The sequence below is a fragment of the Lathamus discolor genome, chromosome Z (assembly GCF_037157495.1).
Source record: "Lathamus discolor isolate bLatDis1 chromosome Z, bLatDis1.hap1, whole genome shotgun sequence".
Lineage (NCBI taxonomy): Eukaryota > Metazoa > Chordata > Aves > Psittaciformes > Psittacidae > Lathamus > Lathamus discolor.
The window spans coordinates 77,068,623-77,282,637 of record NC_088909.1 but is presented as its reverse complement, the minus strand read 5'-3'; the positions used below and the strand labels follow the sequence as shown (position 1 = coordinate 77,282,637).

At 37.9% G+C, this 214,015-nt stretch overlaps 2 protein-coding genes across 3 annotated transcripts; one reads left to right on the top strand and one right to left on the bottom strand.

The window, feature by feature from the left end:
* Window positions 1-4,061: 4,061 nt before the first annotated feature.
* Window positions 4,062-37,032, bottom strand: PSIP1 (PC4 and SRSF1 interacting protein 1). Of its 2 annotated transcripts, none has more exons than XM_065661896.1 (17): window positions 36,763-37,032; window positions 36,051-36,254; window positions 34,883-34,959; window positions 31,905-32,043; window positions 27,289-27,405; window positions 22,884-22,994; window positions 22,335-22,397; window positions 20,046-20,166; window positions 18,175-18,250; window positions 17,233-17,458; window positions 16,421-16,539; window positions 14,277-14,332; window positions 12,981-13,051; window positions 12,002-12,103; window positions 11,071-11,290; window positions 8,733-8,844; window positions 4,062-6,185 (listed from the first exon to the last, which is right to left on the bottom strand). In XM_065661896.1, the coding sequence occupies exons 2-17, from the start codon at window positions 36,120-36,122 to the stop codon at window positions 6,122-6,124; spliced, it is 1,746 nt and encodes a 581-aa protein (XP_065517968.1). In that variant the 5' UTR covers window positions 36,123-36,254; window positions 36,763-37,032; the 3' UTR covers window positions 4,062-6,121. The 2 variants fall into 2 exon arrangements, with proteins under 2 accessions (XP_065517968.1, XP_065517967.1); XM_065661895.1 differs by lacking the exon at window positions 36,763-37,032 and adding an exon at window positions 36,432-36,453.
* Window positions 37,033-43,616: 6,584 nt separating this feature from the next.
* CCDC171 (coiled-coil domain containing 171) lies at window positions 43,617-188,196 on the top strand. The gene is made up of 25 exons (XM_065662549.1): window positions 43,617-44,092; window positions 45,709-45,878; window positions 49,516-49,654; window positions 52,171-52,345; window positions 55,156-55,337; window positions 61,500-61,646; window positions 74,009-74,101; window positions 75,470-75,630; window positions 82,269-82,407; window positions 88,325-88,427; window positions 93,386-93,489; window positions 96,304-96,393; window positions 98,269-98,469; window positions 100,368-100,535; window positions 102,447-102,635; window positions 108,187-108,691; window positions 109,413-109,529; window positions 113,883-114,109; window positions 114,702-114,884; window positions 116,529-116,714; window positions 132,035-132,180; window positions 135,145-135,199; window positions 147,341-147,472; window positions 166,827-166,979; window positions 188,111-188,196. The coding sequence occupies exons 2-25, from the start codon at window positions 45,832-45,834 to the stop codon at window positions 188,117-188,119; spliced, it is 3,651 nt and encodes a 1,216-aa protein (XP_065518621.1). The 5' UTR covers window positions 43,617-44,092; window positions 45,709-45,831; the 3' UTR covers window positions 188,120-188,196.
* Window positions 188,197-214,015: the final 25,819 nt, after the last annotated feature.

The window sequence follows — 214,015 nt, the reverse complement described above, 5'->3', positions numbered from 1 at the left end:
ACATGAAAAACAACAAGGTGCTTGGTGACAGCCAGCATGGCTTCACTAAGGGGAAATCCTGCCTGACCAATTTGGTGGCCTTCTATGATGGGGCTACGGAACTGATGGATAAGGGTAAGGCAGTTGATGTCATCTACCTGGACTTGTGCAAAGCGTTTGACACCGTTCCACACAACATCCTTGTCTCTAAATTGGAGAGATACCAATTTGATGGATGGACCACTCAGTGGATAAAGAACTGGCTGGATGGCTGCACACAAAGAGTTGTGATCAATGGCTCGATGTCCGGCTGGAGACCGGTAACGAGTGGTGTCCCTCAGGGATCGCTGTTGGGACCGGTCTTGTTTAACATCTTCGTCGCTGACATGGACAGTGGGATTGAGTGCGCCCTCAGCAAGTTTGCCCATGACACCAAGCTGTGTGGTCCGGTTGATCGCTGGAGGGAAGGGATGACATCCAGAGGGACCTTGACATGTTTGTGAGGTGGGCTGATGCCAACCTTATGAAGTTCAACCACGACAAGTGCAAGGTCCTACACCTGGGTCGGAGCAATCCCAGGCACAGCTACAGGTTGGGCAAAGAAGAGATTCAGAGCAGCCCTGAGGAGAAGGACTTGGGGGTGCTGGTCGATGAGAAAATGAACATGAGCCGGCTGCAGTGTGCGCTTGCAGCCCAGAAAGCCAACCGTATCCTGGGAATCATCAAAAGGAGCGTGACCAGCAGGTCGAAGGAGGTGATCCTGCCCCTCTACTCTGCTCTTGTGAGACCTCACCTGGAGTATTGTGTGCGGTTCTGGTGTCCTCAACATAAAAAGGACATGGAACTGCTGGAACAAGTCCAGAGGAGGGCCACGAGGATGATCAGGGGACTGGAGCACCTCCCGTATGAAGACAGGCTGAGGAAGTTGGGTCTGTTCAGCCTGGGGAAGAGAAGGCTGCATGGAGACCTCATAGCAGCCTTCCAGTATCTGAAGGGGGCCTATAGGGATGCTGGGGAGGGACTCTTCATTAGGGACTATAGTGACAGGACAAGGGGTAATGGGTTAAAACTTAAACAGGGGAAGTTTAAATTGGATATAAGGAGGAAATTCTTTCCTGTTAGGGTGGTGAGGCACTGGAATCGGTTGCCCAGGGAGGTTGTGAGTGCTCCATCCCTGGCGGTGTTCAAGGCCAGGTTGGATGAAGCCTTGTGTGGGATGGCTTAGTGAGAGGTGTCCCTGTCCATGGCAGGGGGGTTGGAACTTTATGATCTTGAGGTCCTTTCCAAACCTAACTATTCTATGATTCTATGATGGTAGGGTGTGTAACTTTAAAACGATTTGAGTTGTATCTAAATAAAAATTTAAGGGCCCTGCGTGCTGACATACAGTGATTTGTGTCTGTACTTGCTGCAAGAAGCAAAAAGGCTGGAGTTTTAAAAACTAGTTTTTAAATGCATCTAAAAAGCATTGACCTGAATCTGTGGTTGGCTTTTTGCTTTGATCTTTTTTAAACACTCAAGTGGTGTGCCAGTGTGAACCTTTGTAGCTAACTTCAACAAAAGGTCTTGGAGAGTCTGTCCACAGTGCAGGTTTTTGGCTTGCTGGAGGGTACAGAACACTGTTTCCTGTGTTGAGGAAGACGACAGGCCCCTTTGATCTTTACTGTTGGTGTAAAGTTCCAAAGCAAAATGTGACTCATACAGGCAGTGTCACTTCCTGCTGCTCCTGGGTACATGTAACATGGTCACAACAACCCTGTGTGCTTTAATAATGAGCAACTCAACAGGGCTGCACAGTATTGTAAGCTATGGTACACTTGACTGTTCAAGGAGGGATGCTCCTGTCAAGAGTGAACTGCTTCCAGTTTTGTGTGTTAACTGGTTTGTGTCCTTTCTGCAAAATGAGTAATCCTTTTTCTTGGGGAAATGAAGCCTCCTGCCTAGCCAGTTCCCGCTCAGAACTGCATACCTTCCAAGAGACACAGCTCACAGACACTCGGCATCCTGGGAGGCGCAGTGACATTTCCACAGTCAGTGCAAGTCTGTGGGTGTAGGGTGCGTATGGTTTGTAAATGCAGTAAAAGCTCAAGCAGCTCAGTGCATGAAGCGTGACTTCAGTGACTCCACTGACTTCAGTGACTCACTCAGCTGACTTTCTGGTTCAGCGGAAGCACACAGGAGCTTCACCTCTGCATCTCTCAGTTAAGCCTTTGGACGGGGCATGGTGACCCATTATCTCCAAACAGATGTGTGTTTGCCTGTTGACACATATTTGAGAAGCAAATTCCATTTGGCATACTTGTTGAATCCACAGTGCCTCTTCTTCTGGTAAAAGAGGGTTCAATACAAAGGAATCGTCAAAACCCGGAAGTGCCTATGTGAGAATTCACATTTGAGTTAACATCTTTAGAGAAACACTTTTGAGAGTGAAAGTAGTTGTTTTAATTTCCTCAGGCCATGAAATACATTTTGTGACTAGCTGTATGTAGAAACATACAGAATCCAGTGTGAAGTAACTACCTGTACTTGAAAGCTGAATGAGAATGCCGCTGTCTGCTGCTCAAGCTGTACAAAACATACAGCACAGCTCTCCCCACAACAGCGGCCTGTTGCGAAACACCGGAGATCATTGTAACTCCTGATCTGTGGAGGCTAAATGCTACGGCCATCTGCTGAGGACATTTTCATACGGGGAGTTGCCACGGCTATTGATCATTCAGGTATAACTTGAGGTACCCTCCTCAGCTTTGCTACATGGACACCTTCCATTGCATTATGCAGATATGAACTCTATGCTTATGGAAAACTTTGCAAGCAAGTTGAGCATTTAATAACAACTTGCATGTTTTCACCTTGGCGTGAAAGATTGTTGTATTCAAAACCTTAACTGTATTGGTGCAAACTAAAACTTCTTTCCATCCTGAGTTTTAACTTCCCATAATCACATCAGGGGATTCAGTGTTGTAAATATAGGATTTATTACAGGATCTAGGTGCCTGTAGCTGGGTACCTTCATTTCCCCAGGCAGCCAGTGTGTTGCTACACAGTACTACTGTGACCGAGTGCTGCTGTATTCTGTGCAAAAAGTCATCCATTAGATGCTGCTTTAAGCAGCAACAGAGGCACTCCTCGCAGCTCTTCCCCTTTGATCTATAGGGCTGTGGAGAACAGAGGCTGCAGGCCGCTTGCAGCTGCGGGCAGGAAGGCAGTGCCCTTTTGTAAGTATGCACAAGCCATGTGTTTGTTTGCAAAGATTGGTGCACATGCATACATGTGTTTCTATCTGTCAGCATGAGTTATAGCATAGTGGAAACAAAAATATGCTTGCATGTATAAAGCTTGTAAGTACTCAATATAGTAAGTCTAGAAAGCACACAACATACTCGTAAGTCTGCTGTACAAATACAGCAAAACTGGTGCCATAAATTTGGCTGCCAGTGAATACTGCTGTTGAATGTTAAGGTAAATACTCTCCCTCTGTTGGCCTTCTCATGTTACTAAACCTTTGATCCTGCCTCAACATTACAGCTAGTTTGCAGATTATTGGGACCAAAAATAAATGCGGTGGGTTCTGCTGAAGGACAACCTGCAGACACAGCTAACATTACCTGGGTGTACCACTACGTAAACAGTTAAAAGTTGGTCAGACTACTTCAACCAGGCATTAGCAGCAGCTTGTGTCTCGTGACTGCATGTTCCACGCATAGTCTCTGGAGAAGTGGCACATTTGGCAGGGAAAAAAAACCCAAACACTCACTGTCATAGATTCTGGCAAGTTACATAAAACAACAGTAACTAGTTCAAAGTACCAAGGATGACAGAACAGCAGTTTTGACCACAATAAACTTAATACTGGTTGTGCAACGAGTATCAGAGTTCTGATTTCAGGCTTTTCATCCTGTTTGTCTGTGTCTTGTCACAAAGTATGGATGTTTTTTGTTACTGAAACTGTTCAAATTTCAAGGGAGGCTGTGATCCTAAAACTACTCATCTCTGTTAGGAAGAAAGCAGGGGGGGGGGGGGTGTGGTATCAGGGGGAACACACAAATACACGCAAACAAAGGCAGCAAGAAGACCAGTGCTAGGGAAAGAAGTTTTAATATTTTCAGAATTGGCAGATGGAGAATGAGGAGTTACTTCATAGCAGTGCATGATTTCAGTGAAAAAACATTCTCAGTTTCACAGAATCACAGAATGGTTTGGGTTAGAAAGGACCTGAAGATCATCCAGTTCCAACCCCCCTGCCATGTTCAGGGACGCTTCACACTAGACCAGGCTGCTCAAAGCACCATCCAGCCTGGCCATGAACACTGCCAGGGATGGGGCATCCAGAGGTTCTCTGGGCAACCTGTGCCAATGTTTCACCACCCTCATAGGGAAGAATTTCTTCCCAATGTCCAACCTAAATCTCCTCTCTGTCAGTTTGAAGCCATTGCACCTTATCTTGTCCCTACATACCCTTGTAAAAAGCCCTTCTCCAGATTTAATGTAGTCCTCCTTTAGGTATTGGAAGACTTGTCATAAGGTCTCCCCTGAGCTTTCTCCAGGCTGAAGAAGCCCAACTCTCAGCCTGTCTGCATAGGAGATAAATAATAATCAGAAAAAAGGATAGGAAGATAAATCTGTCATGTTCAGGTTCTGGAAAAACAGGAGTGCTGAAGTTACTTACCCTCACCTGATCGTCACAATAGTACTAAATGCTGAAATTGCTTTTTCTCATTGACTATTCAGCGGCTTAGCACTACTGCAGGAGCAGAACCGCAAACAGAAGTGAAGGCTGTACCAAGTCGTTGCACTTGAAATGGGAAAGCCCCCTTTTTTAAAAGTATGAGAAATCCCTGTCCCCATAGTACCCTGGCTGAGAACAAAAGAAAACAAAACCCAAGTGGGCTGCAATTTACAAGGCCTGTCAACCAGAAATAGTAAGACTTCTCAGGCTGCAATGTGCTACTGTTTTGGTTGTGCTGCAGTACTGAAACTCTTCTGTGTTGAACAGTATGAATTCAAAGTACTGGTCTCTACCAGGCTGTAATCCTGATTTGCTGTTCCTGCCTTGAAGGCAATGCAATACAAGGTGATCAGTACACCTGGAACACCCTCATCTCCCATAATATCCCCATAACAAGATTCTCAGAATTATTAAACTCTAATTTCTAACCTATCTGGCCTCTGTCAAATAATTGTTTTCCAGTCGCATACAAGCTACTTCTAGTTCTGATGTTAGGCAAAGCGTATGTTTCAAGAAAGAATTTTCAGAGGACGTTATAGCTCTTATGTTTCCCTTTTGTGCCTTTAGGAGTTGCTCTTAACATACTCCACCAGTGTTTCTGCTAAAATGCAAGTTCAAAAATCCCCAAGTTAATGCCAAGGCAATAAAACCAAAGTAGAACTACACCCAGACACCTGTCATTCCTCCAGATGTTTCTGTCTATTTAAACCTTATCAATTTAAAAGTCTTTAATTTCAAAGTGTTTAAGACTGTTCTAACCAATGTGAATCCTACAGGTTCTGTAGGAACACTATGTTTCTTTCTAGTATACTTATTATACCAAAAGCATACCATAAAGTCACGTTGCAGTAAATTGGCACAACAAGTTTGCAAGAACAGAACTAAATTTCTTTAAAAAAGGTGATTAAGTATACTTAACTCATACATTAACATTTTAACGGCTATAAAAAAAGCTGCTTCCAACTCCTACAAAACACAGTGAAAAGACATCCCAACAAGAGTTGAAAAACTGCACAAACAGAGGTCAGTATCATAGGAAGGAAGACAAGAAGTTTTATACAAATGAAGCAAGTGGGCAGTTAAAAGTATTTACACTTTTCCCTGCTGTTACCTAGACAAACATACAGTAGTCAGGTAAAAATATACTACCACGCTAAGTCCTGTAACATGTAAGTATTTGTCTTCTAACCAATTTTCATCTATCGAAACGTGTTACCTGTTAATACTGGGCAAAACTATTGGCAAAAGTGTTTAAATACTTTTAAACCATGATTAAAGAGACTTCTATTCCACAAAATTTAAAATACTATGCTTATAAAATTACTTAGAACTTTCAGCAGTCTATAGATTTCAAATGCAAAACTTAACAATCCTCTTTAATGTGTATTTAAAAAAAAAAAGACTGGAGTGGCATCATTTGCTTTCAAAGGCAGGATCCTTTGCTGGCTTTTCAAGCTCTCTCTCTTCACCACATGTCCTAGAAACAAAATAAAGCAGCATCAATAACCATATAAAAAGGCAGAGAGCAAGACTTACTCCAGACACACTTGTGCAGTCTGGAGCAAGTGATACTGATGTACATACAGCAGTAGATGGAACATGAAGGACTAAAACACACAGAGGTGCCAGCTGTATTCTTACAGCAACTGCCCCACCACCCAGATGCAAATCTAAGCAGGCAGCAATTAACATCTATCACACTGATGTATGTGACTAGCTGCGAAAGGCAGTCCTTAGGAAGTCTGTCTCTGTTCCATTCAGACAGTCCTCCCTACTCTGCTGGTCAGCACAAGGAGAAGCACTCCAGCTTAACGTACCCTACCAATTGTAACTTTGCTTAGTAGCTGGGAATAATCCTCTGCAAACAGTATGTATTTTTACCAAATGAGAACAGAAAGATGTTCTTAAGTGCCAATCACTTTAGAAGTATTATGTTACACAACTGCTGTCTTCCAAAATTTCTTAAGTACCATCTTGCTTTGAACATTGACGATGTGCTCATAAGTTGGTTTGTTACTGGTTTCTCCCTTCTAAGAAACAGAAGGCTGCAAATAAAAATGTATGAAAAATACTGAATAAACGGAAGTTTGTCTGATGAACAGACACCAGTCTGTAGTTTGGTTGAATTTAGTACCTGCATCTCTTAACATGCAGGGTATTTGCAAGAGACATCTACAGCTGAGAGGCAGCAATGAGTACAACTGCACTCAAGCAGCAACACAAAAGTAACTCATAAACTGGGCTTGTTTCTTTGCTTAGGAAAGTGGAAGAATGGGCTGGAGTGTATTGCTGAAGGCTGTAGCAAGCACCACACACAATTAAAGAGATAAATATTTTGTAGCAGAACATGACACCCTCACTACCTCATTCATGGAGGATATACTTGCAGCTTTTACAGATACAATCACAACTACTTAAGTTTTAATATAAACTGTCTTGCCTCAAAGTTCCTTGTTTGAAACATCAACAGCCCTTACCAAGTGTGTTGCACAACTATCTGAAGTATCTGCCTTGAGTTTCTTCTGATCAATGTCCACTGAGGTGCCATGTATACACCCAAATATTCCTAATTCTTTTAAATCACAAACATAACAATCAGAATGAGATTGTCCCTCTGCTACTCAATAATCCTCATGTTGGTCATGTTCTGCAGGAACAAGGAAAGGAGCAGGCCATGAAAAAATTTCTACCTTGGAGAACCAGTTTAGTAGCCAGGTATTTTTAAATACTTGGCCAAGTATATTCTATTGCTACTGCCTTGCTAGCAATTTCAAGTAACTTGGGTTTTGCCCCGTCTTAGTACCACGGCATGACCTGGCCAAATAACCTATTTAAGCAGCGTGCTAAACTGTGTAACCTGTACCAGGAACCTATGCTTGTGCCTTCATTATGTTCCCACAACACTTTTCAGACAAAATGACTCCCAAATGTCACTTCTGAAAGCTGTATAATCAGCAGCTCTGAGGCTGCCTCTCAGCAAATACCACATTCATTTTCATCTGCAGGGGATTTTTGTTTTGTTCTGTTCAATTTTACCTCACTCTAAACAGCAGTCAATATTCAACTTATTTACAGTTTTAACTCAGCAGGCAGCCATGAGAACACCAGGTGTCCCGATTTCCACCCAGGAGGACAAAAGGGGTGGTGAGTGAATGGCTGCATGGTGTGAGTTACCAGCTGGGTTAACACCAGGCAACTGCATTTCCTCCTTGCCTGCATGAAGACTGTGGTGAATAGAGAGCTTCCTTCAATAAGTACGGCTGCAGAAGTACTCAGACAAAACAAAGTGGTACTTCAGCAAAGCAATTCAGCTCAAGGATAATTGTAGGCCTTTTCCTCATTGTGTACTGAATTCTATTAAGTACTTCTCATATTCTACAAGAGATTTATTGCTTGTTCTTCTTTGCAAACCAGTATTTTTCAGTGAGGTTAAGGTTTAAGTACCTATCTCCTGACAATTCAAACATCCTTACAGAGAAGGTAAATGCATCAGCCTCTCTGAAGTGTTCACAGTTCTGAGATTTCACCAGTCTAAAAGTTCAAGCCCGCAGTTTACCCGCTTTTGGGCAAATCTATAGCAACACTACAGAACACTAATTAAGATGGCTTGACTATTGGTTAGAATATATGATTTCATAAAAAACTTGGTAAATCCCGTTAGTTTCTGTAAGACTTGGCTCAAGGCTTCTTTTCTTCCAACTTAATGGCATCAAATAGTCTAAAATACAGGAAAAAGCTTATACTTTGCCCTGTCTCACCATGTGACATGCAGGTTCTCTCCTAGCAGGACATCATGCCATTTTTTTAAGTCTCTACTGTAGCAGAGAGTGACGCACTTTTAAAAATGCTCATTCAAAACCTTATCAGAAGATTCACATGCTATTATCATTCTCTGAAGTTGAGAGAAAACTCTGTAAAGAAAACAGTACCTCAGCATGGTTAAGTAAATTTAATCTACTGCTGTTCTGTTTTACATTTTGCTAGAGCAGAACAGATCCTTAGCTCAGTAAGGTTATTAACTCACTTTTTCTTACTGCCAGCTTCTTGCCTATCTTTCTTGTCCTCAGCATTCTCTCCAGTTTGTTGTGACTGGCTGGCGTCTTGAGCTTCAGATGCTCCATTCACAACCTTTGGACCTTTAAAATGAAAGGGCAGGGAAAGAAAACAGTACTGCAGGCAGCACAAGCTGTGCTCCAGAAAGCCTGAAATAATTTACCTTTATCAACTCAAGCACTATAAATGTTTTCCCCTCACCTTGATGCTCAGCAGCTGAAACAATACAGAAAGCAGTAACTTATGCAACTTCAACCTCAAAAAATTCCATGCAGAGAGCTTCATCCCATAATTTTAACAGTGGGAAAATAAACAGTATATATATTCCACACAATTTCAGGCTCTTCTTGTATTTGCCAGGCTATAGGTAATAGGACTAAAGTTTTTATATATTCTGAGCACTGAGAGACTAAACTTGATGAGTAAACTCAATTTTCCACTCTAACCTGGTCAGACAATTTTGGGGGATAACTGGAGGAGTTACTAGTTCCATGGATTCTCGTTTACTTTCAACTCTTTAACAAATATGTGTATAACCAGGATATGACAGACAGTATCTATAAAATAGAGTAAAAGTGTTAATTTACAGCATACAACTGTCAAGCAGGAAAACAAAGCAGGATGTACAAGCTGTACTTTGTGAAGTCAAAGCAGGAATATTTAACTCTTTAAAATTTCTGTAATGAATACATGTCTTGCTCTGGTATTACAAACCAGTGAATTTTAAGTGAATTACCAAGGAATGTCACTAAGGCAGTCCCATTTTACTTGAAGTTACAGGTTTACAAAAAACTGCCAATTCTCCATTAAGCTACCATGCTACAGAAAAAAACAAAATCCAAACAACAACAACAACAAAAATCAACAAAGCCACAAAGACACTGCTCATCTGAGTACCTGCAGGCTAAGAGATGCTAAAACCCAAACAAGATAATTTTGAGATGACATTCTAATTTCTTGTTATGAAGTAGGCAGTCTGAAGCTTTACGTCAGCTGAAGTACAACCTGCTGTAACTGTGCTTCGTAAAGGCAGTGAGAGTTCAGTAGTTCCACTTTTAAAAAGGCAAAAGCATGAACTTAAGGAACCAGTATTCTCTGCAGCAAATAAAGAAAAACCCTCTTCCATGAAATATCCCCCTACTCTCATAAAACTTACGACCATTCTCCATTTGAGTAGGCAACAATAAGATATTTCAGGGTGTTTTTTTGAAGTTCATTGTTAACCTTATGTGGAATACCTTCATTGAAGTGTTAGCTGTGTTGATCACTGGGTTAAGGAAGTACCTGTGGGGAACCTCTACTACATCATACATACTTCTCTCACCACAAAATGGTTGCATCTTATCATCTTCCTTGCTTTCTTAGCAGCTACAAATACAGTGGCATTTCAACTGCGGTTATTCTGAATCCTCGTCATCCTCCATCACCACTGTTACAGTAATTTATTTATTCCAGACCCAGCTGGTGTAACTTTTAAACTATTTCCTGGAACACTCCCAGGATTCAAGTTCGAAGTAAATGTAATTTCTTTCCAGTGTGTGTGGAGATCAAGGTGGATAGAATTTCTGCATCTTCAAGGATATGAATTCATTTGCTACACAGCTTCCCACTGTTTCTCTCATTTTGTTCCGCTATTTAAAAATGCAAGTATCTATTTTTCTGTATTTCTTCCTTTTTTCTTTTAATAACTGACCTAAGTTATTGCAGAGCATTCTTACTCTGGGAGGCTTTCAAAATCATGCTGTACTTGTGCAAGCGCTCTGCAATAGTACTACTAGGGGTATAAAGGTGTATTATCCCTTAAATGATGATTGTTTCTTTATTGTTAGACTGAACTATTAAAGCTGCATCACAGACACAGTATGTAAGTAGTGAAAAGCTGCTGCCACACATAGTTGTATGTATGATACAGGAAGAGGCTAGTGAAGGAAATTAAGCAGTTAAAGCAAAGTTGGAAGTCTAGGCACCAGAAAACTACTTAAGGAACAGAAGGTGCTTTGCTATTCTACCTCTTAATTTTTGTTTTTAAATTCCATGAGGTAAAAAAGTTAGAAAATTTACAAAGTACAAGAATGCTGACATAAATTCTCGCAAAAGCCTCTGTCTTCAGGCAATACAGCTAAAATAGCCACAGAAAACATGAACCCTTGAACTTAAAAGTTAGTTATGGTTATCCTGACTATGTCAGATATGCAAAGGTTTCAACAGATAGGTACAATTCCTCTATCACCAGTTTTCTTTAAGCTGGCTCAGAAATCAATGGAGACCAGGTCTTTTATATGACAAGAAGATAAAAGCAAGTGACTTACCTGTTTGGTCCTTTTCCTTTTCCATTTTTTTGTTTGCTCCTTTCTTCCACTGTTCTTTGGTTTTATTGGCTTCTTCGTGCTGCTTCTGCTCTGCAAGTGATTTATTTAATACTTGGGAAAGAACAGAATCTCCTTCCCCAACAAGAAACATGGTCTTAAACTTGTTATACAGCATTGTAGATTTCTCCATGATAACTTGGCTAACTTTGAATTTCCGTATCTGAAATCAAAGTAATAAAATCATAAGCTCCACTTAGAAATTTACGCACGTAATTTCATCATGTGCTAGATGAAAGTCTTCATTTAACCTGAAATGAGATCATGGTCTTCTACACTCTCTGATGTATCACAGAATCATAGAACAGCCCAGATTAGAAGAGATCTTGAAACATCATCTGTTTCAGTGTTTCAACAACCCTTGTAGGAGAAGGAGCCTGCCTGAAGTTACCAAGCATCCTGTCCAACTGCAGCTTTAAATGTTCCAGTGATGGGGACTCCACCACATCCCTGGGAAGTTTGTTCCAGCACAAGACTGAATTCACTGTAAAAACAAATTTTGTATAGAGATAAAACCTCTCCCAGTGCAACTTGTATCTACTGCTCCTTGTCTTCTCCATGTGGCTCCTTGGGAAGGGAGGGAGAGCCTCCATCCTCTTTGTAGCTATCCCTTAGGTGATGGAATACTGTGATAAACCCTCCCTCCCTAAGACTTCTCCAGGAAGAAAACACCTAACCCCTTCAGTCTTTCCTTACAGGGGAGATTCTCCAGCCCTTTGATCATCTTCATGGCCCTCCTTTGGACCCTCTCGTGTTTGTTTGCACCATTCTTGAACTGTGGGGACCAGAACTGGACACAGTACTCCAGCAGTAAATAGTGCTGATACTAATTTAAGAAAACACAGGTTACTCTGATTAACATTGCAGATCTCACCTTCTTTAGAGTTAGAATCATCTCTGTATGTTTCTGAGCTTGTTGCATTGTGACTTGAAGGGATGCAAGCTCATCAAGAGCCTCAATACACCTGTTCACATCCTGTACATAAACAAGAAGATAGTTTGAAGACTTAACTTACATGTTAATAGTCTTTAATTAGCCATACTAAATTGATTTCCTTGTGCAGGGATACCTTGCTATAATATCCTTAGCTTGACTATGTGCGTAGCTTTGGAACTATCTGTAAAATTAAACTGGCAAATAAAAATGACCACCAGTTGCCTTTCAGCTACTTCCCTAACAAAAGGTAATTTTAAAAAATAATTTTACACTTTCAAAATACAAACTGGAGCTTTACGTTTTCACAATTGTAGTACTTTTGTGCTTGAAGGTATTCTCTGTCATCAGCCTTTTCCATACATGATTTTTCCCAAATGACTTGCCATTGAAAGGGTAGCAAAGCACCTTGAATGGATTTCAGTTAATATACAGAACTTTATCTTCCTCAGTTAAGTCTGATAAATGACAGACTATGGAGTATACCCAGAAGTAATGATGTGTTCGGAAGTTATCATGCTCCAGAAGCTTCCTGGATTGCTGTATAATCCCCTTCAAGCAGACACCAGGATGGTTAAATCCTTCCCTTTCCTTCAGAGAGGGTGCCACTGTTACAGTCACTGTGCCCTTCTTGTGCTGCTGCATGGCCCAGGCTTAGCTAGCACAGATGCTTCATTTGACAGAATTCTATTTGAATGTTTCAGGTAAATAACTTATTATGCAGTATTTGCAAATAAAACAATTTTTTCTTGCTGACTTTGATCTTTTAATGTCCACAGTAACCTCATTTAAGCAGCAATTATCTTTCAAACTGACAAAATTTCATTGTCAGTATAATTAAAGACAAACACACATGCCAAGTATCAAGTATTTCCTACCATCATTATACACATAAATCAGTTAAAAAATATATACTTACAAGATTATCAATTTTCAAGGAGTTCTTAATTTCTGCATGTATCCTTTGAAGCCTAGAATCCATTGATGTTTCTGAAGATTAGAAATAGCATGCATGAATATTTGATAATCATATGAGGTCTGTTTATACAGAAACCTATCTAACGAACCTAAATTTCACACAGAATGCAGAAAAATATGGGAAGGCACTCCATATCAGATAATGATGCAGGTGCACATATAAACAAATCACAGGGCTTACCGTTACAAACAAAGTACACAGCTTTTTAAAACTGAACGCTATCAGCAACCTACAGTTTTCGCCTTAGGAGTTACAAACTGAACGTAATTTTCTATTTCGATATACAGCTGTCACCCTCTACCCGTGGGCCAGGTTAGAAGTTTCACTAAATGCTAAGAGTTAAAAGCTGGAAAACCTTTAATGACTGGATACCTGGGTATTGATGGGTTTGTTTTCAGTAAATTGGACATAATTCAAGTTAAGAGTCCAAATCCATCCAAACAAAATGCCCCCAGTACACATGCTCCAGGAGGAGTGACTGATGCATGAACATGTCTGTCTCCAATTCAGATGCTGAATGGCTGTTTGGATTTTTCCTTTTTTTCAACACAAAAGTGGTATATATTCTGAAAAATGCTGTAAGCAAACAGAGTCTCCTTCAAGTCCAATCCATCCTTGATGGGTTTGGTAACTTCTACCCCCCACCAATAATGGTTTAGTTGGAGTCCCTGCCACTGGATCTGCACTATACTACAAATTACAGCCAGTGTTTGGATTGTCATTAAAGATGGGAGTACTAAAAAAGGAATGATTTATGTCTATGAAGGTCAGTTTGCAAGAGTGGTTTAGTAGACAAGGCTAGACTAATCTGAATCTAAGCCTCTTGCTTAGGAAGCCTCCTGCTTAGTAAGAGGTAGTTATCAAAATAATTTCAAAAGGCCCCTCAGATTATTGTGTTGTGAGGAGACATAAAGGAAAAAAAACGAAGAACTAAAGAGATCTGGTTCAAAGAATAAGAACTTTTGTATCTTGTTCACAACCAGAAGGGATCATTGAGGTTTATTAGCTTGAATGACAGTAAAATGGGAATAGCAAAGACTTGTTCTCATGTACTGAAGAAAGAACAAACATAGAAGAACAAGAATGCACTGTTTCACAGACCTGAAGGACACAGTCATGGATTAAACATCTCCAAGATCCCACAGACACCCTCAGCAGTAAATTGTCTTATGCAGGCAGATAATTTTGTTCTAAATTTAAGATAACCAAAAAGCAGTCCAAAGAAGCTAAACTAACCTCTCTTCTTCTCCATCTTCTTAACTTCTGCTTTCTTGCCTTCTTCTTTATTCTGCCTATCAAAAACATTAAAGTGTTTTTATAATGTCATCAAGTCTGCTTTTCCATCTTCCCTCCCGTTTTTTAGAGAAGATGTGATGTTTTGAAGTATTAGCATGCAAAAACCACAAAAAACCAAGTTCTGACTTTCAAAGACTGAAATAAGTTAACACAATTAGTTAGCTGAGATACTGCTGATAAATCCTCCATACTGACAGAGAGTTTTCCCCAGAAGCAGCAGATAAAGTGTTTTAAAAACAAGTCACTTTTCCACACTGTTATTTTGTTCTGGTTGCATGTACAAATTGGTTAAATGGCATTGTATGGAGTAACTTATGGAGAAATAAAATCTTTTTATTATGATGAAGAAGACTAAAACTATTTGACATTACCATGGGGAATTATGGAGAGATCAATTAGTCATAATCAGTTCTTACATAACCTCTCATACAATTAATTATAACTGTGTAAGTATCCTACAACTGACCATAAATGTATCTATGATTTAAATATTCTTGAAGCTAAAAATAATAAAAGAACAAAAAAAAAAAAGACTTATTACAAGTTAATTGAAATCTCCTGGCTCTTTCTCTAGTTCTATCACCAAAAATAAAGCTAGAACTCAAGAAAAACAGAACAAAAACTTTTCTCCCTCTCAGTCAGCATGAAGAGAGATAGAAGTCTTTCAACCAAGCTTTTAACTGTATTCAGAGAAGACTGTGAACCCGTTTGGCAGTTCCTCAGTCTTGTCTTACTGAAGGCATTTAGAATTTACATATTTCAGCACACCATCACTAAATATTCTATAACTAATTTTCCTCCTTCAGAGTAACATGCGTCCATAAAGTATCCAAGCAGGCATGCCTGTCATCTTCCATTCTCCTTTCATACTCTATCCAGTTACAGAATCAGCAGTTTTAAAGTATGTATGATTATTTTACTTCAACAGGCAGCACAAGCCCACACCATTTAAATGGTACATGTAAACTGTGCGTATATATACAATGGTGTACAAAGCACCAGTATTAAAGACTTACATAAGTACTAATGAAGTAGCTACAAAGACCAGAAAATGGAAACTATGCTGATGAGAAAAGTAATGAAAAAAAGGGCTATCAGCCTATATTCAGTGTATTAGCAGAGGAACTTGAAGACAGCACAAAAAAAAAAAAAATCTATTTTTTAATCAATATTGTGTTTTGCGGTATTAGTCATCAGCTATAATTGAATTCATTATGCATTCATTAGCTACTACTCCTTTATCTTACTGAAACAAAGCTCTACGCATCCCTGCAATGCATAAAATAACAGCTATTTAAAAGTAGAGGCTTGATTATCACAACCAAATCAGTATATGACAGTTTGATGGCAGAAATCATCAGCCTATGTCAGATTTAGTGATATATTATACTGCAAAGATGCTGAGGGCAGTTTAATATCTCTGGAGTTGGAAATGCTTAGGTTTGCTATAGGCAAGTAGAGTAATTATGTTTCCAGAGTAGTGACAGGGAGAAGGAAGAGCTAGAGAATAAAAAACCCAACACTAATTCTTGTTAATGAATGTGAAAATAGAATTTTCTTGTGCAAATGGTGAAGAGGACCATTGTCCTACCCCTTTTTCTCTGAACTGTTACCTTGCACTTCCTTTCTTCTGCCTCACGCCCCCCCCCAGGGGGACAGGATCATCATGCTCTCATGGTGGCAGCTTCTTCACTCATTGGCAGAACAGCTCTTGAGAACGAGTCAGATTTATTCCTACTGTCCCAAACCTCCTCCCCCCTCCGCCTTCGTTTCTGGCAGGATCTCTTCCATTCTCACACATGATTCATTTGTGGTAATTTATCTGCCAAATGCACACTGCTCCCAGTATCCCTCTAACGGCTTTGCAGTGCTACAGTAGACTAATTCTGAATTTTTTCCCTTGTTCTGTCTGACAGCACGAGCTTCAACAGCCAGAGAAGTAAATGTTTTCCAAGTAACCCTGTGCATTCCACAACATTATCAAAAATCTGTAACTATGGACTAACACATCCTACCAGTTCTCAGTCTAATGGATCCAAAACTTACAGAAAACTTGCAGACATCACATGTTAAAACATACTCACAATTCAGATTCTGTCTGTTCCTCTTGCTTACGTTTTCTTTCTGCTGCTTCTCTTTCATGTTGGCCTTTTACAACATTTCTTCTATGAGCTGCCTGAAAGCTTCTTCCCCCTTTTTTCTTCTGTTTTTATTTGAGGTTTTAGGATTGGAAAGAGAAAAATCAAGATTATTAAATCATTGTTTCTGTAACAGATAAAGCTACGTACACTATCTTCGAAGCAATTCTGCTCTGAGATACCTCACAAGAGCTGGCTTTCCCTGCAACTAAATAAAAGACCTCCACATGTTGGTAAGCTCTGAATTTCTTGAGTTCTTTCTCCCTTTCTCCTTTTCTAATAGAAGGTAATATCCTATAAACCAGAAAAATTAAGACATTCCAATGACTTGCTAGGAGCGGCTTTACACCTTTCAAAAGCCTGATTTCAAGCCGAATGTTCTTAGGTACACCCAAGAAAAAAAAGTCTGCATTCTAAGGAATGCAGATAGAAAAAGCCTTTTGACAAAATAACTGCTACATTTAGATCCTTTGTTAAAAGAAGAGTGTACTGTAGGTTACCCTGCTCTTGCAGGGGGGTTGGACTAGATGATCTTTTTAGGTCCCTTCCGACCCTTGGGATTCTGTGATTCTAGAAAAGATGCTTAGATAATACGAAATGAGTTCCTGACTTACTTGACAAAATGAAGTTCTGCAACTTTTATTCTATATATCTATATTAACCAGACAGAGGTCTCCAACCTTTGCTAAGGTTGAGCATTAACTTAAATAAAGATCTTCAGTAAATATAGTAAATATATCAAGAAAGCACAATTATACCTTGTCACCTTCTTGTTCTTCTCCATCATCCTCAGAATCAGAAGCTGATGCAGAACCCACTTTTGCAGCATTCTTCCTTTTTGATTCAGCTTCTTTCTTTCCTTCCTTTTTGTCAAATTCTTTCTTTGATTTCTCCTCTTCCTTCTGACTTTCCTCATCCTTCTTCCCTTGCTTTTTGGGCTTGTCTTCTGGTCCTTTTTTCTTTGGCTTCTCATCCTCATTAACACTAAAAGATGAGCAGATTTAGACATTGTATCCATTACCTCCAGTGAGTTTAAAACATTAAAACATCACATTCTTCTTAAAGAGGCACTAATGAAGCTAACATTAATCTATGTGTATAAATCCAAACCCAAGAATTTAATGCTCTGCTCTTCCCACACATATGTTTCTGCAGGACCAAGAAAGCATACACTGTAAACAAGCTTTATGAGATATGCTTATTTAAAGTGTAAATACACTGAAACTGTGCATCTGTTTATCTATGGAAAATTATACTAAGCGAGGCCCCATCTTGAGTTATTAGAACCACTGAGGATTTGATACATGAAATGAAGAAGGCAAAAACGGTGTTGGAATTCCATTAGAACGGATTCCTGAAACAAAAATACAAAAGAATTCAGTATTTTCATTTCATATATTTTGTTCTTTCCCTTAGTAAGTATCTTTTCCTTTTCACTCAGCATAATACAATTCTATACGGAATTTTGCGCAGATTTTACAGGTTACGAAGGTTAAAATCTCTTGTTCCAGAAATGCACTACCTTGAATTATGTATTACTTGAGCTGTGAATAACAAAATCAACATAAATAGTAACTCATACTAAATACTAAAGGGGCAAAAAATCTGTCAGGAACTCAGTACTAATTATGAAGTCTTAACATAAGGAACAATACTATATACAATGAAGAAGCTTTATATTAAGAAACAGAACAACTCACGAGTCACTCTCTGACAGACAAGATGGTTTCACCAACTTGGGTCTCCCTCTTGGTTTTGGAACCTTTACTTCGGAAGCTAATATTTATACAGAAATAACAGGTTAGTCCACAGCCACCATCTGCTCCTCGTATATAAGGAAAGACTTGTGCTCAACAGAGAGAAGTTGCACTTAAATCAAAACATATAACCTAACTTTGTTATTATACAAGTGTTAAGTGAGTACCAAGCTTTAATCAAGATCTCTTTGAAAAATTAGAGATTTTTTTAGCTGATTGGTAAATTAAAAAATTTGGTGGCTTTTTAGCCACAGGCTCCAACTTCCAGTTCTTGTGGGTTTTGCCCTCTGTGCAATTAGGATTTGTTCCTATGTTTTGCATAACTAACAAGCCGCAAGTTAGAGAATGAGAAAGACTAAACTTAAATAATGGAAAGAAGTAAAGTAATTTAGTGTCCACATTTATGAGGTCTGTTTGCCTTTTAGATGCATCATGAGGGCTTCCATCACTTTTTTACATTACTTTTAGATGTATCATAGGGCCTCCATTGCTTTTCTTGATAACAAACCACTGTTAAGAAGTTCTACCACCACACTACAGTACAGAGCAAACTTTTCTATCTCCTCAGAATCACCTTACTGTTAAAAGTAAGACAAACAGCGTATCTGCCTTTCTGGCACTTATATCGTTTAAATACTTGTCTGACATCACAGTGAACACGTGGTTAGGAAACCTCATACTCACTTTATAAACTCCGGTTCATGTTACCATGGAGCACTGTTAAGCAAGATACCTGCATCACATCAACATCAGAAAAGGCTGCACAGTACATCTTACAAAAAGGTATTTTATGCAAGAGATGAAAGCATCTCTTCTAGATCCTTGCCTGCTCTCACAGACAGTAGTTCGTAAAACCTGAAAGAACTGCAAAAAACCCCCACACAAATATTAAAAATGTACATTTAGTGAGTATTATGAAATGGAGGGTGGGAGGAAGACCTGAAATGATACTGAATTTCCTCACAGCTTCCAAGGCAAAAGTAATAAAGTGTAGTGCACTGTGGTTGCACTTCCTAAAATTTACTTTCGTATCATCAGCAGATGCAGGTAAGTATAAATCATTTGTTTTCCACACTAGATGCTCATACAATGTACTTAACTGCTGCAAGAACTGTTTTCTGGTGAAGTCATTAATGATTAGTTCAAGAATATCTGCAAGATTACCACAAAAATTTCAAAGAATTAGATCATTGCTACTTTGAAAGAAACAAGCACTGAAGAATTATCAAATGCTTCTCATTACACATGTGGAAAAACAAACAAAAAACCCCAATAAAACGCCACACACACACAAAAAAAAAGCAGTTATACCTTCTTTCCATTTGTCAACCAATCTATACAGACTGCCTTAAACTTTTTTAAACAAGTCTCTCCAGCTCTTTGTTTTTACTGTCCTCTGAGCTCCACCTGCAGGCTCTGTATTCCCCCAGTTCTCTTCCATTTTATGGATATTCTAACACAGAGTATTTCATAGACCTTTAGCAATACCTCCATTAAGGTCTTAATTAATGGAGCAAAAATGCACAAAGATCTCTTATTGTGTATTTATAGTTTAGTGCCATTCTATGAAGAAAGCTTTTCTAAACATGATACTTGTACTCCAAAATTTGTCTTATTTAGAGGACTGAGCATTAATGCTAACAACTTAAATCCATTTATGTTCTAAATTCATCAGTTTGAGTTGAGGTGTTTAGCAAAGACTGAATTTAGCATGAAAATATACTCTGTAGTACCTCAGGGGAAAGTGATAGATCTCTGAATGATTCCAAGGTATTTCTGTGGTGAAAAGAAGTACATCTCTCTTTTAAAGTTACCTGATGGTCTTCCTCTCTTGGGGCTTACTTTTGGAGACACTGGCCCAGGAGCTGCTGCTGTCACTGCTCCTCCAGCTGTTGCCACTGCTGCCACTTCCTCAGATTCAGGCTGTTTTTCAGCCTAATATGAAGAAAGAATTTCATAAGTGAAAAAAATCACAGGGTGCCAATTCATCAATTGCTTTCTCGAACACCAGTTTTAAACTTCTAGAAATAAACTGTTGTGCTATTGCTTCTACACACGAGAAAGAAAAGTTCGTTAGCAATGTCACTAATTTCCCAATCTACATACAATCACTACCCACATTCATTTATACATTTCATGCAATTTCAACCAGCCCATTAATCTTCAAAACAAACTATCTTGATACAACAAAGGAGAAAGATTATTTGTAAGTATTTTCGAGATCACCATAACAGCATGCCAAAACCCAGTTTTAAGCAGTTAATATTTTTTCTCCCCATATACTAATATTCCTGTTTTAGGTGCTCTCATCTCCTCCAGCTGCAAAGTGTCAAGTCAGTAGATGCAGATACTCAGAAAAAAAAAACAGGAACAAACAACCCACCTGCTTCTAGTTCTATAGCCAACTATTCATAGTGAAAAAACTGTACGTTAACTGCACTAACTAGACAACTGCCTTAATCTACCAAGCCATTTGGGGGAGGGAGGCATGTGTAAAGACAGACAGAACTTAAGACAAAAGAAAAATCTTAATGAAAGGATACATATCTCCCTGCAGAAACATGCCATCCAGATAAAAAGAACTGAGAAAAATCCCAACTGGAAAAAACATTCACAGGGCTTAATGTCCTGGATGTAGGAGCACAAGCTAACAGCAACAGAAAAGTTGCGGGCAAATACATATTTATCTTCATGTTCTTTGTGGGCATCTATAATAAAAGATAATTTGAAAGAACAGAGACAGGCTTCTATCTAGAACAGAGGTACACCTCTTTTATTAACTGTGCTTCATGCCAGCCAACAGAAAGAGTTTAAATGAAGACAGAAAAACACCTGCTAGAATGCTTTCTTGCAATCCGGGTAAAAGAAAACACTGTGTTTCTTAAGGCAAGTAAGAAACACATTCGAAGTCATATAACCGCATAGCCAACTCTCTTCTAACCTAAAAGCACGTACCACATCCCTTGAAATACAGTTTTTCTGTTCAGCAACAGCCTACAGCAATGCAAATGCACAGAGCACATGCCAAACAAACAAAAGTCTGTCAGCTGAAGCTTGTAAACTGACAGGAAATCTTTTTTAGGCCTGCAGTGCCTTATGATGCAAAAAAAGCCCTACAGCTTCTAAAACAAAACACACCACAACCATACGATTTGAGTGCTTTTTGAAAAAGGAAAAAATGAGATCTTCTTTGTGTGTCTGCATCAGCTGTGAGGGTTCTCTCCCATTTACAAGCTGAAATCACAAATATGCATAGTCACAGACATTTTTTCAAGAATTTCAAGAATGTTGTTTCAGACTAGAAGCTTTCTTTGAATTTTAGATTCTCATAAAATTTACTTTTCTAAGTAAGGTATACTTTAAATTGTATTTTTTAAATATTCAAGACATTTTTGTAAGACCATCCAAACATATATCTACCTTTCTTTATGATGCAACTTACCTGTGACAAACATACCAAGGTCACAGTTACTTTGCACTCATCCCATCCCTGCTGTCAGCACTAATGTGACAAGCTAAATGGTTTCAAATTGAAATAAGGATTTGCCCCACTTTAACCTAGTTTTCAGCTGTGTCAGTGCCCTGATGTGGCTTGCTCTGAGACCACATGAATATGACAGCTGTAGCAGACCAAGCAAGCAGGTAAAAGTGCCTCTTTCAGAGCTAAGTCAAATTTTTCCCCAGGTTGAACAGACCACAAAAATCACAACCTCTTAAGAAAGGACAGGTCTTTATAGGAAGTAGCTCAGTGTGATGAGTATGTTAGAAGAAATTTTCAGAGTTTTGAAATACACTATTTATTAAAAAAAAAAAAAAAAAAAAGAAAGTGGTCTAGCAACAGTTTGTATCTTATTTTCTCTTACTTGCATTGGACTGCTCAGGAAAAGATGGGAACTCCCTAGTCTATGTTAAGATCAGACAGAATTAAGACCTGTGGAACACTCTCTGGGAAAACTTTCATTCTTATAAATCTTTCAGCCATTTGAAAGGGGAAAGGAGGGTGTCAAGCACTTCAACTTGTGCATAATCTGTCATTAAAGGATATAATATCCAGTATCATCACATCCAAAAATTCCAGTACGGTGAATTAAACATATTATTACCTTTCTTTTTCTTCCTCTTCTAGCTGCTTTAGGAAGAGAAGCATCATTTGTTTTCACCACATCCTGTGCAGATTAAAAACAGTGCTAAGTCTTAGCTAAACAAAGATATATCTTACATGATTCTAAGCTTTTTTTCCTCAATGAAGCCTCTAGCACATAATTTAGAGAATCTGTAATACACAGGAACACACCTCCTGCTCTTAAATTGTTAAAATCCTGATTATGTGGTAATTACGGTATTTTTTTCTGAAAGATACGAAAAAAAATACCAAGTAATGTTCTGTTTTAAATAAACATGTAGACATGTTTTAATTGAACTCACAGACAAGCCAGATTAAAATTTTTCTCTCTGATGAAAGCTTCAATTCCTGTTAGCTTCAATGAGAGGTACAAATGTAAGTCAATACATAGGAAGTTTTATATCATTAAACAGCTCCTGAGACTGCCACAGTAGTAATAACAGTCGCTTCTTAGTACTCAATACTAGATTTATGTCACTCAACGTAATATCAAGATGCTCTCTGGCTCACAGAAAAAGCTTTCACATACTTCTTTATTACTGTTTTTTTCAGGAGGTAGATCATCTTCCTTCAAAGTATCCAGCTCCTTTTCTTCTGTTTCAGCTTCTGTAGGCAAGTTATTATCCTCTTTAAGTGATAACTGCAAAGGGAGGCAACACAGAGTTAAAAAATGCATTAAAAATATTTCATATTGAAAAGAGAACACACTAATAACCATTAGGCTGCTTTTCACTTTAAATAGTTTAAGCCTGTAGATACACTTGTTTCTTAATACACCTTAAGAGCCTAAGGCAGGATCACCTTCTCCAGTACACAATTGCAGACTGTTGTCAAAACAAGTCAAAATACAGCAATGTACTACACTAGAACTTAAATTTCACTTTGTGTTCATGATAACATAACTATACTTATTCACCATATCACATTACATGAGTACTTGTAACTGTTCATGCAAACACCCCAGATTCATCTAGATCACTGTTTATCTATTACACACAGATGGATATCCAAGTCACAGATCACATGTAACTTAGAACATCATTCTACTAAACAAAGACAATGTAGTAAACAGACCACAATCAAGCTGCTTTATGAGACAGTAATTTGTGATAATTGGCGTTATCTAATCTATGCCTTTTTTCCCCATTTTGTTGGGTTTTTTTTTAAGCTTAAAATACTAGTCTGCATTTTAGATGAGCAATTAAGATTTGAAAAATAAAGTTTGTAACAATTTCCTTGAAAATAATCAACATTTCCCTGCAGCCTATGTATGTACACATTTTTCAGATCTTCAGTTCATTCTCTCAACTTTAATGCTATTGCACTGTCTCACCTGCAAGCATCTCCAAGCACCTTCAGTGAAATTCCTTTTTAATGCAGCTGCAGTTCTCAAATTTCAACACTCACCAAAGCAACTCAGGCACAAGGCTGTGAGGCAATGCTCCTAACTACTTGAACACATGTTGTATCACTGAGTCTTTTTACAGATTACAACTTTAAGACAGAAGGGTAACAGGTACACTAAACCCACAGGAAACTAGAGAACAATGACCAGTTTAAATGTTATTGCTACATTAGTATCAGAAGAAAAGGAGTAAATCTGCTCCATATTTTGCCTTAAACTGATTAACACTAATTACAGAATCCATGTAAAAAGACCTATTCAGGATCTTCCATTCAATCTTTGTGTTTAAATGGCTCTTTCATAGTGCCAGCTCAGGATAGGCTGAAAGCATTTTCCATGAGAAGCATGAAGCTTATGTCACAGCCATTGCCACTAGCTCATGCTGCTTGCTGTATAAATTCACCGTGAAGCAAACTGACGTACCAGTCCAGTTTAAAATCTATATATCTATGTACTACCAGTACAATTTTCCTCCACTAAAAGGTCTTTTTTTTCCTCTTGAAAAAAGAAGCTATTAAGGCTACTAGTAATACGTTAGTATGTCTAACTAATCCTATATAATCCTACCTAAGGAACATCCAGTATGTATCCAACACATCACAAATTCTTCAGTTGCAACTGTAGATCAATACTAAGGACAGCCAACTACACCTGGCTAGAAAAACTACACTGAATCTTTCAAAATTAAAACAGTCAGAATCAAGGCAAGTCTATTCAAAATAGTTTGACAATTTAAGGGCACTACTCATCCCATAGAATAGTAATTTCCAGAAATGAGTTGGAAATAAATGAAATACCATGAATATATCAGCCCCATCTGCACCACAATTTTTGTCATTTTAGGATTCTATTTTCCTTAGAAAAAAAACTAAGAAGAGACGACACACATCTGTTCCACCCCATAAGAGAAATAAACCCACAAGAACAAACCAAAGCATTAAAGGACAAAGTTCAAAACAGTATGTTACACTAGTATCACTAAGTGTACAGTAAGCTAAAAAGATTCACCTCTTACAGTACGAACTATGTACAGTATCAGTAAGCTGTTTCAGACTGAAGTGTTTTCTTACTGTGAATACAATAGATTAAGATAACACAATCTTGCTTCACAAGTATTCTAAGGTATGCACACATTTACAAAGCAAAAGGCTGAACTCTGTATAAACTACTGTATACCAATTACTCACAGATATTTTCCTGACTCAAGAGTCCAGTGATACAGCTATGAAATCCTTTATAGCCATTTATCTCCTAATTAGTCCATTAGGAATGTGGCCTGTTTATAACTGATTCTCACAATATGTTCAGGCAGATACACTGCAGCACTCCCTCAGTCCAAACAGTACCTTATGCTTTGTTAGGATTTTCAACAAAACCCCTCATAATCGAAAAAGACAATCATACCTGTCTATGGTATTAAAAAGTCTTCAAAACCAGAAAGGAAAACTTCAAGCTAAATCTTAGTGATCGCTTCTACCTTCTCCTGACTAGGAAGTACTGTAGGAATTCAGCCTAAGTTATTGTAAACTCAAGTCTGAGAAACACAGACCAGTAAAGAAATCAATTTTCAAGAACATGTATAGCATCTTAAAGGGAATTTGGAGAAGGCTGAGGTTCTGAATGACTTCTTTGCCTCAGTCTTCACTGGCAAAGGCTCTGACTGCACCACCCAGGTCTTAGAAGGTAGACGCAGGAACTGGGAGAATGAAGACCTTGGGCTCACCGTAGGAGAGGATCTGGTTCGAGACCATCTTAAAAATCTGAATGTGCACAAGTCCATGGGACCTGATGGAATCCATCTGTGGGTCCTGAAGGACCTGGCAAATGAAGTTGCTAAGCCACTGGCCATCGTATTTGAAAAATCATGGCAGTCAGGTGAAGTCCCCGATGACTGGAAAAAGGGAAATATAAACCCCATTTTCAAGAAGGGGAAAATGGAAGACCTGGGGAATTACAGACCAGTCAGTCTCACCTCTGTGCCTGGCAAAATCTTGGAGCAGATTCTCCTGGAAGGCATGCTAAGGCACATGAAAAACAACAAGGTGCTTGGTGACAGCCAGCACGGCTTCACTAAGGGGAAATCCTGCCTGACCAATTTGGTGGCCTTCTATGATGGGGCTACAGAACTGGTGGACAGGGGTAGAGCAGCTGACGTCATCTACCTGGACTTGTGCAAAGCGTTTGACACTGTCCCACACGACATCCTTGTCTCTAAATTGGAGAGACATCAATTTGATGGATGGACCACTCGGTGGATAAAGAACTGGCTGGATGGCCGCACACAAAGAGTTGCGGTCAATGGCTCGATGTCCGGCTGGAGACCAGTAATGAGTGGTGTCCCTCAGGGATCGGTGTTGGGACCGGTCTTGTTTAACATCTTCATCGCTGACATGGGCAGTGGGATTGAGTGCGCCCTCAGCAAGTTTGCCGATGACACCAAGCTGTGTGGTCCGCTTGATATGCTGGAGGGAAGGAATGCCAACCAGAGGGACCTTGACACGCTTGTAAGGTGGGCTGATGCCAACCTTATGAAGTTTAACCATGACAAGTGCAAGGTCCTACACCTGGGTCGGAGCAATCCCAGGCACGGCTACAGATTGGGCAAAGAAGAGATTCAGAGTGGCCCTGTGGAGAAGCACTTGGGGGTGCTGGTTGATGAGAAAATGAACATGAGTCGGCAGTGTGCGCTTGCAGCCAAGAAAGCCAACCGTATCCTGGGCTGCATCAAAAGGAGCGTGACCAGCAGGTCGAAGGAGGTGATCCTGCCCCTCTACTCTGCTCTTGTGAGACCTCACCTGGAGTATTGTGTGCAGTTCTGGTGTCCTCAACATAAAAAGGACATGGAACTGCTGGAACAAGTCCAGAGGAGGGCCACGAGGATGATCAGGGGACTGGAGCACCTCCCGTATGAAGACAGGCTGAGGAAGTTGGGGCTGTTCAGCCTGGAGAAGAGACGGCTGCGTAGAGACCTCATAGCAGCCTTCCAGTATCTGAAGGGGGCCTATAGGGATGCTGGGGAGAGACTCTTCATCAGGGACTGTAGTGACAGGACAAGGGGTAACGGGTTAAAACTTAAACAGGGGAAGTTTAGATTGGATACAAGGAGGAAATTCTTTCCTGTTAGGCTGGTGAGGCACTGGAATCGATTACCCAGGGGGGTTGTGAGTGCTCCATCCCTGGCGGTGTTCAAGGCCAGGTTGGATGAAGCCTTGTGTGGGATGGTTTAGTGTGAGGTGTCCCTGTCCATGGCAGGGGGGTTGGAACTTGATGATCTTGAGGTCCTTTCCAAACCTAACTATTCTATGATTCTATGAATGCAGAAATATTACTGTATGTATGTCTGTATATATACAGATGGATATATATACTTAAAAGGACAAATATATTACTGTAAGTACGTCTGAAAAGAAGCAAGAGCAAGGCAGTTACAGCAGTAAAACCCTATTAAAATATTTAAGTAAAAACTTCGCAATACAATTTTGACTTAAAAGCCTTTCTGATAGAACAAAGCATCAATTCAGTCACTTACTTTTGGGACAGAATTCTTTCTTCTTTTGGCTCCTGCTTTTTCTTCACTCCCCTCAGCAGGCTCCTGAGCACCTTCTTGAACAGTTTCTTTGATAGGAGGGTTAACGGCTGGATGGGACTTCAATATAAAAATATCAAAAATGAAACCTAAATGCCTTCTTGAACTACAGTATAACACTACTCAGAGGTGTTCTGCCACCTGTATGTTACAGAAAAAAATCATCATGCTAAGGAAACCCTCACTAGAACTACAAGCATATTAAAGTATATCATTCATTTCCACACTTTTCAGTTCAAATTGTGTTTTCATATCAAATTTTCAAGCTTTAATGCTGTAACAACTTCTTTTCACACTAAAAATACTGCAATGTAGGTTTTTTTCTTATACACAATTTAAAGAAAGAAAGTTGGTTTTGGACAAGTACAACTTGTGATGCTACTGCCTGCAGTTTTGAATGAGGTATCAATCTTAAGTGCGCCAACTACCTGTTCCTGAGAACATGAGCAGAGAAATAAAAAGAATAAATGAAAAATTATAATAGAGGCTAACATTAAAAGCATGGAAATAAGAGAAGGTAAAGCCAAAATAACTTTTTTATTATTATTCCATTGCATTGTGTACAGCATTCTCACTCTTAAATATTAGTTCTTTCAAACAAAGCTGGCAGAACTGCCCCCAACTCTTAATTTTTCCCCCACTGAGGAAGTGGTTTTGGATTTAAGCCCAAGCCACAAGCTCCCTTCTGCCTTCTACTTCCCTTACTAGCAGTTACAAGCAACATCTGCAAAGTATAAATACTGCTTTCAGAACATTCCAGCCAGCTCTAGCAGTTAAACAGAAAATGTGGCTCTCAGAAGGACTTCCTAAGACAAAATATGCCAAATAAGAAAAAAAAAAAAACCCAAAGTTGCAAGAAAATTTCTCTATATGAATAGCTGATAAGTCTGTCATTTTAATATTAATCTTGTAGCCACAATTTTGCCAAGTGACTACCCACTCCTCTCTGATCTCACCTGCTGTGTGCCAAACACGAAATTACCTATTCACATTGAATTTCTAGACTCTCATCACTACTGCCCAGCGCCTACATTGTATCTTCTGTCACACACCACTGACGAAAACAGCTGGTAGGTGCCTGCACGCTGCATGGAACCCGCTCTGAGAATGCCCTGAGCTGGTCACAAATCCAAGCAAAACCGGTCCCAGATGGCTCAACACCCTGCCCTCCACCAAACCCTGCCTATCACACAGCACACTGACCTCCCCAAACACAGCTACAGGGAAGAGCAGCTGCCTGAGAAAGGCTGCAGAGATGCTGCAGCGGAGGTGATGCTGCTGGGGGTGGGGGGGAGGGTGGTGCCTGCTGAGTGACACTAGAAAAAGGAGGCACACAAGGAGCTGCCCAATCCAGGTTCCAGGCCTGAGGTGCTGTCTGAGCAGAGACAGAGCAGGCAGATGGTACAACCTCTGAGGGGACTGCAGCCTGCAGAGGAGCCCTTACCTGAGGTTCTCAGCAAGAAGCAAGGAACAGCAAAAGCAAAACAACCACTACACACTGGCCCCAGTGCACTGCCATGACCTCACTCAAAGGACTGCTGCAATGTGTGGTGAGGGGACTGGAGACCAGCAAAGGGAGAGCAGAGATAGTTGGGGGAAGCTGAGATGTTTTCTCTATTTGTCTTTGTTTCATGTTATCAGAATTGGGAATAAAAAGCTTATGTCAATAGGCTAAATTGTGCAAAATTCTGTGACATCAGTGTTTTGCTGCCTGTACCATTCCTCTATTTGGCAAAGATGGGAAGGTGGAGCCCCAGAAGCCTATTTCATCCACTCTGCTCCCTTAGACGTATAAGCTTCCTCACAAACTCCCAATAAAATGCCAATATACCTAGATCAACCAAACTTCCTTAGACGTATAAGCTTCCTCACAAACTCCCAATAAAATGCCAATATACCTAGATCAACCATTCAAACTTCCTTGCCTTCCCCAACTAAGACATTGAGAAGCCCTACCTTTCAAAGACCCCTTAGCTGTTAGTTTAGACAGTCACAGAGCCTGTTATCAAGCAGATAAGCACCTTCTTGTATTACTAGCAGGGTGGAACTGTAAAACAACTGCACTTGTTTTTCCAGCTTTGAGAATAGGATGCTAAGATAATATCCTGTCCTGGTTTCAGTTGGGATAGCTAATCTTCTCCCTAGTAGCTGGTGCAGTGCTGTGTTTTGGCTTTAGTCTGAGAACGATGCCAAAAACACACCAACGTTTTAGTTGTTGCCGAGTAGTACTTACGGTGGTCAATGACTTCTTCAGTCTCTCATGCTTTGCCAGCGAGGAGGGAGCTCAAGATGCCATGAGGAAGACGAGATAGGACACCTGACCCAAACTAGCCAAACGGATATTCCATACCACGGAACATCATGCCCAGTATATAAACTGGGGGGAGCTGACTGGCAGGGACCAATCACTGCTGGGCCAGGGTTGGTATTAGTTAGGAGGTGGCAAGCAATTTTATTGTTCATCACTTGTGCTTATCGTCTGGTTAGTTGCGATTTTTTTGGTTGGGTTTTATTTATTTCAGAACAAATAACATTACAGGATGTTTTACATCCTGATTTATCTTACAGAATGTCGAATCTACTTAGCTGTTTGCAGATGTACTCCTTCAGCACCAACAGGAACTGCCCACAGGTGAAAACAAGAGCTGGCTAAACCTTAAGGGCTTGATTTGCTCCAAATCAAATTTTGAGAACACACAGCACAGGGTAGGAAAGAGAAGGCTGTCAAAGAAAGGCTTTCTACAGACTTAAAGTTAAGGTGAAAATTCATAAGAAAATTTGCACAAGTCTACTGTATTACCTTCAGTAATTCTGTAATTCAGTCTGGTCCAGCCTTCCTGCTGAAGCAGGGTGACCCAGAGACAGCTGACCAGAACCACGTCCACACAACTGCTGAGTAACTTCAAGTATAGACACTCAACAGCCACCCTGGGCAAGCTGTGCCAAGTGCTCAGTCACCCTCACAGCAAAAAATGTTTCCCAGTATTCAGAGGGAACCTTCTGAGTTACAGTTTGTCCATTGCCTCTGGTCCTGTCACTGGGCACTACCGAAAAGAGCCTGGATCCTCTTAGAGCTGTTCAACCTGGAGAATAGAAGGCTGTGCAGAGACCTCATAGCTACCTTACAGTATCTGAACGGAGCCTGCAAGGATGCTGGATGAGGACTCTTCATCAGGCACTGAAGTGATAGTACAAGGGGCAATGGGTTTAAATGTACACAGGGGAGATTTAGGTTAAATATAAAGAAGAAATTCTTTACTGTGAGGGTGGTGAGGCACTGGAAGAGGCTGCCCAAGGATGCTGTGAATGTTCCATCCCTGGCAGTGTTCAAGGTCAGACTGGACAGGGACTTGAGCAACCTCGTCTAAGATAAGGCGTCCCTGTCCATGGCACGGGGTTGCATACTAGATGATCTTAAGGTCCTTTCCAACTCTAGCCATTCTATGATTCTTTACACACCTGTATCAGGTATCTGTATCTACTGACGATATCAGCCCTAGTTCTCCAGGGCTGAACAGTCCCAGTTCACTCAGCCTTTCCTCACAGCAGAGATGCTCCACTTTATCATTTTTGTGTCACTCTCACTCCAGGATGTCCACATCTTCCTCATACTAATTAGCCCAGAGCTGGACACAGTACTCCAGTCAAAACACCCCCACTAACAAAAGCTCCTTCTTTGAGTATTTTTAAGGCTCACTTATAGAACTAGAATCGTAGAAGAGACAGATTTTAAATATGACCTGGGGGGAAAAAATGGCAAGGAACAATCCAATAGCTCTAGACAGAACTTGAACAGCTAATGAAACACCCTGTTTAAGTGCTATCACCAAAGCTGAAGTATTATTAATACAGCGCTTCCCACTTCGATGAGGGGGATTAGCATCTTTCCGTACCCTGAGCAGAGAAAGTGTACATGTGGAGTACATCACCTCATCTCTCAACAGTACTTCAGAAACAACTTACAATACCTGTGAAGCAGGGTTTAACTGGTGTTAAAACAGCAAATCTCGCATAAGAGCGGCAAGTAATGCCAAAATATACCTACTATTTTTATTATTACTGCAGCATTGCCTAGAAGGCCCAGTATGTGCCCAGTGTACACAGCAAAACCAAGAGGCCACAGAATGTTCAGAGAAGGTAGGCAAAGACAAAACTCCGGTTCTGGAGTACAGTTCCAGAGATAAGTATCTTGGGAATATATATTAATACATACAGTCTGTAGTTATATATACACATACAAGTATACGTATAGCTGTAACTAAAGCTTGATGTGTATTGTAAAAAGCTAACTTTCAGCCTTTTGCTCTGAAAACCAACATGATCCCCCATAAGCTTGCAATAAAATTATAATAAGCAGATACCCCTAGTTAAACAACGCTCCCATGTCTCCTGCTATTAATACTAGAGATCAATTAAAAACAAAATTAAAATAATAACTGGCATAACCTGCCACTGGACAGCAGCAATAATTCATTAGCTTACAGCAGGGAAACATTCACTGCCTTTTGTTTTTCCTCAACAGTATAGCAATGAACGTTTGCAGACTCTGCATAACTTACCTGCTGATGAGAGAACTTCACTTTGGGATTGTTGTCAATTTCCCACAACCCTTCATTAAAACCCTTTCTCTTATTTGGTTTGCCATATTTATCTTTATTTTCAGAGTAAGGGAATATGTCCTTTGGTCCCAAAAATGCCCTTAAGGAAAGAAAGCACAAAATGAACAAAATTTCACATTTTAAATAGTCTTTTCAGAGAAGTAAGCACCAAATGTTAGTAAGATACGCAATTCACCACTACTACAACAGATTCTACTACGTAAGTATCTTCAGTTTTCTCAAGTTTTGCCATCAACAGCCCAAGTTTTTCTCTAGTACCACCACACATATGGACCCCCTCCTTCCCGGGGTGTTGAGTGTCCAGCAAGCAACAGCTGAAGCTGCATCTTAAGATTACAGACAATAGGACGACCAACTACTGAACCAGAACAATTGAAAAAGAGTAGCTTGCAAACAAACAGAGCAATTGCTTCCTTATTAAACAAATCATGCTTAAATGTTAGGAATAAAAAATTTTGGAATCTGGACAATGTAAAGCAAGAGAACAATTTAAAAGAGGAGAAATGCCTCTAAGCTAACAAAAATCCTTCTAAGTTCTTAAGTTAAAAGTGATCTGGTTAAAATACTAAATTTAAGAATAATTTTTAGTGTACTGGACATGAAAAAGCAACACTTAGCTACACTGACTGCCCATGCCTTTTTAAAAACGCTATGCAACTCAGCATTAACTCAGTAGTTTTTCAGTGTGTGACAATAGGACCTCGTAACTTACCAAACTAGAACAGTAAAACTTAAGATGTTCCTTATTTTAAGTTTCTCCCCCAAAGTTTTTCTTGATGAATATTAAAAATATTTTTATATAGGCTGCTGTCATAGTAATTGTCTTAACACTGCCTGTGTATCTTTGTCCTGCATAGCAAAGTACCAGTTCATACTTGTTTATAGTAATCTGCAAAACTGAGCTAGTATTGTTCCTAGAAGTCAAGAATAATTCCCAAGCTGATCTTCCTTTCGCTTTCTGCCATAGCTCGTATTTTCCTACTGTAACCATCCACGCAGCTAGAAAATGTCATCTTTTATACAGAAGGACTTTTTAGCATGATTTAACTAGTTATCTAGATTTTCAGAGCTGCTACTACTTAGAGTAAGATAGGCTGTATATGTACAGACTACTAACGTGCTGAAGATACATAGTGTCTAGCTTTGATCAGGTGTGTAACTGTGAGAAGCACAGCAGAGAATAAGCTTACCAATTTATCTTTGTTCCCATGAAACAATACAGCAAATCGTTAGCTCTACCTACTACCTGATGGATCACCTAAACAAAAATTAAATGTCATGGAACAGAATTTGAGAATCATAGAATGGCTAGGGATGAAGAGTATCTAGTTCCAACCCCCTGCCATGGGTAGAGACACCTCACTCTAGACCATGTTGCCCAAGGTTCTGCCCAGCCTATAGCTATGCTTGGGATTGCCATGACCCATGTGCAGGACCCTGCACTTGGCCTTGTTGAACTTCATGAGGTTGGCACTGGCCCACCTATCAAGCGTGTCTAAAGTCCCTCTGGATGCCATCCCTTCCCTCCAGCCTATCAAGATTACCAAGGGCAGGATCAAAACAATACTGTGCTTTCAGAATCCAAAAAAAATCTGGAAAAAAATATTGATAAAAAAGGTAATCTTCCGCATTGTTTGAAATCTTACTTAAAAAAAACCCAAAACAACAAACAAGCAACAAGATTCAAACCTTGCAACCTTAAATCAAATTTCACGAACCCACAAAACAATATACACACACACACTAAAAACAAAACTAAAAAAACATGAGCCATTCAAAGATATGAACAGTTAAAAAAAATGCACTGGTGTTAAGACTCGAGCATACACAAACCCTTTTCAAAGGTAAATCACTTCTTAAAAAAAGAACCAAGTAACACAGAGGATGCTTACTCTTTAATTCAACAGGGCAATGTGTTTTGTCTTAATGTGTCTTATTAAGACAGATGCAAAGTGCCAGACTAAAGAGGTTTCAAACGATCTTTAATCAGATGAAGGAAAAAAAAACAAGGCCTTTCCATAAAACATGTGAAACATTATTTGTATATACAACTTCTGTCTCTGAGCTGCTTATATATCATTTGCCATTTTATTAATAAAAACAATGGAATTAAAACCACTTTGGTTCCTTTAACAAACACCACAAACAACCAGACAACAAAAGTAGAACTGAATCCGGTGTCTTAGAAATCTACACTAGGACAACCAGTCATGCTATAAAGTAACATGATAGTTCTCAAAACAACAGAAATTTATAAACCCCAGCATATTTACAATCAAATTTAGCAGTGGAAGAAACAGTCCCTCAAAACAAATGTTTCATAACTGCAAAATGGCAGCACTGCAAAAAGTACCTAAAGGTAAGTATTTTGCAAGTTGATAGGTATAAACCTAACTTCACTTCCTCATTTTTCTCTCCAGATCATACAAAAAATTACTCACAAATTCAAACCTCTCCAGAAAACAAAACCCACCAAAAGCCAATACATTATTATTTGCCAATTTCTCAAATTCTGCCTACTTCATTGTGCTCAGCCTTCTTTTTATTTGAGAACATATTGTTGAGAATTTTGAGGATGTAAAGGACTGTAGAATTAAAGTTTCTTACTGAAGAAAGAAAAACCTATAATTCGTGCCACTGTGGGTAGGATTTTTTTTTATTTATTTTAACAAGGAAAGTGCATATGGTATGGTTATGGCATCCCATTCCTGTGATTACCTTAAGTAAATGTTAGAGAAGCATGTCTTGTCAAAAGAGATTAATTTAGGAAGAGCTGTTCTGCTACCAAATACTACAGTTTAACCTATACTATAAAACACACTACATTCAGACAAGCTGTTAACTTCTTGTCACAGCATTCTACAATGAGAAAAATAAAAAAAAAAATAAAATTATGACCTTAAATATAAATGACTTACGTCTCATGGGTGCCAAAAAAGAAAATAGGCATTTTATTCGTAGGAGGCTTTACTGCTCCATCAGGAACTTCATCCACCTAAGAAAAAGAGAGATTGTAATTCAAGTCAAGTAACAGTTAGGAACAGTCTAGGGGAAAGTAGGTAAAACTGTTAGACATTAAAAAGGAAAATAAAAAACCTAAAACCAAAATCTACAGAGAAGTAAAGCTGGTCTCAAGGTCTCTTTTTAATTGTATGTTAAAAAACACAGCAGAATCAAAACCAGTATTAGCAAGTATAGGAAATGACAACCCTTCTCCTATTAGAGCCACACTTTTCACATGATCATCTTCTTTAATCGAAGAGGCATGACATGCTACAGGTGAAAAGCACATTTCAATTGCATGCAAACACCACTCCTTCAGCATAAGCAATAGCAAGATTTCCTGCCCGTAGGCTGAGCTTGGCCAACCCCAAATGTCCAGTGACACAAAAAGGTCAAGGCACTTAAAAAAAAATAAAAATATTATTCAACCAGCATCTTAGCAAAATACCTCTGTTACTCTTCTCTCTGCATTCCTACGACCATCAAATAGTCTACAGCAGCCACAGAACTCTGCTTCCTCCAAGGAACCAGGGAGAATGCAAAAAAAAGGACTAGACAACTCCACGTGCACACTTGGCTTATTCTATAGGAAGCAGTGTAGCAACAGCCCCCTTTAAAAGCGAAGAGTAACCCCGACATCACTTTCTTTTGTCAAAAAGGGGCAGTTACTCGGGACGAACATTCTGGTGCAGTTAGATGCCTGCAGAGCTCCAGCACCGCGCTATCGCTATCGACAGCAGCCTTCATTTCTAAAAGCTGTTATGCAAATTAGCACAGCTAACAACTACTAGAGAGGACTACTGCTTACAGAAGCGACTTGCACAGAAGCGTAAGGCAAGAGCAAAGCCGACCAGGGATCCGCAGCGCGGCTCGAGAAGTCGCTTCCAACCACGGGAGCGCTGCGCTGCCCTCCCTCGGGCAAGGGGCGGCCGAGCGCGCCGCGCGGTTTCAGCGTCTGGCTCTCCGCGGGTGCCCGAAGGCGCTTCTAGCTACACAAAGCCCAACAGCGTGAGGGGAGGCCGGGGGAGGGCAGGTACCGAGCAGGAGGGCGCTGCGGCCTGCAGGGGAGGAGGGGTGCCTTACCCTGGCTGGCCAATGGGGATAACCTTTCATCTTGGCAAAGATCAAGTCTCCGGGTTTGAAATCTCGGCTCATGTTTTCTCACCGACGTGACGCCCGCTACCGCCAGCCGAACTGATCCGAGGGGAGGGGTCCGCACCTCAAGTCCCCGACACCGAGGCGCTGCCAACCGCCTGAGGTTCCGCTGCTGGGGTAAACGCACCGGCGCTGGAGAGCAGAGACAAGGGCAACACACGAGGGGACACCATCAGCGCGCTCCGTAACGGCGACCGGGCGGCCCCCGGCCGGGAGACACCCTGCCGCGCCCACCCCTCAACCCGCCGGAGCCCCCTCGGACGCCGGCGGTCGCACCCGCAGCCCCCACCCGCGGCGCGCCCTGCCTACCCACGAGGGCCGGGCCGGGCCGCACGCAGCGGGCAGCGCCTGCCGGCCTCCCGCGCTGCCCCGCCGCGCGCGCACACACGGCACTCCGCACGACAGCCCCGCTCGGCTCGGCTCGGCTCGGCGAAACCTCGCTCCTCCTCCGCCGGACCGCTCCCGCCAAACGGACGCATCCTCCCCCCGCCCCCCTCATATAAGCCGCGACGGCGCTGACGCAAAACTCCGCCCATCTCTCTCCCCTCCTCGCCCCCCCGCCCCGGCCCGTCCAGTCCCCTCAGTCGCGGCGGCCTGGCGCCTCGCTGCCCGTCGCGCTGCTGCCCGGCCCGCAGCCCACCTCCTCCTCCTGCAGCAGCAGCAGGCGCCGCCGGAGTTACAGCCGCGCTCCCTCCGCCCGCCAGGCGGGGCGGTACCAACCACACGCCGCAACCAGGCGGCAGGGGAGGTGTCGGGGGTGAGGCGGCGCAGGCCTGCCGAAAACAGACGGCTCGGTTAACACGTCCAGGTGTGAGGGCGAACGGAGGCAGCCAGGAGAAGCGGCCCGCCCGCCCCGAGGCACGGAGGGAGGGATGAAAGGAGAGACCAAGTCTCATCCGCCCCTTCTCTCCTCAGCAATAGAAGGTGGCTCATTCCTCCTTCCGCGGGGGCGGGGCGGTCGCGGGACTGCGGGGTTGGGGGTGCAGACGCCGGATCCGCGTGAACCCGCCGGCCGGCCTCGGCACCGGTACCAGCGGAAGGGCCGCGGGCAGGCCCGCCTCCTCGCGTGTCCCCGCGAATCCAGCCCTTACTCCCCTAACAGTGAAGCGGGCTGCGCCGGGTGCCGCCGGCGGCAGCGTGGCTGGCAGGCGCGGGACTGTCGCCAGGCTGGTGACAAGCCTGGCCCGGGGCCAAGCGTCGGCACTTCAGTCACCAGTGCTCGCCCGGAGTTGCTTTTGTCAGTCTGGCCTTGTGCTGTTCCCTTTCTGACTTGAAAGCTCGCTCCATTCACTGACTGGAAGCAGCTAATTGTCACCACCCTCGTGTGTAAAGCAGACGGGTGTTTGTCCCCGAAGGTCCCTTTGTGTTTTTTTCCGCCCTGTTACAGAGGCCTCCCTTTCCCAGACTTACCATCATCCCGTGCTGCTGTTGGCCCCAAAGATGCTCATGCTCCCTGCGTACTCTTTGCCTGCTTACTTTTCTCAATGTCTGGACTTCTTCCCCACACCCAACAACCCACAGCTTCAGTCCTTCAGGTCCACCGCGTTCTTGCCTGCAACCCAGTCGCCATGAACTCCTGTTTTTCTTTAATGCTTTACTGTTAATTCAGACTGTGTGTTATTCCTGTTGTGCTCCCTGTTTCTGCTCTCTCATGGCTTAGCAGTATGAAGCTCACTCCGCTCCCGGCATTTCAGCCACTGCGTCCTCCTCTACCTTTTCTGCTGGCCAGGTGGTCTCCCTACCGCATGCACCAAGCACCTACAGCCTCCCCACAGTTTCCCCCCACAGGTACTTTTCTCCAAACAGAGGACCTCAGACCCAGATTTTAACCCAACAGCATCCTTCTCTTTGCTGGCCAGTCCTGTTGGCTCTAGTTCTTGTTCTTCTCCCTCTGCAATGAAAATTAGCTGGCCTGTCTGCTCTCTGACTTGCTTTGTTTTGTAACTCATGTCCCACACAGCACCACCTGCAATCCTGCACTTCAGGAGTAGTGGCACAAAAAGTTACCTCTTGCACAATTAACATTGTCTCACAGGGCAGACCTAACTATTTTGTGCTTGAGTGATCATCCTGGCACACAACTTTTACAGACCAATTTTCTGCCAGCTGCCCTCTGTGCTGCTCACAAACAAAGATAAGTCCTTGTGATAAGCATAATCTTGCTTTCAGTTTTGATACTGAAGCTGGCCTAGCGTTTCAGGGCCAAAACACCCACTGCAGTTGCCAAAGAGCAAGTTGTGAATTTTTCTAGTTGCTTTCCTACTCAAATGCAAAATGATCACTTACAAATGTTAACTGCAAAACTTTGCTCCATCTGCGTTAAGCAGGGACAGACAGCAGTTTTCCAATGGCTTAAACCAGTAAAATTTGGCTGATTTTATTTCAGGTGGTGAAACTCATATGCCTTACACAAGTATCAGCTTTCTACAGGGTTAGACAAGAGCTGATCAGAAAATAGAACATAGAAACAGAAATCAGCAACATATTAGGCAGAAAAAAATCCTTTCTTCCTATCCACAAGTGGATGACTTGGAGCAAAAATTCCGTAGAAGAACTAAGATTAACTGTCCAACTAGAATTGTTTAGAGGTAGATGAACGTTTGGCAGTGGTAGAAACTGTATCTGCACTGGCACATATGTAAGTATTTCAATAATACATAAAGTTTCGTATTTTTTTCTGCAGTAAGTAGTGCAAAAACTGTGTATATTATTCTGCTATGCAGAAACTGACAATCTGCAAGGATTTCCTTTGCAAGGATTTCCTTACCTAAGTCACTACTCTGTTTAATTATACATCAGATCAAATAAGTTCATATTTTAGTTTTGAAGCAATGCTTTTGGAATCTCCTGAGAACATTCTAATTTCCTCAACCCTTGGTAACAGGGTTTTGAATCTGACATTCCTTAGGAATCAGAAGCTTCGTGTCTCGTATGAGTGAAGAGCAGTGAAAATGCTTTTTTTTCCTAATTAAGGAAGTAACTTGAGATGACTTGGCTTCATACAAAAGTAGGGTCTTCTTCAAGAAAGCCTAATATGACTAAAGCATTTTTTAAATCTAAAGAAAACAAAGCAAACTTCAATTTATAGAATGAAAAATAAAATGCTTGAACAAGTTATATTTTGTGTGTAATCAGGCTCATTTGTGCATGTTTAGTAAAGATAAGATTGAAGACAGACTGTTCAAGTACAGACAGACACAACAGAAGGAAAAACAAATGTGTATTTTGCAATCCAGACATTGTACTTGAAAGAGGGTAACATGCCATACTGTTGCTATTAAACGTTGTGTACCATATCAGCATTTTTTAGCAGTTTAATTCTGAAGGACAGAATTCTGTCCTTCAGCCAGACCTGCCACCCACTTCTTGAGCACGAGGTCAGAACACAATACGCATTAAGCTAACAAGCCAGGAATGAACTTCAGAGGCGCAAAATAGTTCTTCCCATGAGGAGTTTTATGTCTTGAACTTGTGTTTTAAACAGCCATTTTCAACTGATTTCCTGCACGTGTGGGTTATGTCTTATTGCAAAGAAGCACACTCGTATCCTGCCAGCAAGAGAAGCAGTTGCTCTTGCTCTGTCAAGGCTAGACCCACAATGAAGCACCACATTCTCCTCTCCATTATCCTGAATGTCAAGCACTCTTTCTATTGACATCCTGAACAGGTCTCTTTCAGGAATAAGAATAATGCTGAATCCCATGTGTGAAAGAACTCTTGATTTGTTTCCGCCTTTCTAAAAGTCCCCTGTACATCCTGTCTACAAGTAGATTTTAGACCAAAATATTCCTTGAACTGTGAAGAAATACCTAAGATAGCATGTATATTGCCGATGAAGTGTCTGGAGAGTAAGTCTGATGAGGAACGGCTGAGGGAACTGAGGTTGTTTAGTCTTATGAAGAGAAGGCTCCGGGGGGACCTTATCCCTCTCTAAAAGTACATGAAAGGAGGATGGAACGAGGTGGGGATTGGTCTCTTCTCGCAAGCAACACGAGATAGGACAAGAGGAAACAGCCTCAAGTTGTGCCAGAGGAGGTTTAGATTTGATATTACGAAAAAATTCTTCACAGAGAGGGTGATCAGGCATTGGAAAACACTGCCCAGGAAGTGGTAGAATTGCTGTCCCTGGAAGTGTTCAAAAACTGTGTAGATGAGGCCCTTAGTGACGTGGTTTAGGGATGGACTTGGCAGTGCTGGAGTAATGGTTGGACTTGATGATCTTAAAGGTCTTTTCCAACCTAGTTGATTCTATGATATATGATCAGTAGTTTTCAGTGTGGGAGGAAGAAAAGGTGTTTGGTTAGCTACATGGATGCAGAAGCAGCATTGTGTCTGAAGCAATTTTTGTGAATCAAGGTAAAAAATGGTATGTGTATTATTTTGGGAAGATAAACTTGTCTTATTGGTTCAGTATCTGGTAAGGTATTATGGTGCCAAAACCTACGAAAATTCCAGATATGGTGTTAAATCTCTACAATTCTTTTCATATTATCCCTTAATTTATACTTTTTCATTATCCCAGGCCGTTTTTAATCATGTTCAATTTTTGACTATTCATCAGACAACAGCAGACACAAAGCCCTGTTCACTAGTGTATTTTTGATCAGGAAAAAAAAAGCCATGCTGTTATTAAAAGAATTGCAACATAATGAAATCTTCCAATACTGTGCCCCTAGGCAAAGAACCTCTTTGATTTGGCACAAGACATCTAAAATAACTGTGATGCAGAAGTAGCAAAACCACAGTTAAAAGCCAATTATACATAAGCTAGGTCACAAACTAGAAATGAAGTTTTGAGACTTATCTCAAAGGGGGTAAAATACGATGGGCCATCTTGTGACTTGCAATTAAAATTTGAGTCTAGACCTTGAAGGATACCAGTATCAGGCTATACTTAACTGCACATCTTAGAAAACCTTAGCCCAAAACAGTCTTTTTGCAGTTAAAAGCAACAGGAAACAACTTTGGAATAAAAAGTGACAGGAACCTTAAATGCTCTGGCAGTACTGGCGTTCACGAAGTCAGTCATGCTGACCTGTAAGCCAAAGCACTTAGCTGTACTTTGAATTCAGTATGAGTGTTTTCCTGAGTAAGGACCAACTGCAGCTTTGTGGTTAATACGAGATGATTTAAACTTCGTAAGTAACTATCTTTCGTGTAATTTTGCTCCTTTTGGGGAATTCCAACTAGAAGAAAAATCCAAGCAATCTTCATGTGTTTTTACAAATGTAAGTATTTATGTAAAGATAAAAGATGTTTAAATTGTGAATCATATTTCTCTGTAGATTTTTTGACGTTATAAAATCTGAGACCTTTAGAGTAAAAAATCTGAATTAAAGTTGAAGACTTTATGCTTCAATTTGTTGCATTCAGACTATACAGTGACACAGAGCTGGAATGGGTTACCAGATCCCATGCAACTTAGAAAACCTGAGAACAGGTAATGCAACACAGCTCCCCTTAGTGATAAGACTGTACTCACATAAACAGCAGTACAGTACCTGCAGCCTGTCAGACTTATGGGTGCTGCATATCCAGTGCTGAAGAAACACGGCACCTTACACAACTCAGAGCATTATGTGAGCTTGCTACAGTCTTATATATCCAATTTTAACGTGTCTCCAACTATGCTATTACTTGGGCTCAAGAGTTAACAGATTTTATTTTTTTTTTAATGTGTTTCCTCATGCGCCCATTCCGTGCACTATCCATTTTATATTATTGTCTCTTAAGTGCCTTATTTATCTTCTGGACCCTGTGTTCTTAAATAACCTGGTCATTTTTGGGCTGTATGAATTCTAAGATTACCCTGGTAATTTCTGGATGGTGTATTTTCCTAGATAACCTGGTAGACTATGGACATGGTGATGTATTTTTCTCTTTGAATGCAGACCGATACTCTTTTACTGCTTTTACCTTTATAATACATTTACTTTATTTAAAGCAACCTTACTGATGCTTTTCCAAATGTGATTTGTGATAGCTTTTAACGCAATCTTGCTCATGCAAGAATTCTCACGGCCTGTGGAAATTCAGGTTAAGTGTAAACAGTCAGAGAACATGTTACTAATATCTTAATGTGTATCTATTTATGACAGCGTCAATGGTAGTTACTGAACATGTTAACTTAAGGTTGTTTTAATTCCTTTCAGCCTGTAGCACGCTTTCCAGAATACCTCATCCAGTTTCCTAAGATTATTGTAGGGTTAATTTTATTTGGCATCTGTTGCTGTTTCACATTACATATGCTTCCTTCTGGACCCTGGAATCTCTCAGTTGAGGTGTTTCTTAAGAACTTTCCAATTTGTGCAGTGAGGCAAACAGTGGTAACCTTGTTACTTGTTTCCCCCATCAACCCTCTTAGGATTTTGCACAATCATCTTTCATCTGTTTTTCTGATGACCTGGGTGAAGAATCTGCCACCCCATATTTAAGGGTATCCAAGTCTCAGTCTGGCTTTCATATTAGTATTTTTCATTACAAGGACCTGTATTGATAGGACAAGGGGTAGTTAATGGCTTTGAACTGAAGGGAGGGTAGATTTTGATTAGATATTAGGATGAGTTATTTACAGTCAGAGTGGTAAGGCACTGGCACAGGTTACCCAGAAAACTGTGGCTGCCCCATCCCTGGCAGTGTTGAAGGCCAGGTTGGGTGGGGCTTTGAACAATCCAGTGTAGTGGAAGATGTTCTGCTCCTAACAGGGGCTTGAAACTACATGAGCTTTAAGGTCCTTTCCAACCCAAACCATTCTGTGATTCTAGGAATTCCTATACATATTTACCCTATAATCTAATTTGCAGATCTCTTACTGCCCAGCTGCAGACATGCTCACATGCCAGCAGCTCTGGGAAGGAGGATACAGCTACCTCCTGTCCATGAAGAGAGGTGTTTGGGTATGCCACCTGTGCTGCCAGGAGCTGCCTGATGATGATATTCACAGGGGTGACTGCTTATTGGGCCGGCACAGGCAGCTGTGCTAGGTGAACCATCCTTCATGCCCAACCAGCTGCGGAGTGGCCTGGCTGGGGGATACCGGTTTTGGCTGAGGACACTTGCACTCACCCATAAGTCTCGGGTGGCCCGAAGCAACTCCTGACTCGGACGAAGTGCAAACCCTCAGGCGGAACGGGCGGCAAACACCGCGGGCGCGCCGGCCTCTCATGCTGGCCTCCCAGCCGTGCTGCCCGCTCGGCGCAAGCCGCCTGCGCGGCGGGCTGGAGCACCGCGCCTCCGCTTCCGGGCGGGCGGGCGGGCGGACACCGGTGCCCGCCGAAGAACACGCGTGGCGGGCGACACAGCGGGAGCCCGCGGCGGCACCCTGCGGCGGCAGCCGTGCGGCGCCCCCCACGCATGCGCGACGCCCAGCTCGCCGGCTCCGAGCGGCGGCGTTGCCAGGGCCCTTCCGCAGCCGGAAGTCGTCGCTGGGGAGCTCCCGCGCGCTGCGTGGCGCGTCGGGGCGGGGCGTGGCGGGGCGGGGCCGCGTCCTTCCCTCCGGGCCCTAGTAATCGGGCGTCCCGCCGGAGGCCTCGCTGAGGTGGGACGGGGGTGTTCGCGGGGCTGCGGCGGGCCGAGGGCACCTCACGTGAGGCTCGGGAGTGCCCAGTCCGCCTCCGGCACCTCCGGGGCTGTGTGGTACCGCATCGTCAGCCCCATCCCGGCGGCGGGCGGGCCTTGAGGCTGCCCCGCTGGTCTCCAGCGGGCTGGAGGCGCTCGGTGAACGGCGGAGATCGGTGCTGCCGGGCGGTTTCGGGTGTCTGCGAGCAGGTCTGAGGGGTGTGCTGAAACCCTGTCCGCTTCCCTGCGGCTGTCCCCTCGGCCTGCCGGACAGACCGTGTGAGCCGCGGGTGGTCCAGTGACACCTGTGGTGTAACGCAGTGAAGTGCTGCTGCTTGAATTTTAGCTTGCATAGAATGTTTAATCCACGTTAATGAAAATCTAGTGATTTTTTTGAGCTGAGACAACTGCTGGTGAGTTTTTGTAGGGTCCGGCGCAGATATGTTAGTTACGCCTGGGGTTGTATCTTTTAAAATAGTACCTTTTGAGATCATAGACCTTTTTTGAGAGTCATACAACCGTTTGGGTTGCACCTTCAAAAACTCAGCTAGTTCCGACCCTCCGCCATGGGCAGGAGCACCTTCCACTAGACAGGGTTGCTCCAAGCCCCGTCCAGCCTGGCCTTGATCATTGCCAGGAATGGGGCATCCAGAGTTTCTCTGAGCAACCTGTGTCAGTGCCTCACCACCCTCACAGTAAAGAACTTCTATCCAGTCTTAATCAATGGCCTAATTCATAGTTAAGCATATTGAGAAGTCCATGAGAAGAATATGATGCAAGCTTTGTAAGGTAATGCCCGTCAAACATATTAGCCCTTCAGATGAGCACTGTCTTGTTTAATTATGTGTCTTCTACAAGCCATTCCATGCCATTTGAATACTTTCGTTTGGAAGTGAAATAGCATGATTTTAGAGGGTATCCCTCTGTGTTCTAATAAGCTATCTGTTCATACATATCTTAACAAAGGAATGGTGTGTATTCAAAATAATTTGTATTCTCAGAAAATATTCTTTAGGGTTTTTTGTTTATTTTTTTTTTAATCCACCCCCCCCCCCCCCCATGGCTTCAGAGTAATTTCAGGAAGTTCTAAACTGCAGAATGGAGTGGATGTGACTACATTTTGATTGTGCTTTAAGACAAAGACTTTTTTCACTGCAGCTGTTGTTGGATAGAATTAGTGAATTCTATTCTTGAGGTAAAACTCCCAGATATCTGAGAAAGTGTTTGTTACAGTTTTTCTTTTTTGATAAGATTTTGGTGTAGGTTGAAACACAGCTTAAAAGGGTGATACGGTAAACTAGTTCCTCAGTGACTTGTGGCTTATTAATCTTGACTGTTGAATACAGCTTAGTTTTCATGTTGTCTTGCTTTAATTAGTAGAACACATACATTTCTTCACTGTTCAACTTGAAGTACATCTTGGAGGTTTTTTTAAGGTCTATGTTGTAAATATGTTGTCTGTATATTTCTTTTTGTCAGTAACTCTGTATTACTGGGTTTCTCCTATGGGTGAACCAAGTTACAGTTCAGTTTAATATTCCTCCCATAAACCCCTAAATACTGCTGACTTATCTAATAAAAATATGTTCAAATAGAAAATTCCAGGTTTATGAAATGTTAGAAGACTTGCTATGTTAGCTGCCGTTTGCCAGCAAACCTTGGATATTGACCTACTTAAAAAAGTCACAGTATGTGCTATTACCTCCCTTAGAATTATTTTGAAGAGAAATCTGTGATACTCTTAGGGGAAAAGGGAATGTAGGGGAACAATCTATGCAAACATAGCATTTTGTATTTACTTCCTTCTGAAAACCCTGGCAGAAGATACTGTACAAAATATATATTTCTTTTCATCTGCAATATGCAAGCTTAGAGGACTAGTAACAGTTCTATTTTTTGCCTAGAACTGATGTCACATTATGGGTGGTAGTTGTTCACAAGGCATAGTAGTATCACTGGTAACTGTTCGTGAATGTTAACAAATGATTAATTATATTGCCAAATAAGCCAAAATATGTCTCTGTTACAGGTTTTAGTATTTTTATGATATGGAAAAGAGTAATCTTTGAAGCTTGTCAAGTAAGAGTGTATATGGTTGAAGATGATGTTCCTTCTCCAGAGTTCATAAACTCAAAGCTGCTTATTGGATGTCATGAGTTTGTCCTCTCCAGTCAGCTATGCTGTCATGGAAGCTACATGGTGAGCTTTACTTCTGTACTTCTAAGCCTAGTAGTTTGTGTTTTTGTGGTTTATTTTCTAGATCCCTGAAATCATGTAATTCAGACTGAAGAACCACCAGATATGGTGTGATACATGGAAGCTATGTCATTCAGTGCAGTCATTATAGATGACAAGATTTACTTGAAGGCATGCATTTACTTGAGGCAATTGGGTCTGCAAGAATTCTCACATGACTGTGGGAGATGTGACTTAGAGGTAGAGGTTGTTTTCTGCATAAGCTGAGGTGGTAAAGGTCAGCTTTAAATCTTGCACGACTTTTATTTTCTAAAACCTGATACGTATTTGATCTCTGGGGCAATTAAAGTAAGCTTTAATTCATTCTGTCTTTCTTAGATGTGAAAGCTATTTGTCACTGTTTAAAGTCTGATTATACAAAAGTGGCCAGTTACATAGGAGCAGCAAAATTCCACAAATACAAATTTTGTTAAGGAAACTTTCAGCTGGGGAAGTTTAGCAAAATTCCAGTGCTGGATAATAGAGGAAATAAAATTTCTCTCTGTTACAAAATCACTGTATTTTCTGCCAGATGTGGAAGAAAAGCTAGTGAAAAGCTGTTTTTCTGCAGTGTTCTGTTGGCTGTCATTTCTAGCTGAATTGATAAATGAGTATGAATATAGTTTTTGAGTTAAAAAAATCATTCTGCATCATAGAACTCAAAAGCTGTTTCACCTGCTTATATGCTTTCTTGAGGAATCTTAAAAGTACTGCTAAAAATGGTGTCTTGGATAAAAGCTGTTATAACTAATAACTACGTATTTCAGTTCAAAACCAACAATGGATAAACTATTAATACATGAAGATGGAAATACAAAACATCCTCTGAATTCATTTTAGGCTGCAAATCATACATGCTGTGAAACTCTTGAGGGATTTTGTGTGTTTTAATCTTTGATTTAAGCTTCCAAAAGCTTTATGCTTGTAGCACTTGTACTTGCAGTATGAATATGAAAGGAAGAATCTCCTACTGTAGGTAATACGAAGCTTTCACAAAGTACTGCATGTGCTGGTAATGCTGTGAAGATTAAAGAAAATACTGCAGAAATAAGAATTCTTAAGGCCAATGTCTGTTGTAATTGGAAATGTTTAGGTAGTCAAATAAAATAATGAAGTGTTAACATGGTAGTATTTCCTCAGAGTTGATTTTTTTTTTTTTTTTAGTAGCTGGTTCAATTTAAGTCTACTAAGAGCAAAAATAGGGCTTTCTGCTTTATATTTTAAATTTTCCAGTAATGGCATTGTGAGTTCAGAAGCTGTGCAGAAAATGGTATTTTAAAAAGGTGTTTAATGCTCTTAATGTTTTTTTCCCCAGTACTTACTGTTGTGCTGTTGTGTCTTAATACTTTTATGTTCTTTTTGCATTTCTATAATGTCCCTAATTTGCTGTCACCTCTGATGGTTTGTAACTTGTTTGTGGTTTGTTTGGGTGTCTCCTCTCCCCTGAATTGGTCCAGTTAAGCAGAGTTAAATTTTCCTCTGTGTAAGTTTTATTATTAGATACTTGCATAGTGTTTGGGTTTCTTTGGTTAATTTCTGTATAATAGACACATTGAAAGGAATAGCTTTCTTGAAAGCAGATTGCTCTACAAACCAGTGTATTTTACTTAGAGATTTAAATGAAGGTTTTTATTAATTTGAGAAAACGTACTCATTCCCTTGCTTGCATCCGATGTGCTGTCCATGAAAGAAGCATTATACACCAGTAGGTTTAAAGAGGCAAAACGACCTCCTTGCAAGCTAATAAAGTGGTTACCCTTCTCATAACTCTTGTTTGTTTGCCCTAGTCCTCTCCAGCTTCCAATTTGGGTTCTGGTTTTCTTGCTACCCTGTGCTTTCTTACCTTTGGTGCTGTCTGGCCTTTAGCTATCTTTAGTTGAGATTGGTACTTCTTGAATCAATATCAACATGACTGCCTTTCTTTCATTTTATGTTGTCCCTAGCCATGGAAAAATAAAGGTCTCTCAGACATATGTTATCCATAAGCTTTTATGCAGTTTGCAGGTGCTTAGCACCACATCTTCCTACTGCAATAGCGAAGAATTGCGTAATATAATCATGTTTTTACTTGTTGCTGATTTTTTGTCCTTTGAGTCATGTTGGTTCCTCTGGGTATAGCTCCCATAGTAAACGCTCAAAGCTAATAAATGCGCCTGTGCTTTTTTCTGTAGTACATGCAGGTTTTAGTGATCCTTATCTCCTTCATTTATTAAATATATAAAATGTGTTAAGTACATTTGTACTTAACACACTAATTGTTCCCTGCGGAACAATTACCGATGATACACAAATATTCTGAACTCATAGATCTTTTTTATAAATGGAGAAAAGACAATATTTATTAAATCACAAAATATTTATAGGCTGCAGCTAGAACCCTGAAATTTCATTATTTATTATTAGTAATGTCTTTAAAGTCAACAATTGATCTAAATTACTGTTCCCACTGTTGATGACATTTGTGTCTTTACTGGTAGAAAACATATCATAAGGTTGAGTTCTCAATCATGGAAAATGTTGATGGTGCCTCTGCACAAACCTAGGGGTAAAGTGGTAATTTTTTTTTTTAAATGTAACAAATAATTAAATCCCAGTAGACTGACATTTCTGTAATTAAGACCTCATGTAGACAGAGGTAAGCTATTTTAGTATTTGCAGTTCTGTGTGATATGTTGACAGCATTGTGGTTAATATAATCATGTTTCTTTTCACAGTATATTTCATTTTTAGTGATCCTGGCAAGTTGTGCTTATGTGTGGAGCAACTAATTATTGCAGTCAGTCTTACATATATAAAATAATGTGAAAACTGATTTTAAACTCCTGAAATAATTCAAAAGTTGTTCAGTTTGAAGTTGCAATAATTGCATATAAGATTACTAAACTGGGCTGTTTTAATTGAATATGTATTTTTATGCTTATTTTTCATTCTACTTATAAAAGCTTGTTTTGATTATTTTAATATTGCTTGTGGTGCTGAAGGGCTATTCCTGCTAGCTTCCAATTAGATTTTAATTGATATAGTGGAAATGAAGATACTGGGTATTTTAGAGGACTAGAACTTTAGTTTGTATTGTTTGTGATCAGGTGCTTGTGTCTAGTTTAAATGTATGTATCTTTGAAGCAAAAAAAATGTGGGAAAGTGATTTTTGTTCTATGTACGGACATTTGTTTCATGGCAGAAATGGTTTTGGGATGGTAATCCATGTTGAAAAATGAGCCTTACTGCAGGACACAAACAAAAACTTGCTAGTCATTTTAATGTGATTGGAATAATGGTTTTTTTTAAACATCCTGCAAGTTTATTGAAAAAAATGATAGTGATAATTAAAGTTGATAAAAACTGTATTATGTTTAAATCAACTTGGGGAAATCTGAAGTGTGTATCTAACAGTAGTTCCTGCTGCAGCATATCTCACACAATAAGCATTTCTGTTTAACTCTTTTTCAAAGAACAGTAATAATATGATGACAACTGTGTGGCAGAATTTTGCTTAAGTGAATGTTTAGAACTTTGAGCTCACAGTCTGATCAGTGGAATAAAGGAGCATTAAAATTTACAAGGAATACTTACATTTTTTTAAAACATTTATATTTTGCAGCTTACATAATGCCAAGTGTGAGTCACAGTTACCACAAAACAGCAATGAATCAGAAGTGTATACTGCCGAAGATCTGAGAAAGAAACTCTGTCAAGCTAGAAAAGAAAAATTAGACTTAACCATTAAACACAATCAAGAAGTAAGGACTTCTTTCGTTTGCTTTATTTTACTGTCAGAATAAATGTGATCTTGTTTCATTAAAATAATGCTCCAGAGTGGACTATCAAAAGCAGTCATTAGCTGAAGAATAACAAGGAAGGTGGCACTGTACAGACCTTTTGTACCTGTTCAGAGGTATAGCTGCTGGCACTGTTGATAGTTAAAGGTGCATCAAGCAGAGTGCGAATTTTCTCCAGAGAAAGGAGTCGCTGCCACTACCAGTGGTTTGTTAGGTAATGTTGCCTGGAGACACAATTAAAAGCCACAGTTGACTGTAGCCTCATAAAAAGATCAGATTTAGTTGTTATTTATGGGGTTTTTTTTGCAGGATATTAGAGTATCATTTTAATTCTGCAGAAGTTTTTTGCAACTCATTAACCTAGTACCATAGTTTTTGTGTATATACCAAATAAAGCTGTTATGTCTTTTAGTGGTCTTGCAGTATCTCAGCTTGTGCAAGTTACCAGTTTTCTACAGCTGTAATGATGTATAATGTACAGATGTGGTGACGTGTTCATCAGTAACTTCGTATTTGTTAACAAGAACTTCATTCACAGGGGGATAATTAGCCTGTATTACAAAGGTTTTCCCTGATGTTATTGTAGTAAGCTAGTTTTAAAATCAAGTAGTAGTAAGAAAATACTATATCTTTTTTTTATTAGCTTTCACGCTAGTACACATAAGAGAAGGTGGGCACTGAGTACAGCAGTAGTTGTAATCAGATTTGGATTTGTTGCTGCTAGAAACACTAGCTAGACTTGCTAATGCCAATCTGGCAGCTCATATCCTGGTTTAAACTCTGTTGGTGCAGAAGTATTATTACTACTACAGATAACAATTCCTTTCTTATCAGTTTGCTAGGGGCAGTTGATGTGGCCATTCATTCATGTGTTTTTGGCCAAATCCAGTGAATAAACCAAGTTTATGGAACTGTTTGTTCCATATCCATTTATTATGGGGTTGTGTAGCCAAATTAAGAAATTTTTGTTTCTCCCACAATGATTTGCCCTTGTGCTGCAGGTAACTCGTTTTCCCATTGCCCTATCAACTGCAGGGTGATTCTGTGCAATTCTCTCTGGAATTGCCTGGATTCAGACAAACAAAACCCCTCTTAGATTGAGAATTTGAAAGATGGGGGTCCACAGAGATCTTCAGCGCCATTTTCCTGTTCTGGTTTGCAATGCAGATAAACTTGTGACTGTTGGGTTTTTTTTTTTTTTACTTTGCTTTGCTTTGCCGTTGGTTTTTGTCTGTTTTTCCCCATTCACTTAGTCTATAGGTGTGGATAATGGAAATGCTTAAGTTACCTACATGCAATATTATTGAAGTCAAGGAGCTACTTTGTAGGTGTTCTGAAGGAATATTGAGGTGCTGGAGTGGGTTCAGAAAAGGGCAGCAAAGCTGGTGAAGGGTCTGGAGAATGAGTCTGGTGAGGAATGTCTGAGGGAACTGAGGTTGTTTAGTCTGGAGAAGAGAAGGCCCAAGGGGTACCTTATCCCTCTCTGCAAGTACATGAAAGGAGGATGGAGCAAGGACGTGTCTGGTCTTTTCTCCCAGGTAACGAATGTGATAGGAACAACAGGTTATGGCCTCAAGCTGTGCCAGGGGAGGATTAGACTGGATATTAGGAAAAATTTCTTCACAGAGAGGGTGATTAGGTATTGGAACTGGCTGCCCAGGGAAGTGGTGGAATCATTGTCCCTGGAAGTATTCAAAAAACATGTAGATGAGGCCTTCAGTGACATGGTTTAGTGGTGGACATGGCAGTATTGGGGTAATGGTTGGACTTGATGATCTTAAAAGGTCTTTTCCAACCTAGGTGATTCTGTGATTCTGTGTGTTTTACTTTCTGCCTTCTTGTGCTGAAATAGTTTGAGCTTGATTTTCTGGACCTAGTTTAGCAGCAATGACTGGACTATATTTCTTAATCTGGATAAGATAACTTTTTGAAGCATTTTCCATTCTTAGTTTGTTGTCTGCTAAATTTAATAGCATTCGATGTGACTACTGAACATCATTGAGCTGAATTTTGTGTTCATACACATACTTGTGAGTTATTAGATGTCTGATAGTCTAGCATTCCAACATAATTGTTTTTCTTAAGTGTTAAATTTAAAAGAAACTTACTAGAAAATTGCTTGTGGAATATAATGTTTCTGTTGCTGCAGTTTTTACCTTTGAGGTGCAGGGAGATGACAGCATTATGACTTGTATTTTCTTAAGGTAGTGTATTTTTTGAAAAAAGGAGGGCTATGTGTAAGGTACATGAAATTCATCTAAGAACAGGAACATTAGTTTGCATGAAACCAGTAAAAGTACTTACAATCTGCATAGGTGTGCATTTGTAAGTCTGTATTTCACATTGAAGTGGACTAAGAAGGCAGCTGTAAATGTGATTAAAAGTATCTTTAAAAAATATTCTGTAGGTGTATTTCTGTAACGTGTTTTGTCAAAAGAGCATTGATGCCAGTTTTCTGAAACAAATTTATTTTCTAGCTGTCTGACTATGAAAGCCAGATAGTCAAATTACGGTCAGAAATTGAGAAAGGAGAGGCTGTTCGACAGCATCTGGAGTATGAATTGGCAATTGCCAGAAAAGATGGTCGTCTGAAAATGTATGCTGCGGAAGAGGAGTTAAGTGATGCAAATACCAAACTTGTGGAACTGCGAAGTAAGTTTCAAAAAAGCAAACATCAACAAAGGCTAGGTCAGGTACAAGTTGGGAAAACAAGTGAGAAGCAATGATTAATTAAATTAATAGTTGGTGCTGTTTTTCTTGGACTTCTCTTACTTTTCCCCTCTCTTGTCCATCTGCTTTTGTAAACCCATAGGAGTCTACAAAACTTGCGCTATCTCATGTCAGTTAGAATTAACCTGTTAAACCAATCAACCGTTTTTATTCTTGCCTCTTGCCTTTTATTGTTCCTTCTTTCAGTGCTGTTCTTGTACAGAATTGTAATCCTGGTGGCTGTCTCCACATCCTGGTTGTCACTATGTGCAGCAGTTCTTCTTTTTCTGTTTCAGGGGAAAAAAAAAAAGAAAAAAACCAGTCGATTTCTGTTCATTTGCACTATTTCAAACAACTTTTTTTCCAGAAGTTTTCATCATACTGCTTCTTTCTTTCATCTTTTCAAACGTTTCAAGCTTTTCATTGCTTGTGTCTGGTTTCTTTTCTTATTATCATTCTTGTTTCTCTTTCTATAGGTAATGGAACATGTATATAGTGACAGTAGTATATGGAAGGGAAGGTTTTTACCTAGGCATTCTTTTTCGTGCTAGTTTTGTATTCAGAAACTCAGATTTCCTTGATCCTCAACAGAGATATTTCTCATTCTTACAAGTAAGTGAGGTGCATTTTTAATTACCTAAGTATAGTACCTTTCTAATTTAGTACAGGAGGTGCATTTATGAGTTTGCTGAACCTTTTATGTTTCATGAGGAGTTTAGAGCACTCCTTTTGGAGATTTTTATCTTTCCAAGAATGGAAGGAGATTTGGAGACTTACAAGTACTTAAGTTACGGTAATTAGAAAGCTGAACTGTTCAATCCTTTGGAGGACACACACATACAAAAATCTTATGGATTGCAAATTGGAAGAATGCATTTTATTTCCCTTTGGAAATGTCCCTGTGATTGCAAGCTAAAGACTTCAAGTGCTAATTTCTCACTTAGGGGAAAGCTGTTTCATTCTTTACATGCTCACTTCTTGCCAATTTAGAAACGAGTAGTGTGTATGTATTAAAGTACTTTAAATCTCATTTTGTGGTTCACTTTGATTTGGAAAACCCATTGACTGCTGTGTCAGACAGTGTGTTCAGTGGTGGGTGCTGGTCTGCAGGGCCACCTGTGTGGGAGGAAAGAGGTCTGGGTCTGCCCAGTGCTGGTCTGAGCCAGCTCCACAGCTGGCAAACCTACACACCACAGTGCGCCAAACTGCCCATCAGAGAGCGCATGGCATCTCTGCCAAAACAGGTTTCAGAAAGGGTGGTAAATGTCAAGAGGAAGAGTGAAGGAAGAGGAGAAGAAAAGGGATGGCGGAAGAGACAGCAGCAGAGCTGCAGCGTGAGGAGGGGCTGGGACCAAAGTAGTGACATGCAGGCACCAAGAGGCAGAACTCAAAAGGGACTGTTGCAGATGAAGGAACCACAGTACATGGCTGTCAGCTTCGTGAAGGGACTGTTCTTGTGTGTGATAAGACTGGAGAACAAAAAGGGTGTAGGAGAGGTTTTGCAGAAGCAAGGATGTTTTGTTAAATGTGTATGTGTGTTAGTTTCTTTAATACCAGAATCAGTAGTTGGAATTCTTGTTAACTGACAGTAAATTACATTGGTTTTGTGGTTTGTGTGTGTGTGTTTGTTTGTTTTTCTTTCCATGACAGGTGCCAAAGAAGTCAAATTACCATGGTGTTGCTTGTCAGTTCTTTCATAGTTTAAAACTTCCTGCTTGCTTTCCCGGGTCACTTGGAGCCTTCCTCATCTCATTTAGTGCTTTGATGTGACCCTGACTGTTTCTTGTACAGAATACCTCACTTGTGCCTTGTCTTCTTCAGTACTTCCTACAGATTGTTTTTCTGCAGCTCTCAGGCTTGCCTTTCTGCTGTCTGACAATCCTCTCCCATCGTGTCCGCTGGTTCTCTGTGTTGTCTTAGTGTGCCTCTTCTGTTCGTTTTATCCTTCTCTGACTGAGAAGAAGTTTCAGAAAATGAGGATGAATTTGAAATAAAAGTCTGTTAGAAAGTGATGATCTTTTAATTGCCAGTGGTAGCTAGCTGTATTCAGGAAAATGTAAAGCTAATCCAAAGTACTTTCATCTGAAAGCAAATCTGTAAAATAAAACTCCAAGTCAGACTACTTGAGTAAACAGCCATAGATAATGAAGGTTTCTGCACCATTTAAACTTTTACTGAGGAGTATATAAATGTACCCCTATCAGGGCATTTGCTTTGCTGGAGATTTGAAACTCTTGAGGAGCATTATATTTCCTTGGAAAAGCTAAGCCTTTGCCTGCTAGCCCAACCTGGCTTAGGTTTTTCTACAGTCCCTTTCATGGGGCAGGTGCTTATCTTTACTGTCACATAAGTTGACCTCCAAATTAATTGAAACAGGCTAACATCTATATGAAATATACAATTCAAAATAAGCTGGCCAAATGTTGAAGAAGTCTGAAATTAAGGTTTCCATGTGATAGAGACTTCACTTCAAAGCATTACTGCTAATTTTTATTCTTTTCCAAGAGGAGAAGAGTTTTAGTCTATAAGAATCTCTGAGGCATTCTATGTCCTTGTTTGAAATATGCTACAGGAGCACCAATTTTGATTGTTTCTTTGTAGTGAAGGTGGTGCTGTCCAGTGCTGGACGTGTTAATGCTCCAGTGTCCAACAGGATATCACAATACACAGGAGAACTGATCTTTATGTTTGGTTTTTTTTTTTTAACATGCTTTGCAGTGCTACTTGTTTTCTTTCTTTTCTTTAAACAATAGTGTTAAATGAAAAACTGCAGCAGAAAGTGGCAGAGACTGAGAAAACGTTTCGTATTGCTCAGCAGAAGTGGAAAGAAGAACAGCAAAGACATGCAAATGAGAAGGATGATATCCGTAGAACTTGCAAGAGTGAATATGAATTGCTTCTCAAGGAAAGAACCAACCTAGAAAGTTTTTTGCAGGTATGATATATTAATAGTTGGAAAGTAGCAGGAGATGGTGATAAGGACTTTTTGGTGCATAGTGTGTGGTGGGTTTGTTGTTTCTTTTTTTCATTTAGGGTAAAAAAATCCCACAAATAACTAAATATTACAGAATATTTTTGAATAATACGGCTTTATAAAGTTACTCTTACTGTGTCACAGTCTGTCTTGCTTTGATGGAGTGTGTTGTGGCTGATTTTCTTGGTAAACACTTAAACCAAGTTACCAGTGCACAGTGGCAGTGAGGCCAATTTGTACTGTTGTGCAAAGCTGAGTTAGTAAAATCAAGGACACCCAACACCTAACTTCTGACTTCATTCCCTGCTTACTTCCCCCAGTCTGGTATCTAACAGCCTGTAAACATGGAAATAATTTGTGTAATACAGAGACTGTACACAGTAAGGGAACTCAAACGGTGATGATGGTGTTTCCAGCTCTGCATTGTACCTTATTCACTCCATGCCACATACGAAAAATGACCACTGTTGGAAAATCTGCCTTTTAGTTAGAAAAAACCCATTTAAAACTGAAAGATGGTTTTATAATCTGTTTTAGACTCTGGTGTCGTTATTCTTCAGAAAATTTCATTGTATTTAATGAAAAAAGTAATTTGCAAAGTTGACTTGCGCTGGTATGCATAAATTCTTTAAGTGTTAAATTTATAAAATAAAAATACAAACTTTTTAAACACTTCTTATCCAGTCCAGCTATTAAAACTGAATTATTTTTCAAAGAAATATGGTAGTATGGTGTGGAAGTGCTGAGTTAACATACCCAGTGTTTACCTGCTCCACGGGGATGCAAACAATTGCACAATTGTAATAATTTTAATCTTTTAAATTGACAATTGATTTAACATTATATCTTAGCAGTGTAGTAATACCATTGGAGGAAAATAAAGAATGTATTCAGCTATAGTTAAGATTTTAAAGAAGTGAAGTCCAGATGCTCTGTAAGGCTGATAGCCTTTTAGTCATATGCATGACATATGCAGAGAACAGATTGCTACTGAAGAGATTCACTTTCTTTTAGTCAGCAAGACATTTTTTTCTTTTTTTTTTTTTCTTCATATTCCTATTTTAAAACTCCCTTTAAAATGTGGCATGCTTGTCTCACTTGGTCTGGGCATTGGTCAAACTGTAGAAAATTAGGCCTGCTTTCTTCCCACCCAGTCAGCTCCAAGCCTGGGATAGTGCCAAAAAGTCTTCCCAAGTGACAAAACAATCTCTACCTGGCACCTTGATAGCAAAGTTTTGACAGCAGACCTACTTGTACTACATTATGGTGCCCTTGGTTAGACTCTATACAGCACCTGTAGGAGCAACACTTAAAAAAACAGGGCAGAGAGAATTACTTAATTATATGTGTTCCAAAAACGCTGTGTCATGAATCTTTAGCTCTTTGTTTGAAGGCAAGATTTGGAAAGAGAGGTGCAGTAAGGAGACCTGAGGTAGAAATCAGGTAATGTGTGGATATGTAGAGTTTCTGTGGATGGGCTGCAAAAGGAGTCGCACTCTCTTGTTATCTTAATGACCAGGAGCCCTGATGGTGGAGAAGGATGCCACTGAACTGGATTTTCTCTGAATGAAGGACAAAAAGGAAGTGCTCTCCTCTACCCTTGCCCAGTAATTCTGTGGATACGTTGAACAGTGCTTTGAAAGAACAGTTAGAAGAACCGTAAATTAATAAACAAACCAACATACCCGCCCTCCCAAACCAAACCACACCACAACAAAACCAAACAAAACCAACCAAACAACCCCTCCAAGCCCCCCCAAATAAAAAAAAAAAACAAAGGAACAGCCAACCTCCCTCTCTCCCCCCAAAAAAACCAAGCCCCAGTGCCAAAAAAAAAACCAGCAAGCCAGAGAAAGCCAAGGAAAGAGAAGGTTTCAGAGAAAAACCTTCAAGTTGATTTACAGGTGATACCCTGAGTTTGTTCTCTAACCAACACTCAGTGACTCATTTTTCACTCACAGTTGATGCTTAGAAAATTAGGGTTAGGTATAGGCTATGAAAAACCTATTTTTAGATACAGTTTTCTTCCTTAAGTTGCCAGGTAAAGCAGGCTAAGAGTGGAGCTTTGACTATTGAGTTCTGGCTAACAGTAGGCAGAGTTAGGTTGAGGAGGCTTTGGAATGGACTTTTCTTCAAAATACATTCAGTGAGCTTAATACTATATAAAAAGAGCAGTGTTGGAGAGGTACACTCTCTCAAGTGGTGTTTGGCATCCGAACAAAAGGAGCAGTAGATTGCTTGGGACATTGTATTGTATGTCAGTGGATATATATTCAGAAATAAAGGTGATCTGCAGAGGCAGGTGTTTGGTTGGTAAATATATTAGAGCTAGAAAATTGTTTACTCCTAAGCTGAATGTGATTCAATACTGTCAACTCCTTACCTGCTTTCAGTAGTAAAAACATATTTCTCCACTTTGCTTCTGTTATCTCTTTTCCTGCCCATTGCCCTGGTTACAGGTTTTATGTATAGTTAACAAAGTTACAGCAAATTGAAAATACATACATAAATGTTAAATATGGACTTCTCCTGCCAATGAAAATACGTAAATAATTGTTAAATATATACCTGACTGTCTTAGTTGTTGTTTGAAAGCTTGATTGATTTAAACTTGGCAATAAATGTCAAATGGATCTGGATTTATAAATTATGACTCTATACAATCATTGAACAGTTTGGGTTGAAAGGGACCTTAAAGATCATCTAGTTCCAACCCCTTTGCCATGGTCCAGGACACCTTCCACTAGACCAGGTTGCTCAAAGCACTGTTCTACCTGTCCTTGAACACTTCTAGGGATGGAGCATCCACAACTTCTCTGGGCAACCTGTTCCAGCTCCTCACTACTCGCATAGTGAGAAATGTATCCCTCGTAGTGAAATGTGTTCCAGTTTTTTTGTGTTGTGCATTTACAGGCCTGTTTAAATACTTTTATAATTATTCTAAATTATGAATGAAAGCTGAAGTCGATTGGATTTTGGTCTTAATATGTACATAAATATGAGATTCTAAGCACATATACAAATCCTGGTTGGGAAAACTGCAGTCCATGAACTCTTAATTCTGAACTTGGCTGTGAAAATGCTGAGGTAGGCATGAAGATGAAGTCAGCTTAACCTATTGAAATGTGGCTCTAAGATATGAAAGGAAAGTAATCCACTCTGCTTTCCAGCAGGTTTGTAGTCTGCTCTATTGGGTATGCTTAGCATTCCATCCACTCCCTAACAAAAAGATGTTGGAGTTCAATAGTAAGTGCAATAGCATCACCTTGTGGTTAATCAGAAGAATTAATAATCCTTCACAGAAGAACTTGGTTTCTTCTTAGACTACTTGTGAAATAGTGTTGTTCATACACATTAAAAAAAAATAAAATCAGCCATGTTTTTCATATGCAGATATGTATAGTAACTGTGTGTATGACATGCAGGTATACATATATGTGTATATATTTATTGTTACATGGTGAAGTTTGTTTCTCCTTGAGCCTTTGTTGTGTAGGTGACTGCTGGGATAATCTTACACAGTTTCTTACCAAATCTGAAAAGTTTAGAGACATCTGTAAGATTCTGAAGTCTCACAATTCCGGTTGACTTGTGCAACCAGCTTGATGTGTTCATGTTGATTTTTAGTCTGATTAATGTTAACTACATTTACAGTATAAGATGTTTTTAAGTCTTGATGTATTATTTTCCAGCAAACGCTGTATTACTTATTTCATGAGTGTTTTTCCCAGCTCACTTTTGTTAATAATTGGAAGATTATTAACAAAATATACCTGAAGAGATAAATATCTCGGTGTCTTTCCAGTGTGGTAAAGAGTGGGAGTAGTTGTGTATTTCTATAAGAATGATAATTTTTTTCTTTAGTGTGCTGGTGGGAAGAAACCTGTATATTGACTTGATATTTATTGCAAAGAAAGAGGATTAGCTTAAATTTAGTCCATGTCCAGGTATACTATTTGTCCAGTATTTTGATATACTGAGGTTCCTATTTTTTCATATTCATCTGTTTCACATGCATGCTGTTTGTATAGTGCCTGTGCAACTTAATTTTTTTGCTTACTCGTTGGTAACACTTAGCACTGTAGAAGGTCCTACAGCTGGGTCGGAGCAATCCCAGGCACAGCTACAGGTTGAGTGTAGAAGTGATTCAGAGGAGCTCTGTGGGGAAGGACCAGGGGGTGTTGGTTGATGAGAAACAGAGCATGAGCTGGCTTCAGTGTGCGCTCGCAGCCCAGAAAGCCAGCCGTATCTTGGGCTACATTAAAAAGGAGCGTGACCAGCAGATCGAAGGAGGCGATCCTGCCCCTCTACTCTGCTCTCGTGAAATCCCACTTGCAATATTGTGTACATATTTGGTGTCTTCAACATATGAAAGATATGGAGCTGTTGAAGCAAGTCTAGAGGAGGGCCATGAGGACAATAAGGACAAGCATCTCTCTTATGAAGACAGGCTGAGAAAGTTGGTGTTGTTCAGCCTGGAGAAGAGAAGGCTGCATGGAGACCACATAGCAGTCTTCCAGTCTCTGAAGGGGGCCTACGGGGACGTTGGAGAGCAACTCTTCCATCAGGGATTGTAGTGAATAGGACAAGGGGGAAAGAGTTTCAACTTAGACAGGGGAAGTTCAGGTGAGATACAAAGAAGTTGTTCTTTACTGTGAGGGTGGTGAGGCACTGGAACAAGTTGTCCAGAGATGTGGTAAATGCTCCATCCCTGGCAGTGTTGAAGGCCAGGCTGGATGGAGTCTTGGGTGACATGGTTTAGTGTGAGGTGTCCCTGCCCATGGCAGGTGAGTTGCAACTAGATGATCTTAAGGTCCTTTCCAGGCCTAGCTATTCTGTGATTCTGTGATTCCCTTATTGTCATGTTTGAGTGGCCAAAACTTTCTACATTCAGACTGGAAGAACTTCTAAGATTCAGTTTGCAAACTTTGGAAAACACTTGAATTTCTTTGATCTTCATGTATAAACGTGGCTCTGTCAGATTTCAATCTTCCGAAGATTCATTCTATATACATAATTCATTTTCTCCTCCTTCCTGCTCTGTAGGTGATTAGTAATTTCTAGAACTAGGTTATGTAATGTAAGAGTAATATCAGAATTTGCAGACCAACTGGTTTATTTTCAAAAAATGTCTCTTGCCATGGTATTGAATAGGAGTAAATGAACAGAAGGACTTATTGTAATCTTTTTGTGTTTTGCACAGAAAGTCATTTTAACAAATTGGGTCTCCAAAGGTCCTCCAACTAAATCACAGGATTTATAGCTTGTTTCTGATGCTAGTTACAGAAGAGCTTATTCCTGTCCGCTAGACCAAAGCTAGTCTTTTGGGGACTTCTGGGATCTCCAGCTTAAGTATGCGCTAGACTAGTGGGGGTTCATTATTTGGCTACTTTCCTCTGAGCCGAGTGTGGTGTGAATGTGGATTTTGTAGCAGTGATTCCACAGATCTGTTGAGTCCAGTAGAGTTAGTAATTATTGCTGCCTGTAGCTTGTTTCAACTTCTGAATGTAGAAATTGAAATGGGGAACAGCTTGGTTATTTCATTCTACTGAGAACTTTGTAGTTCATGTAGATAATTTTTAAAGTAATTAAATTTCTAGACAGATGAAAGTCTTTCTCAGAATAAAAGAAATGAAGATTACTTAGTCTATGGGAGTAACTGTTTCTAAAAATGTCTGATTCAATTTCAAGTTCTAACAATTAAAACCAGAAGAAAATAGAACTTCTGTCCCTATGTATCATTTTGTCAAATGCGCTTAACCATTTCCAGCACGGCCATTGAGCTGAGAGAAAGAAGAGACCGGAAGAGCAGCCTTGTACTCTTTTAGAGAGAACATTTCAGGTGGAGAATTGGCTCTAATTTTAGTGTTACCTCAGAAGGTCATGTCTGTAGTTATTTTTGAACTAGCACATTTTACCTGGTGGTGAATGAAGAGCGTGCCTGCTGTTGGGTAAATGGTTTTGTTGACATGTGCTAATGTGTTAATTTTAGTAACCTGTTTTCATGCAGTCTCCACTTAAAAAGTATTCCTCTTCTGATCTCTCTACTATAATACTTTAGCTTAGTAAAAGTTTCTCTTAATGGTTTGTTGTTTTTTTTTGGTTTTTTTTTTTTTTCCCTAGGAACGAAACAATGCATTGCAAAATATAAGTAAGAAAATGAAAGACGTGGAGATGGAACACAGTGGCTGTACTGAGCTGCTGAGGTGCCAGGCCAATCAGCTTGAATACAGTGCTGAACGAGAGGAGCGACTGAAGAAAGAACTTGAAGTAAGGCTTTTTTTGACTATTGCTATTAGTCTGAACAAGAGCTGACACTCTGAGCAATTTCATTTTGGAGGATGGAACCTTGCAGTTAGGCTGTGAACTCTGTATGCTGGATTAACAAAACTTTGAACATCTCTTTCACGAAATAGGCTGAACAGGTGAATGCTCTTTATACCGTGTGCCTGACTTGAGACTGCTGTTTGAACAGCAGATGGGAAAAGGTTCATGTAAGCGTGAAAACAAGGCTAACTTTAGGGAAAATGTACAGATTTCCCAAAGTAATCTCTTAATTTGTCTGTGTTCGTGCATTTTTGATTTAAGAACAGAAATTGACAATTAGTGGATTGGCAATGGAGAATCTGCTGGAGCTGAGAAACTCATCACATATTGTGCTAGTTAGGGGGCATAGCATACTGGAAGATTGCAGTGGTGGTATGGCAGCCTCTTCCTATCTTAAATGCTACAGGTAATTTTAGTTTGTCTGTCTGTTGAGTGACATCTGTTGCTGAGAAGTCTCAAGTCTTTAATGTGCTCCTTTTACTAAGCTGCTAGCTCTTTCCTAAGTTCCAACATTTTGTTTGTCCACTGATAGGCTTTGTAGTAAATAAGATATCTGTATGAACAGTCTGGACCAAGACTTTCTTGGTAGAACGTTTGTCACTGCAGAAAAGCATAGTGACTAGATGTTTATCCTGATGTAAGTTTTCTTTAAAAATCTTTAAATATTTTCTGCAAAGAATTTTAAAGAACTGGGACTTGCAGGGTATTGGAAGCCCTTAAAGGAATAAATGGCATACAGTTTTCAGGTGTTTTCTGTTACTTTTTCCTTAAAGGCAAATGAAGTGTTTAAAGCATTGATTGCTAGGTTAAGTAGAGCCCTGCATTAAAGATGAAGTACAAAAGAAAATTCCTACAGGGAGGATCAAATCTCATCAACTAAAAAACACTCACTAATTGACCAGCAAGGTAGATATTTGTGCCCTCAAAGAGATCTACAGGAAATCTATTTTCAGGTGTATTGTGAGCTGCACATATTGGGCTAGGCAGAATTAACATCAGTTGGAAAGTGCTGCATACTGTGAAGTTCCAATAGCCCTTTTTTAAAACGAAGATTTTTGCTTCCAAGTACTTGAACAAGGGTTTGGGTTTTTTTGTAATTTCATGGCTTTTAATATGTTGACTATACATTAACATATTAACTATATTAATATATTACCTATATGTTAATATTGCTAGTATATATTATCTGTATTAATATATTAACTATACTAACTTACTATATCAACAATAATTAATATATTGATATGATAGGAATCATGAGCTGAAGTGAGGAGAGGCAAGACAGCAAATTATTTGTCTTTCTCAATATTTTGATTCGGTGTACTCATCATTTAAACGTGAAGCAAGCACTCAGTTCCTTGCAAATGTATAACTACTGTGCCCTGGAGATGGTTTTATCACAGAATCACAGAATCCCAAGGGTTGGAAGGGACCTAAAAAGATCATCTAGTCCAACCCCCCTGCAAGAGCAGGGTAACCTACAGTACATCACACAGGAACTTGTCCAGGCGGGCCTTGAATATCTCCAGTGTAGGAGACTCCACAACCCCCCTGGGCAGCCTGTTCCAGTGCTCTGTCACTCTTACAGTAAAGAAGTTCTTCCTGATGTTAACGTGGAACTTCCTATGTTCCAGTTTACACCCATTGCCCCTTGTCCTATCACTGGATATCACTGAAAAAAGCCTAGCTCCATCATCCTGACACCTACCCTTCACATATTTGTAAACATTGATGAGGTCACCCCTCAGTCTCCTCTTTTGCAAGCTAAAGAGACCCAGCTCCCTCAGCCTCTCCTCATAAGGGAGATGTTCCACTCCCTTAATCATCTTTGTGGCTCTGCGCTGGACTCCTTCAAGCAATTCCCTGTCCTTCTTGAACAGAGGGGCCCAGAACTGGACGCAATATTCCAGATGCGGCCTCACCAAGGCTGAGTAGAGGGGGAGGAGAACCTCTCTTGACCTACTAACCACTCCCTTTCTAATGCACCCTAAGATGCCATTTGCCTTCTTGGCCACAAGAGCACATTGCTGGCTCATGGTCATCCTCCTATCCACCAGGACCCCCAGGTCCCTTTCCCCTTCACTACTTTCCAGCAGGTCAACCCCCAACCTGTACTGGTACATGGGGTTGTTCTTCCCCAGATGCAAGACTCTACACTTGCCCTTGTTAAATTTCATCAAGTTTCTCCCGGAATGCTGATATACCAGAATCAGCTAAGATATTTCTATTGCTGGTTAATTTTTATTAAATTCTTTTAACTGACTGAATCTTTTAATAATGTCATAAGAAAACAACACATTCAGACTACAGAAAAATCAGTTTTGTGGAACTTGTAAGTATAGCTATTTTAGCAGTGATTAAGGAAAGTATGTGATGAAACCTCAAAAGTTTTAAGCAAATTAACGCAAGTCCCTGTGAATTAAAAGTCTTAAGTTAGACTGCAAGCATATGCCTTAGTCTGCTTGCATCTCACTTTACCATCTCAAAAGTAAATAGCATGTGTGTTAGTGTCTGAAAGGGACAATAATAACATTCTGTACTTGAAGTCAAAGAGAGATTAATGAGCATCTCTGAACATACCTTTATTCTGTAAGAAGCAATAGGTATTTTAAGCTTTCAATGTTGATCATACTGTAGACAGTATTGATTACTGTAGTCTTCATACTAGATAGTGGACTCAAACTCCAGAATTTGTAGCAACATCATCATTTGCATCTTACAAATGCATCTTCTGTGATCATGAAAGGCTGCAAGGATTCTGAAGTTCAAATTTCAGGTTAGTAAAATCTGTTTTCAGTTGCTCTCTCACCCATAATCCTTTCTCCCAAAAACTGTATACTGAGGAACAGATTACTATTAAAATAATTAGCAATGTAATTGCAACCTTTCTTTGATTTATAAATTTGTCATTCTTCTTCCTCTCTAAACTTCTGGAGCACAATAAGTCAGAGGTATTAGTAGCTCTTCGTGCTGAGACACAGTGGAAAGACCCCAACCAAAGGGACCAGATAAGCTGCTCTTCACCTCTTACAGCTCAGTGATTGGGATTTTGATCTTGGAGGCTGTAAGGGAATGAAATGGTGTTCAAGGACAGACTCGTTGCATAAAGGAGGGGAAGAGATCACAATCTTAGTATCTAATTGTGTTTGAAAGAAAGGACTATGCCATTCTAAAAGGACATTTTTAGAGGAGGGCTATGAGGACGATCGGGGGCTGGAGCAGCTCCCATATGAAAACAGGCTGGGAAAGTCGGGGCTGTTCAGCCTGGAGAAGAGAAGGCTTCATGGTGACCTCATAGCAGCCTTCCAGTATCTGAAGGGGGCCTACAAGGGTGCTGGAGAGGGACTCTTCGTCAGGGACTGCAGTGATAAGATAAAGGGCAATGGGTTTAAACTTAAAACAGGGGAAGTTTAGGTTAGATGTAAGGAATAAGTTCTTTACTGTGAGGGTGGTGAGGCACTGGAATGGGCTGCCCAAAGAAGTTGTGAATGCTCCGTCCCTGGCAGTGTTCAAGGCCAGGTTGGATGGAGTCTTGGGTGACATGATTTAGTATGAGGTATCCCTGCCCATGGCAGGGGGGGGGTTGGAACTTGATGATCTTAAGGTCCTTTCCAACCTTAACTATTCTATGATCCTATTACATTCTGCATTCCCAAGTAGAAGGAGGTGCTTCTGTGAAGCCTGGAGATTGTGGGGGATTCAGCACATTAATTTTAGTGGAATTTCCTTTTCTCTGCTTTAATAGCTGACTCATTAGTGTCCTAGCTTCTGTGGATGACATTCTTGGTTGCCAAATACATTGTGTAAGGGGCATTAGAGAAGGGCACTAAAGCCTGGGCAGTACTTTTCACTGTGTGCCAACATGCGAAGTCTCCATGTTTTTCTGCCCGTGTGGTGTTACATGTGTACTGTGGTATACTAGCTGTGAATTTAAAACTCCAGTCCTGTACTTCCAGCTGTAGTTAAATAAAACTTATTTTTGCTTATGATGTTACTGTTTAAGATGGATTTCCATTCAGATAATCTTTAGAGTAGTACGCCTGAGACAGAATGGTGTACATTTTTTTTCGTGCAGTAGCCCTACATTTTTCTCTCTCTCTTCATGGAATTTTTAGCTTATAGATTTGAAATTTAGTTTTGTGGGAGAATGGACACAGGAGACATCTTATTTCAGTTTCCATGCAGAGTACCTTGTGTTAATGGGCATTTGGTTAGAAAATGTGTACTTAAGTTCTTGTTGATGGCAGCGAGTTCAAGGTGATTTGTGTGAAGAATAGAATGTCTAATTGAAAGGCAATCTTACAGTCTTTTGTTATATACTGCTACTTGATAACCAATTGAGGATGAACTTTCTTGGAGTTCACAAACCTGTTCTTTCACTACCCTCTGCTGGACGTAAGAGAGAAGTCCATGGGAAAATATGTTTCAGTGATAAAAGAAAATGGTAGATTTAGAGTATTTTTCTTTTTGTACAATGGCACTCTTACGAAAGATTGTATCTAATAGGCTATATTATATAGGAATGAAGGTGGAAGAAAGTCTGTGCCCCCCTCCTTTTTTTGTTTTTTCATAATATTTGTCTGGTTTCATTCTTCAATGTGGGAACTGCAAGCCATCCTGTTCCCGCTATGTGGGTAATTAAAGAAGAAGAATAATAATTGCTGATGGTGCAGCTGGGTCTTGAGTAAGCCAGGGAGCGTTTGGGTGCAAGGTTGGGCTGGGAAGCAGCCTGGGGAGTGATTGTTTATAGAATGGAATTTATAGTGACTGAAGACCGTCACTGTGAATGATGTAGTTGCTGTTTGGCTTCATGGCTCAGACCCGTATCTGTAAGCTATATATTACCATGCTTGAGTGAATAAAGGGGAACTAGTTGTGAAAGTTGTGTGTGTGTTTAGCTTCTTTCTTTACAGGTGCTGCACTTCAATATTTTGAACATGTTCTAGAATACGACATTTCTAGTTTATAGAATTAGAAACGACAAGAAAGATTAACAGCAAGTTTCTGTGGATTCTTCAGCTGAAAGGTAGCTGTTGGTATAGTGTCTAACCTACTAGCTTTTCTAATTTGTAGTGATACTAGTCTGGTAACACTGCATGGACATGGAGTCCTGAAGTGGAACACATACTTCTTACTGTGGAAAATTTAGATTGGGAACTTTATTATCATTCTGCATCTTTAGCCTGAGAATAAGTAGTCGCACAAATTCTTGATGTATTTATATTGAACTTATCACGATACTACTATTTTTGATAATCAGTTTTCTGGAAGCAGTGTCTTTCATTTTAGCCTTTAGCTCCCTTGCTCTGCAAAGATGATTTATTGAGAAATATAAAGCAATTTGTATATAAAAAATAGTGTTTATTGTGGTGTGTCTAGTTGTCAGAAAGCAGAGTGGGAAAGCTGTTTGACAAACAGTGGAGGAAAGGGGAATGTGGATTTTGCCATAAGGAAAAGAAGTATTAGTTCATAAATTTCAAACTCATTGTCTTGTTCACAGAAATGTAGTCATTCTCTATTGTTTGTTTTATGTGTTTGACTCTGCCAACTCTTAGTAATCTGGAGCTCAAGGTCTCTTGGATTTTTTTAAGCCTTTCTCATGAGGCTTGAAAAATGTCTCATAACTTGGCCCATTTTATTTCTGGGATGGATATGTTGCTGTACTTCTGAGACTTTGAGTTACCATTTAAAGAACATTTCCTTAGCTCTCACATTGCCTTTCTTGGTTTTCCACCTGTAAGTCCACCTCTGCATTTGCTGAAGGTATATGTATATGTAATAGTGTAAGGCTGTGGGTATATTAAATTTCTTATTGTATCTAAGTCAGTGAAGCACAAATTTAGGTCCTGGCTAAAAACACCCTCTCCTCCCTGCCCCGTGAAACCCCCAGACCTTGTATTTTATTTTTTTTCCCCTCCTGTTTCACTATGACCTGCAATGGTACATAAGTTATAGCTCTCATAAGAAAGACTTGAAAAAGCTTCAAGCAGTGCAAGAGAGCACACATTCCTCAGCTAGTTCACAGTGCAACTGACTAAAATTTAAACTACTTTTTGTCCTATATGACTACATGCTTCTTAATGTCTTACCTTTACTTAATCCTCTGCTTTCTAGTGTCTCCACAACTGGCATCTAGAAATTCTAGCTACTCTGACTGTCTTGTATATCCTCTAAGCGTTTTACATAGTGATGTCTTTGTGGTGGTTCCAAAGTTCATGTTTCTCCAGAGACAAGCTTATTGTCATAATGGACTTTCTGAAAGGACCTTTCTCTTAATCGTCTCCTAGGTCATTATATTATTCAAGTCCAATTTGAAGTCTGGACTTAGCTCATTATCAGACCAAAGTTATTTGAATATTTATGTAGCCCTCTGCAGGAGTTAGTAACAAGTCACAGGTTAATCTTGTCTGTGCATGAATAAAGTAACAGTATCAGTTCATGAACTGTTACGGGGGTTTGCCAGCTACTGAGTATGAGAATCAAAAGGGACATCAAAAGAATTGTTTGTAGTTAAATAACTTTATAGTTACTAAAAGGTTGTTTATTATCTGGACAGGAGATGGCTCCACCTTACCATGATCGAGAAGCATCAGCATTTCTAACACTAGGTCGAAATGGTCAGCACATTTCCCAAAGAAGTGTTTAGATCTGACCTCCTGATTTGAATTATACAGAAATGTTTTTATGTAGAAAAATGTAGGATCTTAATCTGAATATAGAAGCACATAAACAGTGTGGGTGGATGATGATCCAGATAGAAGATACATGTGTCCACTTCAACCTGTATCTTGGCTGAGAATTTCAGATAGGGATTGAATCTCAGCCATGGGGAAGTGTCAGTATCCTGACAACTTGTTAGTAAAATGAAACTAAAAAATCTTGCAGAAGTGGTCTAAGTAGAAGCAGAGAAGAGGAAAAATATTTCTGTTACTGTATCTACTTCTGTTATTGTATCTAACCTTAGTAAATGTACTTTTATATTTTTTCCTGTTCTTTGTTGCTTAGCTGATAAAAGGGTATTTTGATGTACATGCAAATGTCAGATGATTACATTTTCATGGCTGTGGCATTGCATAAATGTAGGATACCGAAGTACTCTTTCAGTACATGGTGCCCCAGTATTCACAAATGTGGCAGTACTTAGAGCAAGTGCCGAAGGTCTGAGAAAAGTGAAGCCACAAAGGCCAGTTTGGAAAATGGTGTTGCAAACTGTTAATGTGCAGAAAGCATCTCCTAGAAACCACGTTAGCATTGACATGTAACAACAGAACACTGGAGAAAGTGGCTGAACCCTAAAGGGTAAGAGTAAACATATAGCATGTTTGCCTACAAGTTATAAGGCTGGCATTGAAGTTTTCATAGTGATTTTTATATGCTGTTTCTCAAAAGTCACAATTCTGTCTGTGCTGTAGTGAAAACATCCCAGATATCTTTGGTTTTTAATTAAGACGGAAATTGACTGAACTTGAATATCTCAGGAAACTTTGGAGATTCCATGGTATGGAATACCCCTTTAGCTAGTTTTGGTCAGGTGTCCTGTCTCTGCTCCCCCTTGGCTCTTTGTGCCCCTCCCCATTGTCAGAGCATGAGAGACTGAAAAGTCCTTGATCAGGGTAAGTGCTACTCAGCAATGACTAAAACATCGGTGTGTTATCAGCATTGTTGTCAGACTGAAGCCAAAACACAGCACTGCACCAGCTACTAGGAAGAACATTAACTCTATCCCAGTGAAAACCGGGACAGCTCCCCCATGTAAGAGAGGCATGGAGTTCCTGGAGCAAGTCCATCGAAGGGCTACTGGAATGAATAAGGGTTTGGAGCATCTCTCATATGAGGAGAGGCTGATGGAGCTGGGCCTGTTCAGCCTAGAGAAGAGAAGGCTCAGAGGGAATCAGATAAATATATATATAAATATCTGAAGAGAGGGTGTTAAGAGGATGGGGCCAGAGTCATCTTGGTGGTGCCAGGCAACAGGGAAAGAGGCAATGGGCGGAAACTAAACCACCAGAAGTTCCACCTGCACTTGAGGAAGAGCTTCTTTACTGTGAGGGTTTCAGAGCACTGGAATAGGTTTCTCAGAGAGATTGCAGAGTCTCCTTCACTGGAGAAATTCAAGAGCCATCTGGACACAAGCCTGGGCAATGTGCTTCAGGTGACCCTGCCTCGGCAGGGAGGTTGGACTAGTTGGCCTCCAGTAGTCCTTTCCAGCCTAAACCATTATGTGAAACCAGAAAGTATTCCAATTTGACTCCCAGTTGAGAGACTGTTGTCTGGTGTCTGTGGCCTGCAGCCTTTCTTTGTAACTTGTTTTCATACAGCTGAGTCTTTCTAGACAGGTGTATAAAGTTTTAAGACTCATATGGCTCAATAAAAATACAGATGCTCTCCTTTTGTCTGATTCATAGAGGTTTACCTGGCTAACATGATTCTGGAACCAGTATCTTTGCATTTGTCAGACAAGAACATGAAACTTCTCTGCTCATCCCATTTTTCTTTTTTGAATTTTTAGGATGGTGTTACAGGATAGATTCATACCTGGGCTTTCCCTCACAGTGTGTAGTGGATCATTCTCATAGTAAAGCACGCAGCTTCTCATTGTGAAGGGAAGTGCACATGGGTACCAGAAGAACTTGTTTGAACCTTTACTAGCAAAACAGACAATATTTTCTATGTAGTGGGTTTGTTTTTTTTTTTTTCTTGCAGCTCTATTATTCCCAAATAAAACTTCAGACTCAGCTTTGAAGCCACATGCAACTTCTGTGGCTGATGTGTACTTGCATAAACAGTGATTCCAAGATTCTTTTAGCACTCTAGGCAAATCAAAATTTCTTTATATTAATAACTCAGTTGCTTAGCAAGGCTTATGTACTAATGGGTGGTTAGATATCTCTCACAAAGGTTTCGTTTTGCCGCAGATGTCCCACTGATTTGCTGGTATATGGCTTCATTTAGATTTGCAGGACGTATGGTGAACAATAAGCTACAGCAATCAAATCATAGAACCCAGGAAAAAGAATATTCATTGTTCTACTAGACACAGACAGCATCTACATCAGTTTCTCAATTTGCATATTTGTAATTTTTCTGCAAATTTAGATTGGACATTAGGAAGAAATGAAGGTGGTGAGACACTGGAACAGGTTGCTTTGAGAAGTTGTGTCTGCCCCAGTCCTCGAAGTGTTCAAGGCTAGGCTGGATGGTGCTTGGAGCAACCTGGTCTAGTGAAAGGTGGCCCTGTCTGTGGCGGGGGATTTGGAATGAGATGATCTTTAAAGTCTCTTCTAACCCAAAACATTCTATGACTCTCTGATCATGTCGGCTTGAGGAGATAGACTCTAAAATACCAAGAACTGATACCTGTGTGCTCTGTTTGTGTCGTGGTTTAAACCCAGCGGGCAATCCAGAACCACACAGCCACTCACTCACTCCCCCTCTTCCTCCCCCAGCTGCCGGAGGGTTGGGGAGGAGAATCAAAAGAATGTGACTCCCATGGGTTGAGGTAAGAACAGCCCAGTAACTAAGGTATAACACAGACCATTGCTGCTACCACCAATAGTAATAATGATAAGGGAAATAGCAAGGGAAGAGAATACAGCCGCTCACCACCCGCCAACCGATACCCAGCCCAACCTGAGCAGTGATCTAGCCCTTCTGGGTAACTGTGCCTGTTTTTTTTTTTACTGGGCATGACGTGCTGTGGTATGGAATACCCCTTTGGCTAGTTTGGGTCAGGTGTCCTGTCTGTGCTTCCTTCCCACTTCCCCTCCTCCCTGGCAGAGCATGAGACTCAGGAAGTCCTTAGTCAGAGTAAACATTACTGAGCGACAACTAAAACATCAGTGTTATCAGCGCTGTTTGCAGGCTGAAAGTCAAAACCACGGCACTGCACCAGGTACTAAGAAGGAGAAGAATTGACTGCTACTGCTGAACCCAGGACAGTTTGAGAGAATTTAGTTGCTCCAGTTTTTTGTTCTTGCAGATGCCCTCACTCAAGCTGTTATCTATTCTTAATTTTTCTTCTTGGGACTGAAGAAATCTAACACTTCTAGGGGGCTCCATTTGAGAGCAGAAGTTAACCATTTTGATAGTGCCTTGCATCTCTGTTTTCAGCTGAAGAGAGGCTAAGATGAAGGCATAGTTCTTTGGACTGGTGCTCAGGAAATAAGTCGAATGCAGTACAGAGCTTGTATATTAGTTATTGTGCCTAAAAACTTTACTTGCAGAATCACTTTGGTTTTCCATTTCAGTTTTTGCTGGGAGAGTAGACACTTGAACAAGCCAATCAAAGACAGAAAAGCATTTTTGCTCTTGAGGGTGTGCAGTAAAATAGTGAAGTTTCTGTTTCTTCATTTTGTTTTAAAAATTACATTTCCGACTCGTAATGTTGTGATAGGTACCTTCCTCGCTATTTCCTTTATTCTTCTCCTCAAACTTAGAATTATTTTGCAGCTGACTTTTAAAATGTTACTAAAAAAGAAATGAGATCTGCATCACTTGTATTTATTGTTCACTGACTACTTTTACTAGGCTGGCAACATTCTTACGTAAAACCATCCATTGACAAATGTCAATCTGTTGGAGGATAACTAATGAGTTCTTCCAGACTGAAGCAGGATGTAGTTTGCGAATTTTCCATTAAGGGCAAAAGGTACTAGGAGCTGATGTTTGGAAGGAATAATACAGTTAAGAGTCTAAATCAAGCAATTTTGAGAATAATCTTAGCAGTATCAATATACAGTGAGAGTGTTTGTGCAAGATTTGTGATTTTTTTAAGTAAGAATATTAAACAGATTAAACTCCTGGGAAGAGGCAAGGTTTAAGCTTTTTGTCAGACCTTACTGTGAAGTAAGCTTGGTAAGCTCTGTGCTGTTGCCCCTTTTCTCTTTACTAGGCCTTCCATGGACATCATTTTCAAAAGTCTCTCCTTTTGTGTGTGTGTGATTACACAAAGAAAGTTTCAGTTTATTGCCAAGAGCTTTTATTTTAACATCTGTTAATGTTTCTCTTCTTTTAAACATTCAGAATCAAGATGCAATCTTATATGCTGCTTTGTTTTACTTTTCCAAAATCAGTAACATCGATTGTATTTATATAACCTTAAGTGTGCTTATGGTAAATGAGTTTTTAATATTAATTCCTTTTTCATGATCTTCCTGATTTAACTTGAAGCCAAGAGATGTTTTAGGATGAATTTTTCTTTTCAATTCAGTTATCAGTCAAAGTGAAAAGATTTTATTGATAGAAAGCAGTGTAGTTAAGATTGCATGTGAATTTCCATTATGGCAGATATGTAGTTACTACTTTACTTGTAAAGGTATTTTTTCTTTATCTGAGCATACATATCTGGTGATTGCTTTTGTGTTTATTGTAACTTATAAGAAATGTTTTCAGCCTGGATCACTTTAAAAAAAAAAAAAGTCTAGTAAAAATAGACACTGCTTTTTGAACTTTCAGTTGGCAATCGAAATTTCCAAGTAGATTCCTACCATGGTCATTTGCATTTTTCTACTTTCCTAAATGTTGTAAGAATGGATAAGAAAGATGCAACAGTTTAATTCAGAGAATCCCATTTTGCTTAGACTATTCATGCATGTACAGATGTTCTGTTGTGTAATGAGACATAGTAACTGACTGAAGAAATCAGGATATTTGTGAAAAGTGATCATGAACATCTGGTAATTGCTAGACAGAATCATAAGAGAATAGTTACAGGTCATGGAATGCAACAGTAAAAAAGTACTGGATTAGTACTTTTAAAACATTACAGAGTTCAGAGATTTTTTTTGTAGGGAAACTAAGACTAGTGTTGGGCTGCAAAGCAATCTGTCCTGGGCACCTTAATTGGAATTTAAGTGCCAAAGCGAGCATATTTTTGAGGAATACTCTTACCTTCTCTGAGCTTCCTCTGTCTTGTATTTTCATGTGTCTATATGTTTTGTATCTGATTATATTGCCTCAGGTGACAACTTTGGTGAAAAAGAAAATAGTAAGGGAACAGGTGAAATATTTAACTTGGTCTTTCTGCTTTTTGGCTGCAGATGCAATTTTCTTGATTGTAAAAAATGCAGAAATAGCATAATGCTACATCAGTTTCTTTAAATATAAAATAATAAATTAATATTCTAGCTATGTAAAAAGTATTTCTGTGTTTATTTGTTGGCATGAGTTTTCGCAGTTCCAAAGTACAAGTAGTTCAGCCATGTTAGCTTGGTGAATGAAGTCCTAATATACTGAATGAATAGAATAATCTTTGTGTCATGTTTACTACCTCTCTGCACTTAAGTTTCTTCAAAATGTACTTTTAGGCAGCTACAGTAAGAATAAAGAAACTGGAAGAAAACATTGAAGCAGAGAGAGCAGCACACTTGGAATCCAAATTCAATTCGGAGATCATCCAGGTAAACTTTTTGTTAAATACTTTGTAGAAGTTTACAGTAAAACAGTTGAAGTGGTAAAGATATAACCTTCAAAAAATGTTAAGACTACCTACTTGCTTTAGTGAAAATACTGAACAGATTTTTTGCAACAAGTGTTAAAATTGTAATAGCTAATATATAAAAGGAGACAACAGAAAAATACCTGCTTTTCAGGGAACATTAAAGTTACTAGAATACAAAGATGTTATTTTATTATTTAAGTCTGAGAATTCCCAATACCGTTTAAACAGTGAGGGGAAAGAAAATATTTCACAATAGTTAAACACTATACTACTGTTTCAATATCCTGCCCTGTATCTTTTGAGTGGGCACTTAGAGCTATTTGGAGTTAGAGTGCATAGGTCCAACTTTTCTAGGACTGAGAGCTTAATGCATTCTGAAACTACAGTTCCAAATGTGATTATTTGGAGTACATTCAACTTCAAAGTTATGATATCTGCAGTTGCCAGTAAAGATTGATTATATGAAAAAAGTGTAGCTATATACCTATGTAAAATGTAGTATGAATATGAAATGTTTGTTTTATTAAGCTGTATCACATTGGGTTCGACCCAGTAAAGCAATTATGGGTTACTTTACAAAGCAAGTGATACAAAGCTGAATGATGGTTGCTCAGTAACCTCCTACTAACAAACCCTTCACACTGGACTTCTGAAAAACTAAGCAAAAAAAAAAAAAAAAGAAAAAAGAGAAAGTTTGATATATTTTTTCTTATTTTCTGAGTAAGTAAAATGAATACTGCTATTCTTCACTCAGTTATTTTCTTATTCTCATCATCTTCCTTACGCACAGGCACTCAATTTTTCTAAAGTGATGATTAAACTAGTGGATTTAGTTTTCTTAATTTCCTCTCTCTACTTTTACAACACACAAAGGAACTGGAGGGTAACATTCCTTACAGTAAGAGACTTATCTTTTCTGAGTGAATGACTGGTAAGTTTTTCTTCCTTGTTCGTATACATGAACAAGCTTCAAATGTGTTTTGTGCTGAGTGGAAATACAGCCTTTACTGTTAATCCCATGCTTCCATGAGTCTAAAAAAAAAAATAGAATTCCTGTGGAAAATGTAGTAATAGCTGAAAAACAAAAAATCCAGACACCACCAAACGAAAATAAAAGTTGCTTCTGGTCAGTGTATCTATTTGGTTTCATTTTGAGCTGTATGTATTCATGAATTTTTACATGTGTTCGATGCTTTCTGTGTATATACTTCCATATAGAATTAATATCATATAGTTTAGCAGTAAAGCAAAAGACAGCATAGAACAGCATTAAAGATCATGATAGTTTTTCCTAACTCACTTTAATTGCTTTCTTATCACTTGGTAGTTAAGAATTCGAGACCTTGAAGGAGCTTTGCAGGTGGAGAAAGCCAGCCAAGCAGAAGCTCTTTCAGATTTAGAAATGATCAAGAAAGAGTTTAAAGAGGTAGAAAATGCATATGAGAGAGAAAAACGCAATGCCCAAGAGAACCTGGAAAAACTCAATGTGTAAGTTAACTTTTAAATTTATTGTAAAGTGGCAGTAGCCAGCTTGCATACCACTTCTAGTTTACATTCTTTCTAGTTTTCACTCACTAGAGAACAGTCTGATGCAATTTGCCAAACCCAGCCAAAGTTCAGAACCTGGCACTCCATTAATAAGTTCGTATCAGTAACCATACATATTATGAGTAGGTAAATAACTGATCTGTTATAGATTATTCGCCAAAACACAGATGTTGAAAATAATAGGTATGATAGGGTCCTGTTTCCAGTAGTGTTTGAGAGGAGTGTAGTAAAACATGGGTCAGGTTTATAACAATTTTTTTTTTCAGTGAGCTAGATAAATCTTTAAGATTCCTGTTTCGAAGTTGTGTATAATTTATAGTGGATAGTCTTCATTTTCAGCTTTTGAATAATTGTGGAAAGTTTTAACTTTGTAAGAAGGAATAGAAAAAGGGGTGAAGTGTGTGAGAGCAGGCACGATTACTTGGGATTCTGATTCCCTTCATGCTCAGTGCAATCTTTTGTGTCTGTGGTAACAGACAGCTTTTGAAAGAACAGCTTTATTATATTCCCCAGACAGATAGAGGATGTACAATACTAAGTTTTCTTCCCTGGGTGAATCAAGTAGATATTGGGGTGAGAAAATGTCACGAAGAAGAATCGTGTTAGAAGACAGAGAACCAAGGAGTAGGTGAAATAATGGATAGTAGTAGGTGAAGTTTAGAGAAAGAGGAGGTTTAAGAAGACTTAAAGCAGGTGGCACACAGTGGGGTATTGGCAGAGACTAGAGCTAGTAGAATAGGTTGGAAAAAGACAGAGGTGTCATCTCTTTCAATCTAGGACGATATGGGTTTGTGCACATAGGTATTTATATTGACTTATTCAAACAAGCAGTAGTGGAGGGCAAAAGAAGATGGTTTTCCTACAAGTAAGGAGGTTTTTGTGCCTGGGCCTGGGAGAGTCTTTCTATATGCATGGTTACAGAGATGCTTTTAGTAAAATAGTTGAAAACTGTGGTGTATTATAAACACAGCAGAACTGCACTGTTTTTTATCTTTATAGGTTTTTTGAAAATTAATGTGATTCTGAACACATGGGTTGTTCATTTTAACTTTCATAACAATTGTTCTCTCAGGAACTCCTCTGTTAGCAAATTTTTATTTTCATGTTGCTACAAGATGTTTTATCTTGGATATCTGTGCTCAGTAATAATTTTCAGTAGAAGATGCTCTAGGAAGATTCCTTTTGGCCCCACATGAATTTCATGAAGTGTATGGGTTCCTCACCTGCATTTTTTTATAATGATTTTGGTTGGTTGATTTTATCACACTAGACCCAAATCATATGCATGTGCGCTTAGGTTTCCTTAACAGAGTCGGTCAGAGAATTTAATTCTGTGAATTATTATAGTTTCTCAGATGAGCAAAGACCTGTTACCTCCAGAAGTAGTCTTAAGTGGAGTACTGCATACACATGGAATAATGCTGCCCAATTGTTACTATGTGGAGCTACACTGTCTCTTAGGTATTGAACACTGTTTCAGTAACGCTGTATTTTTTCTGAGCACTTAGTGGAGTGTAATTTGCAATTTTGAGGTTAGCGACAGACATGTGAGTCTTTTAAGGCCTGAATTATTCTGTTATTAGCATGAATATGTTCTGAGAATCAAGGGATGATAATAGATATAAAATGTAAGCTAATTAGAAGCATTCTTAATGGTAGCTTAAGCATCTGTTTAGGAATTTTCCAAGCCATTAGAACTTTACAAGTTTTACCACAAGATCTGCCTTTCAAATTTGAAGTTAGTAGTGTTAGTTAAAAATCCACAAGTGATAATTTTCCAACAAGTCTTTAAGTTAAGGATACTTTTCGGTATTAGATTATTAAAAGAATAAAAAAAAAATGTTTTTTAGAGACTGTTTTTTTTTCTTCTATAAGAAATACCAGACTAGGAAATACAGTTCTTATAGTTATGGTACCAGTTGCATTAGGAGTTTCAATGTTGGTGCTTACAGAGAAGTAATACTTCTCTTGTGTTGCTAAAATACAACAAGAACCTTAAACAACCTTCCCCTTTTTCTTTAAACTGGATAATTCTGTTCAACACTTCTTTCTCAGGAAAGACTTGCCCTGGTCTGTGTCAGGGTGGTTTTGGTTTTTTTGTGTTTTTTTTTGTTGGTTTTTTTTTTTTTGGTTGGTTGGTTTTGGTTTGTTTGTTTGTTTTTTCATTTTGTTTTTTTTTTTTTCTTTTTCTTGGTACAAAAAGAAATTTTGCCTACTTAAAGCATCTATTCTCTATGTTAATTGGACATCAGAATAAACTTTGTCTAATATCCAGAATAATACTTTTCACTACTTGTAATCGTCTGTTGATTCAGGCAATGACTCTTAGCAGCTTCTGCCAACTGAATTTTTGAAAACAAATGATCTGTGATTTTAGAGAATGCAAATCCTTCAATGAAAGTTGATGCAGTTAAACAGTTGGTGGTTTTGTTAATGGAGCTTGAAGAAACAGAAACAGCCTGTCCTTATAATTTTGTTAGTCCAGACACCTGAATTTCCAGAGCTCTATAGAGATGGGTAGTGAAGGTCAAGCTTTGTCTCAGATGGACATCTGTATACTCAGTTCCCGTGAGGTAATTATGTATGGTGGCATGTAATACCTTGTCTTTCTTGTGCCTTTTTTAGTCTTTGAAGCTTACAAGTATTAGTAACATTGGTGAATATCAGTGATTGCTTTCACTAGATCCCTCAAGAGAGAATACAAGAGCCTTTGATCTACTTACCTTTGAAGGCTGTGGTCCCTGGACTCCAGACAATGTCAGGAGCCTGGCTTTTTCTTTTAAGCTGTGATTTGACATCCGACCGTAATTTCTCTTTCTCTGGAGGAGTCCTCTGGATTTTGTCTTAAGGCTTTAGTCTTTGGAAAGTCTTGGAGGATTTCATTTGTTGTGTTAGAACACTTGTATGTCTTTATAGCTGGACTTGAGTGGGATGAATGATACCAAAGTTGGAAAATATACAAAGCTGTGACAATTTCTTTTCTCAGAAAAAGATGGTTGTAATAACTAAAACCAAGCAAGCAGGCTTTTCTGGGTTGCATAATTTATTAATAAGCTCTGAACCCAGTAGCTCTATGTAAATTCAAAGCTACATGGGATTTGGGTCTCCATGTGAATTTACTTTTCTTGAAGAGTGAGACCGTGACACAGAATAAATTGGAACTGCTTTTTACGTGTTTCTGAAAGCTGTGGGAGTAGAAGCTACTTTGGGGGACTGAAACAGGCAAGTTCTTTCTCTTAAGAAGTAACCATCTACAACTAAAAGAAAAGAAAAACAGCCAGGCTGAGGCAGAAGCACATAGGTGTATCGAGGACTGTTGAAGTAGTCGTTTAGCTAAAAAGGTATGTAGATCTATGAGAAATAAGTCAAAGTCAGGAAGTGACAATATTGATTCGAAAGCTGGAAGAACTTTGAGGTGTTTGCAGTGCTTTCAATTAGTGAGACAGAAGTGATAGAAGAGACAAGGAAAGGAGAGACACCTGGATGTGCCCATTGGTAGGAGTTCTCATTGCTAGAAGTTATATCAAAGGATAATTCAGGGATTGAAGAATATCTCTAGTCCAACCTCCTGTTCAAACCAGGATCAGGTATGAGATCAGGTTGCTCAGTGTTTCGTCCAGGTAGGTCTAGAAAACCTACAAGAATGGAGATGACAGAACCTCTTTGGGAACCTGTTCCACCGTTTGACTGTTGTTAAGGTGGAAGAAGTTTCTCCTTGTCTGAACCTCTTTGGATTCAATTTCTGGCTGTTGTCTCTTGTCCTCTAGCCTTACATTGCAGTGAAGTGACAGGCTGCATCTTCTTGATAACATCCTTGTAGATGGTTGGGGAGGCTGTTACGCATCCTGAAGTTCTCTCTCCTCCAGCTTGAATATCCCATGTGAGTGACCCTCCCCTTAGCTCACTCCAACTTTTTCTTATGTTGTGTGTGGTCATTGAGCTAGATGTGTTGTAATAAGTGCCAAATAAAAGGTAATTAATCACTTCCTTTGATCTGGCTATGCTACTGCTAATGCAGTCCAGGATGGTGTTTGCTGTCTCTGCGTGTATGCTATGCTGTTGTGGCTAACTTGCTGTCTACCAAGATTACCAAGTCCTTATTGAGCATAGCTGCTCCTCAGCGAGTTACCAGCCATACCACTCTTGCTTCCTAAAATTCATATCTTTGCACATATGACTGTTGAATCTCAGAAGGTTAATGCTGGCCTATTCCTCCTCCCTGGCTATGTTCTAGGGAATGACAGCCCTTCTCTTAAGTGTATAAATTGTATTGTGTAGTCACCTACCTCTGCCGAGTTCAGTGTTATCTTCAAACGTGGTAAGATTGCACTCTTGGCCTAATCCAGGTGATGGATAAACATGTTAAACAGATTCTAATCAGAGTCCTACAGTATTCCACTTATCATCAGTGACTACTGTCAGAGGTTTAATTGAAGTTGCAATTCACCTAGCCTAACTTGGCTGTAAAAATACTGTGTGAGACAGTGCCAAAAGCCTTGCTAAAGCTTAGTTATATTTAGTCAACTTGCTCTCCTTTTGTCCACAGATCTCCTCTTTTTATCATAGAATATAACTGGGTTTATAAATTCATAGAATAGTTTGGGTTGGAAGGGACCTTAAAGATCATCTAGTTCCAACCTTCTGCCATAGGCAGGGACACCTTCCACTAGACCAGGTTGCCCAAAGCACTGTCCAGCTTGGCCTTGAACATCCCTCAGGGATGTTGCCGCTGTAGCTTCTCTGGGCAACCTGTTTCAGTGTCCCTCCTCTGTCATGGTAAAGAATTTCTTCTTAATGTCTAATCTACCCTCTTTCAGTATAAAACCATTCTCCCTTGTCCTGTCCCTTCATGTCCTTGTAAAAAGTCTATCTGCCCTCTATGGATTTTCTGCAGCCCGCCTTTAGGTACTGTAAGTCTGCTGTAAGGTCTCTCCAGAGCCCTCTTCTCTGCAGGCTGAACAGCACCAACTCTCTCAGCCTCTCTTCATAGGGGAGGTGCTCCAGCTCTCTGATTGTCTTCATAGCCTATCTCTTCAGGACTCATTGTGCAGGTCCATGTACCTCTTGTGCTAGGGGCCTCAGAGCTGATTGCAGTACTGCAGGTGGGATCTCTTGAGAGCAGAGGGCCAGGATCACCTCCATCGACCTGCTGGTCAGGCTTCTTTTGATGCAGCCCAGGACATGGTTGACTTTCTGAGCTGCAAGTGCACACAGCTGGCTCATGCTGAGCTTCTCAACCAACACCCCAACTCCTTCTTCTCAGGGCTCCTCTCAACCCATTCTCCATCCAGCCTTTATTTGTGCTTGTCACCTGACCTAGGTGCAGGACCTTGCACTTGGCCTTGTGATTGGGTGGGCCAGACATGATTTAGCCTTGGTAAATCCTCAATGAATGATCCCAGTCACCTTTTTTTCTTTCATGAGCCTAGAAATTTGTTCCAAAAGGGCTTGCTTCATGATCTTCTTGGGACTGAAATTAAGCTCTCTGGTCTATAGTTTCTTGGCTTGCCCTTTTGCCCTTTTTTGAATATAGTTGCAACATCTGTGTTCTCCATTTCCAGGTACCTCCTTCAATCTCTGTGATCTTTCAAAGATGATGAGCTGCCTCTCTGTGACATTGGCCAGCTTTGTCAGAACCTTTAAGTGCAGGCAAGCTGGCCTCTTCAATTTTCATGGTCTGAGTTCTTACAAGTAAGCCCTGACTCAGTCCTTGGCAGCTGTCTTCTTCGAACACTTCTACTGATCATAGGGGCTTAGAAGACCTCAGGCAAAAAAGGTGGAGTGTGGTGACCTCTGTGCTTTCCTCTGTAGTCTGCATACAAATACCCAGTCTGTGTAGAAGCAGGTCCATGTTTTCTTTCCTACCTTAATGTAGTTTTAAAATAGTTTTGTCATCATCTGCAAACATCAGTTCTTGGTGAGCTTTTGGCTTTCCTGAACACCATGGCAACACATTCAGGCAATCTTTCTAAATTCTTCCTTAGATCCCTGTCCCAGCTTCTGTCTTCTGTATGCTGTTGTTTGGCCTTGTAGCTTTCTCTTGAATTGCCTGTTTAACCATGCCAGGCTCTTTAGGTATCTGTTCTGAGAACCAGGAGCACTAAGACAATGCAAGAAATGTTTGAAATTTTGGAAACAGTCTGTTGGTAGAAAAATTTGAAACTATGCCATTGTACTCTATAGAGTAGAATATAGTCAGATATGTGGAAACTTTAGGAGCAAGCTTTGTACTTTAAGGGTTGATTATGCAAGACATGATATAGTCTTTCTGAAGAGAGTTACTGTATTAATTAAAATATGAGGAATTCAGCTTATTATATGTACTTTAGAGGTGTATCCAAATGTCCATACGAATTTGACTAAAAGCTAATTACAGGCATTGGTAACAAAGAAGAACCTAACCACTTCTTGAAAAGTATTTATTAGAAGAATGTATAACTTCAGTTAAAAAAAAAAAAAGAAAGGAACTTCAGAAGCAACATGATGTGCTAACGTATGCATTGGTTATGTTGAAAACTATGTAGTATAGTTAACAAAAGTATTTTTGATAAGAATATTCTAATGCTGAAACTTTCCAGATTGGAAAGAGAGTGTATCTCCACAAACAAGCATATGAATGAGACGATTGAAGAGAAGAAGAAGATAATTCAGGAGCTCTCTGAAAGACTAGGGAATAATGAAAAAACCCACAGAGAATTGCAGGAGGAACTTGCAATGGTAAGACAAAAGGCCTGTGCCACTCATTGTTTACGTTTTTTTAAACATATTGTGAAGATAATCTGCATTTGTTGTGCTGAGCTGTGGAATAACTCTGCCATTGTGTTACTCTAATTTTACTGACTTCATTTTGTAAAGCATGCGTAAATATAGACCTAATTTAAAGATATATTTGAAGTGATATACCATGTATTTAACTGACTAGTTATTGGCAGAAAACTTATTTCAGAGCTATGGTTATGAGTAAAGAGTAACTTCTGTTTGCATTCCTAGCAAAGAAGGCAATATGTTCTAGCTTTCTACCCAAGCATTTTTCTTTTCCAGACTTTATTAGCTACTATTGTAGGTTGAATTATTTCTATTTCACATAACATTTTGGTTTAAGTGTGAACATTTGACTGTTAAAAAATGCTTGAGAATTGCTTATTTGAAAGTGGCAAAGCACAGGGATTTTATATTTTTTATTTTTTTTTAATATGGATTTGGCATTGGATGTATTTTACTACCTTATTTTCTGAAACCTTTCTTCTTTTACATGACCAGTTGGGACCTTCCCACTGTCTTTACCCACCCCAGCTTTGAATAACAATTTTTCCATCTTGTTGCGTAGCAGCAGGGACAAAGCAAAGATCTTAGGATCTAGAAAACCTTCTCTCCTTCCGTTATAGATTTCTATATGCAGTATTTCTGTACTTAGCCAGTGTAAACTTTTCTTGATACTGGCTTTCAAATTTCTCCTCTTTCTTTTTTGGAGCTGTGAGTATGGAAGGCAAATGTGGTCTGTTTCCTGCTGCTGACAAGCATTGAACTAATCAGTGAGAAACAGCAGACCTGCATCAGGGAATCATCAGATGTGTTGGTGTCTTACGCTCAGTTGATAGAGTTATTCCGTACATTGTCTTGGTGTTATCCATTTCCTGGGCAGATTGGTAACTAATAAACTAGAGAAAAATCAAATAAAACCGCGCTCTTCCTTCTGTGAGAATCACAGCTTCTTCCATGCAAGTGTTAATGTATTGAAAGGCCTTTGCTCGCATAGTTAACCTGAAAAAGTTATCAGACACAAAAGGAATATGAAGAAACAAAAGTAGCTGTCTCCCCTAACTACAATCAGTAATGATTGCTATTTATTAATACAAAATACAATTCCAAGCAAAAAAATTCTCCTAGGAACCTTGAGCAGTTGCTGACTGTCTTGGTGATACGAGTTTTCCTTTTCGTTTTGTATTCTTTGTGAAATTTATGTTATGCCTGACGAGTTCAGGACAAAATTCTGTTAGTGACCAAGGTTTCTGGTAATGACAACAATATTAAATGATGTACTAAAAATGAATGTTATATTACTGAAAGGTGAAAAGCAGAACAAATTGTCTCAGTTAAAAGAACTGTCTTATTCATAGGGCTAGTTGCTTTAATTGTTTTACTGGAACGATTTCAAACCACAAGACTATCTTGAACAGGTAATAAAAATACTCATTTTCTGAGGACTTGTATTTGTGGTCCCCTATGGGATTAGATTTTTATCACCTTGGATGGCTTTGTATTTTTCCTGAAGACTTTTGTATTTGTTTGGGAAGCAGGAGTGCCTGTGTGTGGTCTTATTTACTCAGTCTGGACAGCTTTTTGTTATTTTTCTTCCCAAAATGAAAAAATAGATGACTGTAGCAGAAACTAAGTGTAGATAATGTTTAATATACTCTTATTAGCCTTCCCTATGCCTATACTAAAATTGTGTGAAAATGTCTGTGTTCTCTTCCCTTCCTTCCCCCTCCTGCTTTCCTGATCTATTCATTACTTTCTTGTATATTATACTTGGTAGACATCCTGAATATGTTCCTTCCACTTCAGTCTGATGATCTTATATTGGTGTCTCACTGTATTGCTACATGTTAAGTTAATGTTTTTCTTTGAAAAATATTTGGGAAATATAACCACACTAGTGAAGGCTCTTTATTTTCAGAAAAGCAGACTTACACAGGGACGAAATACATTCTTTGGAAATTTTACATGAAAAAGAACTTTTTTATTACTCAGTTGAATGTGTAGTGAAGTGGTTATGCTGCTTTTAATTTTAAATATCAGCATGTGGCAGAAGGTTGCCAGAAATTTGCACAGATCAAATACGATAGGATCTATTGGTATCAAACAAAACTGCTTATGAATGTTCAGCATGAGCAGGCTCTCAAGATTTCCATTATGTTTTTCTGAGGAAATTGGTCTCAAGCTTGTCTTTATTTCCAGCTAGGGTTCTTAGAAATTTTTAGCTTGAAGAATAGGTATTTGGAAGAATGGCAATTGTGATTCAGAACTTGTTTTAAATCGAAATAGCCCCAGCTATATTCCTGTCCTATGGAAAGAAGCAGTGTCTTTAATAGCTTTAAAAGTTACTCAGGATATTTACATTTCTGGCACCTGGTGTTCTTTAATACTTAATACCAGACAAGCAAGAGACATTGAACCTTTATTTTATGGGTAACTTGCCAATTCACCAGAATTCATATGAGGAAATTGAAGTCATTAAAAAGAGTGTATATGAGTATAAATTGCTTGTAATTCGGAAGAACTCTGTAGTCATTTCCTTCTCTTTGTATAGACACTATCAGGAGTAGCATAATGAGTGTTCAATAGCTAGATAACTGGAGAAGAACTAAATAGTAGCCTAAGGAGGCAGATTGTTAGTGAGGGGTTTGTTCTGTTTTGTTTGTTTGTTTGTTTGTTTTTTTAATAGCGCATATTTCTCCTCTACAGAACATCTCTCAAGTAAACCCCATTTTTTGTTAACTGTGGGGCAGTCATTTGGAGCCTGTTCCTATACATGCTTTGATTTGGTTCTCCCAGAGTCATGTCTGGTAAACATTCCAATGCTTTTGTAAAAATATTACACAAATGCTTTTCAAGGCGTTATCTGAACATACATACTGCTTTTTGGCAGCTACGTGGATAATTCTGGCTTTGGCTCTTGCTTGGCCATCAGTAAAAGGAATTTGTACTGCAGACTGAGTGGGTGAATTAGTCCATGTGCAAGAGAGCTGTATAGGAATATCCCAGTAACTGTAACCAAATCAAATCCCAGTAACCGTAACCAAATCAAATCCCAGTAACAGTAAACAAAGTAGAGAAAGTTCTTTTTGGAATAATGCCAGATTGTTGCAGGACTGGACCCAGTTCCATGCATGATACTTTTTGGTAAGTTTTGATAAGTTTGTTTTCAAAAGGCCTCAAGCTCCTGCCTACCTGTTTATTTTTTAAATGTTAGTGAGTTTGCGATAGGGACGCACATTTGCAGAATCAGGCCATGTGGTCTATTCTGTAAGTGTGCGTAGAGTTAGCATTTATTTCACTCAACAGTGGCTTTGGGAAACTTAAAACTTGATGGGACTTAGTTTTTGTCCTGGAACAGGTGGTGGAGTGCAACCAAAGTCAAAAACTGGAAGGTAAGGAAAGTATCTCTGCAAGCAAGGTAGTAGGGAATTGTCTAGACTGCAAATACCCTTCTTCCATAAGATTAGATAAAACCTTCACAGTGACCATTGTGAGATACTGGAACAAGTTTCCTGGGGCAGGGGGGGTGTGTGTTGAAACTCCATCCTCGACGATACTCAAAACTTGTCTGGACTGGACTGAACAACCTAAACTGACTTCAAGCATGGCCCTGCTTTGAGTGGGGAGTGGGACCAGATGACCTTCAGAGATCCTGTCAGGCTAAATTATTCCATGATTTTATGGTGCTATGCATTCTTACTAGATATTCCTTATGTCTCACTGTGAGTGAAATTAGCTGAATATGTTCAGACCCTTTTGGACTCTGAACCTGTGTCTGGATTTCCAGCACTGTAGTGTTACAGTATTTTTTTCATCAATTTCTGATAATGGTGACAGTGATTGAAAATGAGAGTTAAGAGGGAAAGATGCTAAATACTTTGCAGCCCAAGTGTGGACAGACTGGCTAGTGTAAGAATTTCCTTTTGGTCTTCATTGCTGCTGAAAAAGAGTCTAAAATTGGCTTGGAGAGTGTAGATACAGTTAGCAAATAAAGCACAGAGAGGTGGTGAAGGTTAAATAATCTGTAATATGCTGAATAAATGATGGTAGCTTAACTAAACCAAATGAAAATATTGGATGAGGAGATAAAAAAAAAATAAATCTCAAATCTGACTTTTCCATGGGAAAAGATTTTTCTGGGAAAATTTAGTCTGACCTTGTCTGTGCTGGAGTCGTGTATGTAAAAAGAGTATTTATTTTACTGTGATGCTGATCATATTGTTAAATCTTCTTATTTCTAATATGTGAGGTGTTTGAGATGATCTCACTACATGAGAGTAAATTATTTTAATGTGTTTGCATCCCATAAAATAATTTTTACTGGAGTTCAGCAATTACAAGCTCTCTCTATATAAAATTCTATAGAGTAGGAATTAAAAGTTAGTTATTTTTGAATATACAAAAGTGGTTTGGAAATTCTGGATGATGTGTAGTACAAACACTCCCACAAAAAAAAGCATGTAAATGCTACAGGGGACCCAACATTGGAATACACATATGAATAATATATTAGTTGATATACAGAACATATAATTAAAATTGAAAGAGTAAAGCAAATTTATAAAATATTTAAACTGAATAGTGAAGAACACTGCAGAGAATTAAATGCATTTCTTGGTTGTTTTATCTATTTTTTTTTTTTAGCCTGACATTTATATGCTGCCAGTATGTAGCAGTTTTCCTGGGGAGTATATGGGGGAGTATGTTTGCCACACTTTGAGAAATTCATTCAGTCCTTACACATGCAGTGAAGCATAACTAAAGCAGTAGTTTATAGAAATGATAGTAAGACTTTTCTCAGTGCAAAAGGGTAACCTTCCATCACCAAGTAGAAATGGAAATTACTGAAATAGGTGTTAGAATTTAGAATAAAAATAATTAAAAGCAATGAGATGTATTTGAGCATACCCTTTGACATAAGAAAATCATGAAGTTATTTAAATCTGGTTTCCTCTTGATTTGAGGGGGAGAGGGGTTGTTGGGGCAGTTTATTTTTTTTGGCGGGGGGGTTGTTTTCTAAACTGCTGAGATGTATTACATTTTGTCAGTCAACTGCTAAAACTGTACATTTCTTTGAGAAGTCAGAACTCCATGTGTCCAAGAAGACCTTGGTCTTGTCTGGAATTACAGATGCATGTCTTTGAAAATTGTAGGATTTAATATCAGATACAAATTGAAGGAATGATTTTACATAGTCTTTCTATTGTAGTGATTGAAAAATCTGCTGTAATATCTTTCTGCCCTCAGAATAAAGTCAGTATCTTGATTTGAACAACAGGCTGCACTTAGTAGGCAGTTTTCTTTAAGAAAATTCAGTGATAGGAGCTTAAGGAGTCTGATGCTTTATATTTCGTGCATAAGGAGAAGGCTTTGATACTGAAGAAATCACTATAAAATATGGAAGATACTAACAATTAAAATAGGCATGTTTGCAATGAGAATAGGTGTGGGATTTGACTGAGTGCCAGATCATGAATTTCTAGCCTGTCTGCCAATAGTTTGGTGTCTTTCTGGATGCCCTTGTAGGGTGTAACAATAGATCTCATTGCATAGATGGGTAGTAGTTAATTAATGTTCATTAAGATATTTTTAAAGCAGAAGAAAATCAAGGCTAGCTTTTAGTACATCTGTATTTTCTTTTTCTTTTGACTACCTGCAGTCTTTAGTTCTATTTTAAGTGGTTTTAGTGGTTCTATGTTACTTGTTTATGATGTCATGTTAGGTCTTCTGGCTTAATAAAGGGAGTAATGAGAAATATAGCAGGAATTTAAATTTAAAGGGGAACAAAAATACTGTTGTGATCTGTTTTTCTTCTGTTTACTGATTTAATGGGTTTCTTTTTTCCCCCTCTTGTCTATATCCTTGTCAAATAAAGGCCAAGAAACACCAGGTCTTTCTAACAGAGACGTATGAAAGCAACATGAGAGAGCTGAAGTTACTCTTGGACAGCTTTGCTATGTCAGGCCAGCGGACAGCAGGTTAGTTGAAGGTATAAAATGACAGATGCATCTGTCAGTGTTCCAAAGTCACTACATTGTGGGAATTCTGCAGATGCCTCTTGCATTCCCTCTTCTCAACATGCTTTGATTTGATGACATGATAAGAGCAGTTCTCACAGCAGTCAAATGGCCTTGCTAGCTGAGAAAGGGTGACGGAATGTGGACCTGCTGTTGTCAGCCCAGAGCTTGATTTACAAATGCTGGGGTGTGTATGATCGGTCAGAAAAGGGCTCACTTGCTGTGCTCTAAATCCAACTGAGAAAAAAGTCCTTACAGTATACCTGCAAAGGGAACAGATGTTTTGCCTGAACTGAGCCAAATTCTGAGGCAACCTTCAGCAACTTAAAGGTCATATATTCAAAAAGGTTGTGTAGGACACATGATGTAACACAATACTTTTTACTGCTGATTGCGGATTAGCACTATATTGCATTCATTGGATCTTACACAGAACAAATATTTTTCTGTTTTCATTAAAATTAATTGCAGGTCCGTGGCTGTCACTATGCTACCTAGCTTTATATGCAAGTATTGTATCAAACTCAACAAACTGCTGCCTGCTTAAACATTTGAAATAGTGGCTAACATAAACAAGCTGAACTTCAAAGCTACTAATTTTTTTTTTAAACATGAAAACAGTACTCTTCTGGTCTTCATTGAAAACTGTCTGTAAAAGTTTTCTCTGTGGGTACCTTGCAGAAAATCACATACTAGACACAAAATGCTTCTAGCTTAAAGTGGAAGGCAAAATGTTGCTTAAAAAGCAAATGGATTTTTTATGTAAAATGTGATTATATGTTTCTGTACTTTCTCAGCAACAGTAGGCATAAATGGGTCATATAACACCTTCAAATGATGATGCATTTTTTTTGTATCTTCACAAAAAGATTTTTTTTTTAGGGCCTGGTGCTGTCAAAATTGAATAAAGGAACTTCTTGAGGTTTCTGTTGTACTTAAAAGCCAGCCTTCAATCTGTGATGCGTTGCTTTTCTTACATGGGTCATATAATCTTTTTATTTGAGAACTGCTGTCAGTTTTATTCTGTAATTATAAATTTAATTCCTGTGGGTAACACCTATAGGTTTACTGTAGATAAATCAGACAGAAAAGCTCTTCAAATGGTACATTTTCCTCAGTTTTGCAAAGTTTCACATGTCCAGAGGAGCTTCAGCAATTCTGCGGGGAGCTGGATGCTGCTGCCAAAGTGCAGCGTCCAAAACAGTAATTGTCTTTTGGGTAGGTTTTCTGTTCTCCCTCATGGTAAACCTTGCAGAGCAACAGCTTTGACCTGTTTCTGTGATATTAGGGATTCAGTAACAGTAACTTCAGTATTAATTTGACTTTTTTGACGTAAACTTTGAAAGACCTTTTTTTTTTTTAGGAGATCTTTTTTAATCTTCAGCATCTCTGCAGAGCCTCAGTTGAGGCAGAAAGTCAAATTTAACTCTGTTGTGCATTAAGTCTTTACAGCTACTATTAAAATACATATAGATTAAGACATAGATTAAGTTCTACATATTTAATACACTTCTAAGTGTGAAACAAATTTGAATGCTGTTGCCTTTCTGTGTTGTACTTACAAATTTATTATGTAACAGTACTTCTTGCAGTTTTCAAGAAAATGTTTAATGTATTTTAAGTGGGAACGCCTAGGTGCAAATAAAAGTAAAAATCTTAAGTCTTTGTAGTCTAATTGGCTAGCAGGGGTTACAAGAGCCACAGGTGGCTGGGCAGTCTTTCTTGGTGGTGTTTTTAAATTTCAACTCAAGTGGCTGAGAGATCTGCTTAAAAATCTGTCATTATGAACATCCAGCCCCTTAACTTTTATGCTAATTGGGCTGTGATTATTTGGCTCTGTGGGAAAGAGAAGATTATATGTTTTTAAGATTAAGAAGTGAAGTATTTTAAAAGTTTATTTTATTTCTTTATACAGTCAAAAATAACAAGCATAAATCCGTACCCTCTCCTTTTAAAGTGATGTTTATAAGTTTTCCATAGTACTATTGTTCTTACTGGGCAATTTGCATTATTTCAGTTTGTCCCTGTTCAGTTTATCGTATTTCACAGTTTTTCAGCAGCAGGGTTTATGCTCAGGGAAGCCTGTCTTTAGGTGCAAGAAAAAAAGGAAAAGATTCTAGTTGTAGCAATCTGGAAAAAAGAATTGAACTGAGTGTGAAGTGCTAGAAGTGTTAACTGCTTTGAGCTACTGTCACCATCTAACAGAGGCCACCAGTACTCTTTTTGTCAAAAATCTAAACCACAGCACCATATGAGCTGCTAAGAAGAAAATTACCCTATACAGGCCCAGTACCATTATTAGAAAGTTTGAAGCAGCAGGCTGAAGAGTTACTCAGTTGTATACTTCATGTCATATTTCCCACTGAACATGGCATTTTCCCACAATTCTTCCCCCAGACTCTTAGATGATACTGAGCAAATGCTTCAAGTATTGTTTCTTTTTTTCTCCTTGCTGGCATACGACCTCTGCAGCAAGAGAATGCCATTTGGATTATGTTGCATGTCTACTGCATAGGTACCTGAAGACAGACAAGATTTGGCCAGTAGTAAAGCCACAGTCTTGTTTTCAGCTAGTATAATAAGGTGGAATCTGGTATTTCTGTTGGCAGACTGGGTTGCCTGGAAAATGGGGTTGCAGCAAAGGTGAAGAATGCCAACACAGAAGGTTTAGTGGCAAACATGGTTTTGGCGAACGTGATGTAGATTAAGATAGTTCAGAGATACATTTTGGTGACAACATTGCAGGTTGGGACTGTGGAGGTATAAATATATTGTTTAGACAGCTTGATGAAAATGGAAGAAAACCCTTAGACTGACTCATTTTAAACTGAATGAGAATTCACTCTCTACCTTCACTAGAGGTATAACTATGGAAGAATAATGCTTTATTTTTTCTGTGCAGCAACGTGACTGCAGAATGTTCCTGCAATGCGTAGTAGTGAAAAGTTGCTCTTGTAGTGGAGAAGGTGGAACTGGAGACCTGCACATCTGTAACTGTAGCTGTGGTTAAGTGATAAAAATGATAGTAAGATGTTACTAGTCACTTTCTTAAATGTGAAATCTAAACTTCTCATAAAAGGTCAGATTTTATAAATTCTTTGATTGATTTTAAATGTAACATTGCTATTTGGGGCATCTCTAGGAATCGAGATCTAGTTAAGGACATTGGAGTCTCATTAAGAAGACTTTGCCTTTCCCTGGCTCTGTAGATCTTTAGAAACTGTGTTAACTGGAGTGTCTGACAGGACAGAGTGGAAGTCTGCCACTGGGACGTGCATTCGTTTTAAATTCACTTGTGTGCTGTATCGCAGATCTTTTACAGTTACTGAGAAAATCTTGCAAACCTTCATTGGTTTGACTAGATGTGACTTTGTCAGTGAAAGTTGGCTGGCAAATCAAAATGAAAAGTTAGTGTCTAATCTGAATAGAACTCTGCGCCTTCTGTTATTATCAAAGGGTTGGAAGACAAGAGGCTAACTAATTGAAAAAGAACCTCAGCTGTTGACAGTGTTTTCTGACCTGTGCATATGTATAAGCTCTCCACTGACTGCCACTGGTGCATTATGTATAGCCTGCAGGACAAATTTATCATTTTTGTGTAATGTTTTGAGTAGACTGTCATGCTTATTAAATAAAACTAACCTTAGGATTTAAAAATAAACAACCAACCAACCAAAAAAAAAAAAAACCCAAAAACTTCCCAGAGGTTAATGCATCTCCTCTAGCTGTCAAAATTTTATGTAGGCCAAAGAAAAGGCTTAGAATTTACTATCTGATTTGGCTTTGAGCCACCCTAGGTAAACTGCTTTGTGCCACTGACCTTTCAGAGGTGATTAACACTTGTGTGATTGTTCAGTTCTGCTAGGAGTCATGACTGTTTAGAGTTAAAATGCCACAGATTTTATTCATTTCTTTTGCAAAATGGCGATGTCATTAATGTTGATAAATTTAGTTTTGCTTATAGAACAGGAACATGTTAAGACTCATGGAAAAGTTGGTACTGCAGTTTGTTACAAAGTAAGTTTGTAAATGCTGCATAGTAATATAAATAATGCTAAGAAGAATCTGTCAATAACCTGGTGTTTTGCTGTAACACAAGAAAAAATGAATAGTTTGTTCTTGGAAATTTAATATCAGCTGACATCTTATGATCTCTTGATCAATACAGTGTTGTTTTGCCTTCTTGGTGCATTGTACTATGGGCGTTGGAATGCTCAGACTTGTTCATATGTCCCTAATTAAGGGAGCCAGATCAGAAGTCTCTGTCTAAAGGTTTAATAAATAAGTGTAGTGTGTGTATAATGGATATATCAGCTTTAAGATTTATAATTGAAACGTTATGTAAGACTCTGCAGACAGATAATAAATTTTTTTTTATTATTTCCTTTGGAATGAAATTCAAGATCATTTAAAAGGTTTTTAAGACCTCTCCAAGCATAACATAGTCATGTGATCTTTGGCTCAGTAAAGCTTTGAGTAAATGAAGTACTACCTTATAATGTGCATGCTTAGTCACAACAGCAAAATAATGTCAGGAAAAGTGTAACGTGTTTGAACTTTCAGGCAACATGTTTCTCAAAGTGTGTTATTATGTGGTTTTAAAGTTGGCCGGTCCAACTGCATGACACAGACTTGACCACAGTAGAATTACATGTGAGACCACATACCAAAGATATTAGGTAGAAATGTAATCCAGAATTTACAGTTCTGTGTCTGTATTAAAGCTTTTATACAAATGTCTTTCAGCTGTATTTGCTGTAAAAGTACGGCTGTTTGGCTGCATCTTTTGTGGTAAACAAGGCTGCTGTTCAATATTTTGTGTTGTCATCGAAGCACTAATTTTAATACCTCTCATCCAGGGTGAGTAGTTTTTTCTCAGTGGCTTTAAGGCTTAATTTTCATTCTGTATTTTCCTTCAGGCACTTGTAAGGACAAAGATAAACCTTCGAGCCTCTCTGTCCTTGAGACTTTGAGGTGTACCTTGACAGCTTACCAGAACAAGCTGGAAGATATGTCTAATGAGGTAACACTTGCACTGTTTGGCTCTATATGTATTGCCTTCGGCCTGCAGCAGTACATACGCTTTGCTTGTAAAAAAAAGTTAGAAAAGTGGGAATGTTGAGTTGACAGATTCACATATACTCAAAGAAATAATCTGTCACTACTGTTTCGCTAAGCTAGCCCTACAGTGAAATTTCACTTAAATCTGGGGGACAGGGAGAAGAAGTTTTTTTCTTTTTAGTTTAATTTGGTTTTGTTTTCGTATTAAACCTGTTGGGGTTATTATTTTAAATAATTTTTCAGGAAAATGGGCCATTCGTATCTGGGATTTGGGTTAAAAGATGATGACTTAAGAGTTGGGCAGAGTATACTGCAGTATTCCTAAATATACAACACTTGAGCCTCAGCAGTTATTGGTACTGGTTATGAAAATGTGCCTGCCCTTGTACATTTAGAAAGTGGCATAATTTTCAGAGATGTGTGTTTATAATGAAATCTCTTTTGGTGCTGTTTTGAGGTCTTTTCAAGTAAAATAGGACTGTGACAATACTTGTAAATTATCTAGGACAGTAATGGAACTATTTCAGTTTTGGAAGTTTTACCCGTGAAAAAAATTGAATGTTTTCAATGCAGTCCTACTAGTCTTTTATTTCACTGTCTGAGAAGTCACAATCTTACATTTTTTGTGTCATTTGTATTGCTAATATGATTAGATAAATTCTCTTGGGCGTAAATGTTTTATGAATTTGTGGCTTTAAAGGCTGTAGAGAGAAGTTAACCACACTGTTAAAGCTTTCTCTGCAAACTTGTAATTCACTTACCTTTGGATAAAATTGGCAGATACAGAAGGGCAAGGTCTGATAGATAAGATTGTAAGAATGCCAGTAGTGGTTTTTAATTTCTAGGTTTTGTCTTCTGTTTTGGCAAACGCATAGTCTAGCTAGTCACTCACAACATTTAAATAAAGAATTAAAAAAACCCAGGCAAAAAAGTGTGTCAGCTTTGCCTTTTTTTTACTGGGAGAAGAATGGTCTCCTGCAAGACCTTTGAGATTGTTCAGTGGGCACAAAAATAAGTGACCGTGGAAACAATTATACTTTTGCAGACAGCAAGCACTGTTAGGTATCTCCCAGTGAGATAAGAGAACTGATGTGCATAGTCATTATGAAACTCTTCTGAGACCCAAGTCTGGAAGCTGAAGAGTAACTAGGAACATATTACCCACAGCGAATTGTTATTTGGGAGGGGGAATGTCACGTGATAGGCAGCGCAGTTGAAGAGTCGACTCAGCAGGCTTTGGCTTAGTGATGTGCTTTGTTGTGAAACTGTGCCAGAGACAGCAGTGGGGAGACCAAGGGGGTGGCTGCTAAGAAAGCAAAGAGAGTATTCTGACAGAAAGAAGAATGAACTGTCAAGGAAAATAAATCGCAAGCAGAGCAGGACCAACAGATGACCTGCCACAAGACTTCCCAGTAGGACTGCGTGTGACTGACCCTGAAGTTGTCATATGGAGCCAGAGATCACTGAGCACCTTCATAAAGGGCAGTGCTCTGTCCTTCTTGATTATCCCCACCCCCACAGATAACTCTGCTTTTTGCTTTTTATATATTAGATATGTTTAGTAATAAAACTTTTTAATAATGCAATAATGCACAAAGGGACTATGAAGGGCACTGTGCAATAAAAACAGGATGTTTTAATACGCAGCAGTAAGGGCTTAGTTTTGAGTAATTATGTATTGGTTCTTTTTAAAGAGAGATTTTAAGCAAGACCCTGCATATTGATGGACTTCTTAGTATACATATACACGTGTATGTACTTATGAAATATGCTGGTAAACTTGCCATGTGTCACCTATCTTACTGTGTTGAACTTTAGATTAAATAATCTAATTCACTTGTGTGACTGAAAGGTGTCTAAGTGTTTTGCTTTTGACAGATAACAGGCTTTCAACTCTATAGTACAGAGGCTAGAATATTTTTGGGGAGACAGAGAACGCTAGTAAACCAACGAAAAGACTGCAGATATTCCAGTAGCATTCTGTGATTTACTGTAATTATTTCTAAGGGTTCTGCCAAGTCTCCTGATTAGAGACAAAGCCAAAACCTAATTTCCAAAGTAATTTGTAAATTTCATAAATGGTTTTTTTTACTTCTGAGTTGCCCCTTAATGCTTAAGTACCAGCAGTAACCTGGTCTATAATGCATATCTGTTTGATGCTTTCTTTCAGACATTTGTATTGCTAACTTCATCATCAGGTAAAGACACAGGTTATAATGATGTGTCGTTATCTTTTGCGAAAGTGGAAGGTGAAGTTAGTGCACGTACTGGTCATAAGCTGCCTCTAAGGTGGCTGCTTGTAACATCACAAGTAGCTCAGTAGTCACAATACGTCTCAGGAACATGGCTGCTTTTTATGGGTATGTGAGTACTGCCCAGCACTCCATAAAAATTAAGAGACCAGGCTTGCAGCTGGACAGTTTCTGCAAAAGGCCACTGGCTTTGAGAACTTGTTTTCTCAAACCACTGCCCAGATTGTAATCTGAATTTATTACATTTTCACATGTGTTTCAAAGTTTGTGTTTTTGTCAGATATTTTGAAAGTTAATGGGAAATTTAATACTGGACTCAGTTATGGATTCTGCCACTGCTGTTTATCTTAAATCATTATAAAAATCTTAATTCTTTTGTAATAGTGCATTATTGTGTGGAATATAAATATTTTCAAAGGAATTGGAAACTTTTTTTATTCATTTATTTATATGTAAAATTCTTGTATTCAAGTGATTATGTAGTCTTTTTGTAAAAGCCTGTTTGACCTCCATATTTTTCACAGCTTAGGAAAATGGAGGCTTTGTGTGAAAAGAAGACAAAAGAACTTGAGATATCCAAAGAGAAAATGTGTACTTTAAGTGAAGACCTTAAGGTATGGTTTCAGGAACTTAACATAAAATATGAAAGTTCTGCAAAAAATGTATTTTTCTGTATTTATGGTATCTTTTTATCTTATCAGACTAAGTCTCTCTTGTATTCTGTTGAGCAGACGAGTTTACCTTGCAAGCTTGTGTGAAGTCATGCTGCTTTATTCTGGTTACCACCTTAGACTGCCTAACTGATCTTTTCTGATCATAACTGATTGCAGGTCTGAAATAATTTGAAATAGATTTATCAACTTGCAAAATATTGTTTTATATTGAAATCAGCATTGGTATTTTTTTCCTGTTACTTGTTTTTCTCCAGAAAAGGGGGAGAGAATTTAATTACCTCTGTTTGTATGAAAGCACATTTTATTAAAGATGTCCTTTCCTTTGTTAATTTTTGTTGCGTTTATCTGAGAAGTTAATGCATGTATGAAGCATCAGGTCATCTTTAACAGTGTGCAGCCCAAAATTTCCTGAAGTATAAAATCTACCTGAGTAGTGATAAAAATACTTGAGAACTCTTTTCTTTAGTTTCTGAACAAGAATTTTTTTTGATCTCTGTTTTTGGCTGACCCACCCTTTTAGTAATGTCCTGTCTGGTTACATCAATGGCCAAGGGAATGAGGAAGTCCTGAGGTCATGGTTAAACTTAATCTCCCAACTGGCAGTATATTATATTACTGCCAAAACAGAACGTCTCTGTTCCCAGTGTTACTCAGATTCTTTTGCTGGGAATATGCTGCTTTATCACTTTAGTCACAGATGCTTCTGCTGCACTCATTGAATCTTCATACTAATTGTTACTTGCATGTGATCTCCTGCTATCTGATTGAAACTCTCTTTACCAATTTATGTTTGGAGGACTTAAGTCTTCTGCTTCTGTTGCAGCACCTTTGTAATGCACCTAAAAATTTTCCAACCCATTGTAACAGATACTTGTATTCTTCATGCAAAAACTGAATTTGCTGCACACAGATGGTGATGGTTTTATGCACTTCCACTAGTTTCTCTTTAAATTTTTGTTAATAAAACTGTATATATGAATGCAAACTAGATACAGTCTGACAACATTTGTGTTACAAAATTGGCATTGCTTTAATCTGTTAGTGTTTTCATTACGAAGAATGAAAGTTGTCACTGTCTGATGAATTTGGAATTATCTTTCCTATTATATTTCCTATACAAGCAGCTATGCTTTTATGAAAAACAAACAGTGCTTTCAGTTTGACCTTTAGCAAACTTAAGCAGTGCTGGAAGTGCAGTGATTGTAGGAGTGGAAAGCATGTGTATCTGTCCACTCCATCTCAGCAAACTTCTGGCTGAAAAGGGGTAGTGTATTAAGTTCTTTGTTTACCTTGCAAGATTTGGTACTAGTAATGTAATGACTATATTTATGATAATTTCTGATTATTAGTTTCTTCCGATGGTCCAGTCTCCAAAGAGAGTCCTTGCATTTTTTTACTGTGAAGACAAGTACAGTGGGTAAAAGCAGATGTCTCTGTTGTCTACCCACTCAGCTGTAATGAATTGGGAGATTTACTTAGGAAGTGTATCTTTTCACTAGCTCTGAGAGCTCTCTACTCTGTGGAGAGTAACTTGAGTCCATGCATTCTGTATCTCAGTTGCGACAGTAGAGGGGATTCAGAAGGTCACTGCACCATGGTGCTTTTAACTCCGAGATGGATTTCTGATGCCGTCTAGTTACAAGCTGTGGAGAAAGACTATTGTTAGTTTTGAAATTCTGTTTTTGAAAGACACTTAGCTTAGCCTGCAGTCTTCTGAACACATGTGGCTGTTTACTTCCTCAGATGCCGAGCACTGGATTAAGGGAACATTTTATAGAGTAAAATTCTCTTCTGTTCCATGCCTTTGTTCTACAGGAAGCTCAGGATAACCTAGCTGATGCCAATAAAGAGTTAAATCATCTGCACACTAAATGTGCAGACAGAGAGACTTTAATAGGAACTTTAAAAATTGAACTGCTGAATGTACGGCAATGCTGGGAGAAGGAGAAAGTACGTGTCACAGAATCTGAAAATGAAATCCAGAAGCTTACCAGGGCTTACCAGAAGGATATGGAGGTATTACCAAAGACAAGATGACTGTCAAAGAGAATCTTTATTTAATCTCAACTTTATACATTTACATACATCAGATGGTTATTCTCAGTCTTAACGGATTTATCCCTGAAATATGATTTTAAGATATGTATTTTGAAATATGTATTTAATATCTACAGGATCTCAGGGCATACTCGTTCTCCTTCCTTCTATATCAGAATTAATAACTTAACCCTTCCAGTGTTTGAATTTTTGATCAGCTAAATTTATTTAAAGAGCTATGCCTGATGAACAATTATTTCTTCCTTTCAAATTGTAAGTTAACAAAAGTGTTTTACAGTTGAAACATACACTAGTCATCATCATGTGTTACTAATTCACATGGCAATTGATAGATAGCAAATGTGGAGTTGAGGTTGTTCCGCCTGCATGACACAAACCTAGAAATTCTTATTTGTTACCTGTTAGCTTGTTGTGGTATGCTGTATGGGAATTGCTGCACAAAGTCTTGTTTCAGAACTATTATCTCTCTCCTTATATTTGTTTACAGATGTTAGTTTTATCGCTTTTTCTCCCTCAGTAAAGCAAAAAGGTACTAGCAACAGCAATGATATACTTTATCATGGTTGTGCGTATTGAGCTCATTACTTCCCCAAATTCGGACATGGATGCCAACTGAGTAAAAAGAAAACATTCTTTCCACCTCTTTTACAGTCTGGTATTTAATTTTTGTCCACATGAAGCAGCTGGAATTGTTATACACATGAGATAATGATTAAAGTGAAGGAAACTAGAGGCTTGGCTATATTGTAAAGTCAGCATGTCTACAACACTGTGGTTGCATTCGACATGTGTGAATTGATTTTGGGTCTTGGGATCTCTTTTTCACGCCAAATAGATAATTACCATTCTTGATTTGTCACAGCTCAAGCAAAAATGTAATGGTGGTGGCACACTGAATTTTCAGTAGGAAATGAGGAGATCTGGTAGAAGTAAAGTTTAAACTAAACTGCAATTTTTTATTGTCTAAGAATACCATTGAGTGATTTTTGAGAAAATGCACCGAAGTATAATGGAAAGGGCTCAGAAAAAAGCATAGTTTCCTATCTCAGTAATCCACAACTTCTTAATGTAAAACCTCATCCAAGACCCCTGAAAAACAATGGGAACCTTTACAATAGTTTACTGTCTTTGAATAAAGGCTCTGTTTCTTGTGGCTTTTGAGGTACAGCTTTCTGTTGTCTTAATCGAAATTGCTAAGTTGCATATATGTACTAAAATGATGAAGGCTGGAATTTCTGTTGCATGCTGTTGTTGCTGAAGTTTATTTGTAACTTGCATCAATTTATTATGTTTACACTAAAATATTTATTATATTTACATGAAAATCAGTGTAAATGAATGAGGCATGGCTTGAAGAATTTAACTGATGAAGCTACGAGTCTATTACACATAATCCGCAGAAAAATAATGTTTTAAAAACTTTAGAGTGGTAATTGTATAAGCAGTGTGCTATGCTGCTAAGCTAATCAGACGACTTTCTATATGTTGGACAGATATAGGAGGTGGGTACAATTTGAATGTACCTGAACATGTTAACATGAATGATCAGATTGCATCTACTAATAGTACTACTAATAGGAATTTTTATTTGTATCAGGTACTAGTTGTGACCACTGCAAGATTGGGCTGGCTTTATTTGTATAATCAGACAAATTTTGTAAAAACTGTTTCCTTACTCTGGCTTTAATATGTATGGCTCCAAATATTAACAAGGGATTGAGGAATTTTGACAAGATTTGAGAATTAGCTTTGTGGGTTTTTCAGCTGTGTGCAGCTCACATTACTACACATATGATGCATCTCTTTGGATTATAACACTGTTCAGATACAACAGTTAATTTTTCTTTTTGTTTCAGGAGAAGCTAACCTTCCTCCATAGCTTATACCAGCGTTTGGTAGCAGGCTGTGTGCTTATAAAACAACCAGAAGGCATCATAGATAGATTCTCTTGGTCTGAGCTCTGTGCAGTCTTGCAGGAGAATGTTGATGCCCTGATCTTAGACCTCAACAGGGCTAATGAGAAGGTAAGTGTCCTTAGGCACCAGCTACCTCTATTAAATTCAGTGACATTTGTCCACATCACAGTATCATTAAAAAGGACTGACATTCATCTTATTTCAAAAAGAATTTGGACGTTAATAATTCAATACCATTAATTATGGCTTGTCTACAACTCAGTTTGATGCCATTGCTGTGGGCATGTAAATGTGACTGAAGTCTGTATGAAGTCTCTAAGCTCCGCTTTCTGTGCAGGACATGCTAATAGTACTAGCCAATATTAGCCACAGGGACCTAATTAAAAGAAAATAAATTAATCTTACTGATGAAGCAATTCAAAGAACTTAGTCATTTACACTAATAAAGCAAGTCTTTATTTTAGCATAAAACAGAAACAAAATGCACTTCAGGATCTTTATCTTTAATTTAATGTTTATGATTCAGAGGTACTATCTGAAAAAATGCTAGTGTGTTTATTTGGTTTAATTGTAACTTTTGGATTATGAAATTTATGTTCAGAAATACAATAAAAAATATTTATTTTCATAAAGCTTGTCAATATTTAAGGGAGATGCTGTACTTTTCTGAATGATTTTAATGTGAATAAGCTTACATGGCCTTTCTCCCCAGAAATCGCTGTGTTTTCAGGAATGAAAAGACTTTTTTTTAAATAACTTAAACTGGCTCTAAGAGGTAACGTATACCACTCTTCAGGATTTCAGTTCGTGTTCTGCCTGCATTGATCAGGCTAGTCATACAGTCTAATACAGTGATTCCAGATCTTGTCTGCTCTGACATTTTGTTCTTCAGGCACAGGAGGGGAAAACTCTTTCAGGAGTTTCTCATCTGCTGGAATTGTGGCCTCTCTTATGGCCCAATTAAGGGACAAGGCTGGTTACCTTGAATTGTTTTCACTCTACCCATTATTTAGTAAACACTGCAGAAGTCAATGGAATTTACCAAAGAGGGATTATGCAGATTGGATGTATGTTTCTGTTTTCCTTTTGATGTCAAGGAGGAAAGGGAACAGAAGGGAAGGGCTTGAACATTGTTGACAGTGTTTGGGGGGGTTGTGTATTATTGTTTCTTGCTTTTTAATTTAGTATGGTTGTTGACATTGTTTATGAGGTCTCTAGGGGTCTTTTCATGTCCCCACCATCTTTTCAGTGATTTGTGTCAGTTACCTGTGTGTTACCTGCTTACTGAGAACATGTTTTTTTCTCCTGCAGTTCTATTTGGTCTATTTGGGAGGTATCTTGCTGATATTCTAGTATCTTGTAACTAATAACAAAGTATAGGCATGTGTATTTAGAGGTCATCATTAGCTTGACTCATTTCTCCATTTAGTTTGCATGAGACCTGCAAAACTAGACCACAGAGTGAATCCCTTCATGCTTGTTGAAAACACATCATAAACAAATGAGCTACATGGAAGAAAAACATTCTGTGCACTGAAATTTCCTGAAATTATTTTAGTGCTGAATAATATGTGGAATGTTTCAACTTTCCAGTAAAACAAACAAAACAAAACAAAAAAAGGGCTATTTTTTCATTATTACTTGCAACCCTTGCAAACTGCTGAAGGACTGGTATACTTGTGTTGCTAATTTAGCAGCACAAAATTTACTGTACTTGTTTCAAAGTAATACAGGAAGTGTCCAGTTCATATTTCAACAAAGAGGGCAACAGGTATATGCAAGGTGGTATAAGGATGACAAAACTGAAACCAAGGAAAATTCATTATTCCTAAATATGTCTCAGTTTTCTTGAAAGAGTCAAGTAAGCAATCTGTCATTAAAGATTTTTACTTAGTTTAAATAAATGTGTTGAAGTAATTACAATTTGGATTTGGAATAGCCTGTGCTTAAATTAATATGTACAGTTGAAGTAAAAAAGTGGGGAGGTAAAAGGATTTTTTTTAAATGCATGTCACACAGATATTTCAACTAGAATGTATTTGTAAGAGCAAGTCCGATACTGTGAAGGAGCTTCAGCAGAGCCAGGAAGATGCTTTTAGCGAAATGGCTGAACAAATGAAAGCACAGGAAAGCTGTTGGCAGAAACAAAAAGTGTATCTGGAGCAGCAGTACTCCGGTCTCCTTGGAGAAGTTCATGCAAGGGTACAGGTATGGTGCCATGAACCTCTGATTTTTTATTTTTTATTTTTTCTTGTAAATATGTAATGGATTATTTCAGTACTTTTTTAAGCTAGTAACCAATTTAAGGTTGTTTGGGAGTTTCATTATATCTTTAAAATAATAATTAAAAAATAGTTAAAAACCCAGCACACTCCCCCCCATTCTGCTAGCATTAGCTTCACTTATAGCAAGAAATAAATTACTTTGTAAAAACATTCCAAAAATGACTTGTTTAATTTGGTGTAACAGTTGCTGTTGATTTTTTTTATTTTGAGAATGCTAAAGGTGTAAGACTGAAATGCCCTATTTAAAGAATTGTATAGGGCAGCAGTTACTTCTCCAGTGTCCTGCTTTGTGAAGATTCTGTAGGGTAATGGTGATGTGGTGTCATCTGGTGATAAATTTAGTCATATACATTCTGACCAATTAGCAGTTAAATTTGTAGATTTCAGTAGTATCAAAGGACTCTGTTATACAAATGCTACAATGAGCAGTGGTTCACAAGTATAAATTGTTGTCACTGATTGTTAGAAAAGTTGTTTGCAATCTAAAATTTTCACTTATTCTACAGTCACAGTTCACTGTCTTTTCAGTTACATTCCTTTACATGTTGATTCAGAGAAAACTTCAGTTAAGTGTTATGGAATAGAGAAATGAATATGCCTTGTTGTTTGTTACTTTATCAGGAGAATGTATTTGACTCAGCGTTTGGGTTTGGAACACTTTGCATTCTGAAAGATGCATTTATGAAGTGTTCTTTAGACAGAGGAATTCACGGTAATTTCTTAGAAATGAGTTAAAATCTTGTATATATTTTTTGCTTGATATTTACATTTCACATTGGATGTTTGCAATACTAAAAATATCCCTGTAAGTAGAATACGTGGGATCCAGACTTACACCCAGTTCTCCTAACATCCTGTAGTTTTGTCTAATGAAATCATTGCCAAGAAACAGAATGGTAACATGAGACAGCTTAATTTTAAAATTTCCTTGCTAAAGAAAAAGGGGACTTACACAGTTTAGATTTCTACCTCCTGCTGATGCTGAAAAAAAAAATAAATAAAAAAGGCCTGAGTCATCTCCTGTGGAATTCTTAGCATGTTGTGGAGAATTGGTGCTGTGTAGTACTGTACCATTCTTTGGAATGGTGCTGAACCAGCTGGTCTTTTTAGCTGAAATGTGTAAACAGCTATCAGAGCATGTTCTGAAATCATGGCTCTCTTTAGAGAGTGCATTAGGCGCATCTTCTGGAAAATACTTTCATCTGTCAACTTGCAGTACAGGTTTGCTGGGTTTCATAAAGGGAAATGCTTTCCCTTAGAAATAGATGGACATGTTTTCTAGTTCAGATTGCAAGTTGGAGTACAATAGTTAAAGTACAGGCCGATATGTAATCTAGGCAATGCATGTCTGTATACACTTAGATGGTTCAACAAAGCTTTGTTGCATCTTTTCCATCCTGTGTTCCAGTTGCCTGCCTTACCATTCAGTGTCAGTCTGGGAAGACAAGAGTCTTAATTTCTTCTGGATTTCTAATTTGTGACTGACTTTGAGCCTGCAAATACCAGATTAAACCTTTACCTTTCTGGGAACCATAGGGTCCCTGGATGTCTTCTGTTAGGGCTATCCTAATCCTGATTGCTTGTTTTTCATAAGACTTGACTGTCTTTTACCATATTTGTCTGCAAGATCACTGCTCTTTTGGATCATAGGTGTGTGGACAGATTAACTTTGTTGCCTTATTTCCATAGGAAACAAGGAAAAATGTGCCTCAAGTTATGGAATGTTATCAAAGGGTCTTTTAGATATTACTGTGTGCCAGTGTTTACATAAACACACAGAATGAAATAGTTAAATTTAATTTTTTAACAGGCTTTATTCATTAAGCTTACAGGAAACATATAATCAGTGCAACTGGAATATGATTTGCCAGTATTCTGTATTTCATTGTAGAACTGTGGGTCTCATCACTCTAGGACATTTATTCTAGCGCTACAAGGAAACTAATAATTTGCTGTATTTTCCATCAAAAAATCTGAGTCTTAATTAAAAGCAGTTCAATAAACCAATCCTTTGTAGGTGCTAGTCCCTTTCCAGAAGTGGAAGAGTTGTGTTTTGCTGTCATGCACCAAGCTAATGGTGCATCATAGGATGCATCCTTTTGCAACTTTGTCTTCAACCAGTGTTCTGTGCCTTTTTCTAGACACTTTCTCCACAGAGATCCTGGGTTGAGACTTCTTTAGTTTTTGCAATTGACAGTACATGTAGAAAGGCAGACTGAGACTGTCAATTCAGACTCTCAGAAGTTCATGGAAAGCTCCAACTACACAGCAGTATGAGTAATGTATGTTGGAAATTACTATTTTTCTTTCTTGGAGCTGTGGTAGAGTGAGGGCTTTTCAAAATGGTCTTCTTATGATTAAATTGTAAGATTGCAGAATCTGAAGGGTTTAGTAGCAATGACACCTGCCACTGCTTCTGTCCCCAGCCATACTGTTCAGGGTCCCTGATTCCAAGCTAGAGTCTATGGATGCTAATAGGTGCTACTTCAAAGATGTTACTGTAGGTCAGATGGACAGTGTAATCAGAAAGCAGTTTCACTGTTTTTCTCTAGGAAAAAGATTCTCAGAGTGGCCTTATCACAGATCAGCAGTAAACAAGGCACTCCATAGATACTGCTTTTGTCAGTGGTCTCTGTGTTCGCAGAGTTAATGGAGCCTAAACTGCATATGCTTTTTACTTGCCTTCTGTAGCAGGAGTGCAGCCCTCTTGATTTGATGGTGTGCCATTTTGAAAATGCTACTGTGCTTGTTCCTTAGCCTCTCAAAAATATTTATTTAGACTGTGCACAGTCTCACAGAAAATGTCCTCTGAATTTTAACTATAAGTTATTGTTTATTTATTATGTAGGCATTTATTAATCTGTCCCCAATTTTTTTTTTTTTTGTGGCAACCACTTAAAATAGAAAGATTTGTTCTGATATGCAAAAACATGTTGCAAGAGAAAAATCGTGTAGCTACTTAAAAAATGTTAATTTCAACAGAAAAATAAAAAGGTTTTCTAAACAGGAAAGGGAAAAAGTCCTCTAGGGAGCAAGAAAATCTTACTTGCGCCTTTCTTTTTTTTTTTTTTTTTTTTTGTCGTTGTTTGGCAGCCTTGCTTTTATAGCAAGGCTGGTGAAATAGCTGAAGGCTGTGGTATCTTGCAGTTGTATCAAAAGTCAGTGCAATCAGTGCCGAAGCAGGAGAAGTGCATGTAACTATACTGTTCCTGACCCACTGGGTGTCTTTGATAGACATGTCTCCCCATGTACTTAAAGCAGAGGAAAGAAGGGGAGGACAGTGGTGTTGATATTGTTAGATATGTAGAAGTATATTTTTAGAAAAATTCTGAAATACAGGAAAACCTTTTGAAGTCATAGTGTCATTGTATTTCTAGTTTCCAGTTCAAGCCAGGAAAAAAGGTAAGGGTACAGTAAGAAGTAGGATAAAATAGTAATGCTAGTTGCACCTGTTTTTTTGTTAAGGATTCTTGGAATCCACCAAGCTCTGCAACCCAGTGAGGTGTCCCTTAAGCTGGCTTGCCAATGTTTAGGAAGAAAATGTGTCCCTTTCAAAAAGTGAGCTTTTAAGATTTGAAGAAAGCACTGGAAACAGTGTGGGTAAGACAGAAGCAATTATTAGCTGGTAAAATCAAGGGGTATTTTCTTACAAAACTTTTACATTTCTGTAGTCTGAGATTGTCTTGTTCACTTTTACGTATTACCGTATAACCATAGGCATAAAAACACTAAGCTCTTTTTAAAAAATAAGTTTTAATTAGGCAGAGCACTGAATATTAGTGCTGCTACCCAGCAGCCCTGTAGGGATCACACTTTGTTTACTTGGATTCTGGCCTTTCATCTATGACGGCCAGAAACTGTAAGTTGTTTTCTGAGTTCAGCTTACCTTTTCGGTTCCTTCCAGTCATGCTATCAGGGTTTGTTTGTTTTGGGTTTTTTTTCTGTAAAAATCAAACTCTGTAAATAATGCAGTAGCACTGAAAGTATTGTACATGTTCATACTTAATTTTAGAGTAGTAAGTGACATATGAGGCCTGTAAATTGCATTCTGTAATTAAATCTTTTAGTTACCTACTCTATTTTCATATTACTGAAAGTATTTTAATAATACTACAAATTCTTCCTCTTCCAAAACCAAAAAAGATGGTCTGAACCGACTAGGGTACTGCCCTATAGAAGCGTGGAATCTTTTATTTCCATTCAATGGAGAGCTATGTATCTTTTTTTAACTGTTGTGCTTGCAGTGTGGAGGAGGGTGAAGAAACCACAGTGCCTCCCTCACTGCTTGCTTGGAACTTGCACAAAGTAGAACACATTGGAATGTGTTTGGATGATACCATTTTACTTCTCTTTTGGACACTGCTGGCGTAAATAACCTCACCCCACTTTCAGCAAATTGCTTATAGCTCTAAGAGAGGTAGCTAAACCTTAGCATAAACCTCTCTTTTCTTTATCACACAGACTTGTCATTCCATTCATGTTTGGGTTTTTGTGTTCATGATTGTAACTGGAGCATAAGCGTTTAACTTGAGTTTGTGGGTTGTTTGTGAACAGTGCTACAATTTATCTCTGGATCTTGTTTAAATGTAGCCTCAGGTGGTTATTCCAATCACAGAGGACTCTCATGCATCAAGAAGCCAGTCTGAGTCTCTGAGGTCCCAGCGTAGGGTCTTGATTTCTGTACAAGAACTGCATGTTATCAAAAGCAACCAGTCTGTGCATAGTCTAACCTTAGTCCTGGCATTCCCTGGCTTCTTAGTGTCTTCATTTTGCTGGACTGGTTTACTGTTTTAAATCTTTCTCTTTCCCTATATCAGGGCATACGGAGGAAAATAAAAAGTGTTCTGCAAGTTGAAAAAAATCTGTAATGTCACTAGTCAAAATAAATATATCTGTATTACACTGTCCTTTTGAAAGCATAATGCTGTATGAGACCTAATTAATCTGTGAATATATAAGTAGGGGGTTGATTACAAAGTAATTAAGAGATCACCTTTACTTCCCCTTTCCCAGCTGCTGCCAATCTGTTTAGGTTTATCTTCCAGAGTCTTACTTGTTTTTTTTTTACTCTCCCTTATACTAACTTTAATTTCTGCTTCAAAAAACAAAAGTTCTTTCTTGAAATGGAGGATGCAATTGCTTACTGTTAAACCAACTCATAAAACTGTATTGTGGACAATTAGGTACTGTCAGACCTCCTGTGGGCTATTGCAGTACTAGTGGATTATCGTATTTCTAGCTGAGGATTGTGCAGATTTTCCTTGTGCTATTGAATTCTTTTCATACATCTGATTCTCTAACTGCTTGTGAGATATTTTAACAGTCATTAGTAATATTTTTTTGTTCCTTTAATGGGTTATTTGAACCTGAAATAAAAAATTTGTGTAGCTAAAAATGATTTTGTTGTTTTAAAGAAATATCTTCTAGTTAATTTTTTTTCCGTTGTTTTTTTTTTTTTTTTCCCTTTATCCCAGGAATACCAAAAAACAGCAGAAAAAAACAAGGAAAAAATTTATGTCCTTGAAAGAAGACGGGATAAATTAGCCCTTGAAAATGTTTCTGTGAAAAATATGTTAACACAGGTTCAGAAGGAGCATTCCTCTCTCCTGGTAGCCTGTGCACTGTTGGCGGGTGCCCTGTATCCTCTCTATGGCCGATCATGTGCTATGTCTTCCCAGAGGGACCTTCTCCAGGATCAGGTCAACATTTATGAATTAGTGAACCAGGAGATTAGGACCCTAGTTCATGCACTCTCTGATGTAGAGGAAGACAGTCAAGATGATGCAAAACTGAAGAAAAGAAAACTCAAAGGCTTAATTCATGTATTTCGAAGAGGTGTGATTGCAGTGTTGGCAGCTAACAGATTTAAAGTTTTAGCCCAGTCTTCTAGTTCCCTCTTCTCCTGGGTAGATGGCTTCAAAGAAGGCATTGGAATTCTAGTTTGTATAGGAGAATCCAAAGGCAAGCATAATGTGTCAAGTAAGCAAATTATTTTCTTCTTTGATAAGTTTTATGTCATATTACGTGGTTAGTAAATAACAAACAGGAATGTTATTAATTGAGTGTAGAGACAAATTTAATGACCTTTTTATAAATGTAGATTCTGTATTTGTGATTTCTAGATTTCTTGACAAATCTAATTTTCTCTGAAAAGGAAACACTTAGTCTGTTAAGCAGTGAAAGAAAAGTTACAACTACACATGTGAACTCATACTGTTTGATATTCTTGACATTTGCATTACAGATTTCAGAACTAGTTGCTACCACATTCTCTGTGGTAAATACATTGTAATGTATATTTTTTTAAAGGTGCTTCCTCTTCTATTAAAAACTTCTGATGTTTATTTCCTACTAAAAATGCAAAAGGTTGCTTTCTGATTCAAGTAAAATATTAATATAGGATTTCTAAATTTTCTTTAGAGATTATGTAGTCTCCCCGGCCCTTTCTGTTACCAGATCAGCTCATTCTTCCTGCTGCAAGGATAAATGGTATCAAAAATGTTTCCCAAACTAGGAGATCTGTCTACTTTTCTACTACTTTTAGTAGTTCTGGAAGCATATTTAATGCATTTAAATCGTCCTGAAAAAAGAGCTAGTTTGGAGCTTGTACACCTAGTTTTGGTTAATTTCTAAAAGAGCAGGAGATAGTAGTGTGTCTTAGTGATCTAGTTTTATTGCTAACTACAATTCTGTTTCACAGGTCGTGAAGAGGAGCAAATTCACTGTGTTGAAGCATTCAGCTGGTTTACTAGTTCTAACCTACTTGCTGCAATTGTAAGTTCTGTCGCTGAATTACAGGATGTTGTTAACACAACAGGTAAATTTAAAAGTATATTCTTGTTGTAGAAGATAAAAAATAATGAGTGTGTTTACATATTTCAGTTTGGGGGATTTTATCTAAACTATTCTGGATCAAATCTCTGGAGAGCTGTATTCTTGGAACAGATTAATTTTCTTAGTGATATGATACTTTGTCATTTTACTATATAGAGTCACAGAGATGGAAGGCTGTAGAGTGCTTCTAAAAAGTGTATAAACAGCTTTTCCTCCTTTGCTGTGAGACAGGAAAAGAACCATCTACACCGTGCCAGTGGATATTTGGAAAACTTGTTCTCAAAAGGTTCCAAGGAAGTAATATTTACAAGCTTTGAAGTTATTTTGTTCCACTGTTCTAATATTTAAAAAGTATTTTACTGAAGCTCAACTTATTTTTTTTTCCATAGAAAAAATATATGTAATTTGTGCCTATTTCATTTGTGTTTTTCTTACATGTAGGCCCTAAAACCCACACATATTTAACCTGGGATATTGCTGCTGCTGACTGAAAAGAAATATCTTCTGTGTTTTATATGATACTAATCTAGAATTTCCAGATCTGGAAAACAATTGAATTTGATGGATACCGTTTTCAATAAACTGGTGTCTGAAATCAGCCATTGAATCAAAAATGTTTTGATTCAGCTTCAGGTTCTCTTTCCTGTTTTCAACTTACACCCTTAAAAAACAAAGTTTGAATTATATTCACAATATTTGAACAGTTTTGCTGCAATTGTTCCTCTGTATGTAATGCTGAGAAAGAACAGCAAATTGAAAAAGGATAAAGATAAACTTTACATCGATGTAAACTTTACAGCATCGATGTGCTGAAGTGACTAATTAAAGACCCTAAACCTCATGATATAATGCTGGTATTCAAGTATATGAGAATTCTGGTGAACTCCTCTTGACATCTCTACACTCAACACAGTTTTTGTTTTGAGAATTAGGAAAAGCCATGCTGAGAATGTTGTGGCCACACTTTGGTGATTTTTTCATAGCTTATCTCTATTTTAAATAATTTTCACAGAACCCCACAATCTAACTTTTCATGTATTACTTGGAATTCTGTTGCTCTTGAGATCAAAAGTCTCCCAAGAACCTGTGGTTCAAAAAGTAGTAATAAATAATTTAAAGTTTGACGTGAAATTCCAGAAGTGTTGAAGTGTTAAGGCTCTGAAGGAACATATTTGAAAGAAAGCTTGCATACTTAGGAAATTATTTTATGTTCTCTAAGTCATATTTCAAGTAGGATTCAAACCTTCAAAATGACTTTAATGATTTGGGAATTTATTTTAGATATAAATAGGAAATCTGAGGGGCATCTGCTCTCTTCACATCTTGAAATAATGGCAGTTCCAGATTGGACTGCACATCACAGGAGGTGCTGTCTGGATCTACAATATGGCATGGTTTGGTGTCTTTAATTAAAATTACTGTTAAAGATGGCTAGGTTCTCAGGGACCATGTGAGGGAGTTGAAAGAAACCAAATCCAGATTGCTCAGGTATCAGTGTAACTTTTGGGCTTGCGTGCTCTGGTGATTTAAGGCACCTTTCTGGAGATTTTAGCTTTTAAAAAATAGGGTTTGGTTTGACATTTATGATCATTTCACACTGTTCATTAGTTTGGTTCTCATTCCAGCATGTCTTGGGATGATCTCTTAGATTCAGTTTGAATACAAGTTCACTGAATTGTCAGGGTTTATTGTTTTGGTTTGTTTTGGGGTTTTTTTAATGTTAGTTTTGTAGGTTTATTTGAACAGAATATGTACTGTGATAAACCAGAGAAAGTAAAGGTCAAGCATTTTGAATACAAACATCATCAACTGCTACGTGCACGAAGCATTTGAAGCTTAGCATGAAAATTTTAGTCTTGTGTAGTACTACTAGTACGTTCATCCTGCTGACTGTTCCATTTCACTAAAACAGTGTAAGCAAGAATTTTCTTCATCTGTTAGTGAAGTTTGTCACTTTTCATTGTCTTTTTTCCCCATTTCTTTAATTGTAAGAACTAACTGCTCTTTGTGTAATTATTTAAATAATTTCTTATACACATTGCAAGGTACATAATGCTTTTACTGTAATTTCTTGATCCTTTGTGGGCAGGTACTTTAAATGTATACACTTACACCATATATTCACTTCCCAGTAATTATAGATACAGTTCTTTGTGGAATTGGTTTATATTCTCACTTCATTTTTCAAAGCAGTCAGTGCCTTGCTCAACATATTAATGTGTATTTAAACAAAAAATGCTCCCCACCCAAAAAAAAAACACCAAAAAAACCCAGAGGTGATTTTTTGCCTTTTTATTCCCCAGCCCAATAAATTACCTTAAGTTGTAGATGCTAAGAATAATTTGGTTATGAACTGGAACAATCATTTAAAATACTACAAAACAATTGCCTGAACTGTTATTCATAATTTGGTTTTAATATAGTTATACTAAAGCTTCTAGACATAGGGAAAGAGGCTGCCATCCTGGGTACTGCATGTATGGAAAAATACTGCCTTTTCTGGCAGGCAAGCAATCTTGTGTAAAATGAAATACCAGCTGGAAATACTAGGAAAAATAAAAGAACAGTAGGTCATTGAGAGTATTCTTATTTTGGTATTTACCAAAAATCATGATAAAGGAGAGGTTTTTTTAGAAGGTTTTGGTGTCATGTGAAAGCAGTACAGATATTCTGGTTTTAATTTTTAGTTTAATTTTATTCTTCTTAACTAAACATTAAAACTAGTGAATGCATCTTGACTGGAGAAAAGAGATTGTCTTTGAAACTGAGAGGTGGGTAGGACAGGATGATCTGTTAAAATATTGAAGATAGATTATCTTTCAAGTGATTAGTAATAGGGAATCAACATAAGTAAAAGATAGGAGCCTTGGCCAAAATAGACAGAGTTATGCAATAGCTGTTTCTTCTGAATAAGAATTTTTTTAAATTATTATTTCAAATAGTGTTTTGATAGATAAAGATAACAATGCTGGATAAGATTTTTAGATGAGTTGAAAGAGTGCTATATTAAACATGAAGCCAGAATTACTAGTAGCTGTGGCTATGGAGAGCGTGTACTCAAAAATGGTATTCCAGCCAAGCACTGGAATCATTGAAATAGTGGTATTTTGAAACCAAGCAGGAGAATGGCTCTGACGGAGACTATGAATTTGTCTTGTGCCTTTTTGTTTATTTGCTTACAAATAAATTTTATCACACATATGTGTAATTGATAATTTATTACAAGAATCGTAATCTAAAGGTATCAGTAATTAAGTTTCATTTGCTTTGAACCTGTGGTGTTATCCTCACAATGTGTAAAAAGAAATTCTTTAACTTAAACAAGCTACAGTATTTTTTTCTATTTATACTTTTAAAGTAAATGTTTTAATTCACTGCAGCAACAGGAGATCTACTGTACTACTGAATGTAAATAAGCTCCTCCATGCTTGTCATCTTACACTGATAGTATCATAAGACAAGTAATGACAGATTAAGACCTGCCTAGCAGAGGGAAAACTAAATTACAAGACTTTTATTAAGGCATAAATAAACCTATTAACTGTTATCTGGAATACCAATTAGTGGAAGGAGCACTGACAATTTTATTTATCAACATTAAACACAATTATTAATTACAGACCTGACGAATCTAGCAGTAAGCAGGACATGTTGGGTGTGCTGGGGCCTTAAGTCCATTATATGAGAAGGATGATTACCAAAATCCTGTGGGGAAATAAGTAATTGTAGCTGTAAAATTTTAATTGCCTTGGAATAAGGTAAATTATATTCTCTTGTCTCAGAATATAAATAGTATGGCATTAAGGTACCAAGCCTCACTAATTTTGAACAGCAAATGATTTAGACATCTATAGAGGGGAGGGAAGAAGAGCCAGGAAACCCTCAGAAATTTGCATTGTAAAATATTTCAATAAAGTAATTTACCATGTGCTGTCACATCTGACATCTTGACCTGGTTTGCATTTACTTGCATCCATCTTACATGTTTTATGAATTACAAAATTAGGACATCAAAGAAAGACTTGAGAAAGCATAGCATTGGAGGAGAATATAAAAACAACTAGAAAATTATTCTTTGACAAACAAATCCTATTCTAAGAATCTTATCCTACCCTTCTATCCAAAGACTGATAGGAGTAGAGTATTCATAGCTAAATACAGAATTTGTCTGAAAGTCTTTCTGAGATATTTCCTGTGAGCTCAGTCGTCTACTTCTTAATGAAAATTTCCTACTGAATATTTTAAAGATGCTGTTTATTGTTGTTGCTTTTTACCACTGAAGAAAGCCCCCAAACTGATAAGCTTCATGATGTTTCTTTGTTGTTGTTTCTTAAAGATCCAAAGCCCTGGCTTTCTGAACACGTACTTGTAAATGCAGCCAGGAACTCCTTTTCAAAACTTATGGACAAGCTGAATGTAATAATGGAGACTGTTCCATTAGACAGCAGAAGGAGCATTACTTACCTGGAGAAAAACTCCTTGGTACAGAGATTGGCTCATGGACTTCATAAAATAAATACTCAGGCGCTGGAAGCTGGATTATGTGACAGACTACCCATTATGGTATGCTTATTTATAGCGCTACTTCATATAACAGCACGTTCACAGTGTAGGTTCACAGCATAAGTGTTATGGTGAAGCTCTCTTGATAGTACTGTTAATTTTGTTTCAGATTCTTTATGAGTCCGTTACATTGAAGTCAGCTCCATAGAGAATCAGAAATAGATCTGCAACACCCAAAAGCAGTACGGCATTAATAGATCTTTTATTGTCAAAGAATTTAAGAAGAGATTTGATATATCCAAGAAAAAGATTTTTTTAATGTTCTATCAAAATTGTATTTGCTTTATAAGAACAAACTTGTAAAGCTTGATAACCTTCTTCGCTTTAGCTGAAGTGAAATAATAAAGTCTTTCTTACATAATCTTTTATTGTGGGCTTTACATGAAAACAGGTACTTCCTCAAAAGCAGAATTTCCAGTAACCCTCAACAGTACACAAAACGCGTTCACATTCTTGCACTCGCATGTGTCTTTTAGAGATGGACAGCAAAGTGACAGCATTATCTAATTTTCTTGGGTACTCAATGTAATTGTTTTTATTTCTAAAATAGCACATCTTATAGCATATTTTTTCTGTTTCTGTTTACTAACAGAAAAGTATAGCATCTTTGCAAAAGCAGATATTCGAATTTACACAAAGACTTCATACAGCAGAGGTGGAACGCCGTTCACTGCGCCTAAAACTTGCTGAATTTAAATGGAATTTCAGTGAGATGAAAAAAGAAGCTGAAAAAGCCCAGAGCTTGCAAAAGCAATTAAATATGTTTAAGCAATCTGTAAGTATATAAAATTTAGATGATTTAAGGAGATCCTTCTTTTTACACATTTTTTGATTTGTGTTCTTTTGAAAAACAAGTATAAAATCAATCTTCTATTAACAGAATTTTCAACAAAACTTGCTTTGTAAATGTCACTAAACTGTAAATCGGATCTATTTTAAAAAATCTCATTTCTGTAGGCATTTCTCTTTGATTCATAAAAGGAGCCATTCTGTGTAAACTGTATGTTTGGTATTCAGTAACCCAGATTAAGTTGAAAGCGTTGGTGTGATATATACCGTAACATTTGTACGTTTCACATCCCCAGTTAGCATGAGGGTATCCAGTAGGTGTGTTCATGAGAAGTTCATAAAGCACAAATGTATTTTAAACTCTACATGGATATTGCTGAGTATTATGATAGACATTGTACTGTATCTTTGACTGTGGGTTGTATCCCAGGCTAGTCTTAGTATACAAATCTTAGTGTGGTTGTTTTCCTGAAGGAGTAAGTTTATGGCAAAGAAAAGAAAGACCTCTACTACATTCTGAGTAGCACGTACACACCCTTTGCTGTTGCTGATTTACTTAAGCACGATGGGTTTACTAACCCATAAATAGCACTGCCTGGCAGGAATGAGACAACAAAAAGGTTCCCTAACTACTAGAAGCCCCAGTGTAGCAAGTAAGGGACACAGTATTTAAGGACTTCATACCATTTCGTGGGTTATCAGTTTGTTCCCTGTCGTACTCAAAACTGTGCCTTCAGTCCTTACTGGGGGAGGAGAAACTTGTCTTGTTTTAGCATGCTGCATGTTTATTGGGCAGCCTTCCTCCTATGTGTATTTTCCATAGGCTGCATTCAGGATTGAGGTTACTTCTGAGCTAGCTGAGAAAGTGAATGGATAAGTATTCTTACGTATGCTTTACAGATGCACAGTATAACTGAAACAGTCGTGTCCCAGAATGAGCAGCCTTTCCTGTAGCTTTGCCCAGTGTTGATCCTGAGGCCTAGTTGGTAGACTTGTGTGTCCCAGTCAAAACATTTCTAAGCAGGGAATATTTTTTACATCATTTCACATGCATTCTGCTTCCTAGCTGATAAAATGGATTATTTTTTTTCTTTTTACTCAAATAGACAAGGTTAGATCTAATTTCTTCAATTTTGTTCTTAATGGGTTTTATTCCCTTACAGTTCTGGGACAGTTAGATGAGGCTGTCATATTTTAGATTGTTGTTGAAATGTAGATGATGATTTAAAAATTACTACTTCTTTCCAGAACATTTTGGGGAGGGGAGGATGAGCCCAGGAAGATATTTTGTTTAGAGGGTTTAAAAAGATATGCATTGAAATGTGGGGCATTGATCTACATATTTCCTTCTAAATACTGATTCTTTACAAGCTGGGGTGCTAATTTTAATAGAATAATGAATATGTACTGTTTACAGTACCCTGAATGCTTTTTTTGAAAGAATAGTCAATAAAGTTGTCTGCTGTTTTATTATGCAGTGATCTATCTTTATGTTAAAAAACCCTAACTATTCATCTTTAGCACTGTTTTGTTTTAGAATTTGATATGTTTTCAAATGAAACTCTGAAGTTGAGTATGTAAACAAGTGAATACAGTTACACAGTAAAACACAATTTATTTGCCTTATCAGAAATTGATCACGCATGAGAGGTTTGAAAGTGCACGTGAAGAATTAAATAATGCATTACATCGGGAGCATCAGGCACAAGTGCTTTTGAATGAACAAGCGCAACAGCTACAGGAGTTAAATAATAAACTAGAATTGCACTCCAGTGAAGAAGCAGACAAAAACCAAGTCTTAAGTGAAACTGTAAAGGTAAGATGATCCTTCTGAAATAGGCACCAGAAATGTATGTTTTGATGAGTAAGCCAGACTTGCAGTTCTTGTGCAAATTAAACGATAGGAGTAATCACACACTTGCTACTCAGTCCATTAGAATTTTAGGGTCCTCCAAAACCACTTTCAAAATTAAACTTCAAGGTTTCTGCTTTTGGGACTGGGTGACGTACACCAATATCTGTAATCTGTGGAGTGTCTGTGTTTTACATGCCATCTCATGGTACATAAGAGACAGCAGTTCTAGCTATCATGAGGTGTTTCTAGACTATAGTAAAAATGAAGGAAGAAATACAGGAACAGTTTTATTTTTATTAGAGGTAATAAGAATGTTTTAAAACCTGGATTAGCTGTTTCGTGAATATAAACTTAGGATACAAAATGCATTTGTCAGTTCAGAAGATGCTAGTTGAGGGTAAAGAAAGATCCTTTTTCATCAGGATTTAGAATTTTCACCAGATGCAACAAGTAATGAGATACTGTTATCACAATCTGTGATAGCAAATCAAGGAGCAAAGAGAGAATAAGGGGTTTGAAGCCAGGTATATATCTAACATGGGAAGAGAAGAAATCTCATGATGGCAGGCCAGTAATGTATAGTGACCTGAGGTTTGCAGCTTTTATTTATTTTTTATTTAGAGCAAGCCTTGCTGCTGCTGTCTGCTCCTCAGCCCCGCTACTGTCTTTCCCAGTATTCTGTGAATTGTTAGTTGAGCAAAAGAGACTGCTTTGCTGGTATTTTGAAAAATAGAATAGCTTGTGATTGTGAGGAAGATGTAGGGAGGAAGCGAAAAGAAATGTCAAGAGGCGGGAAGAGAACCAAAAAGATGCAAGCTATAAAACTAGTAGAAATGTCAGAAACCATTGTTGAAAATGTAACTGTGAAAATGGATGACAAGGAGTGTCACTTGCCACATAATGTTTGAAGTGATGTACAGTGGAGGAAGCTAAAGGATATTGTTGAATTTATTAAGGAGGATTTTCATTAGCAGAATTACTTACTAAAACTGCTTTGCCTCACTAAGGATGAAAGACAATGACATTTCCAGTATACCTCTTGGTTTTAATTTTTTTTTTTTTTTACTCCCTTCTAGTCCCCTGACTTTGGGTGTTTCATTTCAATAGAAGAATAAACTTGTCTAGTGTTTAAGTTAGGTTGCTTGTTAATACTGTTGCTTTTTTGTTTTAGATATAACTGCAATATATAAAAGCCATTAGGCTTGTGTTTGATTTCTTTGGGAAATACTTGATTCAAGATTTTTAAATGGTTATTAGGAGCGTAAAAGAGGGAAGGAATAGAAGACAGATGTTATTTGAAGTCTTCATTATGATTTACAGTTTATACCTTAATGCATGGTATTTCACCATGTTTTACTTTATATGTAAACACGGTTTTACATTTGTTCAGAAATGAAGCAAAAAGTCAATTGTAGGCATTTAAAATATAGGATGGATTTTTAAACAAATCTATTTTATGGATTATTGAATACTGAATTATATTTTGCAGCTTCTGTTTTTTTGTTAATTAAAGACTAGATAAGTTTTTGTTTGTTTGTTTGTTTTTTTGAGACAGCAGTGATCCTAAATGCATCCTAATTCCACAAAGTCTTAGCAGTTGTGTGCTACTGGAACAGCTGGATTTAGTGTAAAATGCTTGATTATAGCTGAAATCTGTAAAGTACAATACAGTGAAGTACTATAGTAGTTGTGAGAAGATGGAGACTAAGAAGGTTGACAAAGTAAGCTTTAGAGCTGAAATGTATTGCTTACAGTTCTACTGATTTGGTTTTCTAAATGTATAACTGTAATTGTCAGTTTCTTCCATGGAGGAGTTTTGAACCAAATTTAAGTTCTAGGCTTATTGCCATGTACTGTCCCTAACCTTCTCTTTAAATAATAGGTTTGTTCCTATTCCTTCGTGTTGTTCACTACAATAGTTAGAATGAACCTGCATATAAATAATATATTAGATACTTTTACTTTCAATCACTTTTTTAAAAAATTATTCACACTTCAACAGTAAGGAAGTATTTTGGTATTCATATACTTTCATGAAGTAGCCTTATTAAAGGAGTAATACTTAATTTCTTAGCTTTATCGGTTCAGATTTTAATCCTGTATATTTTTATCTTCCTAATGGCATGTACCATAGAGACATCCAAGGTAGCCAATTACATTCAAGGTCAGCTGGAACTAGGCAACTCTTTCACACCAGTTTTTTCTTAGATGAGGTAAATCAGTAGCTGTGATTCCCCTGTCTTTGAAGTGAAACTTCTACACAAATGCTAAACAGTCATCTCTAGCAGACATAATTTTTACTCCTTATACATGCATGGCTTAATTCCAGTAAAATACTTCTTTCTATTGGCAGGTACATTGTGTATTTTTATTTCTTTTTAGGTATGTTACTATCTGTAATGAAAACACTCTATTTTTGAGGAGCAAGTCATTGAAATTGTTAATGAATAGTTATTCCTACATTGCACTTGTTGGCATTTCAGGTGCAGTGTATGTTAAATCATGTAACTTGCTTCTGATCTGCCTCAAAATAGACTTCGATACATGTTTTAGAAGACAACACCCTAAATTTTGCCTTTGTTTACTCTGCTGAGTTTAGTGAAGCTGCCACTGATTTATGAAAGCATAAAAGAAAAATTCTCATTCAGGTGCTTTGATAACAGTCATAGAAAAATGTTTTCTGATGGGAAGGTTTTCTGATGGGAAGGTTTTCTGATGGGAATGTTTATTTTCACTAGCTATTTCACTTAAATCATTATTGCATATGCTGTATTCAGAAAGTCTAGTGTCCTTTGCTGAACAGATGCAGCCAGATTAGATTCTGATGGAGATTGCGATTGCTAGGTTTGTTCAGGAAGTGGATATTTTACCTGAACAGTCTCTCTGTTCTTCTTGTGGATTTCAAGTGAGGGTGTTACACAATTTGCTGCTTTATGTTGTTTTCCGTCCTTATTCATATATATCCACATATTTTCCCTGAAGAGTAATTTTAATTATTTATACAATTTCTTTTGTTAATACTGTTGCACACGCTTAGCAAGTCAGTTTTCTAGTTGGCTGTTTCTGCAAATAATGAAGTATTGTAACTTACAGAAGAGTTAAAAGGCTTCACTTGTATGAGGAAGGCCAAGTGATTTTCATGCTTCGCAAATACAACAGTAAAGATTACAGTCATTATAAATAGAAAAATAGATTTAGGTTTTGTTTTTGTTTGTGGGTTTTTTGTATGTTGGTTTGTTTTTAACTTTATGGCAGCATAAGTTGTAAAGATTGTTAAGATTTGGATGCACTAAGGGATACTGTTGATTACCAAAAGCTTGTCATTTTGTCAAGAAATGGCATTTCTGTGTACTGCCTGGTTAAATTAAAGGCTATTTTTTAAAGAAAGCAGTATAGCTGATTACCATTAGAGAATTTGTATTAATCCAGCTTAGCATGTTGAAGAGAGGCAAACTCCCCTCTGAGTAGGTTAGAAACTAAAATTCATAATTAATTAATTTAATGGTTTTTCTTATTTTCATACTATGTTCTGAACACCTAAATAATGTACAAAGTAGGTAAGAAAGGATTAACATTACCATCTGCCCTGTTCTTAGTCAAAAGATGTCATGCGTTTTTGTCTTACAGTAAAATAGAAGTTAAACAGTTTCGTCATGTATTTCAGTTTGTGTTAACACTGTTTTCGAAATAAGTAAGCCTGCTCATTCTCCTTTTCTGTTACGTAACTTCCAATACTACTAACTTCTTAGACAGGTAGACAGATAGCTAGTCTTCAAAGAGTTAGGTTAACTAAAAACTAGCCCTGAAGCCGATCCTTTGTGCTTCTTTGTTTAAAGATTGCAGTACTTTATTATCTTTTTTTTTTTTATCACAAACTTGTGCATTAAATCTTCTCTTGGTGATAAATAATTGTGCTGATTCTGTTTAGCACTTTAAAAGCAGCTCTTCATTGTGCACAGATCTCCTTGGTTAGCCAAGGTTAGTAGATTCAGGGTCCAAGGGTTGCCGTGGTTTTTTTCTACTTTAGAGATCACTTAATTAGGTATATTGATCCCTGTGTTTCCTTGCTGAACTTATTTCCAGTCAGGTTGGTAGGTCTGTGTATTTCCTTTGTTCTGTGCCTAGAACATTCATCAGTATCAGCATGAGTAGTGTTGGAGGGCTGAAGTCAGTACATGGCCTTTAGAAAAGTATTGCTCCATTGTCATCAGTGAAGCAGCTAGCAACAAAGTTGTTGAAGGTCTGCCTTAACTTTTCTGAGTCAGGCTTTCTGGTAAATGTATAAGTAATGAGGAGAATAGGAGAAATAATAAGATCAAAATTTGTGGAACTAAGTATGTGTTGGCATTATCATGGAGCTCAAGACAATAGATCAAAATTCTGCAGTATGAGTCACACAAACATTAATTGATCAGAAGTTCTTATTTTGAAAGGATATGGTCATTGCCATTGTGTTACCGTTTCATTCCTCTGCAGTTTCTCTTTTCTGCGGTTTTGCAAGTTGAATGTTGGTAATAGTTCATTGTAACTTGAGCAATGTTAAGATTTTACATTGGAATTTGAACACTTACACCAGGTGAACTTTTTTTGTTGTTTCTTGAATTATCCTACTACACAATATTTTATTGGTTAGTAGTAAGAATTTTATTCAGGCTGGTTTTGTCAGGCAAATTCTTTACTATGTTTGTATGGTAAGAAAATAGTAAAATAATGTCCAAAATTACTTCAACTTTACATGGAAAGAAGAGTGAAAGGAATTGCCAGTTTATTACATTTATGTTCAATTTAGGCAGGTTTAATGTTACTTATCTCATGAGAAAAGACATGTCTGTGTTAGGAAAATTCATATTTTATTTTTAATGTGTTAAAGAATTTAAAGCAACTGAGGATTTTGCTCTTACCATGGTAACAATTTGGCACTGAGAGAGAACATGGGAGCAAGTCATGATTACATGACATCCGTTTGGTTAATCTTTGGAAGGTAATTATAAGCAGGAGTTAATTCCCAAGAAAGAATAGGTTTTCCCTTCTATAAAAATAGTGGAATAAGTTTGATCATGCTAGTCTGATTCAGTAGTCTGAATTTAGCAGTCATTTTTATTAATCATGTGCTAAAGCACTCTTCTGGTACTTTGCAGATGAAGGCAAGTAACCAAAACAGGTAGAACTGTGCCTAGGAGTAAGGAAACTAATGTGGAAACAAGATTCAATAATTTGGACTGCAAGTTACTTTTCAGCAGATGGCTAAGACCTTGGGGTCTTTTGTCTATTAATGACAGGCAGACAATGAAACCTAGGATGCTTTAGTTATACCTTCATAATGTAGTAATGTTGCCTGTTTTACAGAATACTTTTTATCTTGAGTCTATTTGCTGCATTGTGCTATTTAAAAAAAAAAAAAAAAAAAAAACACAACCTGACATTCTGACAAAGGTTAAATAAAGAAAAAGGAAGACTTTAACAAAGTAATTGCACAAACCAGAGCGAGTTTTATAGTCTGAAAGTAACTTCCAGTATTTTCTGGGTATTCCATTTGTAGAAACTATTTGCCACCCTTGAGGGGAAGTAAGTATAAATGGAACAATATTGGTATCTAAAAGCTTAATGGTTTTATTGTTGCATTGTAATTATACTAATAAACGCTTCTGTCAATGACCTTGGAATTTATAGGGCAGTGAGAAAGATTTATTGACATGTAATTTAGAAGAAGAATGGGATTATTGTGTAATTACAGTATGTGGTTATTAAGCACATGTACTTACATACTGTTTATCCCTGTTATTTCAGGACTTTCAACTGTGTTTCAGTTTTCACTCAAAAAACCAGAAAGGCTTCTTGGTAAATCCAGTGTCTGGGAGAATTTTGTGATATTATTGGGTCAACTACAAAGAAACTTTGTTACCTTGACATATGTAGAGGGGATCAATAGATCTTTAAAAACAGTATGTGATATTTTTAAAGAAATGTTCTAAACCCTAGTTTTCGTAGTAGTGTAGATATCAATCTGTAGAACTTTCTGCTATACAGGTTCTTGATACGCAAGTCCTTTATACATAGATTTGTTTCTTGATGCTGTTTATTTAAGCTATCTTGAGGGCACCATAATTTTTTCACCTCAGGTTTTCCCCATGATCTCCCTTTCTATTGGTGTGAAGCTAAATCTGTAAAGATCTTTATATTTTCTTGTGAAACTATATGTAACTAACTCTCAAATACTGGAGTATAATTAAGCTATTAAAGTATGTATCTTAACTGGCATAAAGTTAAAGCAACAGATTCATTCCTTTGAAATTTGGTCCTTTTTTTTGGCTACATACAATACAGCACCTGTGCCTATTTTTCATGCGGTTTTGTTATGAATTTAATTTGGCAGTCTATTTTAATTAGCTATTTGATGATGTTACCTTTTTTTAATCATGAAAAGCATGGAAGCTCTTCAAGATTGTACCAAGGTAACAAACTCAAATTGTTTTCTTATGTTGCCTAAATTTTTGTTGACTTTTACAGTGTGCATTTATGCAAAACCCACAGAAGTTCTTGTTGCAGGTATCTTTTTACTGTCTCAGTTAGAACAACTTAAAATTGTTTTAGAACTTTCTAGCTGAGGTAAACTCACCTTAATTGTTGTTTGTGGATTCCTTTTCTTTTCCTCTTTTTTTGTTTGTGGACTATGCAGTAAATAACTAAGTGATTTAAAAATTATGAATATAAGATTGTCAATTCTGAGTAACAGTCCTGAGATTTTATTCATAAACAGTACTTTGCTGATGTGCAAGAAAATTTCTCAAGTGTGAGAATGAAGAAATGTGTTTTTTCTTAAAAAAATCTAATAATGACTTACATATCACCCAGTAGGTTTCAGAAGACATATATATTGCTGTTGCTTCTATGAGTGATTAAAGCCGATGATTTTTCAAGTACCATCATGGTGTCATTTTATCATATACATAGAAAATATAGCAAAAGCAGCAACTACAAATAATAATTTAGTTTAATAGTTGCAGTGATTTATTGCTGTCAGTGTTTACCATATCTTCTTCAGAATGTGTGTGTGCCATGCTCAGAAAAATGTATTCCATGTTTAAGGTTTTTGCTCTCGATTGGCACTTGGTATGACCCAAAACATATACAGAAGGAAGGGAGGCACCCAATCAATATGCCTTTATAGCACTTTGGTCTCCTCTCTGAATATTGAGATGTAATATCTGTGAAGATTTTCAGCAGAATGATTTAGAAGTTGCCTTTTATATTACTTAGATTTTGTTTTACTGTAGAAGTTCTTCCTGCTAAAGAGATTACTTTCCAGTTTTTAATGAAAGGAGGGATAGGGGTGACCTGTATAAAAGAATAGGTCTTTTAGTATGAAATTACATATTTATCCATTCATTCTTATTTTATTGAGGTTTAAATAGTAAAAGGGATAAAGAGAATCATGTATGCATGTTTTCCTCCTCCAGATACTTCATGCAGCAGGATGTGCCTGGCATAATATTAAAATAAAATATGCATACACTAAACAGCATTTGGGGATGTCTGTGGGAACACATATACCTGAATATAAGTGTATGGTTTGATCAAAACTCTTCCGAAGGAAAACAGAATGCTTGAATGTAAACTGTGTAAAGTGACAAATCTGCCAAAGCCCACATCAGTGTTAGCACCATGTTAAAAAAAGGTTTGTCCAGTTCATTAATTAAAGAAAACTAAAATCTCTTGCTGAAGCAAGATCAAAACTTTTGGTGGCATAAATTGACGTGCTTGGCATTGCCCATAACTGCTTAATGTGGTGGCTCACACTAGTGCACTAGTGTCTGGTGGGGTTGTGTAGCAGACACACTGCAAAGGTACTGCAGAATGACCTGCAACACTGAAACACCTTAGCTGGGATCATCAGTATATTGAGGTCATGGACAGGTGAATTTTCTTACTCAGAACTGAACATTAAGTTCTGTTTAGAAAACTTCTTGAAACTATTCTAAAGACTCTTAGGATTCCCATTTTTTTGAACCACTGTCTGAAATGAAGACATATAGCCAGTGTACCATAACACTTGTTTCTCAAATCAGGTTCTGAAGCAGAATGCTGTGTGATTTAACCTGTCCCTGATGACTTTTTAGTCAGTGTCCATATCACCATTGACTTCAAATTGTATGTCTTTTTAAATAAACAATGGGAATGAAGTTATGGTTATTTTATTTGTGGATAACATTCCATTGTCATTGTTAATAATTTTATTGCTGCTGTTTCTCCTTCTTCCTAAATTATCTTTACTGTTATGATTTAGAAATATTCCAAACAAATTGAGTGATGCAGATCCAGTGGAAGAATAGTTTTTGAAAGCTTAATATAGTTTCTTCCTGGATTTAGAAACGTCACTGGTAATGCGAGGTCATTAAGACCAGCAGGAAATTATCAGAGATGAATGGTTTAAACCCAGTTTACTGGTAATGAAATGCAAGAAACGTGCAACATGTTGTGTCATCATGGATACCCAGCTCCTTCAGGGCTGGATCTTGTCTAGTCTGCAGGTACTTAGGGTTAGATATTGTGGTGGGAGAGGAATTTACTATTCTAGGGAGAAAGAAGAAACACCAGTGCTGAGGCAGCATATCAGAAGCAAATGAGGAGTGAATGTTCATGTACTCATGCCACCATACATGTGATTCCAAAAATTTATCCTTAACATCAACAGTTTTTCTGATATGTGGTGGTAAAGCCTTAGTTTTTCTAAAATTGTCTTTGTTCCATTAAGGTGGTATAATCCTCTGCAGCTTTCCAGTAACACTAACATAGTTCACTTAGCTCAGAAGATGATAAAAATGTCTAGATGATCATGTGTATAAATTTTATCATGTACTTTTAACAAACATCATTTAAAAATAGGGCTTAATTGTTATCTCTGATTGGTTAGTGTATGCCTGGAAAGCCCACTGCATCTTGGCATTTAAAAGGGGGTCGCTGAATTTTTCAACTTCTGTTTCTCTGAAAATGCAGAGTACCTAGCTAACACATTTTAACACCGATAATTTTGGTTGCTAATATTAATGTTCCGTGAGGATCTAGCTAATGTGTGGGTAGTTTATATTTCGTGATTAATTAATGTAAAAGCTGTTACAGTTTTGTTTAGTTTTACTTGTGTTGAAGCTGAGTGACATGAACATAGGGTGTCATTTTTGGAAGAAGTGAGACGATGTGGAATTATTCAGGAATAGCTACTGTGTTTAAATAAGATCTTTTAATTCACAATAAAGCTCAGTGACTTCATAAAGCATTTTCAGTCATCCTTTGCTAAATATTTTGAGCTAATGCAATTGAAAAGTGCATTCTGTGTTGATCAGAATAGATTTGCTCTTGAGAAATTAGTCAGTCTGCATTGTAGCACAGAGGTACTAAACCTGGCTTTAATTCCTTGAGACATTGTAATCCAGCCTGAACCACTCACTGCAGGTAAAATGCTTGTAGTACTTAAACTTGCTTGATGTCTGAGTGCTATGCTACAGTTAATAAATGAACTGTTGTCTAGACATACATAGGTTATGCCGTTCGATTTCACAATGTGAATGCCTACAATTTCAAGCAACTTTTGTAAGCAAAATATCTTGCAAGATGAAGATGTATGCATTTTCCCCATCTGATCCATTGAGAGACTCTGGAATAAACTTTTATTGTATCACAGCTGCTTTTTAAGACACCTGCACCATCTTTTAGCTTATAATTGTCTTCAGATGATTGCTTGACTTTTTTTATGATACTGTTTTGGCTAAAGCTTTCTGCTGCTAGTACAGTTTGTGCTCCAGTATTATCAAGGTTTCTTATATAAAACAATCACAAGCAATTGTATTTGACATTGTTTCAGAAATGTGAATATACGTTTGCAAGTATCCCTTAGTTCACTACTGTTTTGTTGGTTATTTATTAAACTCATTACTGTTTTGCTTAGTAGACCCACTTGTGCTCTGTGACCTCATTACACAGGGCACTTTCAAAGACATGAAGAACCATTTTGTACGTTACATACAGTGTAATCTGTACGCTATGTTTCACTGCTTTCATGCTACTTCATCTACTTCAGAAAAGCGCCATCATGTATGTCCTCTCTCCGAATGCCAGCATATGAGAAGATTACCACTGTCAGAGTGAAGGTCCAATAGCAAAGAAGTTAAAAAAATAGCTGCTTTTTCTGCAAAGCAGATGCAGCTTGTTCAGGTGTCTCCTTAAGTGCTCATGTGTTCTTTTCCTAGAGAAGTTTAAACAGCACGTGAAAGCATTTGTTATTATGGGTGGTCAGCCTCAGGTTGGTTCTTCTTGGCAAAGATCAATGGAGTTAATTTCAGACTGTTTTAAGACACTACTGCAGCTGCTAGGAAACATACAGTGAATCCAGATATAGTATGTTGATATTGCAGTTTTGTTGCCAGTTGAGAACTGGAAGTTTATCTTATTTGTTGACATGGTCTAAATGTATATCTTAGATGTTCCTTTTTTTTTTTTTTTTTTTTTTTAATGTATTGATGAGAAGTCTCGGGGTTTCTTTTCAATGGGGGGAGGTTTGTTTGTTTGTTTTTGCTGCAGAAACTTTTTTTCCCTGATATTTTTAATCTCATTTTCGGCTGTAAGTTTCATTTTGAGTTGTTCTTGATAGTAAGAATTCTTTCCAGGAACCACACTGTGGAAATTCAGATGTATAGTTTGAGATAGTGCAGTTTGGGTTGCATTGCAGTCATGCACACTAAAAATACAGTCACCATTAAAGAGTAATGTAACTTCTTGTATCTTTTGGATTTGAACCTTTTGAAGATGCAAGACTTCTCTAGGTTATCTATAGACTGTCTGCTGAAGGGCATTCAGAGACCATCCTGAAGATTATACTTGCCAACAGGGATAATGGGAAGTATGTTTCAATTGGTTCAGGAATGGATACCAGTTAAACTTTGTATTCTTTTTTTCATTGTGGACTTTCATTAGTTATGTGTGTAGGACAGTTTTCAGGATGTATTCAGTGTACAGATCTTTTCAAAAGTAGCATTTTGCATCTAAATAAAAATACAATCTTAATTCTGAACACAAAATCTTTGATTTCATAAATTAGTTGAAATACACAGCAGTGTATTTTCATGTCTTGTAGTTATGTTGTATCTGTCTAATTTAAATCTAATTTAGTAAGCAGTTTGGTTAGGTTTAGCTGATCTTGGAAAATATGCTCTCTGTAAAAATGTCACACATGCTTTGTATGAATTTAAACTATATGACTGTCATCATTTGCCTAGAATGATTGTCCATCTGTTACCTTCTGAATAGAGTGGGATTTTGTGTGCAAAAAATGACAGTGTTAAACTGATTTATTTCGTAACTGATTTTAAAGAAAGATTCCTCACTGTAAATCCTAAGCTTGTAAAAATTATTTGTGGGAGGACACAGCAAACAGACATCCAATGGGTTTTTTCTTTATTGCTGTTGGTTACTTGCTGTTCTTTCTAAGAAATGGGTTTTCATGCTCAGTTTATGGGGAAAAAAAGCTTAAATCTAAAATCTCTCTAAAGAGAAGTCCTTTTAAGGATTCTGTTGAAAACTCAACTGATCTATGACGTTTTGGGGGACTATAGAGGAAGAAGTGCAGTGATGTCTGAATTGGCGCCTGAATCCTAGACACTGGAAGTAAATAGACAACTGGCATTTTATGGAATGTCAGTAAGTTGGAGTTTGGCTTCTAAATTGGTTCAGAATCACTTGTGCTTGAAAGTGAAAGCTCAGCATCTTCATAAAACTATGTGCAGACATAGTAGGCTTTTAAAACCTTCATTCTTCTTATCATATTTAGCCTCAACTTTCTAACAGTTGTAATTGTCCACAGAAAACATTTCAAGATAAATGCATTATCAGGTTTTGAAATTTTCTTATTTTTGTAAATACTAAGACCTGGGGGGCAAAATAAGGGCTATATTGTGGATTAAGTGAAATATCTCAAGCCTGTGCTTTTCTGATAACTGAACCTGAAGTGACCTTTCTCAGACACAATTACAGAGCTGTATGTTTTTCCTTTAATTTCATCAGGGGTTTAATTAGTATACAAATAAAACTTCCCTTATCTTCCTTTCTACCTAATTGGCTTGTCTTCGCTTATATATGAAGAATGTGAAAATGGGCTGTAATTAGGGTGACCGTGTTAACCTTTTTTTCTCAAATGTACTGTTGCCTAAAGGCCTCAAGGCCTAAAACCAGTGCTTTGGATTATTGCTTTGCAATCACTATGGCTCTCCCACAGGTTTTCTCATGAGCAGAAGGGCTTTGGGTGCTGCAGGTTCCCACTGCTTAACGGGATCTTCATTCTTCTCCCCACTAAATGTTTATTGATTATCTTACTGCTCCACACTCAGCCTCCAACAACTTAATATCAGGTGACAGTCAGGAGAGTTCTCCAAGTAATTAGAGTAGAGCATTGAGGGAACAATTAGGAGCAGAGTTATTAAACTTGATTTATCCTATTCTCTCCTGAACACTTTCTTAGATATCAGAACATCACACTTTCACAATCTACCCTGGCTGAGAAATTACTGGCTAACCTGCTGCTTATCATTGTTGCCTTGCTGCCTTGAGGCACACCCTCTTGGTTTCAGTCACTCAGCTGGAAATATTAGAGTCCATAAAGTTTATCAAGGGTTTTAATTAGATCAATCTGAAGAAAGAAAAAAAAAAGAGAGGCTTACCAGCCATTACTTTAGAATACTCCACACTGTATTTTAGCAATATCCAAGGCTTGACTTTAACCCACAGTAGCAAGGAGCTTCAAGTGAATGCTAAACCTGCTTTTAGAGGGCTAGAATCCATTTACGTTTTGCTTAGATATTGCAATGTTACTGATAACTAAAGTCTGAATCCTTTGGAGATTTTTGTAAATAAAGTTTTGAGTATAATAAAGCAGCTGTTCAGTCAGATATTTGATTTAATCATTTATATATTGCTCAACAGCTAGTGTGGGTTGCTGGCTGTGCCTCTCAAAGAGTTAGGCCTGCATCCCTGTTATTGCTTCATTAATAGGCCTGCACTTGCAATTGATAAGCAAGATTAGTTAGCAGCTCCCAGATTTTGAAACCTTATGGGTCTCGCCTCCATTTTTGGACAGTGATGAAAGCTTTATGCAGAAGCAGACAACTGTTCAGCTCCTGTAGAAGGATAGCTATCTAATAAAAATGTAATAAAGATGCACCTGTCTTTCTTCACTCATTTAGACCACTGGAGTCTTGGAGCCAGACACTGTTCCAGCAGCCTCTACATCAAAAGTTACTTGCATCAAAATCATCTATTGTGCATTGTCCAGAGCTCAGGCCTGTGACTGCATTTTGAAAACAGACTTTTCAGTCAGATGGGAAAGTGGGTGAACAAAGCATTGGCACAGGAAACAAAGCATTGGCACAAGAAACATTCTTTATGTATCACATCTTGTTTGTCAAAGGATGAGAATATAGAGGGAAGGGACTTAGTTTTCAGATCGGTTTCTCGATGCTGACTTAGCATAAAACAAACAGTAAACAATAAATGGAAGAAGATAATGTTCTTCATTCTTAAATTAAAGATCACTCCTTTGATGCTTGCTAATCCACATCTGGTTTCTTGGAAATAACTTTTCTGAAAATCTGACAGTTCACAAATCCAGTTGTTCTAACAGGGCTTTGGTAGCTGTTAGTTTACTGTGTAGAATTTCTGAAAGCACTACTTCTGGTGTTGGATATCTTCATGCACATAACGCAGTGGAAGAATAAGATCTGCGTGTTTATCTTTTTTTAGATGAAAATCACATTCTTCCTTGAAAATAATGACATAAGAGGCAGAATATTCAACCTGCGGTAATTTAGGCAAGACCAGTATTAACATTTCTGGGGTTTAGAGTTTCTGAAATAAAATCCTGATTTTTTATTTTTTTTTCTCCTTACAGTGGTGATTAATCTCAGCCTGAATTTTGCAAATTGCTGAGAACAGATTTCAGGTTGTGGAGCTGTACCTTCCAGTTATACTGTTGAAATAACTGGTTGCTTTTTTGTCTTCAGAAGCGTTTGAATAAGCCTTAGACCAATCCACAGATTTCTGTTTATTTTGCAGGATTATGCAGTTTCATGCTGTACTTTGTTATTTTATAGTCATTTTCTCTAGCATATTGTTTTCTGAAATGCCTTTGTCTTAGTTAGGTGTAAAGCTTTTTCAAAGGAATTGAGTTTTCTGTGCCCTCCAAATTTTTATCAGCCTTTTTATATGCTGTTTTTAATACATACCTACAGTGTAATACATCATCTCTGTCTTCCACAGTCCAGGTCAAGTACCCCTGAGTGCAAATTATGCCAAACATTCTCAGAACTTAAGCAGAAAACATACCCATAAATTTTGGAAACAAGGTGCAGGAGCTCAGTCTTGCAACAGTGCAGACTTTTCTATCCTACAAGTTTAGAGTCTGAAAGGGAATTTGTATTTTGTAAAATAATGTTTATAGCCACCTATTATAATTTCCTTCTAAAAAGGCAGTTAACAGCTGTAACATTAGCGAACTATAAAATCATATTGTTAATACTGCAGTCTATAAAAGTATTGATTATCCCAACAGAAAGCAGAAGCAACTAGCCAGGTTCTATATTAATTAGTTCTGTTTAGTGCTATTTGTCATCTATTGGATTAATCTGAATTGATTTAAAGCATGTTGTGTTAATTCTGAGCTGAAGAGAAACATTAAAAGAATACATGTACTATTTTGCATATTGGAAAATTAGTGTAAAAATATTGATAGCACCATAAAATAGTGATTTATTCAAAATTTGCTGCAAAACTGTTCTTAATGCAGTAACAGAGAATTTTAGATTCTTATTCCTTGAATCCTCAAATTACAGAATAGGGCAGAATATTTAAGTAAATGCGACTTTGTTTATGCTCTTTTTCTCTGTCAGTTCTTTAATGTTCATTTTAAATCAAGTTTTGAGACTGTACTGTTTTCTTTAATGCTGTACTCTTGATTATTTCTACTGTGTTTAGATTTAGTATTTCTGAATATAGTACCTGTAGCATAGTATATGTACCTGTTTGACCAGTAGATCACTTAATTTTACAAAACATAGGCAACATACTAGAAACTGGGTGATTCTGAGTTTGTAATGTTTTTGCTAGAGAATTCATAAAACCTTAGTGTGTAATGGTCCAAATCTACTTCACAGTCTGTTTTCCACTTCGTTTAATAGCCTATGGCATAAATTGAAGTTAATTATTTGGGCTGACAAGTAACTCTGTTTTCTGTCTGCTTGCAGAGACTCTCCGAGGCAAAGATGGAGCTGAGAAGAAAAGATCAATCTCTGCGTCAGCTCAATAGACTTCTTACCCAGCTGGAGCAGGACAAGCGTCGACTGAAAGAGAGCATCCATGATGCAGAGAGTGCCCTCTGCATGGCAGCGAAGTGAGCGCTGAGACCTTGGGGAGATCACTTAAAACAGACAAAAGATCAATTCTTACTTTCATGCACAGGGTTTTAGCCCTGGCTAATGTAATGCTAGAAAACAAAAGTACATCTGTCTCTCTTTGAAATTCAGTGATAGTCTTCTAAAAAGAAAACTGTTAGTTCAGGATACTACACGGTATGTTTTCTGTAGTTATCCCACAATAGTGTTCCAAATTCTTAGTCCTGAAATAGCATGTGAATTTTGGTTTGCTAATTATCTTACTGATTTAACAGCATCTCTTTGGCAGATACCCAACACTATTTAAGAAATTGTTGCTTTTTTTTCCCCTCTATTTCCACGTTTTTTTAGAGAGATACAGTTTATTTATAATAAATACAGAAATGTCAGCTACATGACAGGTCTTAGCTGTCAGAGGGTCTGAAAATTGATTTTGGACGTTATCTTATCTGTGGAACAGGGTAGATCTTTCTGCTAATCTCATAGAGTTTTGGATTTAGACATAAAACCTGTGCCTTTTTATACCATAATCGTAGTCTTGAGAAGATTGGTAGTGAAAGTGTGCTCATTGACTTGAATGAGATTATTACTAACCTCTTAGGGTCATATAGTCAGATAGAAAAGTTAACTATTTGTTATCTATTACTGTTACTGCAGTATGTACTTTGGATATTGTTGGTCTATCGCTAAGATTTTAAAAAAGTTTAAATTAGCATTTCTCATTATACATGGGATACATTTGACATCAGAAAACAATAGTTTAGAAGCTTTAAGGTGTTCATGCACAATTGAAATAATGTCATTAATGTAATTACCAGTGAAATGTTTAAGAAGCTAATTAAAATGACAAATGTTACTTGGTATGAGTGTAGTAATGCAGATGTGACCTGAAGAAGGATTTGCTTGGGAAAGCTTGCTCCTTTTCACCCTGCCCCAACCTATTTTATGTACTCTTGTAATGATCATTTCCTATGGCCCTTCTTATATTCAGAAAACGGTATTTCAGTGTGAAATTGTTTTAAATTGATTTCTACTTCTGTGTATTATATCAGTTGAATATTGACAGAGAAAAATCCCATACCGTTTATTGTTCTACCAGCTTTTCATAACACGTTTTTTTTAACCTTTTGGAACATAGGAAGGAGGTGAAGGAGGCTTCACTTTTGTTTAGAAAATCTTACTTTAATACCTCTTCCATAAACTGGGTTATTGTAAGAAATTCCTGGGTGGCTTTCAGGTTCATTCCTAATCTTTTGTGCAGCTTTAAAGGATAGCAGATGGCTGGCTCATTCTGAGAATGGCTATCGTGATTGTCTTGCAATGGTGGCCAGCAGTTCTACTCCTCTTTCTTCCAGAGTAGGAGGCAGTTTTAATAAAAATGTCTATTAACATGGGTCCAAATTTCCATCTGAAAATAATTTCCTTTTTATAATGAACACCTGAGAATATGCGAGGAACAGACTGACTTCTATGTCAGTAACTAACTTAAAAATTAATGATGTTGAACTGGCTCTCTAGAACTGACTTCACCTAGACAACTGGCAGTCAATACATAAAGGAAACCAGCACAGAAGTGTGTCCGTGTCAGTCTAGTCCAGATAAAGGCAGGATCTTGAAAAGAAGAAAATCAGTGTAACAGCTTTATTACGAGTGTAAAAGCCAGTCCTACTTTTCTGGCCGCCATCCTGTATTTGCTGTTGGGATAGTATAGATCAAGAAATGAGGAAGCAGTAGGCATTCCAGGCAGAACAACACCATGTTTTTGACTGGAGAAAAGGAGGCGCAGAGGAGATCTTGTCCATCTGTACAACTAGCTGAAAGGAAGTTGTAGTGAGGTGGATGTTAGTCTCTTCTCCCCAGTAGCAAGTGATAGAATAAGAGGGAATGGCCTCCAGTTGTACCAGCAGAGATTGAGATTGGATATTAGGAAAAAATTCCTCATCAAAACATTTGTCAAGCATTTGAACAGGCTGTCCAGGGAAGTGGTTGAGTCACCATCCCTGGTGGTATTTGAAAGACATGTAGATGTGGTGTTTAGGGACATGGGTTTAAAAGATGTTGCATTTAGGGTTTAGTAGACTTGTAGATGTTGCATTAGGGTTTAGTGGTGGACTTGCCAGTTGGATTTGACCTTAAAGGTCTTTTCCTTTTCCACACAAATACATAATTCTGTGACTTCTGTTTTATGAACTGCAAGAGCTCAGACAGAATATTCACATAGCTAGCAAGGTAAAAGACAGTCCTGGAATATTGAAGTGTATCAGCTTTTCTGGCATAGAGTCCATTTGATTTTTTCTGTTGTTTTGTTGGTTATGCTGTTCTGTTCTCCTTAGTCAAATGGTATTGCACAACTTTAATTCCATTCAGATGAGACCAAGGGTTTCTATGGCAGCATAACTGATAGAAGCTGTCTTTCTTACTGAAGCCCTAATCTACTGAAAGGTGTGAAAGTAGAATTGCGTTGTCCAAACTTCTGTTTCATAAGGATAGGATCCTTGACTGGACTTCTTTTGGAAAAGGACAAGTGGAATGTTCAGGTTTAGAGAAGACAGGAAGACATTCATATAAGTACATAGTTAGGCCCGTAAAACTGGTGAAAACCACACAATTAGTGTTTTCCACTACGAATATGTAGTATGTTCCTGATAGAGCCTGGACTCTAGCCAACATGCCATTTTTATCCAAGACTGCAGATTTCTTCTCCAAGAGCATGATAGTTGTTTATCCACAACAGAAACATCTTTCATGCAGAACTGTGCCGTGTAGTGGTCCATGGACCATTTTTTAGGATTTGCATTGGAGATATAAAAACGAAAGATTCAGACATAACAGTTTGAGTCATAAACCATTATTTTTAAAGAGGTGATGGTTATAAAGGAACAGAAAATTAATTTCTACATCAGTAGAGCTTCAGTTCAATTAACTGTGGTTTTTTTTTTTGTTTGTTTTCTCTCTTGTAATAGAGACAAAGAATTGATAATTAGTCATATGAAATCTGTGGAAGCCACTCTTCATAAGGTAAGAATTTGAAGTGTGTCCTCTGCACTTGTAGTTCCAAACAAATTGAGGTTTTAGAACTGCTTATATTCAGGGAAGTAGGGGCGTCGAAGTTGTCAAAAAGCAACTTCCTTTCCTTAGAGTTGAAGTTTCCACCTTCAGTTCCTTTCAAGTTAAAAAAATGTTCATATTTAGTGAAATAAAATACAATTTTGTAATGCTCTGACATCTTATTCTTAATACAAAGTTTATTACACAAAACTCACCTTCCTTATCTCAGCTGAACACTGTTTCTGATTACTAAATGAAGACTACTGATCACCCAAACATTTGGTAGTTGCTGCTAACTCTCCCTACTGAGTAAGGTGGAGGTCATCTGGTGAGGTCATGTATGCGGTGGCCATAAGACATTTGTCTTTACCCATGCTACTTTAATCTTTGATACATGATAAATAGAATAGGAAAAATACAGTAAGTAATGAGCTGTAATCAAAAACTTTCATGATACATTTTTAAAAGCCTTTTTTAAATTGAGTAATAATCTTAAGTTGTCTCTTTGACTTGTCCTGTTTTGCCCTGGTATAGTATTATTTGAAGGTTTAACAAAGCTGTACATATTAATTACAGGTGTTGTTTTTAACTGTAGCTCTGATTGTTTTGTAACTGGTCTTAGTCCAGTGCAACACAGAACGAAAGTGGGTTTATTCCCTTGGAGTGTTAATTTCCCTTATAAACATCTTGAATTCCCAGCAACATGGGAATCTACTTCTTATCTTAGTTTCTGTGTCCAACCAAACTACTGTCAGCTGAATTTTCAGGTACCTTCTTCAAATTTGTCTTTTCTTTAATGTTCACAAAGAGTGACAATACCTAAACTGTGTGCTCTTAAGTGTTGCAATCTGTGCTATTAGGTAATGTCTTTGTTTCTGTCCCAGTCTTTACTAAGCTTGGAAAATGTATGTAATGCAGAAAGTACTGTTTTGTTACAGTAACATGTACATGTAACATCCTTGGCCTTGAGAATTTCTTGCAGGTTTACTTTTTGATTTAGAAAGCTGTGCTGTATATGCACAAGGATTGAAATGTTTGGAGAAATGTCAAGGGAAGTTCATGTGCTTAGCACTGATTTTTCTGATGCAGGGAATGGATCTAGGAACTGCCATCTTTCTTTAAGAATGTTAGTTACCACACCTGCTTCTTAGTTCTTGATGTACATAGTTGTTAGGCCTAAATAGCTTATTATTGAATAGTAAAGTAATTTATCCTTTCTGATTTGTCAGCCTAGAGAATGAAGAAAACAGAATTAGAAATGTCAGGATGCTTCTTTCAGCAGGAACTAAGAAGTAAATTGTAAATCATTCATAATTTGACATATCACCTCTTCTGGAAAAATAAAGGGAAATTATTGATCTTTGTTTGGGAACTATCTGAAATGTAAACCCTACATCATAATGGTACCTAATTATCTAACATTAATGAATTTGGCTTATGTGTAAACTATCAAGTTTACACTGTTGTTCTTAAAGATTTTCTTACACAGTGAAACATCAAAACATCATGAAGCAGATGAAGTACTAGTAAAGGAACCTCAAGCCTGTCTTTTCCAGTGTAGAAATTCTGGGAACTGCTTTTGTTTTCAAAAGAGAAATCAAAAGAAAATGGATAAAGTTCAGCAGCATCTGGAGTTGAACAAATATAACTATTAGCTGCAGGTACTTTTCATAGATCATAGAGTCATAGAATAGTTAGGGTTGGAAAGGACCTTAAGATCATCAAGTTCCAACCCCCCTGCCATAGGCAGGGACATCTCACCCTAAACCATGCTACCCAAGGCTTCGTTCAACCTGGCCTTGAATACTGCCAGGGATGGAGCATTCACAACCTGCTTGGGCAACCCATTCCAGTGTCTCATCACCTGAACAGGAAAAAATTTCTTCCTTATATCCAATCTAAACTTCCCCTGTTCAAGTTCGAACTTGTTACCCCTTGTCCTGTCACTACAGTCCCTGATGAAGAGTCCCTCCCCAGCATCCCTATAGGCCCCCTTCATATACTGGAAGGTTGCTAATAGGTCTCCACGCAGCCTTCTCTTCTCCAGGCTGAACAGCCCCAGCTTTATCAGCCTATCTTCTTAAATTGAACATTGTGATACTTCTGCATTGATGTATTCATGAGCAAATATCCACAAAATTCCACTTCATCACTTGCAGGATCTGTCTTATCAATGCATAGTGCTAAATTTTTGCTTATATTGCTCAGAGGGGTTTTACAGACATCATAATCTTAGTTAGAATAAGACAGTGTATACTGATATCCATTACAGCGACCCCGTTCGTTTATGTACATTCTCACTACAAGAATTCCGGAAGGTAGCAGTCTGCCTTTGAGTGTACTTGAGTGTAACATTCAGCAAACAAAGCAAGAACAAGTGCAGCTGAGGGAGACAATCTCTCTGCATGCGTCTTGTACAGCTCCTAGACAAGGGATCATTTACAGCACTTACTGCCTTCTGTGACTGGATGGAAAATCTAGTATCATATATTTGGCTTTGTCAACAAGTGCTTGGGCGTGCTTGTGCCCAGAATTATTCTTTTAAGACCATTTCAGAGCTACCTTTTAAAAATTATCATGAATATTTGTGAAGCATAAATGTTGAAGAACTTTAGTGTGTGCTATGCTAAGAGAGAAACTGTTCTTAGCAGCTAGTTCCATATCCTTCATAACCTGCAAGATATTCTTTAGAAGGTTATTTTTTGTCTTATACCGGGTCTTGTCATGTTAGCTATCTTCATCTGACTCCTGGAGCTGGATTACTTGTACAAGAGTTCCTGATACCATTAAAAAAAGAGCTCTTTCTTGGTTTTATACCATCTAAATATTGAGGACAAATATCAATGTGCAAAATGAATGTTTTACCTGATAATAATAGTAACAGCCACCAAAACAACATTACCAAGGGCAACAAAGGACCACAAGAATTTTGGTGGGGGGGGGGGGGGTTGGTTTGTTTTTTTGTTTGTTTGTTTTGTTTCGGCTTTTTGTTTGTTTTCTTTGTTTTTCATTTGCATTCAGAAAACAGGTGCTATTTTTTTTTCCTCCTTTCCTCTGTACTTAGAGGGCTTGTGTCTGTGACTTGACCAATTCCTTTAAAAAAAGAAAAAAATCAAGGTAAGATGCAAAATGGTAACAAATAAATAAATCTTTACTGGAAGTCTTACTAGAAGAAAATCCATCTGTTTAAAGTGCAAATGTAGAGCTTCCTGAAAAGTCTTCTCATCAAGAGAAAAAGTATTTAAGTAAATATCTTATTTAGAGCCATCTGAAGTCCTTTTTTTTGTGTATGAAGAATAAATGATTTTTTAAAACTTACAAAAAATATTTTTGTTATAAATATATCTGTGTTATAGTTGTTGGCAAACTTTTTTTCATTATTAATTTCTTACGTATTTTTTTAATACTGTTTGCATAAACAGAGTAAAAGACATTAAATCTGTTCACTCTATACAACTGGATTCCTTCACATGTGTAGATAATGATTTATGAGTTATAGTAAACCCACTAGTGGAAGAAATAATTTTACACTATCTCTGCTAAAATCTTCAGTCTTCCCCTTGTACTGCTTCTCAGTTAGAGTGTTTGTAGTGGCTTAGCCTTGGCCAGCAGCCAGATGCCCACCCAGCCACTCTCTCACTCCTCAATAGGGAAGGGGTACAAAATAGAATCAGAAAGCTTAGGGACTGAGATAATAGCTGGGGAGATTGCATACCAGTTACTGTCACAGGTAAACAAACCAGAGTTGACTTGGGAAAAATTATTTTACTTATTAAAATAGATACAGATAAGGAGAAATGAAGACAAAAAAAATAGCATCCGTCTACCTATTAGGCGCAGCTTCACTCCTGACTCCTCTGCCCATGCTCTGAGGTGTAATGTGGAGGGATGAGGGGCAGGGGATTGGACTTAGTCTGTAACAACTCTTCTGTGCTGCTCCTTCCTCCTCATATTGTTTCTCTGCTCCAGTGTGGGCTCTCCATGGACTTCAGTTCCTTCAGGAACTATCCACCTGCTCCAGCATGGGGTCCCCCAGTGTCTACATTGTGGATGTGTGCTTCTGTACAGGCCTCTCTGTGGGTTGCAGGGAAATAATCCACTACTAATCTAGTGCCTCAGGCACTTCACCCACCACTTCTTCTCTGCCCTTGGTGTTCGTAGGGCTGTTCCTCACTCTTTTTTCCCCCTCCTCCTCTGCCTGTTTGGTAATTTTTGCCCTTTCTTAAGTACATTTTCATAGAGGGGCTGCCGTCATGGCTAAGGGGCTCAGCAGTCCCCTGTGGTGGGTCTGTTGAAGATGGCTGGAAACAGCTGTGTCCAGCTCAGGACAGCCCCTGGGCAGTGCCTGGGCACCTACACCTAATACAGTGCTGTAGCTGCTTCTTCTTCAGCCTTCTTAAATCCCTGTTTTCTAAACTGTGCCTGTGTAAAACACCACCATGGGAAGTCATCCAGTGAGTCAGCCTGCACAGAGGCAGAAAATTGTTTCTCTTTCCCACTGTACTCTTCACTAGTAAGGTCTTGACAAACTTTATGGGCTGGCAGAGTTTTCATCTTGTCCCAGCCCTGGCTGCTTGGGATTTGGCCATTTTAACAGGTTAATAAAATACCTTATCTTCACAAGCTTAGACTGTTAGCCACTACCCTATGAGGCTGGTGAGCTGTGATAATAAGTCCATAAAAAACACAAAAAAACCTCCCCCAAAAGTCTTTTTCCCAGTACTGGTTAGCAACCCATTCTGATGTTTTGGGACAGTTCAGGGATCAAGCACCTATCCACTGTTCTTTCGGTTTGGCACCTCGTCAGAAATATTATTCTTCATCCACTTCTCTAATGCACTTCATTTCTGCTGATTGAAAGGTTCATATGCCAGCTGGCAGAACAGCTTCCACACAGACCCATCAGCGGTCGCCTTGAAATCCTTCCACTATTGTGTTTTATTGCCTTGCTGCTGCTCCCTTTCCACCCCTGTTGTCTTCTCCGAAATGTCCCTAAACTTGCTATGCATGAGATTTGCGGCCCACAGTTCTATCAGTTGAAAAAAAAATCTGAACACTGTATGATCCATCCTTTTATATACTTGTAAAATGCAAAGACAAAAGCATCTTTCTTTATCCAATTTAATGATATTTTTAAAACAAGAGACAGTTGGGGATGGGGTGAGACCACTGGAGATTTGAGAATTAGTAATGAGGTAGCATTAGATTGCTATTTCTCATGTGGTCCATAGCAGTAAAATGTATTTCCTTATGCTGGTGGCTTTATGGCCTGTGAGAAATTAACTTACAATAGGTATAAGTCCATATACAGGTGACTACATCAGTAAAAACACTCAGTGTACGTGTCATTAGTTAGTTTCAGCAAGAAGACCACAAACTGGTCAGGACTTGAGAAAACAGAACATTTACAAGGCTTAAGTTAGATGTCACAATCAGACTTCAAAAAGTGTGACCTGATACTTGTAGAGGTACTGATAATCCACAAATGGGGATCTTTAGTCTGTCATACTACTTAGTTAATAATGATTTAAAAGCTTTTGTTTTAGAGAGCTCAACTTGCAAATTTTTCCCTAGCCTAATGTCACTCCCCAGGCTGGTTCTTCTGTGTGTTCAGGCACATTAACAAAGTGAAGCCTGCTTGGGTGTGTGCTGAGGGTCTGCTCATCACTGTGGTCCTTGGTTGTTTTAAACTGTCACTATCACAAGTCTGTGATACAGTGGGTATGTGCACGTGCAATAAAATCACAAAGAAAACCCAGCTAGAATATTAAAATTCTAAATGCTGTAAGAAGTTCGTAGTAGGAAACAAGCTATTATTTCTCTGTTCTAAGAAATGACTGCAGTAACAAGATTAATTTTTCTCCTTTTCCATCTCATATTAGCATATCCTCATTTAAATGTTTATGAATTACTTTTGTTTCCCCCCCTAGTAATCTGACTTTCTTGATCCTTGTTCCTAAAGATCAGTTGTGCAGGACATACAGGTGTTAGCACAGCTGGCTTGCTGATGACAACTCTGTCCATATAGCTGTCTAGTGTGTCATCACTCATATTGTTCAGTGTCATTCTGACCTAGCCAAGCTAAAAATGGTACTCCAGCTCAAGAGGGATTTAAAAACCTTGAAAAACTAAAGATAAGTCATTGCCGAATATCATATCCATGTGCTTTAACTGTTTTTAGTTTCTATATATCTAAATAACTAATTTAATTTCAGGGTGCATTTGTCTTCTTCATTTTATTTCTTTTTTTAAGCCTGAATACTCTGTATAGTTTGCCTTCAGTAAGGAAAAATCCTTGTTTGGAACTGAACTGTGGAATTACTGAGTACATTAACTGTTATTTTTTTCCAGACATAGGTTCATATGCAGCCCAAGGTCACTGAAATCCATTCGTAGGAGATGTGTTGCAGTGCACATCCTGCAACTATAGTGAAGCTTAGGTGCAGTGGTCAGTGTTTGCAAAAAAACTCCGGATCAAATTAACATGTTACTCAACAGAGCATGTAGTGTGTGTATATAGTAATATGAGAAATCTTGCATTAATCAGAAAGGTTAGTCACTAAATATGTATGTTAATACAGATACTTTTAGTAGATTTTTAATTAAGTGAAACATTTGGTATACCTAATTACATTCACATATGGCTACCTACAGCAGGGTATGTACAAATGTGATTTAGAAACTCCACTCAGAATTCAGACCCTTGGGTTTGGAGATGTATTCCTTGTTATGATGAAACAGTATGCAACAATCTGCCTGCTTTTAATGGGCACTCAGACATAACTGTGATGGCCGTTTAACAAGTACCCATTCAACTGTTCCATGTACCTCTTTTTCCCTTTCCCTTCTATGAAGCACTGTTTTGTCTAAGTAAGATACATTGTGATTTGGTGTAGTTTGGTTTGGCCTTCTTGGGGATGGGGGGAGAAAGAAAAAAGAGTTTGAGGAGGTTTTTTTTTTGCAATTCAATTGACTAGTTTGGTTCCCAACGTGATTCCTCACCTGTTTCACTTTCTAATTATGGCTATAGTTTTCCATTTTTCATATGTTTGATTTAAAGTGCCTTCAGTTTAACCAATGTGATCTTGTCACAGGCAGTGTCTCTGCTTCTGGAGTGGTCCTTGATTGCTGAAATATCCTGATGGAAAGTATGTCTGTGATTATATAGGCCCACATTCAGTAAGATGAGTATACATTTTTTTGAGTGATTTCCTTATTTTCAGAGCAGACTCAGACTCTAGTGTTTATGAGCAAATGATACTAACAGATTGTCTCTTGGATCCAGAATGGTGCATTGGTCTATACTTTTTCAGATGTCGCATGTGCCAGATCCTTCAGCCAATCGTTTGGGTCTGTATTCCCTTAAAGGGCTAACACTTCAGGTGTGATCACTGTTTTTTAGAGAGCGCAGACTCTGGAATGACAGTAGAAAGATCATCTGTGTTGGCAACTTACCTGAAGCACTACTGTTATCAACACTATTCAGTACTATTGTTGGTGCAATTTCATTCATGTATATTGCATTTTTTAGTATAGAGTAAGAGAACATCAACAAGCCATAATTAAACATTAAAAAATTAGGAAGTGTTCATGAACAATTTAATTCTGTTATCCAGTGTATGTATTTCCTTATTATTCTCATTAGTTCCATGATCATTTGTGCCACTGTGACAAAGACCTGCCCATTCAAGAGAGTTACTTCTGTTGAAGTGGTTCTCATTGAAGCAGGTGAAGGACTACATTCAGTAGATGTGCATGTCCTTGGTTTGAGTGATATGACCTCCGTTGTACATATTGCCCTGGAGGTACAAGCATTCTGCAGCTAATCAGCCACATATTTACATGACTGTTGTCAAGACTAAGATGTGATTTGCATTCAAACTGCCTCCTTCTATTTTAAAAAGTTCTAAAAACATTTTTGTTAATTATATGTCACATGCAGAGCATATAAGTGTGGTAGAAACCATTTTGCTTGCACTCTTTTAGAATGATCTGCATAACATATTTGTAGCTTCTGTTGTCTCAGCAATATGGTCATCTCAAAGTCAGGCAAAGTCACAAAATGCCATTCATGTATCACCAAATCATTGCACTGTGGTTTCTTGTTTCACTGTTTCAGTTGATTGTGATATGCTATGAAAAATAGTGGTAGGACTAATCTTGCTTTCTTTTCACCATAAGAAAGGATTGAATTAGGCCCAAATAAGAAACTAAAATCTCAGGTCTGTACTGGTCAGACAGTAGTCAGGCAAAGGCATTAGGGAGGGCTAAGCACATCTTAATACCATTTATAACTTGCTATTGGAATAGCTGGACATAGCAGCTGAAACTATGCAGGGGAAAAACAAAGGAGTGCGCAAAGAAGTGGACTGTAGACAAAATTATTGTTATCTCCTATCAGCAAATTTTTGAGATAATTTTTGGACATGTAGAATTAGACCATCAAATTCTATGCCTTGGTTCAGTCAATAATGTAACTTCAGTTTATTATTCAGTTTCAGCTTTGATCTGAGTTAATCAGTACTTTATTGATTTTCAATTGAGTGGCTATAGTGTTGTCTTCTATGTTGCTCTCTTAATTAATTAAAAAGTTAAACACTGTCATAAGTCACTACACTCCTTTGATTTAAAATATTTTGAGTCTTGTACTAGAGTTGTGTGGATCCGTTTGTGCTTTTGCCTGTTTTCAAGCAGTATTTATGTAAGGCTAAACTGAAAAATCTAATGATACTTAGCAGCCTGCTGTCACAGTACTTAATTATGCTCCACAAAGAATCACTTCTGAAACTTTTCATGGTCTCAGTCAAAACTGTGTTTACTAAAATCAGAAATAGTCAATATCTTGACTAATGTTGGATATAGATTCATTTATGTATTTTTTTCTCACTGTTAATTTTTGACTATAGGGAGGTGAAACTGGTTTTAGACATTTTTAATCATTGCAGGAAGCCTGACTGGCTGATCAGGGTTTTTTAGATGATAGCATTAGGTCTCTAGCCTAAGGAGATGTCTCAAATAAAATAGTCTTGCTTTAGATTTCATATGGAGAAAAAAAAAAGTGTGAGTATTGTGCTTACTTCCTTGGAAAATAAGTAAATAATCAGAGTCTACCAACTCCTGTCATTGTGTTTCTGCAGCTGAAAAAGCATACAGCCAGGAAGTGATGAAATTAGTTAACTAGGTTTTCATACAGGTATGGCCTATCCAGCGTGATTCTGCACGAGCATGGCTGTTACAGCTTTCCATTCCTCGAATAGGTAGTCAACTTGAAGACTGTTTTCACTGTTAAGTGAAACAATGTAATGGTATTTGTACACCATCTGCCCAGTCTTTTTGTTCTTGCACTTTTTCCTGAACCCTAGTGAGGGTTTTCAAAGGAAAGCTCTAGCTTCAGTTTCTCAGTATACATGTCGATAATGGAATTCACTTTTTATGATCTAAGTATTTACAAACACAGAAAGTTTTGGGATAGTTTTTTTTAGTTGTGAATTTTTGTATCAAATATAATTCTCTTTAAGGAGCTAATATGTGCTTTTCTGGTGCGGTGGTATTAATATCTCATGTTTACCACAATTCAGCCAAATAAAAAAATACTTTTGTATTTCATTGTTCAGTGAGTATCAGGCCCCAGTACTGAAATGGAGGGTTTGAAATTAATAGGGTTAAAAGGACTTCCACTGTGTGTATTGTGTGTGTATTATACCTACATTGCTTATACATTGTTTTTTTCCCCCTAGTATTAGCAATCTGCTTTTGTGCTTTGACATAGGGATTTCCCTTGTGAATTTTGTCACAGAAAAAAGAGAATCATCAATATCGCAGTTAAACTTGACTTTCAAAGCTAATAGTATCTCATTTGGGGGCTGAAATTTAATAAATTTTCTTTGATTCTGTGTGAGTTTTTAAACATCAAACAATGAATTGGCCAGGGTGCAGTAAAATATTTAGATCTATTGACTATGGTTCAGAAGGGTAGAAGGCAAAACACTGGTGGTTTGATGTTGATAAATTCTTAGTACCTTAATCCACATTAATGTTTTCTTTTATCTGTGTGCATACTGGCAGCAAAGACACCGAGAAGTTGGGATATATAACCTATAAAAATGTAAATCAAGTGTATGTATGTGTGTGTATATATATATGTGTATTTAAAGTAATGCATTGTGTTATATTCAGCAAGGTTAACATCTGACCAGAATTACACATGCTGACAGAACACTCTAGAGACAATGTTTGTTCCACAGGACTGTATATCCTGAACCTAGTGCACTGTGAGTGCAAAAACGTGTAGAAGACCTTTCCTGTTATAAAAATTGCATCATAGTGCATATGTTTGGCAGCCACAGGTATTGACAGGAATTCTTTAGGTCAACCTGGGAAATGTAGGGCTCCCTATTCCCACAGAACAGAGCAACGAATAAAATAAAATCTTTTCTTCTTTGTATCAGTAGATTTACACATGCGTACTTCTTTCAATCAGAGCGGATTTCAAAGGCTGCACTGTTATTTGAAGCATGTTCACTCATAATCAACATTTTACAAAAAAACTAATTTTGTAAGTGGTTACAGAAAAGTAGTCTGGGATTTAAAATGAATGGCCGTATGTTTGACTTCATGTTTGGTGAGCTCTTATGGGCAAGGGAGGCTCCAAGAAGAACTGAAAGTTATTGTACATAGTATTTAGTAAATGTACCTATTGATTGATATGTATTTAGTATATATTCAGTATATGATTTAGTATCAGACTGTATTGTGTTGTTAAAGACAGTAAATTATTTTTGCACTATTGGCTACTGCTACTCAACAGATATGGACCATGCCAAGTGAATGGATTTCATCCATTCATTTGTACAAATACATATTTGTATGGATTTGTGTCTATCCCTGTGTATTAGAATCTACTCTGACTGCTGGGGTCTCCGGGAGGTAAAGATGATAATTTTTGTGTTGAGTAAAATGAAAAATGGGTGTGTGACAGCATATGGTGTATGAAAGTTATGTGCTAAGTACGTATAATTCCACATGCCTGCCGATAGACTAATCACGTGTTGTTATATGTGAAAGAAAGTTGGGTTTTAAATACCGACAGCGGTATTCGTCTCGTGTGCAACACCGGGAAGCGTGCTTGTGTTTAGAGACTACCGCGTTAATCCCTTCCCGTTGCCAAGTTTCACCTCGGCGCCGCTGCCGCTCTGCCGGCGAGCGCGGGTCCCCGTTACCTGCGGTGCCGCGCGCGGCCGGGAGGTGGCACTGTGACACCAAAGGGCTCGGCTTTGTCTGTGCGCCCGGGGCCGGCGCTGTTCGGGGGGGTCGCTCCATCCTTCCCCTCCTTCAGGCTGCCCGCAGAACTAGCGGAGTACCACCGTGACCGGGTTCTGTGCCCATTCTGAACGGGCATGGGTAGAAACTGTAAAACACCGTTAGTAACAACTAGTGCATTATTTCTCACAGTGAATCCATGATAAGAAATGTAGTAGCAGGTTGGGGTTTATTTTTTTGTTTATTTGATTAGTTGTGGTTTTTTTTGTGTTTGTTTTTTTTTAATTTTGTTTTGTTTTGTGTTTTCACCTTCCCTTAATTGCAGAGCTGCAGGTCGGTTTATTTTGCTTTGTTTGGGGATTATTCATTTTAATCTGGGGTTTAATTGAATTGATAATAAAATGAACCTTATTGTAGAGGACTGATATGATCTCCCTACAGCAGACAGAACTCACCTTCCCGCTTTGTGCTTGTGTGATCATACGAACTTTTAAATTTCATAGCTGATGTTTGTTTATGTTGGTAGTACAAATACTATTTCTTTTTTTACAAGTTTTTTACAGGGGTCAGATCTGTGAAATGTATGTACCAGGTGTGCTTGTGAGCCCTTAGTGTCTCTGCTTTCCTTCTCCTTTTAGACCTGGGAAGATGCTTTTTCTTTTTAACATTCTCTCCCAGCACTCTGAATTAGAGATTTATTTGCAACGAAAAATCAATTAGTCCTAAATTTATTCATGGATTTCAGGTCCAGCGATCAATGCAAGTCCACTCAGTGGGCTCAAGGGGACCCAGTTCATCCCAGTTAATGTGTCTGAAGGGGAATTACCATTGATGCTGTTTTTTTCCCTTCAGGTCAGAGATCAGACCTTGCTGTCACGGACTGCGGCAACCAGGAATGACTTCACCCTGCAGCTACCCAAACTGCACCTAGAGACCTTTGCAGTGGAAGGGCTGAAGGGCAGGCCAGAGGTTGTGGCATTTCAGGTTAGAGTCTAAAATAATCCTGTTTCTTTTCTTCCTTTTTTGTATCTGAGGTAGAACAAGAAGCTGGGCTGCTCTGAATGTGTGGAGAACAAAAAGCTTCAAAACTATTGCAGTCAACAGTTGAAAGGGAAATAATTTACGTATATGTTCTTGAATACGGTATTTCAGAGATGATGTGAACTCTTAATTTTGCACGTGTAACGTTAAATAACTGATGGGAATAGGACCATGGAAAAATATGGATGTTGTATTTGAAAATTAATATCACTGTATCCCAACTCCTCCTTCCCCCATCCCCCCCAAATTTAAACAGACAAAATGGGGGGAGGGAAAGAAAAAAAGGATTTTTATGCTGCTTTTTGGTCAGTATCAGATTTTTTCCATTTTCAGTTTTAGCAATAATAGTGATTTTTGAGCATTCCTGATTTAAAAGAAATTGCTATTTGGCATACTTAAGTATGGAAGCTATTTATTTTGTTCATGTAGGTTTAAAGACTTGTCTGGTGAAAATACCGATTTGCTTAGGAGGAAGCAATGAGAAATGAAAAAAAAAGATAAATTAACTGAAAATGTACATATTTGCAGCTCTGAAAATGGATTCTGTGCAATGCCCCCTTATTGCATTTAAAGTCTGTTATGTCTTCTTATACACAAACTATCCCTTAGTCTTTATAGCTGTGCAGAATTACTTCGTTCTTGTGACACATTATTGCTAAAGCCAGAATATTTTGTTTTCTCAATGAGAGAAAGAAAGGCAGAGTGAGTACATACTTCTTTCATTGTGCTCTCCTGTGCAAATCAGAGAGGAAAGCTAGTAATGTAAAAGGCAAAGAAGTCAGACAATGCAAGTGTTGCATAGTGTGTGTATATTGCTGTAGTAATCCTTTTTAATTTATTGTAAAGTGTCTGTTCTAGATACACTGTATAACTGCAGGAACGGGGTCACAAAATCAAATGTTCAAGAAAGGCAGATTCTAAACTGGACATTTCTCACTGAACCTTAGTTAACCCAGCTGTATGTCTCTAGCAGAGGGTAGAGTTGCAAATGTTTACCTAGTACAGTACAGTGATGATCAGTTTTAAGGCTGTGCAGAAGGTTCCACAGGTGGCACCTTTTCAAAGAAGCTGTCCTGGAAATCACGAGCTTTTAAAACCTGCTTTTCTAATTTGGTGGCCTATTCAGTGGTAGCTGCCTTTTTTCTTTTTTTTTTCCTGATCCAACTCCCATTCATTTTTTACCTCAAAATGATTGTAGAAGCATTTGGAAGACAGCCTATTCTTTCTTTCTAAGGAGATGAAGAGAAACAGAAGTATAAAACCTTGTACTTCACATTTGTACAGAGTGTGTCTGGTATAACTAACACACCATAATATATGCCCTGGGTAGGTTACTGGTGGTGCAGTATTGTAAACACACTTTTTGTTCACCTGACAGCTCCTATTACACGTGGTTACTCTGTACATACATAAACAACATCAGTGGTTCATAGTCTATCTCACTGTGCAGTTCCTTTTCCCTCTCCTCTCCTCTTTTTGTCTCTAGTTACATAGTGCCTGTTTGATAACTTTCACTACATTACAGAAATTCTATTATAAAATTTCCTTTTTATATCTGGGAGTCAGCTAATTGATTTTAATTTCACTGTATGTAAAACTGTATTAAGGGCAATCCTGCAGTCCTGAATGTGGTAAGCATATAGCAATCACTTTATGGACACCTGTTACTAAAACCAGTGGAACTGTTTGCATGCACGGTCTCTGTAACCACTACTACTACATATATTTTATAGTCTGTGACAAGTGCATTTCAATTAAAGGCCTTATTAACTGCAAGTGTTAGACACAAGGAGTTTTTTTCCAAGTCTAGATTTGTTGATGTTTTGTGGTTTCTTTAAAAAAAACAAAAGTAAAAATTAAGATCCTAATTTAGACAGTATGATAGGGATGAAGCACTGGGTATCAGAACTGTTGAGTACTGAAGAGATTGAATTGTTTTATTTTTATTATTCATGCATCCAGTTCACAGTAGGTGGCTGGAATCAGTAATAAATAATAACTTGATAACTTTTGGTTCAGTGTGTATCACTTCGTCATCATATGAGGGGAATAAAAAAAAAGCTAACATATTTCTATGTGCATACACATATTTTCTTCCAAATTTTTCAGAAAGCAAGTGGCTGTTAAAGGCCTTTTGAATGGAATTTACTTGATGAGCTCAGCAGCATTATGGAGCTATATTCCTTGTCACTGGGAAAACAGGAAGTCTCAGAATTTTTATATTGCTGTTACTTCTGTATGAAAGTTCCCTGGGAGAAAGATGCTTGCTTTATGGGAGACAAGTGCAAGGAAGATTGGCATGATGAACGTACGGTGCTTGACTGTGAACTCAGTAAGAACATGATTTAACGTGTGCTGCTATGGCCATGCCTGAATGTTCTCACTGAAGACAGAAAGTGGAACCGTCCATAAAGCCTCCAATAACTACAGGATATAGGGTGAAAAAGAGCAACTAAAATAACATGAGTTTCCTAATAGTAGTAGTCTTGCTTGGCAGAGCAGTATTTAAATTAGCCAGTAAAGGTTATAAACACTTTATAAAATACAAAATTGAACTATGCTACACCTTTAGGAAGAGGATAATGTTCTCTTAACACTCTCTTCTGAAAGAATGTTACTGGCTCACAGAAAAAGTGGTTATTCAGAAGATTCAGTGTGAATTGTCTCAAGTACTTTCACATCAAATGCGTAATTAATACTTACCGCAAGCAATTTGATCTAAAAAACAATACGTAAAGTCCCTAAATAAAGATAGTTTTAAACCCATGTATAAATAATTAAGCATTGGTATTCCCTCATGATAAATTTCTTCTATTTGGAGTTCTAGATGCAGAAAGGTAAGAACTTCTATGAAAGAAACTTCTAGTCTGATACATAAAATTGCTTCAAGTTTTGCAATAGCAATAGGATGTATAATGTATACTTGATGTGTAAGTGCTTGATTTCCAAACAGGGAGAGGCGAACAACATACAAATCAGTGTAAGATTATGCTCTATATCTACTGTTACTGGGTGGTTTTACAGGAGGTACCAGAGGTGTACTTTAAACCAAGTATAGTTGCCTTAAACTGTCTTTATGAAGCATGTCCCAAATGAATACACAGAAGTAACAGATCAATTAAGTCATTGTCGGTGAAAACCAGTGGCAACAAGAAACTAGCCATGCTTGACAGAATCATATCTGCTGCATGTGTGAAAGACACGCATATGACTGTGTGATCAGCCAGCGGCTGGTGTTGACACGTGGTAGCTGCTTATAGATACGCATTTAGGGAAAGAATAATCATTTTCTCTGTCATGGGAACTACTTTGACCTCTGTCTTCAAAGTCTCCATTTGCATATTTTATTAATTGGCCCTATTAGTGTGCTTGCTTTGGTGACTATTTGGCATGGTGGGCCTTTTCCTCCTCTAATCTCTGCTTGCTAAAGGATATGGTGTGACTTCTGGATGTTGGTTTGGAAGAGAACCAATATTCACAGATGAACTTGTGTTGCTTTTTCACAAGATTGATATTTGATAAATACCAGGTGAGAGTGTTTCAAAGCTATAGCAATCATATCATTTAACCCTTTGAGATACTGCACATTTTTCCAAATGGGTAAGTTTTGTAAGTGACTTTAATGAGGATGTGAGTGTTTAATGCACTTACACGGTGTATGAAAAAGCAGATGTAAAGGTGAGACTACAGGCAGGGTTCTGGTTTAAAAGGACATATACACAAATCTGTAGATGTTGGTATTCATAGGTCTCAGTAGAAAGCATTTGTTTGTGTGCTGCTTTTCACTTGAGATGTAAGATCGACTTTACTGTTGGGAATCCCTTGCATATTAGGAAAATTTAATTTATTCTAACCAAGGACTTGAGTAGGTAAATCTGTATTTTCCGTTACTAAACTCTCCCTTAATTTTAAAAGGTACTACGACTTGTGATGTGCTTTCTCTCCTCCAAGTGGGTTTGACGTGGATAATTTTCACTTTGTCTCATCTGTCTCCCACTCTTTTTGTTTCCCTTTCTCTGCCACATGCTCTCGTTCTCTCCTGCACATTGTCTCTCTCTGTGTCCTATGTGCACACTCTCCACTGCATGCGTACAGCACACTTGCTCACTGCTGCGTGTGCACTGCCACACACTCTTATCTGCTGCTGTTGCTCTTGCTATCCCTGCCATGCCTGATGCCTCTGCTGTACACACGCTCATGCTTTCCTTTGGTCCATCTCTGCCTGCTGCTCTGCTTCATCTCTCTCCCAGTCTCTGCCACTCTCTTGTGCTCGTGGTGGCTGCCCTGGTCACTCTGCCTGTCACCCTCTCTATCCACACTGTCCCCCTGCCTCTGGCTCTCTTCCTTCCCCTCGGCTTCTCTCCCCCACTGCCTTTTGCTCCCTCTGTGTTGCTCTCCCCGTCTCCAGCATGTGTCCATCTGTTCATGCAGGTTTAGGAAGTCCATGCGGGATTTATATGTACTTTGCATTGCTCAGGTGTTTTGAGGTAGTTTGAAATGAAAAATGAAAAGTAATAACATAGAGGCTTATAGCAGTGGTAGTAATATAGTCAAGTACTGACATATCTTCAGTGTTAGCATATAATCATAAATTTATTAAGGAGTAGGTTCCTACCATTTTATGTAAATTATGTATTTGTGTATGATTTAGTCATACATTATCTGATTGTGTTGTAGGTCCACTTTTTCTAATTAATTGGGAAATATAAATGTAGTTTAAAGTATTAGGAGCTTCTTAATTTGTATTTATTTTCACTTGTTCACACTTGTTCATTACTTTCAGATTTATACTTGATAGATTAGAAGGTAAAAGATATGCATAATTCTGCTGATAATTTTTCTTAAAATAATAAATACTTTCTCATCCCCATGTTTACTTGTCAATAAAATATTCTTACCAAATTGAAGAAGGAAGTGATTTCAAAGGTAAGATTATATTTCTGTCATTAGATTTTATCTTCTTCATAGGGCAAGTCTTTCAAACATTAATCATTTCCGGTATGAGGACTTAATGGGGTGAATTAATTGTGGAGTAGCTGGTTGAAAACTGAATTATTAGAATTTTAAATCTTGTACTTCTGTTTTAAAGCCTTTATTTTTTTTAATGCATGGCTATTAAAAGAACAAGTAATCATGGGTTTGTTTTTTTTTTTTTCCCCTCTTAATACTTCAGAAAGGAGAAACCTTTTTAAGGGAGTCTTGAAGATAGTGCTTTTATATATGTGTGCACCTAACATGCAAACACTTGTAGTTTTTTCCTTTTACTTCCGCCACTTCACCCACAGAAGGACCTATCCATTGCTTTAGAGAGGCCAGAAAGCTGCCTCCTCTGGAATCAGACTCTGCTGCTGCTGTTGAATAAAACTAGGTCTTCATTCTCCAGGAGTTCAAGAGCTGCTATCAACAGCACCTGGGCTGCTCTACCCCTCTTTTCTTCTCCTCTCCAAAAGGACTAATTTCCTACCTAGTGTCAATACATGCTACTGCTTAACTGACCACAAACCTGCCTTCCCTGTTTATAGAAAAAAGCAATTCTTTATTAATTTAATGATAATTTGCTCTTGCACCTTGAGTTCAAATGCTCATCAATAAGTAAATGTTTTAATCTCATTAGAGTGACCTCTTGCAACCCTGACCTTTTGGAAACTTCATTTTGTTTAAAATAAAGTTGGTGCAGGGCTTATGAAACAATAATTAACATCTGAGTAAAATCCGAATAACCAGATTGAAGAGACATAACATGAAGAGCTCTAATCAACTTGAATGCGTTCAGCTGGTATCTGAGTCATTTTGGCATAATTTGGTTTAACTATGATTCCTTTAAAACCTATCATTAATGTTAGCAAAACACTATTTAAAACCTAAAGTGAGGCATTTTCAAAATGCTGGTGATGTTGGAAATTTTCCTTCTATAATTTGAACTTCACACCCCGTCTCCTTTCTGTGGGTTAACCATGTTCTCAAATTCCTCTCCTCTTCACAGCTTTTCTTTTAGCGGTCTTTTCCTCCCTGTCCCCTGCAGGCTTTTCATTGCTCTCTCCTCATTTTCTCCCTTCTTATCATTAGCTTCTTTCCCTCACTTTCTCAGCAACCCTTTCACTTTTTTTTTTTTTTCTTCCTTTCTTCATTCCAATAAACGGATCAAGACTATATGAAGAGCCTTCTCAGAAGGCTTCCAGTTAGCTGGAGCACTGGCTGCACACCAACCCTGTTAAGTCTTTGGCACTATGGGACTGTAAATATTAAAGCCAGTATCTGTCATCACCAATTAATCAATTACTGATTAATTGATCTTTCTGTCTCTTTATGCCTGTGAAACTACTGACTCTTGTCTGGTCTCTTTCATATGCACAATTAGTTTTGTAAAAACTTTTTAGTTAAGATCTGCTGCTGATTATCTTGAATGCCAATGTTAATGTATAATAATTTAACCTTTCAGTAACCTTTCTTAATGGAAAGCTTTCTTTCTTGACCCTGTCAAGCAATCATGTAACCGTCTGCATTTGTCCACTTTTTCATACATTTGTATCTGTTGCATGTGAGTAATCTTTAATGAAGGATCTGTGCTGATAATGTAAGCAAGTGCTGCCAGAGCTGTGTAAAACATGATCTTAATTCACCAAGTTTATTTATTTAGTTTTGGTTCTGCTTGTAATCCTGGCATGGTTGGTGGTTTTTGTTTTTGTTTTTTTTTTTTCCCAGCTGGTTATGCGGTTGCTGCGTCGTACAGAAGAAGGCATCTTTCTTAACTTCTAGTCACTATTCTTTTATGAGAAAAATTGCTCCAGAGACATGGTGATCTCAGTATGTACCCAAAGCTGCCTCAGTGAATGAGGGTAGACTCCTAAAAGCTCTAACTACAAATCAAAGCATCATTCAGTAACAGAAAATAACAAATACAGTTTTCACATCACCTTTTTTGTTAGGCAGTTTTTCTTACTTCAGAAATCCTTTCAGAATTGCATGGGATTATCTGTGCACAGAATCTTCAGAAAAGGAGTGATTTTACCAGATAACCACTGTGTAGCTTGGATGTAACTGTATTGTTTGATATTATGTGCGGTGCGTACTGTGTAACACAGATAAGGCCTTTCAGAAGTATAGCTGTTAAACTGTTGATAATCATGTGAGTTACAAAATGAATTCATGAAGTGAATACTGTGAAAGATTAGGAATTGTCTGGAGTCTTACTTTTTTTGTACTGGTTCTTTTAATTTAAAGAACTAAGAAGAAATGCTGAGCAAGTGAATCTTAAGCAATGGAAGTTAATAAGGCAATAGACTTTATTACACAAATACTTTAGTAGCAGAAACAGAAAAAACTATTTTCTATTATTAATTACATTTAAACTAAAAAAACAAGATTCTTCAAATGCTGAATCTTTTCTTTAGCCTTTTTTCACTTAACTGCTTACTATTCTATCATTATAAAACATAACTCTATCTGCTATTCTTATCAATAGCTTACAGAGAAAGAAAAATGATTAGACAATGCACTGTATTAGTGCAAGAATTTTGTAATGAAATCAAGGGAGACATTTCTGCCTAGATACTGCATTTGGTGGGCCTTGTAGTTAAAGACCTAGAAGAGGAAGGGTTATCTACAGCTTGAGCAAGATTATGGTTTAGGGATTTGCTGATTGATTTCATTTGCTGTCAGTTAAGGCTTTCTTAATGTCAGCGCTCTTTGCATAATGCCTTGAAATAAAGACTGATGAAGTTTTTCAGATTGATGCCGCTTACATAAACTGACCCTGACTTGACCTTCTGCATGACACTGTAAGTGACAGCAGTTAGATGAAAATATGGCAATGAATATGCAACTTAAGGATTAAGAAAAACACAGTAAACCTTAAAGAACATAAAACTAGGCCAAAAAAAAAAAAACCCAGGCTATTCTGCTACTCCACAGTTGTCATATATTGAAGAAGTAGATTGGGATAGAATCCCAAGTGGCATACCATTAAATGAAAATTCAAAGAGGACAAGTTTTGAAAGGATTGAAAGTTAACCTGTTTGTTTGTTGTTTTTTTTTTCTTACCGAATTCTACCAGTTTGCTGCTAAGTCATTTTGGAGTTTTGGGGAGAGGGAGGGAAAGGGGGTGCGTGTGTGTGTGTGTGTTAATTGTGACTCGTAAATTCACATATGTTATTACCTGCAAATTTTCTTTTTTACATTGTTGTCTTGCAGGAATAAGAATGAACTACTTTGAAGCTCTTGTCTTGATTTTTCAGTTACTGAACTGATTGATGATCTAGTGATACGTGCTGCTAGAATCCAAAGGTCACAAGTTCCAACACTTATATTGGACTGTGAAAAGCATAAATTCTTAGGATTGATAAGGTCTATTGCTGTAGGTCTTCCAGGACAAAGTAGGGCTTGAAGCAGGGCACTCATTTTTAATGAGTACTTGTCCATTCCTTTACCCAATTTAATTACAGTGTTCTTTAACTTTCCCTTCATTATGGTCTCTTTCCTCATGATCTCTCCCTGTCAGAAGCAAAAAGGTATTAAGAAATCAGGGGGTGGAGAGAAAATGGAGAGGGTGCTAAAGCAGTGGAAAGAGAATGAATGTGGAACTCTTTTGTAAACCTAAATAATAGGGATACATAGCCTGCACGTTGGCAGGTTTACCGGCAAAGGATTGAGTCTCTCATGGCTTTTAAAAAGATTATATCCATAGAAAGACTACTATTTGTTTCTCCTCCTGAAACCTGGATAGAACTTATACTGAGATTCCTTTGGATTGCTTCCACATCATGATCTTGTTTTTGACAGAAGTGCAGTTCTGAAGTAAAGATCAGGAGGAAACAGTCACCCATTCCACTTGTGGGCAAACTTGCAACACCTGTTTAATGCCCAAGTACTGTATTTTATATACTGTATTGTGCATTCTGTCTGTTCTGAGGCAGATCATATCTTATTTTCTAATACTAGCACCCATTTGTAGGTTGCCTTCTTCCTGATCCTGTCATAATTGACAAATACAAAATGGAGAGATCAGAGAGCAAAAAAAAGCATCTTGCCATTGCTGTGGTGTATAGTGCCAGGCTTTGTCTCCCTCCAGTTTCCCATTCTCAAAAGAATAACCTTTTTTTATGAATTAATATTGCACAAACTAAAGATTACAAGTTAAAGTTTAAATTCTGAAGTTTTTACAAATGATAGCAAAGACCACAGGACTAGGTTTTGAGCAGTAAGCCTCCTACATGTCTAAATGTGATGTTTGTACGCTGGCAAAGGTCACTCTCCTAGATGCTCAGTTTGTTCTGCATTTATTCCATGTGAGACTTGCTACAATTTTATTCCTTTAGGAAACAGACTGGAGGACTGAAGAAACATTTAATGCCTAGAGGGCACATAGAATAGCAGTAAATTTGGTTGTCCCTGCTTAAAAACAGGTTGGATAGGGGAAAGTAAAACAAAGAGTGTAATAAACAGCGATAAAATGTCTCCAGAATTTCTCTCAGCCTTCACCATTTTAATTCAAAACCTCAGAATCACAAAATCATTACCGTTGTAAAGGGCCTCTGGACATCATCTAGTCCAATCCCCCTGCCAAGGCAGGGCCACCCAGATCAAGTTATAAAGGGACAAGTCCAAGTGGGTTTGAATGTCTACAGAGACAAACTTACTTTTTTGTATTCAACAGCCATTTATTGTCCCATTGCTTTTTGAACCTGTGTAAAATTAAGCATTCACATGACTTGTGGAAAGGACCTTAGCAGTTTAAGTATATACTTGCTGAAAAACTATTTATATGTATGCTTTGAAAATGGTTTCTGCTACTTCACCTAATGTTAATAAATATATGTTAATGTTAATATATATTCCCAGTTTACTTTCATGCTTTGGCATCATCTGTCATAATCACCTACCATTTGCCACTCCTTGTTTCTTTTTGGTTACTTTCCTAATTTCTGAACTACAAGAAGGTGAAAACCAGTAGTTTTTTATGTTTCGTCTGTGGAAAGTGATTTCTCTATGTTACCAACATCCATAGGCTCAATTTCTCATAAATTACCTAACTGCAAGTAGTGGTCCAGCTTTGAAAAATGGATAAGGAAGTAGTAACCAGTTAAAATTAGAGGTAGTTAGAAAATGCTCTCCTCTAGGTTGTTTATAAGTTAGTATAGCCGGGGATCCTTGGATGAGAAGCTGCTTTTGTTGATCCACCATTAGGATCACCACTCAAGTACACAATATTACAGTGCCTGCAACTCATCACCAAATCCACTAAAAAAGAATAAAATGGTCTTTCTCAACGTAGTTATGGTACCATATGATAGTCAGTATTTTACTTCTAATCCTGTTGTTGAAGAATACTTGATGTCTCTAGGAAAACTCATCTCACCAGTACCTATCCTTCTTAGTTTTCTCCTTTCAGTGTTGCTATAAGCATCCAATTTTATAAGCAGAATTCAGAAAGTCATGTTATCTCTTGTGCTTCTAAGGAATTGGATCTAATTGTTGATTGTTGACAAGAGAGAGGAATAGACCGTAACAGCCTTTTCCTTATTTGCCAAGCTCCCAACCTAATAATTCAAATCCTATTCTGCAATCAGATTGTAAGTTTCCACTTAATGAAAAGACATATAGTGCTGACTACAAAACAGAAAATCAGTGTCTTCCAAAATATTATCTAAAAAAGCTTATGAGGTAATTACTTTTGTCTTTGAATTGTTGGTTTTAATGAGGACAACCAGAACTCTGTCAACAGAAAAGTCAGTGCCTTCTTCTGTTTGTTTTTAAAGTTTTCTCACTTAGCTTGTTGACCTTTCACGTAGAAGAAGCCCAGAGTTCAGTATAATTGAGTCTCACTCATCCACCAATTTTTAGTATGCATGATTGGGATTTATACATTTCTGAGTTGAGCTAATCTGTTAGGTATATGACGTGCCAAAAAGATAGACAAACAATCATTTTTTCCCAACAAGGGTTTTCTTCAGCCGTACATCCATTGTCAGAAGAACTAGATATTCAAAGATGATGGATCATTTTAGTAATTTTTCCTCCTCAGAGTATAATGGTTAAAAGAAAACTTTGTGAACAAAATATGTTCCTTATTTCATACTAAGCTTAAGGATAGCAGATTGTCAAGTTCGGTGTCAGTACCACTTTTGGTGGTATTATTGCAAATAATCTCCAACTGCTACTTTGGAAAGAGGAGTGCTAATGTGTATGGTCATTAAGGTCAGTAGTAGGTGTAATGTGCTCTTCAAATTTCCTGAAATTTCTAATAAAACATGTTCATGGCATAAATCAGGTCTTGAAAGCAAGTTTGGTTGAAAGTCTAGCTTTTTTTTTTTTTTTTTTTTTTAATGATGAAGTCCAAGAATTTATGAAGCAAAGCTGTATCACTATCATCAGAGTTCAGGCAGAATAAAGGGAGAATACCTGTCCATCCTATATATGGCAGTGGACATTAGATTAAGTGTGTGTCCATGTACCTGAGGAATACAGTTCAGCAGGTCATTACAAGTAGAGACTGACTTGTGCTTTTCCCTGTGCTTTCATCGTAGGTTTGTGTACATAACTGATGGCTTGGTGAGAAGCCAAAATGAAAGTTTGCTATCCAGCCTAACAGGTGTACTTTAGAGTTTCTTTACAAAACTATGAAATGTTGCTTTATGTAGGATGACATATTTATGTTGAATTAAAATGCAGTGCCATCATGAGCACTTTGTAAGAAAAGCAAAGGAGATGAAGTAGCTATATGTATCACAAAACATCATGCAGTTTTCTAGCCCCTGGGCTCCGTTAGACTTGAGCAAACATCTAAAATCTGATGTGAAGAGTAAGACTCAGTAAAGATTGTTTACGTATGAGCCACGTAATCACAGTTGTCATGTTGACTAAACCTGCCAGAAGGTGCCTTTGTCTCTCCAGCAAAATGGCAACTGCAGAATAATTTGTCTTCATCTTTTTTGCATGGAAAATGCAAAGTGGACACAGTTCCCCTTTCTAACCACATGTAAAATATTTTATCTGATTCGGCTTGAGAATGTTTTAGTCTAGAACTGAAAAGCTGCTTCTTGTGGCAGAAAGGAATAATCTATATCTCTTCATAGCTATAGTCAAAATGTTCAGGAAATGTCAACCCAGATTTTGTGGGGTAATAGGTTTTTTCTGTTGGAGTCAACGACAGGCTTTTTCTACACCAGTTAAAAGTAAAGTGGTATTTTTTAATGAGTTTCTAAGAAGATTTGTCTCAGTGGCATCTGTTTGTCTGTAAAGCATATTTCTTTACTAAAATAATTGAAATTGGTCTTAGTTAATAGAGCACTCTTTAAAACCAATGAAAAAAAAAGGATTTTCAGTAAACACATTGTTACTACTACTTTGGCAAATAGTCAAGTTAGGTACTTATGTTGGATAGTTTGTGAACAGTATTTCAGAAGAACAGGATAGTTTTTCAGATTTTACATTTACCTTGAGGGGAAGTTGCTTCTGATTTTCCTGTTTAGTAGCCTGGTAGATTAATGTCTGCTTCTCTCACCTTCTAAAATTGTTCTCATACACATATAAGTAGTACATTAGATTTCAGACAGTTAAGACTTAGTATTTAGGAAACATTTATTTATAAAAATATATTTTCTTATACAAGATTTCTTATCCATGTATCGGAGTCCCTTAAAAATAAGAAAGAATATGCCTTTAAAAATGGATTTTACTTCTATGAATTTGATTGTGAAACCAGAATTCTGTACCTCATCTTTTGTACATCTGTTATGCTTCCATGATGTCATTCCAGTAGACCAAAAGCTACACCATCCAGGCACAGGCAGCTTGTACTTTCACTGGTATTTCACCTGGATTGTGATGAGAAGTTCTACTTTGTTGTTTCTTCTTGTGATGAATGTTTGATGGGACATTGCCATTTTCTTAATAAAACTGCATCCTGACTTTTCTGTTGTGACTTCTCCTGTTTAGTTCCTCTCATCATTGGTAATATACTGTGCTCACTCCAAGCAGATTTTCATGCTCACAGGTGAGGCACTTTAATGTGGACTTTTTACTATTTTCAGTAACTACCTGTCCCTCTTTCTTTCATCCATGTCTAGAACATACACAGTAAGAGGAAGCTGAAGGAAGGGCACCAGCCTGAAACTTCCTTCAGTTTCCATTTCTTTCTCACCAAAACCATTTACTTGAAAATTCTTTTTCTCCCTTACAGACTAAAATGTTCTTTTTGTATCAAGACTATGTAAGAGGATGGGAAGAGGTAGAATGTATCGGTAGTATTTTCCTCATGGCTATGGCTTAAACTAAAAGTTCTTTGGGAAAGCGATTGCTTTTCCTTTGCCATTTGCCTTTGCCATTCCTTTTTGCAACAGAGAGAGTAGTTTTTGCATGTACATAGTATTGGCCTATAAAAATCTGCAGTTCCTTAAGTAGTGTTTTGCTTGCGTGCTCCAGAGAGTCTTCCTTTGCTATAAAATTCTCAGGATGCTTTCTACCTGATCATACCAACAAACACATTGGTCTTAATTTGTCAGTTTCTGGAAGATCAATGTTATTTTTGAAACTCTTACACTTCATAATAATTTTAATGGCAATTCTTGCTATGCCCATCCGTGATGGTTTCCAGTAGAAGCACTTTCCCTTCAGTCTCTGTCAATTTCAATGCTCCCTTTTCAATTTTCTTGTAGGAAGTCATGTCATTACCTCTTGCAGAGAATCTAGCCTTTTATTTAGAGCTTCATTCCCTTGGGCTATCCTCTGAGACCTATGGGGTAAAGTAATTGTTACTGAAGCGAAGGGGATAGAGTTAGGCCCCGTGTGTGGCACTGAGTCAGCTTTCGTTGGAAAGAAAAAAAAAGTTGTAACAGAACTGACCTGCTTTTTGGCACATTTAAATTGTGCATGCCACGCTTGAATGGAAGCGAACAAAAAGTTTAGTGTTGAAATGAGATACAAGGAGAATAGATCATTAAAGAAGTGCCAAACAGCTGCAAAAGTGCAATTTTGCTGAATGCTGTTCCCCTTGAGGGTTTTGCTGATGCCTGAGAAGCTGCTGTATTTACATCCTCCACTGATGCCACTAGACATTTTGCTCTATGGGTCAAGGCAGACAGAATGGATTTTCAAATGCTAAAATGTATGGGGAAAATGAATTTTAATCCTTTCTGCCCCAAATACAGCTCTTAAATATATGATAAGTATCCTGAAATCTTGCTTCTGAAAACAAAAACTAATTGATGTGTATGTTTTGTTTTAACTAGTCTTGTTTATGCCAATTTGAAGCAAGGCAATTATGAGAAGCATTCTATAGGTTATCCACAAAGCATACAGAACTCCACTGTGTTGAGTTTTGTTTTCTCACCAGCTGCTTTTACCTGAACTGAACTTCATCCAGATTCAGTATCATACATGAAATTCTCAGCCTTTTCAGATTCTCATCTAAGCACTTTGTTACACTGGAGTTAATCATTCATTCTTCTGAGGTCCATCTTTTTCTACATATTGTTCATAGGTAAATTTACTACCTGCAAACATTCTTTTTTGGTTGAAGAATTTCCTGAAGGGAGAAAGTACAGTGTGTAAAGTAGATGGTCTTGTTATTCTTGCTGCTGCATCTGATGTTACTAACTCCATGATCATTTTGTCAGGCTGCTCATTTCGTATCTCTTTGATACCTTTTAATAGGCATCATTTCATATAAGTTCTCGTTGCTTTAGTTTTGTTCCTTCTAAACAGGAGATACAGTTCTATCATAACAGTAGGCCCAATAAGATACTGAGTTAACAGTATAACATGGATATAAAAATACAAAAGCTGACTCTTAATCACTTGGTATTTTATTTTTGTAACTTCAGAATAGTCCAAAACTTTAAATGGAAACTTCCATCCACACTTATTTATAATTCATAATCCAAATAAAGATTGTTTTGAACTGTATTTGTTCTCATTAGCCAAGCAGTGAGGGTGAGGGCGACAACATGCACAGTGTTTTAATTGGAAATTAAAAATGCTGTTTTTATAATGTATAATAAATACATTAAAACTTTGATGAGAGGTCTTCTGCTGATTTGCATATGCTGATCTTTATATTACTTGTCATATGTTTCTACTATAACTGAATTGAGAACAGCTGAAGTTTAAGTAACCTTTGAATTTCATGAATTAATTTTAAAAAAAGGTTTCTATTTCTATTTCATATTCCTTAAAGACTGTTGTGTTATTTGTCATTATTAGCCATTTTCACATTGAATAAAATCCTCTTGATGCTTGGAGTCTTCTGGCCTCGTTTTATAGCCATATGCAAAAGTTGTTTTAAAACACTCATAGCACTGTGCACCTTAAAATTACTTGTACTAGAAATGGTGTAGAGAACAAGTAAATGATTGGTTCAAAAGTACATGGAGGGAACAGTAGAAGAAATTGGGTTTACATGTCCCCTGGAGGACTGTATCTGATGTTAAGTGTTCTCAGTCCTTTTAAAGATTAATCTGGAGAGGGAAGACCCAGCTTAAACTTTGCTATTCTGCACTGCAGTTCAATGGCTTGTAGTTTATAAATAGCATCAGATTAGTTTGTTCCACTTTTAATTCAGGTTTCTCAGCTTCATCAATCTGAATCAATCAAGTTTAAGTCAGAATTTTTATGGGTACACTAATGTTATAGGTGGGATGTCTCTGAACAGGTCACAAGGACCTTTTTCCTTATGGCTGCTTAGAAGTAAACCTTATCTGTTAAGTTAACTTAAAACATATAATTTTTTATTACATTTTATATGTCTTCTCTTTTATCTATGTACATGCTTATCTACTGGAGAATTGGTAGGTAGTTAAGCACAAACATGGTTTTACAATGGTTCTGTATGTATTCTGGCCTATTTTTACAGTCTGGAGAAACAAGCACGCAAAACAGCCAGGTGTGCAGTGCTTAGAATCTTCAGAGTCCCAGTTGCTAAATAAAGAAGAATCTGAAATTTAAAATAGAATCATGGGATAGTTCGGATTTGTTCCTATCATGTGAATCACACTAACCTGAATTTTTCAGTATTTTGTGATTTGCTTTGAATTAAAAGATAAATCGCTCATAGGCATTTTCTAGATGGAGATGCTGTTTTAAATGTACAAATACCCATTTTAAAAGATCCTTAGAAGTATTTAAACTTGTCCATTGAAAGTTATACTTGAAAATGTAACTTGGGCGCTGGTTTTCATGAAGCTGCCTGTGCCTTGACTTAGTGTTGGAGAATGGGTCTCCTCACATTGAAGACACTTTCGAAATTGAAAACACTTCTGCCATTATAATTTGCATCTCCCATATCAGTAGCATGTGATGTAGAACTTCAAATAATAGTGAGATCCTTCATAAAATAAGGCATTGTGTGGAGCAAAGGGAAAGGGAAGAGGTCACTGAGAAAAAGCCATTCAGCTGTCTTGATTAATTTGTCTTTTTATTTGATTAATGCAGAGTAATTAATTACAATTTCTGATCTTAAAATTGACAGTCCTGTGTAAATTTCAACTATTATTAACTTGCATCATGTTCCATCCTCACAAAGGCTTTGAGGTTGGAAGTCACCTCTGGAGGTCATCTGGTCCAAATCACCTGCTCAGGCAGGGACACCTGGAGTCATCAGTAATGTTTAGAAATAAGTGTTCTTCAGCCCCGCTATTGTTGTGGACTCCTTCTACCCACTACTTTGCCTGTAATACTTACCTGTCCGGAAAGGCTTTAACTTTACAAGTGGTCTGAGTTGCAGTAGTATTCGTTCCTATAATGTTTCAGGGATCACAACATCTTTGCTTTCTGAACAGAAGTAATTTTCTGGTGTGTATTTTTTATACATTTATACTGTAATGGAAGACAAATTTTTGTTTTTTTCTGTTCCAGGTTTTCATGTTGTGGTATTACCAACACATTCAAACTCAGAAGTGTTCATATAAATGCAGATCCAGCAGATGTGTATGAATGACAAATTTTGTGCTAGAAAAATGAATCAGGAAGTTTGCTTAAGTATACATAGCAATAAGACACCTTAAAACTATGTATACATCTTACTGTTATGTGAACTTATAAACAAAAAACCCACTCCTTCTTAGCAGACTTGGTTGATCATGGAACAATTTCCAGAGCTGCAGTTGTTTCTGTAATGTGAAATTAGGGATCTAAATTAAAGTGCTGAACTCCTGTACAGGTGTGTTTAATCTTTATGTGATAGATCTTATAACAGGCAAGTGACCAGGCTGTATGCCCCCTTTCCCATGTATTAAGCTTTCTAATAAGTGGAACTTCTCTGTTGTGGAAGACAGATCTGTGACTTAACCTGAGGTGGCCATGAGTTATGTAAAATCATATATAAATGAATGCCTTCCTTTGGTGCTTCAAAAACCCAGAGTATTTGCCTTCCTCATTATTGTTATTATTACTATTATTATTTAGAATGAACATTCTGCACACTCATTACTCAAGGATTGCACATTGGAAGACTGACTCAAACATAGTATTTTTCCGAATGTTGGTCCTGTGTGAAAGAAGTCTAAACTGACCCTGACTCTTTGCTAGGGAGTTGGGAAGTACTGGAAGAATGTGTGTACCTATAGATGTATAAATGCTACCCTCCAAGTTAGTAATGAATTAACATTTAACAAGCTGACAAATTGCTTCCTTCTGGACTTGAAAAAAATCTAAATGTCTTAGAAAAAATATTTGCTGTGTCTGAAAATAAGCTTGAAAATTAATGCATTTTTCCTAAATTGAAAATTTTCAAACTCGTTAAACAAGATGAAATAGATAAGTTGAGCAGCAGGTTGGTAACTACTGTTTCAGGTAACTGCATGGGCTTTAACTGGCTCTGGAGATGTGGGGTGAAGCTGTATAGATTAGTAGCTTCGCTAGCTTTGTGGTAGCAGAGGCAAAAGGAAGAAGGTAAGGAATCATTTCTAGTTCAGTGATACCTATAAATATTGCGTGGGAAGTAATCAAAGGAACACATAAGATTTTTTTCTGTGAGATTTGAGACACAGCTTGTTATGGCGCATTGATATAATCCTTGTTTATGAGTCACAGGCTCAGTCTATAGACGTATTTCGACATCTGTCTAATTTTTAACATGTGGGCAATTGCCATGTGAAGACTCTCAGGCAATTTTATATGGGATGTGAGGTACATCCACATTCTTGCTTGGTAGTTTTTGTGAAGAGCTTCAGGACTTTAGTCATGTTGAATGTGGATGGAAAATTTAAAAGCAGGATCAGAGCTGACAGTGGCAGACTTACAGAGCTATGTGAATACACTTTTAGGACTAGTACCATAGTATGTAACACATTTTGGATATTCTTTTTGATGAGAAAAGATATGATGGTGTTAATTTGCCATTGCTGTTTTCTACGTTTGAAAATTAAATGAGTTGATTGATTTCAGCTATGTTACCTTTTATTCTGAAAAGCAGTAGTGTGTTTGAGAACAAAGGAAAACAGTAATAATCTTTGTGAATGCCTGTTTGAGGTACTAGTTTATTTCTGCCTGTACCACAGGCTTACATTCAAAAGGCCAATTCTGTATTATCTGTAGTATGTGCTTACAGTAGAAACTCGCTACAGGTCATTTCAGAAGGGAAAACTATAATTTATAAAATGGGTTTAACCAGTTGTAAAGAAGACCAATAATCTCAACAGCATAACACTGTTTAGTGTAGGTACAAAGTTACCAGTACTGCCAAATCATTTTTACTGTCTTGTGCTGCTAATGTTATTATCGGTCTGATCAATATTACACGGTTGGGACATTCTTCTGCTATGTACATGAAAACAATTCTATTTTCCCAGCTATATTGTAATCAGATTGTTTACTTTCAGAGGTCTGCAGATTTACTGTGTTTCTTTTGTTTCTCACAAATTAATTTTTTTTTGACATAGAGTGGGAGGATTAGTAACTCGACTGACTTTGAAAGTATGAACATTTACCTGAAACTGTGTACTGATTCTTTGTAAACTTTGGACTTGCACTGCATTTTGTATTTAAATACAATTGAAATGGTATCAGCTGCTCAGTGCAGTACTGCATATTTGAAAACAGCTTGTCAAAACACCTTCTAATTAGTGTGTGCAGTAATTTGCTTTTCTTTAATGCTGTTAATATTTAAGATTTTTGAAAGGAACATGACCTATGTTAGACCTTTTTAATGTTCAAGTCCTGATATGCAATTTTTGCCTAGCTTCTAACCTTTGTTTCATTTCTCTGATTAGTAAAATTTAGGTCTTCTGTAATGAATTTGGATGTATGCTATTTGTCATTTAAGTATAGCCTGCCTGGCAGTGATGATTTATTTTACTTTTTAAAGGCCATGGTTAAAAGTTTTATGGATGTCTACCAGCTTGCAAGTTCCAGAATTGACATGCTGCTGAGCGAAACAGCATCTCATAAGCTTCCCACTGCAGCCCCAGAGTCCAAGAGCCAAACAGCTTGTCTTCATGAAAATGAGAACCTGCAATTGGTAAGTCTGCTTTTCAGTTAGTTTTTGTCATGTGGCTGTGGTTAGCCTAGCCAGCATCTCCCTTCATGCTGCATAGTATCTGTGGGGAAATTCAGTAATATTTCATTATAAACATAATAGAGCAATAAAATTTGTGTCAACAGAAACCTTCCGAGACTTTAACAGAAGAGAAAGGGGTGGTAAAAGTTAACATGAGGATTAATTTTACTACTGTATCTTCTACAAGGACCTATTAATTGCTGCTGTCACTAGAAAATTATACATTGTAATTTCTTGGGTTTTGACAGTCCAGTAAATGGTTAAACCAGAATATTATTAACTGTGCGTGTAAACAAAATGTTTATTAGGAGACATGCTGATGTTTTTTTAAACAATAGTGGTTATGAATAATACTTCATCCTAAAGTTGCAGGGTTAAAATCCAATTTTGGAAATAATTTCTTGTTGCCTACAAAGACACTTGGAGTTGTTTAAGGCTAATAAGGTGATTCTTCAGATATGAGAGCTCTCTCTAGGGGGATTACTGAATGCAGATGTATTTGTGTCCCACAGGCAGGAGGCCAGACACATAAACTGTCATAAATATGTAGCCAAGTATGTCTAACATGAGGCTGTGCAAGCTGTGCAAGTTGCATACACTTTATGTATTTCTTCTCCATCTTTCTTTACTTTGCCATGTGGAATAAAAGAGAAAATTTGGAGGCTTGTTTCTTTCTTGGTAATGTTTTGGTGTTTGGATTTTTTTCTGTTCTTTCTTTCCTCCTTTCTCCTCTTTTATTCTTGTGAAGCAAAGGATCATAAAGAAAATGAGGATGTTTGCCTTTTTGAAATTGAAGATCGGTAAGAAGAGATCCATCACTAATGGAAGTGACATAAACACAATAGCAAATGTATATTCAAAGACTGTGGCTGTGGCCTTGGTTGTTTCCAACAGAATTACGTTAATTTCTTATCCTGCTTCTATACTGGATCAGTACAATGGGAAATTATTGCAAATAGAAAATATACTAATCAGTGCTGAATTTTAGTTTTCAGAGTTGAATGAAAGCTTTGTTTTATTTGTGACTGCACAGCCTTTCTAGGAAACTAAATGAGATTGCTTCACTAAAATTGCTCCTTTTCTCCTCCACCCAGGCTTTATGTTTTTTACTAGGTTTACATTTGTCCTGCTGAGCCTGTGCCCAGTGTAATTGGGTTGCTCCTTTTCCTGTTCTGGTTTTGTTGTTTAAATCAAGATGACCACTTGTGTACTAACGATTGGGAAGTGTGCCAGTCTTGTTGCAGCAAGGTTTGCTTCATTTGGGTTGAGAGAGCTTTTAGCAAAGTTATGCTAGTCCTGCCTGTAAAGGGTTATGCAGTGACTTGATATGTTACAGTGAAAACAAATAACCTTGCCCTTCCATCTCTCCAATGCCTGTGGGTGAATACAGTGTTTTTCAAGTAATTTGTGTGTGCCTATGGTATCAATGTAAAGATGATACTTTCTGCATTGTAGTAGGATCTGTTGGCCTTCCTATACAACCCCCTAGGGAAAAGAATAGTTCTTCCTTTAGATGCAGTTTAATTTGAACCAGAGCGTGAGCATTAATGGAAAGTGGGTTAGCATTCTAATGTAAAGGCAAAAAATTTAGAATTATACGTGTTCAAGTTTCAATTAAAAAAAAAAATGTGCTTATGGTACCTTGTACTATATTTTGGTTTTCTGTAAACTTGTCCCTAATGTTTGGAAAAGTTGCATCAAGCATGACTTCAGCCATCACAGCTTTCAGGAGCAACCAACATTAAAGTTTCTACCAGTGCTGTTCTGTTCTGATTTTAAGGAATAAGTTTGTACTAATTTTTTTTCTGTATTAAAAGAGTAGAGCAAATATTTTTGCTTGATTATTTGAAAGGAAAGGGAATAATGACTTTTCTTGAATATCTATTTGGTTTCAGAATTGTATACACTTTGTTGGTTTCAGTCCACTGTGTTCAGTCATATAGCCAGTTCTGGTAATGTTGCGGGCAAAACCTTTTATGTAGGAGATAAATACAGCAGCTGGACTGTATTAATTGCAGGTCTTCATTTGACAGATGCTAGTATTCCTAGGACAGTAACCTATTACTGAGTGCTGAAGTACATTTTTGAAAAGTCTTTCAGGTGTATACCATCTGTGGACTGTTACCTTATAAGATTAGAGTTTTTCTCAGTATATTGTGGCTGTCTTTAGATGTCTGTATGCTGGTTATATAAGGTTCTTGCCCTCCCAACTGTCCATTCATAAGTACTCATCTTTTCCATGTTCAGAAGGTAGTGCTTTCCTAATCGACCTTTTTTGTACTGAAATGTGCTAACTATGTTGCCTTTCTATTCACACCACTTTTTTTTCTCTTCTGTTGGCTTGGGTTTTGCTGATAATTGTGAAAAACAAAACTGATGCCATAAGGCAATACCAGTGATTCTGACTTCTCATCTTTTATCTAAGACTCTGAATTGATGTCTCCATCCTCCAGACTGCTTCTAGTCCAACCACTTTCCTTCTAGTCAGTAGTGTTTAGATTCTGAGGTTATGTGTACTCATGCTAATGCCAACAGAGAAGAACAGGAAGGGTTATGATTATGATGGACAGAGATCAGATGAACACTGGGAACACTGCTTACAGAGATGAGAATTATTATGTGGGCTGAAGGGGAGTCAGTAGCAGAATGTCTCCGTACTCTTCATTTGTGTCCAGCTATCTGTCTGTTGTACTTGTCTCTGATGAGTCTTCCTCTGTGCAGAGAAAGGCCATGTGCATTTTTCATTCTTGTAACTCTTAAAAATTTAGTATGTCTGAAATACAGATTACTGTTTTTCTACCTAAATATTTTTTTCTGTTGTTCCCTATACCTGTATTACTTTTCCATTTTGCCTTTTTTTTTTGTTTCTTTACCAAATGCTTCTGAAATTTCCCTTACATTTCTAAAATGTCAGTTTCTTTTCTTTGTGTTATTAACCATAAACATTTTCTAATGGTCTTTTTTTGCAACCATAACAGTTTCACTTCTGAGCATTTCTTTTTTTTTTTTAATTACTTTCTCTGAAGTGCAAGTAGCACAGTCACAGTTCTGGCCTCCATTACTTGCTGCATTGCCACATACCACATATATGTCAGGTCATACATTTAATTGGAAGACATGATGATAATAATAATAATAGTTCAGCTAAGAAGATATCATTGATATGGCTATATGTAATCTTGGCTATAGGTATGTAGGTTGCAAGAGGAGGAACACAGAAGCCAGCAGTCAACCTCTAGCATGAAATAAGATAGAGAATTACTTCACTGAGCACTGAACTCATTACTGGACTGGCACTGCTGTTTTCTCCATGAAATTTAAGGAACTGTGTTGTTTCCCTTTACATGACTCTCCGTTTATGTCTTACTATTTTCCTTAGGAAAGACTAATGTGCTTAGAAGGTGGATTTAGTGGAAGTACTTCACTGGTAGTAACTAACTGTATACACCATCTGTATGTAAGCAAAGAAGGTATCAGCTAAAATGTTCTTTATTTTTGTCTTCCTGCCTGTTTCTTGCTGAGCAACATCTAGTAATATAACCATGATAAGCTGGACTGTGCTTAGGGTTTCCTGGTAAATGAACTCTTGCCAGTTACTTTAGGAGTACTGGATTCTGCTGCTTTGGTCCACTTTAATTCTTCAGATACATTAGTTTATTACTATACTTAGCCTTTCATACAGAGTGGCAGTAGTAAGTAGGCTTTGAACTGAGAGCTTTAAAATACTGCACTGTGGAGTAGTATGGTCAAAAGCAATTATTCTGTGGGTGCTGGGGGGCAACATGTGGTATTGTATTAGTCACATGGAAAGCACATGAATCAGTGGTGTCTGTGCTGCCAAAGATTTAGTTGCTGCAATCACAGTGTTCTTGAGAGTGGATGCAGTGACACTGTATTTTACAGTGTGACTTGATATATAGGAGGAACTGACAGAATATTATAAAATTTCTTCACAAAGTGTTTTGGTAGCTTTTGGCCCTGAGATTCTGTGTTTGATACCAGTACTGATGTCAGGATTTTAAGAATTTAAAATATTCTGGTATCAGTTTTGGCAGGCAAAAAAAAGCCACTGTTACATTGCAGGTGGTCATGTGTTTTTCTGATCCTGAACGTGCAGCTGATCTGGTGATATTGCTTCCTTTCTCTGCTTTCACTTCAGAATCAAAGGAGTGCAGAAAACAAAGTGTGAAAATAACAGTGATTTATAAAGATGACAAAAAGAGAAAAGCTTTGTGTGCACAGGAGAAATGGGAATTTGGGGAGCGAAACTGAAAGGGGGAGAGGGTGGGTTTCAGATGGCTGAAAGAGGTGAAGTTCTGTAAGAAGAGCAGGGTTCTCTAACTATGAGAACATAATTTTCAAACTCAGAAGAAGCATCCAAAGACAACTAAGTCACTTATTCCTCTGTGTGGCTTTGCATCATCCTTCTTCCCCCACCACCTGCAGTTGTGGTTGTGTCTGTCCTTTGTCTGAAAATGCCTAACGATATCACTTACAGTACTGGAAAGACATAATTGTATGTTTTGGTAAGATGAGATAAGCAAGGAGAATTGTTTTACATGAGGAAAATCCTTATTTATTGTTGAGAAGCTAGTAATTGACATATGCTTGTATTTTTTTGATGAGGAACTACATTAAGCGAAAAGTACAGTTTTCTTCCTACTCAGAGCAGTCAGCTCTCAGTTCTTACGATCTACTTGAATCCTGGTCATGGAGGGGGGTAGAGAGAAAAGAAATATTTAAAACTCAAAATATAACTACACCAGTTTCTTCCTACTTAGCCTGGCTGTTCTGGGCAGTGGTTTTACTTGTCTTTCTTCCCATACCCTTTGTTCCCTTGTCACCAGTTCAGTCTGCATTTTAAGACTGAGACCTGCATCTAATAGGGTTGCAATGACTTACATTTGTAATTATGAGGACAGAGCTGGAGTGAAAATAAAACACCGTTTGCCTTTTTGCTTGCTGCATAGGAGAAAGGGACTTACTCCATTGGTATCATGTTAAATGTCAGAGAGCATCTTTCATGGGCTGGAGCCATATCTCTTGTGTTAGGACATGGAATGACTGATGTAGCTGGGGGAATTCTTCCCAGATGTTGCAATAATCAGATAGGTCCTGGATGAAAACTGCTTGGCTTTTCCACTACTTCATGCTAGTCTGATGCATAGTTGAACTGAAAATATTTTTTGAAAGATTTGGAATTGAACTGTTTTTTTGAAAGATTTGGAGATAACCGGTTTTTAATTTGCCTTGCAAAAAATAATCAGATTTGTTATTATTACCCTCTGTCTTGCAGTGTTTTCTTGGAAATAGTCTAGGATAAAATTGAGTAGGATATGAACCTCAAATAATTGCAACTTTCACTCAGGACAGTTGATTGCCAGTGTGTGGTTTATTTGCTCTGAAACACATGAATGTTCATGAATTGGTAGAAAAATAAAGAAAAATCTGACAGGCTCACAAGGAGAATTTCCCAATTATTGAGGTGATAATAGGTGTGAAAGAGTGGAGATATCAATTTAGGCAAAAAAAGAAAACTGTATTCATATATATTTACTAAGTCTCTATCAGGATGAATCCGTAAAGCAGTAATATCTCTTAGAAACTATTTTTTTATTTAAATATTTGCATTTCTTACGTGATATTAAGCAGTTGAGTATAATTTGCCAACCTTACTGCATAGCCAGGGAATGCAGGTGTCATAGCTCAAATGCTCACCTTGTCATGTGGTATTGCTTACACAAGTAATAGTTGTAACCAAACAGTATAAATCGTACAGTTTAAACGATTTGCTTATTATGTAGTACCAATTAAAAAAAAAATGAAACCAATAATATAAATCACATTATGTAACTTAGGGCAAGGTGTTCAAATACAGTTACAGTAATCCAGCAACACATTTACTATTGTGTAAAGAGTACTTCCTTTTTTATGCAAGATTTTTTTGATACTCAATATTCTAGGTATGTGAACTTTTAACTTGTCAGACTATTGTAACATACTTGAAAATTATAGTAATTTGATTAAAATGTTGCCTATAAGGCAAAAGGTTCAGTTAATAGAATCCATATGTAATTAAAGTGCAGAACTAAATGTAATCAGACCCCAGTGACTGGTGCCTTCAATATTGATAGTTTTACGGTGGCCTCTGGGGTTGAAAGTTTATGTTAAAGTTAGTAATGTAGCTGCGCTCCAGAGAAAGAGCAAGACAGTTTAGCCATTTCAACGTCCTGAAGTGATAGTCACGCAACAAAAATAGTTGGTAACCTGAATTTTAGGGGTGTCTTCCACTGGCAGGTGGTAGGAGAGCAAGACTACTGGAGTGTTCTAGTCAAGAGAATTGCTTTCAGCGGCAACCCTGTTACATAAACATCCCCAAATGGAGGATCTTGCTGTGAGCAAGTAACTGTGGATTTTTTTTTAAATAATATAGTTACTTCATTTGTGTGAATTTATGTTTGAATCATCTGAAAGTTATAGACACAACAGTATGTACCAAGCCACAGAAGAAGTTTAAAAAAATTTCCTGAGCTTAAAAAAAAAATAAAAATTATTTTCTCTGGACAGTTTTAAGAGACGACATCCTGTGTTAGAGTTCTCTAATCATCACCAGCACAATTTACAATCAGAACACACAGAGAGCCAGTTCAGACCAGCTCATCTGTTGACTTTGGCAGAAGCCCTTAATCTCACTGTGTGCAGCTGCCACTTGAGAGCTGGGGACTCGGCAGAGAGCCGAAGAAGGGTGGGATGCAGAGTTGGTCAAGGCATGAACACATAGGCCTGCTTCATTTCAACAGCCGTACACTGCTTTTTTTTTTTTTTATAGTCTTTTCATTTTACAGCCTTTTTTTTTCTCCTAAAAAAAACCCCAACAAACCCCAACCAAAACCCAACCCTGAAATTAAATGAGGACCTCTCATGAGCCACTGCGCTCCAGGCATAAGAAATTGTAATGTCTGGCTTCCAGAAACTGTCCCGTCAAAATGTGCTTCTGATTAGGTGGCTTAATTACAGCTGTGAAAACAATGTTGATTTAGGCCTCAAGATTCCAGTGCATGTCAGCCGTTATTAGCTAGCCTTGGACTGAAGCCACCATTTTAAAACTCTCTACCACTAAAGTCACACACTGCCTGACAACTTTTTATTTAGGCAGAAATGTTGCCAGAAGCAACAAATTTTATGCAAAATATTTTTCATTGTGCAAATTTCAGATGTGACACTGCTGATGGACATAGAATGGGTAGTTATGTGTGGACTTCACCAAGTCCAAAACCTAACTTCTGAGAAAAAAAAACCCAAACCCCAAACCCACCACTGAACAAAAAAACAACCAACAAAAACCCCTAAACCTAACACCCCTCTCCTTTTCAAATAGTTTTTGTAACGTTTGACTGACATAATGCTTAATTTTAATTCCTTTAATTCAGTTTTATTCCAAATCCAGCATGTTGGTTTAACCACCCAATTTTATTGCATCTGAATTTTCCTGACAGTTTCATTTGCTGTTGGGAAATAAAATTGCCGGTTTTGCAACATGGGAAATAATGGCTAGTTTCAAAACCAATGTGTTTGAAACTTCCTTTGCCTGAAGCAGGTTAAGGCACACACTCAATTTACTTTAGGGGAAAAAAGCTCATTAAATAGTTTTAATATTTTAATATAATTTAAGTAACAGCTTTCACAGTGGGAAGGCTTATTAGGCCCATGTATTTACACCTGTGGAGAGGTAAATGTTTGGGTAATTAGGTGGTTTCCAGTACTTCAGCTTTTCAGTGTAGTTGCAGTTAATGCTGTAAAGACTGTAGATAGACACAATGCATTCCTTGCGTTTAAACATTACATTTCCACTTGTATTTTGCTTTCAGGTGCTTAAGAAAGAGGTTTAAGTGGGGTTGGATTTGTCTTTTTGGTTTTTTTTTTTTTCTTTTTTTTTTTTTTGTTTTGTTTGTTTGTTTGTTTTTGTCTGTGCTTTGTTTTGTCTGTTCTTAAAGTCTCCTTAATGACTTGAATTGGCTAAGGAATGTGAGTGGATGTGTGTGGGTGTTAGCTCTCGGCAGAGGATGGTGCTTTGGCAAAAGCAAGATCTACATTCTCACTTAACAGTTGCCATGAAATTCCAAATGTCCATGCTGTTCGGTTTAATGGAAACCATGAAGTTCCTAAATGACCGCAGGTTTGTTCCGATGTTAAGCACAAACCAAATCTTTCAAGTCATTGGCTGAGTCGCAAAAAAGGAGGGTCATGTTTTCAGGAAGGTAATCTTTCCTTTTTTCCTTCGTGGTTTGCATTTCTATGGCATTAGAAATGTGTTTCTAGTGAGGTACTGGAACTCACAAACAAGTGTCCTCAGTTCCCAGGACTGAAAACAAGACACTTGGAATCTGAAGTTGTATTCATCTCTTATCCTAAATACTCGGGCCAGTGCAACAATTGTACCTCCCAGAGCAACTAATTGGAAATTGATTTAGAGAAAATAATGATTTGGATAAGGAAACAAGTCTGAAGTATAGGTTCAAGTTTGCCCTGTAAAAAATCATCATGCATTCATTCTCTGCGTGTAGCAGATTAACGGAGAAAAAGGAAGCAAATACCTACACTTCATTTTGTTCAGTTCTTGAAGGAAAAATACTGGAACAAGTTAGTCCTTTATTTTCTTTGCAAAATGGTGCATGGGGTTTCCTGCAACTAAATGTTTTACAAAGACCCCGTTTGCTCTGGAAGGTAATTATGACTTGGGACACAGCAATGTGATGTATTTTTCTTTATTAGAGGTCTTTGCAATGGTCTTTTGAAATGTGTTTCATTGGTAGTATGCAAAGAGTTTTATTCACTAGCCGCATATGTTTCCTTCCTATTTTCTACACACTCCTCTGAGAGGTGTGGGAAGAAGGCAAAAGAAACAAAGTGACATTTTTAGCATGTCAAATTAAAAGAAGATTTTGGATATTATTACGTATACCGCTAATGCTGCACAGTAGAAAGAAATGTATTTGGATTGCTAGACAAGCTGTTATTTTGAGAACTGGATATTATAGACCAAGACATTTAACCCTGGGGAAAAATTTTACAAAAGAACACAGCTGAGGATACAATTTTACTGGCTTTATAGAAGAAAAGGAATATTCTCTACAAAGGCAGACAAATTCACTTCTTTCCAGACTCAAGGACTTTTACTTAGGCCAGAAGGTGCTTCCTCCTCCCTTTTGAAGAAGTTATTTCAAGAAAGAGAGCTGGGAAGCTTCTATTATTCCCTGCTAAACTGTGGGTTAAACATAAAGGGAATGTCTGTTTGTTCTGAGACTGAATTCACTGAGAAATTTTTGGAGGGGATTAAAGCATGGCTGTGCTTGAATGAGTCTAGCTCGGATACTTAAATGGCAAATGAATCCTTGCAATCCAGATTGTCATCTTCCTGATATTTTCTTGACATTTTAAATTTAGATCCTATAAGATACACTGTTGTCAATAGTTTTTTTCTTGTTCTGACACCTGTTTGGTTTTGTGTTTCAAGGTAAATATGGAAAGCATGTTTATAAGGAGAAAATTCAGTGCTAATCCTCAGGCATTAGCTCTGATGAATAGTGCAAAATGTGTAGATGCTACCTGTGAGTTGCAATTCAATTGATTGGGAATGATAGGTAGAAGGATTTTTGTTCTCTTTTGTGATGTTTCTTGTTTACTTTGTACCACTAGCTCACCAACCAGTTTGCAGGGAAAAAATACAAGAGAGCAAGACCTAGGACAGTGTTTCCAGGAGTCTGCCTCTTTCTAAGCTAGCCGCTGAGACAAGGAGGCACAAAAGCACGATGTAATCAGTTCTAAGTAATGTTAAGTTTGATAGCTTTGTAATGGAAAATAACTGCGGTGCTTGAAGGTAGTTGACATAGTTTTAGGTCCTCGGGACCTTAGTACAAAAAGTGTAAGAAAAGCAGAATAGCAAAACCGGACCTGAGGATGGGGAAGTATCTGGGACTAGCAGATGTCCAGGATGGGCACAGTTAACTGATAAATAGAAGGACTGGATGATTGCTGTTTGTGGTGTTAATGAACCCATTCAGCTGGTGTAAACATATACTGGGGAGTATCCGGGACAGTTAAACTAACTGATAAGTAGAAGGACAGGATGATTGCCATGTCTGTAATGTTAATTAATTAAGCTGATGCTTCAGAGACTGCCAGAAGTGATGAAGATTGTTGGGAGAAGTAAATGACCCTCAGAGACCACCATCACATTTTTGCACGCATGTGGGAAACTTTCTGGAAAATGATGTAATTCATGCGTAGCCTCATGAATATGTATATATGCCGAGGGGCTATATAAGGATGGCCTGAGTAGCAATACGGCGACACACGTTAGGAGGAGCTATCCCCCGTGTCTCCCGGTGCCGCAATAAAGAATACCTGCTTGTCAGCTTGAAACTCTGTTGGCGAGTTTGTGCCTGGAGTTTTCTCCGAATCACCTCAGAAGTGCATGTATGTGCAGCACTCACTGCCGCACTTAGAACGTAGTATGGCTAATGCTACACACACCCATTAAAAAACAGAACAAAATGCAAAAGATTTGTGCTGACCTTTAACAGGATTTGTCCTGGAGAGTATATTTAAGCATAAACCTACATTTTAAATAGTGGGGAAATAAGTAGTCCCCTCAAAAGTCATACCGTAAGTGTTTGTAAAGCCAAATCTCATATTTAGAGGTTTGTGTTTCCCTCAGGATGGCATTCCCACCAGCAGAGAATTCAGTGCCAGCTTGTGGGCAAACTTCAGAGGAGATGACTGTCTCTGCTGCTTAATCTGCTTTACTTTGTACTTTTCTGAAATTTATAAAATCATCAGATATTTTTCTGTTGGTTTACTGAAGCAAAACTTTCCCATAATTGTGCATGTTTGTATCCTTTTAAACTGCGGAGAAAAAGAACAAACCTTTGCATTCCTTTCTGTACTTGGTTTTTGTAGAAATACATGTTTACCTACTTCCATTGCTGATTGCTTGCATTTTGTACTTTAAGCATAACAGTTAATGCAAGAAATAATAATAAGAACAACAACAACAACAAAACAACAAAAACAAAAACAATCTCAAAACCAAAACTCAATATGTTAAAATATACTAGAGAGTATGACTTGCAGAGATAAAAAGACAGGAAATTCAGAGTTAGGGCGTGAAGCATAACAGTGTTCTTAATTCATAATTTTATTGATGTAATTTTGTTCCTGTGACACTGACATGTTTTAAGGGCATAAAGTCAGCAAGTTACATCTTAATGTTTGTTTTTATTGAGTTTTTCATATTTAAGTCACACTGCTTAATATTTACCCAATCTATATTTCTTTATTTGTTGTTGTTGTTTATAAGTTAGGTATAAAAATTTCTCATAGAAGCCTATGAAACCCACATTATGTAGAGAAAGCACAATTTTTCCAGCTGATTATAGTTAAGGACCTATTTTCTCCAGGGACTGGGCTCCCTGAAGCAGTTTGACCTGTTGAATAAACCAGTGCTTGAAGAAACTATAAAAATGTGAAATGAGTACACTCTGAGGTAAAGAGCTTTATTGTCAACTGAAAGGATGTTACAATGGTAATAATAATAGTGATTTTTTTTTTAATATCTTGTGTTTTCTTCAGTTTGTGTAATGGTTCAGTTAAAGAAAGAGGTTTAGAAACAAACGTGCTTCTTAAGCTATAACTTTGCTTTCCAATTTTACAAGAATTTGAGGTTTTGTTGACTTATTTTATAAATAGTACCTTTTCAAAAGGACCTATTTGTTAAGCAATCAATTTACTTTTTTCTTTTTAGTGGAAGGTAGGATATCTTTAAATTACATGGAAGCAATAAAATTAACAAAAAATATATGCAAGAGTAATGTGGTCAGTCCCCAGCAGAGTTTCCCTGCTATGTGTGATGATATTAGGAAAGCAAAGTGACATTATAATGATGTAATGATTCCATTTCATCCTTTTCAAATGGTGTAATTGCTTCAATTTGTTTTAGAGAGAGGCCTGTGGAACCTGTAAAGCTACCTTGCTTTAAGACACCACAATTTTGGATCTGGCTCTCAACTGAAATTGGTCCATAAACCCATAGTTCATTCAGTAAGATGCACCATAAAGCTGACATTGCAATACTTGCTTCACTTAAATTTGTATGTTCATCAGTATTTTAAAGGCCGTTTGTCCTACCTGGGTAATGGTTACAGGTAATTTGACAGTCTTTGGCGGCTACAGTAATGAAATATTTCACTAATTTTTCAGCTTGTTGGGTACCAAGGGTCTTCTGTGATCAAAAAAGGATCAGCTCATATGGTGGTTATAAGCTTATGCTCAGGGACCTGTTAGTCTTTCGGGCTCTGTGTGACATCAAGTTTTCTTGTTCAGAGTGTGCTGAATGCACTGCACTCTTTTGGGAGCCTGGGCATGTATTGTAACTGAACCAGGACCTTGCAAATTTTCCTGACACTAAAAGTAACACAGTTCTGTTTTAATTTGTGCATGTCAAAACATCCTATTGCTTCAGGAATTTCTAGTTTAATTTAATAACTTACTTAAGTTTACTACACTTTAAATAAGAGATTTTTTTTATAAGAGCATCATTAATCAGGAGCCTTGAATAAAGAAATTAAAGATGTCATTCTGGAATGTTCAAGGCACACAAAATTACTGGAATATCACTGTGTAAAATTATTCTTTAAAGTTTTGTTACAGCTGTTTTGTTTCATAAACCAGAAAGCTGAAGAAACCTTTCCACAAGTCTCCTTTTATGTCCTTCATGACTTTTCTAATTAAAAATTTTACACACTGAATGAAAGTTTGTAGTGTTGTATGTGATAATGGTGGGTTCTGGTTTTGGGGTGGGTTTTTTTGTTTTGTTTTTGCTATTCTCTTGTGCTTTCAGAGCACTCATTTGACGTATATATATGAAAGGATGAAAATCTATTGGCATGTTTTTTATGTTGATTCACATAAAATGTACTGAAAATGCTACTTACATTTGCCTTCCATTTTGCAAGTGGACTCACTCAAACAGGATGTTCAGCCTCACATAATAGTGATTATCCAATACCTGAGCTAAGAGCAGCTCTTAGAGGCTGATTGTACTCAGGAATCTGGTAAGTATAAAAAGTTGAAGTAATTATTAGATTTCTATTTCTTTAATTTCGGTCTGAAGTATAGCTGTATATATAAATTTGGCCAAAACCAACAGAGACAGTAAACCTAGTTCACCCGCACTCAAGTTGTTTATAGCTGATAAGCTTGATTCCTTGCCCAGTTAGTGTAATTTGGATCTTGCATTTACAAAAGACCTACATCTTAGCCATCAACTGAAATTGAGCCTAAAATATTTTTTTAGGCCATTCAGATATCAACTGGTATTTTATAAGCAAGAAGTTGGTTGGAAAGCCAACTGTTTTCCCTGATCATTACTGTTATAAAACTAACCTTTAGAACTCTATTGAATATACACTGCTTCAGATACTGCATGCGATTTGCAACAGGACTAATTCTCTCCTGACGTAACTTCAGCTAAGGGTTATTGGTTATTAAAGTCCTTGGTTTGGTTAAACAAATGAAAGTTTGAAAACTATCCCAAAACTACAGGGAGCCAAAAGTACCTCTTCCTGGTGAATCTATCTCTAGGCTAGTTTATGAGGAAGGGGGATGGAGCCCTTATCAGGGTTTTGGCTGAGAGGTAGCAGGCTACACCTCTGCATTGGACAATCCAGACAATGTACAGTGCATTGGCCAGTGTTAAAAGGGTGTCCTCCTAATACATTTATGATTTTAATCATAAACATTAATTTTGGAAAACTGAGTAGTTCAGTAGTAATAGTTCATTTCTAAACATTTTTAGGTCTGTTATTAGAGGAACTTTAAAAGAAGCTACTCAATTCAATGCAGTTATTTAGATGAGCTGAGATTTAGGTTAACCAGAAGCCTAATACAAATGCAGGCATTCTTACTCAGCATACATATGGCAGTTCTAATTCCACTGTCCAGACACCAGTGCTCATCCAGACTATTCCATCCATGGTAAACACTGTACCTCTTCAGCAAAGAGTGCTTAAGCATCATCAGTACTTACTGCATATTGGATTTTCAAGGGCCTTTTCTGACTTATTCTACATGTTTATTACAAATATACTTGAGAAAAGCAGGGGACAAATGGGAGAATTCTCAATGCATCTGTCTGCAAAGAGTTAGTTCCAGCTTTGTACTCATTTTTATATAAGCTGTTGGCAGAATCCTAAAATGTTGATTTCCATTTTTTATAATAGTTAATTTGTTTTCTTAGCTACATGGATTTATATTTTTGAACATCTTTCCTCAAAAATTGCATGTTTGGCATAAATGCATAGGAAAAATTAATCTTCTGAATGCCTAAAGATTTTTTAATGCAAGAAAGCTGAATCATAAAGGCACTTTCATTGTTCCTAGACCTTTCTCCTTTATGTTGTTAAACGTTACTATTAGAAATAATTACTTTTTCCCTCTTCCTCTCTTGTAGCCAAATTGCTGATACAGTATATCTTTATTAATTAAAAAGTGATTGAAGTATTTTACTGAATCAGTGTAATTTTTACCAAAATGTTTATGATGATTATCTGTAGGATTCTTCATTAAAATTAGTCTTTGGTAAAAGATAGATTAATGCACCACTGGCAAAGGTCTGCTGTCCTTGTCCTATTTAGTAGCAGAATGCCTAAACTGTAGTTGCATCAGTTTGGTGCAGACAAAAAGGAAGGTAACTACGCATTTTGCTGTGTGTGAGTAGTTAGAGGGCAAGCAGACACCATGCACCTTGACCACCTATTATGAAGCTTTTTGCTGCAATGTCAAGTGAGAGAGAGTTAATTGGGTGAAGCTGTAGAGCATGTTAGGGGCATGGTAAAGGGTTGCTGTCTGACAGCTGAATGTCAGCAGAAGCTAGTGAAGTGTGGCTGAGAGACAGAGACCTGTCACAAAGTTCATGTGGACTATAGCACAGTTAGGGAGATGAAATGTGGTTCTGTCTCACTTTCTCCCTCATTGCATTCAAGCACCTTAAGATTTCACACTGTATGTGTCAACCCTTGTTCTCTAAGCTGTTTTCTCCTAACAATTCTGCATTCAAATGATAGGACAGAAGATGCTAATGTTTGGCAAAATGAATGTAAATACACGTTTCTCCTTTTTCTGCTAGAGTGGCAGTATATATGCAACTGAGACAAAACTTTGAAAGCTTACATCAGACAGTCACGCTGTCTTGGAATTCAGCTGATGACTGAATACATTTCTCAAGAGAATGTGAAGTTTGACACTTCAACTAGTTGGATAGGGACTGTTTTCCCACTAGCACTAGAAGAAGAAAAGACTAAGTGGGGAGGATTTCATGAGCTGCTTGTGCCTCAGTATAGTGTTGTGAGTGTTTTAGTCTCTGGTTGTAGTCACCTTCTCCCCTTCTTGCTAGAAAGAAGCAAAGAGATGAGGGAACCTTGAGAGAGAGAAATACTGATCTGAGGCAATGAAATGCTGCGGGAAAATTCACATAGCAGGAAGGGCTTTCCTGGGAGCAAGAGGAGCATCAGTTAAAGATAGTGCTAATTTTATACACTGCTGCAAAACATGCAGAGGTGTCACAACAGTTTGTAAGAGTACAGTGTGCTTTTCAGTGCTGCTTGCAACATGCAGCACAAGATAAACAAATAGCCATTTTAGTTAGACTAAAAATAAATATATAAAAGTTGCTTCCATTCTTGAGAAAGTGGAAAGACAGTGGTAGACAGCATGGGCAAAAAGTACCAAAGAATTTGAAAACCTGGACTGAATTCAGTACAGAGTGAGTGTTTCACCATGAAAATAGTGCATTACATACTTTGCCTAATGTTTTGGTATTATTAGTGTAGTGCAGAAAATTTGACCTGAAAATGGGAGATTTCAATGTCTATTGCAATGAAGCACCTGGAAGAGAAATTTACTATGTAGACTGTATGTTGGATTTTGGCCAAAATATTTAGAAATCATTAAAATTAGCAATGCAAAAACAAGTTATTTGTCGATAAGCCAACAAAACATTGAAGAGAAGGTGTTCATCTGATGTGATAATACATCCAGTCCCGTGCAATCTTCAAACTTACCAGGTTTAAGTATGTTTGAATAAAACAAGAATTTATTTTAGAAAAATAAAATAATGTTAAATCTTAATTGCCTTTAATTGAGCTTCTAGAGTGTGACTTCATTAGAAAAGATGAAAAAAATAATAATTTCCAGATTCTTCAGCCTCATATGTTTGTTTAAAAACTCCTGAAACTGGAAGAGGGAATTCTTTGATCATGAAAAAAGTACTGGTGGCTAGCAGCACCCAAAGTGTGTTATGTGTCTACCTTTCTGCCTTAATACGTAATGAGCTGGCAGCCCATTGAATTATTTTCTGATAGCAAGTTGTTTGCAGTATCCAGGCAGGAATGCTGACAATTAAAATTTATACTGAATGTTGCCATTTTCCTACTTTGTGTCAGAGCACCAATTTAGTCCTACTGCCTCGGCATACAAAATTGCAAAATCATTGACATGGGAAGGAAACTTTCCAGTTTTGACTGGCATACATTCCTGCTTTCAGAAAGTTTGTCAAATACCACTGTATTGCACTGACACCCACTAGTACATTTTAAACACCAGTTTCTAGCATTTTCACCAGTCTGATGTTTTATTTATTGCACTTAGAGTAAGAAATAGCTCTTGGAACTACTTTTAACAGCAAAAGAATGAGCAGAATACTGGAAGTCCTTTGGCATTGTCTGGTAAACAGGCAACTCAGTTTTGGAAACAGCAGTCTGAAAGGGAGTTGTGAATGATCTGAAAATGTACAGCCTTCTCTAGAGGGAAATAGGTTTTCCACATAAGTGCTGCAAAAAGTTTTTTGAAGACAATGGTTGCTTCTGTAACTTAGGGGAATTGCTACTGCTCCAGTGAAATGATGCAAGCTATGATGGTAGTATAGGTGGGAGAAGATGAAGAGAACATTATTGGCCATTTGATTTGCTGTCTACTGGTATTTCTTTATATTCTAGAGCTGGGGTGATTGAAATCAGTATCGGAAATCAATTGTGGAGAAATATATTGACTCTTTCCCACTTACCCCTCATTGCTGTCTGTGTCTTTGCTTACCTTAGATTTCTTCCTATCCTTGAGGGATTGTGCTACAGCCTTTCCAGAGATTAGGGGTTGCCAGAATTCAGAAGAAACTACAGTTGGCTCATCCCTCTATGCTTCTGTTTGCTGTCAGGCATCCTCACACACCTAAGTATCCTGTGATCTGGTGATTTCCAAATCACTCTTTGGCCTTGTAATAATTTAGCAATTGTCTTGAATTTACTTTGTCGTGTAACACTAAACTTATTACTGCATCTGTATCACCACACAGGAAACCACCATAACTGAGTCTTTATATTGTGTTGTATCTTCTGTATTATTCTTTCTGCCCTTTTATTTCTTCCCTTACTTGGTCATTTTCTATTCTGATTCTAAGCAGATTCAGTACTTTCTTACTTCAGTTGAAGCCATATATGCAGGATCATTATTCACTACCCAGAAGCCTGAAGTTGCAAAACCCATATAATTTTTTATTATTCTGATTTTTTTCTAATATAGAATGTTACATGTCATGAGAAACTGGAAGGGAAGTTTGGGCTACTGTATTTTGAAATTTAAAATTTGAAGGCAGTTTAAAGTACCTAAATAGTGGTGGCAAATCCCAGAACTGGAAGGACCTATTGCTGTAACTTACAAATAGTAGAGAGCAGTTGAAGGGTTGTCATGTGGTATTATAGTGAAAATTGTAGTCCAGTAAAATTGTCCTTGTGTAGACTTTGAAGGCTTGAAAACACTCTGATTTGTGGCTTGAGTTCCGGGTATAGATTTTACTCCTACAATTGAAGATAAACAATACACTTCTTACAGTGAATTTTTTCATGTAGTTATCTGTTTGCATCACTGTCATAACACGTGCATAATCTTCTAATTCCAAGTGTCTAACTGTGCATATTGTTCCACAAGTATTGGTATATAAAGCAAAATGGGGTGTCTTTGATCACAACATGATGCTTTTGAGTAGGCTGACATTCCAATAAAAGTGTATGTAAGGGTATAATACATGATGGCATTATAATATTTCCTTCCAACATCATACATACTAAAGCAACCCACTATAAATCAGTTTTAAGTTTGATAAAACAGTTCATTTATTTAAGAGAATCTTTAATCTAGATCATAAATGTGTTCATAGATTAGTTACAGAAAAAAAAAACTACAGAGAAAAATTTTTTCAGAAATCTTTTTTCCTGTCTATTACGAAAAAATTGCCTGAGCTAACTATAGTTTAGAAAGCAATTATTCCATAATATAGACTAACCTTTCATATTTTGGTCTTTGGGAAAACATGGTTTTTAAAGTTACACTATCAAACTTTGAAAAATGACCATAGGACATGACCAATTATTATATTACATAAATATTTTGAAAGCATATTTTTGCTAGACATATTGTGTTCTAAATATCTAGTTACCGAGGAAGTGTAACAGTTAGGTGGAATAATTTACAGCTTATCAGCTAAATAAAGGTGCTGTGCTAAAGATTTACTGAACAGACACTTATTGAGGATACATAATTCGTCTTTTAAAAATTACCTAAATGCATATTTATACAAAGAATTATAAGCACAGCTCTGGCATAGCTGTTTGAGTTTGTCAATTTAATACATGTTTTAGAAAGGTGTTTAAATACAATAATGTTGAAAGAGATCTGTTGGGAAATTATAAATGCCTTTAAAATTCCTGCAGGTGAATTCCTGTATGTGTTGAAACAATGAGTGTTATAAAAGTTCTTCTAACCTATAGAATACTATTTTATTATTCATCATGAGTATATATAATGATACTGGATCAAAACAGTTCTTACGAGTAACAGCCAAGATTTTTTTACATCAATCACATTGCTATTAGATCTGATTTCCCTTCTATTCAATGAATAGTATTCTGTTCTTTGTAAGAAGTACAGCACAGGATCTGGATAAACAGAGCTTTTTTCCCCCAACAGTGAAGCTTTTACTGTAACATAGTCTATTGACTTGCTGCCAATCATTAAGTTTCATACATTTTTTTTTTGTAACTCTCAAAGGAAATCTGATTCCGTATCTCCTTGCTGGGATTTTGATGCCATATTCTTAGAAAAAAACACCAAAACACAAAAACTCAATACATCAGGAAAAAGGGTAATATAAGAGTGTAATTGTAGCATGTGATTTTTACTTGTGATATGCTGATAAATTGAGGTATTAAAAGCAGTACAAACCAATATGTTTACATTTGTCTTCAATATTTGTTACCCAGGCTGAAACCTTTTTATAGCTTATATCTTAACTGATTTTATTTTCTTACACACAGAAGTGTTTTTAGAACATAACAATTGTTTGCATATTTCAATACTGTAATTTTTTTGAATAATTACTTATTTTAGAGAGAATTTTGGTTATGTGATCAGCTGATTAAAGTGTACAAATAACACTATTAATCTAAGTAATAGGTGAATGTCCTCATTCAGATCTCATTTCAGATGTGCTGATACAAATGCAGTAAATATAATTTCTGCTTTGGCATTTTAGTGGTTCCTATTCTTCATAGTGTTGAGCCAGAATGACTGAAAAGCAAATCTGCAGATCATACTTGCAAGTTCTGTTGGTTAGCTCATCCTCATCACCACCATGGTTTAGAAAAGCTCAAGGCACTGCTTCATGTTAACTATCTACTTGAAATAGTCATCTAAATTTGCTCTTCTATGGGTTCTTAATGAAGGTCTAATGTAACCTACCTGTTTACAGTAGCTGTAATATGGCTTACGGTGAATCAGAAAAATCAAAAGAGGCCGTATCAAAGGGAACTGTTGAAGTATGTGTTAGAGACAACCATTGATTTTTCTCCAGCAATAGTAACAGACGAAAGGGGAATATTTCATGAATGTGTCTTTATACATGTAATTGAGTCTGGATTTGTTGAAATATGAATATACACATACCCTTCTGCATCTTTCTTGATATGTGTGAGTATGTATATTGGAATCTATCCCTCTGCGTATACGCATTTCTGCCTCTGTGATTGTGTGCTCTTCCTGAAATGCTGAAGGGTATTTAATACCTAAAATATACTGTAACAGTCTTTCAGTAATTTAATTTTTGTCTTTTTCATAATTATGCTTTGCGTGTGAAGTTTTCATATATTTTATGACTTGATGAAATAAGTAATTGCTACTTCCACAGCTATATATTGCATTGGGTAAAATACCTTGTTAAAGGACAGAAAAGCAATATGGCATTGTGTTTTCCTGTTTGTTTATTATTTTGGATATTTAAGAGAATACAGTGTCTTTATTTAGCATTTTAAAAAAATTCTATTGCTGTTATGCTGATAGTATCCATAATCTTTCAAAGTAGGATACACAATGTTTTGGTGCTGGAGGTTCTTTAATGTTGAATTTTAAGTGGTCTAAATTTTAGAGCTGTTTGACTGAATGTCAGGACTTACTGCAATATGAATCATGTTCTCTATCAGCATACTTTCAGTGTATATTCTGTGGTCGTCTTTTAACAGGCTAACATTTAAAAAGTAGTAAGGGTTTGAGTTCAGTTGATGATAAAAGATACTTAAAAGCAAATGAATACCTTCCATGGTTGGCATGGCATATGTTTCCTACTGACAGTGACAAGGAGACTGTAGAGTAAGTTTCTTTACTTGATTAAAAAACCTCACACCCTAGAAATTACAATGAAGAGGAGTAAAAGTTTTCTTTAAGTATTTGTAGCTCTTCAAATAAAGTAGGCTATGGTTTCCTAACACTTACTAGTGTAGAATACTCTAGCTAATGTCTTTTGTTCCTGTTTATTAAGACTGAATATATACAGATACATTAAGTACTATGTAGTAAGTGAAACAAGAAGCAAACACTTGCAAATACTTCATACCTTTGTGAAACGCATTTAACAGTAAATGTACATTCTTGTTGTTGTTTGAGGGTATTATTATTACTATTATTATTATTTATTATTATTTCTTTTTCTCCAGGAATCATGAGGGAGTTCAAACATCACCATGGCTTCAAGCTAGGAATTCAGCCTGACCAGAGCTGTATCCCAGATATTTTGGCATTGCAAGCTGAACCTGACACATGCTACAGTTTTATGCACAATAGAGCCAGTTTTCAGTCTTCAGTCTATTCCTTCAGCCTGAATGTCACATCCAGTCCCAAAAGAACAATGGAAAATGGATTTTCAGATTCTTTGTATCAATAATCTTTTAGAAGGAAAAAATTGCATTAATGTAAAATGATGCAATTAAAGTGCAATTTTGTTGCTACCTTTGAGTTGTAGTTCAGCTTATGTATTTTTTGACATTAATTTTACATTTCTATGAAAATGTGCTTTCATATGTTCACATTTCTCTGCTTCTCATTCTTTGCATACCAAAACAGGTTTGTTTTTTTTTTTTAACTTTTATTTATTGCAGTTGTTCATTTTTTATGTAGTATATTTTTAAATGTTAAAGAATGACACATTTTGGGTAATTTTCCCCAGTCTTTAAAAAAAAAAAATCAATAAGCCATTTTAGTCTCTATCTATCAAAGTTGTTTCATACTTGTCTATTTTAAAGCAGGACTGCAATACTTTAATAGGATTGAGAGAGCTATTTGAAATGTATGCCAATGATTCCTGTCATTTCATGGCAGCCCTGCCATGGTTCACTGAGCCCCCTCTTTTCTCTTGTCAGCTCAACTGAAGACAAGCATTTAGTTGCAAACTTTAAGCAGGTTGTGCAAAACAGAAATGATGTGACTGCTTCTCTTCCTGCACAATAATGTCACTGCTGGTCAATGTGAGAAGGTCAGGTTGCTTCTTGTAAAGCTACATGATACCACTTGCCTATTTGAACAAGTTAAGTTAGCTGCTGAATCTGGTCCCTGCAGGCGCTGAAAACTCACCCTTTTATCAAGTCTGCATTTCATCAGAAAGACGAACAATTGTGCAGGGAGGATTTCTGATGATATGTTTATGTACTTTATAAGGACAGTTCCCAAACCAGTGTTGCAGGTAATATATCTAGTTTAAGCTGAAAGACTTTAAAGTAATGGCTGTTTTGACCTTCAGATAGACTCCCTTTTTGTTGTTGTTGGTAGGACCCAAGAGTGACGCCCATCTTTGATGCTGACAGAATTTAAAGCAAGGCCATTGCCCTGCATTTTCTGCCTTGTAGCACACAAAAGTAAAATTGTATGTCAGGCCGAGATGTCGGGGAGCTGACAAGATGCCCCAGTGACATTTCAGCTGGAAAGAGCAAGTGTCTTGCAACCAAGTGGTCAAATATCAAATAATAGGTCAAGCAGGAAGGAGCTGAGTTCTAACCACAAAGAGGTTTCTGGTAACTTACTTGACAAGCTTTTGGGTGCTTTGTGGCTTGACAAAGTGATGTTCTGTTGGGTATCACTAGACAGACTGTTCTTTATCGCCTTCAGAAGATCAGACATTGACATTGATTAAACTCTTTAACCCTTAAAGGTTAAATCCTAGCAGTTTCATCATTGTGAATGAAGAACAAAAGAAAATTTGTAATATACCATTTGTTTTCATATTAATCACTGAACTCCCTAGTGCTATTAACTTTTGATGTGCAATGTAGTTTTTGACAAAAAGATTGAATGCAAAATCTATAGAATAGATTGTTTCTCATTAGGGGCCAGTGATACATTAGAAAAATAATATTATGCATTATGGAATTTGTAATTTCTTCTAATATGTCAAGTGTAGGATTTGATTTTAAAGCCTCCTGACTGCTACTGAAATTTCATTCTGGATGGAAAACAATGCTTGCATAGATAATACACCACTTAAAATGACCAAAGTCTTCCAAATACCAGGTATTAGAAAAGCTGGAATAAATCTCAAATTTACAACATCTTTAATCTTTGATTAAAGTTAGCATCAAATGTTCAGGTATTCCCTCTGTTGCACAAGTTGATTGCTTCACAGCCATGATGTGCATGTATGTATGTATACTACTACTACTAATAATACTACTAAGAATAATACTAAAAATTATGTATACTACTACTAATACTAATAATTATAATGATACTAATAATTATAATGCTACTAATAATAATACTAATAACAGAGCCATGCAAAACCAAATAACAAATCCTGCAGAGCTCTCACATCTAAGAGTTGGCCGATAGAGGAAGAACACTCCTTTTCTCTATGATGATGTATTTAGTCTTGAATATTTAAGAAAGAAGTTTCATTTTGCTTCAAAAGTCTTGGCTCCCCTCTTCACTGACAGTGACTGACTGTTCCTGGTAAAGGCACTGCAAGACTGTATTCTGTTCTTTCAAATACAGTGTCGAAGATCTTTTATATTTGTATGAAGAATGAAAGAATATATATTACTAAGCATTTTTCTCTGTGTTATGTATAGAAGCATGTATGTGCTTCACTTATTAAAGTATATTCTCATGGTTATTCTATATTTTGAGAAAGAAAATGCCTGTTCTTTGCTACATGATTTCAGACTACTGCAGAAATTATGCAGCATGTCTGTCCCTTTCTCATCATTGCCGTACGTTTAGTATTGTACATGCAGAGATGGAAGAAGGATTTATTTCTGAAATGTTTTCCTTTTTGAAATCAGTATCTTATAAAGACTGGGACTGATCGGCTCCAGTTACTCCAGTTACTGCTTCAAGCGTAGATTCATGTGATTTCACAGGGGCCATAGCAGTGGCAAACAATGTAGTTAGTGTGAATAATCTAGTGAGCTATTACTTCTTACAAGAGCTAGCTTATATGTTGTCATTGAAAGGGGAACATCTAACTCATTTACTCTGTTTAAATATTGAGCAACTTACTTTTTTAAACTCACCCACTTTGAAGGGACTTTGAAATATCTTCTGTTTGGATGTCAGATATCCCATTTGTAAAGGAAAACTCCTCTTTCTCATGTTATGAAGAAGTTGTTGGGTACTAAACCAGATCATCATTAGTCAAATGCTACTGTGTTGCTTTTCTAGGCATCTGATAAATTTAAGTTTGTGATAAATTCCAAATGAATAGAAGAAATCCAGCTGGCAAAATCTTCTGTTGGAAGTTTACAAATGATCCTACCAAAGCATTTCTTTCCCTTTTTTGGGACACAGTAGAAATCATGCTTGTGTAGAATGTGGCAACACAGTAACACTAGCTGCCAAATGAGCGTCCTGACTGTTTTATATGCCCTTCTCTCTCTGGCTTGCTTCAAAAATTGCTGAGCTTGAGACCTTGATCCTTATTTTTGGAGTGTTTCGTGTGTTGGGCCTTGGATTTCAAGAGGACTGCTTCTACTTGGATAACGTCAGCTCTATCAGCAGCATGGCTCCATGAGAACAACCTGTTTCCTTAGAAGAAAGCCTGTGATTGGTGGACTAGAATATTGTTTATTGTTTATAAATGTGGTACAATAAATAACTGGTCACAGATCTGCCTTCTGGTCAGTCTCAAAATTCACATTAGATTATTTTCTCACCAAGCAAGTCATCTGTGAGAAAGAGACTGTGAAATATATGATTTATTCCCTGCAAGAGGAAGTTTTGCAGCTTAGTACAAATTGTGTATGTACCTGTGTGCACGTATGTGTGTATACTTCTCAGCAAAGACTTTGGTTATTTGGCTTACTGTATTATCACTCTGCATATAGTAAGCAGGTCCTACAACATCGGTAGTACAGTAGGGCTTTTTGGCTCCCCCTGCCTCCCACACGTATTTGCAAATTCAGCACAAGATTTATTGTCAGTAAAGTTTGATATACAATTATGTATTGTATACAGTTATATGGTGTACAATTTCCATTGCTGGAAAAGACCTTGTTTGCCTTCACCAAGTTAATCCAGGGCAGCTGAGATTGGAAGGCGTCTCTGGAGATCATGTAGTGTAGTGCCCCTGCTCGGAACACAGTAAACTACAATGGGCTGCTGAGCCTCATCTCCAGTTGAGTTTGAATATCTGCTAGGGTGGAGTTGCTTTTGACAACCTGTTTCAGTGTTCAGTCAACCTCAAAGTAAAGGTGTTTTTTTCTTATGTTTAAATGGAATTTCATGTGTTTCAGGTTTGTGCCCATTGCCTCTTGTCCTGTCACTGAGCATCACAGAGAATAGTGTGGCTCCCTCTTTGCTTCTCAGGTATTTATACATGTATATAGGATCTCTGTGAGCCTTCTCTTATACAGGCTAAAAAAATCACTGTTCTCTCAGTGTCTTCTTGTGTAAGAAATGCTCCAGCCATTGCATCAGTAAGCTCTGTGATCCTTCACAGGACTCACATCAGTATGTCCGCATCTGTCATGTACCAGGGAGCTCAGGACTGGAGTCATTACTCCAGATATGGTGTCACCAGAGCTGACTAGAGGGGATCACCTCGTTTGCCATGCTGGCAGTATTGGCCCCAGCATTGCCCCCTGGAGTACACCACTAGTGACTGACCTCCAGGTGTACATTGTGTGCCTGATCACAGCTGTTTGAGCCCACCAGTACAGACAGTTTTGAAACCAGCTTACTGTCCATGTATCTAGTCCGTATTTCCTTACTCCATTCACTGTATAAAGGCCATTTCGCTGTATAAAGGGCTCTCAAAATTGCCAAACACTGCTAAAGCCCTGGATTAGATGAAATGCAATATTTTTTATTTTTTTGTCAGTTAAGTTAGTTTGATCATTTGATCATTCACAGCAGCATCTGATCACACTTCTGTCATCCTATATGTGAAGGTTTTCCAGGGTGCTGAATTTTATATATATCTGCATATTCAGTGGTACAACTTAGCTCCTAAAAATTATTGTAACTCTCTTTTGAAATACAAAGTTGCTTTAGTAGCATTTTTCTCCTGATTTTTCTTTTTTTGTTGTTGTTTGATTATTCTCTAGTGAGTAAAACCCAAGAAGCCCTTGGCAGTATCACAGTTTAGAACAAATTTTAATATGAAGAGCATCTTTCTTCCATTGCTGGTGATGAACTCTCTCCATCCTTTTGTTGATTTGCCTTGAAAACCAAACTCACAAAATGAATCTTTTAGGACATTCTTTCCCATCTTTTCAACTTTCATCTTGCCCAGTGTGGAATATATTTTGCCTAATTTGGGTTTACTGTGGTCTTCATAATCTAATCCTTTTTGGATGATAATTTCACGTAATGCTGTCTGTGTGGCCCCAGGATGCACCTCAGTATTTATTTGGAAGGTATTCAAGTGTCTTCTTTCCTCTTTGCTGAATATTCACTAAACCAGAGCAATGCACGGTGATTTTACTTATATTAAAACTAAATTATTTAACCCCATAGGTACAGTGTTTTGGGATTAAAACTGGTATAATTACATTCTCTGATAGGTTCTCTATCTCTGCTGTGTCTTTGATTTTATAAATGTGGCCTTGGCTTTCAATTAGGTCTCTGCAAATCGTCCTTCAATATCAGTGGATGATGGAAGGTGACATGCTCTTTGTCATGCTAACGTGGATCTGATCACTGTCATGGGGGGCATCATGGAGTGATTTCATGCAGTTTATATAATTTTATGTTCAATGCTAATGTTAGAAAAAAAGGATTCTTACTTTATGAACCAGTCATTCAGTAATGCACATGAAACTGAATCTTTGTCTGCCGTTTATGGTGTCCAGTGACTGGTGGATAAAATTGAACAAGGACAGAGCAAAATATGAGGAAGTATCTGAAAACTAAATTGTTTCCAAGAAATGCTCAGGAGGAGGCAGGGAGATCCACAGAATAATTTTTCTTCAGTGTTTTGTTTACCACTTCTACTTTATCATGCTTCCAGTCTCTTAATAAGCTAATAGTACTAATAATCATTATTGATGTTAGATTGCCTCTCATGGCTCTGCTGTGCCTGATAAAAGCTTCAGAATTTGTTGGATTTTGTTTTGACTTATGCAATGGAAGTCACTTATTAAAAAATTAAGAAGATGAGAGTTACTTTAAGCACTAAGTGTTGTGAGCATTACTGTGTGAATATGCTTTATTTTTCATTGTAAACATTTTTAATCTTCCACTGCATAATGGTAATAGGGATATTATTCAAAATGAAACCAACAATGCTAATTATATTTAATACTTAAATATATTACATGCCTTTTTGCTTGATACACAGCTAACCCTTGTAGCAGCCCCACTAACTGTTGTCTTGTAGGCGTTTGAACAGTTTAGTTCACAGGAGTGATGTGGTCGTAAAAGTCCTGGCAACAAGTGTCATAGACTGTGTACTTGTGAACAGTAGTCTGTTAAGTGAAGTGTGCACATTTTACGCTTTACATGGAAAATGCTGGTAGGTGTAAGAATCTGTCACATGTACATAGCTGTGAAAGGCTAAATGGTGGCAACTTTTTTCCGAATCAGGCAAGAGTTTCAGTAACTTTCAGTGTATGCTGTGTTGATTTGCCATCCCATCATGCCTTCATACATAAAGGCTTTCTAGCACATGGGATTCTACTGGCATACATGGGGAGAGACCCAAAGCTATACTCCATCCTGTGACATTCGGACAGCAATTGAGATTAAAAAAAAAAAAAAAAAAAGCAAGGGAATTAGAAATTAAATGTAAAATCCTTTTCTACCTCTATGCTGTGTAAAGGTTAATAAAATTTGTTCCTGTAAACAATAGCATTGGAGAAGTCTCAGTTGCAATATGTTTGCAGTAGAAGATAAATCCTGCTTTCAGACTTCATTCTCAATTGGCTTACTGATACAAGTTTATGTCAGACGCTTGGCATGGGAAGCTGTATATAGTAAAGCACTGACCTTAACAAGAATCTTGCAGCTAAAATCCTGCACAGTTCTTTTAAAATGTCAGGCATTAATGTTATTTAAATGCAGTATTTGGTGGTTTGATTGAGTCATGCTTCATTGTCTTTTACTGCACATTAATGCCAGTGAAACACCGATTGTTGACAGAAAGTTCTCTTCAGCAAAGTATACACTGACATATCATGCTGCTATAGAAAAATAGTGTGCAAGACAAGAGTAGTCATACTCTGCTGGAGCAGGAATCCTAAACTGTCCAAATGGTGGTAACATTAATTATACACTGACAGGAAATGTGAACTACGTTTTCTTTTTTTCTTGTATATGTTTTCAGACTCCCTCTTGAGAGGACCAATAAGACCAACTTGTGGGGTCCGTAGATAAATAAATATCAAGATTTTTTTTGTGGGGTATGTCACGCAAGTTTGTAAATGTACCTTGAAAAGTACAAAGCCAACTCTAGAAGGAAGATTTGTTATGGAGCACCTCTCATAGCTTACATAAGCTTGCCTTAGGACACACCAATGGCATTTCATCTTGTCTTTGTCTAAGTTTGGAAAAAATAACTTTATGTTCTTTCTCTGAATGCTTCTCAGTGTTAAGTCTCTATCTCAGTCTAAAACCCTCAAGGGGAAATGAGGATGGCTTGACGAGATGTAGAAAATACTGTAAATTTTGAACTCAAACAAACAAAAGCTTTGAAGTTGAATATGGGAAGCAATAAACACAGGTGAGCTTACAAGAGCTTGTTTGCACAATGGGTGGGGTGTATTTCGTATTGTACGTTTTCGCTGTAGAGTAACTATTCCAAAATAACTGCCCTCATATGGACAGCTGTTACATACTTTCTTATTTTGGCTGAAGTAGTCTGTGTGTTGTTTGTCTAGTCCCACAGGGCTTTTTTATGCTTTCAGTCTCTGTGCTGTCCAGGATTTTTCTCATGGCTGCAGGATGCTTTCTGGAAGTCATTAGAATTCTGTGTCTTGGAGATGAGTGTGCAAATGCTCATGAGTTACAACTTTTTTTTTTTCTTTTTTGCAAGCCAGTGTCATTTTTCAAGTTGACGTCAGCCAGCCTGGTTGAAGCCTGCAACAGCAAATGGACCTAGGTTATGTGAAACTTCTGATGTGTTGTGTGAACTTCCTCATTCTGTCTTAGTAGGTGGCACTGGGACATCACAATTGGGCTCCTAAGGGAATAGCGAAGCGTTATGTCAAGGCTTCTTAGAAGCAGCAGCCCATTTAAGTACCTGATTTTATGTGTTTAAGTATATATATATAATATATATATATATATATATATATAGCTTCCTCCTAGTGTCTAAGGTATCATGAAAGTGTTTGGAAGCAGATTAACTGCTTTGTAGTAGGAATTACTGGTGAAGTTTGCAGATGTCTTCTTCCAAGATGTACACGGAGTCCCTTGCATACTACATAGAACAGTACAGTTCAGCAGGCAAGGCCTGTAGAGCTCTGACCTGTGGGAACTCAATTTTCATGTCTGCCACTGGGTCAAGTGCAAAACCTGAATCCCTCCCGCTTCTAGAAACTTACAACCGTTCTGCAAAGAGCACTGAGCAATGCAAAGGGTAAAACCGTAAGGAGACCTGCAGGACCCTGCTGTAGCTCAGTCTCATTGTCTGTGCAATGTGTTTGTGTATGAGCATTTGAGTTGGGTGTTGGTTTTTTGCACATATTAATGCTATATTTTATTTAATGTATTCTTTAGCACTCTGTTTTATATGTGCTGTTACACATATTGTGCATATTGTGTTGTACTCCTCTTTTTACCCTGAAGCACTTACAACAATCGGGTAGAACAAACTGTTGCTTGGTAAGCTCTTGAGCTTCTATTAAAGCAGATGTTGTTAAATTATTAGCAAGAGAGGGCGGAAAACTTGATTATCAATAAATTGAGGAAAATTTATTGTCTGGCATTATAAATAAATCCCCCTGTAAAGAGGTTTAATCACAATCTTAGGCTAACTGCAAAGCAGTACTAGTCACTTGGTCAAAACCTCCAAGAATGCATGTAAAACTGATCCATTAGGAAAACTGTGCTAATGTTTTCCTACTGGACATTCTAATTTAGGAAAATAATATATAGAAGGGGAGAACAGCTAGAAGCAACTTTAATTGTGAAGGATCAGAAAGAAAAGACCTGGGAATCTCTGCATGGCTTAAGAGGACATCAGGTAACTTGTAGCCTTGTTCAGTAGCAAAATGCTCACTTTGTTTCTGTAGAAGGTATGTATGATTTTAGCAATAAATTAGGATTTGGACACCAAATGATATCTGTGGCTTCCTATAACAAAAAGAGCAAGAAAGCCTTTCTCTTTCGTGTCAGCTGCTACTGAAAAAAACCTCAACAAAATACAAAGAATCAAACAAAAATCTTACCCTTCAAGATGGAATCCTTTTGTGTAGGAGCATGATTTTAATTTCTCCTAAGTATGAATGTTTACCCATTTTTCTTCAGTACTTCAAAAAGCTGTTCATTCTTAGGTGAAAAATGTTATCCATCTGCAAAATCCGTTCATTGTCATATCTACTGTATTAATGTCCTGCAGTCTGTGAACGACTTACTGAAAATGCAATTTTCATCCATTGTGACACACTTACCTTTACAACTGTAACTACATCAGAAGTCTTCTTTAAGTGTTTGTGGAATAGTTGTTTGTGTTACCGTTTTGTACCTATATGATTGGCTGATCACTGCACAGGGACAGGTGGGGAAATCAATAGATGTGACTACTGGGATATTGGATTTGCTAGAATTTCAAACAAATTGCTTAAAACCTATCTGAGAACACCCTGACTGAACTGACTCTGGAGTAATGGTAAATTTAAAAGGAAGTGATAAATAGGACCTTTTATGAATGGCTCAGACTCGTTTTCTTGTAAATTAAACTTAGAAGCTGCTGGCTTTCTACATAAATAAAATCAATATTTTGTTAATGGATCTACTGCCCATTTTCTCTTTGGGGAGAAATTTGCCTGCAGTGGTCCCCTTTGGTCACAGGTGCTAACCAGATTCATGAGCCATATGATGCCATTCTCTCCAAAGGAAAAGTATGTTCCTTCCCCTATCAGAAGCAACTAGTTTTACAGTGGGCTGAGGAGAACTGTATGATTCTTCTTATTTCAGCAAAAATGTTTCTATCTCACGTACACACACAGCTTGACTTCCTAAAGGGTACAGATTAAACAGTGGGGGTTATTTGAAAAGTATCTGAAGTCCTCTGCCTAGCCATAAAGAATTGCACTATAAAGATTTGCAATTTGAAAGGGAGGAGTTTCCTCTTTTTTGGTGCTGCACAAAAAAGACTTGGATTCTTTTAATAACTGAAATGGTTTCTACCTCTGTTCGACTCTACGAGAACCTCGTACAAAGTTCATAGAGTAGTTGCAGTTCACCATGTGAGCTAGCCAAATACAAACTTTTTTTTTTTTTTTGAGCAGCTGCTAGTCGTCTTTTACATTAAACCACTTGACTAATTCACATCCATTTTAGAGACTCTACTTTTAGAGACAAGTCTGAGTATCCCGCAAAGATACAGGTCTTAAGGACATGAAGATGGAATTTGAATTGCTGCTTGGGTTGGCTTTAGACTGGAATCTGGACTGTGGTCCTGAGGGAAGTGGTATGATAGAAATTTCTGCATGGGTTTGATGTTTTTTCAGTTTCCAGTCCTAAGTCTCCTGTACCTCTGCTTTTATTGTGTATGTGTATGTATGTTTATTTTCACAACCAAAATTCTACCTGTTCCAGAATGAAGGACTTCTCTGTGAGAACAAAGGAAGGAAGAAAGTATGTCCAGGTAGCACAGTGTTTGGGTGTTTCTAAATTTGACCTCGTATTAGAGCAGAGCTTAAACATTCTGTCAGAAATACAGGGTTACTTAACTGTGTTGTAATCCTGATATCCCAGTTTTCTTCTGTCTACCAACATAAGTCAATCCTAAATGGTATTTTAACACATTTTGTATGTCCCAGTTACTCATCTTCTGAGGGGTTTGTCTAAAAGGACATGTCCTGTCCCCAAGGACAGCAGTAGTTTAGGATCAGCTGCTTTTCTTAAAACAATCAACTAAATTATGCCATATACATGTTAACTTAAAGTTTCTAGATGGGAACTGTAGAAAAATGGAAGTTATTAAAATCAATCCATTCACTTGGCACATATGTGAAAAATACAGTGTGCAATGCACAGTAATGATGAGACTGACCAACACACAGGCTGTGTCTCAGTCTAATGAAAGGTTGGAGGGGGAACTCCATAATTCTGAGAACTGAAACCACAGCAAATAAGAGGATGAGCATATATCCTGAACTTCCATCATTCATTCTCTCTGTCTAAAACTTACAGTAACCAAGAGCGTTTGTTGAGGAGCTGTGCCTGTTTTATGGTGATTTCTTCATCTGTTCCAGCATACCACCACAAATGATGTGATCATTCTCGTGGGTCACAGAATGAAGTCATAAAATTCATAAATTGTTGCAGTAAGTAACAGCAAGAAAGCCACTAGCTTACAAATCAGAGAATGTCTGAGGTAGGAAGGAACCTCTGAACCCCCTGCTCAGATCAGGATCAGCTACAACAGGTTTTCCAGGACTGTGTTCAGATGGGTTTTGAGTACCTCCAGGGATGGAGACCCCATAAGCTTCCTGGGCAACCTGTGCCGATGCTCAGTCACCCTCGCAGGAAAGAGGTGTTTCCTGATACTCAGAAGGAACTTCCTATGTTTGAGTCTGTGCCCACTGTCTCTTGTCAGTAGGAACCACAGAGAAGAGTCTGACTCTCTTGTCTTCTTTCCCTCATGTCAGGTATTTATACACGCGCGTAAGATTCCCCTGAGCTTGCTTTTCTCCAGACTCAACAGGCCCAGCTCTCAGCCTCTCCTATGAAAGGTGCTCCAGTATCTTGATCATCTTTGTTGCCCTGCACAGGAGTTGTTGCAGTATATCCGTGTCTCTTTTGTACCAGGAATCCCAGAACTGGACACAGTACTTTGGATATGGCCTCACCAGTGCTGAGCAGAGTGGAAGGATCCCCTTCCTCCACCTGCTAACCACTCTGCCTAATGCAGCTCATGACACTGCTGGCTGTTTATGCTGAGAGAATGCATTGCTCACTCATGGTCAGCTTGTTTTCCATCAGAACCCCCAAATCATTTTCTGCAAAGCTGCTTTCCAGCTGGGTGACCAGCATGTTCTGGTGCCTGGGGTTATTCCATTTCTCCTGGTTGAAATTGTGGAGTTTCCTCTGTCCAGTTCTCTAGCTTGTTGAAATGCTTCTGAATGGCAGTAAAATGCTCTGTTGTATCAATCTTCCTTACTGCCATTCTAGAAGGTTGGAGTGATGTTTAGAATCATAGAATAGTTAGGGTTGGAAAGGACCTCAAGATCATCTAGTTCCAACCCCCCTGCCATGGGCAGGGACACCTCACACTAAACCATCCCACACAAGGCTTCATCCAACCTGGCCTTGAACACCACCAGGGATGGAGCATTCACAACCTCCCTGGGCAACCGATTCCAGTGTCTCACCACCCTAGCAGGAAAGAACTTCCTCCTTATATCCAATTCAAACTTCCCCTGTTTAAGTTGTAACCTGTTACCCCTTGTCCTGTCACTACAGTCCCTGACGAAGAGTCCCTCCCCAGCATCCCTATAGAACCCCTTCAGATACTGGAAGGCTGCTATGAGGTCCCCACGCAGCCTTCTCTTCTCCAGGCTGAACAGCCCCAACTTCCTCAGCCTGTCTTCATACGGGAGGTGCTCCAGTCCCCTGATCATCCTCGTGGCCCTCCTCTGGGCTTGCTCCAGCAGTTCCATGTCCTGTTTATGTTGAGGACACCAGAACTGCACACAATACTCCAGGTGAGGTCTCACAAGAGCAGAGTAGAGGGGCAGGATCACCTCCTTCAACCTGCTGGTCACGCTCCTTTTGATGCAGCCCAGGATATGGTTGGTTTTCTGGGCTGCGAGCGCACACTGCAGCCGGCTCATGTTCATTTTCTCATCGACCAGCACCTCCAAGTCCTTCTCCGCAGGGCCGCTCTGAATCTCTTCTTTGCCCAGTCTGTAGCTGTGCCTGGGGCTGCTCAGACCCAGGTGTAGGACCTTGCACTTGTCGTGGTTGAACTTCATAATGTTGGCATCTGCCCACCTCACAAGCGTGTCAAGGTCCCTCTGGATGGCATCCCTTCCCTCCAGCGTATCAACCGGACCACACAGCTTGGTGTCATCGGCAAACTTGCTGAGGGCGCACTCAATCCCACTGTCCATGTCAGCGATGAAGATGTTGAACAAGACCGGTCCCAACACCGATCCCTGAGGGACACCGGTCGTTACTGGTCTCCAGCCGGACATCGAGCCACTGACCACAACTCTTTGTGTGTGGCCAGCCAGCCAGTTCTTTATCCACCGAGTGGTCCATCCATCAAATTGATGTCTCTCCAATTTAGAGAGAAGGATGTCATGTGGGACAGTTGAACGCTTTGCACAAATCCAGGTAGATGACATCAACTGCTTTACCCTTATCCATCAGTTCTGTAGCCCCATCATAGAAGGCCACCAGATTGGTCAGGCAGGATTTCCCCTTAGTGAAGCCATGCTGGCTGTCACCAAGCACCTTATTGTTTTTCATGTGCCTTAGCATGCCTTCCAGGAGAATGTGCTCCAAGATTTTACCAGGCACAGCAGGGCTCTGTTCCAGTCTTCAGGAACCTCTGCTTGTTGCCATGACCATTCAAAAAACCTTTGTGAATTACAGTGACATCAGCATCTCCCTTAGCACTTAAGAGATTACATGCAGCTGCTTTGTTTAGGTGCTCCCTAGTCTGGTCCTTCCTCACAGAGGTTAAAAAAATCTTCCTTGCTCCAGATTTTTGCTCAGGAGCATGGGATTCCTGAGAGCAGTTTTGACTGGTAAAGACAGGCAAAGAAGGCATTGAGTGCCTCATCCTTCCCTATGTCAGCTGTCACCAGCTTTCCAGCTCCAGTCAGCAGTGGGCTCACATTTTCATTCTTATTTTTCATATACTTGTAGAATACTTCCCTGTGGTCCTTCACATTCCTTGCCAGATTCAGCTCCAGGTGGGCCTTGGCTTTCCTAACCCCATTCCTGCATGACTGGACAGCAACACTACACTCCTCCTGGGTCACTTAACCCTGCTTCCACCTCTTGTCCATTTCCATTTTGTGCCTGGGTTCAACTGAGTGAGTAAAACGGAAATGAGAGGTTAGTGAGAGTTGTTCTTCCCTATCTATCTGTAACTGCTGATTTTGTTGATTGACAGAGAGGGGGATAAATACAAAGTCATATTAACTGCTACTATGTCTTACGTGTGACCAAAGATCAGCAGAAATAAGGCTGCTTGATGGCAGGCTCTGAACTGCCAGACCTTCAAACACTTTCATTTTGATGGATTTGTCAGCTACAATGCCTTGGGTTTAGAAGTTAGATTATGTCTCAAAATAAATGGCTTAATTGTAGCAGAGAAAATGGCTGTATTTTCCTTATCCGTATTTTAGGTTTTGCAGATAAATATGGAAGTATATCTGCAGCTGAAGTTTATTCTTATCTGCTTTTCCATGTCAAATGAGAAATTCTAAGAATAGTAAGGAAATTGTATAAAAATTATTTTGCATTACTGGTTAATAGAACCTCTCTGCAGTTTTAAAAAAGAATACTTCAGAAACAAGCATTGAATAAGAATGGACAATATAACACATAGATGAAAGTGGAATTTATAGAAACTGCTGATGTTCAGAAAATGAAAGGGTTGGTAATAGCAATTAATGATTGTGAAGTCTGCTACTCTGTTCTGTGAGATGTTAAAACCATGTCTGCAAAGGGGAGAAGATTAAAATACGTATTGATTGGATGATGGGCAAAAGGTAAGGTTTAAAAGCAAAGGACTGACTAATATGCGTAGTATTAATTAAACTCTTCTCATCATTGTGAATAAACAAGGTCTGATAACCCATATCTGTAAATTCCTGTATTGATTCCAGATTGAGTGTACTTCAAAGGTCTAAGCCATGTAAACCAGAAATCACCTTTAGAAGGGTCTTTCCCTGCAGCTCAGGAGACCTGCAAGACACGATGTTTTCTGCTGCATGATTTTCATTCTGAGTTTTCTTGTTGATTTGATAGGCAACACTTAGTGGGGTGGATTGATAAGGTGATAGGCCCTAAAGTGTAAAGCTTTGCCAGAACTATCTTGTGTCTTTCATAAGGAAAGACAGCACAGAAAAAGCAAGTGTGTCAATTTAATTAGCTATTGATAACCAGGTGTTATAAAATAAAATATTTGGATGAAACCTGCAAACATGGAGGCATCAGGGTCCTGTTGATAAAGGACAGTAAGGGTGGTGCTTTGGAAGCAGGACTAATAAACCGTACAGAGACTATGGTGGGATGCCTCCTCTGTGAAATCCTCACCCTATGGAAGTGAATAGGAATTTTTGTCTTGTATTCACCAAGACCTATATTACACCCAAGATGGATTACTAGCCTGCTAAGATGCCCAGTGCTCCAAGGAATGTTACTCAGGCAGCATATGCTTCTGTGTTTCTCCTCTTTTTGGTAGGAAGAACAGTAACAATACTCAGCACTTCTTTTCTCTGAGACTTTGAAAGCCTTTATAAAGTGCCTTTAGCTCATTTTAAGCAACTGCAACTGTGGCTCAAAGAAGTTTTAAAGGACTTGTGTAAGCTAAAACACTCCCTTCTGTGCAGTAAATAGAGGGAAATATTCTGCCTCCTTATCGTATATGGATCCCATTTTCCTTTTCTGTGGTTTTCTCAGATTTAGTTCTGTTATATGAAATTTAAAAATCAGAAGAATGAAACTTGGGTTAGAGGAGTTCAGTGAAGAGTGTCTGCCTTGTGACAGTCCCCACTCAGTGTTCTCATCTTGTGTGCAGGTTATATACGTGTGCGTGTATATATATATATACATATATATATATATCCATCAGCTGAAAGTATAGAAGGATTTATACAGTTTAGCAGATCCCCTAAGTAAAAAGATTTAATTCAAACTCAACCTATGTAAGTAAGGTTGACTCACCTTATGTACTTGCTAGTTTGAGTACTTGTTTTTGAATCTGAACAAATATTAGGTGTTCCAGAATGTCAGGAACTGAGCTGCAGCCTGGTCATCCCCACAGCACAGGTACAGAGAGGGCAGAAGAGCTGCAGCCTCCCTCTGTTGCCTTTGTTGGTGCGTCAACTCACCTTGCCCAGAGAGCTGCTACCCCGACCACTAAGGGCTTCTGTAGTGGCCACTGCAAGCATTGACTGGCATTTGTGACAGCCACACTTTTTGCCCTTTCTCATTTAGTCATTTTTCCAGTCAAGGCCTGATGCATTTTTGCATTCAGAGATCATTGCATGTAGGAGCCTGTGGATGTCTTGGCCACCCAGCCATCTTCTCTGAAGTGCTGGCTTTCCTGTGCAGGATTGTATTGCTCTAGTATCGGTGAGGCCAAAATGGACCGACACCACTGTGAGCTGCTAATTATTTCTTGCATTCCTATCACATATTCAGACAGCAGTGCTATGACATCTACAGTCCTTTTCACCTGCTTACTTTCAGTTGTATCTGATGCCCTTATTAGAATTTTCAATTGATTTCTGCTGCTGCATCACCTGGTCAACACTGCAGAGTGCAAGGTTTAGGCAGGAAAAAAATGCTGCCCTAGTTACTCCCTGGGTTGTCTATAATCCACTCAGGATTCCCTGCTGTTTGTTTTCACGTAAGCTTCAGTGTGGTTTCTGGCAAAGCAGATGTTCTTAATAGCAAAGCTGCAGTGGTAGCATCACTATGGAGATTTCTCTCTGTTTCTCTTGTCAAAGCTCCTTGAAAAAGTGAGGAAGTTGATTATCTGTATCATTACTTAGCACTGCTCTGTATCATGTCAAGGTGTATCAGGCAGAGGAGCTTTGTACTGATGGTCCTCAGGCATGTATTTCCAAAGGCATCAATTAGCAAACTATCAACCCTTCCTCATGAGGCAATTGAACAGTTTTATTATGGTTTCACTATCATAACAACATGCATTACATGGTGTTTTTTATCTAGAAAGTCTACTAGTACATTACAACCAGTGAGATAATAAAACCTGTCATTTGCAAAAGTAATCTGAGGAACAGAGTGATTGACTGGCTGGCCTTAAATACTGGTCAAGAGTAAATTTTAACACAGACTTATGGAATCCAGGTTCTCAAGACACCTTTCAGGACACCAAATTGCACTATGGTTTTTGTGTTGCTATTTCACCCGCTTTCTGCTCATTAAAAAAAAATGCAAGAAATTCAGTAGTAGTCTGAGGTCTAAGAAAATTCAGTATTTTCTTCCTATTTGGTTTCCATCAAAATGGAATGGTAGCTGGCCTTGGAGATGATTATTTCAACCAAGCAGCTAAATGAAAGGCAAAATTGAGCCCTGGCAACCTGTTAATGAAAACAGTCCCTTTCTCTTTGTGGTTCAGAGAAGAAGGTTCTTGGCAAAGCCTTGTTATATTTTGTAAAACATCTTAATTCTCCATTCTTTTTTAATATATTTCTATAAAGGAGGGAACCACGGTCATTCTTATTGTGTCATTCTTAGTGGATCAGTTCAGCTAGTTTCTTGTGAAGAGCATCAGGAGGTCTGGGTGGAAAAAACTTGTGTAATCTGACTTTTTATGATAAACTGCCTGAAAATGATGACTGAATAAATATCTTTGGAAGTGAGAAAAGTGAATTTACTTGCCCTTTAAGTTCACTTGCAAAATTGGCACCAGTTCTCCTTTTTGTTTGGTTTCCTTATCCTGTCATGTTAAGAAGTGGCCTGTGCGTCTGGTATCTGTCAAGCTACCCCCTTGTACTGGGAACACACTGCAGCTTGTCCCATTGGAGATGTTCAGGCATATTGTATTCTTTGTTTTGCTGAAGACATATGCCTACATTTCATCAGGCTAATGCAAGAAATAATTAGGAGCACTTAGGATGAAATCTTTCAAATCACTAAAACCAGACAGGAATTATTATTTAATAAATAAATAAATAAAATCGGTGTTCACAATTGATTTATTTCTTTACAAGGCATCACACAGTTCAGAGGAAGAGACACATAGAACTAAATTATCTTGTCTGGGGGAAGAGTAAGGAAAAAATGAGAAGAGGTAAGAGTTTCTCATGGGTGCTGTGTTTCCTCGCAAAGATGCTATAGGTCTCGTGACTGTCTGTCTGAAGATGTGACTCGAGGATCCATGTCTATTTTTGCCTTTCAGTGCCAGGCTTCCTGTCGTGTCCCCATCTTCTAAAGCTTGGAAGGTGCTTTTTCCTATCTGTTGTGCTGACACAGGAACAAGTCACACTAATGGGTAGAAGTGCGTTCAAAATGTATTGGTTTTGCGGCAGGATGACAGGACTGGCCACACGGAACACAGGCTGAAGAAGACGTACGGAAGGAAAACCTGTCACTAATCAGATAAGAATGTTATCATTTAAGGCAAAAATGAGGTGGTGCTGTGGCAAACAGTTTTTCACTGCAAGGAAAAAGCAGCACCAGTGAGTTTCTAAAATCGTGTTGAGCCAACTCATCATGTCTGTTTGACTTGTGACAGTTGGATTTCTGTGGCACTGAGCACAACCCAACTATCTGTTTGCATACACAAGATGCTGACATCCACAGTGCCTGGCACGATTTTGCTAGTAGGGTTTTTACACCCGTTCCTCTTACAACAGGAAATACAGCAGAACTCTTCCTCTGTGCGACTTCTTTTTTTTTTCCCCTTCTGGTCATGCACATCTAGGTCTCTGCTGCCGTAAAAGCCTTTTCTGCCTTTCAACTGCCATGTAAGTGGTAGCCTGTTTAGCTGGGCTATTCATGCTTTCAACTTCGTTGGGGTTCTTCAGGAATATTTAGTATCTGTTCTTATATGGGCAGAGGAAGGAGAGCTACAAGTGCTGTAAACACAGTCGAGGGTAATTGTCAGTTGAAAGAGAGGGTGAGAGATTGGAAAGTCACGAATCAGAAAATAAGAAGAAAAAACAATGTTAGTATATGAAACTGGGTTTTGTTTGTCCATGTTACCCGCACAGTGTCTGCTTCTCCCTTAGGGATACTCTGTCTAGGAGCCTTATTTCTAGTAATGTACGGTATTTTCAGACACCCCAGACTGCATCAGGAAGTGGAAGCCAGAGAATGAACCAAAATATTGAGCTTTCCTTTATTTCTCCAGAAATGCTTGAAAATGGCCTTCAGTGATAGTTACCATTTCCCATCCCAGGAGAGGTAGATATAACATCTCCAAGAAGCAGCAGAGCAGTTCCCAGCCTCCCCAGGAAGAGAGATCATTTTGCCATGACAGGGCTGTTTGGAGCGCTGTCAATCCCAGCCGTGTTTGAGAAGATGATCCCCAAAATGCTGTTGTCACAGTCACAGTTCAAAGTGGAAATGTGCTGTGACTTAGCATTATCAATAAGTGTGTGTCTGTGAGCTATGACAATTTAATATTTCTGCCACAGCTAATTTTAGGCAGGCTGGCTGTGTCTTTCTTAGTAACACCTTAGCACCTAGCAGATAATGCTGGCACCAGGGTTCTTACTACAGTTCCGGAGCTCAAGGCTTTTTTTGTCAAAAGGTTGCAAAAACTGTGGTAAGTTAATTAGCAACTAAAAGCTGTAAAAAGGCTATGCACTGCAAATATAGCATGGCATGGGCCTTTCAAAGGAAACGTTCCAAGTGAAAGGCCCAGCATATCAGTTCCTGTGAGATGTACATGGCTTGAACACAGATTGAAGTATAAGATAAATGGGAATGCATCTCACATGCGAGGAGGATACCACAGTGCACTCGCATAACCAAATGTAAAAACTTAGAGGCGTTGCTGCAAATGCGCATACTGATAGGTGTGAGTGGATCAGCTCGGAGCGCCGAGCGAGGCCAGCGTAGAGACTTCCTCTGGGAAGAGGCTGCCTTGAGCATGTGGCCAGGCTGGCAGGCTATATGATGTGTGGCCTAGGCAGGCAGAAGGATCGTTTGGTCTGGGGAAGGAGCCGTGGGGCTCTGGCGGCTGGGTGCCTCATGCTGGGCTCTGCCTGAGGTCCTGGTGAAGCCCAGCATGGCAGGTCCCATGGTCTTTCTCAAACAGATGTCCATGGGATAATTCACAAATCTATAATTACACACAGTAGTGCAAATGTTTAATTAATCAGGTCTTATGTCCTTATTATCCCCTCACTGGGTTTCACTAATAATGACCCAGAGGAAAATTCTGCTCCTGTCTGTGAATTATATTTTATTTACAAGGTTTTCATTTAGTAGGCTTTTTTTTTTTCTCTCATTCCAGGGTAGCACTATGAACAAGAAAATAATATTCTGATGTCCTTTGCAAGTGAAACTTGTGACTGGCCTAAAATTCAAAATCAGGGAGGGCTTTGTGCTACCGCACATGCTTCCTTTAGCAGAATAAATTAGAATAATTTAGCACTTAATACATCTCTAGCCTCACATTCACAGGATGCATAAATATTTGGCTGTAATCCTATCACTAAAGCTGAGAGGAAAAGAAAGGAGGTCTTGAAGGAAAAGCTGTTCTGGCTAAGGAAAGCAAGCAGCCCCTTCCGAGTTGGTTTGTAATCCTTATGAAGGGTTAAATACCAGAAGGGAAGCCAAGAATGGACTTCCAGCCCCCTTCACTGACAATACCTCTGCCACCCCCAAAAGCCAGCCACTGGAAAGAAATTTTTTTAAAGGACATTGTTTGCATTAAGGGCTGAATTTTCCACTGGGTAATCATCAGTGAAACCCAGCGAAGGGCAAATGAGGATGGCAGGCCTGATTAATTAATGTGCTGCAGTGCTGAGAACAAGATTTATGCCATTGGTTTTACAAGTCATTGATGTTAATGCTGCCAGCAGAAATTTTGAGCTGCTGTTTACTGTTTCCATTTCTCAGGGCAAAACTTCTGTTAAAAGTACAAACAGGAGTTGTGGAGTATTGCTGTAACATAGTTTCTAAATGTTACTTCTGCTCTACAGAAGGGACCTTTCAGTGTGGCTTTAGTTCTGCTGTTTCCACTATGATCTCCAGCTCTGGAGACTTTTAAACCTGATTAAAAAAAGTTACTTTGGGGCAAAACCCTCTTTACAACGATCTCCACCCAAGATACATATATTTGCTTATGTATATCTGAGTGGACTCTCATCTGTACGGAATCTTATAGGGAGCTTTCTGAAAAATGGAAAGAAAAATAACAGTGTATGCATCTGTAAATTATAGGAATGCAAATAGCTATCTACCAGTGATCTGAGAAGCTGTACACATGGTGATGTGTGGAACTGCATTCTGCTAAAGCCAAATGACATGGTCTGTTCAAGGCTGAAAGTGACAAGTCTCATTACAAAGCATGGAGTAGAACAAAGTAACATTTTGGCTATAAAAAGGACTATCGTAAATGGGCACTCTCTCCTTTAACCAGAAAAAGAGGCTTTTAAAAAGTTGTTAAGTATTTTCATCACTTCCAGGTCGATATGCAGCACATTCAGAAGAATCTATTTCATAATGTATTAGCAGAGTAGAAGCTGAGTGCCCTTGCAATACAAACACTGTTTCAGAAATGTATTTATAGGCCATTCTGCTTTTGTTCATTAATATGCTACAGGAAATATAGAGTAAAATCTGAAGTGTGGTGTGTGAATGTGTGTCTTGGGGTGGAAGCAAGGGCTGTCTGTTGCAAATAAGCTTGCTCTCATCATGGAGAATATGAATGGCAACCAACCAGGTCAGTGTCAGTTCAGCTTCTATTTTCCTGATAATGCACTCATGTGTTTATATTTCCCATTACACTAACATGGAACATTTTGTTGGAATGATGCCTCTTCCTCTGGGGTAATTTTTTTTCCTTTCTTGACAAGAAACTCTCCGTAGTCATGTATAACCCAGTAAAGACTGCAGACTTTGCAGTAACTTTGCAAGGTCTCCGGACTCAGCCAAGATTGCCAGGCTTTTTGTGGGGTCTTCTGGGCCTGCCTGGAACTTTGTTTTAGTTAATTTAGCTGTAACAGTTCTTCCAACAATTGGATGACTGTTGCCTAATTTGTTTTACTTTTGCTTATCTTCTTGCCATCAAAGAATAACTGTATACTTTATAGCGTAAAAGTATTTTATACATTAGCCATAATTTCATATTTTTTAGTGGAGTCACTCTGCACAGAATGCACAGTTTATAACCTGAGTATAATGATGTCATCATTATTATATGCAGGACTGGTATGACAGCAGAGGCCTTGGGAATGGGAACAGCATAGAGGTGTTCAGCTGTGGGTGATATGAGAGAGGGAGCAGGCTGGCACTGAACACTCCAGGGGTATAAATGACATACTGCTGTCATAAAGAGACACAGACATGGGACCTGAGCAGAACTATAGCCAAAAGAGCAGTAAGCAACAGCTGTCTGTCTACCAAGTGTAGACAAACCATACAGGGTAAATTGGGATGGAACACGAGCACCAGGACAATAAGGAGAGAGCAAAGGGTGGAAGTATGTCACACAGGTGCTGCTGCTGACCTGAGGACACACAGGGGCTGTAAGAGTGTCTGTATGAAAGCTTAGTGTAATACCAGCGAAAGAGAAAGACAGTGGGAGGTTTTCTATAATGGTTTTTAAACTGTATTATTAAGGAGTTCTATTCTGTGTTAATTAGATCATCTGGATGATGGGTGTTAGAATTATCTAGCTGGGTTACTCGTTAGAACTACTTGTTGCTGAGTTAGTTACAGTTGTAGGATTTTAATTACACTAACAAAAAATTGTAGGCTTCCCTTAGAAGGTTGGCTGCCCCTTTTGCTCCATGGCAAGTTTTTGAGTATAACATCAATAGGCTTCTGGCAAATGAAGAATTGCTGTTTGCTTGTTTTGCTAAGCATTCCTGTCTCATGAGGGATGATGCAGGATGTATTATAGCATAGACAGCACCTACCTCAGAATGGAGAAACAAGTTAGGGTTTTCCTGTAGCGATGCTCTATATTTATCTTCCTAAGAGAGATAGCAAGTGACAGCTTCGATGAGAAATTCATTGCAATGCGTATTTTAAAATACTGAACAGGTTAAGTCAGTAACCTCAGAGAAGTGTCTCGCTTGGTTTAAACCAAGGAAGTTTGCGGAATCCTCAGCAAAGCTGGGATCTTCAAGCAAGTTCAGCAGCTTTAAGCACATGCGTGATGCTGGGGCATCACATGAAGTTTCTGAAGTTATGAGTACCCAACGCCTCCATTGGTGAGACAGGAAGTTACTAAGTATTTAAAATTAAATTGTCACTTGTCTGATGTGGAAAAGGCGTTTTGGGTGTATATGGCATATAAATGTGAACAAAGAAACGTACAATCTGAACCTGCAGTGTCATTTGCAACCCGGACTTGCAATTCAGCCCTCAAGGAGCCAGTCCTGGCTTGTTGTCAGCTTTGTATATGGCACTGTGAGGAAGTAATGTAACCTCTTTGTATCTTGGTTTTCCTTATTTGAGTTAAAAAAATAATATCTTACATACCTTTTATATAATTATACGATACCAACCAAAAAGTAGTATATATATATGCATCTTAGATCAGATGAACAGGTTTGTTCAGGTGAATAATGCTGATAGTAGAACTTCCCAGAATTTCAGTGTCTATTGTCCTGTTGAAAAACATTCCTTTGTGAAGTTTTTAATAAAATCTCATTCTTTGTCTAGTATTACATTTTATTATGACTTATTTGATTATGACTTGAAAACAATTTTAGGTGAGATCATCTAGGAAAAAGGATCGTTTTATTTGTCATGAAGTATTTCAGTAGTCGCCCAACAAACTCATAGTCTAAAATGGTATTATGTTCTAGTTTCAGAAATTATTATTGTTTTTTTCTGAAAAGTTATAGAGTAGAAAATAAACATACATTTTTTTTCCCCAAAGATATAAAAATTGTAAAAATGGAAAATAAGATTAGTGAATATGAGTTAAAAGACGGGAAAAAAAAAAGAAAATTGATGAGGGAATCAAAAGTTTACAAAAGGATGTCTATGGAAAAATACACAAAGAAACAAAAGAAGCCTGCAGTGACTCATTGCTAGTTGGTACAGTTACTCTATATTGCAGAAGACATAACAATTCAATAAATACCTTTGTTTAAGATGTGGTAAAAGGCTTTACTTCTGTTGTGAAATACTGAAGACTTTAAGAAGTTCCAGTGATAATTAAAGATGATCTTAAAGAACATCTTTGAAAATCAGATTGTTTGATCACCTGTTGAAAGAACTTACACTAGCAAGTTTCAAACAAAATGGCTGAGAACTCCTCTGGGGCACTGACACGGTCTTTTTTTGCTAATATGTCCAAGAGAGTTCCAAGAGAGTAAAGCAAGCATTGGGCCAGAATACAAAGGGGCTACTCAGCCTGCTGTTTCAGACATTAGTGCCACAAAAAATAACGGAGAATCAGCATACGCCCTAAATAAAAGGATGATATTTTAAGTAACAACAGTCACAGTGGGTTAAGAGAATAGGTCTTGGGACATAAATGGTGTATTTGTGACATTTTAAAGTACTGTTTTATAGGAGCAACTTGTTGATCCAATAAGCTGAGAAATCATTTTCACATTTTATTTTGTATTAACATGCCATGTGGTTGAAAGCCTAGAACGGTGTCAAGCCAACACTGCACTCAGATAAGGAACAAGAGGCAGGTCTTGAGAAGGTAATTACAAACGCCTCCTTTCCTCTGGCCACAGACGTTTGACCCAGACTTACCCTGTTTAACATTTCCCTGAGTAATGACCGTAGCTGTTGGTGATAAATAGCCGCTTGTTCTGTAAGAATGGGGGGCCAGCAAATAACAATATCGGGGTTTTTTTTTTTTATATCGGTGGGATGAAAGGAAACAATATACATTTCTATGGCAGTTTCATTAAAGGTAGTCTTATAATTGAGGCACTCCATCATGTTAAAAAACCACAGTGGCTTGTGGTGGTCAGGAGCAAAGAAGGTTGTGCTGTGTTCAGCACCTGTACACTTGACACTGAGCATACTCCCACAGTCCAAGAGCTGGGCCATGGGGAGGGTTCAGGGAGAGGCCACAGGTGATGCCAGGCCCTGAGGGTTAGCTGCAGTCTGGAGTGGCATGCAGATTCCTTTGTAGGGCCATTTTCTCTATTAGCCAAACTCCTAGCAAAATTAAGAGATGGGAATTCGAAGTCTGACAAATTTTGGCTAAAATGAAGACAGCTCTTCAAAGGGATGTTCACTGAAACAGCGGGGGTAATGATGTAATCATTGATAGCTGAGGGGAATTATTTTGCTCAAGAGTTCCTCTTTTTTTTTTTTTTTTACCCTTAAAAAGTGCATGGTCGTTCAAGACCATACATTGGCAGAAGCAGCTATTTCTTAGCAGACGTTTGTTGTTTTTTTGTTATGATGAGTCCATTCTGACATTAAACCCTATCGATCTCTTCATAAGGGCTAGAGTCAATATTTAGGCATATCAATAGCAGATCTGACTTTATAAAAATTCTTCATTTGATTTCATTAACCTTAACTTCTGATTGTTATTCTACTTCTCATTGATTACTTGTAAATGTAAAGGAATGAGGATGCATTAGTGATTTTGACTACTAAAAAAATATTATCTGTACCATTATCATGAGGAAATAGAATTTCATATGGTCCTCATCATTTTTTATATAACAGTATTGTGTTTTTTCAATTTTCTAACAGAAGAAGATGATACTGGCAGAGGATCTTTCTTTCCTCTGATGAGTTACACTGGTAAATTTAAAAACAGCTGTTTTGATTTACTAAGTATTGTTTATTTTTTCAGTGGAAGTGATGGAATAATATGGATTGCAAAAAGTTTCATCTACTGCTATGTTAAATTGACTTATGTTATTGTTTTCATTTTAGTCACAGGTTCTTAAAATCATCAGATCTCTGATGCTAAGACCTATTTAAATCTCACTGTGCTTGAAGCTTTCTGTCTGCCACAGTCAACTTGAAGTTTAAAAGTTGCTCATCTCCTGAAAACATTGAGATGAACTTCGGCCTCTCTTGCAGGAATGATGCTAAAACACCAATTAAAATTAAGTCTGTAAGTTTTAAAAACGTGCTTT

Excerpts from the sequence above, each read along its gene's own strand:
- CCDC171 (XM_065662549.1), top strand. The coding sequence starts at position 45,832 with ATGAGTTTGTCCTCTCCAGTCAGCTATGCTGTCATGGAAGCTACATG. Across the intron at positions 108,692-109,412 it reads AGGCAAGCATAATGTGTCAA|GTCGTGAAGAGGAGCAAATT; the intron begins GTAAGCAAATTA and ends TCTGTTTCACAG. Across the intron at positions 114,885-116,528 it reads TAAATATGTTTAAGCAATCT|AAATTGATCACGCATGAGAG; the intron begins GTAAGTATATAA and ends TTGCCTTATCAG.
- PSIP1 (XM_065661896.1), bottom strand. The coding sequence starts at position 36,122 with ATGAGCCGAGATTTCAAACCCGGAGACTTGATCTTTGCCAAGATGAAA. Across the intron at positions 22,398-22,883 it reads AAAAAAACAGTAATAAAGAA|GATGTGGTGAAAACAAATGA; the intron begins GTATGTGAAAGC and ends TAATCTGCACAG. Across the intron at positions 6,186-8,732 it reads GAAGCTGGCAGTAAGAAAAA|GACATGTGGTGAAGAGAGAG; the intron begins GTGAGTTAATAA and ends TTTTGTTTCTAG.